Source organism: Falco cherrug, chromosome Z, assembly GCF_023634085.1.
Source record: "Falco cherrug isolate bFalChe1 chromosome Z, bFalChe1.pri, whole genome shotgun sequence".
NCBI classification, from domain to species: domain Eukaryota; kingdom Metazoa; phylum Chordata; class Aves; order Falconiformes; family Falconidae; genus Falco; species Falco cherrug.
The window spans coordinates 35,274,712-35,563,069 of NC_073720.1; the positions used below are offsets into that span (position 1 = coordinate 35,274,712).

At 38.7% G+C, this 288,358-nt stretch overlaps 1 protein-coding gene across 2 annotated transcripts; it reads left to right on the forward strand.

The window, feature by feature from the left end:
- The first annotated feature begins 3,943 nt into the window (after window positions 1-3,943).
- On the forward strand, window positions 3,944-153,063 carry CCDC171 (coiled-coil domain containing 171). 2 transcript variants are annotated; one of them, XM_055699131.1, is made up of 25 exons: window positions 3,944-4,041; window positions 6,951-7,122; window positions 10,296-10,434; window positions 12,438-12,612; window positions 15,388-15,569; window positions 20,529-20,675; window positions 32,067-32,159; window positions 33,468-33,628; window positions 40,415-40,553; window positions 48,797-48,899; window positions 53,939-54,042; window positions 56,853-56,942; window positions 58,832-59,032; window positions 60,906-61,073; window positions 62,982-63,170; window positions 68,653-69,157; window positions 69,861-69,977; window positions 74,745-74,971; window positions 75,611-75,778; window positions 77,475-77,660; window positions 94,525-94,670; window positions 98,059-98,113; window positions 110,568-110,699; window positions 130,859-131,009; window positions 152,761-153,063. In XM_055699131.1, exons 2-24 carry the CDS (start codon window positions 7,013-7,015, stop codon window positions 130,988-130,990), a joined length of 3,669 nt encoding a protein of 1,222 aa, XP_055555106.1. In that variant the 5' UTR covers window positions 3,944-4,041; window positions 6,951-7,012; the 3' UTR covers window positions 130,991-131,009; window positions 152,761-153,063. The 2 variants fall into 2 exon arrangements, with proteins under 2 accessions (XP_055555106.1, XP_055555107.1); XM_055699132.1 differs by having other exon boundaries at window positions 130,859-130,992.
- Window positions 153,064-288,358: the final 135,295 nt, after the last annotated feature.

Genomic DNA, 288,358 nt, shown 5'->3' on the forward strand with positions numbered 1-288,358 from the left:
ATCATATAGTTACATTTGTATTCCATATCAGATTAAATAATTTCATATTTTAGTTTTGAAGAAGCAATGCTTCTCTTGAGGACAGTCTTTGGAAACAGTCTTTTGAATCTGAAGTGTCTCAAGAATCAGAAGTTTTGCACCTTGTATTAAAATCAGTGAGAGCAGCTAAGAATTTTGTTTTTCCTAATTAAGGAAGCAACTCAAGATTACTTGGCTTCATTGAAAAGCAGTGTGCTTTTCAAAAGAGACTAATGTGAATAAAGCCTTTTTAAAAGGTAAATAAAACAAAGTAAAATTCGATTTAAAAAGTGAAAAATAAAACTGTTTGAACAAGTTATATTTTGTGTGCAGTTGAGCTCATTTGTACGTTACATAAACATAAGATTGAAGGTAAACTGTTCAAGTACAGACACAACAGAAGGAAAAAAATATCTTTTGCATTCCAGACACTACTTTGACAGTCCCATGCCATACTGATGCTGTTAAACTTTTAGGACCATATCAGAATTTTTTAGCAAACAGTTTCATTGTGAAGACAGAATCTGTAGGGCTTCAGCCAGACCTGCCATCTGATGCTGGACTAGGAGGTCAGTACGCTGATACATATTGTTAGAAGCCATGAATTACCTTTATAGATGAAAACCAGTACCTCCTGTGAGGAGTTGTGTAGTTGTATGTCTTGAGTTTGCCTGTTTGAAACAGCCATGCCAACCAATTTCCTGCAGATGTGGCCTAGGTTGCATGGCAAAAAGCTGGTATCCTGTCTGCAAGTGAAGCACTTGCTTCCTGATGTACCAGGGCCAGAGCCACAGTGAAGCACCATGTTCCCTCCTTTATCCTGCATGTAAAGCAGTTTCTAAACACATCCATCAACAAATCTCTCTGAAGAATAAGAAATAAGTTAATGATGAATTTCATCTGTGATACAGCTCTGTTTTGATTCCACCTTTCTAAAAAAACTCCATTTATCCTGAATACATGTAGGTTTTAGCCAAAATATTCCTTGAACTGTGAAGAAATGCCTAAGTGTCTATATAAGATGTGTTTTTCAGTGGGGAAGGAAAGAAGGGTGATTGTTTACTACATGCATGTAGCAGCAGTATTGTGTCTACTGTAATTTTTATGAATCAAGTTAAAAGATAATACATGTGTTATTTTGGGCAGATAAACTCATGGTTCAGCATCTGGTAAGCTATTATGGTGCAAAAACCACACTAGAACTTGCAGACATGGTGTTAAATGTCTATGATTCCTTCCATAGTAACCCATAATTTATAATTTTTCATTAGCCAAGGCCACTTTGCATCATGTTCAATTTTTGACTGCTCATCAGACACCAGCAGATGTATTTTTCATCTGCAAAAAAAATAACTACAGCATAATGAAATCTTCCGATTTTGTGCACTCTGGGCAAAGAACTTCTTTGATTTGGCACAAGACATTTAAAATAACTGCATGATGCAGAAGTAGCAAAACACAGCTGAAAGCCACTTTACAGGTCACAGACCACTTTCTACAGATTAGGTCACAAACTAGAAATCAAGTTTTGAGATTTACCTCTGAGAGTGTAAAAAATATAACTGAGCTTTTTGTCTCATGCAATTAAAGGTTCAGTCTGTACCTTGAAGGATAGCAGTATCAGGCTACACTTCACCACGTCTTAGAAAATTTTAGTCCAAAGTGGTATTTCTGCAGTTGTAAGCAACAGGGAACCCTTCGGAATAAAAAGTGATAGAGCATCTTGTGTGCTATGGCAGTACTTGCAGTTACAAGGGAAGTCATGCTGACCTGTAAGCCACAGCAATTAGCTGTACTTTGAATTCAGTGTGAGTGTTTTTCTGAGTGAGGACCAAATGCAGCTCTGTGGTTGACAGAAGCTGATTTTAACTTCATAAATATCTTTAGCGTAATATTGCTCCTGTTAGGGAATTCCAACTAGAACAAAAACCCCAACAATTTTAAAGTGTTTTTATAAATACATAAAAATAAATGTAAGCTATGTTTTAATTTAAATTTCTAATAGTATTTCTCTGTAGATTTTTGATGTTATAAAATCTGACACATTTAGATTCAAGTCTGAATTAAAGAAAGGCTAAGACTTCATTCTGCTTGTTTCCAGTTGTTGCATCCAGATTAAAAAGTAACATCAAAGGTGGAGCGGACGTTACCAGACCAAATACAACGTAGAAAACCTGAGAACAGGTAATGCAACACAGCTCCCCATAGTGATAAGAGAACAGTACTTACATAAACAGCAATACAATACACGCAGCCTGTCAAGAGTGATGGGTGCTGCATATTCAGTGCTGAAGAAACACGGCAGCTTACACAACTCAAGAGTCATGTAGGCTCACTGGAGTCTTATATATCCAATCTTCATGTGTCTCTACCTATGCTATTGCTTGGGGTCAGTTTTGGTTACAGTTAAATTATGTAATCCCTTCTACAGATAAGGATAATTGAGTTTCTCATAGTGTTTTTCCCCCGTGTTTCCACATGTGCCCATTCTGTGCACCATCCATCCGTATATTATTGTCTCTTAAGCGACTTGTTCACCTTCTGGACTGTGTGTTCTCAAAGAATTTGGTCATTGTTAGACTGTGTTTTCTAAAATTAACCCAGGCATTTGTGGATTACTTATTTCCTAGATAACCTGGTAATCTATGGACATCATTATACATTTTTCTTCTTCAGATACAGACCCACGTTCTTTTAAGAGACTATTTTAACTGATGCTTTTCCAAATGTGGTTTGTGATAGCTGTAATTCAACCCTGCTCATGCAAGAAGACCCAGATTTCTCTGGGCCTGTGGAAATTCTGGTCATGTACAAGAATATATAAAAAGTACCTTTCAAATTACTGGTTAGTAACATCTGAATGTGTATCTAGTTATGACAATATATTAATGTTAGTTATTGAAAATGCTAACTTAAAGTTGTTTTAATTCCCTTCAGCCTGTGACACTTTCCAGAGGAATACCATGTCCACTTTTCTAGGATATTGTAGGGTGGATTTTATTCAGCATCTCGTGCTGTTGTTGTTTTGACATCACACATGTTTACATCTGGGGCTTGAGATCTCTCAGTTCGCATGTTTTACAGGAAACTTTCCATCCATATAGCCAGGCAAAGAGAGAGGGAGCGGTAGCCTTGTTACCCATCTCCCCCATTGCTGCGAGTGTCTCATGGTCTCTCAAAATCATTACCCACTTGATTTTCTCCATAAACTGGGTGGAGAACACCACCCCATACTTGAGGACATCCAAGTCTCCACCTGGCTTTCACATTAGCTGGTTACTTTCATTTCCTGTGCATTCCCCATTATCTGTTTTAGGGATTCAGCATCCCTAAAACATGCCTAGGATTGCCCGGCTGCAGACACGCCAGCAGCCCTGGGAGGAGGGTACAGCCACCCCCGGGTCCACGCAGAGGTGTCTGGGGACGCCACCTACGCTGCCGGTAGCCGCCGGGCCTCAGCGGCGCGAGGAGCTGCCCGGCCGCACCCAGCCCGTGCCCAGCCGGGCGCCGCAGCGGGCCGAGGAGACCTGGGCGCACTCCAAGTCTCGGGGAGCCCCGGAGGGACCTCTCCACGGGACGCGGCGCAAGCCCCCAGGGAGGGAGGGCGGCACAGACGGTGGGCGCGCCGAGCCCCGCGCCCGGCCTCCTCAGCGGCACCGCGCCTCCGCTTCCCAGGGAGCCGGAACCGTCCCCGGCAGCGGGGCGGGGGGCGGCGGGCGGGATACCGGCGGCTCGCTGGCGGTCAAGCGAGGCGACAGCCCGGGGCGCGGCACTGGGCAGCTGCCGGGTGCCCGCCGGGCGTCCCGCCGCCCTCCCGGCGCATGCGCGATGCCCCGCCCGCCAGCGCCGAGCGGCGGCGTTGCCAGGAGCGGCGGCGTTGCTAGGACCCACCGCGCGCCGCCTCGAGGTACGGGCGAAGCCGGAAGTCGCCGTTGGGAAGGAAGGGCGGGACCGGGCGGGGCCGCGCCGCGTCGGTCGCCTCGGGCCCCAGCGATGGCGCGGCTCGCCGGCGGCCGCGGAGAGGTGGGCCGGGGCTGGCGGCGGTGTGTCGGCGGGACGTGCTCCTTCTGTGGCCAGCGGCGCGGGCGCCTCACGCATGGCTCCCGAGCGCCCCGGCCGCCGCAGCCGTGCGGAAGCGTTAGTCGCTGGCGGCGCGCTGCCTGGAGCGCAGCTGGGGCGGCGGGCGGGCCGCGGAGCCGCCCCGCAGAGCCCCGCCAGGCCGGCGGCGCTCGGCGCTCCGGGCGCCGGTAGCGGCCGTGGGGCTTCCTGCTGGTTTCTGGTCGGCGGCGGGTTTCGGGCGGCGGCCGCGGTCGGTGCTGCCGGAGCCCTTCCCTGGGCGCCCGCCCCCCCTCCCGCGGAGCAGGAGGCGCGGGCCTGCCGGACGCACCGCCCGGGCAACGGGCGCGGCATGTGCTGAAGCGAGTGTAAACTTTGGTGTAAGCGTAGTAAAGTTATGCTGTTGCCCTGCTTTTTGGCTTGCATAGAGTTTTTGGTCTACGTTAATGAATGTCTGGCGAGTCTGTTAGCTGAAACAGTTGCCGATGAGTTTCTGTAGGTTCTAGCGCAGACACGTGAATTATGCCTGGCTTTATATGTGTGAAAGTAGTACATCTTAAGGTCATGGTTAGAGGTATTTTGGGTAGTCTCGATCATGGAACGGCTTGGGTAGCACCTTCAGAGATCATCTAGTCCAGCTCCTCGCCCCCAACCGCCCCCCCCCCCCCCCCCCCCCCCCGGTTAGGGTCAGCTTTCATTCGACCAGGCTGCCCAAGGCCCCGTCCAGTCTCATCCCGATGCTTCCAGGGATGGAGCATCTGTAGCTTTTCTGCTCCGCCTGCTGCGGTGACTCGACCCTGACAGTAAACAATTTCTTGCTTTGTATTCAATCTAAATCGGCAGCCGTGGTGAAGTTTGTTAAGGGTATTCAGAAGTTCGTGAGGAGATTATGACACAATTGTTTTTAGGTGACACCCATCAAATGTATTAACTCCTCAAGCAAAACATTTCTTAGACTGCTTTGTTTAATTGTGGCGCTCCTATGAGCCATTCCATGCCTCTTGAATACTTCTTTTACTAAATGAAATAGCATGGTTTGGGAGTGTATCCATTTGTGCACTAATAAACGAGCTGTTGATATTTTAAGAGAGGGATGTTGCATATCCAAAATAATTAGGATTCCCAGAAAACACTCCAGAGATTCCCCTCCCCCCCCGCCCCCCCGTGTGACTTCAGTAGTTTATGGTAGTTGTCAATCTGCAGAATGATGTGGATGTGACATTGGCCCATATTACTCCACTTGATTTTGAAGACATTTTGGAATAACTGCATGTTTGAATATAAAGCGGTATGATAACTGTGGACACCAGTTGTTATGCTTTTCTGTAATAAAAAAATATTTAGAAAGAATAGGTTTATTCTTGCTGCATGTTCTGTTGAAGTTATACTTTCAAACAGAAGTGCATTTTTTCTGTTAAAATTATGGTTTGAAGCAGAAGTGCATTTTTTCTCCTCTGTATTTCTAGTGCAGATTATTAGCAGATGGAATGGACAAAATCAGTTTATAATTAATATATTACACCAAGTACTTCTGTGTTCAGTCCAACAGAAATAAACTTGGCAAACGTGTGGCTGTAAGCTGGAGATGGTAAAGATGGAGTCCCGGGTAGTTTCTTGTTATGGACATGAGTACAGATATTGTTATAGTTGAAATTGAAATAGCCAGAGTTCGAAATAAATTTGCTAAGTGTTTATTAAGGCAGGAAAGCAAAAACAGCGCACTGGGTGGCTGGGGAGTCACAGCTCCATCCAGGCCGGCAAATTCCAACAGGTAACACAGCCCTTTTAATCTCAGCTTCAAGGCCGGTTTAAGCAAACAGTTATGCTCTCAGTCCCGTGGCAAGAAGCTGTACATTACAAACTAAACTATTTTTACAGTAAAGTCTAGACAAAGACAAAAGTTGTCATAGTAACTTGAGATTATGGTTTAACATTGGTCTTGAGGAGGTACATCTCCAACCTCATGGTTAACGGTTAACTCTTCTCTCACCAGACAAAACATTCTCAGATCTGTTACGGCAAGATCATTCCTTTTGTTAAAAGCCCATTTGATCAGCAAATTACCCTTAGTTAGTTATTATAGATGTGAACTCCACAGCAGATGGACAAGCAGACCTTCATGGCTCATTAATCTTGACTGTTGAAAACTGCTTGTTTTTCATGTTACCTTGCTTTAATTAATGGAAAGAACTTACAAATGAGTTTGCTATTCAACTTTAAATCTTGAAGGTTTTTTTAGGGCTTATGTAACAAATATGTGTATTGATTTCTTCTTGTCACAAAACTGCGAATGATACAGGAACAGTAACATTAATTTAATGAGTTTCTTTTCAAGGTGAGCTGAGTTACAGTCCAATTCAATATTCTTCCTGTATACCCCTAAATAGTGCTGATACCATTAATACAGCAGAAATAAACTCAGGTAGAAAATTCCAGGTTTATGAAACAGGAGACTTGCTATGTTAGAGGCTGCTATTAGACAGCAAACCTTGGATATTGACCTACTGAAGAAATGATAGTACATGCATTTATCTCCTCTAAAATTATTTTGAAGAGAAATGGAGTTTGTGATCATCTTAGGAGAATAGAGAATGTAGGGGAACAATCTATGCAAGCGTAACATTTTGTATTGGCACCCTTTTGAAAACTCTGGCAGTGGATATACTACAAAATATGGTTTGTTTTTTTTTTAGTCTGCAATATTGAAGCTTAGAGGACTACCACCACTTTTTGTTGATTAAAACTGATGTCAGATTCCAATTGGTGGTGATTCTTTGTTTGACATAGCAGTAACAGTTTGGTAACTGTTTTGTGAGTGTTAACAAGTGGTTCTTTTATTATGTGGCCAAATAAACTAAAGCATGTTTCTGTTACAGGTTTTGATGTTATTATAACAGGAAAAAGAGTAATCTTTGAAGCTTTTCAAGTAGAAGTATATATGGGTGAAAGTGATGTTCATTCTCCAGACTTTATAGGTTTAAAAAGCTGCATATTGGATGTTGTGAGTTTGCCCTCTCCAGTCAGCTACGTTGTCATGGAAGCTAAATGGTAAGCCCCACTTCTGTATTTTTAAGTCTAGTTATGAGGTTCATGTTTTTGTGGTTTATTTTCTAGATCCCTGAAATGATATGATACAGATTGAAGAAGAACCAGAGAGCTATGCAAGCTGTGCCATGTCAATGTAGTTGTTAGATGAAACTATTTACTTGAAGACATGTATACTGGTCATCCCATGTGCAAGAATTCACACAGGACCATAGGAGATGTGACTTAGAGATAAGAGGGTGTTCATGTCTGCAGTTAGGAACATCTACCTGGAGTTACAGAATGATTTCCTGCATTAGCTGTGGTGGGAGAGGTTAGCTTTAGGTCTTGCACATGGCTCTTATTTTTTATAACCTTATATGTGTTGATCTTTGGTGCAATTAAAGTAAGCATTAATTCATGAAGTTTACCTTAGCTGTGAGAGCTATTTGTCACATTTAAAGTCTGATTATACAAAACTGCGAATGATACAGGAACAGCAACATTCCATGAATATGAATTTTGGTTAGGAAATGAGACTGCAGACTACTCCTTCAGCTGGGGAAGTTAAGCAAAATTTCACTGCTAGCTAATAAATGAAAGAAAATTTATCTCTGTTAGAAAATTACATTTTCTGCCACATATTGAAGAAAAGCTACTGAAAACATGTTTTTCTGCAGTGTTCTATGTATACTGTAACATGCAGTGTGAATTGTGACGTGCAAAGTGAATGTGAATTTCAAGTTTTTGAGTTACATAAAGTCATTCTGCAATGTAGAACTCAAAAGTGATTTCACTTGCTTACATGCTTTCTTAAAAAACTACTAAAAATGGTTTATTAGATACGATGTAGTTGGTAAAATATGTATTTTTATTCAAAACCAATGATTGATGAACTATTAATATATGAAAATGGAAGTACAAAGCATTCTCTGAATTCCTTTCAGACTGCAAATTGTACATTCTGTGAAACTTTCCAGGGATTTTGTGTGGTTTTGTCTTTGATTTAAGCTTCCCAGAGGTTTATGCTTATAGCACTTCTACCTGTAATATGAATATGGAAGGAAAAATCCCCTACAATAGGTACTATGAAGCTTTCATGAAGTACTGCATGTGCTGAGGATGCTGTGATGATTGAAGAAAATACCACAGAAATAAGAGTTCTTAAGGCTGATCTCTATTTTATTTGGAAATGTTTAAGTAGACAAATAAAATAATGAAGTTGTTAACATAGTAATAGTCCGTCCTTTTTTTTTTTTTTTTTTTTTTAGTAGCTGATTAAATTTGATTCTATAAAGCAGAAAACCCTATTTTTGTTCTCAGTACATTTTTAATTTTTCAGTAGTGGCGTTGTGAGTTTGGAAGCTGTGCAGAAAACATTATTTAATGAGTTCAACATTTTTTTCCCAGAAGTTATTGTTGTGCTGTTGTGTTTTAATGCCATTATGCACATTTTTCATTTCTGTAATGTCCCTAATTTACTCTTAATTGTGATGTTTTGTAACTTGTTTTGGTTTGTGTGTGGTGCCCCACCCCCCACCCCCTCCAGTTAAGCACAACAGTTAATCACATAGTTAAATGTTCCTCTGAATTGAAGTTTTGTGGTGCACTATCTCCATTGTGCTCTTTCTCCCTGCCCCTGGATAATTAATATAGGAATTGGAAGGACCAGCTTTCTTGAAGCTGATTGCTGTACAAAGCAATGTCATGTACTTTGAAGACTTAAAGGTATTTTTAAATTTACTTTACAAAAGTACTCATTCCCTTGCTTGCATTCAGTGTGCTGTCTATGCAAGAAGTATTAAATATCATCAGGATCAAAGAAGCAAAACGACCTCCCTACTGCCTGCAAACTTAACAAAATGGTTACCCTTTCGATAACCCTTCTTTCTTTGCCCTAGTCCTCTCCAGTTTTCCAGTTGGGTCCTGTTTTTCTCCCTCACTCGTGCTTTGGTAACATAGCTATCTGGCCTTTAGCTGTCTTTAGCTGAGATAGGTATGTGCATCATCTCTGAATAAGATGACTTGCCTTTCTTTCATTTCTGTTTCTCCCAGCCATGGAAAAATAAAGGTCTTCCAAACCTATTATACGATGTCCACCAACAGGCTTTTATACAGTTTACAGATGCTCCGGCTGTTCAGATTCTTATTTCCTGCTTGTTTTACCACTGTCTCTTCTTACAGCAGTAGCTAAGACTTGTGTAAAATAATGATATGTGATTTTACTTACCTTGTTGCTGATCATTTGCCCTTTGAGTAATGTTAGTTCCGCTGGGTATGGTTCTCATGGTAAACACTGAAAGCTGAATAATGTGCCTGTGGTTTTCTTGCAATACATGCAGGTTTTAATGATCCTTATCTCCTACATTTATTAAATGTATAAAATGTGTTAAGTACATGGCACCCTGTAGAACAGTTACTGATGGCATGCAATTATTCTGATCTCGTAGATGAAGTCCATCTTGGTTTTAGTTGGAAATAGACTTAGTATTTATTAAATGATAAAATATTCATAGATTGCAGCTAAACCCCTGAAATTTCATCCTTTGTTATTAGTAATGTCTTTACGGACAACACAATATAAATTGCTGTTACCCTTGTTGATGACATTTGTGCCTTTTTTTTTTTTTTTTTTGGTTGCTAGTCAACTTACGTGAGAACTTATATCCTCAGGTAGAGTTCTCAGTCATGGAAAATGTTAATGGTGCCTGTGCACAAACCTAGGGGTAAAATGGTGATTTTTTTATTTAGAAAAACCAAATAATTAAATTCCTGTAGACTGTCATTTCTGTAATTAATACGTAAGACTTAATGTAGACAAAGGTGAGCTATTTCAGTGCTTCGAGTTCTGTATGAACTGAAGGCAACTTTGTGGTTAGTTTAATCAAGTTTTTGTACAGTGTATTTCATATTTAGTGCTCCTGACAACTTGTGCTTTTGCATGGAGCAACTAATTATGGTAGCCAGTCTTATATATATAAAATAATGTGAAAAATGACATATATAATAATGTAAAAAAATATTTTTAACTCTTTTTCAAAGAGCAATATTGTGACAAAATTATGACAGCTGCGTGGCATAATTTTACCTAAGCAAATGTTTAGAAACTTTGGGCTCACAGTCTGATCACTGAAATAAGGGAGCATTAAAACTTAGAAGGAATACTTACATTTTTTGAAAACGTTCTAATTTTGCAGCTTGCATAATGCCGGGTGTGAGTCAGAGTTACTACAAAATAGCAATGAATCAGAACTGGACACTGCTGAAGATCTGAGAAGGAAACTCTGTCAAGCTAAAAAAGAAAAATTAGACTTATCCATTAAACACAACCAAGAAGTAAGGACTTTTTTCTTTGCTTTATTTTACTCTTGGAATACATGTTAATCATGTTTCATTGAAGTAATACTCTCGCATGGTGTATAAAAAGCACAGTCATTAGCTGTACAGAGCCCCCATGCCTGTTCATAGGAACTGTTAGCACCTCTGCTGTTATTGTTGGTAGTTACAGTTGCCCCAATCAGAGTGCAAATTTTCTGCAGGGAAAGGAGTCACTGCTGCTACCAGTAGTTTGTTAGATAAAATTGCCTGGTGACACAAATAAATAAAAGGCACAGCTTGAATCTAGCCTCATAAAAAGATGTTATTTAGGTCTTACTTTTTTTGTTGTTTGTAGAGTATTAGAGTGTCATTTTAATTCTATGGAAATCTTCTGCAACTCAAACCTAGCACAGTGTTTTTGTGCATGTGTGTGTCTGTGTACACCAGATCCAGCTGGTATATCCTTTGGAAGTCTTGCAGTGTCTCACCTTGCGCAAATTTTCAGTTTTCAGTATCTACAACAATGTGTAATGTATAAATGGAGTGATGTGTTTGTCAATAACTTCATACTTGTTAATGAGAAGTTCATTCATAGGGAAATAATTTACCTGCATTACAAAGGTTTTCCCTCGTGCTGTTGTGGCTAACTAGTATTGAAATGAAGTAGTAGGAAGAAAATAATTAATCTTTTATTTAGCTTGAATATCAGCTTTTGTAATAGTATATGTAAGGAAAGGTGGGCACTGAGTACAGCAGTAGTTGTAATCAGCTTCAGATTCTTCCCACACTTGCTAATGCCAATCCGGCAGCTGATATCCTGGTTTAAACTGTTGGTGCAGAAGTATTATTACTAGTGCAGATAATGATTCTGCTCTTAGCAGTTTGCTAGGAGCAGTTGGTGTGGGTGCTTATTCATCTTTTCTGGGTGAAATCCAGCCAATAAACCAAGTTTGCTGTTCCATATCCATTTTGTATTGGGGTGTGTACAAAATTACGAGATTCCTGCTTCTTCCACAATTACTTGCTCTTGGGCTCTAGTTAATTCATTTTTTACCCATTGCCCCATCAGTTGTGGGGCGGTTCTATAAATAGATCCCTGGAATTACCTGGATTTAAAAAGAAACCCAAACCACCTCTTACATTGAGAATTTGAAAGGTGGGGGTGCACAAGGATCTTCTGCACCATTTTTCTGTTGTGATGTGCACCCCAAAGTTAGGTTGCATTTTAAATAGATAAACTACTTTGAGAGACTTTTTTTTATTTCCCTATCCATATACTGTGTAGTTACAGATAATGGAAGTGCTTAAGTTACCTACATGTGATACTATTGAACTAAAAGGGCTACTTTGTAGATATTCTGGAGAAATACTTAATTTAATGTCCACTTTGTTGTGTTGAAATAACTTGAACTTGATTTTCTAGACTCAGTTTTTGGCAGCAATGACTAGACTATGTTTCTTAATCTGGAAAAGATAACTTTTTGAAGCATTTTCCATTCTTAGTTTGTTGTGTGCTAAATTTAGTAGCATTCTGTTTTGACTACTGAACATTATTGTACTGAATTTTATGTTTATAAATATATTTGTGAGTTATTAGACATCTTGGTCTAGCGTTCCAACATGACTGTTTTTTTAAGTGTTAAATTTAAAGAAAGTTACCAGAATGCTTGTGGAATATGTTTCTGTTGATGCAGTTTTTCATTTGAGGTGCAGAAAGATGGCTTTATTATGACTTCTGTTTTCTTACGATAGTGTATTTTTGGAAAAATGGAGGAGTATGTTTAAGGTACAGAAAATTAATCTAGGAGTAGGAAGAGTTTGCAGAAAACAACAGTGAAAGTACTTAAAACCTGCATAATTGTGCATTTACAAGACTATATTTCAAATTCAAGTGGAATAAGAAGGCAGCTATAAATGCAATTCAAAATATCTTTTAAAATACTCTGTGGGTGTATTTCTGTAACATTGCATTTTTTCAAAGGAGCACATTGGCCGTTTTCTGAAACAAATTTGTTTTCTAGCTATCCAACTATGAAAGCCAGATAGTCAAATTACGGTTGGAAATTGAGAAAGGAGAGGCTGTTCGACAAAGTCTGGAGTATGAACTGGCAATTGCCAGAAAAGATGCTCGTCTGAAAACATATGCTGCAGAAGAGGAATTGAGTGATGCAAAAACCAGACTTGTGGAACTGCAAGGTAAGTTTCAAAAAAGCAAACATGGAATGAAGGCTAAGTCAGTTCCAAGTCAGAAAGACAAGTGAGAAGCAGTGACTTAATTAAATTTTCTACTTACTGCTGTTTTTCTAGGATCTCTTTCTGTTACCTGTCTGCTTTTGTAAACTTGCAAGAGTTTTGTAAACTCTTGCAGTCTCATGTGTGAATTAAAACTAACTGGCTAAACTTGTCAACCCTTTTTCCTCTTGCCCCATACCTTCTGTTGTTCCCTCTTTCACTGCTGTCCTTGTGCAGAATCGTAATCCTGTTTATCACGATATCCAGCAGTTCTTCCTTTTCCATTTCAGGGAAAAAGAAAGTCTATTCCTATTCATTTGTTTGCACTATTTCCATAACTTTTTTCAAGAAGTTCTCATCATACTTCTTCTTTCTTTCACCTTTTCAAAGGTCTCAAGCTTTTCAATTTTTGTGTCTAGTTTCTTTTCTTACCATCCTTATTTCTCTTTTTATAGGTAATGGAACATGTTTGTTGTGACAGTAATACGTGGAAGTGAGGGTTTTTACCTAGACATTTTTTTCCCCTACTGGTTTTCTATTCAGTCCTTGGTCCTCCTTAACAAAGATTTCTCATTCTTACAAGTAAGGTGCATTTTTAATTACTTAAGTAGGTATAATACCTTTTTGTTCTAGTACAGGAGATGAATTTCTGAGTTTGCTGAACCTTTGATGTTCCATGAAAAGTTCAGAGCACTCTTCCTGGATATTTTATCCTTCCAAGAATAGAAAGAGATGTGGAAACTTGCAAGTACTTAAAATACCAGGTGTTTTTAAGATGGTTGGAAAGCTGAACTTCTCACTCCTTTGGAGAACATACACACAGGAAAAATAGCTTATGGATTGCAGGCTGGAAGAAGGCATTTATGTTCCATTTGGAAATTCCCCTGTGATTGCAAGCGGAAGACTTTAGCGGCTTGTTTCTCACTTAAAGGAAAGCTGTGCTTCTTTCTGTGCATGCTCACTTTACTGCTGGTTTGCTTGCCAATTTAGTAGTGTGTGTGTGTGTGTTTTTTAATTTAGAAAACTCATTGGCTACTGTATTGGGCATTGCTGGCAGGTGTGGGTGGTGGATGTGGGTCTGCAGGGCCACCTGTGCAGGAGGAAAGCATTCTGGGTCTGCCCAAAGCTGGTCCTGGCCAGTTCCACAACAGGCAAACCCACCCACCACCTTGCTCCAAACTGCTGACCGGGGAATGCATGGCACCTCTGCCACAATGTGATTCAGAAAGGGTGGTAAATGCTGAGAGGAAGAGAGAAAGAGAAAAAAAGAAACAGCGGGAGAAACGGGAACAGAGCAGCAGTCTGAGCAGGGGCTGGGGCCAAAGTAGTAGCTGCCCATGCAGGCACCAAGAGGCAGGACTCGAAAGGGACTTCTGCTGATGGAGGAAACCACAGTGCAGCAATCCCAGTCCACTGTGCTGCCTGTTACCTCTCTGAAGGGACTGGGCGTTATAACTTAATGTGTGGTGAGGAGGCTGGAGAGCAAAAAGTGGGTAGGAGAGGTTTTGCAGAGGCAAGGAGTATTTTCTTGTGTGTTTGTTAATTTCTTTGAATACCAGAATCTGTAATTAGAAGTCTTTTAACAGACAGTAAACTACATTGGTTGAAATTCCTCAAACTGTTGTTTTTTCTGTGAGAGTTGTCAAGAAGTCAAATCATCATGGTGTTGCTCCTCAATTCTTTTGCAGTTTATAACTTACTGCATGTTTGCCCTGGTCACTCAGAGCTTTCCTCACCTCATTTGGTGCTTTGATGTGACCCCGACCTAAGCTGCTTGGACAGAATGCCTCATTTGTGGCTTGTCCTCATCAGTATTTCCTCCAAATTGTTTTTCTGCTGTTCTCAGTGAGGCTTGACTTTCTGCTGTCATACAGTCCTTTCTCATCATTGTGTTCATTGATTGTCCTAATATGCCTCTTCTGTTTGTTTCATCCTTCTTTGACTGGGAAGACATTTCAGAAAACTGGAGTGAATTTGAAATATAAATCTGTTAGAAAGTGGTGATCCCTTAAATGCGAGTTAGAGTTATAGTTGGTAAAATGAAAAGCTGACACAAAGTACTTTCATCTGAAAGCCAGTTTCTAAAACAAAGCAAAGTTCCTAGTCATAGTGCTTAAATAGCCGTAGATGATGAAGGCTTCTGTGGCATTTAAGCATTTGTGGATGAGTTCCTCTACAATGTTCTTCTATCTCAGGGCATTTGTTGGGCTCAAGATTTAAATCTGGTGAGCAGCAATAAATTTCCTTGGAACAGCTAAGCCTTTGCTTGCTAGCCCAAGCTGTCTGAGGTTTTGCTGTACTCCCTTTCATGGGGCACATGCCTGTCTTTAGTTTTGAGCTCAGTTGAAGTGATAGTAACTGATGCAGACTAATATCTATATTAAATAGACATTTGGAAATAAGCTGACCAAATCAGAAACCTGAAATTAAATCCTCCATGCTATAGAGACCTTACTTGAAAGAGTTATCTCAAGTTTTTATTCTTTTCCAACGGAAGAAGAGTTTTAACGTGCAAAAATCTCTAAAGTATTCAGATCTCCTTCTGTGAAAGATGTTATAAGAACACAAGATTTGATTGTTTCTTTGTAGTGAAGGTTGTGCGCTCTGGAAGTGTTGATGTTCAAGTGTTCCACAGGATATCACAATACACAGAAGAACTGATGATAGTTATACATTTTTTTTTCTGAATATGCTTTGCAGTGCTACTTGTCTGTCTTTCTCTTTTTCTGTAAACAATAGCATTGAATGAAAAACTTCAGCAGAAAGTGGCAGAAACTGAGAAAACATTTCACATTGCTCAGCAGAAGTGGAAAGAACAACAGCAAAGACTTGCAAGAGAGAAGGATGATATCCACAGAACTTGCAAGAATGAATATAAATTGCTTGTTAAGGAAAGAACCAAGCTAGAAGGTGTTTTGCAGGTATGATGTGATAATAATTGGAAAGTTTCCTGAGATGATGGCTGGAACATTTTTGGTACAGAGTGTGTGGTGGCTTGGAGTTTTTCTGATTTAGGGAAAATATCCCCCAAGTAGCTAAATACTGCAGAATATTTCTGAAGAATATAGCTTTATAAAGTCAAACTTACTGTGTCAGAGTCTTTCTTGCTTTGGTGGAATGTGTTGTGGCTGATTTTCATGGTAAACACCTAAACTCGAGCTACCAGTGCACGCACAGTGGTAGTGAGGCCCATTTGCTCTTGTGCAGATCTAAGTCAGTAAAATCAAGGACACCCAACACCTAGCTTCCAACTCTGTTTCCCTCTTACCACCTCAGTCTGACATCTAATAGCCTGTTAACATGAAAATAATTTCTATAATATGGAGACTACGTCCTGTCAGGAAACCCATATAGTTATGATGGGATTTCTGGCTGTGTATTGTACATTATTTGTTCCATGCCACATATGAAAAATGCCTGTTACTGGAAATTCTGCCATTTGGTTAGAAAAAAAATCATCTAATACTAAGAGATGGTCTTATAATCTGTTTTAGACTGTTTTATTCTTCAGATAATGAATTTCAGTGTATTTCATGAAAAAATTAATTATCAAAGTTGAGTTGCATTGGTATGCATAAATCCCTTAGGTGTTAAATGCGTAAAACATAATAGAAATGCAGACTTTTTTTACACTTTTTAAATACAGTCAAACTATTAAAAACTGAATTATATTTCAAAGAAGTCTTGTAGTAGTGTTGTGTGGTAATGCTGAGTTTCTTCAGTACAAAAAGTACCCAACTTTTACCTGCTCTCCAGGGACGCAAACAATTATATCAACTTTCATCTTTTTAATTGACAATTTAATTATCTTAAATCTTAGCAATGTATAATACCATATGAGGAAAACTGAGCATGTATTCAGCTATAGTTATCCTTTATATTTTTCAAGAAGTGTAATATAGAGGCTCTGTTAAGCCTGGTAGCCATTTATGCATATGCATGACATATGCAGAGAACAGATTGGTACTAAGAGAATCACTGTATTTAGTGAAACTCTTTCTTTTCCTACATTCATATTTTTTTCTTTTCTAGCTACTTTTAAGATGTGGCAGACTTATCTCAGTTGGTCTGGGCACTAGTCAAGCAGCAGAAAATCAGCCCTGCTTTGCTCCCACGCTGTCAGCTTCTAGTCTGGGACTTCACCAAACGGTCTTCCCAAATGACACAAAACAGTCCTTACCTGGCAGCTTGATAGCACAGTTCTGACAGCAAACCTGCCTGTTGCTCTACATTTAGTGCTGTTGGTCAGATTCTGTATGCCACCTGTAGGTCTTAAAAAACTAAGGCAGAGAGAATCCCTTAATTAGGTGTCTTCTCAAAGTATGTGTGCTGACCCTTCAGCTGTTTGTTTGAAGGCAGGATCTGGAAAGAGAGGTAGAATAACAAGACCTGAAGTAGAAATCAGGTACCATATGGATATGTGGTGTTTCTGTGCATGGGCTGCAAAAGGAGTTGCACTCTGTTGCTGGTTTAATGATCAGAAGCCGTGATGGTGGAGAAAGATCACACTGAACTGGATTTTCTCTGAATGAAGGACAGAGAGTAATTTTGTGGATATGTAGAGCAGTGCTTTAAAGAACAGTTAAGAGAACCATAAAGGAATAGTTTAAAAAAAAAAAAAAAGAGAAGAGAAAGCCGAGGAAGGAGAAGGCTTTGGAGATAAGCGAGTTGATTGACAGGTGACACCCTAAAGGTCCTTCTCAAACCAACAGAAACATGATTCAGTTTCCATTCAAAGTTGATGCTTGAAAAAGTAGGGTTAGGTATAGGCTATGAGGAATCCTATTTTTAGGTACAGTTTTCTTTTTTTGAGTTACCAGGTAAAGCAAGCTAAGGGTGGAGCTTTGGCTCTGAGTTCTGGCTAATAGTAGGCTAAGTTACGTCGAGGAGGCTTTGGAATGGAGCTGTCTTAGGTTCTGTACAGTGTTTGGTAGAAGCTACGTTCGGTGAGTTTAATACTGTATAAAAAGAGCAATGTTGGAGAGATACACTCTCTGAAGTGATGCTGGCCTCGGAACCAAGGGAGCAGTGGATTGCTTGGGACATTATGGAACACTATGGGACATCTGGCAATGGATGTATATCCAGAAGTAAAGGTCATCTGCAGAGGCAGGTGTTTGGTTGGTAAATGTAGTAAAGCTAGAAAACTGATCACTTCTAAGGTAAATGTGATTCACTGCTAGGTGTGCACTCCTCATCTGGTTTCAATAGTAAAAACTTTATATTTTCCCAGTTTGCTTTTGTAGGTGTTCCCCTGCCCATAGCCATAGTTACAGGTTTTAGGGATAGTTATAAAATTCTAGCAAATGAAAAATATAACATACATGTTAAATATGGACTTTTCCAGCAAATAAAAACCTCCCATAAAAAATGTTAAATATGGACTTGTCTGCCTTAGTTGTTGCTTGAAAGTTTAATTGATTTAAGCTTGGCAGATAAATATGAGAAAGATCTGGGTTTATAAATTATGGCTTTAGATATGTTCCAGTCTTGTGTTGTGTATTTACAGGCCTGTTTTAAATAGTTTTATAGGTATTCTGAGTTACAAAATAAAAGCTAGATAAGGTGAATTGAATTTTTGTCTTAATAAGTACATAGAAACAAGATTTTAAGCATGTGTGCAAATCCTGCTTGAAACAGTTGCACTTCACGAACTGTAATTCTGAACCTGGGTATGAAAATGCTGAGGTATGCGTGGAAATGAAGTCAGCTTAACCTATTGAAACGGGTCTGTAAGATATGGAGGAAAAGTAATCTCGGCTTTCTAACAGGTTTGTAGAGTGCTTTCTGTGGGGTGTGCTTAGCAGACATACCATCAGCTTCATAATAAAAGACGTTGGAGTTCCATAGTAGGTGCAATAGCATCACCTTGTGGTTAGTCAGAATATAATATTCACAGAAGCACTCAATTTTTCCTTAGATCAGTTGAGAAATCATCTTGCTTACATAAGTGTTTTTTTAAAAAATCAGACATGTTTTTCATAATCATATATATGTAGTAAGTGTGTATATGACATGCAGGTATACATGTACATATATATAATTTTTTTTACGTGTCTGAAAAGTTCAGACACTTCTTTAAGATTCTGAAATTCCACAGCCATGTTGACTTGCATAACAAGTTTGATGCATTCATGTCAATTTTAGCCTGGTTAACTACATTTCCATTATAAAATGCTTTTAAGTATTTTCCAGCAAGCTATGCGTTACTTATTTAATGTATGCTTTTCCCAGCTCACTTCTGTTAATATCTGGAGGATACAGGTGAAAAGATAAAATCTCTGTATCTTTATAGTGTGGAGAGAGTCAGAGTAGTTTCAGATTTCTATAAAAATGGTTAAACATTTTTTTTTTTAGCATGCTGATTGTAAAAAGCCTCCACATTGGCTTGATGTTACAGGCAAAGTTAGAGGATTAGCTTAAATTTAGTCCATATCCAGGTATTCTATTTTTGCAATACTTTAATTTACGGAGGCCCCCATTTTTTTTCTGTGCATGAGTTTCACATGCATACTTCTTGTCTTTTCAGAGGATGCCAAAAAATAGTGCCTGCACATGAAAGAAGAGAGAAAATAAACAATTTTTTTGTTAGTAATCGGTAACACTTGGCACTGTAAAAAGGCATGATTCCCTGTCATGGTTCCCTTGTTGTCATGTTTGAGTTGCCAAAGTGTTCTGTCTTCAGTCTGGAAAACAAGTAGTGGAAGTTCCTCCAAACTTTGAAAAAGACTCGTACTTCTTTAATCTTCATGTATTAACAGGGTTCTGTCAGACTTCAATCTTCCAAGCAATCATTCTGTATGAATAATTAGTTTCCTCCTTCTCCTCCCCTGTTCTGCAGATGCCTTATGATTAGTAATTTCTAGGATCAAGATTATGTGATGTAAGAGGAATAGAAGAATTTCCAGACCAACTGGTTTATTTTCACAAAATTTCTTCTTTTGCTATGGTGTTGAGTAGAAGTAAATGAATAAGAGAACTTACGTGTTTTGCACAGAAAGTAATTTTAACAAATTGGGTCTCCAAAGGTACCCCAACTAAATCACTGGATTTGTGTCTTGTTTCTGATGCTAGTTATGGAAAAGCTTATTCCTGTCCACTAGACCAAAGCTATTCCTTTTGAGACTTCTCAGATCTCCAGCTTAAGCATGCACTAGGCTACTGGGGGGTCATTATTTGGCTACTTTCCTCTGAGTCTGGTGTGTTGTGAATGTGGATTTTGTAGCAGTGACTCCACAAAGCTGCAGAGTCCCGTAGTGTTAGTAATTATCCTAGCCTGTAGCTTGGTTCAGCTTCTGAATGCAGAAATAGTGGGAAACAACTTGGTTATTCTACTGAGAACTTCGTAGTTCATGTAGATGGTTTTTTGAAGTAATTCAGCTTATAGACAGAAGAAAGTCTTTTTCAGAGTAGCAGAAGTGAAGATTATTTAATCTATGGGAGTAACTACTTCTAAAAATTTCTGATCTGATTTCAAGTTCTGACAGTTAAGACCAGAACAAAATAGAACTTCTGTCCCTGTGTATCATTAAATCATACTTAACTGTTTTCCTCTTCCATCATTGCCATTCTGCTGAAGGAGAGAAGAGATTGGAAGAGCAGTCTTGTACTCTTTAGAGAGTAAGTTTTCCTGTGAGTAGTTGGCTCTGATTTTAGTATCACAGGTCATGCTTATAGTGATTTTTGAATGAACACATTTTACCTGCTGGTGAATGAAGAGCATGTCTGCTGTTGGGTAAATGGTTCTCTTGACATGCTGATGTGTTAGATTTTAATAACCCAATCTAATGCAGTTTCCATTCACAAAGTATTTATTTTTTGAACTGTTTACTGTAATACTTTATCTTAGTAAAAGTATCTCTATGCTTTGTTTTTTCTAGGAGCAGAATAATACACTGCAAAATTTGCGTGAGAAAATGAAAGAGGTGGAGGTGGAACACAATGTCTGTACTGAGTTGCTGAGATGCCAGGCCAATGAGCTTGAATACAGTGTTGAACGAGAGGAGCGACTTAAAAAAGAGCTTAAAGTAAGGCTTTTTGACTGTTGCTGTTAGTCTCAACAAGCACTGACACTAAGCAATTTCATTTTTGAGGGGTGGAATCACCCAGTTATGCTATGAATTCTGAGTACTCGATTAACAAAATGTTGAACTTATGTTTTGTGGAAAAGCCTGAACAGGCAAGTGCCACTTACACTGTGTACCTGACTCGAGACTGGTGTTTGAGTAGCAGATAGGAAAAGGTTTATGTAAGCGTGCAAACAAGGCTAACTTTAGGAAATTGCATCTTTTCCCTAACCTCTCCATTTGTCTATCTTTCTATCTGTTTGCATTAAGAACAGATTTTGAGAACTAGTGAACTTGTGATGGAGAATCTACTGGAGCTGAGAGAGTCACCAGATGGTGTGCTAGGTAGAGAGAATAGCATACTGGAAGATCACAGTGGTGTTAACGGCAACCTCTTTCTATCTAGACTTAAACGCTACAGATAGTTTTAGTTTGCCTGTCTGTTGAGTGACCCCTGTTGCTGAGAAGTCTGGAATTAAGACTAATAACTTGTAAATGTATTCCTTTCACTAAACTGCTATTTCTGTCTTTGTTTGTCCACTGGTAGGCTCTGTAGGAACTATGTTATCTGTATGTACAGTCTGGACTAAGACTTCCTTGGCAGAACATTTGTCAGTGCAGAAAGGCACAGGGTCCAGATGATTCTTTATCCTGATTTAAGTTTTTTACCAGAGGCATCTTTAAGTATTTTCTGCAACAAATTTTAAAGAAATGGCACTTGCAGGATGTTGGGAGCCCTTAAAGAAATAAGTGAGATACAGTTTTCAGCTGTGTTAGTTCTGTTATCCCTTAAAGGCAAAAAAAGTATTTAAAGCATTGTTTGCTATGTGGGTAGAGCCCTCCATTAAAGGTGAAGTACAAAAGAAAATTCCTACAGGGAAGATCAAAGCTCATCAGCTAAAACCACTGACTTATTGACCAACAAGGTAGACTTCTGTGCCTTCGGAGAGATCTACAGGAAATCTATTGTGATGTATTTTGCGCTGCACATGTTGGCCTAGGCAGAACTACCTTTAGCTGGAAAATGCTGTTTTACTGTGAAGTTCCAATACTCCTGTTAAAAAAAAAAAAAAGATTTTTGCTTCCAAGGACATGAACAAGGGCTTTTTTGTGGCTTCATGGCTTTTAATATATTAACATAGGAATCATGAGCTGAAAGCAGGAGGAGCAAGGCAGTGAATTGTTTTATCTTTCTAAGTATTTTGATTTGGTGTACTCACAATCTGTAAATTTGGAAAGGAGGCAATCAGTTCCTTGAAAATGCTGTGTCCTGGAGATGGTTTTATCAGGGAATGCTATCTGTTAACCACAGTCAGCTAAGATACTGTAATTTTTATTAAATTGTGACGAAACCTCTTGTATTCAAAACTTCATACAAATAAGCACAAGTCCCTATGAATTAAAAAAAAAAAAGTCCAAGTTAGACTGTAGTGCATACGCTTTGGTCCATTTCCATCTCATTCTACTATCCTAAAGGTAAATTGCATGTGTGTAAGTGTCTGAAAGGGCCTACAGAAATAACTTACCCATTCGATACTTTAAATCAGAGGTGTGAACTAATGGGGAACTCTGAAAATACCTTTATTCTTTAAGAAGCGAAAGCATTAGATCCTTTTAAGTTTTCAGTATGGGTTACTCTAGATTTCATATTGGATAGTGGACTCAAACTCCAGAAAAGTCTGTGACAACAGCATCACCTGCATCTTACAAGGTACCAGTACTCTGCATTGCTGTTTGTAGTGCAAAATTTGTTCTCCCTTTTCTGTGGTCATGAAAGGCTGCAAGCATTCTGAAGTTCAAAATTCAGGTTAATAAAATCTGTTTTAAGTTGCTCTCTCATCCATGTCCCCTCCCCACCTATTGTATACTGAGAAACACTTTCATATTAACAGAGTTTGAATCCTAACTGCAACCTTTTTTTGATTTTTTAAATGTGTCATTCCTCTTCTTCTCTTACCTTCTGGAACTCAGTCAAGCAAAGGTATTTGTCCTTCATGCGGAAACAGAGTGGAAAGACCTCAACCAAAGGGACCAAATCTGCTCTGTAGCTCAGTTACTGGAATTTTGTGCTTGGAGGCTGAGAGGGAAGGAAATGGGGGACTGTTCAAGACAGACTTTTTGCATAAAGGAGGGGGGAGATAATCACAATCTTCCCTTCTAATTGCGTTTGAAGGAAAGGACTATGCCCTTTATAAAAGGGCATGTTGCATTCCCAAGTAAGAAGTGCCTCTGTGAAGCCTGGAGATTGTGGGATTTAAACACATTGATGTCAGTAGAATTTCCTCCTCTCTGCCTTAACTGCTCACTAGCATGCTAGCTTCTGTGGATCACATTCTTAGTTGCCAAATTCTTCCCATACGTTCTGGAAGAGGCCTTAAAGAAGGGCACTAAAGCCTGAGCAGTAGGTTTCACTGTGTGCTAACATGCCAAGGTCTCCTTGTGTTTCTGCCCATTTGGTATTACTCTCACATAGTTCTGTGGTGTTCTAGCTGTCCGTTTAAAACTCCTTAACGTATAGGCATAAGTATTACCCATGTTAGAGGTACGGATAAATTTCTGATGACTAGTCCTGTACTTCCAGCTGTGGTTAAATACAGTTTGTATTTTTGCCTGTGATGTCAGTATTTGAGATGGATTTCCATTCAGGTACAGAAGCCTTAAAGCAATACACCCCAGAAAGTATAGTCTAAATTTTTTCATGAAGTAGCCTGTATTTGTTCATGGAATTTGTAGCTTCAAGATTGAAAGTTGTTTTTTGTGGGAGGATGGACATAGGAGACATACCTTATTTCAGTTTCCACGTGGAGTACCTTGTGTTAATGGGCATTTGGTTAGAAAATTAGTACTTAAATTCTTGATGGGAGTGAACTTAAGGGTGATTTCTGTGAAGCGTGGTGTAATTCTAAGTAAAAGGCAATCTTATAATCTTTATATTATACATTAGGTATGTGTCCTGTTTTCGGCAGGGATAGTTATTCCTCTTGGTGGCTAGTTCAGTGCTGTGTTTTGGGTTTGGTGTGGGAACAGTGTAATCAGGGACGTTTTGATTTCTCAGGCCTTGCCGGTGGGAGGGCTGGAGGGGTGTAAGAAATTGTGAGGGAACACAGCCAGGGCAGCTGACCTGAACTGGTCAAAGGGGTATTCTATACCATGGGATGTCATGCTCAGTATATAAACTAGGGGGTAGGTGGGGCTGGCCGGGCATTCATTAGCAGGTGGTGAGTGGTTTTGTTGTGCATCACTTGTTTTCTTTCCTCCCTTCTGTTTGGATTTCATTTTTCTCCCCTTCTCTCTTCTTTTCAATATAACTGTTACTGCTATCATTACTGCTGTTCTTTTGTTTTTATTTTATTTCAGTTATGAATTTTTTCTTATCTCAACCCTCGAGTTTTACATTCCTTCCTGATTCTCCTCCCCACCTCTCCGGGGAGGAGGGTGCGAGTGTGCATCTGCATGGTACTTAATTGCTGGCTGAGGTTAAACTGTCACAATATGCAGTAAGGATGAACTTTTTTTGGAGTTCACAAGGCTGTTCCTGTACTACCCTCTGCTGGACATAAGGGAGAAATCCATGGGAAAATAATTGCTTAAGTAATGAAAGGAGGTGTTAAATTGAGAATCTTTTTGTACAATGGCACTTATATTTATGAAAACATTATCTGATAGACTATATTATAAAGAAAGCAAGGTGAAGAAAGTCTGCCTCCTCTTCTTTTTTAATATTCGCATGGTTTTATGCTTCAATCATTATTCTGAACATGGTCTAAAAGAAGACATTTCTAGTTTTTGGAATTAAAACTGAAGAGAAAGAATAATAGCAAGTTCCTGTGGACTCTTCACTTGAAAGACAGCTGAACCTGCTAGCTTTTCAGTTTGCAGTGATACCAGTGTGGTATATTACTGCGTGGACATGGAGTCCTTCTGAAGTGGAACACTTACTATACCAGAAAAATTTAAATTGGGAACCTTATGATTATTATTATTATTATTATTATTATTATTATTATTATTATTATTATTATTATTATTATTATTATTATGTATCTTTAGCCTTCAATTCAGTAGTCAAAAAAATTCCTGATGTGTATATATTGAACTCAACAAGATGCTACTATTTCTGATAATCAGTTTCCTGGAACCAGTGTATTTTATTTTAGCCTTTAGCTTCACTGCTCTGGAAGGATGATTTCTTGGGAAATATAAAGCAATTTTTATATAAAATAGTGTTTCTTCTGATGTGTCTAGCTGCCAAAAAGCTGCATGGGAAAACTGTTTGACAAACAGTGAAAGAAATGCTAATGTGGATTTTACCACAAGAAACGGAATTGTTGGTTCATAAATTTTAAACTCTCTCTTAATAGTGATTTTGTATTTTCTTTTTATGCATTTGAGGCTGCCAACTCTTAGTAAGCTGGAGCTCAAGGTCTTTTGAATTTTTTAAGCCTTTTTCATGGGGCCTGAAAAACATCCCATAACTTGGTCCATTTTATTTCTGAGACTTGAGTAAGTTGCCATATTTCTGAGACTTTGAGTTACCATTTAAAGACCATTCACTTAGCTTTCACTTTGCCCTTCCTGCTTCCCCACCCATAAGCATATTGACCTTTTCATGTCCTGCTAAATGTGTTATCTTCTACTGTTTGGTGATGCTGCTATGATGGAGAGATGGCGGCAAAGACTTGAGGGATGGTCCGTTTCTGTATTTGCAGAAGGTGCATGTGCATACTTTAAGGCTGTGGGTGTGTTACATTTCTTACTGTATTCGAGTCGATCAAACACAAAATTTAGGTCCCAGCTAAAAATAAAACCAAACTCCTAAACCTGCAGAACTGCTTTTCCCCCCCCTGCTTGTTATTAATTTTACCATAAATTGTAGCATAAGCTAAGTTACAGTTCTCATAAGAAAGACTTGAGAAAGCTCCAAGCAGTGCAAGAGAGGCCACATTCCTAAGCCAATTAACAGTGCTGCTGGTTAAACTACTTTTTGTCTTTTATGACTACACACTCTTGATGGCTTATCCCTGCTTAATCCACTGCTTTCTAATGTCTGCACAATGCACAACTGGCATCTAGGAATTCTAGCTACTCTGACTGTCTTGTATGTCCTCTAAGTGCTGCAGTTTTTGTAGTGGTATCTCTGTGGTGGCTCCAAAGTTCAGGTTTCTCCAGTGACAAGCTTATTGACGCAATGGACTTTCTTTCTGAGAGGAAATTCCTCTTTATCAACTCCTATGCATTTTATTCAAGTCCAGTTTGAAGGCTGTTCACTCTTGCCTCACAATGAGACTGAAGTTCTTTGAATACTGTCTTATGTAGCCCTTAGCGGGAGTTAGTAACAAGTCACGTGTTAATCTTGTGTATGTGCATGTATAAAGTAACAGTGTCAGTTCATGTACTGTTAAGGGGTTTACCAGCTACTAAGCATGAGAACCAAAAGGGTCATCTTTTTCCCCTCAAGGTACTGTAGAAAGTGAAAGCAGTTCAGATGAGTTCACTAGCAGGAAGGAGCTCAGTTGCAGTTTGGAATGGACTTTATCCAAAGGCAACCAAATTATGTCAATTTAGCAGTCCTAGTTGTTTTTATTCTTTTTTTTTTTTAATGTAAAGCCAAGCATATGGCTTATCTTACAGCCCCCATGCCAGTGAAGTTGTTTATGTGGTATTGTGCAGGTCAAATATGGCTCCTCTGTCAATGACAGATGTTACTCTAGACTTCATATACAGGAAATATTTATAGTGAAGGTTGACCACACTCGGTCAGACTGAAAGAACATTTATTTAAGTGGTTAAGGATTGTTTGTAGTTAAGTAGTTAAGTAACTTTATAGTTATTGAAAGGTTGTTTATTATCCGGACAGGAGATGGCTCCACCTTACCACAATCAAGAGGCATCAACTTTTCTAACGCTAGGTGGAAGTGGTCAGCACATCTTCTAAAGATATGTTTAGACCTGGCCTCCTGATTTGACTTATGAATCATAGGGAATTGCTTTTAAGTAGGAAGAAGTAAGATCTTAATCTGAATATTGAAGCACACAGAATGAGTGGATGATGATCCAGATATGAGGTATGTCCTCTTCACTCTTGAAACTTTTAATTTAGCTGAGCATTTCACATAGAGGTTGGACCTCAGCCATGGGGAAGTATAAGTATCTTGACAACTTGTTAGTAAAATAAAACTGAAAAATTGTTCATATTGTGGGCTAAATAGAAGCAGAGAAGAAAAAAAAATACTTGTATTACTGTATCTAAACTTAGTAACTGTTGTAAATGTACTTCTATCTTTTCTCCTGTTGTTTTCTGTGTTGCTTCTCTGGTAAAGGGTATCTTGATGTAAATTCAAATGTCAAATGATTACATTTTCATGGCTGTGGCATTGCACAAATGTAGGATACTGGATTACTCTTTCAGTATTCATTCAGTATGGAGTACCCCAATATTCACAAATACTGCAGTACTTAGAGCAGGTGTGAGGGACTCAGAAAAGTGGAAGCCACAAAGGCCAGTTTGGAAAATGGTACTGCAAACTGTTAGCATGCAGAAAATGTCTCCTAGAAACCATATTAGCATTGACCTGCAACAGGACATTGGAAAAAGTGACTGAATGTTGAGAGATTAAACATACAGCATGGTCGTGCACAAGTTCTAAGGCTGGCACTGAAGTTTTCTTAGTCACTTTTATTTTCTCCTAAGTCACAATTCTGTCTGTGCCATTATGGGAACAGATCCCAGATACCTTTGTTCCTTAGATTAAGGCTGAAATTGACTCAGTTGAATATCTAAGGAAACTTTGGAGATGCCATGAGTTTGTGTGTGATACCTTACTTAGGATGTCTGCCTTCATCTGTCCTATTTAGGTGCACGTGGAAATAAGGAGTGACTGAATCTCCTTGAATTGTTTTCAGTATTGTATAAGGAAACACTTTGTAACCACTGCAGAACCCACTTTTTGGATCTGTCCTTCAAATAGATCTCTGTGACTTGGTCCTGACAAGAAGCTTTCCAAGCTAAATCAGAAAGGATTCCTATTGGGCACCCAGTTGAAAGACTGTGGTCTAGATGCCTGTGACCTGCAGCCTTTCTCTGTGACCTGTTGTCCTGGTTTCGCACAGCTACCTCTTTCTAGGTAGATGTTGTGATGTGTTTGGACACATAGTTCACTAAGGGTACTGTTTCTCACCTTTTGTCTGATGCAAAGAGGTTTGCATGGCTAACATGCTTCTGGTAACAGTTTCTTTCTGTTTGTCAGATGGGAACACAAAACTCCTTTGCTCATCTCATTCCTCTTTTTGGAATTGTTAGTATGGTGTTACAGGCTAGGCTCATGGCTGACATTTCTTTCTTTTCCTTACGAAGTACGTAATGGATCATCCTCACTGGTAGAGCATGCAGCTTCTCATGGCAAGGGGAAGTGCATGTAAGTATCAGCAGAGCTTGTTTGAACCTTTACTAGCAAAATAGACAAGATTTTCTATATAGTCTTTTTTTGCAGCTGTGTTCTTCCCAAACAAATCTTCAGGCTCAGCTTGGAGTTCAGGTGCAACTTCTATGGCTGATGTGCACTTAGATAAATAGCAATTACAAGATTCATTTCCTTAGAGCACTCTAAGCAAATCTGAATTTCTTTATATTTAATAGCTCTGTATTGCTTAGCAAAGCTTATGTGCTAATGGCTGGCTAGATATCTCTCATGAAGTTTTTGTTTTCCCACTAATTTCCCACTTACTTGCTGGCTTCTGACTGTTTAAATTTGCTAGATGTATGGTGAACCATAAACTTCAGCAATCAAATCATAGAACCCAGCAAAAAGAGTATTCATTGTCTCACCAGACACAGACAGCATCTACATGACTTCGTCAATTTACATATGTAATTTTTCTGCAAGCTCTTTTAAGGATCTAAATCTCTTCTGTGTAAGACAGCTGCTTATACTGATATGCTAAGATAAAGATTTACCTGAGTAATACTCTGAGGCTTTTGAAGAGAACATAATTCACTCTTCATCTTTGGCTTCTAGCGATACAAGAAATTGGTGGCAGTTCCTGTCAGATCCCTGACAGTGACTTGCCTTGAATGAAAATGTATTTTCTTTCTCTCCCTAGATCTTTATTTTCTGAAGGTCCAGTGAACTAGTGTAAAAAAGGTTTTAAAAATCAAAATTGGAACAAACTACTGGTACATAGCAAAGCTTTAAAGAATCAAACTGTAGAAGATGATGAGCTTTAAAAGCAAGAATAAGGTGTTGAGACTCCTAACATTGTGAAGAAACCCCAGTTTTGAACAAGTGAATTTTCTCCTGCCTTTATATAGTGATGTGATCTGTAAGATGATACTTACCTGCCAAATAAATATTTTGCTTTCTAATTTAAAATTTAATTACCCTATGTGCACTATCTCAAATCTCTGAATACTTTCCATTGGGATACCTGTCAGGTACATCTAGCTCTTGGTTGGTCAGTGCCTAGGGTTCGTACCTCTTTTACAGTAGGCCAGGCTTACTGTCCTGCTTGTAATTAGGAGCCTGTTTCTCACATTCCAGAGACAACCAGAAACGTATGTAGCTGAAACACTAGTTTTGCCAGTGTTTCTCTTTTTACGGGCATGCTAATTGATTCTTCAGTGACTTGTGACAACTCAAAACAAATGAACCATCTACAAGTATGTCTGTTTCTAAAGTGAAGTGCTTTTATTTCAGGACAGCAAAGGAATGATATGTTGGCACCTCTTAAGGTGTGCTTGCTTCTGCATCTCTTCCCTCATTGTCCCAGGATTTTCTTAGGACTGAAGTTTCTATATTTCTGGGAGTTTGTCTCCTTTGTATAATGTGTCTTCTCCTTGCAGTTAGTGTCTGTCATGTTGGCTTGAGGAGGTAGACTGCTTTTAAAGTACCATGAACTGATACCTGTATGCTCTGTTTGGAAGAATGTGATTGCTCCAATTTTTAATTCTTGCAGATGCTTTCACTTAAGCTGTTACTTATTCTTCCTGGTGTTATTGTTCTTCTTGGGACTGATGAAATCAGTTCTGGGGGGGCTTCATTTGAGAGAGTGTGTTAGTCATTTTGATAGTGTCTTGCATCTCTGGTTTCAGCTGGAGAGGGGCTGACATGAAGGCATAGTTCTACTTTGGACTGGTGCTTAGGAAATAAAGTAAGAGTTAATTCAAATGCAGTACAGAGCTAGTGAATTAGTAAGTTATACCTAAAAACTTCACTTGCAGAATCACTTTTTTCTTTTTCCATTTCAGCGTTCACTATGAGAATAGGCACTTGAACAAAACAGAAAAGCATTTTTGCTCTTGAGGGTATGCAGTGAAATATTCTCAGTGAAATCTCTGTTCACTCTATTTTAAAAAAATTAATTTTCCAATTGTTTTTTAAAAATGATATTTTCAGAATGTTGTGATAGGTACCTTCCTCACTGTTTCCTTTATTCTTCTCTTCAAACTTTTATTATTTTCAGGCAGACTTTTAAAATATTAATAAAAAAGAAATTAAATCCACGTCACTCATATTTATTGTTCACTGACTGCTTTTACTAGGCTGGCAGTGTTGTTGTGTAAAACCATCCTGTTGACAGATGTCGACCTGTTGGAGGATGCTAAGGAGTCCTTCCAAATTGAAGCAGGAGGTAGTTCGCCAGTTCTTCATTAAGGGCAAAGAGGAGTAGGATCTGATGTTTGCAAGGAGTAGTACTGCGAAGAGTCTAAATCAAGCTATTTTTCAAAAGAATCTTAGCAATATGGAAGGACAATGTTTGTGCAGGATTTGTGATTTTTTTTTTTTTTTTTTTTTTTTTATCAAGTGTGTTAAACAGGTAGAATCCTGGGAAGAGGCAAAGTTTAAGCCTTTTGACAGCCCTTACTGTGGAGGAGCTTTTGTAAGCTCTATGCAGTTGCTGCATTTTTCTTTAGCAGGCCTTCCATGGATGTCAGTTTCAAAAGTCTTTCCTTTTGTGTGCGTGGGTGGTTATACAAAGTTTAAATTTATGCCAAGAGCTTTTATTTTAACAAGTTAATGTTTCTCTCTTTTCTTTTAAATGTTCAGAATCAAAATGCAGTCTTGCATACTTGCTACTTTGTTTTACTTTTACAAAATCTGTAACTTTCATTGTATTTATATAACCTTCTTATGTTAAGTGACTTTTTAATATTAATTCCTTTTTCTTGATCTGCCTGATTTAACTTGAAGCCAAGAGACATTTTGGGATGATTTTTAGTTTTCAATCCAATTATGAAAGTGAAAAGAGAAGATTTTATTGATAGAAAACAGTGTAGCTAAAATTGCATGTGCATTTCCATTATAGCAGATCTTTAGTTACTGCTTTTGGTAAAAGTATTTTTCCAGATGAAATTCTATGTCTAGGCCTTTGTCTGGGCATACTGATCTGGTGATTGCTTTTGTGTTTATTGTAACTTGAATTTTTTTCAGCTTGGATCACTTAAAAGTTTGAAAAAAATATAAACTACTTGAACTTTTTATAGGCAATCCAAATTTCCAAGTAGATTCTTAGCATAGTCATTTGCATTTTTGTGCTTTTCTAAATCTTATAAGAATGGATAAGAAAGATGTAGCAGCTTAATTTGGAGAATCCCATTTTGCTTAAACTATGCATGCATGTACAGGTGTTCTGTGTAATGAGATATAGTAACAGATTAAAGTACTCGGGTATTTGATAAATGAGATCATGAGCATCCTGATAATTGCTAGACAAAATCATAACAGAAGAGTTACAGGTCAAGGAACATAGCAGTAAAAAAATACTAGGTTAATGCTTTGAAATGTTAGAGAGTTTACAGGTTTTTGTTGTAAGGAAACTGACTAGTCTAGGGCTGCAAAGCAATCTGTTCTGGGCACCTTGCCTGGAAATTCGGTGCCAAAGCCAACATATTTTTGAGGAATTTTGTATCTTCTCTGTGCTTCATCTGCCTTGTTGCTGAAATTGTAGATACTCTATTGATACCTCGTATTTTGGAACATACAGGGTGTGGTTATTTTGTTTCAGGTGACAACCTTGGTGTAAAAGCAAATAATCAGGGAGTAAGTAGAATGTTTAACTTGGCCTTTCTGCTTTCTGACTTCAGCTGCAGTTTTCGTGATTATAAAAAAATGTATCAACAACATAATGCTACAGAAATGTCTTTAAATAAATAAAAAATAATAATTTAATATTCTAGATGTGTAGAATTTGTTTTTATATGTATTTCTTGGTATGAGTTCTCACAGTTCCAAAGTACAAGTAGTTCAGATATATCAGGTTGTTGTATGGCGTCGTGATATACTGAATGAATAGAGTAGTCTTTGTGTCATGTTTACCACCTCTGTGGACTTAAATTTCTTCAAAATACACTTTCAGGCAGCTACAGTGAGAATAAAGAAACTGCAAGAAAACATTGAAGCAGAGAGAGCAGCACATTTGGAATCCAAATTCAATTTGGAGATCATCCAGGTAAACTTTTTGTTAAATATTTTGTAGATGTTTACAGTAAAACAGTTGATAACATTGTAAAGATACAATCTTCCAAAAATGTTAAGACTGCTTATTTACTTTAGTGAAAACTGAATAGTCTTTTCTGCAACAAGTGTCAAAATTGTAATAGCTAATACGTAAGGAGAGAATAGAAAAATACCTGCTTTTCAGGGAACACTAAAGTTATTATAATAGATAATGAAATGTCACATTTGTAAGTTTGAGAATTCCCACTAGCAGTTAAATAGTGAGGGGAAAGGAAATGTTTCACAGTAGTTGAACGCTATACTACTGTTTATATGTCTTGCCCTGTATCTTTTGAATGGGCGTTTAGAGGTATTTGGCGATGCAGTGCATACATCCAGCTTCTCTAGGAGTGAGTTCAATGCATCCTGAAACTGCAGTTCCAAGTATAATTATTCAGAGTACATTTTAGCTTCAATCAAATTTATGGTATCTGCAGTTACCAGTAAAGATTGATTATATGAAAAAACGTAGCGTACAGACTTGAATAGTAAGTCTTTGTATCGCTAAACTCTCTCATGGAGTTTGACCCAGCATGCCAGTAATGGGTTTATTTTAAAAAGCAAGAGAGAAAAAGCTAAATGATGGTTGCTCTGGTAATTTCATACTAACTAACAAGCCTTTCAGACTGGACTTTTGAAACACTAAGTGGGAAAAAAAAAGGGAAGTTTGTTACCTGTTTTCTTCTTTTCTGAGTAACAAAAATAAATGCTGCTCTTCTTCAGTTAGTTATTTTCTTATTCTCATGATTTTCTCTATTTATAGGCACTTAAATTTTTTAAAGTGACGATTAGCAGTAGAAAGCAAAGATTTAGTTTTCTTATTTTCCTCTCTCTACAACATACAAAGGCGCTGGGAGGGTAACATTCCTTAAAATGAATGGCTAGTGAAGTTTTCTTCCTCGTTGATATACATGAAGAAGCTTCAAGTGTGCTTTGTGCTGAGTGGGAGTTAATCCCACACTTTCATGAGTCTACTTGAAAATTATAATTCCCGTGAAAAACTTCAGTAGTAACTGAAAAAGGAAAAATCAGTCTACCACCAAAAGAAATAAAAGGTGCTTTTGGTCGGTGTACCTGTTTGTCTCCATTTTGAACTGTATGCATTCATACAATTTTACATGTGTTCAATGCTTTCTATGTTTATACTTCCACACAGAATTAATGGAATAGTTACCTGTAAAGGAGAACAGAATGTAAACAGCATTAAAGGTTATGATAGTTTTTCCTAACTTGCTTTAATTGCTTTCTTATCACTTGGTAGTTAAGAATTCGAGACCTTGAAGGAGCTTTGCAGGTGGAAAAAGCCAGCCACTCAGAAGCTCTTTTGGATTTAGAAATGATCAAGAAAGAGTTCAAAGAGGTAGAAAATGCATATGAGAGAGAAAAACACAATGCCCAAGAGAACTTGGAAAAACTCAATGTGTAAGTTACCTTTCAAATTAATTGTAAAATGGCAGTAGATGGTTTGAGTACCACTTGCAGTTTACATTCTCAATAGTGTTCAGTCACAAGAAAGCAACACAGTCTGGTGCAATTTACTAAACAAGCCAAGGTTCAGAACCTGGCATTCCATTTATAATGGGTCCGTATCAGTAACCATACATATGATTGGTAGGCAGAGAAAATAACCAATCTGTTATAGATTATGTGCCAAAGCAAAAGTGTTGAAAATTATAGTTATGATAGGGTTGGCCCACCAGTAGTGTTTGGGAGGAAAACATACATGTTTATGACGAAAACATAAGTTGCAGGTTTATAACACTTCTTTTCTCTGTTTACACTTACATTCTTGTGAAAACATTACTTTTCAGTTTAGTGAGCCAGATGAATCTCTAAGACTTCTGTCTAGAAGTTGTGTGTAATTTATAGTGGATAATTTCGTTTTCAGCTTTTGCATAACTGTAGGAAGTTTTTAACATGGTAATGAAAAATAGAAAAAAGGGGTTGAAGTGTGTGAGAGCAGATGAAATTACTTGGGATTCCTTTCCTGTTCAGCACAAGCTGTTGTGTCTGTGGTAACAGACAGTTTTTGGAAGAATTTGAAGGCTTTGTTATATTCCCCAGGCAGGTATAGGATGCGCAGTACTGAGTCTTCTTCCCTGGCTGAATCAAGTATATATTGGGGTGAGAAAATGTCAGGAAGAAGAATGGCGTTGGAAGATAGATAATTGAGGAATATGTGAAATAAAGGATGATAGGAGGTGAAGTTTATGGGAAGAGGAGGTTTAAGAAGACTTGAAGTGGGTGGTGCACAATGGGGCTGTGGGAAGAGACTCAAGCTAGTAGAGTGGGCTGGAAAAGGAGCTGGCATCTCTTATCTAGGATTATATGAGTCTGTACACAGAGGTATTTATGTTGACGTATTCATACAAACAATAGTTGAGAACAAAAGAAACTGGTTTTCCTAGAACTAAGGAAGTTTGTGGGCCTGAGGAAGTCTTTCTGTATGCATGTTTACAGAGGTGTTTTTAGTAATATAGTTGAAACCTGTGCTGTATTATGAACACCTTAGAGCTTTTCATTAAACTAAGGCCAAAAGAAGTCTGAATGTAAGGTTGTGCATTTAGATAAACCAGAGTTGTATTTAAAAAATTAAAGCTTTTTTCCTAAGGAAAGGAAAAATTTTTTATGTAAAAAAATTTGTGAAAATGTGTGAAATACATTGTGATAGTAATCTAATGTGATGCTTCAGGAAGACTGCAGTCTTCACAGCTGGGAAACTGAATAAGTATATTTCAAGATTCTCTATGGTCCTAAAATAACATAATTTAATTAAACTGTACTCCCATCCTGCCTGGTTATTTTTGCTTTGAGCATGAGCTCTGTGGCAGCAACATACATGTCACTAAACCAATACCAAGTTCTTTGCCTTTCTTTGAACTGGAGAAGGCCTGGACCACTGATGTAACATTTTACTTTTTGTTGTTTTACTTTAAAAAAGCTCTTTTGTGTTCAGAACAGCCTTGTTTGGAGGAATGGCTGTTGGATCAGTAGTTTTTTCCTAACAAGCTACTTCACTCCGTAGCACATCATGCAAACATACTCAGTCCTGAAAGGACTGTAAATGTATTACACTGGGAGTTATGTATCAGTAAAACAAGTGGATTCTCAGGGTTTCTAGTGTGTTTAGCATTTTAGTGCTTGAATTTGTCTGTCTTGAGTTATTTTAAACTTTGATTACACTGGTTCTCTCAGGTATGCCCATCTATTTTAGCAAATTCTCATTTTCATGTTGCTACAAGATATTTTATCTTAGATATCTGTGCCCAGTAATAGTTTTCAGTTCAAGTTCCTCTCATGAAGATTCCTTTTGTCCCCACAGAAAGTTCATAAAATATCAGTACTGCATCTACATTTTTAAGAACAGTTCTGGTTGGTTGATTTCACCATGCTAGATCCCAGTCTCCCAAAGTGGTATGCGTGTGCATTTAAATTTCCTTAACAGTTTTTCACAGCATTTAATTCTGAATTATGTTTCTCAGGTGAGCAAAGACCTTTTGTCTCAAGAAGTACCCTTAAATGGAGTACTGCCTGCACATGGAGTGGTGCTGATCAGTTGTTATCATGTGGAGAGCCCCACTATCCCTTTAGGTGGTGAACATGAGTACTCTCTCAACAACTCTGTATTTTTTTCTAAACACTTAGAAATTGCAAATTACACTCCACTAAGTTAGTGACAGACATTTGAGTCTTTAAGGCCTGAATGATTCTATTATTAGTATGAATATGTTCTGAGAATCAAGAGATGAATTGTGAGATAAAATGTAAGCTTATTAGGAGCATTTTTAATTACACCTTAAACATCCAGACCATTAGAACTTTACAAGTTTTACCACAAGGTTAACTTCTTAAATTTTAAATTAGTAATGTTAGTTTAAAATTGTGAAAATCTGTAAGTAGTAATTTCCCAACTAAGTATTCGAGAGACTCTGGAAGATAATTTTCTATATTAGATTATTCAACCCAGCATAAGGATAATGGTTAAATATCGAATGACATTGCTGCATTCAGTAGTGTATTATTCTTTGTGAGGATCTTTTATCTAGACGCATGAAACTTTTTTTGAGAAGTGAAGTTTTTTGTGTTTAGGGTAGTTCTGGTCTGTGAAAATTACATTTTGGAAAAATGGGAAGAATTGCATTATTTTATTTGCTAAGATAGATAGGGACTGCGAGAACTTATTCTCAAAAAGAAAATTTGTTTTTCAGATACTGTATTTCTTTGTCTGGAATTGCTGTAGGAAATACCTGAATATATGTATTTGTTTTGGCAAACACCTGGAAATACAGTTCTTATAGTTATGGTACCAGTTGCATTAGCAACTTTGATACTGGTGCTTACAGAGAAGTAAGTACTTGTGTTACTAAAATACGACAAGAACCATAAACAGCCTTCCTCTTTTCCTCTGAACTGGATAATTCTGTTCAAGACTTCTTTCCCAGGAAAGCAGATTTGCCCTATTTTGGTTTTCATTTTGTACAGAGAAGAATTTGTGCCTACTTAAAGCACCTGTTCTGTTTGTTAATTGGATATCATAATAAACTTTGCCTAACACCCAAACAGTGTCTTTCACTACATGCAGTTGTCTGTCGATACAGGCAATTACTCCTAGTAGCTTTTGCCAACTGAGTTTTCAAAAAACAGATTATTTTCTGTGATATCAGAGAATGCAAACTTTGGCATGAAAGTTAACACAGTTAAACAGATGATTTTGTTAATAGAGCTTGAAGAAACAGCTTATCCTTACAATTTTTTTAGTCCAGTCACCTAAACTTCCGGAGTTCTATGAAGATAGGTAGTGAAGGTCAAGCTTTATCTCAGATTGATGTCAAAATACCTGGTTCCCTTGAGCCATGGGGTGGCATGTACTGCCTGATCTGTTTCCCGTGCCTTTTTTATTCTTTTAAGTATACAAGTATCAGTAACACTGGTGAATATCAGTGATTGCTTTCACCAGAGCCTTTCAGAGAGAATACAAAAGCCTTTGATCTACTTACTTTTGAAGGCTGTGGTCCTTCAACTCCAGACTATGTCAAGAGCATGGCTTTTTCTTTTAAGCCATGGTTTGGCATCCTAACAAATTTTCCCTTTTTCTGAAAGAGTCCCATGAGTTTGTCTTTAAGCCTTAGTCTTTGGAAAGTTTTGGAGACTTTCATTTGTTGCACTAGAACACTTGTATATCTTTTTTGCTGGACTTGATGTAGGGTACATGATACCAAAGTGGGAAGATATACAAACCTGTTAGAATTTATTTTCTCAGGAAAAGATGGCTTTAATAACTGAAACCAAGTAAACAGGCTTTTCTGGGTTGCATAATTTATTAATTAGCTCTGAATCCAGTATCACTATGTAAATTGGAAGCAACATGGGATTTGGGTCTCCATGTGAATTTACTTTTCTTGAAGAGTGAGAGCATGACATAGAATAAATTGGAACTGCTTTTGCTGTATTTCTGAAAGCTGTGGGAGTAGAAGCTACTTTGGAGGATGAAACAGGCAAGTTCTTTCCGTAAGAATAAGTAACCATCTACAGCTAAAAGAAAAAATACCAGGCAGGCTGATGCAGAAGCACATAGGTATTTGGAGGACTGCTGAAGTAGTCCTTCAGCTAAAAAGGTACATTGACCTATAAGAAAGAAGTCAAAGTCAGAAAGTGACAATACTGATTCAAAAGTTTCAAAGTTGGAAGAACTTTGAGGCCTTTGCATTGTTTTAAATTCTAGTGAGACAGCGATAGGAGAAGACAAAAAAAAAAAAAGACACCTGGATGGATGTTCACGCTGCTAAGAGTTACATCAAAGAACAGTTCAGGTTGAAAGCGATTGCAGGAGATCTATAGATTGCAGGATCAGGTATGAGGTCAGGTTGCTCAGGGCTTCATACAGTCAGGTCTTGAAAACTCCAAGAATAGAGATGGCAGAACATATTCAGGAACCATTGTTCCATTGTTTGACTCTCATTAAGGTGGAAAGATTCTCCTTATCTGAATCTCTTTGGATTTGATTTGTGGCTGTTGTGTCTTGTCCTCTAGCCACGTGTTGCTTTAAAGTGACTGGCTGTATCTTCTTGATAACCTCCATTTAGATGCTGGGGGGCCTGTTATACACCCTGTAGTTATCTCTTCTCCAGCCTGAATGTACCAAGTTCCCTCAGTTCTTGTACGTACTTCAGACTCCAGCCATGTTGGTGACCCACTGCAACTTCATTCCACCTTTTTTCCTGTGTTACAGGGAAGGTGTGTGCTTAAAAGTGGTCATTATCCTAGATGTGTTTTAATGAGTGTCAAATAAAAGGTGGTTAATCACTTCCCTTGATCTTCTGGCTATGCTACTAGTAATAGAGGCCAGGATGCTGTTACCTATGTCTACTTATATGCCATGCTACTGCTTTATGGCTAGTTTGCTGTCTGCCAAGATTATCAGGTTCTTTTTGAGCATGGCTGCTTCCCAGTCAGTTACCAGCCACATTGCTTCAGGGGGCTATTGCTTCCTAAGTTTAGATCTTTGCATATGTTCTTGTTGAATCTCAGAAGGTTCATGCTGGCCTGTTCTTCCTCTCTAAGTTGTAGGGAATGGCCACCTTTCTCTTGAGTATATCAACTGTGTAGTGTTGTAACCTACCCTGACCCAGTTCACTGTTATCTGCAGATTTGGTGAGACTGCACTCTTGGACTAATCCAGGTGATGGATAAAGATGTTAAACAGGTTCTCATACAGACTCCTGGAGCATTGTAATTGATATCAGCCACCACCGTCAGAGCTTTACCATCAAACTGTTTTTATCAGTGTTGTAGTTCACATCTAGTCTGAAAACGTGGCTATAAAAATACTGTGTGAGACAGTGCCAGAAGTCTTGATAAAGCTGTTATATTTAGTCTCATTGTTCTCCTTTTGTCCACAGATCTGGTCATTTTGTCATGGAATATAACTGGGTTGGCTAAACATGATTTAGCCTTGGTAAATTCTCACTGACTGTTCCAAATATCTTTTTTTTTTTCTTTCATAAGCCCAGAAATTTGTTCCAAGAGGGCTTGCTCCATGACCTTCTTGGGACTGAGGTGAAGCTAACTGGTCTGTAGTTCCTTAGCTTGTTCTTTTGCTCTTTTCTGAATATAAGGGTGAAATTTGCCTTTCTCCATTTGCCAGGGACCTCCCCCAGTCTCTGTGACCTTTTAAAGATGATAATGAGCAGCCTGGCTGTGACATTGGCCAGTTTTGTCAGAACCTTTGAGTGCAGGTGAGCTGGCATCTTCAATTTCTATGGGTTGACTTCTTCCAAGTAATCCTGGACTCAATCCTCTCCTACTGCTAGCAGCTGTTCTCCTCTTTGAGCACTTCTCCTGATTGCAGAGGTTTGGGTGACCTTGTCCAGGAAGGCTGTGGCAAAAAAGGCATTGAGTGCAGTGACCTTCTCTGCGTCTACTATTAATAAATTGCCTAGTCTGTGTAGAAGCAGGTTGGTATTTTCTTTCTTACCTTAATGTAGTGGTAAGATCTGTTTGCAATGTCTTTGTCATCCTTTGCAAACATCAGTTCTACGTGAATTTTTGGGTTTCTTGACACCATGTGTACATACTCAGGCAGTCTTTCTAAATTCTTCCTTGGATTCCTGTCCCTGCTTCTGTCTCCTGTATGCTGCTGTTTGGCCTTGTAGCTTTCTCATGAGTTGCCTTTTTATCCGTGCCAGGCTCTTTATGCATCTGTTTTCCTGAGTACCAGGAGAACTGATAAGAGTACAAAAAGTGTTTGAAATTTTGGGAACAGTCTGCTGGTGGGAAAATTTGAAGTCATGCCATTCTGAGTACAGTATAGACAGGTATGTGAAAATTTTAGGAGCAAACTTTGTATGTGAAATCAGGGTCGATTATGCAAGATGTGACATAATCTTTATGAAGATTTAATTAACTATTAATTAAAATGTGATTAAGTCTGTTTATTATATGTAACTTGGAGGCCATATCCCAATGGGCAAATGAATTTATGACTGGAAACCTAATACGAGCATTGGTAACTGAAAAGAGCGTAGCCACTTCTTGAAACTTCGTTCTTAGAATATATGACTTCCTTCAGTTAAAAAAAAAATTGCCATTTTAGGAGCCATATGATGTACTAACATATGTGCCATATCCATTTATTATCATCTTTAAAATTATATAGTATAATTGACTATACATTTTTGATGAAAATTCTCTAATGCTGAAACTTTCCAGATTAGAAAGAGAGTGTTTCTCCACAAACCAGCAAATGAATCAGAAGATTGATGAAAAGAAGAGGGTAATTAAAGACCTTTCTGAGAGACTAGAGAATAATGAAAAAACCTGCAGAGAATTACAGGAGCAACTTGCAGTGGTAAGACAAAAGGCCTGTGGCACTCATTGTTAGTGTTTTTTAAACATACTGTGAACATAATCTGCGTTTGCTGTGTTGAACTGTGGAAGAACTCTGCCATTGTGTTACTCTGATTTTACTTCCTACTTTGTCATGTAAAATGCATAAATATAGCTAATATGCTGGAGAAGCTAATTTGAAAATGCATTTAAAGTGGTACACCATGTATTTAACTGAAGATTATTTGCGGAAAACAGTTTTTGTAAAAGTATGGGGTATGAGTAAAGAGTAACTTGTGTTTGCATTCCTAGTAAAGATGACAGTTTGTAGATATGAATTATGATTCCTTGTAGAGAATATTCTGTCTTTTTACCCAAGTTTTTTTTCTTCTCCAAGTGTTACTAGCTACCATTTAGGCTTGTTTATTTATATTTCACATAACATATTGGTTTTAGTGTGGGCATTTGACTAAAAATTGGTTGAAAATTGCTTGTTTGAAGGTGACAAAGTAGAGGGTTGGTTTTTTTTTTGGCATGGATTTGCCATGTTGGATGTGTTTAGTGGATTATTTTCTGATCTTTTTTTCCAGTTTATGTGACCAGTTGGGGCTTTCCCACTGTCTCTGCCCACCTCAAATTTGAATAACAATTTTGCCATCCTGTTCCATAGCATCAGGGACAAGGCAAAGATCTTAGGATATCTTGAAAACCATCTCTCCTTACATTGTGTAGCGGCATATACAGTATTTCTGTACTTCATCAGTATAAACCTTTTGGATACTGTCTTGCAAATTTCTCCTCTTTCTCTCTCCTGGAGCTCTGAATATGAAAGGTAAATACGGTGTATTCCCTGCTGCTTATAGGCATTGTGCTAATCAGTGAGCAGGAGCAGGGACCAGCATCAGAGGATCTTCAGACTTCCTGGTGTCTTCTGTTAGTTGGAGTTATTCCATACATTGTCTTAGTGTTACCCACTTCCCAGACATATTGGTAACTAATAAATGGAAGAAAAATTCAATACACACCACACCCCCCCCCCCCCCCCCCCACCCCCCCCCCTTCTGGGAGAATAACAGTTTCTTCCATGCAAGTATTAATGTGTTAAAAGGCGTTTACTGGCCTAGTTAACCTGAAAAAGTCATCAGTCACAAAAGGAATATGAAGAGACAAAAGCAACTGTCTCCCCTAACTACAGTCAATAATGATTGCTATGTATAAATACAAAATACAATTCCAAGCTGAAAAATTTCTACCAGGAACGTAGAGCACTTGCTAGCCATCACTGTGATATGAGATTTCATTTTGTGTTCCTTAATAAAATGTATGTTATACCTGACAAGAATTCGGGACAAAATTCTGTGCATGATCAAGGTTTCTGGTGAGGGCAACAGCATTGAATGGTGTACTCAAAATGAACATTACGTTACTGAAAAGTAAAAAGCAGAATAAATTGTCTCAGTTAGAAGAACTGTCTTATTCACAGAGCTGGTTATTTTAATTGTTTTATTGGAACAATTTCAAACCACAAGACTGTCTTGAACAAGTAATAAAAATACTCATTTTCTGAGGAGTTGTATTAGTGGTCCCCTGTGGGATTAGATTTTTATCACCTTGGATGGCTTTGTGTTTTTCCTGAAGATTTTTGTATTTGTTTGGGAAACAGGAACGCCTGTGTGTGGTCTTGTTTACTCAGTCTGGACAGCTTTTAGTTATTTTTCTTCCCAAAATGAAAAAACAGAAGGCTCTAGCAGAAGCTAAGTGTTGATAACATTTCATATACTGTTATTAGGCTTCCCTATACCCGTACTAAAGTTGTGTGAAATTGCCAGTGTGTGCTCTTCCCTTCATTTCCCCCTCCTGTGCTTTTTTGATCTATTCATTACTTTCTTATATTTTATAGTATTATTAGGCATTCTGAGTGTGTCCTTTCCACTCCAGTCTGATAATCTTATATTGGTTTCTCACTGTACTGCTATAATACCAGTTAATGTTTTTGTTTCTAAAATACTTGGGAAATAAACCCAAATAATTGTTTTTAGAGAAGCAGACTTATGCAGGAAAAAAATACATTCTTTGGAAACTACATGAAAACTTTTTTTTTTTTTTTTTAAATGGCTCAGTTGAATGTATGGTAAAGTATTTAGGTTGCTTTTAATTTTAAATATCAGCATGTAGCAGAAGTTTGCCAGAAATTTGCATGGATCAAATGTGATAGGATCTGTTGGTATCAAACAAAATTGCTTATGAACATTCAGCATGAGCAGGTTCTCAAGATTTCCATTATGTTTTTCTGAGGAAGTTAGTCTCAAGCTTGTCATTATTTCCAGCTTGGGTTTTTAGAAATGTTTAGTTTGAAGAATAGGAATTTGGAAGAATGGCCGTTATGATTCAGAACTTATTTTACATTGAAACAGCCCCAGCTGTATTCCTGCCCCATGGAAAGAATAAGAAGTGTCTTCTTACAGTTTTACAGTTGTAAAAGTTACTTAGGATATTTAAGGTTTTGTCACCTAGTAGTGAATGGTCTTTAATTCTTAGTACCAGACAAGCAGGAGATTTTGAACCTTTATGAGAACTGTATTTTGAAATTTGGGGAACTTACCTGTTCACCAGAACGCATGTTAGGAAATTGAGGTCATTAAAAATAGGTATTTCAGTATAAATCCTTTTAATTTGGAAGAACTGTGTGTTCATTTCCTCCCCTTTGTATAGATACTATCAGAGGTAGCATAATTAGTGTACAAGTAGTGTAGTAAATTACACCCAGAGCCTGTCTTTTTCTGTGTGGCATATAAATCTTTTACAGCTGTGCATGCAGTCATGTGCTGTATACATCTCGGTTGTCTGTAATAGCCTTGTAGGTTTTTGTAAGCTGAAAGTCTGAACAGAACTGTCAAGAATCTAGTTCCTGGACACAGGCATTAACTGTTGTTCTCTAAAAGAAGTGTCTTGAGTCTTGACTGAACAGACAATGAAACACCTTGAAGATTATGATTCTGTTTTACAAATTCTGTGGAGTAGAATCTGGTACTCAGTGGCAAAGATGTCAAAATCATCTAGATGATTTATTGTGAAGAGAGATTTTTCTTTGAATTCAAAAAATCCAAGATGCAGTCTTCATTAGTTTTGTGCTAATGATTTTTAAATGTTATCTTACCTTGATTTGCTTGCCTTAACTCAGGGATGGAGTGTTCTTACCCACATGCTACTTCTGTTATTGTCCTGATTTAAGAAGACCAGTCAGTCTGAAACATATGTTTAAATGATCTACAGAGAAACCAATTTTGTAATTTATTCTGGAAGCGGAGAGGTCACTCAAGCTGTGATGTCCCAGTGGTTGAAGACAAGAATTTAAAAAATGCTTTTGAAGTTGCCAGTTCTTGAAAAATTTTCTCTTGACTTAAAAAGCCCCAAACTTCAAAAACCAGAGATGCTTCATAACTTTATCTCCCACCAAAAGGTTGTTACAGATCTGTCTTTAAGGGACTGGAATAGTTCCATATTAAACTTGAGCTTTTTGATTAATTTTATTTCAGGTAATTAAAACTGAGACACTAAAATTGTTGAGAAATTGTATTTAATTTACACATGGTTAGACATTTTCTAAAGATCCCCTCTGTAGACTTTGGGAAGTTCTAGCTAATGTAAGAAAATAAGGAAACACTATTAAGTATTCAATAGTTAGATACTTGAGCAAAAATAAATAGTAGCCTGAGGATGGCGATTGTCAGTGAGGGTTTCATTTTTTTATACTGCAGTTTATGCTTGGTTGTTTAAAATTTGTGCCACTATTTTGCTATGCAGAACTCAAGTAAAACAAATTTTTTTTAACTGTGGAGTAGTTGTTTGGAGCCTGTTTCTATAAATGCTATGATTTGGTTCCCCCAAGGTCAGCCTGGTAAACATTGTGATGCTTTTGTAAATAATTTACCCAAATGCTTGTCAAGGAGTGTCTGAACATACACTGCTTTTTCGTGGCTTTGTGGATAGTTCTGGCTTTGGCACTTGCTCTGCCATCACCAGGTGGGATTTGTACTGCAGACTGAGTGGATGAATTAGTCCATGGGCAAGAGAGCCACAGAGGAAAATCCCTCTGACTGTGAACAAAGTAGAGAAAATTCCTTTTGGAATAATGACAAGTTTGTTGCAGGACTGCACCCCTCAGTTCCCTGCATAATACTAGTAAGGTTTTGATAAGTTAATTTTGAAAAGGCCTTGAACTGCCTATGGTTTGTTTTTCTGTTCCACCCATCTTCCCCCTCCTCCAGTGTTACTGAACTTGAAATGCAGATGCATGTGTGCAGCATCAAGTCATGTGGGCTACTCTAGAAGTGTACATAGCGTTTGCATTTATTTCATTCAATAGTGACTTTTGGAAAATGCTGAAAAATGAATGGAACTTCATTTTTGTCCTGGAACAGGTGATGGAATGGTACGAAAATTGAGCACTGGTACTTAAGGAAAATATCTGTGCAGCCAGGGAAGTAGGGAATTGTCCAGCTAAATGCAGATACCCTACTTGTGGAAGATTAGCATAATTCTGACAGTGGATAGAGTAATTTTTGCCAGTAGTAGGCTTTCTTAATAATTCTGGTTATCCTTACAGATAAGGATAAAAAGCATTTGGAAAAAAGATTTTTCTCCTTGCTGCAGTCTACAGTACTTGCAATGAAAAATACTTGGCTTCTATTTAATTTGTTTAAAACTGTGATTCTGTTGTAAAATTGATAGTTAAGTAAACATGTTGCCAAACACACTTTTCTACCGAAAATTCTTCTGTCCTCAAGGGATGTTTTGTGATAACAGGAGCCTTCTTAAGGATATGAAGTGTGACTTGGGGAAGCATTGTGTATGCTACAATTTACAAACTTCATAGTGAGACTTTGCCATTGATCCCAGGGACCTGCAGTTCCTGAAGGCGGGTTCCTACCACTAAAGACCAAGGTGAAAAAGTCATTGAGAAGGCCTTTTCTGCATATTAGTCACCAGATGCCCTGCCTCATTCAGCAGCGGGTCCACATTTTCCCTAGTTTTCCTTTTGCTGGTGATGTACTTCAGGAAGCCTTTCATGTTCCCCTTCAGGTCTCTTGCCAGATTCAACTTAAGGTGGATTTTGGCTTTCCTAAGTATATCCCTCCATGCTTGGACAGCATCTGTATTTCTTCCAGGTCACCTATGCCTGCTTCCTCATTTATGCTCCCTGTTAATATTTGAATTTCATCAGGAGCTCCTTGTGCATCCATACAGGCCTCCTGCTGCCATTGATACTCAAGGTAGTTTTCAAGGATCACCTCCAAGGTCAAGAATGGTCCACCCAGATGTGCAGGAAGTCAAGCAAAGTCAGCAGAAGATTTACTTTACAAGTGTTCTTTCACCTGTTTCTATGAATGTGGTCTGGGAATCAAACTCTGTTTAAGTAAAGGCTTTAGCACTTTGTCACTTGATTTCCCTTTTGAAGTAATCTAGGAACACTCATACGAGTACCTTTCAAGTAGCTGTACAGGAATGGCATCCTCTAACACATATATTATGATGGATGGACTTGCTGTGAGGGAAGTACTCTCATCTCCTGGAATAGCTGGATCTGGCAGAAGATAACTTTTAGCAGCTGCAGTTGATTATGTTTGGCTTCTGTGCTTGTGGACTCCATTATGCTTTTCAAACTAAAGAGTTACATATACTTGCTGTGATTGTTCAGTCTGAAGAAAAGAAAAATAAGGGAGTTATACCTACTGCCATGAACTCTCAGATGCATACTTACGGAGAAGACAGAGCTACACTCTCCTTAGAACTGTGCAGCGAAAGTATGAGACAAAAAGAAATTTTAGAAAGGGAAATTCTAATTACCTGTAAGAGGAGAAAAACTTCACTGTGAGAATTGTGATATATTGGAGCAGGTTGCCTGAAGGGCTTGTTGAAACGCCATCCTTGAGGATACTCAAAACTTGACTGAACAGGGCTCTGAGCATCCTAATCTGACTTCAAGCATGGCCTTGCTTTGAGTGGGAAGTGGGACCAGATGACCTCCAGGGATCCTGTCGGCTTAAATTACTCCATGACTTTATGACTCTGCACTTTCTTAATAGTTACCAGTCAGTGAGAGGTGAGAAGTTAGATCGGTATGTTCAGACCCTTTTGGACTCTTAAACTGTGCCTGGATTTCCAGCAGTTTGCTTTACTGTATTTTTCTTCAATTTCTGACAAAGGGGACAGTGATTGAAAATGAGAGTTAGAAAGGAAAGACACACTTCACAGCTGAACTGTAGGGAAACTGGCTATTCCAAGGGGTTTTCTTTTGATCTTTATTGCTGTTAAAAGAGAGACTGAAACTGGTTCAGGGAGTGTAGATGCAGTTAGCAAATAAAGCACAGGAGTGGTGAAAGCTGAATAGATTGCGATATACTGACTAAATTATGGTAAATTAACTAAACCAAATGAAAAAAATTGGATGAGGAGATTGAAAAAAAATCTCACATTTGTCTTCCATGGGAACAGATTCTTCTGGGAAGATTTAGTCTTACCTTGTCTATGCTGGAGCAGTTTATTTAAAAAGAGTATTTATTTCATTGTGATACTGATCATACTGTTGTGTTTTATTATTTGTAGTATGTGAGGTCTTTGAGATGATATCAGTACATGGGACTAAATTATTTTAATGTGTTTGCATCTCATAAAATATTTTTACTGGAGCTCAGCAATTACAAGCTCTATTTATATAGATAATTTTATAGAGTAAGAATTAAACTTAGTTATTTTTGAATATATAGATGTGGTTTGGAAATTCTTTATGAAGTGCAGTACAAACTCTCACACAAGGAGAGGCGTGTAAATGCTACAAGGGACCTAACATTGAAATACACATATGAATAATATATTAGTTGATATACAGTACATATAATTAAAATTGAAAGAGTAAAGCAAATTTATAAAATATTTAAACTGAATACTGAAGAACACTGCAGAGAATTAAATGCATTTCTTGGTTTTTTAGTCTGACAGTTATGTGCTACCAGTATGTAGCAGTTTTCCTGGGAAAGATATTTCCCACGCTTGAGAAATTGACTGGATCCTTACACATGCAGTGAAGCATAACCAAACCAATAATTCATAGAAATGATAGAAAACGGTAGGATTTTTCTCAATACAAAAAGGTAATCTTCCATCACCAAGTAGAAACGGAAATTCATAGGTAGTAGAATTTTAGATTAAAAATGCAAGTGATTATCAGTAATAAGGCATCTTTGAGCATCACCTTTGTCATAAGAAAATTGTGAAGTTACTTAAATAGTTTCCTCTTATTTGCGGGGGAGGGGCTATTAGGGGGTTTTGTTTGGTGGGGCTTTTTTGTTTTGTTTGTTTTCTGAACTACTGAGATGTTACTACTTTTTTGACAGCTGCTAAAATTGTACATTTCTTTGATAAGTCAGAACTAGATATGTTTAAGAGGACCTTGCTCTTGTCTGGGGTTATGGATTCATGTCTTCGAAAATTACAAGTTTTAATATCAGATATAAATTGAAGGAATGATTTGATATAGTCTTTCTATTGCAGTGATTAAAAAATCTGCTGTAATATCTTTCAGCCATAAATATTTTTTAAAATTAATTGATTTAAATGATTTATTTAATAAAGCCATTGTCTTGGTTTGAACAATAGGCTACACTTAGTGGACAGCTTTATTTTAAGAAAATTCAGTGATAGGAACTGAAGGACTTTGCTGCTTTATATTCCATGCTTAAGGAGGAGTTTTTGACACTGAAGAAATCACTATCAAGCATGGAAGATACTAAGAATTAAAGAAGGCAGGTTTGCAATGAGAATAGGTGTGGGATTTGACTGAGTGCCAAATCATGAATTTTTAGCCTGTCTGCCAGTAGTTTGGTGTCTTTCTGGATGCCCTTGTAGGGTGTAACAATAGATTGCATTGCTTGCATAGATAGGCAGCAGTTAGTTAATATTTATTGAGATATTTTTAAAGCAGAAGAAGATCAAGACTAGGTTTTAGTACAGCCATTTTTTTCTTTTTCTTTTGACTACTTGAAGCCTTTAGTTCTATTTTAAGTGTGTTTCAAGGTTCTCTGTTACTTATTTGTGATGTCATGTTAGGTCTCTTGGCTCAAGAAAAGGAATAATAAGAAATACAGCAGGAATTTAAATTTAAAGGGAAACAAAAATAATGTTGTGATCTGTATTTCTTCTGTTTACTGTTTTAATGGGTTTCTTTTTTCCCCCTCTTGTCTTGTTTGTATCTCCTGTGAAATAAAGGCCAAGAAACACCAGGTCTTTCTAACAGAGACGTATGAAAACAACATGAGAGAACTGGAGTTACTCTTGGACAGCTTTGCCATGTCAGGCCAGCGGACAGCAGGTTAGTTGAAGGTATAAAATGACAGATGCATCTGTCAATGTTCCAAAGTCACTACATTGTGGGAATTCTGCAGATGCCTCTTGCATTCCCCCTTCTCAACATGCTTTGATTTGATGACATGATAAGAGCAGTTCTCACAGCAGTCAAATGGCCTTGCTAGCTGAGAAAGGGTGACGGAATGTGGACCTGCTGTTGTCAGCCCAGAGCTTGATTTACAAATGCTGGGGTGTATATGATCGGTCAGAAAAGGGCTCACTTGCTGTGCTCTAAATCCAACTGAGAAAAAAGTCCTTACAGTATACCTGCAAAGGGAACAGATGTTTTGCCTGAACTGAGCCAAATTCTGAAGCAACCTTCAGCAACTTAAAGGTCATATATTCAAAAAGGTTGTGTAGGACACATGATGTAACACAATACATTTTACTGTTGATTGTGGAGTAGTACTACATTGCATTCATTTGATCTAATACAGAACAAATATTTTTCTGTTTTCTCTAAAATTAATCGCAAGTCAATGGTTGTCACTCTGCTGCCTAGCTTTATATGTAATTATTGTATCAAACTCAACATACGGCTGCCTGCTTAAACATTTGAAATGGTGACTAACATAAACAAAGTGAACTTTAATGTTAAAGCTAGTAATTTTTTAAAAAGTGAAAATAGTATGCTTTTATAGATAGTTTTAAATAAAGATTTTAAAAGGTCTTCTCTATGTAATTGCTGTTAGAAAATCATATACTAGACAACAAATGCACCCAACTTATAGTGCAAGTAAACTGGAAGAAGACAGGCAAAATGTTGCTTTAATAACAAATGGGTTTATTTTATGTGAGTTGTAACGATATGTTCCTGCACTTAGCAACAGTAGACAAAAATGGGTTGTATACATCTTTAAATGAAGATATTTTCTCTTTGTGTCTTCACAAAAGGAGATTTTTTTTTTTTTGGAGGACCCAGTACTGTTAAAATTGCATAAAGGAACTCCTTGATATTTCTGTTGTCCTTAAAAGCCTAGCCTTGAATCGGTGATGCATTGATTTCCTCACATGGGCTATATGATTGTATTTTTTTTTTATTTAGGAACTGCTGTCAGTTTTATTCTGTAATTATGAATGTAATTCCTGTGGTTAATACCTTAGATTTACTACTGTAGATATGTCAGACTGAAAAGCTCTTCAAAACTATATGCTTTTCTCAATCTTGCAAAGTTCCACATGCCCAGAGGGGCTTCAGCAGTTCTGGGGTGAGCTGGATGGGGGGATCTGGATGCTGCTGTCAAAGTGCAGTTTCCAGAGGAGTGGTTGTCTTTTGAGTAAGTTTTCTGTTCTCCCTAGTGATAAACCTCGCAGAGAATAGCTTTGACCAGATTCTATAATATTAGGGATTCAGTAACAGTATAATTTCAGTATTAATTTATTTAAGGTGGACTCTGAAAGATCTGATTTAAAGAGATGTTTTTTAAGCTACAGCATCTCTGCAGAGGCTCAGTTGAGGCAGAAAGTCAAATTTAGCTCTGCTGTGGGTTGAGTCTTTAATATTAAAGTGGACATTGACCAAGACATTTGTTCTACCTATTTACTATGCTTGAAAAGCATGAAACTTAAATTTTTAATGCTATTGCCTAACCGTGTTGTATTTGTAAATTTATTCTGTAACAGTATTTATTTCAATTTTCAAAAAAATGTTTAATGTAGTCATATTTGAAATGGAAATGCCTAGGTGCCAATAAAACTAAAAATCTTTAAATAAATCTTTGTAGTCTAATTAGCAGATGAGGGGCTGCATGAGCCGCAGCTGTCTGGGCAGTCTGTCTTGGGGTGATTTTGTGTGGTTTGTTTGTTTTGTTTTTTTTTTTTTTCATTTCAGCTGAAGTCGTTGAGACATCTCCTTAAAAATCTGTCAGTATTAAAGGTCCAGCCCCTTCATTTAAGTACTGATTGGGCTGTGATTTTTGGGATCTACAGGAAAAAGAAGAGAAGACTTTATATTTTTAAGATTAAACACCAAAGTATTTTCAAAAGTTATCTTTTTCTTTATATGTTCAGGAATAATGGGCATAAATCCACTACTTGTCTTTTTTAAGTGACCTTTATAAATTTTCCACAGCATTGTTAGTCTTACTGGGCAATTTGCATGATTTCAGTTTGTCCCTTTTCAGTTTGCCATACTTTGCAGTTATTCAGCAACAGGGTTTGCGCTCAGGGAAATTTGTCTTCATTTCAGAAAAAAAAAATAATTGTGGTTGTAGTAGTCTGAAAATAAAGTGAACAGAGTATAAAATATTAAGAATGTTACCTGCTTTGAGTTAGTGTCACTGTTTAACACAGGCCACCGGTACTGTTTTGGTTTAATCTGAAACCCAGCACCATATGAGCCACTATGAAGAAAATTAACTCTATCCTAGCAAGGTGTTAGCAGAAAGTCTGAAGCAGCAAGTTCAAAAGTTTACTCACTTCTATACCTCTTGGCAGACTTCTGTTGAACCTGTCATTTCCTCAAAATTCTTCCCCCAAACTTGTAGGTGATAACAGGCAAATGCTTCAAGTAAGGGTTTTTTTTCCCCCATGTTGCTGAAGTAGGGCTTCTCCAGCATGAGAGCGTTGTTTGGATTATGTTCCATGTCTCCTGCACAGTAATACGAAGACAGACAAGATTTGGCCAGTATTAAAACCATAGGCTTGTTTTCAGCAAGTCCAGGAACGTGGTACCTGGTATTTCTGTTGGTGGACGGGGCCGCTGAGAAAATAGGGATGCAGCAAAGGCAAGGAATGCCAGAATGGAAAGTTTACTGGCAAAAGTCTGGTTTTGGCAAACATGATGTAAATTAAGATCGTTCAGAGGCATGCTTCAGTGACAGAATTGCAGGCTGGGAGTTTAGGAATGAAGGTACATTTTAGACAGTTGGAAAACTGGGGTGGAAGACAACCCCTCGATTGACTGTATAGGTATTACTTTAAACTGAACGAGAATTGTGAGTTTCAACTTCTCTAGGGCTAGAAGTATTGAGGAATAGCACTTTTTTCTGTGCAACAAGATTATTGCAAAATTTTCCTAGTAGTGAGAAGCTGCTCCTGTAATTGAGCAGAAAGGACTGGAGCCCTGTGCATCCTTAACTATAGCTGTAGTTAAATGATAAAAATGATAGTAAGGTGCTACTAGTCTCTTCCTTAAATGTGAAATCTAAACTTCTCACAAAAGGCCAGATTTTATGAATTCTTCTTAGGTTGATTCTAAGGATAACATGGCTATTTGAGACATCTCTAGGACTCAGAGGTTTGGTTAAGAGCACTGGAGTCTCACGAAGAAGATTTTTCTTTTCGCTGACTCTGTAGACATTTAGAAGCTGTGGTGAGTAGATGTCCAGTGGAGTGGCTAATAGGGGAGAGCCGAAGTCTGTCACTGGGACATGCGTTCTTTTTAAATTCACTTGCGTGCTGTAGAGCAGGTCTTACTCCTGTTACTGAAAGCAGTCTTGGAAACCTGCATTGGTTTGACCAGGTGTGACTTTGACAGTAACAGTTGGCTGGCAACTCAAAGTGAAAAGTTAGTGTCCAATCTGAATAGTACTATTTGTTTTCTGGTATTATCAAAGGGTTGGGAAAGAAGAGGCTAATTAGTTGAACAAACTTTGAGAATGGCTGTTGGCAATACTTTCTGACTTGTACATATGTGTAAGTTTTCCACTGACTACCATTGGTGCATTATGTATAACCTACAGGACAAATCTGTCATGTTTTTATAACACTTCGAGTGTCATGCTTATTAGATAATACTAACCATAGGATCCTTAAAAAAACCCCAACCTGCAAGTCTGTAAGTGCACCTCCTCTAGCTGAGAAAGTTTTATGGAGAGCCAAAGAAAAGGCTTAGAGTTTAGTGTCTGATTTGACTTTGAGCTATTCTAGGTAAATTGCTTAGTGACACTGACCTTTCAGAGGTGATAAACACCTGTATCATCATTTGGTTCTGCTGGGAGTTATGATTGTTTAGCCTCTCTAGATTTCAAATGCTACAGTTTTTTTCACTCCTTTTGCAGAATAACGATGCTATTAGTGTTGGTAAAGTGGGTTTTGCGTATAGGATGTGTTAAGACTTGTAGAAAATACCTTTTAATTTGTTATAAACTAAGTTCATAAATGCTGCATACTAATATAAATAATGCTGCAAAGAATCTGTCAGTAACCTGGTGTTTTGCTTAACAGAAAAAAATGCTTAGCAGAAAAAAATGAATAGTTTGTTCTTGGAAATTTAGTATCAGCTGACATCTTGTGACCTCTTGATCACTACAGTGTTGTTTTGCTTTCTTAGCACATTGTACTATGGGCTTTGGAATGCTCAAACATGTTCACATGTCCTTAATTAAGGCAACTGGATCAGAAGTCTCCTTCTAAAGGTTTAATAAATAAGTGTAGTGTGTATATGATGGATATATCAGCTTTAAGATTTATAATTTAAATGTTATGTAGGACTGTGCAGACAGATAATAAATTTTTTTTATTGTTTCCTTTGGAATGAAATTCAAGAGAATTTAAAAGGTTTTTAAGATCTCTCCAAGCATAAGATAGTCATGTGATCTTTGGCTCAGTAAGCTTTAAGTAAATGAAGTACTACATTATACTATGCATGCTTAGTCACAACAGCAAAATAATGTCAGGAAAAGTGTAACATACCTAATTTTCAGGCGACATGTTTTTCAAAGTGTGTTATTGTGTGGCTTTAAAGTTGGCTGCTGTGACTGAATGACACAGACTTGACCACAGTAGAAATTTTATGTGAGACTGCATACCAAATACATTAGGTAGAAATATAATCCAGAATTTATGGTTCTGTATCTTGTATTAAAGCTTTTATACAAATGTTTTTCAGTGGTATTCGCTGTGAAAGTATGGCTATTCAACTGCATCTCTTGTGGCAAACAAGGTTGCTGTTCGGTGTTTTGTATTGTCACTGTAGCTCTAATTTTAATACTTCTCATACAGAGCAAGTAGTTTTCTTTCTGTGGCTTTAAGGCCTAATTTTTATTCTGTATTTTCCTTCAGGCACTTATAAGGACAAAGATAAACCTCCAAGCCTCTCTGTCCTTGAGACTTTGAGGTGTACCTTGACAGCTTACCAGAACAAGCTGGAAGATATGTCTAATGAGGTAACACTTGCACGGTTTGGCTCTGTATGTATTGCCTTCGGCCTGCAGCAGTACATATGCTTTGCTTGTGAAAAAGGTCAGAAGAGTGGATTGTTGAGTTGACAGCTTCACATATACCCAAAGAAATAATCTCTGTCGCTATTGTTTCTCTAAGCTTGCCTTACAGTGAAGTTTCACATACGTTTGAGGGGACAGGGAGAAGAATTTTTCCTTTGTGTGTTTTTTTTTAATTAGTTTGGTTTTGTTTTCTTATTAAACCTGTTAGAGTTGCTCTTTTCAGTAAACATGCAGGAAAACAAGCCTTCTAAAATTAGTTAAAAGATGATGATTTAAGTGTTAGGCAGTGTGTACCACAATATTCCTAAATATGCAACACTTGAGCCTCAACAGTCATTGGTATCAGTTATGTAAATGCGCATGCCCTTGTACATGTAGAAAGTGGCATAATTCTCTGAGTTGAGAGTGTTTATGATGAAATCTCTTTCGGTGCTATTTTGATGTCTTAAATAAAACAGGACTGTGACAATACTCTCTGAAGTTATCTAAGACAATATTGGAAATATTTCAATTTTGGAAGGCTTACCTTTGAAAAAAAATGTTTTCCATGCAGTCCTACTGGCCTTTTATTTCACTGACTGAAAAGTCACAATCTTGCATTTATTTTCTCATTTGTATTGCTAATGTGATAAATTAATCCTTGTGGGTGTAAATGTTTTATGAAATTGTGGCTTTAAAGGCTGTCGGGAGAAGTTAACGGCAATGTTAAAGTTTTCTGTACAAGCTTGTAATTAGCTTGTCTTTGGATAAAATTGGCAATACAGAAAGGCAAGGTGTGATAAGATTTTAACAATGCCAATACTGTTTTTTGATTCCTAGTTTTTATCTTTTGCTATGACAAATGCATAGTCTAGCTAGTCACAACATACAAAAAGATAAAAACATAAAACAAAAAACCCAAACCAAAACAAAAAAATGGAAGAAAAGTATGTCAGTTTGCCTCTTTTATTGGGAAAAGAATGGTCTCCCACAAGACCTTTTGAGTTTGTTCAACGGGCACAAAAATAAGTGACCATGGAAACAATTATACTCCTGTAAACAGCAAGCACTGTTATGTCTCTCCCAGTGAGGTAAGAGAACTGATGTGTATAGTCATTATGAAACTCTTCTGAGACCCAAGTCTGGAAGCTGAAGAGTAACTAGGAACATATTACCCACAGTGAATTGTTATTTGGGAGGAGGGATGTCACGTGATAGGCAGCACAGTTGAAAAGTCGACTCAGCAGGCTTTGGCTTAGTGATGTGCTTTGTTGTGAAACTGTGCCAGAGACAGCAGTGGGGAGACCAAGGGGGTGGCTGCTAAGAAAGCAAAGAGAGTATTCTGACAGAAAGAAGAATGAACTGTCAAGGAAAATAAATCGCAAGCAGAGCAGGACCAACAGATGACCTGCCACAAGACTTCCCAGTAGGACTGTGTGTGACTGACCCTGAAGTTGTCATATGGAGCCAGAGATCACTGAGCACCTTCATGGTGCACAGAAAGGGCAGTGCTCTGTCCTTCTTGATTACCCCTGCCCCCATAGATAATACTGCTTTTGGCTTTTTATATAATAGATATGTTTAGTAATGAAACTTTTTAATAATACAGTAATGCACAAAGGAATATGAAGGGCACTGTGCAGTAAAAACACGATTTTTTAATACACAGCAGTAAGGGTTTAGTTTTGAGTAATTATGTAGTGGTTCTGTTTATAGAGAGATTTTCAACAATACCCTGCATATTGATGAAGATACTAATGTGCGGGTACACCTGTATGTATATGTGAAATATCCTGCTAAACTTGATGTGTCACTTTTAACTTACTGTGTTAAATATTAAACAATCTAGTTCATTAGTGTGTCTGAAAGGTGTCTAAGTGTTTTGCTTTTCACAGAAAAGCTTGTGACTTTCTGTGTAGTGCAGAGGCTAGAATATGTTTGGGGAGAGAGAAAAGGCTAGTAAACCAAGAAAAAGACGGGAAATAGCATTCTGTATTTTACTGTAATTATTTGTGAGAGTGCTGCCAGGTCTCCTGATATGAGATCAAACAAAAATAGAATTTTCAAAGTAACTTGTAGATGGGATATTTTACTTGTGAGTTGCTTCTTAATACTGAAGTGCTGGCAGTAACCTGCACTATAATACATGTTTATTCGATACTTTCTTTCAGACATTTGTCTTGCTAACCTAATCATCAGCTAACCAAAGATACAGATTATAATGGTGTGTTATCTTTCTTTGAAAGTGGAAAGTGAAGCTAGCACACATTATAGTCATGAGCTAGCTCTAAGGTGGTTGCATGTAGCACCAAAACGCGTTCAGTAGTTGCCATACCTCTCAGGAGTATTGCTGCTTTTTTAGGGTATGTGTGTACTGTCCAGCGCTCAGTAAAATGTAGAGACCATGCTCACAGCTGGATGATTTCTGCACATGGCCACTGACTTTGAAAACTTGTTTGCTCAGACTACTTCCCAGATCATAGTCTGAATTCATTTACATTTTCAAATGCATTTCAGTCTGTGTTATTTTGAGAGTTAATGGGAAAGTTAGTAGTGGACTCAGTTTGGGATTCTGCTACTGCTATTTATCTTAAATCATTATAAAAGAGTTATTTTGTAATGGCACATTATTTAGATTATATGGAGTATAAATATTGTCAAAGGAATTGAAAACAATTATTTCTTCTACATTTATATAGAATATTTTTTGTGTATATTCAAGTGATTATGTAGCCTTTCTGTAAAAGCCTGCCTGACCTCTGTATTTTTCATAGCTTGGGAAAACGAAGGCTTTGTGTGAAGAGATGACAAAAGAACTTGAGATATCCAAAGAAAAAATGTGTGCTTTAAGTCAAGACCTTAAGGTATGGTTTCATGAACTTAACATAAAATTTTATAGTTCTGCAAAAAGTGTCTTTCTGGATTTAAAGGTATCTTTTTTTTTTTTTTTTTTCTTATCAGAGTAAGTCTCTGTATCGTTGTATTCTGTTGAGCAGACTAGTTTACCTTGCACACTTGTATGAAGCCATACTGCTTTATTCTGGTTACCACCTTAGGCTACCTGACTGCTGATTTCAATGATTGGTCTTTTGAAATAATTAAAATAGATTTATCAATTTGCAAAATTTTGTTTTATATTAAAACCAGCATTGGTAGTTTTTTTCTCTTAACTTTTTGTCAAGGAGAAGAGAATTTATCGCTGTTCATATGATAGCACATTTTAGTAAAGGTGACCTTTCTTTTGTTAATTTTTTTTTGTGTTTATCAAAGTTAATGCATGTTTGAAGCGTCAGGTCTGCCTTAACAGTTGTGCAAGGTGCAGTGCAGAATTTCTTAAGACTAAAATCTACCTGGGAGCTGATAAAAACACTTGAGAAGCCTTTTCTTTAGTTTCTGAACAAGAATATTTTTATTTCTGTTTTTGGCTGACACACCACTTTTGTAACATCCTGTCTGGTTACATTGGTGGCCAAGGGAGTGAGGAAGTCCTGAGGTCATGGTTAAACTTTATCTCCCCAATGGCAGTGTATTACATTATTGCCAGAATAGAATGTCTCTATTCCCAGTGTTTCTCAGATTCTTTTGCTGGGGATATGCTGCTTTGTCACTTTAGTTTAGTCACAGATAAGTCTGCAGCACTCAGAGTCTCCATATTAATTGATGCTTGCACATGATCTGTCATCTGATCTGAACTTTCTTTACTAATTTATGCTCAGAAGACTTAAGACTTCAGTTTCCATTGCAGCACCTTTGTAAGATACCTAAAAATTTGGCAAGCCATTGTAACGGATACTTCTTCATGCAAAAACTGAGTTTGCTGCACAGGGAAGGTGCTGGTTTTTATGCAATATGCCGGTTTCTGACCTCTTTAAAATTTTGGTAATAAAATTGCCTATGTGAGTGAAAACTAGGTCCAGTCTCAAAATATTTGTGTTAGAAATTTAACATTACTTTTATCTTTTAATATTTTCATTGAGAAGAAGTTGACATTGCCTGATGAATTTGGGAGTATCTTTCCTAATATATTTCCTATCTAAGCAGATATGATTTTATGAGAAATAAACAATGCTTTCAGTTTGACCTTTAGCAAACTTTAGCAGTGCTGGAAGTCCAGTGCTTGTAGGAAAGGAAAGCACGTGTTTCTGTTCTCACCCTCTCAGCAATATTTTGGCTGAAAAGGTGTAGTGTATTAAGTTCTTTACTTACCTTGTGAGATTTTGTACAGGTAGCATAATGATTCTATTTATGACCATTTTTGTTAGTTTCTTCCCATGGTCAAACCTCCAAAGAGAGTCATCACATTTTTTATCATGTAGATAAAGAATACATTGGGTAACAGCAGCTCTCTGTGTTGCCTACCAACTCAGCTGTAACAGATCAGAGATTTACTTATGAAAATGATGTACCTTTTCAGTAGCTATGAGAGCTCTCCTCTCTGTAGAGGATGACTTGTGTCCATGCATTCAACATCTCAGTTGTGGGGGTAGAAGGGATTCCGAAGATCACTGTATCATGGAGCTTTTTGCTCACAGAGGTGGGTTTCTCATGCTGTCTAGTTACAAGCTGCGGAGAGGGACCATTGTCAATTTTGAAATTCTGTTATTAAAAGATACAGTCAGCTTAGCCTGGAGTCTTTGGAACATGTGTGGCTATGTGACTGCTTACTTCCTGAGATGCTGAGCACTGGACTAAGGTAACATTTTATAGAGCAAAATTCTTACCAGCCTCTCTGTTCCATGCCGCTGTTTTGCAGGAAGCTCAGGATAACCTGACAGATGCCAATAAAGAGTTAAATCACCTGCATGCTAAGTGTACAGACAGAGAGACTTTAATAGGAGCTTTAAAAATGGAACTACAGAATGTACAACAATGCTGGGAGAAGGAGAAAGCACGTGCCACAGAATCTGAAAATGAAATCCAGAAGCTTACCAGGGCTTACCAGAAGGATATGGAGGTATTACCAGAGACAAGATGACTGTCAAAAAGAGTCTTTATTTAATCTCAACTTTATACATTTACATACATCAGATGGTTACTTGTAATCTTAACAGATTTGTCCCCAAAATATGATTTTAAGATATGTATTTTGAAATATGTATTTAATATCTACAGGATCTCAGGGAATATTGGTTCTTCTTCCTTCTATATCAGAACTAATAGCTTAACCCTTCCAGTGCTTTGAATTTTTGAACACCTGAATTTATTTAAAGAGCTATGCATGATGAACAATTATTTCTTTATTTCAAATTGGAAGTTAAAAGTGTTTCACAATTGGAACATGTCAAGAGCATCATCATCATGTGTTATTAATTACTGATTCACATAGCAATCGGTAGCAATTGTGGAATTGAAGTAGTTTTGCCTGTGTGCCACAAAACCTAGAATTATTTCTTAGCTGTTAGCTTATTGTGCTGTGCTATATGTGGGAATTGCTTCACAAAGTCTTACTTCAGAACTATTATCTTTTTCTGTATATTTGTTTACAGATGTCAATTTTGTTGCTTCCCCCCCCCAAAAAAAAAGCAGTTCTCTACTAGCAATAGAAATTATATACTTTATCATAGTTACTGTGCATATTGAGCTCATTACTTCCACAAATTTGGACACGGATGCCAACTGAGTTAAAAGGAAACATTCTTTCCACCTCTTTTACAGTCTGGTATTTAAATAGTGTCCACATGAAGCAGCTGGAATTGTTATACACATCAGATAATGATTAAAGTGAAGGAAACTAGAAGCCTGGCTGTATCGTAAAGTCAGCATGCCTACAACACTGTGGTTGCATTCAGCATGTGTGAATTGATTTTGGGTCTTGGGATCCCTTTTTTCACACCAAGTGGATAATTATCATCCTTGGTTTATCACAGTTCAGGCAAAAATGTAATGATGGTGGTACACTGGATTTTCTGTGGGGAACTATGAGATCTGTTAGAAACAAAGTTAAACTAAACTAAACTGGAGGTTTTTTATTGCCTAAAATACATGAAATAATAATGAGAAAATGCATCTAAGTATAATGCAAGGGGCTCAGAAAAACCATACTTCCTCATCTCGGTCATCCACAATTTCTTAATGTAAAGTCTCATCCAAGGCCCCTGGAAAGCAATGGGAACCTTTACAATGGTTTACTGACTTTGAATAAAGGCTCTGTTTCTCATGGCTTTCTGTTATTACCTTAAAGTTGCTAAGTTGCATGTATGTACTAAAAGGATGAAGGCTGGAATTTCTGTTGCATGCTATTGTTGCTAAAGTTTATTCATAATTTGCATCAATTTGTTACACTGCTAAGTGTAAATGAATAAGGCACAGCTTGCAGAATTTGACTGATGAAGCTATATGCCCATTTTGTGTAGCTATTTAGTCATACATAATCCATGCAAAAATAATTTTTAAAAACTTCAGAGTCACAGTTGCATAAAGTGTGTTGCGCTGCTAGCCAATCAATGTTCTGCATGTTATGCAGATATTGGAAGTAGGCACAATTTCAATATACCTGAAAAGTGTTAATGTTAATGAATAAATTGCATCTGCTAATAGCATGGAGATTTTTATCTGTACCAGGTCATGGTTGTGACCACTGCAGGATTGGGCTTTCTCTATATACTTAGTCTAATTAGGTAAATTTTACAAAAACTGTTGTCTTACTGTGGCTTTAATCTGTATGACTGCAAATATTAACAAGAAATTGAGGAGTCTGAAAAGGTTTGGGAATGAGCCTTGTGGTTTTTTTAAGCTGTGTGCAGCTCACATTACTGTACATATATGATGCATCTCTTTGGATTCTAACACTGTTCAGATACAACAGCTAATTTTTCTTTTTGTCTCAGGAGAAGCTAACCTTCCTCCATAACTTATACCAGCATTTGGTAGCAGGCTGTGTGCTTATAAAACAACCGGAAGGCATCCTAGATAGATTCTCTTGGTCTGAGCTTTGTGCAGTCTTGGAGGAGAATGTTGATGCCCTGATCTTAGACCTCAGCAGGGCTAATGAGAAGGTAAGTGTCCTTAGGCACCAGCTAACTCTATTAAATTCAGTGACATTTGTCCACATCACAGTATCATTAAAAAGGACTGACATTCATCTTATTTCAAAAAGAATTTGGATGTTAATAATTCAATACCATTAATTATGGCTTGTCTACAACTCAGTTTGATGCCATTGCTGTGGGCATGTAAATGTGACTGAAGTCTGTATGAAGTCTCTAAGCTCCACTTTCTGTGCAGGACATGCTAATAGTACTAGCCAATATTAGCCACAGGGACCTAATTAAAAGAAAATAAATTAATCTTACTGATGAAGCAATTCAAAGAATTTAGTCATTTACACTAATAAAGCAAGTCTTTATTTTAGCATAAAACAGAAACAAAATGCACTTACTCCAGGAACGTCATCTTTAAATTACATGTTTATGATTCAGAGGTACTATCTGAAAGAATACCAGTGTGTTTTTTGGTTTAACTGTAAGTTTCGGATTATGAAATTTATAGTCAGAAATACAACTAAAAAGTACTTATTTTTATAAAACATGTCAATATTTGTTTGAGAGGAGCTGTGCTTTTCTGAATTGATTTTAATGTGAGTAAGTTTATGTGGCCTTTCTCCCCAGAAATCCCTGCATTTTTAGGAAAAAAGAGACCTCTTTTTAATTAATTTAAGCTGCTCCACAGGCTTAACATGTCCCACTCTTTAGGATTTCGGTTCATGTTCTAGCCCCACTGATAGAGCCAGTCCTGCAGTCTAGTAGAGTGACCCCAGATCCTGGCTGCCCTGACATTTGATTCTTTAGGCACAGGAAGGGAAAACATCTTTTGGACATTCCTCATCTGCTGGAATTCTGATCATTCTGGTCCAAGTAAGAGACAGGGCAGATCACAGTGAATCATTTTGACTCTGCCCATCATTTAGTAACTAACCCAGGAGTCAATGGAAATTACTAAAGAGGGGTAGTATAAAATCTGGATTATGCAGATTGGATGTACATTTATATTTTCCTTTTGAAGTAGAGGAGAAAAAGGAATAGAAGGGAAGGGAGTGAACATCATTGGCAATGTTTGGGGGAATTGTGGGGTTTTGTTTCTTGCTTTTTAATTTAGTGTGGTAATTGAGATTGATTGTGAGGTCTCTAGGGCTCTTTTCATGTACTTACCAGCTTTTCAGGGATTTGGGGTGGTATTGTTACCTGTGTTCTGCCTGCTTTCTGAGAGCAAAATTTTTCTCCAGCAGTTTTATGTGATCTATTTGGAAGTTATGTTGCTGGTATTTTCTAGTAACAAAGTGTAGGCACTTGTATTTAGAGGTCATTGTTGGCTTGATTCATTACTCCATTTAGTTTGCATGGGAGCTGCAGAGTTAAACCACAAAGTGAATGCCTTCATGTTTGTTGAGAACACATCATAAACTAGTGAGCTACTTGTGAGAAAAATGTTCTGTACACTGAAATTTCCTGAAATTATTTTAAAACTTAATAATATATGGAATGTCTTGGCTTTCCAGTAAAACAAAATTAAGGGCTGTTTTTTCATTATTACTTGCAGTCCTTGCAATCTGCTAAAGCACTGATTCACTTGATTTAACAGCACAAGATTTAATGTGCTTGTTCTAAAAAATATGGGAAGTGCCTAGTTCAGGTTTCCAAAAAGAAGGCAACAGATATCTGCAAGGTGGTGTTAAGGATGGCAAAACTGAAACCAAGGAAAATTCATTATTCCAAAATATGTCTCATTTTTGTTGCAAGGTTGAAGTAATCTGTTGTGAAAAGCTTTTACTTAATTTTAACAAATATGTTGAAGAAATCATGATTTAGATTTTTATGCTGGAATAGTTTGTGCTTAAATTAATATGTACAATTAAAGTAAAAAGGGGTTTTGAGAGGTAAAAGAATTTCTAAATGCTTGTCACACAGATATCTCACCTAGAATATGCTTGTAAGAACAAGTCTGATGCTATGAAGGAGCTTCAGCAGAGCCAGGAAGATGCTTTTAACAAAATGGCTGAACAGATGAAAGCACAGGAAAGCTGCTGGCAGAAACAAAATAGGTATCTGGAACAGCAGTACTCTGGTCTCCTTGGGGAAGTTCATGCAAGGGCACAGGTATGGTGCTGTGAACAGATTTTTTTTGGGTTTTTTTTTTGTTTTCCTCTTGTAAATATTTAATGGATTATTTCAATAGTTTAAGCTCCTACCCAGTTTAAGGTTCTTTGGGAATTTTAATATATGTTTAAAATATCAAAACCAAAAAACCCAAATCACTGTGCCAGTATTAACTTCGCTTATTATAAATAAATGACTTTGTAAAAATTTTCCAGAAATGAATTGCTTAATTTGGTCTAGCAGCTGCTAGTATTTTTTTTGAAAATGTTAAAGCTGTAAGACTTAGGGCAGCAGTTACTTTTTCAGTGTCATGCTTTGCAAAGACTCTGTAGAGTAACGATAATGTGGTGGAGATAAATTTAGGTATGTACATTCTGACCCTAAGAACCAATTAGCAGTTACATGGTAGATTTCAACATTATTAAAGGACTTCATTATACAGATACTACAGTGACCAGTGGTTCAAAAGTGTAAAACCGTTGTCAGTGATTGTTAGAAAATTTATTTGCAATCTAAAATTTTTCACTGGTATTCTACAACCGCAAGTCACTGTCTTTATGGTCACATTCCTTTACATGTGTTTCAGGTAAAAGTGTTGTGAAATAGAGGAAATAAGATATTCTTTGTTATTTATGACTGCCATCTGAAACTTACTTCATCAGAAGAATGCTGTATTTGACTCAGATTATGTACTTGGAAGTCTTTACACTCCAAAAAATGTATTTATGAAGTATTCTTTAGACAGAAAAAATTATAATAATTTCTCGAGAACTAGTTAATCTGGTTATATTTTTTGCTTGATATTTACATTTCACATTATTGGCAATGCTAAAAACATCCTTGTGTGGAGTAAGTGGCATCCAGACATAATACATTCCCGAACATCCTGTAGTTTCACCTAATGAAATCATTGATAACAAAAAGAATGATGAATGAGAAAGCTAAATTTTAATTTTAAAAATTACTTTTCCTTCTTATAGAAAAAGTGGAGTTACACAATATAGATTTCTGCCTCCTATAGATGCTGCATAAAGGTCATCTCCACAACTGGAGCATATTGTGGAGAACAGGTGCTGTGCAGTTTATAATGGCGCTAAACCTGCTAGTTTTCTTAGCCGAGTTGTGCAGACAGCAAGCAGAGTGTATACTGAAAACACGACTCTTTTGTGGAGCATGCATTAGGCATGTCTTCTGGAAAAGACTTTATCTGTCACCTTGCTGGACAGTACTACTCGGTTTCTAAAAGGGAAATGCTTTCCCTTAGAAACATCTGGGTGTGTTTTCTAACACAGGTTATGAAGTGTTGGAGTACGAACTGGTAGTGTAATCTAGGCAGTATAATGTCTGCATACACTTAGATGATTCAACAAAACTTTGATCTTTTTTCCATGCCATATTTCAGTTAGCCTTTCTTACCATTCAGTGTCAATCTGGGAGAAAGACAGTCTTAATTTCTTCTGATTTCTATTTTGTGACCGCTTTTGGATCTGCAAGTACCAGATTAAGCCTTTCCTTTTATGGGGTCCATAGGTCTTTGCTGTTAGGGCTCTCCTGATCCTGATTGCTTGTTTTTCAGAAGACTGGGCTGTCTTTTACCTATTGCGTTTTGAGCCTGTGAGCAGTATTTGTCTGGAAGATCACTGCTGCGTTGGATCAGAGATACGCAGACAGACTAATGTTGTATTCTTATTTCCATAGGAAACAGGGGAAAACATGCCACGAGTTACAGAATTTCTTCAAAGGGTCTTTTAGATACTACCGGCCAGTGTTTACATAAATATACAGTATGCAATATTTAGATTTAATTATTATAGCAGCCTTTATTCATTAAATTTTATAGGAAACATATAATTGGTGCAAGTGGAATATAATTTGCCAGTATTCTGTATTTCATTGTAGAACTGTGAGTCTCATCACTCTAGGACATTTATTCTAGCACTACAAGGAAACTGTAGCAATTTGCTGTATTTTCCATTCAAAGATCTGAGTGTTAATTACAAGCAGTTTAATGAAATAATCTCTTGTTGGTCTTGGTTCCTTTCTGTAAAGGGAAGATGAGTGGTTTTTGCTGTCCTGCATCCAGCTAATGGTACATCATAGGATACACCCTTTTGTTTGTAGCTTTGTCTTCAACCAGCGTTGCATGCCTCCTCCTCCATGTTTTTTCTTCAGAGCTCCTGGTTTGAGACTTCTTAAGTTTTTCCAGTTGTTGGTTCATTTATGAAGGCAAACTGAAGACTCAGCTCAGACTTTCAGGAATTAACTGACAGCTCTAACTGCGCAGCAGTATGAGTAACGTGTCTTGGAAATTAGTGGTGGTGTTTCTTAGAACTTAGAGAGGGCTTTTCAGAATGGTCTCTATGATTAAAATGTAACGTTGTAAAATCTGAAGGTTTTAGTAACAGTGACACCTGCCACTGCTGCTTTTCCCATCTAGTATTGTTCAGGGGCCCTGGCTCCAAAATAAGATATGTGGATGTTAATAGGTACTATTTCACAGGTCTGTTACTATAGGTCGGGTGGATGGTGTAATCAGAAAGCAGTTTCACTGGTTTTCTGTAGGGTGTATACTCACAGAGTAGCCTTATCACAGATCAGCAATAAACAAGGTGCTCTATAGAAACCTCTCTTTATTTGTCAGTGGTCATGTTTGGAGAGCCAGTGGAGCTTAAAATGCGTTATGTAGCAGGAGTGCAGTCCTCTTGATTTGGTATTGTGCCATTTTGAAAATGTTACTATGTCTGTTCCTTAGCCTCACACAAATTATTTATTCAGACTGTGCACAGTCTCATAGGAAATATCCTCTGAGTTTTATTAGTTGTTGTTTATTGTGTAGACATCTATTAATCTGTCCCCATTTTTTGTGGCAACCACTTAAAATAGAAGGATTTTGTTCTGATAAAGACATGCTGTAAAAGGAAAATCCTGTAACTACTTTAAAAATATTAATTTCAACAAATAGGAAAGGGAAAAAGTCCTCTAGCGAGGAAAAATAAGTGTTTTCTCTTATTGGCCTTTTATTTTTGTTTGTTTGGAAGCTTTTCTTCTATAGCAAGGCAGGTGAATAGCTAAAGGCTGTGACATCTTGCAGTTGTATCAAAAGTCAGTGCAGTCAATGCAAAAGGAGGAGAAGTATGAGTAACTATACTGTTCCCGACCCACTGGATGTCTTTGATAGAGATGTCTGGCCCATGTACTAATACATTGGAAAGAAGTGGAGGACAGTGGTGTTGATACTGGTTTTTTAGATGTATAGATGTACATATATAGAAAAATAAAACAGCTGAAACACAGGAAAACCTTTTGAAGTCATAGTGTCATTATATTTCTAGTTTCCAGTTCTGTTTTCATGCTAGAATAAAAGGCAAGGACACAGTAAGAAGGAGGATAAAACAATGTTGATAGTAGCATTTTTCTTACGCATTCTTGGAATCCACCAAGCTTTGCAACCCAGTGAGGTGTGCTGCAAAGTGCAAACACCGAAGGAAACGGGCTTGCCAGCACTTAGGAAGGGAATTCTATGTCCCTTGCAAAAACTGTGCTTTTAAGCTTTGAAGAAAACTCTAGAAACAGCGTGGGGTAAGACAAAAGCAGTTATTAGCTGGTAAAAACAAAAAGGTGTATTTTCTTACAAAACTTTTACGTTTCTGTAGTCAGAGATTGTCTTGTTCACTTTTGCGTGTTACATATAACCATAAGCATAAAAACACTAAGCTTTTTTTAAAAATAAGCTTTAATTAGCCAGAGCACTGAATGTGAGTATTGCTGCCCAACAGCCCTGTAGGGATCACACTTTGTTTACTCGGATATTGGCCTTTCACCTGTGATGGCCAGAAACCGTAAGTTGTTTTCTAAATTCAACTTACCTTTTCAGTTCCTTCCAGTCATGCTATCAGGTTTTTTTTTTTCTGTAAAAATCAAACACTGTAAATAATGCAGTAGCACTGAAAGTATTGTACATGTTCATACTTAATTTTAGAGTAGTGAAGTGACATATGAGGCCTGTAAATTGTGTTTTGTAATTAAATCTTTGTTACCTACACTATTTCTGTATCACTGGAAGTATTTTAATAACACTACAAATTCTTCCTCTTATAAAAAAAATAATTTATTTGGTCAAAGACATTCTGAACTGACTAGGGTATTTCTCTGTAGAAGCGTGGAATCTTTTATGGAAATAAATTTCCATTCTAGGGATAGTTATGTATTTCTTTCCCCCTGTTGTGCTTGCAGTATGGAGGAGGGAGAAGAAACCAGGGTGCCCCCCTCACTGCTTGCCTGGGACCTGTACCAAACAAAACACATGGGAATGTGGCTGGATGAAACCATACTCCTTCTTTTTTGGCCACTGCTAACATAAGTAACCTCACCCGATTTTTAACAAAATTGCTTTTAGCTCTGAGAGGGATAGCTGTTATTTAGCATAATCCTTGCTTCCCTCCATCATATGGACCTGTAATTCAATTCATGGTTGCCTTACTGTGTGCACGTATTCTAACTGGAGAGTGAGCATTTAATTTGAATTTGTGGGTTCTTTGTGAACAGTACCTAATTTTTTTTTTATCTCCTTATACCACTGAATCCTGTTTAAATGGAGCCTTAACTGGTTGTTCCAATCACAGAGGACTCACATGCATTGAGAAGCCAGTCTTAAGTCTCTTGAGGTCCAGCATAGTGTCTTGATTTCTGTGCAAGGACTGCATGTCATCAAAAGCAAGCAGTCTGCCTGGTGTATCCTGTGTCCTGGCATTCCCTGGCTTCATTTTGCTACAATGGTTTACTGTTCTAAATCTCCCCCTTTCCCTATTTCAGGGCATACAGAGGAAAATGAAAGATGTTCTGCAGGCTGAAAAAATCTGTCATGGCACTAGTCAAAATAAAAATACCAATATTACACTGTTCTTTTGAAAACTGAATTCTGTATGAGACCTAATTAATCTGTGAATATATAAGTAGGGGGTTGATTACAAAGTAATTAAGGGATCACCTTTACTTCTCCTTTCCCAGCTGCTGCCAATCTGTCTAGGTTTATCTTCCAGAGTCTTCCTTCTTTTTTTCCTCTACCTTACACTAACTTTCTTTCCTGCTTTAAAGAGCAATGTTCTGTTTGAAATTGGAGCATGTAATTGCTTATTGTTAAGCCAACTGATAAAACTGTATTGTGGACAACCAAGTACTGTTGGTTCTTCTGGGGACTATTATAGTACTAGTGGATTATCATCAGAAACTGGAGTCTATTTGTAGTTGAAGTGTAAATTTTCTTCATACTATTGATTTACTTTTATATATATGGTTCTGTAACTTTGTTAGGAGATACATTTTGACAGTCATTACTAATAATTTTTGTTCCTTTAATACGTTACTTGACTCTGAAAAAAATAATTTACTTTTAGCTTTTGTCTAGGTAAAAAAGATGTTACTTTAAAAAATATGTTCTATTAATATTTCTTCTGGTTTTGTTTGGTTTTCCCCCTTGTCCCAGGAATACCAAGAAACAGCAGAGAAAAACAAGGAAAAAATGTATGTCCTTGAAAAAAGATTGGAAAAATTGGCCATTGAAAATACTTCTGTGAAAAATGTGTTAATGCAGGTTCAGAAGGAGCATTCATCTCTCCTGGCAGCCTGTGCGCTATTGGCAGGTGCCCTGTATCCTCTCTATGGCCGATGGTTTGCTATGTCTTCCCAAAGAGACCTTCTGCAGGCTCAGGTCAATGTTTATGAATTAGTGAACCAGGAGATTAAGAGCCTTGTTCATGCTCTGTGTGCTGTAGAGGAAAACAATCAAGATGAAGAAAAACTGAAGGGAAGAAAATTCAGAGGACTGATTCATGTATTCCGAAGAGGTGTGATTGCAATTTTGGCAGCTAACAGATTTAAAGTTTTAGCCCGGTCTTCTAGTTCCCTCTTCTCCTGGGTAAATGGCTTCAAAGAAGGCATTGGAATTCTAGTTTGTATAGGAGAATCCAAAGGCAAGTGTAATCTGTCAAGTAAGCTCATTGTTTTCTTCTTTGATAGGTGTTTTGTTAAGTTACACAGTTAGTGAATAACAAATAGTAATGTTATTATTAATAGAGTGTAAAGACAAATTGAACGACATTCTGACAAATGTAGATTCCCTTAAAAGGAAATGCTTAGTTTGTTAAGCATTGAAAGAAAAGTTACAACTACATGCGTGATCTCATACTATTTGATATGCCTTATGTTTGTGTTGCGGATTTCAGAACTAGGTGCTACTGCATCTTCTCTGTGGTAAATAGCTTGAAATTTTCTTAACTGATTGGCCATCAACATACTTTTTTAAAAGATATTTCCTCTTCTTTTATGAATAAATTTTAATATTTATTTCCTACTAAAAATGCACAAAGTTCGCTTTCTGATTCAGGTAAAATATTAGTATGAGGTTTCTAAATGTTCTTTAAAGATGATGTAGTCTACCTGTCCCTTACTGTTACCAGACCTGGTCTTGCTTCCCCCTACAAGGATAAATGGTATCAAAAATGTTTCCCAAACTAGAAGATCCATTTACTTTTCTGTTTTAGTAGTTCTGGAAGCATGTTTAATAAATTGTCCCAATAACATAATTAGTTTGTGTCTTACATACTTAGTTTAGGTCAGTTTCTGAAAAAGCTGGAGATAGTAGTGTGCCTTATCTAACTTGGTTTTATTGCTAGCTATAGTTCTGTTTCACAGGTTGTGAAGAGGAAAAAATACGCTGTGTTGAAGCACTCAGCTGGTTTACTAGTTCTAACCTCCTTGCTGCAATAATCAGTTCTGTCACTGAATTACAGGATATTGTAAAGAAAACAGGTAATTTTAAAAGTATATTTTGTAATAGAAGGTAAAAGAAACAATCAGGGCGCTTACATAATTTCCATTTTTAGGATATTAGTGAAACTATTCTGGATTAAATCTCTATAGAGAGCTGTGTTGTTGGAATGGGTTCATTTTCTTTAATTGATGATATGATACTTTATAATTTCAGTATGTAGATTCATGAAAACAGAAGGCTGGAGAATGCTTCTAGAAAGCATATGAACAGTTTCGCCTGGTTTGTTGTGAGATAAAAAAAAGGTATCTACACCATGCCAATAGATACTTGGCTAACCTGTTCTTAAAAACTAAAAAAGCTATTATATTTCATATAAAAAGCTTTATTATTTTTATTAAAACTTCCTAGTCACCTTGTTCCACTGCTCTAATAATCAAAAAGTATTTCACTGAAGTTCATTCTATTTTTTTTCTGTACAGAAAATCTACATAATTTCTATTTAATTTTTGTATTTCTTAAGTGTAGGCTCTAAAACTGGGACATATTCAACCTGGGACATTACTGCTGCTGACTGGAAGGAAATAATTTCCTACTGTATTTTATATGATACGAATCTGGAATTTCCAGATCTGGAAAGCAATTGAATTTGATGGATACTATTTTCATCTGGTTTACTTGCTATCTTGTGGTTTTTGAAAGAGAAAAAAAATGCTCTCAATTTATGTGATGTATGGTAGTCCTTATTTTATGTCTCTGTGTTCCCGATGTATATGCTTAATTAGATTTCTGTCTAGATTCCCTAAATTTCTTAGGCTCTCCTTGTATAGATCTCTACTATGCCTATGGAAAATTTTAGTGCCAGACTCTGGAAATGTCACCTCTTGATTCCCAGCTGTTAAGTGTCTTCCTTGATTTCTTTGCAATGAGGACTGATACAGTATCTCACTTGGGTCCTCTGTATTGCTGTCATCCTTAGTTCTTTGGTACCTGGTAGTTTCAAAGTCCAAACAATCTGTCACAGAACAAAGGATATTAAAGGAACAATAATTTATATGAGTAAAGGGAAACAGCAGAACAGAGAGGAGATGCGACATGTTCTAGAAGCCTGAACAGTAACCTGGTACCAGAAGTCAGCCATTGAATCAAAAGTCTTTCAGTTCAGTTTCAGGTGCTCTCTTTGGTCATCCTGTTTTCAGTAACTTTAATTTACATCTTTACAAAACAAAGCTTGAACTGTGTTTCAGAATATTTATGGGGTTTATACTGCAAATGTTCCTGTCTATTGTGTTGAGTAAAAACAGCAAATTGAAAAAGAATCAGGAGAAATTTTACAGCAGCATCGATGTGCTGAAGTGACAATCTAATGATATTTTGCTGATATTGAAGTATATGAGATTTCTGGTGGACTCTGATACCTTTGCACTCAGAACAGTTTTGATTTTAAGAATTAGGAAAACCCATGCTGAGGGTGTTTTCGCCACAGTCAGTTTAGTGATTCTTTCATAGCTTATCTCTATTTCAAGTCATTTTCACAGAACCTCAAGACCTAACTGCTGATGTGCTATTTGATCTCATGAGCAACGGAATTCCAAAAGCCTCCCCAAGAACTTTTCGTTCAAAAAAGAGTAATAAATAATTTAAAGTTTGGCATGAAATTTCCAGAAGTATTGAAGTGATAAAGCTATGAAGGAATTCATTTGAAAGAAAGCTTGCACACTTAGGAAATTATTTTATGTTATATTTGAAATAAGATTTAAACCTTCAAACTGACTTAAATTATTATGATTTTTTATTTAATTTAAATAGGCAATCTGAGAGACATCTGCTCTATTCTGAGCTTGAAATAATGGCAGTTCCAGATTAGTCTGTACATCACAGGAGAAGCAGGCACAGGAGATGCTATCTAGATCTATGATATGGAATGGTTCATTGTCTTAAAATTACTTTTAAAGATGGCTAGGTTCTGAGGAACCATTTGGGGCAGTTGAAAGAAGCCAAATCCACATCACTCAGATAACGCTGGAACTTTTGGGCTTGTGTGCTCTGGTTGTTTGAGGCATATTTCTTGAACTTCTATCTTTTAAAAAAGTAATTTTGGTTTGACATTCATGATCATTTCACTTCACAATGTTCATTGGTTTTGTTCTTATTCCAGCATGTCTTGGAGCGATCTCTTAGCTTCAGTTTGAATATAGGTTCATTAAAGCATTGGGTCTTTTTTGCTTTGTTTTTTTGTAAGATTAATTTTGTAGGTTTGAACAGAATCTGTACTGTGATAAACCACAGACAGTAAAAGTCAAACTTTTTGACTACAAATATTGTCAACTGTTACTTATACAAAGCTTTTGAAGCTTAGCATGAAAGTGTCTTTGTAGTACTCTTAAACTCATCCTGCTGATTGTTCTATTTCACCAAAACAGAGTAAAGAATTCTTTCTTCATCTGTCAGTGAAGCAGATTTGTTGCTTTTCATTGTATTTTTCTTAAGGTAGAATTAATTGCTTTTTGTGATATACTTTTGTATTTGTTAGTGATTTCTTATATACATCACAATGTACATCATTTAATGCTTTTATTGTAATTCCTTGATCCTTTGTGGGCAAGTACTTAAAATGTATATACTTAAACTGTATATTCCCAGTGATTATGGATAATGTTCTGCGTGGAATTGCATTGTATTTTCACTTCATCATTCAAAGCAGTCAGTAACTTGCATCAACATATTTCTGTGTATTTACTGCAAACTGCACTTCATAAAACAAATAAATAAGCAGGGGTGATGATTTGCTTTTTTATTTCCCATCCCAAGAAAGTATCTTAAGTTGTGGGTGCTAAACTGTACTGAATAATGGGAATCCTGATTATGAAGTGAAATGATCATTTCAAAATGCTATAATTGCCTGAACTATTATTATTACTTTAATATGGTTAAACTGGAGGTTCTAGACATAGGGAAAGGGCCTGCCATCTTATGTACTGCACGTATGGAGAAACACTGTGTTTTTTGGCAGGCAAACAATCTCATGTAAATTGAGATACCAGGTGGAAATCCTAAAAAAAACCTGAAGGGACAGCAGCTCATTGACAGTGTCCTTGTTTTGGTATTTACCAAAAACATGGCAAAAGATGGTGTCACCTTACATGGAAGGCAATACAAATGTTCTAGTTTTAATTTTAGGTTTATTTGACTAAACATTTAAACTAGTGAATGCATAATGACTGGAGAAAAGAGATGGTCTTTGAAACTGAAAGACAGGTAGGAGAAGATAATCTGTGATAAGACTTAAAATGATGAAAGTTTTATATGATCAGTAATAGAGAACCAACATAAGGAAAAGCGATGAGCCTTGGCCAAAGTAGGAAGAACATTACCATGGCAGTTTCTTCTAGGTATGAGAATAATAATTATATTTATTTCAAAGGATGTTTTGTTATTTGAAGTGCAAGATAAAAACGCTGGATAAGTTTTTAGCTTTAAAGATGAATAGAAAGAGTGCTATCTTAGACATGAAGAAAAGACAGATTTACTCTTAGCTGGGATTATGGAGAGTACATACTCAAAAATGGTACTCCAGGTAAGTACTGAAATCATTAAAATGGTGGTGTTTTGAAACCAAGCAGGAGAATGCCTCTGAAAAAAAAGAGTATTTGATTTTATCCTGTGCACTTTTTTGTTTGCTCACAGATAAATGTCATCTCATGTGTGTAAAAGATAAATTATTTATGATGAGAATTATAATCTAAGAATATCAATAGTCATGAATCTTTGACTTATCCTCAAAATGTATAAAAAAAAATTCTTTAACTTAAAAAAGCCATTTTTTTTTCTGTTTATACTCTTAAGTAAATATTTTAATTTACTGCAGCAACAGGAGATCTGCTGTACTACTGAATGTAAATAAGCTCCTCCATGCTTGTCGTCTTACACTGATAGTATCATAAGACAAGTAATGACAGATTAAGACCTGCCTAGCAGAGGGAAAACTAAATTACAAGACTTTTATTAAGGCATAAATAAACCTATTAACTGTTATCTGGAATACCAATTAGTGGAAGGAGCACTGACAATTTTATTTATCAACATTAAACACAATTATTAATTACAGACCTGACGAATCTAGCAGTAAGCAGGACATGTTGGGTGTGCTGGGGCCTTAAGTCCATTATATGAGAAGGATGATTACCAAAATCCTGTGGGGAAATAAGTAATTGTAGCTGTAAAATTTTAATTGCCTTGGAATAAGGTAAATTATATTCTCTTGTCTCAGAATATAAATAGTATGGCATTAAGGTACCAAGCCTCGCTAATTTTGAACAGCAAATGATTTAGACATCTATAGAGGGGAGGGAAGAGGAGTCAGGAAACCCTCAGAAATTTGCGGTGTAAATACTGCGATAAAGTGATTCACCATGTGCTGTCACTTCTGACATACTTGACCTGGCTTGCATTTGTCTCACTTGTTTTCTGAATTACGAAACTGCAACACCCGAGAAAGACTAAGAAAGTAGAGTATTGGAGGACAACATAAAAAGAACAGGATAACTATTATTTGACAAACTAATCCTTTTCTTTAGAATCTTATCCTACCCTTCAGTCCAAAGGTTGATAAGAGTAGTGTGGTCATTGCTAAATACAGAATTTGTCCCAGAGTCAGTCTTGAGAGATTCCTGTGAGCTCAATTTTCCAATCTTGAATGGAAATTTACTACTATTTTAAAGGTGCTGTTTGTTGTTACTTTTTTCCACTGAAAAACCCCAAAACTAATAACCTACTTGATGTTTCTTTTATTTTGTTGTTTCTTAAAGATCCAGAGCCCTGGGTTTCTGGACACTTACTTGTAAGCGCAGCCAGGAACTCCTTTGCAAGACTTATGGACAAGCTGATTGTACTAATGGAGACTGTTTCACTAGACAGCAGCAGGAGAGTTACTTATCTGGAGAAAGACTCCTTGGTACAGAGGCTGGCTCATGGACTTCATAAAATAAACATCCAGGCTGTGGAAGCTGGATTCTGTGAAAGACTACCCATTATGGTATGCATATTTATAATGCTGTTTCATGTAAACACTAGGTTCACAGAATGTTACAGTGAAGCTCTCTTGATAGTACTATTAATTTTGTTTCAAACTGTTTATGAGTTCATTACATTGTAGTCAACTGTATAGAGAATCAGAAGTTTATTTGCAACATCCGTAACCATTAAGGTGTGAATAGATCTTTCTCAAAAAAGAAGAGATCCAAGAAAATGGTGTTTTTTAAAAAAGTTCTATCGAAGTTGTATTTGCTTTATAAAGACAAACTTGCTTTTGGCTTTAACTAAATGTTAAGGATCTTCTTTTTTATGTGCTATTTTTTCTCCTCCTGACTGTTCCATCTAGCGGTAAAAATAACCTTCTTCCCTTTCACCAAAATGAGAGGATAATCTCTTCCTCACATCATCTGTCTATTATTGTGGGCCTTATGTGAACACAAGTACTTCCAAAAAACCAGAATTTTCAGTAACCCTCAGCAGTAGGTGAAATAGGTTCACATTTTTACACTTGTGTGTGCCTTTTAGAGATGGAGGACAAAGTGACAGCTTTGTCTGATTTGCTTGGCTATTAAATATGATTGATTTTATTGCTAAAATAACACATTTTATAGCACATGAATTTGTTTCTGTTTACTAACAGAAAAGCATAGCATCCTTGAAGAAGCAAATATTTGAATTTACACAAAGACTTCATACAGCAGAGGTGGAACGCCGCGCACTGCGCCTGAAACTTGCAGAATTTGAATGGAATTTCAGTGAGATGAAAAAAGAGGCTGACAGAACCCAGAGCCAGATGTTTAAGCAATCTGTAAGTATATTTGATTTAGATAAGAGTGCTTAAGAGATCCTCTTTTTCACACACTTTGATTTGCGTTCTTTTGAAAAACAAGTATAAAATCAATCTACTATTCACAAAATTTTATAGAAAACTTGCCTTGTAAATTTTACTAAACTAGAAGTCAACTGTATTTGTAAGTATCTCCTTTCCACATGAGTTTCTCTTTGATTTGTAGAATGAGGTATCTGTGTAAATTACATGTTTGGTCTTCAGCAACCCAGGTTTTCTTCCGTATATTGAAAACATTGGTATGCTTTATATACCCTAAAAGGATTTATAGATTTCATTTTAACAGAGTAAATTCAGCTGGAATGAGGATATCCAGTAAGATGTTAATGAGAATTCCCTAAAGCATAAATGTAGTATTTTAAACTCTGCATGGATATTGCTGAATATTATGATAGACTTTTTACTGTAACTTTGAGTATATGTTTAATCCTGAGCTAGTCAGTGCAAATTGTAATGTGGCTGTTTCCCTGAAGGAGTAAGTTTATGGCAAGGAAAAAAAAAAAGCCCTCTTCTATATTCTCAGTAGCAGATAGGCACCAAATTCCTCTGGCCCTTTGTTGTCACTGATCGATTTACTTAAACACTGTGAGTTCACTAACCTGTAAATGGCACTGTCTGGCAAGAATGAGAAGAGACAACAAAAAGGGTTCTGTAACCACTTGAAACCATAGTGTCGTGAATAATGGACTTGGTGTTTGAGGGATTAATGCCATTTTGTGGGTTGTCAGTTTGTTCCCTGTTGTACTTGTGGAACTGTGCCTTCAGTCCTTATTGGAGGGGAAGAAACTTGTCTTACTTTTAACATGCTGGAAGTTCACTGGACTCATTTCCTCTTCCTTTTATAGGCTGCATTCAGAATTGAGCTCACATCTGATCTGTCTGTAGAGAAGGTGAATAGATGAGGATACTTATACATACTTCACAGGTGCATGCTATAACTGAAGCAGTTGTGTCCCAGAATGAGCAGCATTTTCTGTAGCTGTGCCCAATGTTCATCCTGAGACCTAGTTGGTAGACCTGTCAGTATGTCCCTTCCAAAACACTTCCAAGCAGAGAATATGTAATTGAAAGAAAAATGAACAATTTTACATCCATTCTCCTTCGTATTCCTAGTTGGTAAAATGGATTTTTTTCCCCTCAAATTGTCAAGGTTATATCTAAACATCTTCAGTTTTGTTCTTAATGAGTATTATTCCCTTACAGTTCTGGGACACTTAGATGCAATTGTCAAATTTTAGATTGTCAATCAAATATAGATTATTATTTTCCTTGAAGACTTATTTCTTCTTTCTGGAGCATTTGGGGAGGGAGGAATTGAGTCCAGAAAGGTATTTTCAAGGGTTAATAATTTTCAAGGGTTAACGCACTGAAATGTGGGACATGGGTCAGCATATTTCCTTCTAAATATTGATTCTTTACAACCTGGGGTGCTAATTAGAAAAGAATAATGAATGCATACTTTTTACAGTACCCTGAATGCTTTTGTGAAAAAAGTTGTCTGCTGTTCTATTGTTCAGTCATCTGTCTTTATGTTAAAACCCCTAAATATGCAGTTTTTGTCTTAGAATTTGATATTTGCAAGTGGAACTCTGAAAGTCAAGCATGTAAACAAGTGAATGTAGTTACATAATCAAACACAGTTTATTTCCCTTATCAGGAATTGATCACCCATGAGAGGTTTGAAAGTGCATGCGAAGAATTAAATAACGCATTACGCTGGGAACATGGGGCACAAATGCTTCTGAATGAACAGGCGCAACAGCTACAGAAGTTAAAAAATGAACTAGAACTGCACTGCAGTGAAGAAGCAGATAAAAACCAAGTCTTAAGTGAAACTGTAAAGGTAAGATGGTTATCCTTCTGGAATAGGCATCAGAAATATACCTTTTGTTGAATAAGCCAAATCTTGCGGTTCTTGTGCAAATAAAATTATAGGATGCATGCACACATACTTCTCAGGCCGTTGGAATTTTTGGGTACTCAGAAAACTTTCAAGGTGAAACTTCAAGTTATTACTTCCCTTTTCTGTTTTTGGGACTCGGATTGGTGGATCTGTAATCTGTCAAGTGTCTGGATTTTATGTGATACATAAGAGATACAAATTCTAGCTATCAGATGTTTGCAGACTATAGGAAGAATAAAGGAAGAACACAGGAGTAAGTATAGAAATATTTCAATTTTTGATAGAGATCATAATATTTTAAAGCCTGGATTAACTGTTTCTGGAATGTAATCATAACGAATGCATTTTTCAGTCTGGAATATGCTAGATGAGAGTAGAGAGAGATCCTTTTTCATCAGGATTTAGAATTTTCCCCAGACCTAATGAGTCATGAAGGAAAAGACGTTATCAGAACCTCTGATAGCAAATCAAGAGAGGATAAGAGGTTTGAAACCAGGTAGCTATCTAACATGGAAAGAGAAGAACCTTGTGATGGCAGGCCAGTAATCAGTGGTGACCTGAGCTTTGCAGCTTTTGTTTATTTTTTATTTAAAGCAAGTTTTGCTGCTTGTCTGCTGTTCAGCCCTGCTACTGTCTTTCCACCTCCCAGTATTCTGTGGATAGTTGAGCAAAAGAGTCTGTTTCAGTGGTATTTTAAGAAATAGAAGCATTTGTGATTCTGAGGAAGATTTAGAGACGAAGTGGTAAGAAAGGTCAAGAGGCAAGAGGAGAACCAAAAAGTACAAGCTATAAAACTAGTAGAAATGCCAGCAACCTTTGTTGAAAACGTAACAGTGAAAATGGATGTCGAGGAGGATGACTTGCAGCAGAGTTGAAGTGATGTACAGTGGAGGAAGCTGAAGGATGTTAAATTTAAGGAGGGTTTTCATTAGCAGTATTATTTACTAAAATTGTCTTACTTCAGTAAGGATGAAAGACAATGGCATTTCCAATTTACCTGTTGTTTTTTATGTTTTTTCTCCCTCCCAGGCACCTAACTTTGGGTGTTTCATTTCAATACAAGAATAAACTTACGTAATGTTCGTCAGGTTACTTTTTTGTTTCAGAAATAACTGCAGTGTATATAAGCCATTAGATCTGTGTTTGATTTCTTTGGGAAATAGTTGATTCAAGATTTAAAATGAGTATTAGGATTATAAAGAAGGGAGGGAGTGGAAAGTAAGTGTTATCTGAAATCTTCATCAGGGTCTACTCTTTATACATTAGTGTATGGTATTTCACCATGTTTTAATTTATATGTAAGACATACTTTTACACTTGTTCAGAGGAAATAAAACAAAATGTCAATTGTAGGCATTTAAAATATAGGCTGGAGTTTTAAACAAATTTATTACATGATGATTCTGATTGTTATTAATTAAAGGCTAGATGCAAATTTTTTTTGAGACAGTAATGATCCTAAAATTAATTCTAATACTGCAGCTCCCTAGCAGTTGTTTGCTACTGGAACAACTTGATTCATTGTAAGATGTTTGATTATAGCTGAAATCTGTAAAGATACAATACAATGTTATAATACAGCTGTTGTGATAGGATGGAGGATAAGAAAGTTGACAAAATAAGCCTTAGAGCAAAAACTTTCCACTTAAAGTTAAACTGATCTGGTTTTCTGATTGTATTACTTTATAATTCTCAGCGATTTCCATGGAGAAGTTTTGAACCAAGTTTCAGTTGTAGTCTTGTTACTGTGTACTGTCCCTAAATTTTATAGCATGAGGCTGGTTGATGTCTCTTTAATTCCTTTGTGATGTTTACTACGATAATTAGCACAAAATGGTTTTGTGGTCATAATGGGCCTGTACCATTGACTGTATCAAGGAAGGAAACAAGATCAGCTACAGTAGCATGGCAACACATGTTTATGGTCTTGTGTTTCTTGATTTTTTTTTATCATGCATATATTATTTTATAATGTATACTTCCTAAATCATCATCTTGCCTTCAGTTTTTATCATTGCTTTTTACAGTTCCAAACCTGTGCTGCGTAAGTATTTCCTAAATTCAGGCAGTAGTCTAACACAATCTACTTTGATACCAAGAGGTAAAAGGACATTTTTTTTTAATTTTGAGGTCTACATGTTTGGGTTTTTGAAACTTACAAAAAAGTCTTTCATAAGCTTTTTTTTTCTCCCATGTTTACCACAATTCCACTTTATTCATGGCTTTATTCATTAAAAGGCAGAAATAGTGTCTGCCTTTGCCTTAGTGTTTGAACTAAGAAACATTTTTCTCTTGGCCAAGCGGTTTTTGTGCCCTAAAATTATAGAGTTTTTTTTAGTTCTTGTGTTGCAGTACAGGGGAACAATCTCATCTTTGTAATAATCAACCCATACCTTTTAAAACAGTGTTCTCAACAATTGCATAAGCTTTTAAACTCTTAAATAGTACCAAAGTATGGAAAAAAACCCACCTGTTGCACTGAAAAAACTAAAAAATACGCCTCCATCTTCATCTTAAGATATAAAATAATCTATCAGTCTAGACAAATTATATATAAAATGTTGAAGAATGTGATAGTGGACAAATGATTTCAGATGGAATAGTGTCATGGAGTTAAAAAAACTTGCTTTGAATTCTTTATTCATAGTTTTTAAACAAGTGAGAAGGGGTAAAATAAAATATTAGATATTTTTACTTTTGATAACTTATTTTTAAACTTACTCAAACTTCAGCAGCAATCAGGAGATACTTTGGTATTCATGCACTTCCATAAAGTAGGCTTATTAAAGGAGTAATACTTAATTTCTTAGCTTTATCGGTTCAGATTTTAATCCTGTATATTCTTATCTTCTTAATGGTGTATACCATAGAGACATCCAAGGTAGCCAATTAGATTCAAGGTCAACTGGAACTAAGCAGCTCTTCTACACCACTTTTTTTATTAGATGAGGTAAATCAGTAGCTCTGATTCCCCTGTCTTTGAAGAGAAACTTTTACAAAAATGCTAAACAGGCATCTATAACAGACAATTTTTACTGCTTATACAAGCATGTCTTAATTCCAGTAAAATAATTTTTCTTCATATTGAGAAGCACTGTGTGTATATTTACTTCCTTTTAGGTATATTAGTACTGTAATAAGAAAAAAGTATCTTTTTTAGGTTTAATTTATGGAGCGTAGTCCTGTAAATCATTAATGAGTAACTTTGTGCATTTCAAATGCAATATATGTTAAATCACATATCTTGCTACTTACCTGCCTCAAAAATAGTCTTCAATAGATGTTTTAAAAGAAGATACCCTAAATTTAGGGTTTATTCACTCTGCTGAATTCAGTGAAACTGCCATTGATTTATGACATCATCAATGAGAAACAAATCTCATCCAAATGTCTGAGGAGGAGCTTTGGAGTGTTTATTTTACTATGTATTTCATTTAAATCATAGTATGCATATTCTGTGTTGAGAAAGTATAGTATCCTTTGCTAAACAGAGACATCTGAATTAATTAGATTCTGATGGAGATTGGAATTGCTAAAAGCGTTTGTTTTCACTGAGCAGGTTCTTTGTTCTTGGTGTGGATTTCAGGTGAAGGTGGTACACAATTTGCTTCTTTTTGTTGCTTTTCCTTTTCATACTTTTTTAGCCACATACTTACCCTGGAAAATAATTTCAGTTATTTATACAATTTCTTTTACTAATACCATTGAACACACTTGCAAGTCAGTTTTATAGTTTGCTATTCCGCAAATGATGTGGTATCTTCACTTATACAGAAAAGTTAAAAGACCTCACTTACATAAGGAAGACCAAGTGATTTTCATGCTTCTCAAATAGAAGAGCAAAGGTTACAGTCAGTATATGAACAGAAATGGGGTTTGGATTTTTTTTTTCAAGTCTCTTGACATCCTATGTTGGAAAGGTCATCAGAATTAGAGCTCACTGAAGGATACTGTTGATTCCCAAAAATTTGCTTGCCATTTTTTCAAGTAATGGCATTTTTATGTATTGCCTGGTTAAGTTGAGGGCTGTTCTTTAAAGAAAGCAGTGTAGCTGATTACCATTAGCATCTAACTTAATAGAGACTTTGTATTAATCAAGCTTAGCATGTTAAAGAGAAGCAAGCTCCCCTCTGAATAGTTTAGAAACTAAAATTCATAATTCATTAATTTTCTTTTTTTTTTTTAGTTTCTATACTCTCTGTTCTGAACACCTAAATAATTTATGAAGTAGGTAAGGATGGATTAGCATTGCCATCTGCCCTATTGTTAGTCACAAGAGGTCATATGTTTTCTTATCACAATAAATTACAGGTTAAACAGTTTTGTCATGTGTTTCAGTTTGGGTTAACACTATTTGTAAAGCAAGCCTCCTTGTTCTTGTTCTGTTACATAACTTCCACTACTGATAACTTATTAGCTAGATAGTCTTCAGATAGTTAGGTCAAGTAAAGACTTGCCCTGGAGCTGGTCATCTGTGCTTTCTTGTTTAAAGATTGCAATGCATTCATTGTACATTAAACTTAGGTGTATGGGAAGGGGTAGTATTCCCAAGCTTCCTTCTAGTAGCTGCTGTCTTTACATAATAAGAGATGGACTGGACCTGAGAGCTGCTTTTCACAGAAGGAAAAAGAAGGTGACTGTGGCCGAGTCTGCAGACCGTTACTCAGCCTGTGCTTCAGATACCTAAACTTAAAATTCACTTTAAATTTCTCTCATCTGTGGTTTGTCCATGGTGTGAGTTTGTTTCATTGTCTTACTGTCTTCATTATTATCTTATTGTTTTTAAAATTACAAACTTGAGCATTAAATCTTCTCTTGGAGATCAATAATTGTACTCCATTCTGTTTAGCACTTTGAAAGCAGCTCTTTATGTTGTGCATGGCTCTCCTGGCTTTGCTTCTCTGGTTAGTCTCCAAGATTCAGGATCCAAGGGTTGCCCTGTTTGGTTTCTATTTTAAAGATCACTTCATTAGGAATATTGATCCCTGCATTTCCTCGCTGAACTACCTTATTTCCAGCCAGGTTGTTAGTTAGGTCTGTGTATTTCCTTTGTTCTGTGCCTAGAACATTCATCAGTATCAGCATGAATACTCTGGAGGGACTGAGGTCAGTACATGGCCTTTGGAAAGTATTGTATTTGCTCTGTAGTCATCAATGAGGCAACTAAGCAACTAACATCCAAGTTGCTGAAGGTCTGCGTTAACTTTTCTGGAAAATATGTAAGTAATGAGCAAAATAGAAGAAAGAAAAAAAGTTAAAAATTGTGGTTATGAACTAGTAATGTGTTTGCATTAACATGAAATTCAGTACAACAGTTCAAAATTTTCCAGTATCAGTCACACATAATTTAATTAGAAGCTCTTGTTTTGAAAAGATACTGACATTACCTTTGCGTTAGTTTCATTACTCAGCAGTTGCTCTTTTGTCCAATTTTGCAAGTTGAATGTCAGTAATAGTTTATTGTAATGTGAACAATTTTAAGATTTCATGTTGGAAATCGAACATGTATTCATACCAAGAGAATGTTTTTTGTTATTTTTTAAATTATCTTGCTGCACAATATTTTATTGGTTAGTGGTAAAAATATTGTTCAAGCTTTTTTTGTCAGGCAAATTGTTTACTATCTTGGTATAGTAAGAAAGTAATAAAATAATATCCAAAACTGATTCTGCTTTACATTGAGAGAAAAGTGAAAGGAATTGTCAGTTTATTACATTTATGTTCAAACTAGTCAGTTGTAAACATCGTTTATCTAATAAGAAAAGACAACCCTATGTTAGGAAAATTTGTATTTAATTTTTAATGTGTTGAAGAGTTTAAGATAACTGAGGAAGATGCTTTCAGTGTTGTAACAATTTGGGTGTAATTTAAACACTGAGGGAGAGCAATGGAGTAAGTCATGATTACATGATTACATAACATCACTTTTGTTAATTATGACCAGGAGTTAATTTCCAGGTAAGAATAGGTTTTCCCTTCTATAGAAAATAACGGAGTAAATTTGATCATGCTAGTCTTAATTCAGTAGTCTGATTTCAACAGTCATTTTACTAATCATGCACTGAAGTGTCCTTCTGCTGTTAGTTTCCGGAGGAAGGCAAGTAACCAAGACAGGCAGAATTGTGCCCAGGAATAATGAAACCAATGTGGAAACAAGTCAATAATTTGGACTGCATGTTACTTCTCAACAGATGGCTAAGACCTTGAGGTTTTGGTCAAATATATTAATGACTGCAGAGAGTGTAGAATACTGTAGTTATAATTTTACAGTGTAGTAATGTTGCCTGTTTCAGAGGATGCTTTTTATCTTGAGCATTTGCTGCGCCATGCTAGTAAAAAAAGAAGAAATTCTCACGTTCTATCAAAGATTAAATAAAAAGGAAAACTTTAACAAAGTAATTGCATGAACCAGAGGATTTTTATTGTCTTTTAAAAGTAACTTCCAATATTTTCTACGTATTCAATTTGCAGGAACTGTTTGCCTTCCTTGGGGGAAGGGGAGAATAAATGGAACAATATTGGGATCTGAAAGCTTAATGGTCTTATTGCTTCATCATAATTATACTAATAAACACTTTTGTCCATGACCTTGGAATTTATAGTGCAGTGAAAGATTTATTGACATGTATTTGGAAGAAAAACGGGATTATTGTGTAATTACAGTGTGTGGTTATTAAGCATATGTACTTACATACCATTTATCTGTGTTATTTCAAGACCTTCAGCTATGTTTCAGTTTCCACTCAAAAATTCAGAAAGCCTTCTTGGTAAATCCAGTGCCTGGGAGATCTTTGTTATATTATTGGGTCCACTACAAAGTAACTTTGTTACCTTGAAATGTGCAGAGGGGATCAATAGCTTTTTAAAACAGCATGTGATGTTTTTAAAGAAATGTTCTAAATGCCGTTTTTCCTAGTAGTTTAGGTATCAATGTGTAGGACTTTCTGCTCTACAGGTTCTTCATATACAAGTCCTTCATACACAGATTTACTTCTTGCTGCTGTTTATCAAGGGTATCTCTAGGTCCTCGTGGTTTTTTTCATATTGGAATATAATTCAGTATGTATCTAACTCACATAAGGCTAAAGCAAGAGATGCATTCCTTTATGCTTTGGTCCCCTTTGTAATTCTATGTAGCTTTGGCTTGTAGCAGCCATGCCTCATCTTTCACATAATTTGTTGTTTTTTTTTTTAAATTTAATTTAGCACTCCATTTTCATTAGGTATTCAATGATTTTTTCAACAAGTTTTTTCAAAACTTGTACCACTTTCAGTTTCCAAAATCTATAGCTATGCTATCTTCTTTTAATGATGAAAAGCATGGAACCTGTTCAACACTGTAGCAAGGTAACAAACTCCAAACAGAAATTTTTTTTGTTGCTTAAATTTTTCTGTTGACTTTGACATTATATATTTATGAAAAACTTACTGAAGTTCTTATTGCCACATGAGTCTCTTTACTGTCTCAGAAGAACTTTAAAAAAATATTTTAAAACTTTCCAGCTAAAGTAAACCCACCTTGTTTATTGTTGTCCATCTGTCATCATCCCCCCTGCCCCCATCTCCCCAGGAATAATACAATAAGTAGTAAAGTAATTTAAAAATTAGGAATTTCAGATTCTCAATTCCAAGTGACAGTCCCAAGATTTTATTTATAAATAGTACTGCATTGTCAAGCAAGGAAATGTCTCAGGTGTGAGAACGAAGAAATAATTGTTCTTAAAAAAGTTTATGATAATTTACCAAAATAATTGGTTGTGTAGTATCACCCAGTGTGTTTGATAAGAAGGCGTGTTTATTACTGTTGCTTCTGTAGGTAAATGAAGCAGGCAATTTTCCAAGTTCTGTACTGTCATGGTCCCATTTTGTCTTATACTTCAGAAGCATACCAAAAGTGAAGAATATGAATTCAGTTTAACAGTTGCAGTGATTTATCGCTGTCAGTCTCCTTCAGGATCTGTGTGTGGCATGCTCAGAAAAACATTTTTTCTTTAAGGTTTGTGCTCTCAGTTAGTATTTGGTATGACACAAAGCATATCCAGAGGGAAGGGAGACACCCAATCAATATGCCTTCATAGCACTTTGATCTCCTTGCTGAATATTGGTATGTAATGTATCTTTGATGCTTTTTCCACAGAATGATTTAGAAGTGGCCTTTTATATTAGTTAAATTTCGTTTTACTGTATCTGTACTTTCTACTAAGAGGACTGGTCTCCAGTTTTTAATGAAGAGAGGGATAGGGGTGACCTGTATAAAAGAATAGACCTTTCAATATGAAATTACATATTTATCAATTCATTCTTATTTTATGGAGGTTTAAAGAGTAAAATGGATAAAGAGAATCATGTATGCGTCTCTTCCCCCTGCAGATACTTCATGCAGCAGGATGTGGTTGGCATAATACTAAAATAAAATATGCATACACTAAACAGCATTTGGAGCTGTCTGTAGAAACACATATACCTGAATACAAATGTACGGTTTGGTCAGAACTCTTCTGAAGGAGAATGGAATATTTCAATGTAGACTGTATAAAGTGATAAATCTGCTGAAGCCCACATTAATGTTAGTGCCATGTTAAAATAAATTTGTCCAATTTATTAGTTAAAGAAAATTAAAAACTCTTGCTGAAGAAAGATCAAAACTTTAGGTGGCATAAACTGACATACATGACGTTGTCCGTAACTGTTTAGTATGGTCGCTCATACTAAAGTGCAAGTTTCTGGTGGAATTGTGCAGCAGCCTCTTCCAAGAAACTGCTGCAGAGTGACCAGAAGCACTAAAACAACTGGGACCACCAGTATATTGAGGTCATAGACAGTGTTATTTTCTTACTCAGAACTGAGCCTTAAGTTCTATTTAGAAAATGTCTTGAAACTGTTCTGGAGACTCTTAGGATTCCCATCTCTTTGAATCAGTGTCTGAAGTAAAGACATACAGCCAGTGTACCATAATACTAGTTTCTTAAATTTAGTTCTGAAGGAGAATGCTGTGTGATTTAACCTGTCCCTGCTGACTTTTTAGTCTGTGTCCAGATTCCCACTGACTTCAAATTGTATACCTTTCAAAATAAACAATGGGAATGAAATTGCAGTTATTTAATTTGTAAGTAATACTTCATTGTCATTGTTAATAATTTCATTGCTGTTGTTTCTCCTTCTTTCTGAATTAACTAACTGTTACAATTTAGAAATATTCCAAACAAATCGAGTGATGCAGATTCAGTGGAAGAGTATTTTTTTGAAACTTGAAATAGTCTGTTCCTGGGCTTAGAAATGTTACTGATAATGCAAGATCATTAAGACCAGTAGGACATGATCAGAGACAGATGGTTTGAACCCAGTTTACTGATAATGAAATGCAAGAAACTGGTGCAATATGTTGTGTCATCATATTTCTATATTTCTGTATATGTACATGTGATATAGTAGTGCTTGTAAGGCATAGTAAAGATAAAGTCTAAAGTTTGTATCTATCTTCTGCACTGTGATAACGTGCACAGTTAGATAATGTATAGCAAAATTAGGCAACAGCTATTGAAGATGCTTGTTTATAGCAGAGAGCAGTATTACAGAGCAGCATTGGAATTTCCCTGTAAAGTTAGGTGCCTCACATACAGGTATGTGAGAGAGTTATGAACAGTCCTTTTTTGCAGTACCAGGTATAAACCATCTTTTTGAAATGTTGGAACTGTAACAAGTATAAGGCTGGGAGTATTGTCAGGGTAAAAAGTGTAACAGTGAAAAAAACAGGATTATTTCTTTTCTGTGGTGCTTAAGTAACTGATGTAAAGGTGTGAGTGATACTACCAAAGCACAGAAAAACTGCCGCTCCTGCGGGGCTGGATCTTGTCTAGTCTGCAGTTGTGCAGCGTTAGGTGTTGTGGTGGGAGAGGAATTAACTTTTCTAGGGAGAAGAAAGAAACATCAGGCCTGGGGTAGCATGTCAGAGGTGAATGAGGAGTGAATGACTCATGCCACCATGCATGTGATTCCGAAAATTTATTCTTACTTAATGTCAAGGGGTTTTCTAATACACTTGAAAACTTACAGTGATAAAGCTTGAGTTTTTCTAGAATTGTCTTTATTCCATAAAGGTGGTATAATCCTTCTCTGTGGCTTTCTAGTAATACTAATGTAATTCACTTGGCTCAGAAGATAATAGAAGTTTTTTATTATCATGTGCATAAATTCTATTACATACTTCTAACATTTCCTAAAATATTGTTTAAAAGTAGGGCTTAATTATTATCTCTGGTCAGATCAGTGTTTGTCTGGAAGGCCCAGTGTATCTTGGTATTTCAAAGGGTTTCCTTCAGCTTTTTTCAACTTCTATTTCTCTTCAAATGCAGCAGTGTACCTGGCTAATACATTTTAACACCGATGCTTTTGTTTGCTGATGTGAGCAGTCTATAAGGATCTAGCCTATGTGGGAGCAGTTTATATTTTGTGATTACTTATATAACAACTTTCAAAGTTTTGTTTACTTTTACTTACATTGAAGCTGAGTGACCTGTGAACATAGGTTGTTATCTTCTGGAAGAAGTGTGGAATTATTCAAGAATAGGTACAGTGTTTAAATTAATAAGCTCTTTTAATTGACAGTAACTTTAAAGCATGCACAGCTTATTGACTTTATAAAGCATTTTCAGTCATCCTTTGCTGAACACCTTGAGTTAATGCAATTGAAAAATGCATTCCTTTCTTGTTGATCAGAATAGATTTTTTCTCTTGAGAAATAGGTCTGCATTGTAACACAGAGATATACTAAACCTAGCTTTAAGTCTTTGAGGTACTGTAATCCAGCCCGAACCACTGCAGGTAAAATGCTTGTGGTACCTAAACTTGCTTTGGTGTCTGAGAGCTGTGCTTCAGTCAATAAATGGACTGTTGTCTAGACACACATGGGTAATGCTATTCACTTTCACAATGTGAGGGCCTACCATTTCAAATGACTTTTGTAAGAAAAATCTCTTGCAAGATGGATTTTCCCCATCTAATCTATTTAGTGACTCTTGAATAAATTGTTATTGAAAAGTTACTTAATAGTTAGATTCTAGATCTTGGTAGAGTAACTGTATCACGGCTGCTTTTTGGGCTACCTCCACCATCACTTAACTTACAATTGCCTTTAGATGATTGCTTGACTTTTTTTTTTTTTTTTTTATTCTACTGATTTGGCTAAAGCGTTCTGGTATTAGCATAGTTTGTGCTCCAGTATCATGAGGGTTTCTTACATAAAAAAATTACAAGCAATTGCTTTTGACATTGTGTCAGAAATGTGAGAATATGTCTGCACGTATCCCTTATTCCCTAGTATTTTCTTGGTTATTTATGAAAATAATTGTGCTGTTCTGCATAGTAGACCCACTTCTGGTCTGTGACCTCACTACACAGAGCACTTTCAGAGACATGAAGTCTGCACCATTTTGCACCTAGTTAGGTACACCGTTGATCTGTAAGCCATGTTTAACTGCTTCCATGCTACATTGCATACTTCAGAGAAGTCATCAGGTATTTTCTTTCTGATTGCCAGCATATGAAAAGATTGCTGCTGTCAGGATGAGAGTCCAGTAGCAAAGAGGTTAAAAAAAATCACTGCTTTTTCTACAAAGCAGGTATAGCTCATTCAGATGTCCTTTTGAGTACTCATATTCTTTTTTTTTTTTTTTTTCTAGAGAAGTTTAAAGAGCATGTGAAAGCATTTGTTATTGAAGGGATGTCGTGGGTGGTCAGCCTCAGGTTAGCTCAGCTTCACAAGAGCCCAGAAGCCCCATGGAGCTCATTTCAGACTGTTCTAAGACACTACTGCAGCCATGGTGAAACTCACAGTGAATCCAGATACAGTATGTTGATATTGCAGATTGGTTTCCAGTTGAGAAGTGTAAATCCATCTTATTTGTTGACATAGGTCTAAATATATGTCTTAAATGTATTGGTTTTTTTCTAACATATTGATGAGAAGTCTCAGTTATGGGTGGGGTTTTCTGGCCACAGAACTTTTTCCCCTGAGATTTTTTTAATCTTCCATTTTTATAGAAGTTTCATTTTAAGTTGTTCTTGGTAAGTAAGAATTCTTTTCAGAAGACATCTGTGGAAATTCAGCAGTATGGTTTGAGCTAATGTAGTTTGGTTTGCATTGGAGTCATGCAGACTAAAAATACAGTTGACATTAACTATTGGTGTAACTTCTTGTACCTTTTGGATTTGGACCTTTTGAAGACGCAAGACTTCTTTATCTTTCTGTATGCTGTGTTTTGAGGGGCACTCGGAGACCATCCTGAAGATTATATTTGCCAACAGGGATAATGAGGAGTGTGTTTCAAGTGGTGGAGGAATGGATGCTGGCTAAACTATGTATTATTTTTTCATTGTGGAATTTTATTAGTTATGTGTATAGGACAAATTTCAGGATGTTTTCAGTGTACAGCTCTTTTTAAAAGTAATGTTTTGCATATAAATGGAAAAATATACCTATAAAACTTCATCCTGAAAGTGAAATCTTTAATTTCACAAATTAGTTCATAATACACATAGTGCAGTTTATTTGCGTATCTTGTAGTGCTGTGTTGTGGTTGTGTAATTTAAATCTGATTTAGTAAGCAGTTCGATATATACTTAGTTGATCTTGGAAAATATGCTCTCAGTATAAATGTGTCGCACATGTTTTGCAGGGATTTAAACTGTATGACTGTCATCATTTGTCTGGAATGATTGACCATCTGTTACCTTTTGAATAGAGTGCTTTTTTGTCTGTAAAGAATGACAGTGTTAAACTTCAATTTATTTTTGTAACCGGTTTTGAAGAGATTCCTCACTGCAAAGCCTAATCTTGTTAACTCTCTCTGTGGAAGGACCCAGCCAACAGACATCCAATGAGATTTTTCTTCGGTGCTATCAGTTACTTGCTGTTCTCTCCAACAAATGTTTTTTCATGCTCAGTTTATGGGGGGTGGGGGTGGGGTGGGGCAGGGGCGGGAAAAGCCTAAATTTAAAGTATCTCTAAAGGGAACTCCTAAGGTTCTGATGAAAACTCAACTGATCTGTGAGATTTTGGTGGAGTGTAGAGGAAGGAGTGCACTGATGTCTGAATTAGCACCTGAATGCCTAAACATCTGAACGAAACAGGTAACTGACAGTTTATAGAATGTCAGTAAATTGGAGTTTGGCTTCTAAGTTGGTTCAGAATCACTTGTGCTTGAAAGTGAAAGCTCAGCATCTTCACAGAACTATGTGCAGACATAGTAGGTTTTTAAAACCTTCATTCTTATCATATTTAGCCTCAACTTTCTAATGGTTGTAATTGTCCACAGAAAACATTTAAAGATAAATGTATTATCAGGTTTTGAAATTTTCTTATTTTTGTAAATACTCAGACCTGGGGGGCAAAATAAGGGCTATATTGTGGATTAAGTGAAATATCTCAAGGCTGTGCTTTTCTGATAACTGAACCTGAAGTGACCTTTCTCAGACACAATTACAGAGCTGTATGTTTTTCCTTTAATTTCATCAGGGGTTTAATTAGTATACAAATAAAATTTCCCTTATCTTCCTTTCTACCTAATTGGCTTGTCTTAGCTTATATATGAAGAATGTGAAAATGGGCTGTAATTAGGGTGACCGTGTTAACCTTTTTTTCTCAAAAGTACTGTTGCCTAAAGGCCTCAAGGCCTAAAACCAGTGCTTTGGATTATTGCTTTGCAATCACTATGGCTCTCCCATAGGTTTTCTCATGAGCAGAAGGGCTTTGGGTGCTGCAGGTTCCCACTGCTTAACGGGATCTTCATTCTTCTCCCCACTAAATGTTTATTGATTATCTCACTGCTCCACACTCAGCCTCCAACAACTTAATATCAGGTGACAGTCAGGAGAGTTCTCCAAGTAATTAGAGTAGAGCATTGAGGGAACAATTAGGAGCAGAGTTATTAAACTTGATTTATCCTATTCTCTCCTGAACACTTTCTTGGATATCAGAACATCACACTTTCACAATCAACCCTGGCTGAGAAATTAGTGGCTAACCTGCTGCTTATCATTGTTGCCTTGCTGCCTTGCGGCACACCCTCTTGGTTTCAGTCACTCAGCTGGAAATATTAGAGTCCATAAAGTTTATCAAGGGTTTTAATTAGATCAATCTGAAGAAGGAAAAAAGAGAGGCTTAGCAGCCATTACTTTAGAATGCTCCACACTGTAGTTGAGCAATTTCCAAGGCTTGACTTTAACCCACAGTAGCAAGGAGCTTCAAGTGAATGCTGAACTACTTTTGAGAGTGCTAAAATCAGTTTACGTTTTGCCTGGATATTCCATTATTATTGATAGGTAAATTCTGAGTCCTTTGGAGTTTTCTGTAAATAACAGTGAAAGACTTGTATATAATAAAGCAGCTGTTCAGTGAGATACTTGATTTAATCGCTTGTATATTGCTTCGTCACTAGCTAGTGTAGATTGCTGGCTGTGCCTCTGAAAGAGTTTAGGCTTCATGCTTTCATGCCTTTTATTGCCTCATTAATTGCAATTGGTAAGCAAGATTAGTTAGCGGTTCCCGTAAGATTTTGACAGCTAGAGGGTCTCTTCACCATTTGTGGTCAGTGATGAAACCTTTATGTGGGAGCAGACAACTCTTCAGCCTCTGTAGAATGATAGCTAGCTAATGAAAATGAAATAAATGTGCATAATATTTCTATTGTCCTGTCTGTCATCACTCTTTTAGACCACAAGCATCTTGGAGCTAGACTCTGTTCCAGCAGTCTCTACATCTGAAGTTGCTTGCATCAAAATACTAGCAGAATTATGTATTCTGTATTGTCCAGAGCTCAGACCTGTGGCTGCATCTTAAAAACAGATTTTCCAGTCAGAAGGGAAAGTGGGGTGGACAGAGCATTGTCACCAGAGACAATAGTTCTCTGTTCAATAAATTTTGTTTGCCAAAAGATGGGAAAAGCAGTGGTGGGGTGGGGTGGGAGCGGGTGGGGAGTGGGCAGGGGGACAGGACAGGGGACAGGACAAGGACAACTCGACTCTGTTTCCAAAGCTGTTCCCTCAGTGCTGACTTAGCCTAAAACAAACAGTAAACACAGTAAATGGAAGAAGGTAATATTCTTTGTTCTTAAATTAAAAGACAACTCTGTTTATCCTTGCTAATCCACATCAGGGTTTTTTGGAAAAAACTTTTCTGAAAATCTGACAATTCACAAATTCATCTCTTCAGGCAAAGCTTTGATAGCTGCTAGTGGCATTAGGGTAGAATTTCTGAAAGCAACACTTTAGTTTTGGATGTCTTTATGCTAATAATGCAGTGGAAGAATGAGATCTGTGCATTTCTCTTTTCTTAGATGAAAAATAGCATTCTTCATTGAAAATAATGACATGAGAGGCAGAAGAGAGTTATTCAACCTGCATTAATTTGAGCAAGACAAATATTAACATTTCTGAGAGGTAGAGTTTCTTAAATAAACTCCTGATTTTTTTTTTTTTTTTTTTTTTTTCTTACCACGGTGATTAATCTCAGCCTGGATTTTGTAAATTGCTGAACAGGGAGTTTGGGTAGTGGTGCTGTACCTTCGATCCAATCACACTGTTGAAATAACGGGTTGCTTTTTTGTCTTCAGGACAGTTTGAAGAAAACATATGCCAATCCACAGATTTCAGTTTATTTTGCAGGTTTATGCAGTGTTATTGTGTTCTTTGTTATTTTAGGGAATTTTTCTCTAGCATACTGTTTCTTGAAGTGCCTTTGACTCTTGGCTAGGCCTGAAGCTTTTTCAGCTTAGTTGAGTTTTCTAAATTTCCATCAGCGTTTTGTATATACTGTTCTTAATACATATCTGCAGCATAATATATGTTCTCCGTGTTCTACATTCAGGTCAAGTACTCCTGAGTACAAATTATGCAGCGCATTCTTAGAACTTAAGCAGAAAATATGTCTATAAATCTTAAAAACAAGGTGCAAGAGCTCAGTCTTGCAACTGTGCAGCCTTCTGTATCCTTCTGTCTTGGTTTAGAATCTCTCAGGGAATTTGCATTTTGTAAAAGAATGTGTATTAGCCACAAATTATAATTTCTTTCTAAAAAGGCAATTAACAGCTGTAAGTAATATACACATTTAACAAACTATGAAATCACATTATTAATACTCCAGTCTATAAAAGTATTGATTTATCCCAGCAGAAAGGAGTAGCAACTAGCTGTGTTCTGTATTAATTAGTTTTGTGTGCTATTTGTCATCTATTGGATTAATCTGAATTGATTTAAAGCATGTTGTGTTACTTCTAAGCTGGAGAGAAACATTAAAAAAATATACATGTAGTATTTTGCATATTGGAAAACTTACAATAAAATAGTGAAAGCTCCACAAAATAGTGATTTATTCTTAGCAAGAATTACAGCAAAACTATGCTTAATGCACTAACAAGAATGTTAGGTTCTTTTTTTAATCCTGAAATTTCTGAATAACGGAGAGTATTTAAATAAATGCTACTTCGTTTATTCCCTTTCTTTACTTGTGAATTCTTTTCTTTAGTTTTCATTTTAAATTAAGTTTTGAGAGTATTTTGTTACATATGTTCTGTTGATCAACAAATCACTTTATTTTATAAAACATACTTGTACATAGGAAATATACTAAAACGGGGGCGTGTGTCCTGAGTTGTAATGGTTTTGCTGGAGAATTCATAAAACCTTAGTATGTAATGGTCCAAATCTACTTCACAGTCAGTCTGTTTTCCACTTTGTTTAATAGCCTGTGGCATAAATTGAAGTTAATTATTTGGGCTGACAAGTAACTCTGCTTTCTGTCTGCTTGCAGAGACTCTCCAAGGCAGAGACAGAGCTGAGAAGAAAAGATCAATCTCTGCGTCAGCTCAATAGACTTCTTGCCCAGCTGGAGCAGGACAAGCGTGGACTGAAAGAGAGCATCCGTGATGCAGAGAGTGCCCTCTGCATGGCAGCGAAGTGAGCGCTGGGACCTTGGGGAGATCACTTAAAACAGACAAAAGATCAATTCTTACTTTCATGCACAGGGTTTTAGCCCTGGCTAATGTAATGCTGGAAAACAAAAGTACATCTGTCTCTCTTTGAAATTCAGTGATAGTCTTCTAAAAAGAAAACTGTTAGTTCAAGATACTAGAGCTATGTTTTCTGTAGTTAGCCCATCGTAGTGCTTTAAATTTTGGGTCCTGAAATAGCATGGGCATTTTTTTTTTTTTTTTGCCAATTAGTGATGTGACAACCATCTTTTTGGCAGATCTCTAGTGCTCTGTTTATTTAAGAAATGATTGCTTGTTTTTTCTATTTCCATGTCACTTTTTATAGAGAGATAAAATTTGTTTATAATAAATACAGAATGGGCTGAAACCCATTTTGGACCTAGTCTATCTGTGGATAGATCTTACAGCTGGTTTCAGAGAGTTTTGGATTTGACGTAAAACCCGTGCCTTTTTATACCATTACCTGGAGCGTGGAAGGAAATGTGTTCAGGGACCAATCGTGAAAAGATTGGTAGTCAAAAGATGTTCCATTGACTTGAATGAGATTACTACTATCCTTTTACAGTCATAAATTCAGATAACACAGTCTGCAAAGATTTATCTTTTTATCCATTACACTTGTTGTAGCACATACTTTGAATATTGTTGGTCCATGGCTAAGATTTACAGTAAGTTTAATTTAAAATTAAAATTTCTCATTATGCCTGGGATACATTTGACCTCTGAAGAACAATAGCTTGGAAGCTTTAAGGGTTTTATGCACAAGTGAAATAATATAATTCATATAGTTACCAGTGAAATGTTTAATTAATGCTAATTAAAATGATAAATCTTATTTGTTATGAGTGTATTAATCCAGATGTCACCTGAAGAAGGGTTTGTTCTGGAAAGCTTGCCCCTTTTCACCCTGCCCGAACCTGTTTTATGCACTCTAGTAAAGATCATTGCCTGTGGCCCTTCGTATATTCAGAAGAGGTTATTTTAATGTGAAGTGGTTTTAAAACTGCCTTTATTTCTGTGTATAGAAGTTGAGTATTGACAAAGAAAAAACCCATACCATTTATTGTTCTACCAAGTCTTCATAACAAATGTCTTTTTTTTTCCTCTTCGGAAATATAAGCAAAATAGGTGAAATACACTTTACTTTTGTCCAGAAAATCTTATTTTAATGCCTTTTCCTTAACCTGAGTGGTTATAAGGAATAAATGGGTGTCTTTCAAGTTTTTTTCATAATCTTTTGTACATCTTCAAAGGATAGCAAGATAGCTGGCTCATTCTGAGAATGGCTATCTTGATTTTCTTGCAGTGGTTGCCAGCAGTTCTGTTCCACTTTCCTCCAGAGTAGGAAGCAGTATTAATAAAAGTGTCTGTTAGTGAACTTGACAGAAATTTAGTAGCCTTTTGTCATTTTTCTGCTATACAGAAATCCCCTACGAAACCTTCACCCCAGCTATTGTATAAAAAATGATGTAAAGCATGTTCCTCGTGCCTGAACTACATTTCTGGATAATAATCCCAGAGAATACTTCTATGATCCAATTCCAATTTCCCTTACACGTGTAGCAGTTGATGAATATATGAAATACAGTGAACTAAATGTGGATCCTGGCATGTAGAGGTGCAATAGATTAATTTTTAAAGCTATTTTCCTAGGTGCTATAAATAAATATTACCAGATTCGATTTGAAGATGTTTTTTAAGGTAATAAATCTACCATAGTCAGAGGTCTTTCTGTTCACAAAAATAAGAACCTGGGAACCACCTATTAACCTGGATCCAAAATTCCATCTAAAGATACTTTCCTTTTTATGGTGAGCATTTGAGAGTATGCGAGGAAAAGACTGGCTTTTCTGTCAGTAACTAACTTTGAAATTAATGGTGTTGAACTGGCTCTCTAGAACTGACTTCACCCAGAGAAATAGCAGTCCCTACATAAATGAGGCCAACAGAGAAGGTGAACAGCATGTTCCTATCAATCTAGTCCAAAGAAGGGCAGGAGAAAAGAGAAAAATCTCTGACAGCTTTACTAGGAGTGTAAAAGCCAGTCCTACTTTTAGGGTCAACTTTTGGTATTTGCTGCTAGGGTCGTATGAATCAAAAAATGAAGAAGCAGCAGTTATTCCAGGCAGAATGCCATGGTTTTGACTGGAGAAAAGGAGACTGAGGGGAGACCTTATAGCTCTCTAGAACTACCTGAAAGGAGGTTGCAGCAAGGTGGGTGTCCATCTGTCCTCCCAAGTAGCAAGTGATAGGACTGAGAGCAAATGGCCTCAAGTTGTGCCAGGGGAGGTTTAGACTGGATATTAGGAAAAACTTATTCACTGAAAGGGTTGTCAAGCATTGGAACAGGCTGCCCAGGGTAGAGGTTGAGTCACGATACCTGGAGCTAGTTAAAAGACATGTAGATGTGGTGCTTAGGGACATGGTTTAGTGGTGGACTTGACAGTGCTAGGTTAACGGTTGGATTCAATGATGTTAAAGATGTTTTCCAACCTAAATGATTCTGTGTTTCTATTACATTTGTTTTAGGAACTGTAAGAGCTCGAACAAAATATTCACATAGCTGGCAAGGTAAAAGACAGTCCTGGAATATTAAGGTGTGTTAGCTTTTCTGGCGTGGTTTCCACTTGATTTCCTGTGTTGTTTTGTTGGTCACATTGTCTTGTTCTCCATAGTCTTATGGTATTATGCAACTTTAATTCTGTTTCTGTCAATGCATTGGATGAGACCAAGGTTTTTTTGTGGAAGAAGAACTGATCAAAGCTGTCTTTCTTACTGAAGCCCTAACCTACAAAAACTCATGAGGATAGTATTTAATTTTCCAAACTTCTGTTTTGTAATGATAGGATCCTTGACTAGACTTCTTTTGGAGACGGACCTGTGGAATGTTCGGGTTTAGAAAAGACAGGAAGACTTAGATGCATATAAGTACATAGTTGTTAAGCCCATATAATTGGTAAAAACTGGAATTTGTCAGTGTTTTCCAGCATGAGAATGTAATCTCTTCCTGGTAGAGTCTGGGTTATTCAGCATGCCCTTTTTATCCAAGGTTGCAGTTTCTTCTCCAAGAAGATGGTGGTTGTTCATTGGTTTGCCTGTAAATACAGCTAGTTTAATTGCTTACCCAAACAGAAACATCTTTCATATAGAAACATGCCAAACAGTAGTCCATGAGCTACCTTATAAGGTTTACACTGGAGATACAAAAGGTAGAGATACAAACACGAGTCTGAGTTATCAACAATTCTTTTTGAAGACATGATGCTTTTAAAGTAGCAGAAAATTAATTTCTACATCAGTAGAGCTTCAGTTCTATTAACTACTCTGTTTCCCCCCCCCCCCTCTTTTAATAGAGACAAAGAATTGATTATTAGTCATATGAGATCTGTGGAAGCCGCTCTTCATAAGGTAAGAATTTGAGGGTTTCTCTCTGCATTTGTATATGCAAACACCATAAGGGTTTTACAACCGCTTATTCTCAGGGAAGGAGTGGAATAGAAGTTGTTGTAAAGCAACTTCCTTTTCTTAGCGTTTAAGTTTCTACCTTCAGCTTCTTTCATCTCCAAATCCACTCATATTTAGTGAAATAAAATACAATTTTGTAGTACATGGACTTCTTACTTTTGAAATAAAACTTACTACAGAATTCACCTTCCTTCCCTCAATCAGTGGGCACTATTTCTGATTACCAAGTGAAGGATATTGATCTTCCAAACAATGGGTAACTGCTGCTGAGTTAACTCTCTCTACTGAGTCAGGTGGAGGTCACCTGGTGAGGTCATATATGTGATGGCCCTAAGACCTTTGGCTTTGTGCATGCTCCTTCAATCTTTGATACATGATAGATAAAAGAAGGAAAAGACAGTATTAACCCGTAATCAAAAATTTCATGATACTGATTTTAAAACCTTTTTTAAATGGAAGTAATAATCTCAGTTTGTCTCTGACTTGTACTGTTTTGCCCTGCTATAGTATTTTTGAAGGTCCAACAAAGCTGTTTACATTAATTAATTATTTGGGAGAAAGGGCTTATTGTAACTGTAGCTCTAGTGGTCAATTGTTTTATAACTGGGTTTAGTCTAGACCAACACAGAGCAAAAGAAGTGTTTTTATTACCTTGGAGTGTTCATTTCCCTTATCACATCTTGAATTCTCAGCGACAGGGGAATCTATTCCCTTATTTTAGTTTCTGTGTCCACCAAAGCTGCTGTTAATTTTCAGGTACCTTTTTCAAGTTTTTCTTTCCTTTAACATTCACAGAAAGTGACCGTACCTAAACAGCATGTTTTAGCTGCAGCAAACTGTGCTGGTAGTAATGACTTCCTTTGTGTCCCCATCTTTTTCATACTGGCTTCTTTTCAGATTGGGAAATGCGTTTAATGCAGGAAGTGCTGTGTTTTGCAGTAACATATGAATGTAATGTCCTTGGCCTTGAGAATTTACTGTTCTGCATTGCAAGTTTACGTTTAGATTTAGAAAGCAGTGCTGTATATCCACAAGTATTGAAATGTTTGGGGAAGGGTTATAGGCAAGGTCATTTGCTTAGTACTGATCTTCCTGGTGCAGTGAATGGATTGAGAAATGTCCATCTTTCTTTAGGAATTTTAGTTACCACATCTGCTTCTTAGTTCTTGGTGTACATAGTTGTTAGGCCCAAATAGCTTATTATTGAGTAGCAGAGTAATCTATCCTTTCTGGTTTGTCAGCCTAAAGAATGAGAAAAACCTGAGTTAGAAATGTCAGGATGCTCCTTTCAGCAGGAACTAAAAATAATTGATTGTAAATAATTCATAACTTGGCACATCATTTCTTCTATAAGAACAAAGGAAAAATCTTGATCTATCTTTGGGATATATCTGAACCCTACATCGTAATGTTAGTTAATTATCTAACATAAGCATGGCTTACGTGTAAACCATCAAGTTTACACTGTTGTTCTTAAAGGTTTTCTCACACAGTGAAAAATCAGAACATGATGCAGTAGACAAAATACTAGTAAAGGAACCACAGGCCTGCCTTTTCCCCTGTAGAAATTCTGGGAACTGCTTTTGCTTTCAAAAAAGGAATCAAAAGAAAAAAAAAAAGTAAGTTCAGAATCATCTGGAGTTGGAAAAGTATTACTATTAGCTGCAGATATGTTTATAAGAGTTTGAAATTGAACGTTGTCGTTATTCTACATTGATGTATTCATGAGCAAATATCTGCAAAATTCCACTGCATCACTTGTAGGATCTGTGCTGTCAATGCATAATGCTAAATTTTTGCCTATAGAGCTCAGAGGGATTTTACAGACATCCTTAGTAATCTTAGTTAGGCTCCGGATAAGACGGTGTACACTGATAGCCATTAAAGTGACCTCGTTCTTCTCTGTACTCTATCACTGCAAGAATTCCAGAAGGCAGCAATGTAGGTACTAGATCATCTGCCTTTGGGTATACTTGGCTGTAACATTCAGCAAACAAAGCAAAAAGAAGCAGAGCTGTGGGAGATCACCTCTGTGCACGCTTCTAATACAGCGCCAGTTAAGGGATCATTTACGGCACCTACTGCCCCCCAGTGACCGGATGGAAAATCTAGTGTCACACGACTGGCTGCGTCAACAAGCGCTCGGGCGTGCTCGTGCCCGGAATTATTCTTTTAAGGCCATTACAGAGCCACCTTTTTAAATCATCATGAATATTTGTGAAGCATAAGTGTTGAAGAACTTGAGCATGTGCTATGCTAAGAGAGGAAACAGCTTTAGCAACTAGTTCCATATCCTTTATAGTCTGCAAGATAGTGTCTAGATAGATAGTTTTTGTGTCATCCTGAGGGGTCTTGTCATGTTAGCTATCTTCATCTGACTCCTGGAGCTAGATTGTTTGCAGACAGTTTCCTTATACCATTAAAATAGGAGATATTTTTTGGGTTTATACCATCTAAATGATGAATTTCAAAGTGCAACGTGAATGTTTTAGCAAATAATAATAATAAAAAAATACCACCAAGGGCAAACAAAGTTATCTCAGGAAGATTTTGTTTTGGTTCAGTTTTATTCTTACAATATTAAAGACCAAAAGGTAATAGCTGGATTTTTGTAAAATCTAGGTTTGGAAAGTAGATGCAATTTTTTTCATTTTTTTCTTCCCTAGAATCTATTAGATAGCCTTAAACTGAAAAAGCTTAGCAAAGTAGAACAGGTTTAAACATTGGCTACTTAAGAGAACTTGTGTCCATAACTTGAACAATTCCTTTAAAAAAAAAAAAAAAAGCAGCCCAATGTAAGATGCAAAATGGTAACAAAAATAAATTAATTTTTACTAGAAGAGTTCTTAGAACAAATTCGTTCTGATTGAAGTTCAAACATAAAAGGGTTTTCCTAAACAGTCTTCTCATCAAGAGAGAAAGCATTTAAGTAAATGTCTTATTTTAAAACCCATCTGCAGTCCTTTTTTTATGTGTGAAAAATAGATTATTTCTTGAAACACCTTCTCAAGATATTTCTGAGAGGGATTTTGTTGTAAATATACCAATGTTATACTTGTTGATAAACTATATTTCATTTTTTTTTCTGTACTTGTTAATATCACATTTGCATTAACTGCAAGAGACATTAAATCTGTTAGTTTTATTCAGCTAGATTCTTTAACATGTGTAATTAATGACTTAATAGTTATGGTAGACCCATCAGTGGAAGAAATGATTTTACACGATCTCTGCTAAAATCTTCAGCCTTCCCTTTGTATCGCTTCTCAGTTTGAGTGTCGGTGGTGGGTTAGCCTTGGCCAGCAGCCAGCCGTCCACCCTGCTGCTCTCACTCCCCCCTCAACAGGGCAAGGGGGACGAAAGAGGATGAGAAAGCTTGTGCTTTGGGATACAGATGAGGAGACTGCAGACTGGGTACTGTCACAGGTAGCACAGAGTTGACTTGGGGAATGTTATTTTAGCGTATTATTAAAATAGATTTATATAGTGGGAAAGAAAGAAAAAAAATCAGCATCCTCCTGCCTTTTAGGCTCAGCTTCGCTCCCAGCCCCTCTGCCCATGTCCTGAAGCGCAGGATGGATGAGGGGAAGGGGGTAGCAGTCCAGCCCATGGCGACTGGCTGTTTCCCTGCTCTGGTGTGTGCTTTCCACATGGGCTGCAGTCCTTCCAGAATACCTGCTCTGGCGCGAGGTCCTCCACAGGCTACAGCGTGGACATGTGCTCCAGCACGGTCCTCTCAGCATCGGGGAAATGCCTGATCTGGTGCCTCAAGCGCTTGCCCCCGCACCTCACTGCTGCTGGGACTGGTGCCTGCAGGGCTGTTTCTTGCTCTTTTTCTTCCCTCTTCCTCAGCCTGTGTGCTGGTTCTTGCCCTTTCTTAAATACGTTTTCACAGGGAGGCCCCTGTCTTGGCTGCGGGGCTCGGCATGCCCTGCGGTGGGTCTGTTGGGGCCAGCTGAGGAGCCTTGGGGCAGCCCTGGCTGCCCCCCGCAGAGGCCACCTTGCAGCCCCCCGCTGCTGGCGCCTGGGCACCCGCACCCCTGCAGCGCTGTAACCGCCCAGCCTCCCTGCATCCTTTCTTTCTAAACTCCACGTGTGCAAAACACCACCATGGGCAGGCATTCAGGTAAGTAAGCCTAAACAGAGACAGAAAATGGTTTCAGATTCCTGTTGTACTCTTTAACTGTTAAAGTCTTGACAAGCCTTATGGGCTGGCAGGGTTTTCAGCCTGTCCCAGCGGCAGCTGCCTAAGATTTGGCCATTTTAACAGGTTAATAAAATAACTGTGTCTTCACAAGCTTAGACTGTTACCCACTGGCCTGGGAGGCTGATGAGCTGTAATAAGAAGTCAGTAAAAATGAGAAGATTCCTCCCCTCAAAAATCTTTTTCCCTGTACTAGTTAGCAATCTACTCATTCTGACATTCTGGGACAGTTCAGGGATTAAAGCACCGATCCAGTACGGCCCTTCTTATTTTTGGCACTTGATCTGAAAAATTCTTCTTTATCCACTTCTGTAATGCACTTCATTTCTGCTGATTGAAAGGTTCATACGCCAGCTGGCAGAACAGCTTCCATGCAGACTTGTCAGCAGTCATGCCTTGAAATCCTTCCACCATTGTGTTTCATTGCCTCACCGCTGCTCCCCTTCCACCCTTGTTGCCTTCTCCAAAAATGTCCCTAAAGTGGCCATGCATGAGGTATGGGCCCCACAGTTCTATCAGCTGAAAAGAAATCTGAACACTGTATGATCCATCCTGTTACTCACATGCAAAATACAAAGACAAAACTATTTTTCTTTACCCAATTTGATGATGTTTTTAATACAGGACAGAGAGACAGTTGGATGTGGGGTGAGACCATTGAAGACTTGAGGATTAGTAACATCATAGCATTAGCTTGCTATTTCTGATGTGGTCCATAGCAATAAAATGCTTGTTTTTATGATGGTTGTTTTATGGCCTGCAATAAATTAATTTACAATAGGTTTAAGTCCATATACAAGTGACTACGTCAGTAACAGCAAGCACACAGTGTAAGTGGCATTGTTAGTTTCAGCAAGAAGACCACAAATTGATCAGGGCTTGAAAAAACAGAACAGTTACGAGGCTTAGGTTGGCTGCCACGATCAGACTTCACCAGATGTAACCTGCTGCTTTTAGGTGTAGTGCTCAGCCACATTTCTCTCAATTAACTGGGATTTATAGTCTGTGGTATTATTTAGTTAACAATGATTTTAAAGCTCTTGTTTTAGAGATTTCAACTTGACATTTTTTCCCTAGCCTGATGTCGCTCCTGGAGCTGGTGGTTCTGTGTGTTTAGACACATTAGCAGGTGAAGTCTGCTTGTGTGTAGGCTCAGATTCTGTTCATTGCTGTGATCCTTGGTTGTTCTAAACTGGCCTTTTCACAAGCTTATTGAAACAGTGGGTATATGTACATGCAGTAAAATCACAAAGAAACCCAAATACAATACTAAAATTCTAAATGATTGCTGTAAGAAGTTTATAGTAGGAAACAAGCTATTATTTCTCTGTGGTAAGAAAAAAAGCGAAGTAAAAACATTACCTTTTTTTCTTCTCTATTTCAGATCAGCACCTCTTCATTTCAGTGTTTTGTGAATGACTTTTGTTTCTCCCCTCTAGTAATCTGACTTTCTTGATCCTTGTTCCTAAAGATCAGTTGTGCAGGACATACAGGTGTTAGCACAGCTGGCTTGCTGATGACAACTCTGTCCATATAGCTGTCTAGTGTGTCATCACTCATATTGTTCAGTGTCATTCTGACCTAGCCAAGCTAAAAATGGTACTCCAGCTCAAATGGGATTTAAAAACCTTGACAAACTAAAGATAAGACATTGCCGAATGTCATATCCGTGTGCATAACTGTTTTTAGTTTTAGACATATCTAAATAACTAATTTCATGGTGCATTTGTCTTGTCTTTTGTTGTTTGTTTTCTTTTAAAGGCTGAATACTTTTGTATTTGTAAGTATTCAGTAAGAAACAAATCCTTTTTTTTGAGAATTGTGGAATTACTGAATACATTAACTGTTATTTTCTCCAGACACAGGTTCATTTTCAGCCCAAGGTTACTTAAATCCATTCATAGGGGATGTATTATAGTGCACGTCCTGCAACTACAGCAAAGCTTAGGCGTGGTGGTCAATGTCTGCAAAAAAAAACTCTGGATCAAATTAACATCTTACTCAACAGAGCGTGTAGTGTGTGTGTGTGTAGTAATACGAGAAGGCTTGAATTATAGGTAAGCCTGGGATGGTATTCGACTCTGAAAATTAATTTCTAGAATCTCGACTAGTCTTTGAGAGAGAAAGAAAAAAAAAAAAAAAAGCCAAGCGTACCCAAAGCATCAGTTTTGAGATACATCTCCTTACATAAAAGCTGTTATGCAGTAATTAATTTTCTTTTAAAATCCACCTTTGAAATGGCTTGTATTGTCATTAAATGCAGATTGTATGGCAGTAATCAAAAAGGATAGTCAGTAAAGCTGTATGCTAATACAGAAATTGTTAGTAGATTTTAAATTAAGTGAAATATTTGGTATACCTAATTGCATTCATGTATGGCTACCTGCAGTAGGGTATATGCAAATGCTATTTAAAACCTCCGCTATCAACAGAAGTCAGACCCTTGGGTGTGAGGATGTATTCCTTCTTTTGATGAAAGTATGCAACAATCTGCTGGCCTTTAATGAGTACTCAAACCTAACTGTGGTAGCCATATAACAAGTATCTATTAAACTGTACTATATAGCTTCCTTTCGCTTCTATGAGGCAGTATTTTGTCTAAGTAAGATATGTTGCAATTTGGTGTAGTTCAGTTTGGTGGTCTTGGGGAAAAAAAAAAGGAAAAAAGGAGTTTGAGGGTTTGGTGGCGTTTTGTTTCACTGCCACCCCCCCACCCCCCCCCCAGTTCAGTTGACTGGCTTTGTTCCCAGCATCATTCCTCACCTGTTTCACTTTCTAATTGTGGCTATAGTTTTCCAGTTTTCTGATGTTTGACTTAAAGCACCTTCAGTTTTCAGCAATTTAAGCAATGCAGTATTGTCACAGGCAGTCTCTCTGCTTGTGCAATGATCCTTGATTGCTGAAACATCGTGATGAAAAAAATCGGGTCGCTGATCATATAGGCAGGCCCTCTTTCAATAAGATGAATAGACATTTCTTGAGAGCAGATTCAGACTCTGGTGTTTATAGGCACTGATATTAACCGATTGTCTCTTGGTTCTGACAAGGTGCTTTAGTATATACTTCCTTGGATGTCGCACATGCCAAATACTTTGGCAGAACTTACGAGGTCTGTATTGCCTTAAAGGGCTAACACTTCAACTGTGATCACTGTTTTCCAGAGAGCCTGTACTCTGGAATGGCTGGGTATGGATATATTCTTAGAAAGATCATCTGTATTGGCAACTTAATTGAAGAACTACAGTTATCAGTGCTATTCAATACTATTGTTGGTGCAGATTCCTTCATGTGTATTCCCTTGTATTTTTTAGTATAGAGTAAAAGAACATCAATGACTCATAATTAAACATTACAAAATTAGGAAGTGTTCATGACAGTTTAATTCTTTACACCAATGTGTATACTTTTTTATTGTTCTCCTTAGATCCATGATCATTTGTGCCACTGTAACAAAGACTTGCCCATTCAAATGAGTTTCTATGTAACTTATTTCTGTTTAAGTGCTTCTCATCAAGGAAGGCAAAGGACCATGTTCAGTAGATGTGCATCTCCTTGTTTTGTGCAATACGGCCTCCATCCCACATGCTGCCCTGGAGGTATGGACATTATGCAGCTAAATCAGCCACATGTTTGCAAGACTTTGGTTAAGATTAAGATGGGGTTTGTATTCAAACTGTCTCCTTCTATTTTAAGAAGTTCTAAAAATATTTTTATTAATTGTATGACACATGCAAAACATAACGGTGTGGCAGAAACCATCTTGTGTGCACTCTTTTAAAATGGTTGCATAACATTTGTAGCTTCTGTTTTCTCAGCACCATGGTCATCTTGAAGTCAAGCAGACTAAATCAGTTTGAATTTACTTATTGTGAAATCACTGCATCGTTCTATTTTTTGTTCCATTGTTTAAATTGTAGGTGATACGCTATTAAAAATAGGAAATGAAAGTAAGCCCACAGTCTCTTACTTTCTAAGTAATGTTTTTTATGTAGAATCAGTGAACTTTGAACTTACAAAAAGTTCTCCTATATAGCTTACATAATGAATTTTTATATACGTAAATAATCTTACCTTTCCACCCTAAGAAAGCATTGAATCAGGACCAAAATAAGGAACTAAAATCTCAGGGGTTTTATACCAGTCAGACAGTAACGGGACAAAGAGAGAGGGAGGGGTAAGCACATCTCAGTACCATTTACAACTTGTTAGCATTTAGTACCGTATCTCTATGGGCATAACTGGACATAGCAGCTCAAACTGTGCAGAGGCAAAACAAAGAAGTGAGCACAAAAGTGGACTATAGACAAAACTATTGTTACCTCTGATCAGCAGAGAATTTTGTAAGATCATTTTTGGACATGTAGAATTAGCCCATCAAATTGTACTCCTTGGTTCAGTCAATAATGTAACTTCAGTTTGTTATTCAGTTTCAGCTTTGATCTGAATTAATCAGTACTTTATTGATTTTAAATTGAGTGGCTATAGTGTTGTCTTCTGTCTTGCTCTCTAAATTAATTAAAAAGTTAAACACTGTCATAAGTCACTGTGCTTCTTTGTTTGAAAATGTTTTGAGTTTTGTAGTACAGTTGTGTGGATCTCTTTGTGCTTTTGCCTCTTTTCAGATGGTATTTATTTAAGGCTGCCCTGGTTTCAGCTGGGATAGAGTTAATTTTCTTTACCAGCTGGGGTTAAACCACCACAAAGGCTAAACTGGAAAATCTAAAGAGCATACTTAGCAGCCAGCCCGCTGTCACAGTACTTAACTATGCTCCATATAAAATCATTTGCAACTTTTCACAGTCTTAGCCAAAATTACATTTTTCAAAATCAGAAATAGTCAAAATCTTCACTAGCATTGAATATAGATACATTTATATATTTTTTTCCCCTCTATTAAATTTTTAGTACATGGAAGTGGAACTGGTTTTAGGCTTTTTTTAAATCATTGCAGTAAGCCTGATTAGCTGATGAGGTTTTTTAGATTATAGCATTAGGTCTCTAGCCTAAGAAGACCTCTGAGATAAAATAGTCTTGCTTTAGATTTCATGTGGAGAAAAAACCAGTGACATTAAATACAAAAAAACCTCTGAAACTTGCATCATAAAGCTTAACTATGTAGGATGGTTTTCCTCCCTGTCAAGCTGCCAAAAAAAAAAACCCAAACCTTTTTTTCAATAAAATTACTTTTGCCTGTATGTGTTTGTGATTCTGTGTGAGTACCATGCTTACTTTCTTAGAGAATTAGGAAATAATCACAGTCTCTCAGCTCCTGTCATTAGCTTTCTGGATCTCAAAAAGGAAATAGCCAGGAAGTGATGAATTTAGTTCTTAATTAAGATTTCTTATATGTACAGCCTATCCAGCAGGATTCCATGCAAGCATGGCCATTATAGCTTTCCATTCCTTGAATAGGTAGCCAGCTTGAAGGCTGTTTTCACTTTTAGTGAAACAATGTTATTTGCACAGTATGTACCCAGTCTTTTGTTCTTATAATTTTTCCTGTATTTTTCAAAGGAAAACTAGCTTTGTGTTCTGTTTCTTAATATGCATGTGGGTAATGAGATTCACTCTTTATGATCTAACTACCTACAAACGTGAAAAGTTTTGGGTTTTTTTTTTTTTATTGTCAGTCTTCATATCAAATATCATACTCTTTAAGGCGCTAATGTGTAGTTTTCTGGTGCAGTGGCATTAACGACATATATTTACAACAATTGTCTTTTGCCTTTTTATTGTTCAGTGTCAGGCCCCGATACTGAAATGGAGAGTTTGAAACTAATAGGGTTAAAAGGACTTCCACTGTCTGTATTGTGTGTGTATTATACCTACATTGCTTATACATTGTTTTTTCCCCCGTAGTATTAGCAATCTGCTTTTGTACTTTGACACAGGGATTTCCCTTGTGAATTTTGTCACAGAAAAAAGAGAATCATCAATATCGCAGTTAAACTTGACTTTCAAAGCTAATAGTATCTCATTTGGGGGCTGAAATTTAATAAATTTTCTTTGATTCTGGGTGAGTTTTTAAACATCAAACAATGAATTGGCCAGGGTGCAGTAAAATATTTAGATCTATTGACTACAGTTCAGAAGGGTAGAAGGCAAAACACTGGTGGTTTGATGTTGATAAATTCTTAGTACCTTAATCCACATTAATGTTTTCTTTTATCTGTGTGCATACTGGCAGCAAAGACACTGAAAAGTTGGGATATATAAACTGTAAAAATGTAAATCAAGTGTATATATGTGCATGCATGTGTGTATATATCTGTGTATGTGTGTGTATTTAAAGTAACTCATTTTGTTATATTCAGCAAGGTTAACATCTGACCGGAATTACACATGCTGACAGAACACTCCAGAGAGAATGTTTGTTCCACAGGACTGTATATCCTGAACCTAGTGCACTGTGTGTGCAAAAAATGTGTAGAGGACCTTTCCTGTTATAAAAATTGCATCATAGTGCATATGTTTAGCAGCCACAGGTATTGACAGGAATTCTTTAGGTCAACTTGGGAAATGTAGGGCTGCCTATTTCCACAGAACAGAGCAACGAATAAAATAAAATCTTTTCTTCTTTGTATCAGTAGATTTATACGTGTGTACCTCTTTCAGAGTGGATTTCAATGGCTGTGCTATTACTTGAAGTATATTCACTCCTAATAAACGTTTTACAAAAATTATTTTTGTAAGTGGTTACAAAAAAGTAACCTGGGATTTAAAATGAATGGACGCATGTTTTAATTTGTTCGGTGAGTTATTTTGGGTGAGGGAGGCTCTCAGGAAAACTGAAATTTATGTGAAGTACTATTTAGCAAGTGGTGTGTCTGTTGATTTATATGGATTTGGTATATGCTTTAGTATCAGACTGTGTGTTGTTGTTAAAGACAGTAAATTGTTTTTGCAGTACTGGCTGTTGCTACTCAGCAGTTCCAGCCTGTGCCAAACGAATGGGTGACATCTCTTCGCTTGTACCAGTACCTATTTGTATGTGCGTCTGTCCGTCTGCGTTAGAATCTGATCTGACTGCTGGGATCTGCTGGAGGTGGACGCGATAGCGTTTGTGTTGAACAGCACGCAAAACGGGTGCGTGGCAGCGCCTGGTAACGCGCGCGCCGGCGGCGCGTCCGTGGGAGTTGGGTGTTCCGTGCGTGTCATGTCACACCCAGGCTGACGGACCCGTCGCGCGCGGCGGAAGCGTTGCCTTCGAACCCGCGGCCGCCCCGCGCGGAGCGCTGCGCACGCCGGCGGTGCTGACCCAGCGCGGCGCGGGTCGCCTCGCGCTGCCGGGAGCCGTACCTGCGCGCGTGCCTGCCCCGGGCGGCGCGGCCGCCGTTCCCGGCGCGGCCGGGAGGTGGCACTGTGACACCAACGGCCTCCGGCGCGCGCGCCGCTGGCAGCCGCGCGGCTGCTGCTCGGGGGTTTTGTTTTATCCTTTTCATTTCAGACTGCCTGCAAAACTAAATATCAAACCGTCTGAATTCACAGAAAATTGTAGCGCTTCCCGCGCCGGGTTGGCATAGATAGAAACTGTATAAAAGTAGATTAATACCAATGAATGCATTATTTCTTGTAGCGAGTCCCCAGGAAGAGACTTAGTGGCAGATTTGGGTTTGGTGTGGTTTTTTTTTTTTTTTTTTTTTTTTCCTCCTCCTGTTAATTGCAGAGCTACAGGTCGGTTTATTTTGCTTTGTTTGAGGATTATTCATTTTAATCTGTGTTTTGAATGATTTGATGTTAAATGAACATTATTGCGGAGGACTGATATGATCTCCCTGCAGTTGTCAGAACTCACGTGCCAGCTTCTTGTTTGTATGATCACATGAACTTTTTAATTTCTTAGCTGCTGTTTGTTTGATCAGCGGTACAATTACTGTTTCTTTTCTTAAGAGCTTTTTACAGGGTGTGGATCTGTGAAATGCATATACCAGGTGGGCTTGCGAGCCCTTACTGCCTCTTCTTTCCTCCTTATTTCAGACCAGAGGAAAGATGCTTTTTCTTCTTAACATTCTCACTCACCACTCTGAATTAGAGATTTATTTGCAACGAAAAATCAATTAGTCCTAAATTTATTCATGGATTTCAGGTCCAGCGATCAATGCAAGTCCACTCAGTGGGCTCAAGGGGACCCAGTTCATCCCAGTTAATGTGTCTGAAGGGGAATTACCATTGATGCTGTTTTTTTCCCTTTAGGTCAGAGATCAGACCTTCCTGTCACAGACTGCGGCAACCAGGAATGACTTCACCCTGCAGCTACCCAAACTGCACCTAGAGACCTTTGCAGTGGAAGGGCTGAAGGGCAGGCCAGAGGTGGTAGCATTTCAGGTTAGAGACTAAAATAATCCTGTTTCTTTTTTTGCTTTTTTTTGCATCTGAGATAGGACAAAAAGCTAGGTTGCTCAGAATGTGTGGAGAGCAAAATGCTTCAAAACTTCACAGTTAACAGTTGAAGGAGAAATAATTTCTATATATACTCTTGAACATAGTGTTGCAGAGATGATGTGAACTTTTAATTTTGCAGTTATAATATTAAATAACTGATGGGAATATAACCATGGGAAAATGCAAATACTATATTTGAAAATGAATATCATGGTATCCCACCCTCCTTTCCTCCTCCCCATAATTTAGGCAAGACAAATAAAATGGGGGGGGAGGGGGGGGGGAGGGCAGGAGAGACAGGATTCTTATGCTGCTTCTTGGTTAGTATCAGATTTTTCCATATTACAGTTTTAGAAATAATAGTGTTTTTTGAGCATTCCTAATTTAAAAGAAACTGCTATTTGGAATACTTAAATGTAGAAACTATTTTGTTCATGTAAGTTTAAAGACCTGTATGTTTCCAAATACTAATTTCGTTAGGAAAAAACAATGGAGAAAAAAAGAGAAATGAACTGAAAAGCTACATATTTTCAGCTCTGAAAATTGATTCTGTGTAAATGCCTCCTTACTGTTTTTAAGTTTGTCTGATACACAAACTATCACTTAAGTCTTTATAGCTGTTCGCAATGACTTAATTCTTGTGGTACGCTATTGCTAAAGGCAGAGCATTCAGTTTTCTCAATGAGAGAACGAAAGGCAGAGTACATGCTTTCATTGTGCTTTTCTATGTGAACCAGAGAGGAAGACTGGTCATGTAAAGTGCAAGGAATTCAGACAATGCAGGTAACTGCATAATGCGTGTACATATCTGTAGTAATCCTATTTAATTGTGGAGTTTCTGTTCAAGATGCAGTATATAATTGCAGGAACAGGGACACAACATCCAGCATTCAAGAAAGGCAGATTCTAAGCTGGACATTTCTCACTGTTGCCCTCTTGCATGCATGTATTTCAATATGATTAAGATTTAAATTATGTGGGTGTTATCGTATTTCCACAATAGAGTAGTAATTTGTAACACCTTGAGATCCCATGAACTTTAGTTAACACAGCTGTATGTCTCTAGTAGAGGGTAGAGTTGCAAATGTTTCCCCAGTACAGTGATGATCACTTTTAAGGCTGTGCAAAAGGTCCCACAGGCAGCGTCTTTTCAAAGAAGCCGCTGTGGAAATCACCAGCTTTTAAATACTGCTCTTTTAATTTGGTGGCCTATTCAATGGTAGCTGCCTTTGGGTTTTTGGGGGTGGGGGTTTTTTTTCTCTTTTCTGTTTTTTTTTTTTTTTTTTTTTTTTTTGTCACATCCCAACTCCTGTTCTTTTTTGACCTCAGAATGACTGTTGAAGAATTTGCAAGACAGCCTATTCCTTCTTTCTTTCTAAGAAGATAAACAGAAGTATATAAAAAAATGCATTTCACATTTGTACGAAGTGCTGGTGCTGTAACTAATGCATAATAATGTGTGTGCTGTGTAGCTTACTAGTGGTGCAGTATTGTAAACATGCTTTTTGTTCACCTGACAGCTCCAATTTCACATGGTTACTCTGTACATACACGAACAGTGTCGGTGGTTCACAGTCTGTGTCACTGTGCAGTTCTTTTACTCCTTTCAATTTCCCTCTCCTTATCTCCAGTTACATACTGCCTGTTTGATAACTTTCCAACTATGTTACAGAGATTTTATAAAAAAAAAAAAAAATCCCTTTTATACCTAAGCCAGCTAACTGATGTTAATTTCAATGTATGCATATGCAAAACTATAGTAAGGGCAATTCTGCAGTCTTGAATGAAGTAAGCAGTTAGTAATCGCCTTATGGACACTTCTTATTAAAACCAGTGGAATTGTTTGTATGCATGGTGTCTATAACTGCTACTACTACATGTATTTTATAGTTTATCTGTGACAAGCACATTGCAGTTAAAGGCCTATTTTTCTTCAAATGTTAGACATAAGGAGTTTTTTTCCATGTCTACATTTATAGTTTCTTTTATTGCATAAAAATTAAGGTCCTAAGTTAGTATGGTAGGGATGAAGCACTGACTGTTAGAACTATGAGTACTCACAGAAAATTGCATTGTTTTATTTTTATTATTCATGCATCCATTTTATAGTAGGTCGATGGAATTAATTAATAATAATTTTACATTCATTGGTTCAGTGTGTATCACTTCATCATATGAGATGAAGAAAAAAAGCTAGTATATTTGTATGTGTGTATGTGTCTGCATAGGTTATCTTCCAAATTTTTCAGAAAGCAAGTGGCTCTTAAAGGCTCTTTGAATGAAATCTACTATCCTTAATTTACTCGATGGGCTCAAACTTGTTTGGAATGTGGGAAGTCTTGGAATTTTTAAATTGCTGTTATCTCTATATGAATGTTTCTTGGGAAAAATATGCTTTATAGGAGACAAGTGCAAAAAAGGTTGTCATAATGAACTTGACTGTGAACTAAGCTATCAGAGATTTATTTTTTAGTGGCATACTTAATTAATTATCTTGTAAAACCAGAAGGTTGTTTTTTCTAGCAAATGGATCCAAGATTCCAAATACCATGAATGCTTACAGGGCTGATCAAACACACACAAATAAAAGCCCTGTCATTCCCAAACTAAATAATCGCTAAACTGTATAGGAAGTGGTGTGCATCTTTTGAAGAATGTGTTGTACACTCTGTTGTACACTCTAGTGATAGACCTTTAGATCATGAAATGAAATATTGAGACACAGAATTCTGTGTATCTTCTCCAAAGCCTGCACTTTATGTAATGGATATTAAATTGCAAAATTATGTAATAGATTGAAATGTAAGTTACTCAACAAGAATGTCCTTGTACGGAATTTCTTTTAAAGCCCCATCCATGTAGTGAAAGTATGACTTAATTTGTAGGCATTTGTTAAATTCTTGGAAACTGTAACAAGAATTACTATAAGGGTTTGAAAATGTCACTTGGGATAGTGTAATACGTAACGAGAAAAGTGCAGTATCTCCAAGAGTAAAATGATGAGTGCTATAACTTTTTAGTTTACTCTCACCTGGCATTTAATTGCTGTGAAGGATGTTATGTCACGGAGTTGTACTGTTTGTTACTTATGTTTGAAAATGGAAAATTAGTTTAAAGCACCTGAAACACATGAGAACAGGGTTTAAGGTGTACAGTTCTGGCTATGCCTTACTGTTCCCACTGAAGACAAAAACTGTGTGAAGCTTCCAATAAATACAGATTATAGGGTGGGAAAAAAAGCAACTGAAATAACATGGGATACCTAATTCTAGTAGTCCTGCTTGGCAGATGATTGTTGAAATTATAACCAGTAATGGTTATCAACTCTTTGTAAAATACAAAATTGAATTATGTTATGTCTTTAGGAAGAGGATGATGTTCTCTTAACTCTTTTCTGAAAGAGGTGATTGGCTTATAGAAAAAGAGGTCATTCCGAAGATTCATTCTGAATTGTCTCAAGTACTTTTACATCAAATCTGTAATTAATACTCATGGCAAGCAATTTGATCTAAAAAAAATGCGTGAAGTCCCCAAATAAAGCCAATAAGGTTTAAACATTCATCTATAAATACTGAAGCATTGGTATACTATCACAATAAATTTCTTCTCTTTGAAGATGTAGATACAGAAAGGTAAGAAATGGTGTGAAAAAAACTCCTTGAAGCAAATTTAGGTACCTCAGAGTAGTTCTGCAATAGCTATAGGATGTGTAATACATACTTGATGTGTATGTCAAGTGCTTGATTCCCAAACAGGAAAAAGCTAACAACATACAAATCAGTGGCTTTGCCCTGTGTACGTAGGTTATGTTCTGTATCTACCGTTGCAGGTTGGTTTTACAGGAGGTACAGGAGCAGTTCAAAGAAAGCAAAGGAGCACTGTCTTTATGCAGGATGTTCTGGAAGTAGCAGATTTATTCAGGCACTGTCAGTGAAAAACAGCGACAACAGGAAACTAGCTGTGGTTGTCAGAATCACATCCACGGCATGTCCAGAAGATGTGCATAGGCCTGTGGGATCAGCCAGCCACTGCTGTTCACATGTGGCAGCTGCCTGCAGATGCACAATTAGGGGAAGAGTAATAATCTTCTGTGTTATAGGAACTACCTTGACCTCTGTCTTCAAAGTCTCGATTTGTATATTTTATTAATTTGGCCTTATTAATTTGTGGTGGTGGCTTTTGGTCAGTATTTGGCATGGTGGGCCCCTTCCTCCTCTGATATCTGTTTGCTAAAGATATGATCTGACTCGTGGATGTTGATTTGGAAGAGAACTGATATTCACAGATGAACTTGTGTTCCTGTTTTACAGGATTTATATGAATTAGAGAATCCAAATCGGCAAGTTTTATGAGTGACTTTAATGATGATGTGAATATTTAATGCGTTGACGTGGTGTATGAAAAAGCCTATGTGAGGATGAGATTATAGGCCGGCTTCTGGTGTAAAAAGGGTGCGCATACATGTGTCTGTATTTGTCAATATTTGCAGGTCTTAGGAGAGAGCATTTCTTTGTGTGCTGCTTTTCACCTGAGATGTAAGATTGACCTGAATGTTGGAAATCACTTGCATATTAAGAAAATTTTAGTTTATTATAACTAAGGACTTGAGTATGCAGATCTGTGGTTTTGATTACTAATCTCTCCCTTGATTTTGAAAGGTACTATACACTTGTGGTGTGCTTTCTCTCTTCCAGGTGGGTTTGAGATGGATAGGGTTTCACTTTGTGTTGTCTGTGTCTCTCCTTCTCTTTTTGTCTCTCTTCTCTGCTACGTGCTCGCGTTCTCCGCTGCATGCTGTCTCTCTGCGTCTGTCCTATGTGCATACTCTCAACTGCATGTGTGCTCTCACTGCTGTGTGCACTGCTGCACGTGCACACGCGTTCTGCACCTCTTGCTCTCCCCCTCCCTGCCGTGCCAGCTGTCTCTGCTGTGTGCGTGCTCACGCTGTCCCTCAGTCCATCTCTGCCTGCTACTCTGCCTACGTCTCTCTGTCTCTGCCCCTCTCCCCTGCTACCTGTGCCTGTCTTTCCTACTCTGCCTCTGCCTCACTTGCACTGCCTCTCGCTCCCTTTCTGTCCCCACTGTCCCTCTGGCTCCCTCCCTCCCACCCCTCCCATCCTATGCTCCCTCTGTCGTGCTCTCCCTCTCCCTCTGTCTTCAGTATGTGTCCATCTGTTCATGTCGGTTTAGGAAGTCCACATGGGGTTTGTATGTGCTTCTTTGTGTTTCTCAGGTGTTTTTGAGGTAACCTGAAAGAAAAGTGCAGTAATAGCATAAAGGCTTGTAGGGGTAGTGATAAGATAGCCAACGACTGACACGTCTTCAGTGTTAGTGTATAATCATGATAAATTTATGAAGGGGTAGGTTTTTACCATTTATTTTATGTAAATTATGTATTCACGTATGATTTAGTCATGCATTATTTTATGGTCTTGTAGACCCACTTTTTCTAATTAATTGGCCAAACATAAAGGTAGTTTAAAATGTTAGGAGCTTCTTAATTTGCTTTTATTTTCACTTGTTCATTAATTCTAGATTTATGCTTGATAGATTAGAAAGTAAAAGCTATGCGGAATTCTGCTGATAATTTTTCTCAAAACAATAAACGCTTTCTCAATCTGATATTTACTTATCAGTAAAAAAGTTCTTACCAAATTGATGAAGCAAGTGGTTTCAAAGGTAACATTATAATTCTGTCATCGGATTTTATCCTCTGCATAGGGCAGATCTTTCAAACATAAGCCACTTCTGGTATGAAGACTTAATGGGATGAATTACTTGTGGAGCAGCTGCTTGAAAACTGAATTATTGCTATTTTAAATCTTGTACTTCTGCTTTGGAGCCTTTTTCTCTTAATTTTCTAAAGGTATGACTGTTAAAAGAACAAATAATTGTGTTTTTTTTCCCTTAATACCTAGTACTTCAGAAAGGAGAAATCATTTTAAGAAAGTCTTGAAGATAGTGCATTTGTATATACCTGCACCCAGCATGCACACACTTCTAGTGTTTCCTTTTTACTTCCACCATTTAACCCCCAGGAGGAAGTACCCATTTCCTCACAGAGGCTAGCACGCTGCCTCCAGTGCAATCAGGCTGCTGCTTCTAGTTGGGTAAAACTGGGTCTTCATTCTCCAGGATTTCAACAGCTGCTATCAACGGCACCTGGGCCGTTGTCTCCCCCTCTTTTCTCCTCCTCTCCAAAAGGACTGCTTTCCCACCTAGCATCAAAGTGTGCTGCTTCTGGACCATCCATGAGCCTGCCTTCAAATATACTGTGTAAAGAGAGAAGTGATTCTTTATTAATGTAACGATACTTTGCACTTGCTCCTTGAGTTGAAATACTTATAAATAAGTGTTCTGAACTCATTAGAGTGGGATGACACCTCTTGCAACCCTGACCTTTTGCGAACTTCAGTTTGTCAAAAATAAAGTTGGTGCAGGGCTGAAGAAACAATGATTAACAGCAAAGTGAAATCTGAATAACCAGACTGAAAAGACATAACACGAAGAACTCTAATTTATAATCTCCTTGAATATGTTCAGCTGGTACCTGGAGTCATGTCTCCACATAGGTTGTATCATGGTGATAGATATTTAAAAGCCATTTTAGCATAGTTTATTTTAACTAGAATTCCTTTACAACATAACATTAATGTGTGTTAGCAAAACACAATTAAAAACAAAAAATGAGGCACCTTCAAAATGCCAGTGATATTAGAAATTTGCCTTCTATAATTTGAGTTTCACATGCCTCCTCCTTTCTGTGGGTTAACTGTGTTCCCAACTTCCCCTCTTCTTCACAGCATTTATTTTAGCAGTCTTTTTTTCCCCTGCCCTGTATGGGTTTTTATTGTGCTCTCTCCTTTCCTCGTTTCTCCCCTACTTATCATTAGTCCCTTTCCTTTGCTTCCTCAAGCACCCTTTCACATTTTTGTTCCTTGAACAGAGACTATATGAAGAACCATTCTCAGAAGGCTTTGTAGTTAGCTGGTACACTGATTGCACCCCAACCCTGTTAAGTCTTTGGCACTGTGGGACCGTTAATACCAAAGTCAGTGTCTGTAATCACCAATTAATCAATTACTGAAAGCTGTCTCTTTATGTCTGTGAAACTACTAATTCTTGTCCAGCCTTTTTCATAAGCATTATTAGTTTTGTAAAAACTTTTCAGTTAAGATCTGCTGCTGATTATCTTGAATGCCAAAGTTAGTATATAATCATTTAACCTTTCAGTAACCTTTCTTAATGGAAAATTTTCTTTCTTGACCCTGTCAAGCAATCATGTAACTATCTGCCTTTGCCCACTCAGACTTTTTCATACATTTGTATCTATTGCATGTGGGTAATCTCCGATGAATGATCTGTGCTGTTATGCAAGAAAGCTCTTTAAAGACTGCAAGGTATGATCTTGATTCACCAACTTTATTAAGTTTTGCTTCTGCTTGTAATCCTGGGATGGGTTTTCTTTTCCAGCTGGTTACCAGGTTGCTGCATCTTATAGCAGGAAGCATCTTTCCTGACTTCTAGTCACTAATCTTTTATGAGAAAAATTACTCGAGTCATGGTAATCTCAGTATGTACCCAAAGCTGCTTCAGTGAATAAAGGCAGACTCTCAAGTGCTGTAACTACAAAAATAAAGCATTGTTCAATAACACAAAATAACAAACGTAGTTTTCACAGCACCTTGTTTGTTAGACAGTTTTTCTTACTTCAGAAATACTGTGTTTCAGAGCTGCATGGGATTATCTTTGGCAGTGTATATAGAAAAGGAGTAATTTTACCAGATAACCACTGCATAACTTGGATGTGACGGTGTTGTTTGATACTGTGTGCAGTGGGTACTGTTGTAACACAGATAAACCCATTCAGAAGCACAGATAAACCCATTCAGAAGCATAGCTGTTCAACTGTTGATACTTGTGTGGGTTAAAAAATGAATTAGTGAAGTGAATACCATGAAGGATTAGGAATTATCTGTGGTCTAACTTTTTTTTATAGTGGTTCTTTTAATTTCAAAAGCTAAGAAGTGCTGAGCAAGTGAGTCTAAGCAATAGGAGTTAATAAGGCAATAGACTTTATTACACAAGTGTCTTAGTAGCAGAAACAGATTAAAAGTATTTTCTATTCTTAATTACATTTAAACTAAAAAAGAAACTTCTTCAAATGCTGAACCTTTTGTTTAGCCTTTTTTCACTTTATTGCTTAGTAGTCCATTATTATAAAACATTTCTGTATCTGTTACTCATATTGATAGCTTACAAAGCAAGAAAAAAATTATTAAATAATGCACTATATTAATGCAAGAATTTTGTAATGGGATCAAGGGAGACATTTCTGCCCAGATACTACATTTGGTAGTCCTTGTATTAAAGACCTGGAAGAGGAAGGGTTATCTACAACTTGAGCGAGTTTATTATGGCTTAGTGATTTGCTGACTGATTTCATTTGCTGTCAGTTAAGGCTCTCTTAATGTCAGCTTTCTTTGCATAATACCTTGAAATAAAGACTGATGAAGTTTTTCAGATTGATGCCGCTTACATAAACTGACCTTGATTTGCCCTTCTGCATGACAGTATAAGTGACAGCAGTTAGATGAAAATACAGCAATGAATATGCAACTTAAGGATTAAGAAAAACACAGTAAACCTTTCAGAATATAAAACCAGGCACAAAAAACCAGGCTGTTCTGTTAATTCCACAGTTGTCCTATATTGAAGAAGTGGACTGGAATAGCATGTGAAGTGGTATACCACTGAAGTGAAATTTGAAGAGGACGATTTTTGAAAGTATTAAAAATGAACCTGTTTTTTACCAAATTTTATCAGTTTGCCACTAACTCATTTTGGGTTGTGGTTTTTTTTTTTTTTTTTTTTTTTTTTTTTAAGGGAGGAGTGTGTAAATCGTGGCTTAGAAATTCATATATGTGATTACCTGTGAATTTTGTGTTTTACATAGTTATTGTCTTGCAGGAATCGTAATGAACTATTTAGAAGCTGTTGTCTTGATTTTCAGTAACTGAATTGATTGATGGTGTAGTGGTATGTGCTGCTAGAATCCTAAGGTCACAAGTTCCAGCACTTATATTGGACTGTGGAAAGCATAAATTCTGACGAATGATAAGGTTTATTGCTGTAGGTGTTGCAGGACAAATATGCTTGAAGTAGGGCACTCATTTTTAATGAATAGTCGTCCATTGCAGTACACAATTTCATTATAGTCTCATTATGGTTGCCTTCCGTTAGAAGCAAAAAGGTGGTAAGGAATTAGGGAGTGGGGAGAAAATGGAGAGGGCTGGAGGATGCTAAAGAAATGGGAAGAGGGTGAACGTGGAACTATTTTTTAAACCTTAATAGTAGGGATACGCAGCCTGCAAGTTGGCAAGCTTACCTACAAAGGACTGAGTCTTCCATGGCTTTTAAAAAGTTAATATCCATGGGAAAATCACCATTTGTTTATCCTCTTGGAACCTTCATAGAACTTCAGAGTTCTTTGGATTGCTTCCACACCATGATCTTTTTTGACAAAAGTGCAGATTTAAAGTAAAGATCAAGAGGGAACAGTCACCCGTTCCACCTGTGGGGCAAACTTGCAATGCCCATTTAATGCCTGAAGGCTATATTTTAGTTTTGACCTTTGACAGATTGTGTGTTCTTTTCCAATACCAGCAGCTATTTATAGGTCCCCTTTTCTTGATCATATAATTGACAAATACCAAAGGGAGAAGAGGAGCAAAGCATCATGTTATTGCTACTGCCTATAGAGCCAGACTTTCACTCTGCCCAGTTTCCCATTCTCAGAGGAATAACTTTTTAAATAAATTACTTTAATATTGTGCAAGATGGAGATTACAGATTGAAGTTTAAATTCTGAAGTTTTTACAAATGCCTGCAAAGATCACAGGACTGGGTTTTGAGCAGCTAGTCTCTCGCATGTCAAAATGTGATGTTTGTTTGTACCTTGGCAAAGGTACAAGCATCCTAGATGCTTGATTTGTTCTGCATTTATTCCATGTGAGACTTGCTGCAAGTGTTACTCCTTTGGGAAGTAGACTGTGGGACTGAGTAAACATTTAATGCCTAGAGGGCACATACAATAGCAGTAAATCTGGTTGTTCCGGCTTAAAAATAGGTTGGAAAAGAGAAAGGGGAAAAAAAAAAAAAGAATATAAGAAAGAGGGCTAAAATGTCCTCAGAATTTCTCCCTGCTTCCACCATTTTAGTTCAGGGACCTCCTGAAACAAAATTCATTATTTTGTATTCAACAGCCATTTGTTGTCCCACTACTTTTTGAACCCATGTAAAGCAAAGTATTCACATGACTTGTGGAAAGAATTTTCACAGCTGAACTACACCCTTTCTGAAATAGTATTTTCTGTGTGTATTTTAAGAATGGTTTCTGCTACATCATTTAATGTTAAAATGTTATTATGTTAATGTTAAAAAATATTCCTGGTTTGCCTTCTTTATATTAGTCATGGTTTGGCACCATCTATCATAGAAACCTCCCATTCTCTGTCACTCCCTCAATAGTTGTTTATTTTCCAGTTACTTTGATGGTTTCCAAACTACAAGAAGGTGAAAACCCATAGAAATTATCTGTAGTTTCTAGATTTGGTAAGCAATGGAAGTGATTTCTGTATGTTACCAACATACATGGACACAACTGCTCATAAATGATCTAACTGCAAGTAATGTCCCAGCTTTGAAATATGGGTAAGGAAGTAGTAACCAATTAACGTTGGGGATAGTTCGGAAAATGCTATCCTTCAGGGTGTTTCTAAGTTGGGATAGCTTGAGGTCCTTGGATGAGAATCAGTTGCTTTTGCTGATCCACTGTTAAGGTCACCACTCAAGCGCATGATGCTGTGGTGCCTGCGGTCATTACCAAATCTAGTTAAAAAGAGCTTTCTCACTGTAGTTACAACACGCTATGATATGGGGTATTTTACTTTGGATCCTATTGTTGAGGAATATTTTATGGTCTCTAGGCACTGGTGAGATGACTGTGCCTATCCTCCTTAGTTTTCCTCCTTTCAGTGTTGCTGTAATCTTCCAGTTTTATAAACACAATTCAGAAGTTTGCTGTATTTCTTGTGCTTCTAAGGAATTGGATCTAATTTTTGGCTGTTGGCCAGAGAGGGGAATGGACTGTAACAGCCTGTTCCTTACTTGCTAGGCTCCCAACCTAATAATTCAAATTCTATTCTGCAGTCTGATGATGTTTCCATTTATGAAAAAACACTTGGTGCATTTGCTGAAGACAAAGCAGAAAATCAATGTCTTCCAAAATATTATCTAAAAAGACCTAGTTAAGTAACAACATATATCTTTGAATTGTTGGTCTGAATGAGGATAGTGTCGTCTTCTCTTTGATTTCAAGCTGTTCCAAGTGAAGAGGTTTCTCACTTAGCTGGTTGACCTCTTGAATAGAAGAAGCCCAGACTTCATAGTGGTCTCACTCATTCACCAGTTTTTAGCATGTGTTGATGGGGGTTTATACCTTTCTGAGATGAGCTAATCTGTCATTTATATGACAAATGCCAAAAAGTTAGACAAACAGGATTAGTTTTTCCCAGCAAGGATTTTTTTCAGCTATACCTCCACTGTTAGTAGAACTAGGTATTCATAGATGACAGGGATAATTTTATTTGTTCTTCTTCCTCAGATTATGTTGGCTAAAAGCAAACTTTGGGAGGAGGTTTGCAAATTGTCAAGCTCAGTGTTAATACCACTTTTGGGAGATATTGCCAATATTCTCCAATTTTTGCTTTGGAAACAGGGATGCTCACGTGTATGCTCATTGTGAAGGTCAGTAGTAGTAGGTGTACTGTGCCCTTTAAATTTCCATTGACTCTTCAGATGTTGGAACAAGAGCTATTGTCCCTGAAGTTTCTAGTAAAACATTTTCATGGCATAAATCATGTCTTGAAAGCAAGTCTAATTGAAAATCTAGCCATTTGTATGGTGTTTTTTTAAATACAAATTTTGATAAAGTTCAAGAATGTATGAAGCAAACTAGTTATCTAACATCTGAGTTTAAGCAGAATGAAGGGAGAACACTTATCCATCCTACATGTGGCAGCAGGTATTAGATTAAGGGTGTGTTCATTTACCTGAGGTGTGCAGTTCAGCTTTTCTATATCATTACTTTCTCTGTAGAGACTGACTGGTGCTTTTTCCTGTACTGGCATCATGAATTTGTGCATGTAACTGATGTTTTGGTGAGAAGCCAGAATGAAAAAATTAGGTTGCTATCCAGCCTAACAGGTGTACTTTAGAGTTTCCTTACAAAACTACAAAATGTGGCTTTATGTAGGATGAAATATTTATGTTGAATTAAAATAGAGTGCTACCATGAGCGCTTCCTAAGAAAAGCAAAGAAAATGAAGTAACTATATCACAAAACTTTGTGCAGTTTTCTAGCCCCTAGGCTCCACTAGAGTTGAGCATTCACCTAAAATTTGATATGAAGATTGGGACTCTACTGGCTGTTTATATATGAGCTACGTAATTGCAGTTGTCATATCAACTAAACCTGCCAGAAGGGACCTTTGTCTCCTAATGAATGGCAACTACAGCATAGATTGTCATCATCTTTTTGCATGGAAAATACAAAGTGGACAGATTTCCCTCTTCTAGGCATATGTAAAATATTTTATCTAATTCAGTTTGAAAATGTTTTAATCTAAAATGGAAAAGCTGCTTTTTGTGGCCAGAAAGGAATAATCTATATCGCTTCATAGCTCTAGTCAAAATATTTGAGGAAATACCTGTACTGAACCCAGATTTTGTGGGGTGATCATTCCCTATGTTGGAGTCAGTGATAGACATTTTCTACGCTGGTTGAAACTGAATTGGTATTTTTTCATGGGTTTCTAAAAAAAATAATAAAAGTCTCAGTAGCATCTATTTGTCTGAAAAGCGTATTTATTTAAAGTAATCAAAATCGGTCTTAATTAATAGAGCACTCTAAAACCAATGAAAAAAGCAGTAATTTTCAGTAAAATCATTGTTTCTAGTACATTGGCAAATAGCAGAATTAGTTACTTATGTTGGATAATCTATGGACAGGATTCCAGAAGAACAGAAGAGTTTTTCAGGTCTCACATTTACCCTCCATGTCAAGTTTCTTCAGATTTTCCTACTTAGTAACTTGGTAGATGAACGTCTGCTTCTCTCCCCTCCTTAAATTGTTCTCATACACTTTCACTTATAATTAGCCCATTAGATTTCAGACAGTTCAGATTTATTTATAAAAATTTGTTTGCTTATATATAAGGTATCCTAGCTCTATGTTGGAGTCCCTTAAAAATAAAAAAAGAATATACATTTTAAAAGTGATTATGCTTCATGAATTTGGTTGTGAAAACAGAATTCTGTTACTTGAGCTTTCATACATCTTTGCTGGTTCTAAGATGTCATTCCAGTAGACCAAAAGCAACATCATTCAGATACAGGCAACTTGTACTTTCAGTTGACCTTTCACCTGTATTTTGATGAGAAGTTTTACTCCCTTGTTTCTCCTCAAGACTGAATGTGTGATCAGACATTGCCATTTTTTAAGTAAAACTGCATCCTGGCTTTTCTGTTGTGACTGCTGCTTTCTAGTTCCTTTCATCAGTGGTAACAGATTGTCCTCACTCTAAGCAGATTTCCATGCTTGCAATTGAAGCACTTGAACATTTCATATGACTTCATATTATTTTCAGTGACTACCTGTCCCTCTTTCTTTCATCCCTCTAGAATATACACTGCAAGAGAAAGTTAAAGGAAGGGTACCAGCCTGCAGCTGCTTTCATTTTCCATTCCTTTCTCACCAAAACCATTTACTTGAAATTCTCTTCCTCCCTGACCGACTGAAATGCTCTTTTTGTATCAAGATTGTGTAAGAAGATGGGAAGAGGTACTGTTCATAGAGTTTTTCCTATAGCTGTAGCCTAAGCTACAAGTTCTTCAGGGCAGCAACTGGTTTTCCTTAACATTTTGCATGCAGCTATTTTTGACTTTGTGCAACAATGAGAATGGTCTTTGCATGTAAACATGATGAGCCTATGAAAATCTGCATTTCCTTAGTTTTATTAAGTGGTAATTTGCTTACATGGTCCAGAGATATTTCTAAATAGTCAAGGCTGCAAGTAGCTCCTTTGCTATAAGATTCTTAGGCTGCTTTCTACCTGCCCATACCAACAAACACATTGGTCTTCATTTATCAGTCTCTAGAAGATCAATGTTATTTTTAAAACTCTTGCACTTTGTAATAATTTTCATGGCAATTGTTCTGATGCCCATCTTCTTTGGTTTCCAGTAGAAGTACTTTCCCTTCAGTCTCTGTCAATTTCAATGCTCTCTTTTCAATTTTCTTTTAGGAAGTCATGTCATTACCTCTTGCAGAGAATCTAGCTTTTTATTTAGATCTTCATTCCCTTGGGCTATCCTCTGAGACCTACGGGGTAAAGTAATTGTTATTGAAGCAAAGGGGATAGAGTTAGGCCCCACGTGTGGCACTGAGTCAGCTTTCGTTGGGAAAAAAAAAAAAAGTTGTAACAGAACTGACCTGCTTTTTGGCACATTTAAATTGTGCATGCCACGCTTGAATGGAACCGAACAAAAAGTTTAGTGTTGAAATGAGATACAAGGAGAATAGATCATTAAAGAAGTGCCAAACAGCTGCAAAAGTGCAATTTTGCTGGATGCTGTTTCCCTTGAGGGTTTTTTCTGATGCCTGAGAAGCTGCTGTATTTACATCCTCCACTGATGCCACTAGACATTTTGGACTATGGGTCAAGGCAGCCAGAATGGGTTTTCAAATGCTAAAATATATGAGGAAAATGAATTTTAATCCTTCCTTCCTCAAATGTAGCTCTCTTAAATTTATAATAAGTATCCTGAAATCTTACTTCTGAAAACAAAAAGTAGTTGATATATGTTTTGTTTTCTGGACTTGTTTTAACTAATCTTACTTATGTCAGTTTGAAGCAAGGCAGTAATGACAGGCATTCTATTGGTTATCCATTAACCATGCAGAACTCCACTCTGTAGATTTATGTTTTCACACCAGTTGCTTTTGCCTGTACTGCACTTCAGCCAAATTCTGTACCGTAAATGAAATTCTCAGTCTTTTCAGATTCTCTTCTAAGTACTTTGTTATACCAGAGCTAATCTTTCATTCTTCTCAAGTCCATTCATTATTCCTTCTCTTGTTCTTTTTCATCTTTTTGTATATGTTGCCCTTAGGTAAATTTACTACCTGCTAACATTCTTTTTAGTTGAAGAATTTCCAGAAGGGAGAACCTAACAGTCAACGTTAATTTTGATTTTTTCTTTTACTTTATTTTTGTTTAAGCACATTGTGTAGAGTAGATGGTCTTGTTATTCTGGCTACTGTATCTGATGTTACAAACCGAATGCTTATATTGTCAGCCTATTAGTCTATTTGATACCTTTTAATAAGCATAATTTCAAATAAGGTCTCCTTTGTTTAGTTTTGTTCCTTCTAAACAGGAGATGCAGTTCTGTGATAACAGCAGGCCCAATAAGGTCCTGAGTTAATGATATAACATGGCTATAAAAGTAAAGAAACTGATTCTTAATCACTTGGTATTTTATTTGTAAATTCAGAATAGCTTAAAACTTTAATGGAAACTTCCATTCACAACTACTTATAATTCATAATCCAAATAAAAATTGATGTGAACTGTGTTTTCATTACCCAAGCACTGAGGGCAAGAGAGATATGTTTTTTAATTTGGAATTAAAAATGCCAGTTTTATAATGTGTAATAAATACATTAAAGCTTTGATGAGAGGTCTTCTGCTAATTTGCATATGCTGCTCTGTATATTTCTTGTTGTATTTCTAGACATACATTATATGTCTTACTATAACTGAATTGAGAAGTTTGAGTAACCTTTGAATTTCATCAATTAATTTAAAAAAGGGTTAATTTCTTTTAATGTTTCATATGTTGTATGATTTGTCAGTATTAGCCATTTTTCACTTCAAATAAAGTACTCCTGAAGATTGGAGTCTTCTAGTCTTGTGGGTTTATAGTCAGTAATACATTCAAAAGCTGTTTTAAAGCATCTTTTGCACTGTGCACCTTGAAATTACTGGTGCTGGAAATGGCAGACAGAACAAGGAAACTGTTAGTTATTAAAAAATACACAGAGAGAATATTAGAAAAAATTGTTTTTTGTGTCCTCTGGAGGACTGTCTCTAATGTTAAGTGTTCTCAGTTCTTTTAAAGATTAATCCAGAGAAAGAAAGCACAGTTTAAATTTTGCTATTTTGCTCCGCAGTTCACTGGTTTGTAGTTTGTAAACTAGCATCAAATTAATTTGTCTCCTTTTTATTCTCAACTCAGGTTTCTCAGCTTCACCAACCTGCAGTTTTAAGCTAGAGGTTTTTATGTGTACCCTCATATTACAGACGGGTACCCTCATATTACAGATGAGACATCTTTGAACAGGTCATAAGGACTTTATTCCTTATGTCTGCTTTGAAACCTCATCTGTTAATTTAACTTAAAATGTTTAATTTTTGTTAACTTTTATGTATGTTCTCTTTTATCTGTTTACGTGCTTATCTGTGTGTTCTCAGGATATTGGAGCATTAGTAGATGGCTATGCACTTACATGGTTTTGCAATGTTCCTGTCTTCTGGCCTTGTTTTTACAAGCTGGGCCAGTGTGCAATGCTCAGAACCTTCAGTGTCTCATTTTCAAACTAAATAAGTATCTGAAATTTAAAATACTCATTCCTTTTTCAATTTGAATAGCACTTACCTGCATTTTTCAAAATTTTCAGATTTGCTTTCAATAGAACGATAAAGTGCTCACAGTGATTTTGTAGATAGGGGTACTGTTTTAAATGTATAAATATCCATAAAAAAAAAACAAACCTTAGAAGTACTTAGGCTTAAAATAACTTGTTCATTGAAAGTTATATTTGAAAATGGGTCTTGGGCACTTCTGCAACTTTTGTACCTAGTTCAGCACGTTCAGCATAGAAGCACACTTTCTCCATACCAACTTTATGAATATATTTTTATCCTGTGAGTTGCAGGCAGTTATCTGGGAAAGTCATACATCTGCATGAAGCTGCCTGTATCTTCACCTAGTGTTGGAACATGGGTCTTCTCTCACATTGAAGACACTTTTGACATTGAAAACACTCCTACCATTATAATTTGCTTCTGCCATATCAGTAGCACGTGATGAACTTCAAATAATAGTGAAATCCTTTATAAAACAAGGCATTGTGTGGAGTAAAAAGAAAGGGAAGAGGTCACTGAAAAAAGCCATTCAGCTGTCTGATTAATTCCTCTTTTTCTTTGATTAATGCAGAGTATTTAAGTACAGTTTCTGCTCTTAAAAGTCCTATGTACATTTCAACTATTATTCACTTGCATCATGTTCCATTTTTAGGAAGACATTGTAATCAGTGATTGAGTTGGAAGGGTCTGGACCTCTGGAGGTCATTTGGTCCAAGCCTCCTGCTCAAGCAGGGACACCTACAGCCAGTAATATTTAAAATTAGTATTCTTCAGCCCCACTATTGCTATGGCCTCCTTGGTTAAGTCTTCTGCCCACTAACTTTCCTATAACACCCATCTGTCTGAAGAGGTTGTAACTTTTAAAGTGGTCTGAGTTGCAATAATATTGGTTCCTGTAATGTTAAGGAATCACTGCATCTGGCCTTTCTGAATAGAAGTGATTTTTTGGTGTGTTTTTAAAAAACATTTTTATTTGTAATGAAGACAAATTTTTATTGTTTCACATTCAGTTCCCAGTTTGCATGACACAGTATTACCAATGCATTCAAAACCAGAAGTGCTCGTGTAAATGCAGATCCTGCAGACATGTATGAAAGCCAAATTTTATGCTATAAAAATTAATCAGGAGGGTTGCTGAAGTATCTTATTGCTATGTGTACTTAAAAATAAAAGAAAACACTCCTTCCTAGCAGGAGAGGAAAGAAATTCTGCAGAACTAGATGTGACTTCTCTGAAATTCTGTCAACACACTTTGATCATGGAACAAATATATTTGTATTATGCAAACAGGGATCTAAATTGAAGTTCTGAGCTCCTTTAGATATGTGTTTATTCAATATGTGACAGTTCTTATAACATGCACATGACCAGGTTCTATGCCCGTTCCTTGTGTATCAAGCTAATTAGCGTAACTTTTGTATTGTGGAAAACAGATCCATGACTCAATCTGTGACTGACGCGAGTTACATAAAATCATGTGTAAATGAATGCCTTCCAATGGCACGTCTGAGAACCCGAAGTGTTTGACTTCCTCCAGATGGCATTTAAAATAAATGTTCTACACACTCATTATCAAGGATTCCACATCGCCCACTGGAAAATCCAAAAATACTGTTTTCCCTAACCTGGTCCTGAGTGAGAGAAATCTAAACTCACCCTGACTCTTTGCTATGTGCTTGGGATATACTGGAAGGAGTGCGTGCCTATACGTGTGTAAATGCTACCTCAGACATTCATAATGGATTGCTAATAGCTGAGAAATTACTTCCTCCTGAATCAAAAAGAAAAAAAATCTAGGTGTCTTAGAAAAAAAAAATTGCCATGTCTGAAAAGAAAAGCTTGTGAATTAATAAATTTTTCCTAGATTGAAAATTTTCAGACTCGTTAAACAAGAGAACAAATGAAATAGCCGAGTTGAGCAGCAAGGAATTGAAAACTCTATGGACTTTGCGTGGCTCTGGAGGTGTAGGATGGGGCTGTATTGGTTCGTGGCCTCACTAGCTTTGTGGTAGCAGAGGTAAAAGGAAGAAGGTAAGGAATCATCTCTATGCATTCTAGTTCAGTGATATCTTTAAATGTCAAGTGGGAATTAATCAAAGGAACACGTAAGAGTTGGTGGTTTTTTTTTTCCTTGTGAATTTGAGACACAGATTGTTATGACGCATTGGTATAATCCTTGTTTATGAGTCACAGGCCCAGTCCATAGACTGATTTCAACATATGTCTAATTTTTAACATGTGGGCAGTTGCCAGATGAAGACTCTCAGACAGTTTTATATGGAGTGTGAGAGATATCCACATTCTTACTTGGTATTGTTTGTGAAGAGCTGCAGCATTTTAGTCACATTGAATGTGAATGAAAAATTTTAAAAGCAGGATCAGAGCTGACAGCGGCAGACTTAGGGCTACACAAAATATACTTTTAGGACTACACTATAATATGTAAAACATTTTGGATATTCTTTCTGATCAGAAAAGATATGATGGTGTTTGCCACTGCTGTGTTCTACATTTGACAATGAAATCACTTGATTGATTTCAGCTATGTTAACTTTTATTCTAAAAAGCAGTAGTGTGTTTGAGAACAAAGAAAGGAAAAGAATAAAACATGTGTGAATGCCTGTTTGTGTAGGTTGTTTGTAAAGACAACTAAAAATCTCACCAGTGTGACATTATTTAGGGTAGATATAAAGTTACCTGTACTGCCAAATCATTTGTACTCTCTTGTGCTGCTAACTTTATTATCAGTCTGATCAACATTACACAGCTGGGACATTCTTCTACTATATACATGAAAACAATTATATTTGCTTACCTGTATTATAATCAGAGTATTTACTTTCAAAGGCCTGTAGGTTTACTGTGTTTCTTTTGTTTCTGTCCATTTTTTTTTTTAATGTGGAGTGGGAGGATTAGTAACTTGACTCATTTTGAAAGTATGAGCTTTTACCTGCAACTGTATAGTGATTTTTTTATGAAAAGAAATTGAACTTGCACTGAGTCTTGCATTTAAACACAATGAAAAATTGTATCAACTGCTTAATGCAGTACTGCATGTTTGAAAACAGCTTATCAAAACACCTTCTAATTAGGGTGCACAGTCATTTGCTCTTCTTCAATGCTGTTAAATATTTAAAGTTTTAGAAGGAGTACAAAATCCTGTGTTAGACCTTTTTAATGTTTAAGTCCTGAGACTGAAATTTTGCCTGGCTTCCAAGCTTTGTTAGATTTCTCTGTTTAATAAAAGGTAGGTCTTCTGTAATAAGTTTGGATGTATGCTGTTTGGCGTTTAAATATCGTCTGCCTGATTATTTATTTTACTTTTTGAAGGCCATGATTAAAAGTTTTGTGGATGTCTACCAACTTGCAAGTTCCAGAATTGACATGTTACTGAGAAATAGCATCTCATCAGCTTCACGCTGCAGCCCTGAAGTCCAAGCTCAAAACAGCTTGTCTGCATGAAGGTGAGAGGTTACAACTGGTAAGTCTGCTTTTCAAGTAATTTTTGTCATTTGGATGTCATTTCCTAGCCAGCATCTCCTTTTGTGTTGCATAGTTTCTGTATGGAAATGCAATAATATATAATAAACATAACAGTAAAACTAATGTCAACAGAAACCTTTTGAGAGATTTTGAGAGGGGAAAGGGGGTGGTAAAAATTAACATCAGAATCAATTTTGCTACTGTATCTTCTGCAAGGACCTGTTAGTTGCTGCTGTGGCTGGAGAAGTATACATGGTGATTTCTTTGGTTTTGGCAGTACAATAAGCGGTTGAATTATGGACCTGAAGAATTTAACCATTTAAAGATACAGCACCAGGTTAAACCAGAATGTCAACTGTGCATATAAACGAAATGTTTATTAGGAGATGTGGTTTTTTTGTTTTTTTTTTTTTAGTGATTGTGAATAATATTTCTCACTAAAGTTACAAGGTTGTCTTGTCTAAAATGTTGTTCCCTGCAAAGGTACTTTGACTTGTTTAAGGCTAACAAGGTGATTCTTCAGATCTGAGGTCTCTCTCTGGGGGATTACTGATTGCAGATGTACTTGTGTCACACAGGCAGGAGGCCAGACATGTAAACTGTCATAAATATGCAGCCATCTAGAATGAGACACTGTGAACTGTGCAACTTGCATACGCTTCATGTATTTCTTCTCCACCTTTCTTAACTTTTCTACATTAGATAAAGGAGAAATCATTGGAGTTTGGGTTTTTTTTTAATTTTGTTCTTTCTCCTCTCCTTCCTGCTTTCTCTTCTTTTATTCTTGTGAAGCAAAGGACCATAAAAATAATGGGGTGGTTTGTTCTCTTTTTGAAACAGAAGATCTGTAAGAAAAAAGCCATCACTAATGCAAATGACATGAACACATCAGCAAATGTATATTCAAAGGCTGTGGCTGTGGCTTTGGTTGTTACCAACAGAATTGTGTTAATTTCTTATGCTGCTTCTAAATTGGATGAGCACAATGGGAAATACACTAATCAGTGCAGAATTTCAGTTTGAGGATCTTGAGATTGTTGAGTGAAAGCTTTTTTTTATTGGTGCCTGCATCACTTTTCTAAGAAACTAAATAAAATTGCTTCACTGAAACAGCTTCTTTTCTCCTCCAACCAGCTTTCTTTATGTTTTCTGCTGGGTTTACATGCATCCTGCTGAGCCTGTGCCCAGTGAAATTGCATTGCTCCTTTGCCCGTTTTTTTTTTTTTGTTTTGTTGTTTAAATCAAGGTGACCACTTGTGTACTGAGTATTAGGATGTCTGCCAAACTTGCTGCAGCAAGGTTGGCTTTCATTTGGCTTGAGAGGGCTTTTAGCAAAGATTATGCTAGTCCTGTCTATGATGGGCTATGACTCAGTGTCTTGATATGTTACAGTGAAAACAAACACCTTGCCCACCCAGCTTTCCGATGTCAGTGATTATATGCAGTGCTTTTAAAGAAATTTGTGTCTGTCTACAGTATCAATGTAAAGATGATGCTTTTTGCATTGTAGTATGATCTGTTGGCCCTTATGTACAACCCTCTGGGGAGAATAGTTCTATCTTGAGATGCTGTTTAATTTGAACCTAAGATAAGCATTAATAGAAGGTGATTTAAAATTCTAATGTAAAGGTAAAAAAATCAGAATGATAGATTCTCAAGTTTCCTTGAAAAAAGCTAAGTGTTTATGGTATGTTTTGTAGTATTTTTTTTTTAGAGCTTGTTTTTAAGATTTGCAAAGGTTGCATCAAGCATGACTTTGTCGTAGAATCATAGGAGGGTTTGGGTTGGTAGGGACCTTCAAGATCATCTGGTTCCACCCCCCCTTCCACTAGACCAGCTTGCTTAAAGCCCCATCTACCTGGCCTTAAACACTTCATAACTTCAAGCATCACAGCTTTGCAGAGTGACTTACATTCAGCCAATACTGTTCTGTTCTGATTTTGAGGAATAAATTTTGCACTGAATTCCTTTCTTTATTAAAGAAGATTTTTTTTGCTTGATTATTTTAAATGGAAGGGCATAATGATTTCTCTTGAGCATCTATTTGATTTCAGAATTGTACACACTGTTGGTTGCAATCCACTATGTTCAATCACATATCCAGTTTTAGTAATATTGCAGGCAAAACTTTTCATGTAGGAGACAAATACAGCACCTGGACTGTATTAATTGCAGGTCTTCATATGATGCATGCTTGTGTTCCTAGAACAGTAACCTATTGCTCAGTGCCGAAACACAGATTTCAAATGTATGCCATGGGTGGACTCTTACCTTATAAGGCTGGGTTTTATCTCAGTGTGTTGTGGCTGTCTCTTGATGTCTTGTCTGGTTGCATAAAATTCTTACCCTCAAAACTGTCCATCACATCGAAGTTTGGGCCATTCATCAGTATTGATCTTTTCCATGTTCACAAAATATTGCTTTCCTAATTTAACTTTTTGTACTGAAATTTGCTATTTTGCCTTTCTTTCTATTCACACCACCGTTTTTCCTCTTTTGCTGCTTTGGGTTTTGCTGATAATTTTAAAAACCCTGATGCCATAAGGCAACATCAGTGATCCTCATCTTTTATCTAAGACTCTGAATTGACATCTCCATCCTCCAGTCTGCTTCTAGTCCAACCACTTTCCTTTTAGTCAATAGTGTTTAGATTCTGAGATTGCTGTGTGTGCTCATGCTAATGCCAACAGAGGGGAACAGGAAGGCATATGATTATGATGGACAGAGGTGAGACGAATGCTGGGAACACTGCCTACAGAGAAGAGAATTATTGCGTGGGGTGAAAGGGAGTCAATAGCAGAATGTCTCTGTACTCTTCATCTGTGTCCAGCTATCTGTGTGTCGTACTTGTCTCTGATTCTTCCCCTGTGCAGAGAAAGGCCCTGTGCATTTTTTCATTCTTGCAGCTCTTTAAAATTCAGTACGGCTGAAATACAGATTATTGGTTTTCTACCTAGCCCTTCTTTTTTTTTTTTTTCTCTTCTGTTGTTCCCTATTCCTGTATCTCTTTTCTGTTGGTTTTGTTGTTTGGTTTGTTTGTTTGTTTTTAATTTCTCCTGGTTTTTTTTTCTTTACCAAATGCTTCTGAATTTTCCCTTACATTTCTAAAACGTATTTTTCTTTTATTTCTGTTACCAAATCATTAATAATTTGTAATAGTCTTTCTCTGCAACCATAAGTTTCTCTTCTGTCCATTTCCTTGTTTTTTTAAATTTACTGTCCCTGAATTGCAAGTACCACATCGAGAGTTGTGTCCTCCATAACTTGTTGCATCCACACATTAAGGGTTGTATTTATAAAAGGTAGAGCTAATAGTAGTAAGAGTTCAGCTCAGATGTCCATCATATGGTCATATGTAGTCCTGACAGTAAGGATGTAGGTTGCCAGAAGAGGAACCAAGAAGGCAGCAGTCAACCTTTAGTGTGAAATCAGATGGAAAATTATTTCACTGAGCACTGAACTCAGTACTGGACTAGCACTGCCATTTTCTCCATGAAATTTAAGAAACTGTTGTTTCCCTTTACGTGTCTCTGCCTTTATGCCTTCTTAAGATTTTTCCTTAGCAATGCTTAATGTGCTTAGGAGAAGGTTTTGTAGAAGTACTTCACTGGTAGTAGCTAACTGTACACATGATCTGTATTTAAGCAGAGAAGGTATCAGCTAAAATGTTCTTGTATTTCTTTTTTCCTGTTTATTTCTTGTTCAGCAACATTTAGAACTGGACTGTGCTTCAGGGTTTCCTATTAAATGAACACTTGCCAGTTACTTTAACGCTACTGGATTCTGCTGCTTAGATCTATTCTAATTCTTTTTCAGATACATTAGTTTATTATTATACTTGCACTTTAATTCAGAGTTGCACTCACAAGTAGGCTTTGTACTGAGAGCTTTTAAGTGCTGTGCTGTGCAGTGGTATAGTCATAAGCAGTGACTCTGTAGGTGCTGTGGGGCAGCAAGTAGCGTCATACCAGTCATCTGGCAAGCATATGAACTCATTGTGTCTGTACTGCCAGGGAGTTCATTGCTGCAGGCACAGTGTGCTGAGGAGTAGGTGCAGTGACACTGTGTTTTCCAGTGTGACCTGACACGTGTGAAAGGAACTGACAATTAAGTTAATTTCAAAATTTCTCTAGAAAGTGTTTGTGTTTTCACAGCTTTCGGCCTGGAGATTTTGTGCCCAATACCAGTACTGCTGTCAGAATTTTAAAAATTTAAAATATTCTGGTATCAGTTTCAGTAAACAAAAGAAGCTACTGTTATATTGGAAGTGGTCAGTTGTTTCTCTGATCCTGAATGTGCAGCTGATCTGGTGATATTCCTTCCTTTTTCTGCTTTCTTCAGAACCAGAGGAGAGTGGAAAATGAAGGGGAAAATACAGTCATTTTTAAAGATGATGAAGAGAGAAAGGCTTCTTTTGTATGCACTGGAGAAATGGAAATTTGGGGGGCCAGAGGGGTAACTTGACTGAAAAAAAGGAGAAGGTGAGTTTCAGATGGGTGAGAGGGGTAAAGTGAAGGTCTGTAAGATCAGAGTTTTCCAACTAACCATGAAAACAACTGTTGCCTTTGGAGGCTTCTTCTAATGAGGGTTGAAGGGGAAATCAGTCATTGCTCTATGTGGCTTTGCATCATCCTTACTTTTTTTCCCCTCACAGTTGTGGCTGTGTCTGTCCTTTGTCTGAAAATGGCTACTGATACCACTTAAAGTACTGAAAATACAGGAATTGTAGGTTTTGGTAAGGAGAGAGAAGCAGGTAGAATGATCTTATGTGAGAAAAATCCATACTTACTGTTGAGAACCTAGGAACTGATGTATGTTCTCATATTTTCGTGTTAAAGAACTGCGTTAAGCAAAATGTACACTTTTCTTCCTACTCAGAGCAGTCAGCTATCAGTTCTCATGATCTACTTGAATGCTGTTCATGAGGGGGAGAAAGAAAAGAAATATTTTAAACTCGAAGTTACCAGTTAAATACACCACTGACAGTTTCTTCCTACTTAGCTAGGCTGGTCAGGGCAGTGGTTTTACATGTCTTTGCCCCACACCCCATTTCCTTCTCACCAGTTCAGTCTGTGTTTCAAGGCTGAGCCCTGCATCGGGTAGGGGTGCAATGTCTTACATTTAGAATTATGAGGACAGAACTGGAGAGAAAGAAAAAAAAAGCTGTTTGCCTTTTCACTTGCCGCATAGGAGAAAGACACTCACTGCATCGTTGTCGTGTTAAATGTCAGATTCTTTCATGAGCTGGAGCCATATCTCTTGTGTTAGGACGTGGAATGACTGATGTAGCTGGGGGAATTCTTCCCAGATGTTGCAAGAAGCAGAAAGGTCCTGGATAAAAACTGCTTGACTTTTCCACTACTTCATGCTAGCCTGATGCACAGTTGAACTGAAAATATTTTTGAAAGATTTGGAATTGAACTGGTTTTATGAAAGATTTGGAGATACTAGTTCTTAATTTGCCTTGCAAAAAAATTACCACGCTTATTATTTTTGTTGTTACCCTCTGTCTTGCAGTGTTTCTTTGGAAATAGTCTAGGACAGAATTCAGTAAGATACAGACCTCAAATAATTGTAACTTTCACACAGTGCTATTAGCTACCAGTGTGTGGTTTATTTACTGTGAACATATGGATGTTCTTGAAGTGATAGTAAGTAAAGAAAAATCTGACAGGCCCACAAGGAGAATTTCCCAACTATTGAGATGGGTAATAGATGTGAAAGAGTGGAAATACCAGTACAGGCAAAAATAGAAAACTGTGTTCATAATGCCTAGTAATCTTGAAGTCTCCATCAGGATGAATCCACAAGGCAATAATACCTTCTGGAAGCTATTTGTTTACTGAAATATTTGCATTTCTTACCTGACTTTAAGTAATTGGGCACCACTTGCCAACCTTACTGCATAGCCAAGGAATGCGGGTATCCTAGTATAAATGCTCACCATGTTACATGGTATTGCTTACATGAGTAATAGTTGTAACCAAGCTGTATAAATCATGTAATTTAAACTATTTGTTTTTTATGTAGTACCAATAAAAAAAAATATAATATGAAACCAATATTATAAAACTCATGTAATTTAAAGCAAGGTGTTAAAATACAGTTACAGTAATCCAACAACAAATTTGCTATTTTGTAAAGAATACTTCTTTTTCTATGCAAAAATTTTTGGATACTCAATATTCTAGTTATGTGAACTTTTAACTTGTCAGACTATTGTAACATATTTGCAAATTAAACTAATTTGATTAAAATGTTGCCTATAAGGCAAAAGGTTCAGTTAATATAATCCATATGTAATTACAGTGCAGAACTAAATGTAATCAGACCCCAGTGACTGGTGCCTTCATATTGATAGTTTTACAATGGCCTCTGGGGTTGAAAGTTTATGTTAAAGTTACTAATGTAGCTGTACTACAGAAAAAGAGCAAGACAATTTAGCCGTTTCACATATGACAGTGTCCTGAAGTGATAGTCACACAACAGAAATAGTTGATAGTCTGAACTTTAAGGAGTATATTCCACTGGCAGGTGGTAGAAGCACAAGACTGCTAGAGCGTACTAGTTAGAGAATTGCATTCAGCAGCAGCACTGCTATGTAAACATCTCCAAATGAAGGATCTTGCTGTGAGCAAGTAACAGTGTATTTTTAAAATAATATAGTTACTTAATTTGTGCGAATTCATGTTTGGATCATCTGAAAGTTATAGACACAACACTATGTACCAAGCCACAAAAGAAGTCTAAAAAAATTTCCTGAACTTAAAAAAAAAATTATTTTCTCTGGACAGTTTTAAGAGTCGACATCCTGTGTTAGAGTTCTCTAATCATCACCAGCACAATTTACAGTCAGAACACACAGAGAGCCAGTTCAGACCAGCTCATCTGTTGACTTTGGCAGAAGCCCTTAATCTCACTGTGTGCAGCTGCCACTTGAGAGCTGGGGACTCGGCAGAGAGCCGAAGGAGGGTGGGATGCAGTGTTGGTCAAGGCATGAACACATAGGCCTGCTTCATTTCAACAGCCGTACACTGCTTTTTTTTATAGTCTTTTCATTTTACAGCCTTTTTTTTTTTTTTTTTTTTTTAAACCTGAAATTAAATGAGGACCTCTCATGAGCCACTGCGCTCCAGGCATAAGAAATTGTAATGTCTGGCTTCCAGAAACTGTCCCGTCAAAATGTGCTTCTGATTAGGTGGCTTAATTACAGCTGTGAAAACAATGTTGATTTAGGCCTCAAGATTCCAGTGCATGTCAGCCGTTATTAGCTAGCCTTGGACTGAAGCCACCATTTTAAAACTCTGTACCACTAAAGTCACACACTGCCTGACAACTTTTTATTTAGGCAGAAATGTTGCCAGAAGCAACACATTTTATGCAAAATATTTTTCATTGCGCAAATTTCAAATGTGACACAGTTGATGGACATAAAATGGGTAGTTATGGGTGGACTTCACCAAGTCCAAAACCTAACTTCTGCAAAACAGAAACAAAACCCAACATCCCCTGCTCCCCCCCTTTCAAACAGCTTTTATAAAGTTTGACTGACATAATGCTTAATTTTAATTCCTTTAATTCAGTTTTATTCCAAATCCAGCATGTTGGTTTAACCACCCAATTTTATTGCATCTAAATTTTCCTGACAGTTTCATTTGCTGTTGGGAAATAAAATCACCGTTTTTGCAACATGGGAAATAATGGCTAGTTTCAAAACCAATATGTTTGAAACTTCCTTTGCCTGAAGCAGGTTAAGGCACACACTCAATTTACTTTAGGGGAAAAAAGCTCATTAAATAGTTTTTAATATTTCAATATAATTTAAGTAACTGCTTTCACAGTGGGAAGGCTTATTAGGCCCATGTATTTACACCTGCAGAGAGGTAAATGTTTGGGTAATTAGGTGGTTTCCAATACCAGCTTTTCAGTGAAGTTGCAGAGTTAATGCTGTAAATACTGTAGATGGACACAATGCCTTCACTGCATTTGAACATTACATTTCCACTTGTAGTATTTTGCTTTCAAGTGTTTAAGAAGGAGGTTTAAGTGGGGTTGGTTTGGTTTTTTGGTTGTGTTTTTTTTTCTTCTTTGTTTTGTCTGTTCTTAAAGTCTCCTTAATGACATGAATTGGCTAAGGAATGTGAGTGAATGTGTGTGGGTGTTAGCTCTCGGCAGAGGCTGGTGCTTTGGAAAAGCAAGATCTACACTCTCACTTCACAGTTGCCATGAAATTCCAAATGTCCATGCTGGGCGGTTTAATGGAAACCATGAAGTTCCTAAATGACCGCAGGTTTGTTCCAATGTTAAGCACAAAACAAATCTTTCAAGTCATTGGCTGAGTTGCAAAAAAGGAGGGTCATGTTTTCAGGAAGGTAATCTCCTTTCCTTTTTTTCCTTCATGGTTTGCATTTCTATGGCATTAGAAATGTGTTTCTAGTGAGGTACTGGAACTACTAGCTCACAAACAAGGGTCCTCAGTTCCCAGGGCTGAAAACAAGACGCTTGAATCTAGAAGCTCTATTTGTCTCTTATCCTGAAGTGCTCAGGCCAGTGCAACAATTGTAACTCCCAGAGAAGCCCCTTGGAAATTGATTTAGAGAAACTGATGATTTGGATAAGGAGACAAGTCTGAAGTGTAAGTTCAAGTTTGCTCTGTAAAAAAAATCATCGTGCATTCATTCTCTGCTTGCAGCAGGTTAACAGGGAAAAAGGAAGTGAATGCCAACACTTCATTGTGTCCAGTTTTTGAAGGAGAGATACAGGAATGAGCTAGTCTTTCATTTCATTGCAAATTAGTACCTGGGGCTTTCTGCAGCTGAATGGTTCGGAAAGGGTACAGTTGCTGTGGAGGGCAACCATGAGTCAGGAGGTGGCCATGTGATGCCGTTTTCCTTATTCGATGTCTTTACAGCAGTCTTTTGAAACGTGTGTCACTGGTAATATGCAATGAGTTTTACTCAGCAGCCATGTTTCTTTCCTGTTTTCCACACACCCCTGTTTCTTTTGCCTTCTTTCCACACCTCTCAAAGTGACATTTTTCAGCACATCAAATTAAAAGGAACTTTTGTGTATTATTATTTATGCTGCTAATGCTGCAGTAGAAATGAAAGTACTGGGAGTGCTAGACAGGCTGTAATTTTGAGCACTGGGTATTATAGACCAGGACATTTAACCCTGGGAAAAAGTTTTCACAGAAGAACAGAGCCAAGGACACAATTTTACTGGCTTTATAGAAGAAAAGAAATATTCTCTACAAAGGCAGACAAATTCACTTCTTTCCAGACTCAAGGACTTTTACACAGGCCAGAAGGTGCTTCCTCCTTCCTTTTGAAGAAGTTATTTCAAGAAAGAGAGCTGGGAAGCTTCTATTATTCTCTGTTAAACTGTGGGTTAAACATAAAGGGAATGTCTGTTTGTTCTGAGACTGAGAATTCACTGAGAATTTTTTGGAGGGGATTAAAGCATAGCTGTGCCTGAATGAGTACAGCTCAGATACTTAAATGGCAAATGAATCCGTGCAATCCAGATTGTCATCTTCCTGGTACCTTCTCGGTATTTTAAATTTAGATCCTAGAAGGTATACTGTTGTGAACAATTATTTTCTTGCTCTGACACCTGTTTGGTTTTGTGTATCAAGTGAAGTCTGTAAAGCACTGATAATGAGAAAATTCAGTGCTGATCTTCAGGCATTAGCTTTGATAAATAGTGCGAGATGTGTGGATGCTGCCTGTGAGTTGCAATTCAATTGGTTGAGATAATAGGTGGAAGGGTTTTTGTGGTCTTTTGTGGTGTTTCTTGTACTTGGTACCACCAGCCCTCTGCCCCATCCGCAGGCAAGAACAGAGAGTGAGACCTGGGGCAGTGTTCCCAGGAGTCTGCCTTTTTTCCAGCCTGCCTTAGAAATGCATACGTGTGCAGCATGCCCCCACTTAAAATGTAGCATTGATAATGCTACATGCACCTATTGAAAAAAAAAAAGGGGGGGGAGGGAAAAAAATTTATGCTGATATTTAACTGGGTTGGGCCTGGAGTATCTGTTTGAGGGTGAAACTACATATAAAAGAGTGGGGAAGTAAGTATTCCCCTCAGAAAATGGACTTTTACATGTTTGTCAAGCAAAATCTCATGCTAGAGCTTTATGTTTTCCTCTGGATGGCAGACGTCCCTCTGATGTCTGGTCATCAGAGGTGGCCAGTGCCCCACCACCTGGGAATTCAGTGCCGCCGTTGGGCAGACTCTCCTCCGCAGGAAAGTGGACCTCCCTAGTCCAGTGCGAGGAGGAGCAGGTCTCTGCAGGCCAAAGGGAGACAGTGAGGGCAATGAAGAAAGTCTCCTTTACTTTGTACCTTTCTGGAATTTGTAAGTCCGGTTGTTTTTCTGCTGGTTGCTCTTTTTCCCTGCCTTCTGCTACAATTGTGCATGTTTGCATCCTTTTCAACTGGGGGAAAAAAACCCCACCCAAATATTTATGTTCTTTTCTGTGACATTTTTGCAGTAGAGTAACATGTTTTTGTAGGAATATGTGTGTGCCTACTTCTGTTGCCTGGTTGCTTGCATTTTGTACTTTAAGCATAAAAGTTAATGTGAGAAATGAAAAAAACAAAAGAGCCCTTTAAAATATATTAGAGAGTATGACTCGCAGAGATAAAAAGACAGGAAATTCAGAGTTAAGGCATGAAGCATAACACTGTTCTTAACTCATAATTTTATTCCTGTAACGCTGACATGATTTAAGGGCTTACATTCAGCAAGTTACATCTTAATGTTTATTTTTATTGGGTTTTACATATTTAAGTCACACTGCTTAATATTTACCCTATATATTTATTTATTGTTGTTGTTTTTAAATTGCATGTAAAACCTTTTTGTGGAAGTCTGTGAAACCCACATTGTGTAGTGAAGGCACAGGTTTTCCAGTTGATCATAGTAAGGACCTATTTTCTGCAAGAGACTGGGCTCCCTGAAGCAGTTTGGCTGGTTGAATAAACTAGTACCTGAACAAATTTTAAAAATGTTAAATGAGTACACAGTAGGGTAAAGAGCTTCATTGTCAGCTAAAAGGGTATTATCATGACAAGAATCTTGATTTTTCAAATAACTTATGTTATCTTCCGTTTGTGTAGTGGTTCAGTTAAAGAAAGAGATGAAGAAACCAGTGTGCTTCTTGAACTATATCTTTCCCTTTGCATTTTACAAGAATTTGGATTTTTTTGTTGGCTTGTTTCAAAATACTATGTTTTGGAAAGGAAGAACTTTTTTTTTTGTGTGTGTGTGTGTGTGTGTAAGGTAGGTTATCTTTAAAATGCACCATAAGTAATAAAATTTACTACAAATATTGGCAAGAATAGCATGGTAATCACCAGCAGAGTTTGCTGCAGGTGATGATATTAGGAAAGCAAAGTGATATTGTAATGATGCAATGATTCTATTTCATCCATTTCAGATGGTGTAACTGCTTCAATTCCTACAGCTTTTTAAAGAGGGAACCATGAAACCTTTAAAGCCACATTGCTTTAAGATGCCACACTTTTGGATCTGGCCCTTAACTGAAATTGGCCCATAAACCCATAGTTCACTCAATAAATGTCACCATAAATCTGACATTGCAATACTTGCTTGTCTTAAATTTGTATGTTCATCAATATTTTCAAAGCCTTTTGTCCTATATAGGTGTTGCAGGCACCTATATTTGACAAAGCAAGCTCTTGGAGGCCAGAGCCACAATGATGAAATAAGTCACTGATTTCTCAGCTTTTGTTGACTACCAAGGATACGATAACAAAAGGATCAGCTTGTGGTTATACACTTATGGTCAGGGACCTGTTAGTTTTCAGATGCTGTGTGACATCCAGTTTTTTTTCACAGGGTCTACTAAATGCATTGCACTCTTTTGGGAGCCTGAGCATGTATCATAACTTAACCAGGACTTTGCAAAGCTTCCTGATGCTTAAAGTCATCCAGTTTTGTTTTAATTTGTGCATGTTGAAACATCCTATTGCTTTAGGAATTTCTAGTTTCATTTAATAACTTACTGATGTCTACTACCCTTTAAATGTAAGATTTTTTTTTAGAAGAGCATGTTCTGACCAGACACTCTGAATAAAGGAGTTTAAGCTACCATTCTGGTACACGGGCCACCAAATAGAAAGAACACCAAATTACTGAAACATCCCCGTGTAAAACAGTTTTTTAAAGTTGTGTTACAGCTTTCTTGCTTCACAAACCAAAAAGCTGAAGAAACCTCTCTCCAAGTCTCATTTTATGTTCATGACTCTTCTGATAAAAATTCTATGTGCCTGATGAAAGTTTGTAGCATTGTATGTGATGATGATGGTTCTGTTTTATTTGGGTTTTGTTTTTGTTTTAACTCTTCCGTGCTTTCAGAACACACATTTGGCATATATATACACAAAAGGATAAAATTCCATTAGAGTTTTTTTAAATGTTGATTCATATAAAATATGATTTATGTGCAGGAAATATTAATTCCATTTGCCTAGTGGACTCACTCAAACTGTATGTTCAGCCTCACAGAAAATGATGATCTAATACCTAAGCTAAGAGCAGTTCTTAGAGGCTGATTGTGCTCAGGAATCTAGTAAGTATAAAAAGTTCTGTTGAAGTAATTACTAGATTTTTTTTAAATTTAATTCCAGTCTGAAGTATAATTGTATATATAAATTTGGCCAAAACCAATAGACACAGTAAACCTAGCTCACCCACACTCAAGTTGTTTATAACTGATAAGCTTGATTCCTTGCCCAGTTAGTGTAATTTGGATCTTACATTTACAAAAGACCTACATGTTAGCCATCAACTGAAACTGAGCTTTAAAATTCTTTTTTAGGCTCTTCAGATATCAACTGATGTTTTATAAGCAATACTGCCAGAAAGCCAACTGTTTTCCCTGACCATTACTGTTTTAGAACTACTCTTTAGAACTCTATTGAATATACACTGCTTCAGATATTGCATGGTATTTGTGGGAGAAAGAGTAATTCCCTCCTGAATTTATTTCAATTGAGTTTTACTGGGGAAGAATTAACATTAAAGTGCTTGGTTTGGATAAGCAAACAAAAGTTTGAAAACTGTCCAAAACCTACAGGGAGCCAAAGGTACCCCTTCCTGGTGAATCTTTCTCTAGGCTAGTTTATGGGGGAGGGGGATGAAGTCCTTATCAGAATTGTGGCTGGGAGGTAGCAGGATACACATCTGTAGTGGACAACCCAGAAAATCTACACTTCATTGGCCAGTGCTAAAAGGGTGAAACTCTTTGTCCTGCTCATACATTGATGATTTTAATAATAAACATTAATTTTGAGAAAGTTAAGTCAACAGCAGTAATAGTTCACTTGTAAGCATGTGGTGTAAGTCAGTAATTTTTTTCTCCATCATTAGAGGATCTTTTTAAGAGGCTACTCAGTTTAATACAGGTATTGAGATGAACTGAGATTTAGATTAGCCTGTAGCCTAATGCAAATGCAGATGTTCTTACTCAGCGTGGAAGTGTTTGTATTTTGGATAACAGATTACAATCTGTTTTTCAGATAGGTTGCATAAACCATGTCTGTATCCAGTTTATGATCCAAATTCTGTTATCTCCTAAGAACTAACATCAATCTGCTGTTAGGGGATGCTAAAGGCTGTAGTTCATAAGATTAGCATTTCCCTTCTCACGTCAGGAATATGGACAACACTGGATTATATCCTCACGGCCAAGTGGACTGAATCACATTTTGCTCATATAAAGGTTTTTGGAGAGATTTACAATAATATTCTCCACTAAAATGCCTTGTGTGTCCCTCGCACCTTATTTTAATTCTGAGTAATACCATTTTCCTACTTGAAATCTAAGTGGGATGTTAGCTACATTTTTTTTTTCATTGCTGCAAAACTGCCTATTTTTTCATCAGCAACCTCTGCCAGAGATGTGTGAGCTCCAAGTCCTTATGACTTCCTCCTTTTCACTACCTTTCCTAAAGATAAGTTTGTTCTATGTCCTTGCTCTAAATTCGTGTCAAGAGAGGTGTCTGCTTTACACCTCAGTCAATAGATTTCCTTTTTTTTTTTCCTTCCTTCATGCATATGGCATCTCTTGAGCTTCCACTTTCTACTGGATGTCTGCTTCTCTTTCTGACAATCAGATTTCTTGTGTGAAAAAATGCCCTTTCAATATTTTTAGAGAGAACTTCAAGGGGACTTGTCCCTATGGATATACTGGGAAACAAATAGGTTACACAGCCTATCTGAAATTGCTGTAGTTTTGCAAACACCTGAATCTGGAATTGCTTCATGGGTATTCTTTTGAGTCTTGCCTTGCTGGAGTTGTGGTAGTTGAAACCTGTAAGACCACCAGAAAGCACTTGCTACAGCAGCTCTCCTAATTTCACTGTCAAGACACTAGTGCTCATCCAGACTGTTCCACCCTTGGTTTACAGTGTGCCCCTTTAGCAAAGAGTGCTTCAACATCATCAGTACTTACTGCATATTGCATTTTTAAGGGTCTTTTCTGACCGACTCCACATATTTATTACAAAAATACTTGAGAGGAGTAGTGAGCAAATGGGAATATTCTTAAGGCATCTCTCTGCAACATAACAGTGAGTTCCATGTTTGTTCTCCTTTTTATATAAGCTATCAGGAGAATTCTAAAATGTTGATTTCAATTTTTTAACAGTTCATTTGTTTTGTTAGCTACATAGATTTATATTTCTGAAGATTATTCCTCAAAAATATTGCATATTTGGCAGAAATGCATAGCAAAAATTAATCTTCTGAATGCATAAAGATTTTTTTTTAATGCAGGAAAGCTGAATCATAAAGACACTTTCATTGTTTCTAGACCTTTCTCCTTTCTGTTGTTAAACATTAGTATTAGAAATAATCACTTTTTCCCTCTTTAACCCCTTATATCCATATTGCTGGTACAGTACATCTTGATTAATTATAAAGTGCTTGAAGTATTTTACTGAATCAGTGTAATTTCTTTTTTGTCAAAATGTTTATGATGATTAGCACTAGGATTCTGCATTAAAATTAGTCTTTGCTAAAATATAGATTAATGCACCACTGTCAAAGGTCTGCTGTCCTGTTTAGTAGCAGAATGCCTAAATTGTAGCTGCAGCAGTTCAGAGCAAACAGACAAAAAGGAGGGTAGCTAAGCGTTTTGCTGCGCGTGAGCAGTTAGAGGGCAAGCAGACACCATGCACCTTGACCACCTATTATGAAGCTTTTTGCTGCAATGTCAAGTGAAAGCGAGTTAATTGGGTGAAGCTGTAGAGCATGTTAGGGGCATGGTAAAGGGTTGCTGTCTGACAGCTGAATGTCAGCAGAAGCTAGTGAAGTGTGGCTGAGAGACAGAGACCTGTCACAAAGTTCATGTGGACTATAGCACAGTTAGGGAGATGGAATGTGGTTCTGTCTCACTTTCTCCCTCATTGCATTCAAGCACCTTAAGATTTCACACTGTATGTGTCAACCCTTGTTCTCTAAGCTGTTTTCTCCCAACACTTCTGCATTTAAATGATTGGACAGAAGATGCTAATGTTTGGCAAAATGAATGTAAATATACTTTTTTCCCTTTTTCTGCTAGAGCAGCAGTATACATCCAACTAAGACGAAACTTTGAAGGCTTACGTCAGACAGTCACACTGTCTAGGAATTCAGCTGACGACTGAATGCATTTCTCAAGAGAATATGAAGTTTGACACTTTAACTAGTTGGATAGGGACTGTTTTCCCACTAGCACTGGCAGAAGAAAAGGCTAAGTGGGGAGGACTACTTTGTGAGCTGCTTGTACCTCAGCATGGTGTCGTGAGTGTTTTCGTCTCTGGTTGTAGTCCCCTTCTCCCCTTCTTGCTAGAAAGAAGTGAAAAGCTGAAAGGGAACTGTGGGAGAGAGAGAAATACTGATCCGAGGCAATGAAAAGCTGTGTGAGAACTCACATAGCAGAAAAGGCTTTCTTGGAAGCAAGAGGAGAATCAGTTAAAGATAGCAACAGTCTTATGCACTGGTTCAAAGCATGGAAAGGTGTCACAACAGTTTAGTAAGAGTGCAGTGTACCTTTCAATGTTGTTTGCAACATGCAGCACAAGATAAACCAATAGCCATTTGGGTTAGCTACTCAATTTAAAAATAATATTAGAAGTTGCTTCCATTCTTGAGAAAGTGGGAAGACACTGATAGACAGTATGGGCAAAAAGTACTACAGAATTTGGAAACCTGGATTGAAATCAATACAAACTGAGCATTTAACCATGAAAACAGTGCATTACATAGTTTGCCTAATGTTTTTGTATTAATAGTGTAGTGCTGAGAATTTGACCTGAAAAGGGGGCACTTCGGTGTGTATTCCAATGAAGCATCTGGAAGAAGAACTTTCTATATAGACTGTATGGTGGATTTTGGCCAGAATATTTGGCAATCGTCAAAATTAGCAATGCAAAAACAAACTGTCTTTAAGCCGGCAAAACAAAGATAAGGTGTTCCTGTGATGTGATCATCCATCCAATCCCATGCGTTCTTCAGGCATGCTATGTTTAAGTATGTTTGAATAAAACAGGATTTTCTTTTAGAAAAACAATTACAGTATTATGAAATCTTTCTTTTAATTGCTTTTAATTGAGCCTCTAGAGTGTGATTTCACTAAATGCATTAAATGCTAAAGCATTATAAAAATGGGAAAAAAATTATTTCCAGTTTTTTCAGGCTCATGTTTGTTTAAAAAATCGTAAAAGTGGAAGAAGGAATTCTTTGATAAAGAAAAAAGCCATTAGTATTGTTGGCTAGCAGCACCCAAAGTATGTAGTGTGCCTACCTTTCTGACTTAATATATAATGAGTTGGCAGCCCACTGAATTATTCTTGATAGCAAATTGTTTGCAAAATCCAGGCAGAAGTGCTGACAATTAAAATTTATACTGAATGTTACCGTTTTCCTACTTTGTGTCGGAGCACCAGTTTAGTCCTACTGCCTCAGCATACAGAATTGCAAAATCATTGACATGGGAAGCAAACTTTCCAGTTTTGGCCATTCCTGCTTTGAAAAAGTTCATTAACTAGCACTGTATTGCACTGACACCCACTAGTAATGCTTTCCATTTTAAGCACCAGCTTCTAGCATTTTCAATCAGTCTGATGTTTTACTTACTTCACTGAGAGCGAGAAATAGCTCTTGGAGCTACTTTTAACAGCAACAGAATGAGAACTATACTGGAAGCCCATTGGCATTGTCTGGCAAAAGGCAACTGAGTGTTGGAAATAGTAGTCTGAGAAGAAAGTTTTGCATCAGCTGAAAATGTGCATCTTTATAGGGAAACAGTTTTTCACATAGGTGATGCAATCCAAGATAGTGGTTGTTTCTTTTCCTGGAATTGCTGTTGCTGCAGTGAAATGATGCAAGCTACAGTGACAGCATGTAGCAGGGAGAAGGTGAAAAGAGCATTATTGGCCATTTGATTTGCTGTATACTGTATTACTATGTATATGTATGTTCCAGAATTGGGGTGAGAAGAATCAGTATTAGAAGTCAATTGTGGAGAAATACACTGATCATCTCTCATTTTCTCCCCATCGCTCAGAGTGTCTGTACTTACCCTACATTTCTTCCTACTCTTGAGGGCTTGTGCTACAGCCTTTCCAGGGATTTTAGATGTTGCTATAATATGGAAGAAACTATAGCTTGCTTGTCTCTCTGCACTTCTGTTTGCTGTCAGGCATCCTCTTGCAACTAAGTATCCTGTAACCTGGTGATTTCCAGATCACACTTTGGCCTTGTAGTTCAACAAAATTGTCTTTAATTTACCTTGAGATGTAACACTGAACTCATTACTGCATCTGCATCGTCACACAGGAAACCCCCATAACTGTCTTTGTATTATGTTGTAACTTCAGTATTGTTCTTTCTGCCCTTTTATTTCATTCCTTCATCATATTCTGTTCTGATTCTAAGCAGTTTCATTACTTTCTTACCTCAGTCAAAGCCATATATGCAAGCTTGTTATTAACAACCCAGAAGCCATAACTCTCAAAAACCTTACGACTTATTGTGATATTTTTTTTTTTTATAATATAGAATGTTACATGTCATAAGAAAGCGGAAGGGAAGTTTGGGCTGCTGAATTTTGAAACTGAATATTGGAAAGTAGTTTAAAGTAACTAAAATTAGTAGTGGGAAATCCCAAAATGGGAAGGAGTTATTGTTGTAACATATAAATAGTGGAGAGCAACTGAGAAGTTGTAGTGTGGTATTATAGTGAAAATTGTGGTTCAGTAAAATCATCCTTGTTTAGGCTTTGAGGGCTGAAACCGTTCTGACTGATTTGTGGCTTCAGCTCTGGTTATAGATTTTATTTCTACAACCGAAGACAAACAATATACTTTTAGCAGTGGATTTCTTTATGTAGTTATCTGTTTGCACCACTGTTGTAACACATGCATAGTCTTCTAATTCCAGGTGTCTAACTGTGCATATTATTCCACAAGCATTGGTATATAAAAGCAAAATGGTGTGTCTTTGATCACAACACGATGCTTTTGAGTAGGCTGACATTGCAATAAAAATTTATATAAGGATATAATACATGATGGTGTTATATTTCCTGACAATATCATACATAATGAAGCAATCCACTATAAATCAGTTTTAACTTTGGTAACATAGCTCATGTATCATGAGACAACCTGTAAACTAGATCCTAAATGTGATCATAGGTTACTCACAGAAGAAAAAATGTAGGGAAGAATTGTTTTAGAAATCTTTTTCCATGTCTAATACTAAAAAACTGCTTGTGTTACCTATAGTTTAGAAAGCAATTATTCCATAATATAGGCTAACCTTTCATATTCAGGTCTTTGGGAAAACATGTTCTATAAAGTTAGGCTATCAAACTTTGAAAAATGACCGTAGGACATGAACAATTACTATATTACATAAATATTTTGAAAGCATATTTTTGCTAGACATATTGTGACCTAAATATCTATTTACCTGATGAAGTGTAACAGTTTAGATGGAATCATTTACGGCTTAGTGGGTAAATAAAAGTGCTATGCTTAAGATTTAACTGAACACACACCTTATTTAAGATACATAATTCCTCTTTTAAAAATTACCTAAATGCATATTTATATGATGGATTATAATCACAGCTCTGGCATAGTCATTTGAGTTTGTCAGTTTACTACATGTTTTAGAAAGGTACAATAATGTACAATATTATTCATTGAAATATGAATCATAATGTAAAATACAATAATGTTGAAAGAGGTCTGTTGTGGAAATTATAACTGCCTTTAAAACTCCTGCATATAGGTATGTGTTCAAACAATGAGTGTTGTAACAGTTCTGAGTATTTTTTCTTCTACTGTATAGAATCCTATTTTCTTAATAATCATGAATGTCTATAATGATATTGGATCAAAACAGTTCTTACGAGTAACAGCCAAGATTATTTTTTTTACATCAGTCAAATTGCTGTTAGATCCAATTTCCCTTCTATTCAATGAAAACAATATTGTGTTCTTCATAAGAAGTACAACACAGGATCTGGATAACGAAAACAGAGCTTTTTTTCCCCCAACAGTGAAGCTTTTACTGAACATAGTCTATTGACTTGCTGCCAATCATTAAGTTTCACACTTTTTTTTTTTTGCAACTCTCAAAGGAAATTTGATTTCTAATCTCCTTACTAGAATATGCCATATTCTTCATAAAAAAACCTATGTCTGGAAAAAGAGTAATTTGAGAGTGTAATTGCAGCATACGATTTTTACTCATTGTGATACGCTGATTGAGATGTTGAAAGCAGTACAAACCAATACGTTTAAATTTGTCTTCAATCAGTTGTGAAACCTATTTATAGCTGATATCTTATAGATTTCATTTTTTTTACACACACAGAGGGTCTTTAGAACATCACAAGTTAATTGAATGTTTCAGTATTGTCCTAATATCCTTTTATGTATTACTTTCTTTTAGAAATTTGACTGTATGGTCAGCTGATTAAAGTGTACAAATAACAAACTGTTAATTGGTGTAACAGGTGGATACCTCCACTGAGATTTTATATCAGATGTACTGATACAACTGCAGTAAATCTTGTCTGTGCCTTGGCTTTTTAGTGGTTTCGTTTCTGTGTAGCGTTGAACCCAGAAGGACTGAAAGCCTAGAGTGTTACAGATCATACTTGCTAGCTCTGCTGGTTATCCCATCCTTATCACCACCATAGATAAGAAAAACTCAAGGCACTACCGCATGTTAACTACCTACTTGAAACAGTCATCTAAATTTGCTGCTGTATGGGTTTTTAATGAAGGTCTAACATAACCTGGCTGTTTACAGTAGCTGCAGTATGGCTTGTGGTGAATCAGGAAATCAAAAGAGTCTATATCAAAGGGAACTGTTGAAGTAGGTGTTAGAGGCAACCATTGATTTTTCTCCACAGTAGTAACAAAGGAAAGGGGAATCTTTCATGAATGTGTCTTTATATATATGATTGAGTCAGGATTTGTTAAAATACACACACCCTTCTGCCTGTCTCTGGATGAGTATGTATATTGGAATCTGTGCCTCTGTGTACATGCATTTCTGTGTATGTGTGTGTGTTTATATATGCATGTATACTCTTCCTGAAATGCTGAACTCAAACATACCGTAACAGTCTTTCAGTATCTTAACTTCTTTCTGTAATTAAGCTTTGCATGTGAAGTAGTCGCATATTTTGTGACCTGATGAAATAATTGAATGTTATTTCCACAGCTATATAGTGCATTGAGTAAAATACCTTGGTAAAGGGCAGAAGAGCAACATGGCATTGTGTTTTCTTAAGTTTGTTTATTATTATGGATATTTAAGGGAATAGAGAGTGTATTTATTTAGCATTTAAAAATTATTAATGCTGATATATTGATATTATCCATAATCTTTCAAAGTAGGATGCACAGTTTTAATGCTGGCAGTTCTTTAACATTGAGTTTTAACTGGTCTAACCTTTATAACTGTTTGACTGAATGCTGAGACTCACTGAAATATGAATCATGCTTCCCCATCAACGTACATCCAGTGTGTATTCCCTGATCATCTTCTAACAGGCTAACATTTGAAGAGTAGTAAGTGTTTGATTTCAATTGATGGTAAAGTGTATTTAAAAGTAATGAATACCTTCCATGGTTGGCATGGCATATTTTTCCTAATAACAGTGACAGGGAGACTGTAGAATATTTGTTTACTTGATTAAAAAAACACACCCTAGAAATGGTAATGGGTAAAAGTTTTCTGTAAGTATTTGTAGTACTTAAATTTAAGCAGGCTGTTGTGTCCTAACACTTACTAGTGCAGAATACTAGCTAATACTCTAGCTCAGGGGTCCTCAAACTACAGCCCACGGGCCAGATATGGCCCCCCAGGGTCCTCGATCCAGCCCCCGCTATTTACAGCCCCCCCCGCGCCCCCCCCCCCCCCCCCCCCCCCCCCCCCCCGCCAGGGGTTGGGGGGGGAAACCAAGCAGCCGCAGATGGCTGCCTGCCACTTCATCCACGCGCCGGCCCCCTGGTTAAAAGGTTTGAGGACCCCTGCTCTAGCTAATGTCCTTTGGTCCTGCTTATTAAAGATTTTTTTTTTATATATATATATATTTAAAAAAGTGTTTGAAACAAGAAAACACATGCAAATACTTCATAAGCATACCTTTGTGAAAGCAAATGTAGATTCTTTATTGTTTTGGTTTTTATTTTTACTTTATTTTACTCTAGGAATCAAGAGGGAGTTCAAACATCACCATGGCTTCAAGCTAAGAATTCAGCCTGACCAGAGCTGTATCCCAGATTTTTGGCATTGCAAGCTGAACCTGACACATCCTACAGTTTTATACACAATAGAGCCAGTTCTCAGTCTTCAGTCTATTCCTTCAGCCTGAATGTCACATCCACTCCTAAAAGAACAATGGAAAATGGATCTTCAGATTCTTTGTATCAATAATCTTTTAAAAGGAAAAAATTGCATTAATGTAAAGTGATGCAATTAAAGAGCAATTTTGTTGCTACCTTTGAAATGTAGTTCAGTGTATGTATTTTTTGACGTTAATTTTGTGGTTTTGTGAAAGTGTGCATTCATATGTTCACATTTCTACACTTCTTACTCTTTGCATACCTAAACAGTTATTTTTAAACTTTTATTTACTGCAGTTGTTCATTTTTTATGTAGTGTATTTTTAAATGTTAAAGAATGACACATTTTGGGTAATTTTCCTCAGTCTTAAAAAAAATAAATCAATAAGCCATTTTAGTCTCTATCTATCAAAGTTGTTTCATACTTGTCTATTTTAAAGCAGGACTGCAATACTTTAATAGGATTGAGAGAGCTATTTGAAATGTATGCCAATGATTCCTGTCATTTCATGGCAGCCCTGCCATGGTTCACTGAGCCCCCTCTTTTCTCTTGTCAGCTCAACTGAAGACAAGCATTTAGTTGCAAACTTTAAGCAGGTTGTGCAAAACAGAAATGATGTGACTGCTTCTCTTCCTGCACAATAATGTCACTGCTGGTCAATGTGAGAAGGTCAGGTTGCTCCTTGTAAAGCTACATGATACCACTTGCCTATTTGAACAAGTTAAGTTAACTGCTGAATCTGGTCCCTGCAGGCGCTGAAAGCTCACCCTTTTATCAAGTCTGCATTTCATAAGAAGGAAGAACAATTGTGCAGGGAGGATTTCTGATGATATGTTTATGTACTTTATAAGGACAGTTCCCAAACCAGTGTTGCAGGCAATATATTTAGTTTAAGCTGAAAGACTTTAAAGTAATGGCTGTTTTGACCTTCAAATAGACTCCTTTTTTGTTGTTGTTGGTAGGACCCAAGAGTGACGCCCATCTTTGATGCTGACAGAATTTAAAGCAAGGCCATTGCCCTGCATTTTCTGCCTTGTAGCACACAAAAGTAAAATTGTATGTCAGGCCGAGATGTCGGGGAGCTGACAAGATGCCCCAGTGACATTTCAGCTGGAAAGAGCAAGTGTCTTGCAACCAAGTGGTCAAATATCAAATAATAGGTCAAGCAGGAAAGAGCTGAGTTCTAACCACAAAGAGGTTTCTGGTAACTTACTTGACAAGCTTTTGGGCGCTTTGTGGCTTGACAAAGTGATGTTCTGTTGGGTATCGCTAGACAGACTGTTCTTTATGCCTTCAGAAGATCAGACATTGACATTGATTAAACTCTTTAACCCTTAAAGGTTAAATCCTAGCAGTTTCATCATTGTGAATGAAGAACAAAAGAAAATTTGTAATATACCATTTGTTTTCATATTAATCACTGAATTCCCCAGTGCTATTAACTTTTGATGTGCTATGTAGTTTTTGACAAAAGGATTGAATGCAAAATCTATATAATAGATTGTTTCTCATTATAGGCCAGTGATACATTAGAAAAATAATATTATGCATTATGGAATTTGTAATTTCTTCTAATATGTCAAATGTAGGATTTGATTTTAAAGCCTCCTGACTACTACTGAGATTCCATTTTGGGTGGAAAACATTATTCGCATAGATAATAAGACCACTTACAATGACCCAAGTCTTCCAAATGCCCTTGTTTTCAGGTACCAGGAAAGCTAAAATAAATCTCAAATTTACCACAGAATAACCTTGATTAAAGATAGCTTCAAGTTTTCAGGTGTTCCCCTATTGTGCGAGTCCGTTGCTGACAGCCATGATGTGCCTTTGTGTGTGTATACTAACACAAAGCCATGCAAAAATGAGTAAGAAATCTTGCAGAACTCTCACATGTAAGAGTTGGCTGATGAAGAACACGCCTTTTCATTATGATGATGGATTTATTCTTGAATACTGAAGAAAAAAATTTTCATTTCCCTCCAAAAGTCTTGGCTCCCGTCTTTCCTGACGGTGACAGTTCCTGGTAAAGGCACTCCAAGTTCTGTATTCTGCTGTGCCAAATACAATGTCAAAGATCTTTTATATTTTTATGAAGAATGAAAGACTATATTTCACTGAGGTTCCCCCCCGCCTCCCCCCCCACTATGTATAGAAACAGGTATGTGCTTTAATTTTTAAAATACCTTCTCGTGGTACTCTATAGTTTGAGAAAGAAAGTGCCTGTTCTCTGCTACAGAGAACAGACCTTAAACTACTAAAGAAATTTTGCAGCATATTTGTTCCTTTCCCATTATTGCCAGTACATGTGATACTGTGCATGTAGAGATGGAAAAAGGATTTATTTCTGAAATCAGTATTTTACCAAGGCTAGGACTGATTTCCTCCAGTTACTCCAGTTATTGTTCCAAGCATAGAATCTTGTGGTTTCACAGGGGCCATAGCAATGGAAAACTAAGTGTAATTAATGGGGGAACGATAGTGAGCTATCATTTCTCACAGGAACTAACGTGTATATTTTCATTGAAAGGAGAACATCTACTTCATTTACACTGTTTAAATACTGACCAACTGTGAGTTACAGACTGTTTTTCTTAAACCCATCTACTTTGAAGAGACTTTGAATATCTTTTGTTTGGATCTCAGATGTCCCATTTGTAAAGGAAAGCTCTTCTTTCTCATATTCTGAAGAAGTTTTTGAGTAGTAAACTGCATCATCATTAGTCAAATACTCCTGTGTTGCTTTTTCAGGCATCTAATAAATTGGAGGTTGTGATAAATTCCAAATGAAGAGATCCAGCTGGCAAGATCCCCTGTTAGTTAGTTTACAAATGATCCGGTCAAAGCATTTCTTTCCATTTTTGGGGACACAATAAAAGTCATACTTGTGCAGAATGAGGCAGCACAGTTCAGTAGCAGCAGCTGCAAAAAGAGCATCCTGACTCTTATATACCATCTGCTCTTTGTGGCTTCTTCTGAAAATTGCAGAGCTTGAGACATTGATCCTGACTTTCAGAGCCTTTCATGGTTTGGGCCTGGGATGGACTGCTTCCACTTGGATAACTTCAGCTCCATCATCAACACTGTTCCATGAGAAAAACCAAACAGTTTTCCTTGGAAGAAAGCCCATTTTTGGTGGGACTAGGATATTCTCCATGTTTTTGTGATTTGGCACAACAAAAATTGGTCTCAGAACTGACTTCTGATCAGTCTCAAAATTCGTATTAATTTATTATCCCACCAAACAACTCGCCTCTGGAAAGAGACTGTGAAATACATGATTTCCTCCCTGCAATAGGAAGCTTTGCAGCTGTTAGTACAAACTGTGTGTGTGCCTGTGTGCACACATGTGCATATACTTCTCAGGGAAGAGGTTGGTTATTGAGACTGTATTATCACTCCATATACTGTAAGCAATTCCTACTACACCAGTAGTAGTACACCTACAAAAAGAAGGGCTTTGTGGCTTCCCCTGCCTCCCATACACATTTGCAAATTTAGCACAGGGTTTACTGTTAGTAAAGTTAGGTGTACAGTTATGGGGGTATTCTCCATTGTTGGAAAAGACCTTGGATGCCTTTACCAAGTTAATCCAGGGCAGCTGAGGTTGGAGGGCACCTCTGGAGATCATGTAGTCCAGCGCCCCTGCTCAGAGCAGCTACAGCAGGTAGCTGAGCATCATGTCCAGTTGGGTTTGAATATCTGCAAGTATGGAGTCTCTCTTGACAACATTTTCCCATGTTCAATTATTCTCAAAGTAAAGGTGGGGGTTTTTTATGTTTAAATGGAATTCCATGTGTTTCAGTTTGTGCCCATTGCCTTTTGTCCTGTCACTAGGCACCACAGAGCATAGTGTGGCTCCATCTTCTTTGCTTTGCAGGTATTTATACACATAGATAAGATCTCTCTGAGCTTTCTCTTCTATGGGCTAAAAAAATCACAGTGCTCTTAGCGTCTTGTTTGACAGATGTTCCAGTGATGTTTGTTGCCCATATCTGGACTCACTTCAGTATGTCCATGTCTGTCTTGTACTAGGGAGTGCAGGACTGGAGCCATTACTCCAGACATGGTGTCACCAGTGTTGAATAGAGGGGAAAGATCATCTCCCTCTGCCTGCTGGCAGGTCTGTTCCTGATGCAGCCCAAGGAAGCTGTTGGTCTCCTTTGTGCCAGAGCACTTTGCTGCCTCACAGTCAATGTGGAGGCTTTCAGCACCTCCAGGTGCTTTTCTGGCAAGCTGCTCCCCAGCCAGCTGGTTCTCAGTCTTGGGCCCCCAGCTTGTCCTGGTGCGTGAGATTATTCCATCCCAGGCAGAGGGCTTTCTGCTCTTTTTTTTTTTGAACTCTGTGAAGTTCCTGTCAGCCCATTTCTCCAGCCTGTCAGAGTCCCTCTGGATGGCGGCAAACCCTTCTGGTCTGTCAAGCACTTCTTCCTGCTTTGTATCAGCAGAAAACATGTAGGGTGTGCACTGGGCCCCATTGTCGAGGTCATTAATGAAGTTATTAAACAGTATTGACCCCTAGCATACACCACTAGTGGCTGTATCCAGTGGTGGACTTTGTGCCACTGATTTTGTAAGCAGCCCTTTGAGCCCACCACTTCATCCAGTTTTGAAACTGACTTACTGTTCATACATCTAGTCCTATTCCTTACTCAGCAGTGGGCCATTTTGCTGTGCAAAGGGCTTTCAAAATTCCCAAACACTGCTAAAGCCCTGGATTAAGTGAAATGCAACATTTTATATAACCTGTTTTGTCAATTAGGTCAGTTTGATCATTTGATCATACTGCTGTCATCCTATACTTGAAAGGTTTACCAAGGCTTTAAATTTTTTATCAATCTGCATGTTCAGTGGTATAACTGAACTTTCAGTTCATATGATGAATGTTGAATGCTTGAATGTATTCAAGCACTGGAGAAGGCTGCGCAGGGAAGTGGTTGAGTCACCATCCCTGGAGGTACTTAAAAGATGTGTAGATGTGACACTTAGAGACATGGTTTAGTGGTGGACAGGTTAACGGTTGGACTTTATCATCTTAAAGGCCTTTTCCACCCTAGATGATTCTATGATTCTATAACTCGGCTCATAAAAATTGTATGAAATCTCTTTTGAAATACAAAATTGCTTTACTGGGATGTAAACTACTACACGCTCCTGTTTGGTTTTTTTTTGTTGTTTGATTTTTCTCTAGGGAATAAAATCCAAGAAGCCCTTGGCAGTATCACAGTTTGGAACAAATCTTTATGTGAAAAGCACCTTTCTTCTGTTGCTGGTGATGAACACCAAGGTTACTCAGTATTTCCCTCTCCATCCTTTTTTTGGTTGGCCTCGAAATCCAAACTCATAAAAGGATTCTTTAAGGACATTCTTTCCTATCTTTTCAACTTCCATCTTGCCCAGTATGGAATTACTAGGTTCTGCCTAACTGGGCTTCACTTTGGTATTCATAATCTGATCTTTTTGTACAATCATTTCACATCATGCTTTCTGTCTGGCCCAAAAATATGCCTCCGTATTTATTTGGAAAGTGTTCAGGTGTTTTCTTTCCTCTTTGCTGAATATTCACCTAAAGCAGTGGAATCTCTGGTGATCTTTATGTATATTAAAACTAAATTAATTAAACACTTTATGTACAGCGTTTTTGGATTAAACCTGGTATAATTACATTCTCTGATAGGCTCTCTACCTTTTCTATGATTTCAATTTTACAGATGTAGACTTGGCTTTCAGTTAGGTCTCTGCAAATTGTCCTTCGGTATCAATGGAAGATGGAAGGTGACATGTTTTTGTCATGCTAACGTGGATCTGACTGCTGTCATGGGGAGTATCACGTAGGGATTATGTGCAGTTAATACAATTTTATGTATTGTAGTTCAATGCTAATGTTAAAATTTTTTTCTTACTTTACAAACCAATTGGTCATCAGTGCACATGAAACTGAATCTTTGTCTGCTGTTTCTGGTGTCCAGTGACACTGATGAATAAAATTGAACAAGGACAAAGAAAAATATGGTGAAGTGTCTGAAAACTAAATTGTTTCCAAGGAATCCTCACCAGGAGGAAGGGGGATTCACTGAATAATTTTTCTTCAGTTCTTTGTTTACCACTTCTACTTTACCATAGTTTTTGTCTCTTTATAAGCTAATAGTACTAAGAATAATTACTGATATTAGATTGCTTCTCATGGCTCTACTGTGCCTGGTTAGCTTCAGAAGTTGTTGGATTTTGTTTTGACTAATTCAATGAAAATCATGACTTAAAAAATGAAGAACACTGGATTTACTTTAAACACAAGTATTGTGAGCTTTATTGTCTAAGTATCCTTTATTTTTCATGGTAAACAGTTTTTTTAATCTCCCACTGCATAAGGGTAACAGGGAGATTGTTCCAAATGAAGACATCAATGCTAGTTATATTTGACACTTAAACATCTTTCCATTGCTTTTTGGTGTGATACACAGCTAACCTGTATAGCAGCCCCACTAACTGTTGACTCACAGATACTTGAATGGTTTAGTTCACAGGTGTAATGTGCTCATAAATGTCCTGGCGACAAGCATCATAGAATGTGTGCTTGTGAACAGTAGTCTGTTAAGTAAAGCAAACACCTTTTATGCTTTACAGGAAAAAATGCTGTTAGGTGTAAGAATCTGGCACATGGGCATAGCATTGCCGGTCTAAATGGTGGCAACATTTGTATGAATTGGGCAAGAGTTCCAGTAACTTTCAGTGTATGCTGTGTTGATTTACCAGCCCATAACTTCATACGTAAAGTCTTTTTAATGCATGGGATTCTGCTGTCACACATGGGGAGAGACCCAAAGCTGTACTCTCCATCTTGTGACATTGGGATGGCAATTGAGGTTTTTACTGAATAAAAAACATTAAAAAATTATTTTCAGATCCTCAGTTCACAAGGTATTTATCAAAACAGGCAAGGTAGTTAGGAATTAAATAGTAAATCCTTTCCTACCTCTATGCCATATGAAGGTTAATAAAATTTATTCCCATAAAGAATAGCATGGGAGAAATCTTAGTTGCAATATGTTTGCAGTAGAAGATAAATCCTAGTTTCAAGCTTCATTCTCAATTGGCTTTCTGATGCAAGTTTATGTCAGATATTTGGGGTGGGAAGCTGTATATATTAAAGCACTGACCTTAACAAGAGTCATGCAGCTAAAATCCTGCACAGTTCTTCTAAAATGTCAGGGGTTAATGTTATTTAAATGCAGTATTTGGTGGTTTAATTGAGTCATGCTTCGTTGTCTTTTACTGCACATTAATGCCAATGAAACACTGATTGTTGACAGAAAGTTCTCTTCAGCAAAGTATACATTGACATATCATGCTGCTGTAGAAAAATAGTGTGTAAGACAGAGCAGTCGTAGTCTGCTGGAGTAGGAATCCTATGCTGTCTAAATGGTGGCAACAGTCATTATACACTGACAGGAAATGTGAACTAGGTTTTTTTCTCGTCCACATTTTCAGACTGCCTCTTGAGAGGACCAATAAGACAGAATTGCTGGTCTTTAGATAAATAAATTAATCTCAAGATTTTTTTGTCAGGTGTGTCACACAAGTTAGTAAATGTACCTTGAAAAGTACAAAGCCAACTCCAATAAAGGCAGATCTGTGATGGAAGCACCTTGAGATAGTTTTTGTAAGCTTGCCTAAGGACACACCAATGGCTTTTCATCTTGTCTTTGTCTAAGATTGGAAAAAATAACTTAATGTTCTCTGCATACTCAGTGTTAAGTCTCCATGCCAGTCTGAAATCCTGAAAAGTAAATAGATCCTGGCTTGGCAAGTGAGATGAAGAAAAAACACTGTAAACTGTGGACTCACAAGCAAAAGGGTTTGAAGAGGAATATGGGAAGCAATACACACTGGTGAGCTTACAAGAGCTTGTGTGCATGGTGGGTGGGGTATATTTCATATTTTTCTTTTGCACGGTAGAATAATTGTTCCAAAATAACTGCCTTTATATAGACGGCTGTTATATACTTCCTTATTTTGGCTGAAGTAGTCTGCATGCTCTTTGTCTAGTCCCACAGGGCTTTGTTATGGTTTTGGGCTCTGTGCTTTCCAGGATTTTTCTCATGACTGCAGGATGCTTTCTGGAAGTCATTAGAATTCTGTGTCTTAGAAATGAGTTTGCAAATACTCATGAGTTACGACTTTTTTTTTTTTTTTTTTTTTAAGCCAATGTCATTTTTCAAGTTGATGTCAGCCAGCCCGGCTGAAGCCTGCAACTGCTCATGGACCTTGCTTATGTGAAACTTGATGCATTGTGTGAACTTTCTGGTGCTTATACTGTCTTTTTAGGTGACATTGGAACATCACACTTGAGCTTCTAAGGGGCTAACTAAGTGTTTGAATCCTACGTAAGTGGTAAATCACAAAGAGTTTCTGTGGAAAGTCATAGTAGTCAGAGCTTCTTAGAAGCAGCAGCTTGTTTTAAGTACCTGCCTTTATGTGTTTCAGTAAATATATTTAGCTTCCTCCTAATGTGTTAAAGTATCATGAAAGTGTTTGGAACCAGATTAACTACTTCACTTTACTGGTGAAGTCTGCAGATCTATGTCTTCTTCCAAGATCTATACTGAGTCTCTCGTATACTGTGGAGAACAGTGTAGTTCAGCAGGCAGGGCCTGTAGAGCTCTGACCTGTAGGAACCCAATTCTTATGTCCACTACTGGATCAAGGGCAAAAAATAAATCCTTCTAGCTTCCAGAAACTCCCATCTGTGCTACAAAGAGCACAGAGCAATACAGAGGGGTGAAGCCTTAAGGAGACTTGCATCAACTTGCTGTAGCTCAAAGTCTAATTGTCATTCACTATGTCTGTGTATGAAAAATGGAGTTGAGTGTTGGGTTTTTGGACATGTGAATGCTTTATTTTATTTAATGTATTCTTTAGCACTCTGTGGTGTATTTGCTGTTATACATATTGTGCACCTTGCACAGAAATTTTACCCAGAATCAATTGGGTAGAACCAGCTGTTACCTGGTGAACTCTTAAGTCTCTGTTAAGGCAGGGTGTGACAAGTTATTAGCAAGAGAGAACAGGAAGCTTGATGATTACCAGTAAACTGAGAAGAATTTATTGTTCGTCATCGTAAATAACCCCCTTTTTAAAGGAGTGAGACAAATATCACTATCTCAGGCTAACTGCAAAGCAGTGCTAGTCATTTGGACAAAAAGCTCCAAGAAGAAAGGCATGTAAAAGTCACCAGTTAGAAAAATTCTGCTAATATTTTCCTAATGGAAATCCTAATTTACGTAAATAATATGTGAAGGGGGAGAATAGCTAGAAACAGCTTTAATTATGAAGGACCAGAAAGAAAAGAAGACCTGGGAATTTCTGGATAGCTTCAGAGGACATGGATAACTTGGAGCCTTGTTCAGTGGCAAAAGGCTCTGTTTGTCTCTAAAGAAGGGTTTTGTGTGATTTTAGCAATAAATTAGATTTGGACACCAAATGCTGGCTGTGGCTGCTTGTAAAGAGCAAAAACCCCTTCATCTTTCATCTCAACTACTACTTACACACCAAAGAAACAACAAAAAAAATAATCCCAGCTTACTTTTCAAGATGAAATCCTTTTGTCCAGGATTCTAAGTTCTTGTAAGTAAGAATTTCTACCTAGTTTTCTCCAATACTTTTAAAAAATGTTTTCTTTCTCAGATGAAAGAGGTTATGTAGCTGCAAAGTCCGTTCATTGTCATCTTTACTGTATTAATGTCCTCTAGTCTCTGAAGGTATGATAATTTACTGAAAATGCAATTTCCTTTGTGAAACACCTTTAGAACTGTAACTACATCAAAAGTCTTCATTAAATATTCGTGGAATACTGTTTTGTGTTGCACTTTTGTACCTATATGATTGGCTGATCACCGCACAGAGAAAGGTAAGGAAATCAATAAATGTTACTACTGGGATATTGGATTTGCTTGAATTTCAAACAAATTGCTTAAAAACTAACCGGGAACACCCTGACTGAAATGACTCTAGAGTAATAGTAAATTTAAAAGGAAGTGATAAATAGGACCTTTTATGAATGGCTCAGGCTTATCTTCCTGTAAACTAAACTTAGAAGCTGCTGATTTTCTACATAAATAAAATCAAATACCCTTGTTAATCGGCCTACTGTCCATTTTCTTTTTGGGAGAAATTTGCTTACAGTGGTCCTCTGTGGTCAAAGATTCTGGCCAGACTACAAAAGGATGAAGATTCACAAGCTGTATAATGCCGTTTTCTGCAAAGGAAGAGTAGTTTCCTCCCCCTGTCAGAAGCAGGCAGTTTTACAGTGGGCTACACAGAACCGTATGATTCTTCCTATTTCAGCAAAAATGTTTCTGCCGCACGTACACACACAGCTTGACTTCCTGAAGGCTACAGATTAAACAGTTGGGGTTGTTTGAAAAGTGTCTGAAGTCCTCTTCCTAGCCATAAAGAATTGCACTATAAAGATTTATAATTTGAAAGGGAGGAGTTTCCTCCTTTTGGGTGCTGCACAAAAAGACTTGGTTTCTTTTAATAACTGAAATGATTTCTACCTCTGTCTGAGTCTACCAGAACCTCTTATAAAGTTCATAGAGTACTTACAGTTCACCATATGAGCTAGTCAAATACAAACTTATTTTTTGAGCAGCGGCTAGTCCTCTTTTTCATTAAACCAGTTGTCTAATTCACATCCATTTCTGAGACTATATTTTTACAGACAAGTCTGAGGATCTCAGAAAGATACAAATCTTAGGGAAATGAAGATGAAATGTGAAGAGCTACTTGGGTTGACTTTAGACTGGAAGCTGGGCTGTAGTCCTGAGGAAATTGTTGTGACAGGAATTTCTGCATGACTTCCATAAGCTTGCCTGCCCCCGCCCTGCCCGCCCCCATTCCCTTCAGTTTCCAGTTCTTACTTTCATGTGTGTCTGCTTCGTTCCTCTTACTGTGTATGTATTTGTATATTTATTTTCACATTCAAAATTCAGTCTTTTCCAGAACAAATGAGTTCTCTGTGAGAATGAAGGATGGAAGATGGTAGATCCAGGTAGTGCAGCTTTGAGTGTTTCTGGAATTGCCCCTGTATTAGAGCAGCGTTTAAACATTCTGTCAGAAATACAGGGTCCCTCAACTGGGTTGTAAACCTGATACCCCAGTTCACTTGTTCAGACTACCAACATAAGTCAATTCTAAGTGGTATTTTAGCAGTTTCTTTGTCCCAGTTATTCATATTGTGAGGGTTTTGCCTAAAAGGAGGGGCCCTGTGCCCAAGGACAGCATTATTTTGCCATTTTTATGCAAACTAATCTGTTTTTCTTAAAACAGTCAAAAAAATTATGCCCTATACGTGTTAACTAAAAAGTTTCAAGATGAGAACTTAGAGGACTACAAAGGTGGTAGAAAAATGAAGGTCATTAAAATCAATCCATTCACTTGGCACATATATGAAAAACATAGTGTGCGATGCACAATAATGATGAGACACACCAATACAGAGGCATACAGCTATCAGTCTCAAAGGTTGGAGGGGGGACTTCATCATTGTGAAACCATAGGTTTGTGTCCACAGCAAATGAGAGGATCAGTATATCCTAAAATTCCATTGTTTGTTCTTCAGCTTTAGCTTACAGTATCCAAAAGTGTTTGGTTTGTTGAGGAGCTTTCTGTGATGATTACCTCATCTATTCTATGATGCCACCGCACGAGTGATGCGTCACAGAATGAAGTCATCAGATTCATCCATTGTTGCAGTAAACAGCTGTAAGCCACTGGCTTATGAATTACAGAATCACAGAATGGTTGAGATTGGAAGGACCCTTTGAAGATCATTTAGTCTGACCCCACTGCTCATAGCAGGTTTTACAGGACTGTGTTCAGTTGTGTTTTGAATGTCTCCAAGGATGGAGATTCCACAACATCCCTGGGCAACCTGTGCCAGTGCTTGATCACCCTCACAGTAAAAAGTGTTTCCTGACATTCAGAGAGAACCTCCTGTTTCTCAGTCTGTGCCCATTGCCTTTTTTGTCACTGGACACCTCAGAGAAGTCTGGATTCCTCATCTTTATTCCCTCCAGTTGGCTACACACACAGATAAGATCCCCCTGAGCCAGCTTTTCCCCAGACTGAACAGACCCAGCTGTCTCAGCCTCTCCTCATAAAAAAAGATGCTCCAGTAACTTGATCATCTTTGTTGCCCTGTACAGGAGTTGTGCCAGTATGTACATGTCTTTTTGTACTGGGGGAGCCCAGAACTGGACAAGTGCTCCAGATGCGACGTCCACCAGTGCTGAGCAGAGTGGAAGGATCACCTGCTGACCACTTGCTACCTAAGGTGGCCCACAATACTGTCAGCCTTTTATGCTATGAGAATGCATTGCTGCCTCACGTATTAGATTGTTGCCCATCAGAACCACCAAATCCTTTTCTGCAAAGCTGCTTTTCAGCTTGGGGGTCAGCATGTACTGGTGTCTGGGGTTATTCCTCCCCAGTTACGGGACTTTCCATTTATCCTTACTGAAATTGTGTAGAGGAATGAAGGCGGTGTGTTGATTAGCATTGATAACACGCAGCTGTGGCCTTGCCTCAGAGGCCGTGTGTTGATTGACGTGGACGATGTGCAGCTGTAGCTCCTTCCTGCTAAATGGTTAAATAGCTCTGAGGATTGTAGGAGAAGGGGTCAGATGGAGGAGGAGCAGTGTGGTCTGACCTCTGGAGGAGGGCGATACAGCACAGGTAGTAGAATCTGACCAGTGGTAAAGCCTCGTTGTAGCCTACTAGTTTGTTTGTGCTGCAACAAACTTCTGGAGTTTTCTCTCTGCCCAGTTCTCTAGCTTGTTGAAGTCCCTCTAAATAGCAGCAAAACACTCTGTGTATCAGTCACAGTTCCCAATTTTGAGTCCTCTGTGAACCTGGGACAGATGCACTCCATCCCATCCTCCAGGCAATTAATCATGTTGAACAACGCTAGGCCTGATTGTTCAGCCACTTTTTACTCCATGTCACTGTCCACTTATCTAACCTGTACTTTGTCAGCTTGTCTGTGATGATGACACAGGAGGCAGTGTCGAAGACTTTGCTAAAGACAAGGTAAACACCATCCACTATTCTACCTTCAGCTACCAAGCTGGTCACCACATTGTAGAAGGCAATGAGGTTACTCTCAGTGGTCTCCAATGATCTTCCCTTTATAAATCCATGCTGGCTATTTCCAGTCACCTTCTCATTCATGTTCTGGAAATGGTTTCTGTGAGTTCATCACCTTCATAGGAACAGAAGTGATGCTAAAGGGCCTGCAGTTCTCCAGATCTTCCTTTTTGTTGTTCCTGAAGACTGGAGCGGTATTTGCTCTGTTCCGGTCTTCGGGTACCTCTCCTAGTCACCATGACCATTCAAAGACAGTTGAGGATGGCCTCGTAGTGACATCATCAGCTTCCCCAGCATGTTTGAGCTTATGTACAGACACTTTATGTACTCCCTGGACTCAGTCCTTCTTCATTGAGGGTAAATCAGTCTTCCTTGCACTTAATTTTCCCTCCGGTCTGAGGGACCTGGGGTTCTTGAAAGCAGTTTTTACTGGTAAAGACTGAGGCAAGGAAGGCATCAACTACCTCATCGTTCTCTATGTCGATTGTCTCCAGTTTCCCAGCTTCATTCAGCAGTGGGTTCACATTTTCCTTTTGCTTGCTGTTCATGTACTTGTAGAATACTTCCCTGTTGTCCTTCACAGTCCTTGCCAGATTCAGCTTCAGGTGGGCTTTCCTAACCCCATCCCTGCACAACTGGACAGCAACGCTATACTCCTCCTTGGTCACTTGCCCCTGCTCCCACTTCTTATCCACTTCCCTTTATGTCTGAGTTCAATTGTGTGGATAAAATGGAAATGAGAGGTCAGTGAGAGTTGTTCTTTCCTATCAACCTGTAACTGTTTTTGTTGATTAACAGAGAGGGGGGGAAAATACAAAGTCATATCAACTGCTACAGTGTGCCACATGTGACCAAACATCAGCTGAAATACAGCTGCTTGTTGGTAGGCTATGAACTGCCAGACTTTCAAACACTTTCATTTTGACGGACTTAATTGTCACCTAGAGCTCCTTGGGTTAAAAAGTTACATTTAGAATATATTTTACAATATTTCATTTATATGTATATATCTATCTATCTATCTATCTATATCTATAAACCAATATAAATGTATTTGAAATAGTTAAAAGTAAAAAGCTGTATACCAAAAAAAAAGGCTTAGTTATATTTATAGCAGGGAAAACTGCTCATATTTTCCTCATCCATATTTTACATTTTGCAGATACATATGGAAGTATATCAACAGCTGAAGTTTATTCTTACCTGTTTTTCCATGTCAAATGAGAAATTCTGAGACTATTAAGGAAATCGTATTAAAAATTATTTTGTATTATTGGTTAATGGAACATCTCTGCAGTTTTAAAAAAGAATACTTCAGAAACAAGTGGCGAATAAGAACTGGTAATATAACACATGGATGAAAGCGGAATTTATAGAAACTGCTGATGTTCAGAAAATGAAAGGGCTGGTAATAGCAATTAATGATTGTGAAGTCTACTACTCTGTTCTGTGAGATGTTAAAACCACGTCTGAAAAGGGGAGAAGATTAAAATACGTATTGATTGGCTGATGGGCAAAAGGTAAGGTTTGAAAGCAAAGAATTGACTAATATGTGTGGTATTAATTAAATTCTTCTCATCATTGTGAATAAACAAGGGCTGATAACCCATATCTGTAAATTCCTGAATTGATTCCAGATTGAGTGTACTTCAAAGGTCTATGCCATGTAAACCAGAAATCACCTTCAGAGGGGTCTTTTCCTGCATCTCAGGGGAACTGCAAGGCATGATGTTTGCTGCTGCACAATTTTCATTCTGAGTTTTTCTGCTGATTGAACAGGCAGCGCATAGTGGGTGGGTTGGTATGATAGGCCCCGAAGTGTACAAATTTGCCAGAAATACCTAATAATAATAATAATGTCTTCCATGAGGGCAGGCAACACAGAAAAGGCAAGTCTGTCAATTTAATCAGCTGTTGAAAACCAGATATGACCAGCTATAAAATATTTAGATTAAACCTGCAAACATGGAGACACCAGGATCCTGTTGAGAAAGGACAGTAAGGGCGGTGCTTTGGAAGCAGGACTAATAAACCATACAGAGACTAAGGTGGGATACCTCCTGTGTGAAATCCTGGCCCTGGTGAAGTGAATAGCAATTCTGGCCTTTTATTCACCAAGACTTGTATTAAACCGAAGATGGATTACTTGCCTGCTGGAATGCCCAATGCTTTAAGGAATGTTACTCAGACAACATGGGCTTCTCAGTGTTTCTCCTGCCTTGGGTGTAGATGTTTTTGCTAGGAGAAACACTAACAATACTCGGCACATCTTGTCTTTTCCCTGAGAATTTGAAAACCTTTTATAAAGTGCCTTTAGCTCATTTTAAGACTGCTGCAACTATGGCCTAAAGAAGTTCTAAAGGACTTGCCTAAGCTGAAACACTCCCTTCTGTGAGATAAATAGAGCAAAATATTCTGCCTCCTTATCGTACATGGGTCCCATTTCCCTTACCAGTGCTTCTCTCAGCTTTTGTTCTCTCATATTCTGATACTTAAAATAAATTGTAAAAAGTAGCAGAATGAAAACTGGTTAGAAGAGTTCAGTGAAGAGGATGAAGTGTCTGTCTCATGACTACCTGGTGCCCCCAGCTTGTGTGCAGGTTTTATATATATATATATATATATATATATATTATATATATATATATATATATATATAATTACACGCCCCTCCCCCCTTGCCTTTCTATGTCTTTTCTGTAAATATGTTTTACTGATGTTAAAGACTACTGTGTCATGGAGTGTTGCAGACCAGGAAAGATCTGCAGCACAAAGAGCAAAAAAATACAGTAGGAAAAAGTGTATCACTCCTTGCCATCAGCTGAAAGCACAGAAAGACTTCTACAGTTTAGCAGATTCATAAGCAAAAAGATTTGATTGAAACTCAACCTGTGGAAGTAAGGTTCACTCAGCTTTTTGTAAGCTAGTTTGGGTAGGGGTTTTTTGAATTTTAAAAAAAAATTAGCTGTTCTAGAGTGTCAGAAACTGAGCTACAGCCCAGCCATCTCCACAGCACAGGTATGGAGAGGGCAGTGGGGCTGCAGCCTCCCTCCGCTGCCTTTGTTGGTGCATCAGCCTCCCTGGCCCAGAGACCAACCGGTCTGACCGCGGAGTCTTTTTGCAGTGGCCACTACAAGTGTTGACTGGCATTTGCGATGGCCATGTTCTTTGCCAAAATTATCTTTTCTTCATCTGGTCACTTCTTCAGTCAATCCTTGACACATTTTTGCATTTGGACATCTTTGCAGGTAGGAGGCTGAGGCCATCTTGGCCATCCGGTCATCTTCTCTGAAAAGCTGGCTCTGCCATTCAGAGTCATACTGCTCCAGTGTTGGTGAAGCCAAAATGGACAGACACCATTGTGAACTGCTAGTCGTTTCTTGCATTCTTATCACATATTCAGGCAGCAGTGTAATGTCATCCACAATCTTTTTCACCTGCTTCCCTTGAGTCTTATCTGATGCCCTTATTAGAGTTTTCAATTGATTTCTGCTGCTGAATCACCCAGTCAACACTGCACAGTGCAAGGCTTAAAGAAAAGAAATGCTGCCCTGGTTACTCCCTGGGTTGTCTATAAGCCACTCAGGATTCCCTGCTGTTTGTTTTCACGTAAGATTCAGTGTGGTTTCTGGCAGAGCCAATGATCTCAGTTGCGAAGTTGCAGTAGTAGCATCACTATGGAGATTTCTTTCTGTGCCTCTTGTCCAAGATCCTTGAAAAAGTGGGGAAGTTGATTATCACACTGTTTTCAGTACTTAGCACTGCTCCATGTTATGTCAACATTCATCAGGCAGTGGAGCTTCATACTGACAGTGCTCAGGCATGTATTTACGAAGGCATCAATGAGCAAATTAGCAACTCTACCTCACGAGACAATTGAACAGGTTTACTGTATTTTTTACTGTATTTTTGCTATCATAACAACATGTATTACCTGGTGCTTTTTATCTAGAGAGCCTAGTGGAATATTAAAATTAGAGCAAAGGGAATATTAAAGTCTGTCATATGCAGAAGTAAGCTGAGGGACAGAGCAATTAAATAACTGGCCCCAAATACTGTTCAAGAGTAAATTTTAAGATAGACTTATGGGATCTGGGTTCTCAGGCCCCTTTCAAGACATCAAATTGCAGCAGGATTTTTGTGTTGCTATTTCATGTGCTTTGCACTCATTAGAAAAAAGTGCAACAAATTCAGTAGTGATCTGTGAATGACAGCTAAGAAAATTGAGGTCTAAGAAAATTCAGTATTTTCTTCCTAGTCATTTTCAATCAAAATTGAATTGTAGCTGGCTTTAGAGATTAATATTTCAACTAGGCAGCTAAACGAAAAGCGTAACCTAGCTCTGGCAATCTGTTCATGAAAACAGTCCTTTTTTCTTCAGTGGTTCAGAGAACCAGGTTCTTGGCACAGCCTTGCTATAATTTGTAAAACATCTTAATTCTCCATTCTTTTTTTTTTTTTTTTTATAGTGTAGTTGTACAAAGGAGGGAACTAGGATCGTTCCTATTGTGTTCTTCCCAGTGCATCAGTATAGTTAGTTTCTTGTGAAGAGCATCAGGAAGTATGGGTGGAAAACACGTGCAATCTGACTTTCATGATAAACTGCCTGGAAATGATGATTGAATAAATATTTTTGAAAGTGGGAAAAGTGCATTTAATTGCCCTTTAAATCCACTTACACAATTGGCACCAGTTCTCTTTTTTTGTTTGGTTTCCTTATTCTGTCGTGTTAAAAAGTGTCTTGTGCTTCTAGTATCTGTCAAGCTACACCCTTGTGCTGGAAACACGCTGCTTCTTGTCCTGTTGGAGGTGTTCAGGCATACTGTATTAAAATCTTACTTTTGCTGAAGATACATGCCTACAGTTCATCAGGCTAATGCAAGGAATAATTAGGAGTAATTAGGATGAAATCTAGGAAATTACTAAAACCAGACTTATTTAAAAAAAAAGTGTTCACAACTGATTTCTTTCTTTACTGGACATCATGCAGTTCAGATGAAAAGACCACTAGGATTAAATCATCTTGTCTGGCGGAAGAGTAGAGAAAGAAGGAGGAGACATATAGCAATTGCTCATGGGCAGCCATGTATTCCCTTGCAAAGATGCCATACATGCAGTGATTCTCTGCCTGAAGGTGTGACTCCAGGATCCAGGTCTATTTTTGCCTTTCAGTGCCAGGCCTTCAGTCCAGCATGTTCCCATCTTCTAAGATGTGGAAGGTGCTTTTTCCTATCTATTACACCCACACGGGAGGGCATTCAAAGGCTTTTACTTTTGCAGCAGGATGCCAGGACTGGCTGTGTGGAGTGCAGGCTGGGACTGGCCATGTGGAGTGCAGGCTAAGGAAGACATACTGAAGGGAAACCTAGCACTAACCTGACACAAATATGATCATTTAATGCGAGAATGAGGTGGTGCTGTGGCAGGCAGTATTTTACTGCAAGGAAAAAGCAACAGCAATGAGTTTCTAAAATTGTGTTGAGCCAGCTCAGCATGTCTTTTTGACCTGTGACAGTTGGACTTCTGTAGCACTGAACACAGCCCAACTATCTGTTTGCATACACAAGATGCTGACACCCACAGTGCCTGGCAGGATTTTGCTAACAGGGTTTTTACACACACTCCTCTTACAACAGAAAACACAGCAGAAGTTTTCAACTGTGCAACTATTTTTTTCTCTTTTTTCCCTTCTGGTCATGTACATGTAGGTGTCTGCTGCTGTAAAGCCTTGTATGCCTTTCAACTATCGTGTAAGAAGTAGGCTGTTTAGCTGGGCTATTCATGCTTTCTGCTTTGGGATTTCCAGAGATATTCTGATTTCATACCTGTTCTTACATGGGCAGGGGAGGGAGAGCTACAGGTGCTATCAAAACACATGAAGATAATTATCAACTGAAAAAGAGGGTGAGAGATTGCACAGTCACTAATAAAAAAAAAAAAAAAAGTATAAATACATGAAATTGAATTTTCTTCCTCCATGTTACTTCCACAGTTTCTTCTCCCTTAGGGGTGCTCTGGCTAGGAGCCACACTTCTAGTAATACAGGATATTTTCAGACACACCAGATTGCATCAGGAAGGGGAAGCCAAAGATGGAAGCAAAATATTGAGCTTTTTTTCATTAATACTTCTATTTCTCCAGACATGCTTGGAAGTGGCCTTCTGCAATAGTTACCTTTTCCTATTCCTGTGGAGGTGGATGTAATGCCTCCAAGAGGCAGCAGAGCTGTTCCCAGCCTACCCAGAAAAAGAGATCATTTTGCTGTGATAGGGCTGTTTGGAGTGCTATTGATGCCAGCTTTGAGAAGCAGATCCCCAAAATGCCATTGTCACAGTCACTGTTCAGAGTGGAAACATGCTGCAACCTAGAGTGATCATAGAAATGTACGTGAGCTATGGCAATTTAATGTTTCTACTACAGTAAATTTTAGGCAGACTGATGCTGTCTCTATTAACTCCGCAGCGTCTTGCTGGTGATGCTGGTACTGAGGTTTTTAATACGCTTCAGGAGCTCAAGGCTTTTTTGTCAGAATGTTGCAGAACCTGATATAAGTTAATTAGCAACTAAAAGCTCTAAAAAAAGCTTTAAACTGCAAATAAGGCATGGCACAGACCTTTCAAAGGATGTTTCAAGTAGAAGCCCCGGCATATGAATTCCTGTAAGCTCTGTATGTCTTGAACATAGGTGGAAGTGTAAGATAAATGGGAATACATGCTAAGAGAGTGGCACAGTGCACTTGAGTAACCAAATGTGGAAGCTTAGAGGTGTTGCTGCAAATTCACATACCGGCGGGTGTGAGTGGATCAGCCCGCAGCACTAGACCAGGCTGGTTTGGAGGCTTCCTCTGGGAAGAGGCTGCTGTGCACATGCGGCCAGATTGGCAGGCTGTGACGTGCCGCCCAGGCAGGCAGAAGCGATGCTCGGTCTGGGGAAGGAGCTGCGGGGCCCCGGCACCTGGGTGCCCCACGCTGTGCTCCACCCGAGGTCCCCATGAAGCATGGCAGGTCCCATGGTCCTGCGTAAACAGATGTCCATGGGATGATTCACAAAACTATAATTGCACACAATAGTGCAAATGTTTAATTAATTAGGTCTCATGTCCTTATTATCCCTTCACTGGGTTTCACTAATAATGACCCAGAGGAAAATTCTTCTCCTGTCTGTGAATTATATTTTATTTACAAGGGTTTCGTATTTTAGACAATTTTTCTCTCTCATTCCTGGCTACTACCAACAAGAATATAAAATTCTGATGTCCTTTACAAGTCAGACTTGTGACTAGCCTAAAATTAAAAATCAGGGAGGGCTTTGTGCTACCTCACATGGTTCCTTTAGCAGAATAAATTAGAATAACTTAGCACTTAATATGTCTCTTGCCTCACATTCACAGGATGCATAAATATTTGGCTGTAATCCTACTACTAAAGCTGAGAGGAAAAGAAAGGAGGTCTTGAAGGAAAAGCCATTCTGGATGAGGAAAGAAAGCAACCCTTTCCAAGTTGGTTTGTAACCCATATGATGGGTTAAATCACAGAAGGGTGGCTGGAGCCAAGAATGGGGTTGCAGCCTCCTCCACTGACAACGCCTCTGCCACCTCCAAAAGCCAGCTGCTGGAAAGAAAGTGTTAAAAAGGATATTGTTTGCATTAAGGGACTGAATTTTCCACTGGGTAATCATCAGTGAAACCCAGTGAAGGGCAAATGAGGATGGCAGGCCTGATTAATTAATGTGTTACGGTGCTAAGAGCAAGATTTATGCTATTGGCTTTACAAGAGTCATTGATATTAGTACTGCTAGTAGAAATTTTGAGCTGCTGTTTACTGTTTCCATTTTTCACCGCAAATCTGTTGTTGAAAGTAGGAATGAGGGTTGTGGAGTATTGGGGTGACATTGTAGTTTTACTCTCTAAATGTTCCTCCTGCTCTACGGAAAAGATCTTGCAGTACTGCTATGAGATGCACTATTGCACTATTTCCATTATAATCTGCAGTTCTGGAGGCTTTTCGACCTCATTACAAAAATTTACTTTGGGCTAAAATCCGCTTTACAAAGATCATGCAACATGCATATGTTTGCCCATGTATACTTCAGTGCACACCGGTTTGTACAGAATATTACATGGAACTTTCTGAAAGATTGAAAGAAAATGAACAATGTATGCATTTCCAAGTTATAGGAATGCAAATAGGTATCTACCAGTGATCTTTGAAGCTGTACACATGGTAATGTGTGACATTGCATTCTGCTAAAGCCAAATGACGTGGTCTGTTCAAGCCTGAAAGAGACAAGTGTCATTACAAAGCATGGACTAGAACAAAATAATATTTTGGGGGTAACAAGGGCTAGTGTACATGGACGCTCTTTCCTCTAAGCAAAAAGAGACATTTATAAAGCTGTTAAGTGTTTCCATCACTTCCAGGCTGATATGCAGCACATTCAGAAGTATGTATTTCATAATATGTCAGTATAGTAGAAGCTGAATACCCTTGCATTATAGACACTGTTTCAGAAATGTGTTTATAGGCAATTCTGCTTTGCTCATTAGTATGCCACAGGAAATAGAACAGTAAAACCTGAATGTGGGATATGAATGTGTGTCTTGGGGTGGGATGGGGGGTTGTCAATTGCCAGTAAGCTTGTTCATATCATGGAGAGTGTGAATGGCAACCAACCAGGTCAATGCCAGTTCAGTTTTTATTTTCCTGATAACGCACTCATGTATTTACTTTTCTCATTACACTAACATGGAACATTTTGTTGGAATGATGCCCCTTTGTCTGGGGCAATATTTTTCCTTTCTTGACAAGCAACTCTCAGTTGTCATTTATAGCTCAGTAAAATCTGTAGACCTTGCAGTAACTTTGCAAGGTCTCAGGACTGAGGCAGGCTTCCCAGGCTTTGCAGGGGATCTTCTTGGCCTGCCTGGAACTTTGTTTCAGTCAATTTAGCTGTAACAACAATTCTTCCAATGGTCAGCTGACTGTTGTCTAATTTGGTTTACTTTTGCTTATCTTTGTACAATCATAGTATAGCCATAATTTTGTACTTTCTAGTAGAAAAAGATTTTATACCTTAGCCATAATTTTATGTTTTATAGTACAGTTACTCTGTGCAGAATGCAAAACTTGTGACCATTCCATAATGATGTCATTATTATGTTATTATATGCAGGCCTGGTAAGACAGCAGAGGCCTGGGGAATGGGGACACATCATAGAGAAGTCCAGGTGTGGGGTGATATGGAAGTGGGAGCAGGCTGGCACTGGAGACCCCTGGGCTATCAACAACTGTCAGCTAAAAAGGCACAGACCTGGGACCTGAGCAGAACTAGCCACAGAAGCAACAAGCAACAGGTATCTACCAAGTGTAAAATATGCCACACAGAGTAAATTGGGACATAACATGAGCTCTATACCAATAAAGACAGAATGAAGTGTAGAAGTGTCACACAGATGCTGCTGCTGACCTGAGGTCATGCAGGGGCTGTGGAAGGGTCAATGTAAAACCAGAGAAAGGGGAAGATAGTAGGAGATTTTGTTTAATGCCTTTTAAACTGTATTATTAAGGACATTTATTTTGTGTTAATTAGATCATTTGGACAATGAATGTTAGCATTGTTCTAGCTGGACTACTCATTAGAACTACTTGTTGCTTAGTTACACTGTAGGATTTTAATTACACTAACGAGAAATTCTAGGCTTCCCTTCTAAGGCGTGCTGCCCTTTTTGCCCCATAACAAGTTTCTGAGTGTGACATCAAAGTGCTCCTGACAAACAAGAAATTGCTGTTTATTTGTTCTGTTAAGTATTCCTGTCTCATGAGAGGCAATGCAGGAATTAAGTATTACAGCATAGGTAGCACCTACCCTGAAATGGGAAACCAGTTAGGTTTTCCTCTAGCAATGCTCTTCCTATATTTATCTGCTCACAGCAGATAGCGAGTGACAGCTTTGATGGAAAATTCATTATAATATATATTTTAAAATACTGAACAGGCTAAGCCAGTAACCTCAGAGAATTGTCTCCCTTGATCTAACCCAAGGAAGTTTATGGAGACCTCAGCAAGGACTGAATCTTTAGGGAAGCTCAGCAGCTCTAACCACATAGGTTATGGGTACCCAACATCTCCGCTGTTGATCTGGTAGCAGATGCTGGCCCCTGCAGCCTCTTGGCTCCACAGCATCCTGTAAAGCTCGGTGCTGAGCAAAGGCTAGGTGATGCTGCTGGCTGGGTAATGTGGTTACCCCATACTCCCTGCTAGGGTCATGTTTTCATTTGTTATGTGAGTCACATGTGCTTTCTTGTCAACACCCATGGGTACAGGGTGCCTTGTGCTGAACCAAAAAAATCACTTTGGGAGGGAGGCTAGCCTGAAACCCAGCATGGCAACAATGCTAGCACACCAGAGCTGTCTTACGGTGTTGACAGCAGGTTTTTGTGGCAGAAGCAATGAGTTGTGTCAAAGCATTTGGCAAGTGCAGGTCCCTCCTGATGATAGTGCACCTCTCCTGACTGATTACCTGTATGCAGGGGGGATTTCATCTCTCTTGGACCTTGGTCTGTCTGTCTGGGACTGCTAGTTTTACTAATGAAGCTTTCCCTTTGTAATTTCCACTTATGCAACACAAAAGAAGTTTTGGAGAAGTGGTGACCTTGCCTGCCGATAGATTAATGCGATCATTTTCATGCAGCAGGGCTTCATTTTATAGTTTGTATGGGTATGACATGCCTGCCTGAAGTCTTGCATCTGTCAGTTCACCATTGACAGCACATCAGCGGATAGGAGCATGACTGCTGAGTTCAAGTAGTGGGGAGACCTGTGTGAATTCGTAATTCTTATTGTGATGGGCTTAATTTCTTGAAAAGGATTTTTACAAATTAAGCTTCTCACTGCTGCAGAGCTCTTCTTTCAGGTATTACTATCAGTCACCATCAGGTGTATTCACCATCAGGGGAAATCCAGAACCACTAAGATCACTCATAAGTGTGGTTTTGTTATAAGTGATGTGAGGATGTGTTCCTTTTCATCCACCGGTTTAGGGTGGGCACCAAATACATTACAAGTCAAGCACCTTGCTAAAAAGAAGGTACTAAGTAATGTTAAATTAGGTGACACTTTTCTGATGTGAAAATAAGTTTTTAGTTTTATATGGCACATAAATGTGAACTGAAAAATTTACAAACTCAACCTGCACTGTCAATTGCAACGTGGGATCGCTATTCATCCCTCAAGGAACTAGTTCTGGCATGCTGTCAGCTTTGCATGGCACTGTGAGGAAGCAGTTCAACCTCTCTGTATCTTAGTTTTCATGATTTACTTTAAAGAAAAAATAATCTTGTGTACTTGTCATATGATTGTATGACTCCAACTAACAGTTTGATGACAACTTTTATGTTTTCAAAAGAGCTGTTTCAAACGAGCCTTGTGCATGTAAGCTTGGAACTCTTTTTGGTTGTTTTCTGCGTGGCCTAAGAGTGGTATGTGTATTTCCATCTTAGAACAGATGAAAACTTGTGTTCAGGTGAATAATGCTGCTAGGCAGAACTTTCAGAAATATTTCAGTATCTAATGTGCTGTTGAAAAACATTCCTTTTGAAGTTTTTAATAAAACCTCATTCCTTTTCTAATTACATTTTATTATGTTCTGTTAGTTTTTCTTCATTTTTAAAGCTGCTGGTTTATTCACTGTTCTTACCACGTTCTGTGGCTGCCAGGCCACTGCCTAGACACCAGCTCGTCTGTGCACTGCCCTTAACAGCTGAAAATGCACTTAGTAGAGTAAATCCATGTTTTTCAATAGATGGATAACTTGTGCAGGACTTGTGGTCCAGGCAACACATGCTGCCAATTTCCCACAGCCTGGTTTTGGAATTTCCAAAAATTGTACATATCGATTTTGTAACTTAATACGTGTTACATCCAAGTTCAGGTAGCTTCATGCTAGACTTTACCTTGGAAAACAGAAGCTGATCTCAGAACTTAAAATCAGTAGTTTTTTTACATGTGAGTTATCTCAAATTGGTTACATTCATTATGTGCAAACAGAATAGAGTCTGAACCAGCAATACATGTACAAAAGGATGTTAAAGGGTTTCACACACTTGAAAACAATTTTAGGTGAGATCATCTAGGAAAAAAAAATCTTGTTATTTGTTATAAAACATTTCACTAGCTACCCAACAGACACAGACCCTAAAGGACTATTATGGTTTAGGTTTTTGAAATTATTACTTATATGGTTGTTGTTTCTTAGAAGTTAGTCACAGAGGTGAAAATAAACATTTTTTTTCCAAATAGATAAAAATTATTAGAAAACTAGAAAGTAGCATTGGTGAATATGAGTTAAAAGGCAGGAAAAACAGAAAAGTGATAATGGAAGAAGAAATTCAGAAAGAGATGTCTATGGAAAAGTCTACTGAGAAACAAAAGAGGACTGCAATGACCCATTGCTAGTTGGTACAGTTACTACTTACAGTGCAGAAGACTTGGCAATTCAATAAATACCTTTGTTACAGACACAATAAAAGCCCCCACTTCTAATGCTAAACACTTCTCAGTTCCAGTGTTAAAGAACATCTTTGAAAATCAGATTATTTAATCACCCATTGAAAGAACTTATACTACCAAATTTTGAACAAAATGGCTGAGAACTAACATGTCTTGTAACTGTTCCAAGAGAGTAAAGCAAACTCTGGGCCAGAATACGAAGGGGTACTCAGCCTGCTGTTTTGGTCATTGGTGCCACAAAAAATAATGGAAAATCAGCATAGGCCCTAAATAAAAGGATGATAATTTGGTTACCAGCAGCCAGCATGGGTTAAGAGAAAAAGTCTAGGGAAATAACTGGTGTAGTTGTGACATTTTAAAATGCTGTTTGATAAAAGCAGTGTGTTGATTCAATAAGCTTAGAAATCTCTGACGCATTTTACGTTTAAGATGCCTCTTGGTTGAAAGCCTAGAACGGTACCAAACCAACATTGCACTCAGATAATGGACAAGGGGCAGGTCTCAAGAAGAGAGGAACAAATGCCTCCTTTTCCCAGTCCACAGATGCCCTAGCCTTACGCTGTTTAACATTTCCCTGAGTAATGACTAACTGTTGCTAGTAAATGGGCGCTCATTCTGCAAGAATTATTGTAATACTGGTTATTTGGGATAGCCAGGATGCAGGAAAACAATATACATTTCCATGGCTCTTCCATTAAAGGTAGTCTTATAATTGAGGGACACTATCGTGGAAGAAAAACCCAGTGACTTGTGGTCTTCATGAGGAAAGAGTTGTGCTGTGTTCAGCACCACTAAGCCTGGCACTGAGCCTACTACAGTATTGCCCATCAGTGGTTGCATGGTCCAAGAGGGAGTGGAGATATGGAGAGGGTTCTGCGAGAGGCCCCAGGTGATGCCAGACCCTGAGGGTGAGTTCCAGTTGGAGTACATGGAGGCTACTCTGTAGTACCATTTTGTCTATTAGCCAAACTCCTAACCAGATTAAGAGATGGGAAATTGAAGTTAGACAAATCCTGGCTAAAATGAAGATAAATCTTCAAAGTGGTAGTCACTGAAATAGCAGGGGTCATGATTCGTACCTGGGGGGAATTATTTCAGTTAAGATTTCTTTTTTTTTTCCGCCCTTAGAAGTGCGCTGTAGCTCAAGAGCATGCACTGGGCAGAAGCACACATTTCTTAAGGGAGGTTTGTTATCTTTTGTTATAATGAGTCCATTCTGACATTAAACCCTATTGATCTATTCATAGGGGCTAAAGTCAATATTTAGGGATATCAATAACAGATCTGACTTTTCAAAATTCTTCATTTGATTTCATTAACCTTAAGTTCTGGTTGTTATTCTACTTCTCATTGATTACTTATAAATATAAAAGAATGAGGATGCATTAGTGATTTTGACTACTGAAAAAATATTATCTGTACCATTATCACAAGGAAATAGAATTTCATATGGTCTTCACGCTTTTGTATGTAATAGTATTGCATTTTTTCAATTTGCTAACCCAAGAAGATGATACTGGTAGAGGTCTTTCTTCTGATGAGTTACACCAATAAATTTAACAACAGCTCTTTTGATACACTAAGTATTTTTTTATTTTTCCAATGGAAGTGATGGAATAATATGGATTGCAAAAAATGTATTGCTGTGTTGAATTGACTTATATTATTATTTTCATTTTAGACACAGGCTCTTAAAACCATCAGATTTCTGATCTGTCTAAGACCTATTTAAATCTTACTCTCCTTGGAGTCTTCTGTCTGCCACAGTCAACTTGAAGTCTAAAAGCTTCTCATCTCCTGAAAACATTGAGAGGAACTTGGTTGTCTGGCTAAAATGCATCTTCACTTCTTCCATTCAGCCTTTCTCTCTCTCGGATGACTAAAACTCCAATTAAAATTAAGTCTGTAAGTCTTAAAAATGTGCTTTAAGTTAAGGAAGAGAGACTGACTATGATTCTAGATCAAATATTGGTGTGGTATGTGCCTGTCATATCATCCCAGGTATCCTCAGATATTGCTAAAATTAATAATCAGCCTGCTCCAGGAGCAGGTCTATGAATGGCAGTCCTGCAGAGACCTGTGCTTCCAACTCTTCCTGCTGAAGTCAATAGGACTATGCAAGTAATTAAGAGTGTTCACATGCCTGTCTTGCAGATATTACTGTAAAGAGTAGGCTTGGTGTTCACAGAGTGGAGTTCTGGTTTAATTACATCTTCTGAATGATTTTGTTGAATGACCCAGGTACTGGACTAATTTCACTGGAATGGGCAAACCGCTTCAATACCTAGTTTGATTCCAGCACAACCATAATGTAAAATTGCAAAGTATGTCTTATTTAAGACATAATGTATATGAAATATAAGCTTTACAACACCTGTCACAGTGAGGGATTTTTCCAAACAATGTACACTGGGTTGTTGCTTTTAATTTGCTGCTCATACTTTATAATGGCATGAAGAACTGACTGGTGGAAAACCACAGAAAATTGAGATCCAGAATTAAATATACAGAATGACTATGTACTGATAGTTAATAGGATTTTTTTTTTCTTAAGAAAGCTACAAGAGAAATTCTCTGGAAGAGATACATCCTGTGGTGTAGGTACATGTAGTCCCCTGACAATCCAATTTATGACTTCTTGAAAAACAAGTTCAGAAACATTCAGTAATTTTGTCAACCATTTTGTCCACCGTTACATTCAGGAAGTCTTTGTGATGAACAGCATTCTTCATATTAGCAGAAAATAAGAAAAAACTTAGCCACGCTGGGGAATGATTGCAATTTGGGTTTTAGAAGCCTATGCCAGATATGGCATGATAGTTTACATCTTGGATATTAGCTCTGCTTATTAACCATAAGAGATTTGTCTTGTAAATTGACTCAGATCAGAAGTGGCATTATGCCCTTGTTAAGAAATACCATTCGATTAAACATAGCACCTCTGTTTGGGTATGGGTAAAGTTAGGTACCTAGAAAAGTACTATATTGTTCAAGGTGTTAATAGGGCTATTGCCAATAAGTTGTGAAAGTCTCCCCTTCAGTCACGGAATATTTCTGCATGGGTTGGGAGCAGAAGACCAGCTTCCCTGGGTCCCTCAACGTCATTGTGCGACCTCTGATATCACCGGTGATGCTTCACAGCTGGTGAGCTGGAATATCTGCTACAAAGTAAACCCAGGGTTTTCCCTCCTGACATGGATTATCTCTATATTAGATAATATAGAAGTTGAAAGATATTGCTGTCAGTTAGGTTCAGATACAAGAAGCCCATGGATGATACTACCATCAGTGTAAAGGACTCAGGTTAGGAAGAAACACCACAGAATTTTCCTTTCAGCCACTCAGGGTGGCCATATTGATCTTAAACAAGCCTTTCGTTACTGCTAAGGGATCCAGCTGGAAATAAAGTAAATCAAATTTTTAAAAGGGTTACAGCCAGTTCTGTTGTTCAGCGTATTGATGTTTGCCTTGATCTTGGACCTTGTCGTGGTGCGATTGAGGCCTTAGGGTAAGCCTGGAGCATTTGAAGGCAGTTTTGCTCCATCAAAATCTATCAAGGAAAATTTTACAGTTTGCATAACTGGAGGAAATTGTCATCTGACATTAACCAGCAATGACATAAAATGGTATAATATATATAATATCACATATATAAATTTATATACATAAAGAGTCAAAGCAGCCTATGTGAAACATAACTTCCTTATCTGAATCTTAACGTTTGAAGTTGACCTAGAAGATGACCAGTAAAAATTATATCTTCACATAAGTCTGCTGAAGGCCAAGAAGATACAACCGCAGAGCAAGCAAACTTTACTGCCATTTGGCATTATTTAGAAGCAGGTATGAGGAGAGGCTTCCTGCACAGTGAGCAGTCTGAGTCACGTGGGGAGGAGACAGGGAGCTAATGCTTTTTCTGAACTGGAGCTTTGCCACAGCCCTCTGTTGAAATGGGAGACAGGTTCAGTGAGATTTTCCACAAATACTGCAAGTAGGTAAAATGAGAGCAGTCTTGACTGTTTGCTAAAGGTAGGAAATAAGTTGTTAAAGGGAGTGAATGGGATATGTAGCCTCTGATGATGCTGTGCTTCATAAGAAAATTCAAGCAAAATCAAATTTCCTCTTTCAAAGAGACTTTCAGAGCCTTCTTTCTATGCTGAGGAGGAATAAGTACTAGCTCCAAGTGCCGTCTGTAGACAAGACCACATTCCTTCAATTTGCTAAGACTGTCTGAAGCTTTTACAGAGAACTCATGAGTGGTTGAATTAAAAAAAAAAACCAACCACAACAACATCAACATCAACAAAACTCAACAAAAAGCAAGCAAGCAAGCAAACAAAAACAAATCTGGAAAAGAAATTGATATCTATAAAGAAATAAAATAACAGTAGAAACAACAACAATTAAAATTGAGACAGTGACCTTTTCTATGAACTCCAATATTCAGGTTTTCTATAAACACCATCTAACTCATGCAAATATGTTGTGCCAAAAGCATTTTAGACACAGAATAAATAAATAAACACCATATAGAGACACAACTGATCACCATGCCAGAACTAACCTTTGAACCAAGCTATGGTTCTAAATATGGGAAGGTGGGGGGAGCAAAGAAATATAAGGAAGAAAAGTTCTTTGTTTTCTTTATGGGAGGGAGAAAGCTCATTGCTACAGGCAGTCTCAGGGAGAGTTTGCTATTCCAGGATGCTTTGTCACTGTGGTGACACTGCTGGGTTCCTGCTCTTTGTCATATTCCATTGCAGACTGGGACTTGACAGCAGCAAAGGGTTTCTTTGAAATGGATTCAACTGGTTAGCATTGTGTCCACCCACTCACATGCAAAAAGTCCCCAAGTGTCACCGGTCACAGATAATTTTCTAAAAAACGTGAACACTGTGACTTTCTCAGGAACTTCAACAAAAAAAATATGCAGCTTTAGCAATGACTTAGTCAATGTAACTGTTTTTTTCTGTGGCTGTTTTATTCTTTTCTCCTCCTCAGTCTGCAAAAACAAAAATATTTGAATGATTTCTTGTCTGAAAGGGAATTAAAGTCAAATCTTTTCCATAGTTTTGTTTACATGTGCCACATTTAGGCATCCCTCTCCTCTTGACAAGAGCACTAGGTAACTAAATGTAACCCATCACTCCTTACTAGGGCATTCTATCAGAAACTTCATGTATGACAGAAAGATGGATGTGTCTTTTCTCTTGTCACTGTAGGGTTTTGACTGACCTGCTTAACACCATGGTTGGGCCCCCTGATGTAGACCATTACAACCACAAGAATTTCTGGTGACACTGCTATTTTTACTTTAGTGTTAATGGGCTTTACAAGCATGTGGCAGTCTGGGCAAGTTTGCCACGTTGCTGATCACATTATGGATGTAATGGGAAACCAAACTCCATACATAATGTGATAAATGTAAAGGGAAACTCTTGCCCAGCTTTGTGGTCAGAGGTGAGGGAGAAGTTGTACTCCCTGTTTCTTGGCCAGAGTGAGCACTTGCAGGCAATACAAAACGAAAAGCAAACCTCAGCTCATGGCCTCATGGTCCAGTGGAAGTCCTAAGCCAGGTAGCTACAATCACTGAATTGTAGGTTAGTAAGGGAAATTTAGTCTATATTCTCCTGTGGAGTATGAACATGTGGGAGAGAAAACTCCCCTGTTATGACTGATACATTTGTGTGGGCTAGAACCAGCTGAGTAAAGATGTAAGAGGTGTGTCAAGAAGAATGAGTGGGACTGCGGGAGTGAACCGAGGAAGGAGCATCTGGGGACCTTCAGACAAGCCAATGATATCAAGGTGTATAGCTTCGTAGCATGTATTAAAATTAAACCAAGAGAATGAGTTGACTGATGGAAGGGGAAGCTTTAGTGCTCACAAAATACAATGAACTCATTTAAAATGTTAGGGGATATGTGAGCAGACTGACTCCAAACCAAACCAAAGTTTGTCTCCTTGTTTGGCAATTATTAACTTCTAGTATTACTAACATTTGCTAACTCTCAGGGTAAGCAAGGCACGCATCCTCCTTCTTGGCTGTGTTTATTTAATTTGGTTCTAGAGGAAAAAATTGCTAGGGTCTATAGCTACGTTCAAATGGCCTGCTGGATACTTAATAATGAAAATGTGTTCAGACATAAAGTTAAGTGACTCCTATTTAAGGGACAGATCCGAGAGGGCAGGTAGAGTCTTGAACTTCTCATTCATTTTCCCTTATCAAATGTTGAACTTTCTGAACTCAGTGATCACTTTTCTCCTGTTAATCCAAGTCAGTCTAGAATATGCTGAAGAAGAGGTCACATTATATAGAATTTGGGTCAGGTGTTTGATGAACCTGTGTATTGTTCAGCCTGGCAGAAAAGGACCAGGTGATACTGATGGACAACAAGCTGAACATAAAACAACAACACACCTTTACTGCAAAGAAGGCTAATGGTATCCTGGGCTGCACTAGGAGGATTGCTGCCAGCAGGTTAAGGGAGGTGATCCTTCTTCTCTGCCTTGCACTGGTGAGGCTGTGTCTGGAGTCCTTTGTCCAGTTCCAGGCTCCCCAGTACAAGAGAGACATGGACACATCACAGAGAGTGTGTGTCCAACAAAGGACCACAAAGGTGATTAAGGGACTAGAGTATCTCTCCTATTAAGAAAGGATGAGAGAACTGGGACTGTTCAGCCTGGAGAAGAGCAGGCTCAGGGGGGTCTTATCTCTGTGAATAAATACTTGAAGAGACGGTACAAAGAAGATGTGGCCAGGTTGTTTTCAGTGGTGCCTGAGACTGGACCAGACAGAATGGGCACAAACTGAGGCACAGGAGGCTCTGACTGAACATCATGAAATACCTTTTCACTGTGAGGGTGACTGAGCACTGGCACAGGTTGTTCAGAGAGGCTGTGGATTCTCCATCCTTCATCTGGACATGGTCCTGGGCAACTGGCTTTAGGTGACAGGGAGATTGGACCAGATGACCTCTAGAGATCCCTTCCAACCTCAACCATTCTGTGATTCAGCTACACATGTGAGATTCCTGGATGATTACTTCTTGTACAACAGAAAATCTGGTTCAGCTGCCTTCAAATCTTTTGCTGTATTCATAAGTTAGATCAATTGCACTGGGACTGGATGTCTTCATGAAGAACTGATCAGAAGGTATTCTTTTCGCATTCTACAACCTGGTGGTATTCCTAGATAGTTTATAAAGGGTTAATAAATGCTTATTAGACTTGACACTTGTAGTAACAAGTGATATGGAAGGTTATAAGCATGTCAAGAGGAGGTGTAATGCATGGTTTTTAATAATGGTTAGCAACCTATTGACTGACTGGATTTTAAAACAATTGATTGTTTATTACAACATCTATTAATCATTTAGTAATTTTCCCTCTGCTGTTTTTACAGAGGAACTTGATATAAAATTGCACCTCCAATGAGAATAAAGAACCCAAAGTAAATGCAGATCATTAGAATCTGACTTATGTATGGAAAGATCTCGTTTTAAGTATTATTTTTTGAAGTTCAGTCTTTCTATATCAAGATCTCTTGGCCTGATTAATTTTGATTCATGCAAATATTTATTATGTGTAAAACCACCTTTCAACCTGTCAATCTGTAAGCCTTTGGTTTTTGGGGTTTTTTTGGCTTATCCCCAGAAATTACTCAAGAACCCAACTTTATAAGGGCATTCAGGAATTCTCTCCAGGAACAAAATCTTGAGTAAAGGTCTGGGGTTTGATCCTTTTGCTTTAGATGCTAAGAGAAATATTTCTTGAGTCTGAGCAAAAATTTAGTGTATATATTGGATTAGTAGTCCAAGAGGAAGTATTACTAAGCATACCATGAGTACAAGCTGAAGCTGGGCCTCTGTTAGTGGGGAGCCGCTGCACAGTCCTTTTGTTAACTTCATAAATATATTTGTTAAGAAGGACATCTAGTGGGTCATCTGGTTCAGCAGCTACCGTATGGTTAGTTGTGTTGAATTCCTACCAGGTTAAAGGGTAGAAGGGTGGAAGGACAGCAGGCATAGCGTGGAGGCTGAACTGCTGCCCAGCACAGCTCTTTCCCCTCCACCAGCTCTGCTGCTGTGAACACAAAGCTTTGCGTACAAACAAGTTTTCCAGCTTGAAGCTCTTCTCTGTTAACAGAGTCTTTTGGGTGACACTGGTGCAGTCTGCTCAGTAGTTTGCTTTCTATTTGGTGCTACTGGGGTAGCAACAGTGCAAAGAGGAAATCCTTTAACCGCCTCTCCTTCCACATTAAAATGAGCAGAAGCACAAAAAAATCCTCAGCTGGCCAGCCTAAGGCCTGGATGAATATTTGGAGAAGGAGAAAGTCTCTTCCTTGTTATTGTCAAGAGCTGCCCTCCCATGGTAGGGAGTTTGGCTTCATGAGGTTGTCAGCCCGTTTCCTGGCTACTTGGCTGTACTCTGGGATGCAGGAAAGGAGAAAAGGTCTCTGCTTTGTATCTTGGTTTTCAGGCCATGGAGGAAGGGGACAAGGAATGGGCTATGTCTGCTCTGTGGCTGACTCCCTGCCATGCTGGGCTGGCTCTTTCCCGTGGGGATGAAGTGTGCCATGGGCTGGCTGTGCTGGCACATGTGGAGAGACTTCTCTCTGTTGCTGAGCCACCCCCAACTCCTACTGCTCATAGCAGGGTTTTTATGCTTTCTGCCAACAAGCTGCTAGGACCCTCACCAGAGTTTGTAGGTATATAGGATATTTCTGTCTTACCTTTTGGGCCTCAGCTGGAAGATGGATGTGCACTCCACAGCCTGTGAATCATCCTGCCACCACAGACTCCAACAAATGGCCCTCCATCGTGTTTTCTTTGAGAGTAAATGCTGCGGTATATATGTGCATGTTGCTTAACAGTCATGCTGCAGCTCATAGAAATCTCTCATTGTTTCACCGCTTCCTGACATGTTCTCCGTTAACCCCAGCCTAAGCTTCATCCTGCTTTTCCACAACACCATCATGACTTTACAAGTGTCTTGTTTCAACAGTTGGTATAAAGCGTTCTTCTAAGCCAAAGAAACTCCTGTACGCCAAATCAGAATATTTGGTTGAGTTGGCTATTTCCTGTAACAGCAAAAAGCAGCAACTGCAGCGCTGTCAGGCAGGAATCCCATCACAACCACCACCGTTTTAGTTTGACTCAGAGACCCTGGGTTTAGAAACATATCAGCAGTCTTTCACTTTCCTTTATACTCTAATTTCAAGTCACTTAAGACTCCAACTCCAGCATTTTGCAGTGTCATCAAGAAATTAGACTAATGTTACTCTAATTAATAGTGCCTCCAACACCACGTTTACTGAACAGACATCCATGTAACAGGTAGCTTGAATGTATTGTATTTTTAATCCAATACTAATCTTTGACCAGAAGGGAAGATAGCATGCTATCATGCTACACTGTGGTACTACTTGGGGTTTGTCTCATGACATCCCTGATCTGCTCATCCAGCCTTGCCTCTCCTGCTGCTCTGTGCAAGGAGATGGAGAGGGAAGGAAGAGGCATAGAACAGGAGGGACATCTCCAGCATTTCCACATCCCAGTTTGCCAGGTGTCCTGATGGTTTGGTTTAATCTTTTTAACCTTTGGTTTTAACCTTCAACATAGACCAATTCCACCATGGTGGACCTATCCCTTTGTAAAGCTGTATCCACTGAGCCGTCCTGAGGTGCAGAATGGTCTTAGCAGTCTTTATGTGATTTATGCCCGGCTGTGATCCAGACTTTGCAGGGCTGGTCCTCTGACTTATGGGAGAATATGGCCTGCAGGCTCAGAGAGAGAAATAATTAAGCAGATTGATGAAAAATGGTGGCAAATAGAGACAGCTTCCTGAAAAGGGTGAGTCTGACAATTGAACAGAAAAACAGAACCCCACTGCTTCCACCCTCTTACTAGGGTTATTGTTCTGCTTCTTTGGCCTTAGCAGCAATCCACGTGGAGCTCCCTGTCAACTGCCGCATCACATCTCATTCAGCTCTGTATTCTGTCATTGCTGTCACAGGGAGAACAGGCAACTTGGAGAATTTCCTTTGCTGCTACCTGATATACTATTACTCACCTCTTATCATTTTAGCAAAGCACTTCCACTGCTATGAGAGGTAATGGAGACCATGCCACTAAAAAAAATTGGCTGTAATTTATTTATCAATTGTTTTGACATACCACAAAAGAGACGGTCTACTTTATGGATGGATCTAAGGTATCTGAGAGCCCTTGAAGTCCATGGTTTTCCGGTATTCTAAGTTCTACTTATGGCTTTTCCTGTATATGACACACAACACCACCCCTGTGGTCTTCAAGGCCGATTTCTTCTTTGCTTTCCTTAGTCACAAATCATTCTGAGGCATCCCTTAAGTGCATTTGTATTGTTAAGTGCACCGGCCTGATTTGGTGTTAATTCAATTTGAGTGCCCTTAATATCTTGCGGGAGCGAGGCAATGCATGCGAGCTGTACCTTGTAAAAACAGGTTCCAGGTCTGCCTGAGAGCAAAGCACCTTTCCCACAGCAATTTACCAAAGTTGCTGATAAAATTTTCATAAGGAAACCTTTTTAGTCTGACCCTATTGTGTTATTCTACCATTAAGAGTTGGGGAACTGAGACTGTATTCTGGTGACAGTGTATCACATTCTCCATTATTTTAGTGTATAGACAGCCTACTGATGGGTCACACCCTGCATCCCCTCCTCTTACGGTGTGGAAACAGCTTTCAGAGCCAGAGCCCAGAGGCTTGAGTATGCCAGTAGCAGCATGTGTGCGTCAATATAGATGAAGTGAACTCTGGATAAACCAGTCACCTCTAACCTTCAAATGATGGGAGATGGGACATTTTATTGCATTTGGGGCCAAGTGAAGACAGAAGTAAACCGTAGGAATAGTTAGTCTTAAGGAATGTATGGTAGAAACAATATCACATTTTGATTAAGGAAAAAGTGTTTGACTAACAATCAAAGCTGAAAAGCCAGTTTTAAAGTAATAGTGATAAGCAAACACTATCTTCACACATGACGACTAATTTTGCTCTCAAATGAGTAACTGGAAACCCTAAGCAACTCCATGTTAACTGAAAAAGTTTATCTTACAAAGGTGAACCAGTGTACAATACCAAGAAAAGTGCCTACCTGCCTGGCAGATCGCCTCGCTATACTACTGTCACCTCCAGACTTCGGAGAGCAGGGAGCTGCAGCAAGGAAGTCAGAGTAAAGGGTCCAGCTGTTGCACACATCGTGTTCCAGAGTTTGTATCTTCTGTCAGGCTGTATGAACACCTTTACTTTATCTGTCGTAGAAAACATAACCAAACTAGTCTGGATGCCACCTGAAGATGTGAACACACGTCTTCTGAATTACTATCTGGCATTTTGAAGAAAAATTGAGAACAAAAAGTTGGTTATGAAAGAAAAAAAGGAAAGGAAGAGAGGAGAAGAGAGAGGGAGAGAGAGAAAGTGGGCTGAGGAGAGAGAAATGGCAGAGTCAGAGGGAGAAACAAAATAAAAGAGAAGGATTGAGGAAGAGGAAGAAAGAAAGAGAGTTGAAGAAAATTAAAGAAAGGAAAAGGAAGAAAGATAAAAAGGAAAGAAAGAAAGAATGAAAGAAAAAGAAAGGCAAAAGAGAAAGAAAGGAAAAGCATAAAGAAAGGAAGAGAGAAAGAAGAGAGAAAAGAGAAGAGAAAGCAGGGAAGGAAGCAAGAAAGGAGAAGAAAGGAAGGAAGAGAAAGAGAAAGAGAAAAAGAGAAAGGGAAGATAGTAATGACCTCAAGGTTTTACACTGAATTTAACTGAGGCAGAAACAGAGGTTTGGGAGCTGAGCCAGTGTGGCACAGCTGTTCAGGTATGTAAATGCTGAGGCTGGGTGGTTTGATTATAGGGAGCATTTTATGTAACCTAGCACACAATGGCAAATTTGTTGCACTCTAAATGGCCTTTGGGAGTCTTGCCCTCCCTACAAGCACAACTCTGTTGCTGCTGGGTGAAAGCCTTGATCCTGTGTCCCATGGAAGTCAATGGGAGCACTGCCTTTGACATCAATGAATGCTGGATCATACTCTAGGTGAAAAACAATAGCTTTGCTTCTGGTTGGGCCAAATTGATGAATAAATCAGAGCCTTGCATGTATGGAGTCAGGGCTGGTTGTGAGTGTCTCTTGCAGTAGCATTTTGCAGTCCAAGTATGTGCGACCACGGCAATCTGATTAATTATTGGGTAAAGCTTGAGGCAAGCAGAGTTACAGATACCAGCTAGAGAACTGTGTTACAGAGGAATTTATAATACCTTTGACTATCAGCCTCTTGATCTTTGAAGGCATTCAAGGAAATGGAGATAAGGCAATTCCTTCTGTGTGTTTTCAGTAGGGGAGGAAAAACAGGTAGCAGATACTTACAGCTGTTTCTTTCTCTGGCACTCAGTATTATGCTCTGACATTGTGCTCTACTTCCAATTATTTTTGAAGAAGTGTGTAAGTTCTCAGGAAAGAAAACTGAATGCATTTAAGATTGTGTATGTCTGCTCCACCAAATCACAAAGCTTGAACTGCATCACTGTGTTAGGTGTTTGCAAACCGCCTGGCTGCATGTAAACAAAGCAGAAGCTGCAAAGGGCAAGGTGAACATCACCATATGCCCTGAGTGTCTGTGGCCAGTCCTGCTTTATCTCCGTGCACCACAGAGGTCTGTAACAAGGCTTGTCCTGCAGGGAGCTGTGAAAACTCTGTGACATCTGAGGAAAGTGCTTGCAAACTGGATTCAGCCTCAGCTGTTTTGTTCTAGTCTGGGTCTGTATTTGCCCTTCAAGTGACCCACTCCCCTCACAGTTTTTCCTGAGTTCTGCATAATGCCTCGTGACAAATTTTTGAGGGTGGAGGGAATACTGTCTGACCCTGGGAAAATGTATCCATTTTTGTTTGTTTGTTTGTTTGTTTTGTTTGCTTGTTTTAAATAACACTGGGGTGGGTACAGTGTGTTAGTATTTCAGAAAGAGGTGCTCACAAGGATGTTCTGAATGACCTCCTGCCAGCTGTATCACTTTGAACTCCAGTGAGCTGAAGCAGCTAGGAAGAGAGGGGTCATGAATGTAAAGGGGCAGGTGAGGTGCCACAGCAAAGCAGGGCCAAAACCATATGGAACTTCAAGATGTGTAGGTAAATCCCATGACAGCACCTGTAGCAACTGCCCCAGATGCTTGAGTGCATGGGTTAGGAGGCCCTTTCTGATGGATCAGCAGTAGGTCAAAGGCAGGCATGGAGAAAGAATCATAGTTTCACTCTCTTGCTCTCACACTATGAGGTGATTATAGGGATTCAGAAGGTTACAGTTATTGCATGAGGTTCTGGGGTTTTTAATAATTAATGGGTGAATGTTATTTGCAGTGAATTCCAGGGGAGGAAAGGCTATGTTGGCAGGATTTGTGCTACCCTTGAAACAACAGAGAGGAAGGCTATGTGAGAGATGGGACGTGGTACTGCGCTCTTGAGTCTCCCAGCATTGCTTTGCTTCCATCTAAGGATAAATAAATGCCTCTGTGTATGGTGCTTTGAGAGAGAAAGCTCCAGCTCAATCAGGGAAGTAGTCTTTGACTTCCCAATCCAGTGAGAAATGGAAATGCTCTTCTTTTTCCCTTCCTCTTCATTAGTTTATGTACATCAGCTCTCATCGTGTTTACTTCCGAAGAAGTGGTTTCAGTATGACTACTATCTTTGTAGCTTTTTCTATAAACACTTCAAGCCCTGTTGTATAGCTTAGATGGAAGCTAAATAAGCATTCAAATGAAACAAAAAACCTCAGGAGATCTTGCTGCCAGGACATAAGTTGTGTAGTCAGGAGAAAAATAGCCAAAGAAAGAAGCTATGGGCCATGCTGCACGCTAACAGAGACACAGGTGTTTCCCTTGACTATTTGAAATAAGGCCTGAGCCAACCCCTCTCTACATGGCTTCAAGTGGGAATGTTTCTTATTGCTCAAGATGCTAAAATTTTTGAGTGATTTACACACTTCTAAACCTACTCTGCACTTCTGCCGTTAATCATACACAATGCACAACAATGTCACTCTTTGTGCACCATGATGGAAATATCTGTGTATCATATATGCAAATTACATTGTGTGCTTGAGGGAGCTCATGATCCCCTGAAAACTTCTGTGGCAACATGGTTTGCAGGCTCCACACGCTACCTGTGAACCATCTATTGTGTATGTGACTGCAAGCTTGAATCCCTGCCTGGGATTACCTGAAAACTCTGGAACTTGCCAGCAGGAAAATTTACAGCTAAACAATTATATTGTTGAAACTCTGACAAATCCACCCCAGTTTATGACTTTGAAAATAGGGCTAGGTGTGAGCAACTGAATATATTATACACTGTAGCATGGCCTCCTGGGGGCTGCAATATAGAATCTGTTTACTTTGACTGACACTTTTCATTTCTCTTTTCTTCCAGATGTTATTGCTGCAAATGATATCTCTGCTCAATATGGATTTTTTTCCTCAAAAAACCTGTTTAGATATTTGGATAAACATCTTCTGAACAAGTTTTTTAATAATAATAATATTTATTATATTAATTATTATATATTTTATAATTATATAATGATATTACTGTTATTATTATTAGTAGTAGTAGTATTAGTCTAGCAATAATGTAACAGCCAGGCAACACAAGGAGTAAAAGCAAGCAGACCTGCATTATATTGGTACATCAGATTACATGGAGGTGATATTTCCAGAACTTTTCTCCAGTGTAAAGCAGTTCTAAGAACTCCAGATCTGGACACAGAGTGTTTTTTTTCCCCTCCATCACTTTTCTGTAAACAGAAGTTTTAACCCCCCCCAGATAAACTGGTGACTTTTTGCCAAGGGTGAAATAAATCTCACTCAATCACAGATCAGCATTTGTTCCACTTAGACCCCCATAAGCAGGAGAGACATTCTTGCAAAGTACAACTACTCAGAAAAAGGAAGATTTGTTGTTAAAGCCAATGATAGTACTTCTAGATAGAATCAGCACTTGGTCATGCATAGTGGCAGCATTTCTTCCCCTGCTATAACGGTACCAGAAATTGGAAATTCACTACAATTTTCCAGTTCCTTCAGAAATTCCAGTGTCTCTGATGCTGAATGCCAGAACAGGTGATAATGACTAGTGACCATGTTGTACACTGGTGCATTAGTCTGAAGAGTGATTTTTTTTTTCTAGTTCTATAGAAGAAAAGTAGAAGAACAAAATTTCTTTTCCAGAGCATTCCCTGATTGACAAATAAATCATTCTTCATCTCACTCAGGCAGGACCAAAGAGCACCTTTTAGATAAAGAGATGGCTGTGAGACGGCAGTTTTATCAGTGTGGGCTTGAGTAGAAAAACACAAAGCATACCTTTTAAGTATAATTTTGAGAACAGAAAAAGTATATTTTGGTCTGATGCATGAATCTTTTATCTACCTTACTCCTGCCATTTGTATTTCCTGCCATTTGGGAATATCCCAAATGGTCTCTGCTTCTCTTTGTTGTTTTATAGTTCCTTTTGTACAGCAGCCAATGCTAACATTTCTTTCTGAGTGTGAAAGTTGCTTATAGTTTTGAGGTACCTGTACTATACAGCACTTGCCAAATATTTGGGGTGGACACTGTACTTTCTGAGATCGTTAAGAAGAAAATTCCACCTGGTTCACATTCTGGAGGGATAATTTCTGTGCTGAGTTCTTGCAGGATGTGACAAATGCAGAAAAGCCACTGAACTTCAAAGCTCATATACAGGGGACCAATGAGCTCTCACAATAAACTTCTATTTCTCTAATACCGTCATGAATACCAGTAATGGCCCTTGCTGTGCAGCACAAGGGGAAACAGAGATGCTGCACAGGGGATTGGGCTCTGCCTAGACAATGCAAAACCTGCAGTGTTTGTTTCAGAAGATACTTAGAGTGGACCTCAGAGCAGCCTCAGCTCCACCTGCCACTTGCTACACTGTGGTGTAACTCTTGCTCTGATGTGGAAAACAAGGGTGACACAGACTGATTTGCTTTCCATTTCTCTTACCTCTCTAGTTCCCTGTGTGCAGGCTACCTCTGGCCGAGTACCAGCAGTGTGCTCTGACCTGAGAGGATGTATAGGGCTGAAGGCACTGCACCGTACAAGTACCTGGCACCCTACTTCTGGACTGAGGGATGTTTCCAGTCCCACATTGTTATGCCCCTGTGGTATTTCTCTCATTATGAAAGAATCCCAACTGGTACAAATGCAGCACATGCAAATGCTCACGTATCTTTTTTTCCCCAGATTTGTATTTATTTACATTTTGTCATGTAACCAGGACTAGGGGTTTAAACAATAGATTGCATTTTGTAAATAACAATATATAAGCATGTCATGCACAAATCACATTTTCACCTTTATTAGAGATCGTAAAACCCTGGAAGGAGAGAACAAGGGGCAAGTCACTCAATGATCTTTTCAGGCAGTGTCTTCAACATATTTATTGCCACATGAGAATTTTCAAGGCTGGTCATGCATTCAGAGCTGTCCCTACCAGTGATCAGTTTGTACTAAATCTGGCTGAAGCTTTGCTGAGGACTGAAAAGAAAAAGACACTAAGCAGTTCCTGTGGCAGAAGTGGCTTCCTATTTTTGGCTTCAAGCTTAAGTAAATTAAAACACAAGCTTTCCAGTAAAGGACTGTTTCACCTGAAAGTATTTGACTGTCTCAGCAAGTACTCTGCACTCTAAGCAACATTGTAAGCGCCACAAATAATTTACTTCATACTGAAGAGAAAGGTAAAGTTGTAGGACAATGAGTAAACTTGCCTGCTTGACAGAAGTATACGGTTTACTGGCTGATCATGATAGTCATTTACTTAAGGTTATCCCTGAAATTTTCAGGTTGGGAAAAACTGAGGGTACTTGGATGAAAAAAGAGATGAGTAGCCTCAGTTATTCCAGATTTGTGACCACCTCAGATTCCCTACCATTCTTTCTTTTCTCAACTTCAAGAGAAGGAGGGAAGATGGAGTTAGGGACTGTATGTAATTACCATTTATCCTGCCTGCCTCTCCCACAACTCAGAAGCTCAGACTTCACAAGTGAGTAGAATCAAAGAGGGTCCCAGTCATCACTGTCTGGTGGTTTTGAATTTTTTATATCTAGTTTATGGCAACAGGTAGCAGCAAACACGGTGTGGTGATTTGCTGAGGGTGTCTATGAATAGTGTCTTGTTTTCAATGTAATCCTGAGCAAGAGGCTATGGTGAATCTACCTAAGACCTAGACAGTATTTAAAACCTGCCATTCACCCCAGAAAGCCCCTCCTCACTTTGACATCCCATTTCAGCTCCTTAAATCAAACCCCGCAGACTCAGGAATGAAGTAAATAAATTATAAGCTTTATTGATTGTGTCTGGTGTGTGAATGTTCTTTAGCATTGACTAAGCCGTTCAAACCGCTGTCCCAACATGGATCAGGCTCCCCATAAAACCCGAAATGGCTACTCAAGAGGGAGCTGAAATGTTTTCCTTCGTTGATCCAAGGTTCTGTCAGGGAGGGTTTTGATGTCTACAACTTTACAACATCCATATGGTAAGGAATTAATTAGCTGGCTTCTTTCAGGGGGATATGGGATCAGAGTTTTAGATTGGACAGAAGCCCACTGTGATATAGGTTATTTTAATTTTTTTCTATTTATTTAAATGAATATCAGTGAATTCCTCATGGTTTTTGTGACCATGGACCCAGTTTGTCTCTCACTTGATCTGTTCTCCTGTCTGTATGACTGTTGAATTCAACTAAATCACTAGTACAAATGCATCTCAGTCTTCTTTTCCAACTAATGGAGATAGAGCTGGTGGTTGCTGGTTAGGGGTTATTTTGGGGGAAGGGATTGGTTTTGCTTCTGCTTTAAAGCAATGAGGTGTGGTAAATCACAAGCATCTTCCCTGGGATGGAGATAATAAATCACTCTTCCCAGGTGAAATCTTTTATTTATGCCTTGGGATTCCATTTCATTGAGGAAAGGTATGTTCTTTTGGCTTCAGCTGGGCTGCACTTTAGCAAATGATTCAAATCAAGCTGACACTTATTAGTAAGCATGTTGAGCACGTTGCTCTCAGGCACTTCACTGGGCTGCCACCATTCTCCGTTCTTCACAGATGTTTGCTCTTCTCCGGTTTCATCTGGAAGCAAAATCACTGCCTGCTCCTCATGTCAGTGGGAAGTCAACTGCAAAGGGCAGCTTGATTTTAGAGACAATGGATCACTCCTGCCAGTAAAAAAACAAATACAAGGGAAGATGAAATAATACACTCATAGATTAGCTGAAATGCACTCCCAGATCAGCTTGAGCTCATTCTTCTGGTCTGAAAGTGACCAAGCAAACCTCATATTAGATGTTGAGCCCAGTCACCATGCTCAGTATTGCGTAGTACACATTCAGTAGTAGTGGTTCCAAAGAGAGTATCAACAGTATCATTTAGACAGTAAATTATTTAATTGCAAAGCACCAACTGTTGCTGTAAGCTAGTGTTTATTTAAATAAAAAACAACAAAACTGAATCCTGATTAAAGAAAAATATGCAGATAAGTAGTTCTAGTTACCGTCCTTTCTCCCTGAATACCCTAAGTTAATCCCTAAACATAACCACTGTTAAATTCTCTTTGCATTGCACGCACTTGTGTACAACCCAGAGAAAGCATGGTTTGGAGGCAAGAGCCTGCAACCAAGTCTTGCTGCTAGGGAAGAAGGAAGCAAGGGCAGAAGCTCACTTTCATAGCCTCTTGGTTAAATTCAGATTTATTTGTGTCTAGAAAGAGGTGTAATATCTCAACTCGCCAGAAAAGTGTGATTTACTTCCACAGAAGAAAAAAGAGGCAGCAGAACTAGAGAGCTGGCAAACTTCAGAAGACATCTGGAGCCTCTGCCCAGATTGGAGGTTATGGTGGTGTTGGACATCTCTGCATGTGGGCTACAATCTCACAACAGAAGGGTGTTTGGTGCCAGGTATAACAACCTGCATGTATCCAAGTGACCCTGTAAGATATCTGGGAACTCTGAGCCCTTCTGGCAAAGGCAGGAGTGTGTGGTCATCCAAGCTCATATGGCAGGAACACGTTGCACTGACCATTTCTTACTGCGCAAAACTTCGCTTCCTGCTTGCTTTGTAACCTCACATAAACAATGGAAAGAAACTGCAGAGAAATGGAGGCTACCTGTTACAAAGACTTGGCTATTTTCTTAGTTCAGTTTATCTTGTGGCCATCATGGGGCCCTTCCTGCACTAAGTAAAGCAGGCAGCTTGCTGTTTCTGAAATGTAAACTTTGGATTACTGTTGACACCAGAATGCCTATAGTAAGGAAACAAACAGTACTTGTAGCATGAGTTAGAATGTGCTGGAGTTTGAAGGCTCAACTCATATTTATACACAGAGAGGGACTATGTGAAATTCATGACCTAGAAAGGTGACCCTACCATTTGAGCAGTTATGCATGGCTAATAAACAATGGAGGAAAAAAGTCCTCTTTAAAAAAACAGGTGCTTTTCATTTAACATTATAATAATCAAAAAAAAGGAAACCAAACCTGCAAAGGCAAGGATAGTGTGTTTGTGTTTCTTCTTTTCCTTAAATATTTTACTATATTGCAATATATCCAACATATTTCTAATATGCCAACTGTTTGAAGACATCAATATATCTACAAAATTTGTATAAATCAATAACTACTAAACTTTTCAAAAATGCCTCTATCCTCTAGCGAGGGAGAAAGAACAGTGAGGTTATGTTGCAGCAGCCTAGAGCTTGCTATGGAAGATGCCTGTCACAAATTCTTTCCCCAGCAGAATCACAGGTGAGCTGACTGCATGTGTATGATATGAACCAGGGGGCTTAGGTTCATGGAAATCTTGTTAATTAATAAGGTGAGCAGTAGGGAATGTAACGTGGAGATAGTTGCAAACTGCTAGGAATGGAGGAAAATGGCTGACCAGTTTTCTCAGACTTCTGTAATGTGCTTCTGCATGTAGCTTTAGGGAAAATGGGGCAGTCACTAACCTTTAGGAATGACTAATGACTAGCTGCATGGGCTAATATGAGCCAAGATATCTTTACAAATGCTAAAATTGTCTGTGCCAAAACCCTAAAAGGATCCAGGGGCTGTTTCAGTCTTTGCAATAAATTGCCCTACTGCTCACACGGAGGAAGCTTTTTTATATAATACTATGATCACGACAGGTCCTCTACCACCTTCCCAATTCTGTAACAATACATAAACTTATTTACTATTGGCTTTTTATTCTTACCTTCTTTGCTGTCTTCAGACTGACAACATTCAGTTAAAATCAGTGAAGATATGGCACCATAATAGGTTGTATCCAAAGCGTGGAAAATATTGCAAATAGGAATCTATCAACTAGAAAAGAGAGTGCATGTTATTATGATTACACTACTGAGAGGTCACTTCCTCTAAATCTTGTCATTTGTGGTTTTGTTCATGCTGTACCATTAATAGCAATGGCTGTTTATATGATTGTGTTGAAAGCAGTATTATTTGAGAAGGAATTTTTACTACCAAATATAAATATAGCATGTGTTCATTTTTTTTTAATTACGTGTAACATTCAGTAAAGTGATACATTATTAAGAAAGGTCATTGATTGTTCCCAGGATGTGGCAGTAAAATATATGGTATGTACTAAAATTAAAACTAGTTTTAGAGCAGTGTAGTGTGGAATAATACAAAACAAAAAAAAGGTGCCAAAGTTAACAATAAATCTATGAATAGAAAAAGGAGCAAAAATTATGCCCTTTTATCTGAAGATAGCTTGACTGGATTCAGAATTGGAGATGCAAACAGTGTTTATGAGCTTCTACTTGTTCTTGATAAAAAAAGAACACATTGGTAGCCTGCAAGACATTTTTAACGTTTTCATGACTTGATGAGGAAAAGGATCACTGAGATTACGGACCTACAAAATTTAGCGAGTGCCAGGTCCAATGAAAAATCACTGCTCCTAAGCTGATTGCATTGGTTTGGAAATACTATATTAACTCTTTGACATCCTGCCAAAAAGTAGAAATAGACTTTTTCCCCTACAGATCAATAACATCTGCCTGTTTTAAAAAGGCAGCTCTCAATATATCCCTATCCACCATGGCACATTAAGGTCCTGATCCTGTAACCCAAGTTGCAACAGGAGGTTGTAGCCACTCAGCAGCATGTGTGACCTTTATCATGAATTTGATGGCCTTAAAAAATTTTTAAGGTGAGACAGCAATCGAGGCATGCACAATCTTGAAATATTTCATACATCTTCCTAAACAGATATGATGGCTCTGAAATACTTTAAAAAATATTGCAGAAAACTTCCTAGCAAACAAATGCTGAAAACCTTTAAAAAGCTCTACCTAGATTAGTAAATGTTTAATGAGAGTAAAAAGTAACATTATATTGTTTCCTTTTTCTATTGCACTTTTATTTCATATAATAGGTTGAATAATTAAAAAAAATGGCAGATCACAGCTTAAATAGCATGTTTCATAGGTTAGTTTCTTTTCTGTTCTTGAACTGATGAGATCCTTACCACAACCACAGCATTTGCTTACATGGGCAATGAGTATTTGGAAATGTACCTTTTGTGCTGTTTGACACGACCAAGCAGCTGGAAGCAAGGAATAAAAGCAGTTCTGCGTGATCAGCACGTTATCTGCGCAGTGTGTGGGTAACGCCTGCCAATTTGCACCAAAAAAAAAAAAAAATTGCCTTGTGAAGAGCAACAGAAGGCCATGACAGAGGTTACAAAGTAGCCCACAATGCAAGGTCACATCTTTAAAGTAAAGAACAGATAAAGTAAATTGTCTTTTCCTGTTAACCGTTTTCCTACCCCGCCCCCCCCCCCCCAAAAAAAAAAACCCACCAACCAAAAACCACTAAAAAACCAAACCAAACAAAAAAACTCCCTTTTTTTGGGTGGAAGTTTTGATGGTGGTGCTGTGTGTGTAACCTACTTTTTAATGATTGCTGTTAATTTGTTCGGGTTGGTTTTGTTTCTTTTTTCCAGATATGATGACTTGAAAAAATCCTCCCGATTCACAGGCTATGATGTAGTCCTGGGAGTCCCAGAGAGACCTGCTGGCGAAGGGAGCTAGCTGGTGTTCCTGCAGCCATCCGGAGCCCTGGGGCTGGCGGGGGGCACACACATGGTGCCCAGGGCACATCAGGGCACCACCAGGCTGCGAGCTACCTTCATGTCCCATAGGAAGGACAGGAGATCTCTTGGCCTGCACCAGGTGATGGGGAGCATGTAGGCTCTGGGAAGTAGCTGCGGGGAGGAATGGGGCTTAGGGCATGTTTCAGAGTTTACATGACTGGGCAAAATGGCCTATTGCAAGATTTGTTCCTTTAATGTAACATTTTTGGGTGAGTGTCGGGACATGGAATTCTTCTTTCTACTCCGTAAACACAAGAGCACACATCCCTACATGGAAAGCTACCTCGTGTCTGGGCCAATGCAGTGTGTTACTCAGATTAAGAGCATAACGAGCTCTATCAAACCATCAGACAGCACAGGGATAATTACAAGAGCCATCATTATTAGGCAAGAAAAACAAATCTGTCTTATAAACCCTAAAGAGCAAAAACAATTCACTAATTCAGCAGGGGGCTAGAAGCAAGCTTCTCTAGAGGTCAGGTTATTTTCTAGGTTAGTCCATTACATAGTTATTGCACCTTGTTCTGAAGTGCAAGTGCTCAGTAAGGTTTGTGCAGGGTGAGATGGCAGATGTCTCTCCACCATAATCAGTGTTCCCACTCTATGCACCTGCGTTGTGGGCTTCCTAGGGTTGCTTTAGTGAGTGTTGTCTCACACTGAAAAAAAGTATTTCCTCTCTCTATATGCTAATTGGGTTACTCCTCCCTGCTCTCTTCTTCATCAGAGATGTCTTATCTCTGGAAATCATTCAAGTATTTGTGTGGAGAAAATATTTTGCCATAGTAATTGATTGGGTTGTACAGAATTGTAGTTGCTTCATGACAAATTAGCAGAGCAACAGCACTTCTGTGTTTCTCTTGAAGCCTACTGTGCTGTGCACTCACAATGGCATTCCTTAAGAGCGATGGAAATCTCTTTTCTTATGTGAAGAAACTAACAAATATAGTCTGTAAATTCATTGCCTTCTTTTAGTTTGTGAGGCTTGAACTGAAGGTGTTCATCATAATTTAGAGGTGAATATGTGGAGTGTCAGTGGTTTCAGGAGTGATAGAGGAAACTTAAAAATTGCTGTCATATACCTGACTCGGTCTTGCAGTTCAGCCTTCCTCCCACCTTGGGGGGGCTAGCCAAAGAGCTGAGCAGATGTGCTTTGGCTTTGAAGAATTTTCTGTTCATTTTAGACCAGTGTTTGATAGATGAATACAATAGGTTGCAGGAGTGGGTTGTCTTCAGATATAAAATCACATGCTATAATCAGGTTGTTATCTGACTGCCTATCAACAGCAATGCCACCCACACATCAGGTCTGCAGTCATGCAAGGGTCCAACTGCAGTTCCCAAGTACTTTGGCTTTGCCTGCACTGCACCCTAAGAGGAAATCTTTCCAGTAACCCTGAAAGGTCCTCCTCTTTGTCCTACCTAGAGTGCCTTGCCACCCCAGTGGACTGACATTGCTTTTGCTGTATCACCACGTGTAAGAAACTATGATTTGTGTGGCTAGAAAGCAGTAAAAGAAGGAATGAGAGATCCCAGACAAGGAGGGAGGTGATCATGTCCCACCAGGGAGAGGTACTGATGTGCTCTGTGGTTTGGGTCCCTGGAGGACAGACTCTCATGAACCTGCATGAGGTACTGTGTGGCACTCTGCTAAGTAAGCAGCAGAGATATTTGGCTTCTGGAAGTCCTGGCTGTCCCCACTGCCAGGTTCTCTGGGTCTCCACGCCTTGCTGATATCACTGACAGGCCCTTACTTTCCCCGGCTGTGGGGTGACTGGTAACCTGTAGAACAGTATGCTACCTTCTCAGCTTTATTTCAGGGACTGACACTAGTCCTGGAAAGAAAATCACATCCACTTTTGAAAGGGCTATTGTCTTCATCCAGAAGCTGTTGATCAGCATAAAGGGTTCAGAGACCATCTTAAGCTAAACCTCCCTCCCTCCCCACTGAAAACCCTCCCCAGGACAGGTCTGGGAGTTCTAGCTCATTCACTCCTTAAAATTATATCTTCACCTAAGACCACATCCCCCCATTTTCATCTCCTCGGAATCTGGCTCAGAAGCACCTTTTTTCCGGGATGGTCTTTTCTGTACAGCCCCATACCTGCACCAGTTCCCACCCTACCGTGTAACACAGCATAGCAAAGTGCTGTTTGCACCTGTGGGTCAAGGAAAATAAGAAGGCAAGAGGGAGCACAGGACCTCATGGCCTCTCCAGGGAACACTGGGCAGAGAGAACAGACACATGTAAAACTAAGATCCAGATCCACTTTATTAGTGTCCAACACGCATATCCTTTCTGTGTTCAAGTGCATACAGACAGCGCTGTTGTCATAGAAAGGGTATCCTGGCAAGGCTAAGCCCCAAAAGGTGACTCACACTTAATGGCACCCAAGGATTGCCTGCTCATTTGGGAGACTTCAGAAAATAAAACCCAGCAGTCCTAAATAAGAGAGAACATGAACTTAAAGGTCAGTCCTTCTTAATGGGGTCAGCTACGATGAGGTGTGATCCTGCCACAAGACACAAAGCCATCCCCCCACCTTTGAGGATCCAGATGGAGTGCCTCAGAGTTCTAGCAGATTAAATGCAGATAGGCTATGTCCTGGGGCATACTACAGAGAATGTAAAGTTATGCCAAGTCTTGACCCCTGCAGGCATGCGAGAAACCAAATAAACCCCAGTAACACCAGACTGTCCTCACAGAAACTGAGCAAACAAAAAGAAGGGGCCACCCTAGGCCACAAATCTGGGCTCTGGGCGGTCCCTTCATAAATTTTCTTTTTTTTTTTTTTTAAAAACAGACCACCTCTGTCAGGATGTAAACAAAGAACCTGCCCTTGTGGGTGGCAAAACAAGAAGGGAAAGAGCCCACATTCTAACCCGTTCAGAGACTTCTGAGGGACAATGATGCCCTCCAGCCCCACCTGCCCACCTCCAGGGCTTCTGGCTGGGCGAGTTTAGCCCTCCAGGCACTTGGGCACTGGGCACCATAGGCTGGGGTGGTCACAGTCATCTGGTGAGCAGGCAGTTGCATTCCTCCTGCCTGATATCCCCCGCCAGGAGCTCAGTCCAACTAAGTCTCATATCCCAAATACTTTGCTGCTTTTCCTGGAGATATCTTCAGAGTTGGAGTCTTCAGTGTTATTTTTCTCCTTTCTGTGGCCTGTTAACCTTACTGAGACACTCCATAGGTGATTATACCAGGAGCCCACACTTGTAAAATTGTGGGATTGCATCCAACCCAGAAGAGTTGCCACCTTTGGCAGGGATAAATGCATGAATAAGCTTTCTTATCATGGCACCGCACTGGTCTTCAGCTTACTGGTCCCCATGAACATACAGTCCATCAGACTAGCTTGGATAACTTCTGAAAAGTTTGTGAACCTGCTGCTACAAACGACATGGAAAAGAGAGCACAGGAGTTCTCCCTGGCCCCATTGCTCCCTCATGAACACTCATTAGGCAACAGATAGCTTGAGCAAGTTGTGATGATAATACGGTTCTAGGCAAAATGTTGCTTCTGAAGTTGGATGTTGTGAGTGTTCAGGGAATTTGTTTCTAGAGGCCCTGTAGCCACGTCTGTATGCAGAGAACATATATGCTCTAAAATTAAAGCTGAGGAAAAATGAAAACTCACAAGCTGTTCCCTTGCAGCAGTTGTAAACTCTACTGCAAGCCAGACAAAAGAGAGCAAGATTAGGGCTTAACACATAGGACAGACAGGAGACTTGGCTTTCTTCAGTGGCTTTGGCTTGCATCCTCCATGGATGCTTTTGAAGAGAGCATGTCCTGCTGTGGAAGTGGGCAAGGGACACTGGCTATAACCTGAAGGATTAGATATTAGCCCAGTATTTCCAGTGCAGTAGGTTAAGAAAGATAACAGAATTTTAAGTACGGTTGTCTTCTCACAATTTCATGTGGTTCTGTATGGAGAAAAAAGTTACCCTGTTGTATTTTTGCAGGCAGGATTATAGGATATTGCAATGCTACATATATTTCCAATGTTTACATACACTGTGAGCTGAGAACAGGCTCCAGTTCTCTGGAGAATTTTAGTGCTTGATGACATCTTCATTGTTATTATTACTCATTAGAAACAGATTTCTGGGAGTGAGGTCATTCAATGGCAAACCCATCATAAACGTTTCCTAAAAAAGTGTGACTGGAGAAGCCTTTTGAATGCAACCAGTTTTTGCAAACAAGAAATAAATAGAAGAAGATGGTGGTGTTTGTGGTTTGCAAAAAACTTAAAACTTTATCTTTTTCCTGTTTTCTGCTGCATGTTTCACCTCTGAAATAATCAAACACAAACATCCCTAACCTCTGTGAGTTTGTTTTAAAAACATTAAATAATTATCCAGAAGTAGACCTCATCCTGAAAAAAACAAACGCTGGTTTGAAAATAACTCCTGATTTACCTTTCTCCGAGACTTAAAAAAATTAAAGGAAATTTAGGGGATACATCAGACTGAAACAAACTGATGAACACTGAACACAACAGCAGCATTTGCAGCTCTGTTCTGCACCCAGAAGCTGTGGTTTCCAAACTAGCCCTTAACTAACACAGGTGAGCCCTACAGGCAAATAAAGCCTTGTGCCAAAGTCACCCCCTGTTGATGCAGAGTTATTTTTCTCACATTATGTTGGCTAAATGTGTTTACAAACTGAGTCTCATTTTGGTATCTGCACTCTGCTTCTAACAGCTTTAAGGTTTGGCCCAGGTCTCCCCAAACATAAAGAACATTTAATCATTCATTTCTGTTAAATGAGGTTCAAAGTCAACATGGCTTTGAATTTTCATTCTGTTTTCAACAAAGTTTACCGAATTCTCTTTTCTATTAATAGGGTGGTTCAGATACTTTTTTCTAGATCATCCATGAGAGTGTAAATAAAAGAGGCTTTTGTATCAAACTTTGTAATGTCCCTTTCAGCATTTACTTCTGATACTGGCTCTTGTCCAACATTAGCTATGTTACACAAAGTTCCACTTTCCTGATTAAAATAATACTTTAATTTCACAAGTATATGGCTGCTTTTGATTACAAAAAAATGCAGATATGTCATCAACTAACTTTATTATTTGAACAGGGGTAAGAAATCCATATCTCCTTTGCAACTTTGCTTTTTTGTGATTTATGTTGTCTCATACTTCCCTTGGCTTTGTTAAGGTGTTTTCCTTCCCCGCCCCACCCCCACCTTGTAAGAGTGGGAGTAGCACAGGAAAATCCCTGGCAGCAGTAGCCCTTTCCCACACACCAGACAAAAATTAAACCAAAGTGAGATACCAAAACATGATGTAATTTGCAACACATCATGTATGTGCTTTGTTCAGTATGCAGTGATATTTGATACAGGTTGTCCCTGTTCTTTCTCACCTACTTTTTTAATTGGTGAAATAGTCAATAATAAAGACTTACACAGAACCATCTGAGAACTTCAGACTTAAGACTCAGTGAAGAAACTCTCACTTAAAGAATCGTGTCTTCCCAGGAGTGGTATTTTGGGCTGTCTGCTGGCTTGAGAAGACAAAATGGCATTGTTTTACAATTAAGTCACAAGCTGAAAGTTAACTCTGATCTTCTAGGAACTCAAGAGCTAGGCTGGTTTTTACTAATATAAATATTTAACTCCAGGCTACTGTAGTTAGTTTATATTAATTTCTCAACAGCTGCATTTTAATTTTTAGTTATAGTGAGCAGCACAATCTCTGATTACCTTGCATAGGACTCTATGCATATGCTATGATCTGCTTTGTGATAATGGATGACAGAATTTAGCCCTTATTTGAGGGCAAGAGCACAAACAACCCAGAAACTGCTTGGGCAGACCATGAAACCCACTGCAGTTTTAATAAGGAAACTAGTCTTTTCAGAGAGAAATTATTTAATAGAAGTGTTTTCTAACTGGAAGACCAGTTTACACCTTGTAAAATAAAGAGAAAATAAACCTGTAGCCTCAGAATTCTCATGATAGAGTATTTTGTGGGCTTACTTTGCTTGGCTGTATTTTGGCTTTAGCTTCTCTCTACAGATACATTTTCTGTCACTGTCAGTTTTAGCTTGTCTCCTTGCTCTTGTTTTCATCACCTCCCTGCAACCCCTGTGCTGCTGCCAGGCTCCACTCACCCTTCTGTGTGTTCCAGAAAAACTCCATTTCCATTACTCTCCCCCTCAAATCTGTATCCAACATTTTTACAGATTCCCTTGGTCTTATTGTACGTTGGTGAAGCAACATGTTGGGGCAGACTTTTTTCTCTTTGACATCTCCCTCATTGCTTCCATTCATGACTGCAGAGAATGCCACCATCATTTATGTGTTGTGGATAAAACTGTGCCTAAATATGTTTCCCTGTCTACTTTGACTGCTTTTTACATATTTCATAACACAATACTAAAGATATGAGAGATATACTTTAATGAGCTATTGGTCATGTTGGGAAACTGATTGCTTTACAGTGACTGGTAATATGACCTCTGTTTTCCACATGAATGCTTAAAAGCTAACTTCTGATTTTCTGGAAGCCAAAACCATGCTCTGAAATGGTAACCTACATCTTGGTCCTTGTTCATAATACCTGATTTCAGACACTGGTATAGAAGCATCTAGTTTAGGGGCTTCCTCACCACAGCTTGGCTCTGTTGTAGACAGTGGAAGGAAAACTGAGCCTCTGTCAGGTCTGAATTGCCATTTGACCACACCCAAGTCTCTTCAACAATTTAAGATATATTTCCTGATTTTTCTGAATTCTCTGAAATTTAGATGGTTGATATCAGGGTCCAGATCCCTCACTCTGGCCATCAGTACTGTTCAACAACCAACATACATGAAGAAGGAACTATGAAAAGAAGGAAAGTGGAGGAGAAGGACTGGCACTGATGTGCCATTCTCTTCCAGTTAACATTAAATGAGTTTGCTCAAAGAAAACAGGCTTGTGAGTAAGTCTGGCTGTCATGTGAGCCCTAACAAACAATTGTTACACAATCCAAAATGATTGTATTTTTTACATTTAAATAAGTTTGTAATTCCACAAAACCTGCAGTTAACACCAAACACTGTCAGGTAAAACTCACTTGCATTGCTTTGTGTCTTTGAAAATATCACTGGAATTTTGCTTGGATAAATACATGTCAATGAACTCATTCAATGGCAAACCCAAAAAGAATTATTGCCAACAGGAATTATGCTGATGAAGGCATTAGAAAATTACCAACACAATTAAAAGAAAATAGGACAGACCACTTCTATGAAAAAAAGATGCTCAGTTTACCCGTTGGTATCATGTCAAAAAACACAGTCCTCAGCCTTTTGCTAAGTAACATGGTTTTCATCCAGAGCCAGAGTTTACTCTACTCTTTAGCATGATGCATTTTCTGTATGAGAAGCTCTAGAAATGTTTTATGCCCTGAAAATAAATACAAATTCTAGAGACTGAACATACATAGGTGATCCTCAGCTGTTCCCCATGTTTTAATATTAATTAAATCAGAAAATCCATGGTGTCCGACCCACCGTGATGTTGTCATACTCCATTTAAAGTGATTGCTTTCTAGTACAAGCAGGAAAGTATCTAAGCTACTTACTGCTAAGGGAGGGTTGATTTCTCATGGCCTTCACTTTCCATTTTAAATCTCTCATACAGCATTGCTCTGTGCTATTAAATAGTTGCCAAGTTATACCACAGGGGAGGCTGTATTTCAGTGTTGGATAAAATGATCCCTTTACACAAATATCATAAGGAACCACTCAAGGGACGAGGAAATACATCAGCTGATTGGACAAGGTCGTCTTCAGTATGGGTTGAATCGCGGGGTATCCTATAAAGCGATACCTACAAAGTAGCAGAAGGCTACCCACTAAAATGCCTCAGTCTTGCAAGGTGCTGAATTCTCTGTCTTTGGCGAGTAAGAAGTGACGATTTTTTACAAGTGTCTCTTAAATACCTGACAAGTTTTGAGACTGGAACACTATAGAGTTTGTTAATCCTTTGCTAAAATTTGGGTATAGGCTTCAGCTGAGCTAGCGGTAACAGGTTGTGTGTGTGTTTGTGTGTGTATGCATGTGCATGCAGGGTGACTGCAGAAATCAAAAATGTTTTCTGCCCCTGCACTGCTGAGCTTCTGTGAGGATCCAGGGGAAGTCTGAAAACTGGCAATGTTCAGAAGTCTGAAATACCTGGGAGTGCATATAACCTTCACTGGCTTGAAACTTTAAATCTTAACACCTTCCAGTTTGAAGAAATTAAACTGCTATGTGATTGAGAGACGTGAAATGAATTCAACACAAGATTGTTATTATCGTGTAACCAATTGACGAGTCATAATAAACTGAGTCATCAATGACAGTTACCTGCAGGCATTGGTTAGGCATGAAATTTTTTTTTTGTTTTGCAAAGATAAAGAATGTCCAGTGAAAGTATCTGTTTTTCTTTTATGGCAAGAAAGAAGTATTTGATTTATCTTGGTGGACCTGCATGGGGCAGATCCCAGTCACTATGAAGAAAGTTCATGGTGCTTTTCATCCACTTTTCTGCTGATCTGTCTCCTGGAATCTCATAATGTTGGATGGCTCATGTCATCTGAAACTGCCCCTCTTTGAAACCACTGTTAATCCAGAACTGCTGGAGTTTGGCATGCTCTCACTACTGCTGTTTTCAAATGTATTCAGAATCTCTAAGCAAATTCTAACTGAAGGATCGAAATGTCTGTTCTTGAACCTCAGACGTAGAAAGCTGGTTTAAATTTGCTTCGAAGTAAATCAAAATTCAAACTTTACAGATGAACCTCACTTCAGTGTTGAGCCTGGAACAAACCAGACCCTTTTTCAAATGTTATCAACAGTAGATTCTTGTTCAGCTGTTCTAACAACCTCTTTGTATCAGGCACAAGACCTTTTGCATACGTTAGGGTATTCACTTCTGTTACTAACCGAAAAGGCTGCTGCAAGTTGCCTTTCAGCTGAAGTGGCATTTGAAAAACAACTTGTGACCGAAAGAAGTCTGTCTGGTAATGCTAACATAGTATCTGCTGGCTGATGCACTTTCATCTGAGGAGTTTCCAAGAGTGTAGTTAAGTTGTTTAGTGTTTACTAAAACTCCCCAAAAGAAGCAAGCAAAGTACAAAAGCAGTGATACTTCTACACTGAACGTTTCAGTGTAGCCTCTGTGATAAGCTTAGTAATGCCTATTAGAGGCCAGCTGTTTACAGTCCAGGACTGACTGAGGGTTGACAACATCCAAGGCTTTTACAGTAGTATATTACGTGAAATCTTCTTTTGTGTGTATTGTAAATCACAAATTAAGTGATCTCTCTTGCAGATCAGTTACGTTTTTTTCTTCCATTGTAAAGGCTCTGTATATGCCTCTTGGTTACATATGCTTTACTACAGCTTATGATCCACATGCTCAGTTAGGACTGAAGTTTTTGTTTCATGGAAAGCCATACATCAGCTCATTTTAAAGAGAGAAAGCAAAAAGACAGCTTGCTTTTGGTATCCAGACTACTCTAGGAATACCTGGACTGGTAAATTTGATGCTTATCGTCAGCAAATATGTGCTTGGAAAATCAGGTCCTGTTGTTCTTTTTTTTGTTTGTTTCTTTGGTTTTGTTTTGTTTTTTAATTCTTCTGAAGCATGAATGGCTTCCATCTCTCTGCACCAGAAGGCAGTCTGCATTTACTGTTGCTCCTGTAGCTCTGAGTTCTGAACGGGTTCACTCCACTGTGAGTTTGGGTAGCCATACCGCATAAAGCACAGGGGGTGCCTCTTTTACCTACTGTTAGGAAGAGACTGCCTTTTTCTCCTGGTAGTGATAGGCTGTGGCTGTAGTGAAACTGGGTTAAATTACACTCCTGGCATATACTCTCCATATTCCCTTATATTTCCTAGAAAAAACTTTACCCCAAATTGTCTAAAGCATGCGAAAGAAATTCTGTGATTGATAAAACTTCATGGATGAGTTAACACCATCTTCCCCCTCACCCCCCACCCCTCCCAGTTAATAATTTTGCATGCTATCTAAGCAATCCAAACAAACCTCTGTGGAGTCAAGACACCTCCTTCCCTGCACCCTCTCAGTCCTGGTTGTGGTAGATTCTATGCAAATCCATAAAAAAAGGCATCCTCTTCTATAAGATTACATCTTAAGTGACAAGGGAATGCACAGAAAGAAGGAATTATTGTTATTCCAACTACACATAAGGGAATTGAGCAACAGTCATTAAGTGACTTGCCTGTGGTAACTGTGACCAAGAAAATCTGAGCTTTACCTGTTACCATCTGTATAGCACAGCACACTGTATTGGTGGTTTTGCTTTTTTTTAGACCAAGTCACTCATACTAACTTTGCATTAATGCCTATGTATCACTGCTGTGCTTAGAAGAACTAATTGGAAACCATGTCCTGCTGGCTTCCAGAGTACAAACGCAGAACAGAAAAGGTCCCTGTCACAGTGAGTTTGCAATCAAGCCCCCTGCTATGCCTGAGGAATAACAATATTTTCTGGTGCTATCTAGAGTTCATTCTCGTGCCACTCAGAGTTCATTGAAAGCCTCAATTTTTATTCCAGTCAAAGATCCCTGGAAAGACAGCTTTATTCACTAAATTCACAGATCAATGCAGTAAGATTTGCATGTAGGCAAGTATATAAATCCTGCTTTGCAGTATATTTTCCTTCACTTGCACTGTGAATTTTTAAAGACTCTTGTGTCAGGAAGAGGTAATAGTCTGACAGCACTAGAAAATGAACTCCTTTGTTTATCTGAAGAACAGGTATAGCCCATGCAGGAGCGGTATCAGCTTTTTCTGACTGTGTCCACGCATCTGGCAGCAAGTATTTCAGGAAAAAAGAAGGCAGCTCAGCCTGTATGTTTGTTCAATCTTTGGCTGTTTTTCCAGAAGTGAAGTGTTGCCAAACCTGGGTCCAAACACCAGGATTTAGCACTTCTCCTACTGTTCTCCCACCAATTCTTCCAAATAAAAAAAGGGAATATGCTTACAATAATCTTATGGTTTCCATGCTTTTAGAGTATGTTTTAGTTACATTTGCAACCTTTCAGAAGCAATGAAAATGAAAATTCTTTCTTTAATATGGAAATTTAAAATACTCTCCCAATTGCAAGCTTAAAAGAAATAGGGCTTTATGAATAGTGTCAAATGCACAAGAGAAATCTGTGAAGACTGTAATATTGTGGGTGCCACTCCTGATTCAGTACTTTTTCTCCTGAACTTGACCGGTAAACAAATCTCTATTTTGCATAGTTCATTGAAAAAATAAAATAATTTTTGATCTCCATAACCAGGGTTGAATTTGAACTAGGAGCCACAGGTCAGCACTGCACTATCCCACTGCCAGTTCCATAAATGAAATGTTTGCTGCTGTTTCCTTGGTCCCTGAAGGCATATTTTCCTAAAGGACTTTAAATCTCTCCATTTGTTTTCCCTAATCTTGTATTCTGTTGCAGCTCACAAAGCCATCACTCTGTCCCTTTCTGAAGACCAGCAAAATCAGTTGTCTTGGTCAAAAATGTACGCAGTTGCTCTCTCAGTGTAGCATGGTCTGAAAAGGAGTCTGGTTAATTAACATTGATTACAATCCACCAGCTGCAAGTAAAAATTGATTGCCAGGGTTCCTAATTTGAACGCTTCTCTGTCCTGATTTTATTATTTCTGTGACTGTCCAATGAGAGACACAGGGACAGAGAGTGAATCCACTTCTTAAAAGTCCCAGTTATTTGTAGGATCCCCTGTAAAAGACATTAGTGATCCTTCTGGTCCTGCTTTATCACCCTTTAGGATGGTCATTTGTTAGCACAGCATCTAATTGCTGCAAATTGCCAGTGTGCACATTTGGACCCTGTTCAATGCTCCATTTTTTATTGAGAGAGGAGCAATGGTATTGATTTTGGATAGCCAGGGAGAATGCCAGGGATATTAGTAAGGAGCTCAGAGAACACAACACATAAACTTTTATGACATGATGTCAAAGTAGATTGCACAGGCATAAATGAAAAGGACAACATCTTCTGTAATTACTGCAAACATATACCATACATCTATTAGAAAAAGGGTACATTTCAATGAAAAATACACCTTGCAAAAAGCAGCATCTCAGAAAATTTGTCTAGCCAAAATGGAAAATGGAAAAGATTTCCAAGTGTACCTCTGGAAATGACAACACACAAGCCAGGACATGTATTTCTGCCACTGTTTCACTATGAAGCCTGCATTTGTGTGGACTACTGACCCCCTTCCAGCCTCCTTTGAGCTTGGATTGTGTAACCCCATGCAAAGTACCGACACTTTCCTGGTGAAGCTGATGCCAGGGAGGGATACAGCACAGCCTTGGCCCAGCTGCTGAGTAAGCTTTGTCCTGGACCTCCACACCAAAGGCAATGTCACCCCTATAAGGGTGAAATTGCACACACCTCCAGAAAGGATCCAGTTACTGCCTAAACTACTGTCACGTGTGGAGTTACCATTACGCTGAAGTTTAAACTAGATAACAATTTAACCAGCTAAGGCAACACTTTCAGTGACCTTGAAGCACTTAAATCACAGCCACAGGTGAGGTGGTATATGTTAGACCATGGTTTAACTCACCTGTGTCTGAGTCCTGGCTTGTCTGAAAAGTGGTTAAACAAGTTTGCTGTCAATAATTTGTGAAAATCAATGTTAGAGCCATTAATTCAGAAGTCTTGTCTCCTTGTGCCTGCTGCCCTCCCTTATTTCTCACAATATCTGCATGGTACATTATCTAATTTAGTGTGAGTATTTTGCTCACCCGGAATTCTACCCGTGAGATTTTGATAGATGACAAATCTGCGGAAATCAAGGATGCTATGAGCACAAACTGAAACACAGGCAGGTCTGTGTGAACACCACAAAACACTTTTGCACTGTGATGGTGACTGAGCACTGGCACAGGTTGCCCAGGGACGTTGTGGAATCTCTATTCTTAGAGATACTAAAAAGCCACATGGTCACCATTCTGGGCAACTAGCTCTAGGTGGCCCTGCTGCAGTGGGTTGGCTGGACCAGATGACTTCCAGAGGCCCCCTCCAATCTCAGCTACCCTGTGAGTTGCAATTCTATGAGTCAATACAAAGAGCATAATTTTCTTTGCAGCTATTGTGTAATTCCTTTTCTACTTAGGCATTTATTTATTTATTTGTTCATGAATTTATTTGAATTCTCAGAGTCCTGAATTTGCCAAGTGAAAATTTTGAAGGTATGTATTGCTACTGGATGTCATTTTTGCATGGGGATCAGTTGCTTCAGGCAATAGCAAAAGGTACAGAAGTTCCCAGAGGAATTCCCACCACTGATTGACCAGAACTTCTCCCATCTTTGAAATACAGCTTTAAACTCAGAACAGCAGTAGATGAATGGTGAAGACTGAAATGATGTCAACAATTTGTGTGGAGGCCAAAGAAAATACAAAGGGGCCCTCAATGGCTTCGTCTCTGAATTTGTTGCAATGCAGCTGTGAGTAATAAATTTGCTTTCTTTTCAGGCACAGTACTACATCTGAAATAGTTTCTGAACTTAGCACACAGTTTCCTGACCATCTATTATTTTCCTTGGGGATCAGGAGCCTTTCAAGCATTGCAGTGAAGAGTTTGATCTGAGCATATCATGCAGCAGGGAGATGGGTGGTGGTCTGCTGGCCTGATCTCACAGGTTGCAGATCTTGGGGAAAGTCATTATTTAGACATATTAATATAATTTTATTGCTGGATGTATCATTTATTTTGACTCATCTGAACAGTGTCCAATTTTGTACTATTTTAAGCATAAGTGCAGAGAAGTTATGCAAATACATAAGTTTTCTGTATGGGTGGGTTTAGAAAAAAAATCAGTGGGAATAAGGAGCTAGATTAAATCGCTCTTCTACAATCTGTAGAATGTCTGCATTCATATCAGTGGCTCCATTTTTAGGTCAGCAGAAAGGTGTCCCTTCATGCATATATGAAGGGATATTTAAAAAAGAAAATTTAGGGTATATTTTATTTCACAACAATGAAATCAGAGTGATAGTGTAAGCACTAGTATTTATCTTTGTATTTGGAGTTTTCATTAGTTACTTAACACATTTTGAAAATGACTAAATAACTGAAATAATATCCTTCAATGTAGTTTGCAAATTATAAAATAAAATCAAAAGTAAACAGCACTATGAAACTGAGGCAAAGAAAAGATACTATTTCTGCTTTTGATTCTGAGTTGAGCTGCTACTTCTAGTGGCATCACAAGGTCCCAGGAAAAGTACACTGCTGGACTTGTAAGGTTCATCACCTAACAGGCCTAGAATCACAGGAGATTTTTATTTCCTATATCACACTGAGAGGTACTTCTTCCCCCCTCTGCCACGCATCTCTAGAGAAGGTGAGCGTAGCCCACAGCCTAAAAACAACTTGGTGTTTTGTTCAGTTAATTACCCATTACTGCCAAAGATTTTAGGTGCCTCTGATCCCTTCCATTGTCTTCCTTTGGCACAATATGGCTTTTAGTCCATTTGGCAGCTTGGAAGTTTGCTGTGATGAGTCGTCGTATATTTTGCTGCCGGTATGTGGAGCAGAAGTTTTGAGGGTCTTTCAGGGCAAACTGCATCTTGTTTGGATGCAGTGGACCAAGCTCGGTGAGTCAGGAGCTTCCTTCAAGACCTGCAAGCCCTTGTTTCCTTCACCCTTTCTTCCAAATGCATAGCCTTATTTCCCAGGAAAGCCTCTTGACTCAGCTCTATATGAAGGAAATTACAGGCTTTTGTGTACATTTAGTCCTAAGTGCCTGTGGTGTAGGGACTGCAGGCTGCAAAATCTTTGAGGCAGAGATTTGTCTTTTTAACTTCTGGTGTAGCTAGCCTGCAGCATGGTCAGGCATCAGGTGTATAATATTGGTAACAACAATGCAGACAGATACGACCGACACTGCTCTGGAGATCAGAGAAAAAAGCATTAAGTGAAAAAACACAGGTAAAACGCAGGTACACATATGAAATCTGTAGCCCGGGATCTGCTTCTCTCTGTGTTCGTCAATGTGGTGCTCATCACTGTATTCTCTGATGGCCTCTCCCACATATCTTTTCTCCTTCTATTTCTCTGGTGGTTCTCCCAACAGAAGTAAAGAGAGAAGAGAGAGGAAGTGTCAGCAATGTTAGTTACATCAATGCTGAATAAACATGAAGGAGTTTTGCTGTTGGGGTTGAGACAGTGAAACAAGTTACCAGGCAGCTGCCGGATTCCCACTGAAGAGAGAAAGTGGCTTGTGCTGGTTGTGGCTGGGGTAGAGTTAATTTTCTTCAGTATGAGGCTGTATTCTGGATTTGTGCTGAAAACAGCGCTGACAATGCAGAGATGTTGCCACTGTCACTGAGCAGGGCTTACCCAGTGCCCAGGCCTTTACCCCACCCCACCAGTGAGGAGGCTGGGGGGCACAAGGAGCTGGGAGGGGACACAGCCAGGACAGCTGGCCCCCACTGACCAGAGGGACATTCCATACTGTACTGTGCCGTGCTCAGCATATAAATCTGGGGGAAGAAAAAAGGAGAGGAGTGTGTTTGGAGTGATGGTGTTTGTCTTCCCAAGTAACCATCACGTGTGATGGAGCCCGGCTCTCCTGGGGATGGCTGAGCACCTGCCCGCCCATGGGGAGTGTGAATGAATTCCTTGCTTTGTTTTGCTTGCACATGAGGCTTTTGCTTTACCTATTGAACTGCCTTTATCTCAACCCAAGAGTTTTCTCACTTTTACCCTTCCAATCCTCTCTCCCGATCCCACCCGGGACAGTGAGGGAGCGATTGTGTGTGGCTTAGCTGCTGGCTGGGGTTAACCCACGACACAGCCAGCACCACAGCACCATTTGTTCTTGCTGAGGACCAGGAAGGGAAACATGACTTGAAATGAATGAGATGTTAGTAGTCATGGTTTTTAATTAGCATTGTTACATGAAAGTGAATTTGCTACAGGAACACAAAAAATACAGTTCTACTCTGAGACATACTCAGTTACCTGTAAACTAAAAATACCGGCTTCTTCATTTTTCTTTATGTTTAAAATAGAATTACTGACATCTTTTTTTTTTTTTTTTTGTTATTGCAGTAACAGCCAGGTGTCAGAAGAAGGGATTTCCCTGCCTTGTGCTGGCTGTTAGTATAACTGTTAAATTAATCCAATGGCTGGGATGATTTAGTACTGATGAAGGATTGAAAGACTGTGAGGAAAAACAGTATTTTTGGGACAAAAATAAAAGGCTTATTGGGAATTTTGGTCAGTGGGAGAAACGAGGGCTAAAACCACAGAGGCCAAGAGAAAACATCTGCAAAAGTAGAAGACAAGACATATTGCCCCCTTCTGCCACCGCCAATAAGTTTGAAAAGGAAAGTAATTCTGGTTAGGAGACTCAAATGGATCATTTCTCAGAGAAAAGACATAATCCTGGGATCTACTCAGAAAAGAACAAGAAAATGAAAACCAAAACAAAACGCCTGAGAAACACTTGAGTGAGGTGAAGAACCAAAAGGCATGATGAGTCAGGTGAAAGCCAAGTGAGATTAAGGATAAAAGCTAGACCTATGTGAAATTCCCAAAATTTGGTTGGCAAGAATGTGGGTTGTTGATAAAGTTGAGGTGCTTTGAATTCAAGTTTGCTTGATCCTGCATTCCTAGAAGCACAAATTGAAGTAATTTCTACTAGGTATGAAAGCATTCGTGTCAGCCCTGTAGGTCTTAGGTTTCTGAATGGCTTCTAGGATCCAGCCACCCTTTCCCCTCATTTGCTGCTGAGTGCTGCAATCCAGACTCTAGTCAGTTCCCACCAACTGGCTAGTCTGAATGTTCGCAACAAAACTCCAGTGTTGTCTGTGACCATAAACACATACCTGGCACAATCTCCACAGCAGCAGTAGGTTGACACCTTCACCAGCTGGATCTTGGTCTTGCATGAGGTTTCCAGGTCCCAAGAATATCTCCGACACTTAGTTTACACTGTGTAACTGCAGACTACAGTCTACACAGTCGAGGGGGATCGTTAAGGAAGTGAATACATATAATTACAAACAATATGCAATTAAAATATTAGTAATAAATATTGGTACCTGCCCTCACAACTTGTTGGATAACACAAGTTGCTTAGAACATTTTAAAAATGTGTCTTAGTGAGGAAAGCTATGCTCTTGCATACATAATGAGCCTTTCGATAACTGCGATTATGAATGTTACAGGATTGTATTTCACTGTGCACATAGAAAAGGTGAAAGTAAATATTGCTATATGTGATAAGAATTTCCTTTAGGAAGGTGCTATTTAGATTCAGGAGTGATTTTGAAATCTAGATAACTGGAAAACACAAATTTTTCTTGTGTAGGGAAAAACCCCAACATAACAAGGTCATTGTCCTAGAACTGTGCAAGTTTTTTCCCAAAGCAACAAGAAAGGACAAATTAAAAGTTTTTTATGATGATAACTGCAAGCCTGGAGTTTGTCAGTTGGAAACCCTATAGACACCAAAACATCTTGAAAGATCAGGCCATAGGGTTTTACACATTCATTTTCAGCATTTTGTCAGCACGTAGTTCGACAACATAGCTTTGTTAATGAACATAAATAATTTTATGAAGAGTTTTAAGTCATTGGTACCTAAAGCTGACTGTATTCAAAAAGGCGGGCAGTTAAAATGGAACATGTATTTTGATGTAACTTGAAGCAAATGATTTTTTTTTGTGACTTATGACATCTCTGCACCAAAGAGAGACAAGTGTGAGTGAGCTGATTGCTAGGCATGCCACATGTTCCTCTCTGGAGACTCCCCAGCAGGAAATAACTTCAGCCTGCACAGGAGCCGCTGAAAGCCAAGGCAAACTGACACATCTCTCAGGTAACTCTCTCGCCAGGAAGATTTGCCAGATCATACCAAAAGTTTGATTCCTGACAGGGGTCCATGGCAGATTACTTTCATTAAAGGGTAACTTGCTGCTTTTCCTCTGGCACTATTATGCAGTCACATGTCTGTCATTATTCTCCAGAGACAGTAGCTGTTGCTCCCAGGGATGGATTAGAAATATGGGTCTTTTGACCTAATGAGCCAAATAGCTCCTTTGTCCTGCTTGTAAAGCTTGTGAACTGGCTGTCTGGAGTGGCAGAAGGAAAGGGAGAAAATCTGAGGAACAGACTGAGCAGAGAGCAACATATTAGAACAGTTCTGGATTTAGGGAAGCCAAAGAAGATTTGACCAAGTTCTTCTGTATTTCTGTTAGTTACTGTGTGAGCAAAACCAGATTCCCTTGAATTCCCTCTACAACTTTGTATGGACTGTGTTTAAAAGTGGGATGGGAATGAAACTTGCTGTAAAAGCCATCACAAAAGCCTCTGGAAGTTTTCTGTTCTTATAAGCTAAAGACTGATTATTTTTTTTTTATGTGAGAAAATGTAGTTACCAATATTCTGATCATTTGTAAAATTGCCGCCTTCTAGAAGCTGAATACGAACTGTCTTCTCAGTTCTCTTGCATCCATCATCAGATTTCCTCTCATTTTGCCTGGGCTTCCCCTTTATATAGCACATCATACCCTTTTCTATGTAGCAGCCTCTGCCCCTGCTTGTTCTTCAGTGGCTGTGTTCTTCAATGTGCTGTGTGCTCACAGTCCTTAGGGATTGCTCTAAAGCCCTTGTGCACCTCCAGGAAGAGTTTCAATATGGCTGTCTGTAGGAGGGAAACCTTAACAGAGAGAAACTGAGCAGAGGCTTATATAGCTCTGTACAGCAGGTCTCTCCCACTAGCTGGGGCTTCCCCCAGCTCAGGCAAGCATTAAAACAGAGCCCATCAGATAGTACCTCTGGGGCCACCTATTCACTCCTTCCTAGCAAATGACTTACTCACTTGTTGAGATCCCAAGCTCAAACCTCAAATTAATTAATATGACACCAAAGAAAATAAAACCAAGTTCAAATTTGGATGTCTGAAATATATAAGTTTAATATGCCTATATACACAAGGATGGGATTTAAAGATTTTGGACAAATATAAAGGTTCTCTAGTTTCAACAGATTTTGCTGCATTTCCAGCATCTGCAAAAGCAAAAACTGCAATTTCATCTTCCCTGATATAATCATTGCATTTAGTTAGACATGGCCATACGGTACAGTTGGTAGGGAACAAACAGTATAGGATAAAATAAAGACCGGGATAATTAGCGAACTTTGCACTGATGCTTGTTGAGTCTGGCATGTGTATCTGCAAGCAGAATGTTCTTTTGATAGCTTTCTTACTAATTAGAAAATTGCAGGTATGCAGACTGATCCATTTCACCATTGTCTTGCCAAAACTGCCTCTTCATTTGACATTCTGCACAAAGTTGGGGTAGATAGGTTAAAACAAAAGGCCTTGTTTTAAGGAAAAAAAGGAAGAAGAATGAAAGATCCTCCTTACAGTCATTGAACTATTACAAGCTGTTGCTTCACTGCAACTCAAGCTGCTGAAATCAGGGGATGGTGCTTTCTCTTTTCATGAGGGTACTATGAATGATGGAAGGGAGTGTTCATTGACTTCAGGTTCACTTTTCCCCATTTCAGCAGCACTTTTCCTAGGAAAGACTGAGTAGAAACTGAATAAAGGTTCCAGGATTTTTAATGTGTTGATGATGGCAGCTGTATTAGCCCAGCTACCTGGATCACCACAAACAGGCTGGCATTACCTCCCACTCCAAGTAGTCAGAAGAAAACAATAATGAGTTTCAGTCAAGGCAATTATTTTAAACAAACGCATTTGTTCACCACACTGGACTGGATCCCAAATTTTGGCTGATGATGGTGACAGAGTAGGGTGTAATATCTGCACCTGACTTTCTCTCTGCCACTTCCTGCTCAGTTCCTGCTTTGATCTCTGTCTCTGAATATAATTATGAGTCTGAATCAGAACCAGGCTCTCATTTCTGCTGCCCCAACTTGCCCTCCTCTCTAGCTCTTAAGGAAGACACTGATTCTCAAATGCTTGCCTTTTATTTTTAGTCCAATAAAATGGACCACCTGCAAATTCAGGTTGCTTTTTTCTTTTTATTACCTGCTTTTTATTATGTAGCCAACATACCCCAAAAGTACCCAGTAAATGCATATAAAACATAATTAATCTTCTGCAAGGCATGTATCTTCTTTGCCTGAAACTGTTGTAGGAAACCCTGAAGTGACATACACTGGCAGAGCTCCACTGAAATAAGCCCAGCTATCTTCATTTACAACACTCATATGTGTGACCCAATCCTTTTATTCTCAGCGATAACTGCATACTGAATTGGATCTTCAAGACTAAAGGAATTTATTCTTGGTTACCAGTGGAGGCCAATTAGCATAGCTCTGTTAACTGGAATGAAAGTATTCTGATTTACAGAAGCTGAGTACCTGCACTGCCCTCCACCCGCCCTCTGCTCCAGCAGATATTGTTTCACTATTTGGCATTTAAAAGAAATATATACTTACTATGAAAAATATATTCACATGGCAAAGATATTTTTTTCTAAAGCTTTGCACTGACCTCAGGAGGTTACAACCTTGAGGTTCTATGTGCTACATCCTGTGCTCTATGTAAACAGTATAGTAATCACTATTAGGTTACCCCGTTGTATTTAACTATGAAAATTAGTTCCTGTTTGTTGGAAAGAGAGCAAACCTGAAGAATTACCAACCAAAACCCCAAAATGCTGTTTTTATTACATTGTTCTTACATTTCTTAATAAAGCTATGACGTTGTTCATCACTGCAAAATTTATTCAATCAGGACCAAGAATAATAAGGAATCTTATACTGATCAGGACATGTACATCTATACCTAATGCACACATATATACATACATAAATACCAGCTTTCAGACTGATTCTCCTTCTTCTGAGTTTTTCATTAGCCTAACTGCAGCCTAAAAGCAACATAAGCAAGGACAGAATCATATATCATACCTCTAATTTTAGAGCTCTGGTTTTGAAAAAAGAATTGTCAAGTTTGCCCCAGACATGTTTGTTGACAAAGAGCTTAGTGTTTCATCTGTTATTAACCAGAACATTTTACTGTAGCTGATTTCACGTTACCATCACAAACAGCACATATCAACTGCTTGTGCCTAGAGACTGTTATAAATTCTTCTGGGAGAGTTAAGGTTGTAAAACAAGAACATTAAGTGCATGCATAAAAAGCACAAGCCAACTGTTTACAACTCCTACATAAATGTCCTCCTTATGTTTCCTTTATTTTTTTTATTAGAAAGTGACAAGGCAAAGGTCAAGCACCTAGCAAATGCTTGCCATTGCTGACTATTGAACCAGAGCAAACTAGGTTTAGCTAATCCTCAATCCTTTCTATTGTGGAGAAGGGCAAGGGTATGAAGGACTAAGACACCTATCTTCCCTCTGTAGTTTTAGGAAAATTCTTCAAATGCTGGAAGACCATGCTTAAATCTAGTGTCAGGCAGTCCCACATAATCATGGCCTTCAGCAGAGTTGCTCTAATTTCATAATGATGCAGGTGATGAAAAGCTCAGGCCTGTCTTATTTATGGACAGATTGGATTATATTTGAAATATCACCAGAATAAACTTATAAAATGGTCTTAAACATTTAAAGGACTGACTCTATCCTGTTATACTCATCTGCTGCTGCTGTAGCTTCACTGACCTTTTAAAGACAGAACTCTTCATTAAACAGTTAAGCACAGAGTTAAAGGGAAAGCATTTCCATCTCTTTTCTCTGAAGTGGCTGACTTTGAAGTTTTGCAGTGCAAAAGATACAGTTCAGACTGGAGTCAAATACTCGCCACAGGAACTACTGTTCTTACAATAGCAGAGGGTGTGTTACAATGGAAATTCACTGAATATACAGACTTTATGAACACAGTCAATACACATTGTTCTGTTAACAAGTTGATCTCTTCCTGGAGTCATCCTTTAGATCCTTTATTACAGGAACTAGTGCAAAAGAGTTTCACTGAAACAGTGTAATTCCTTTGACAGATATGATAACAATAACTCTATTTCCCTTTTTGATACATGGTTTTTGGTTTCACTTCACATATTTTTATTAAGGGATTTCTGATGGGCGTTTTATCCTACTACTAGATCTTAAGTTGGGATCGTTTTGTAATCAGTAGCTTTTAAACCTGACAGAAACAGCAGAGAACAGCTGAGAAACAGTAAGCCAGGTTTCCATAGGCATTTCACAGAAGTTTGTTTAAGTACTTAGTAACTGTTAGAACAGTATGTAAAGCACACTGAAAGGCTCTTAATTTTCACGCTCCAAACTGCCTCTGCAGAGCTGTTAAACTTTGCCAATGAGGACTGATACAGAGGTGTTCTGGCTATGTTTCCATAGATATTTCATTAAGGAAATGTTTCGATTCACCAAATCCATAGGGAATATTTTAATAAGATACCCCCCCTCCAGCATGATCCATCAGTAAATGACAGTGAGATGTTAGTGTTGTTTCTCACAACAAAGATGTTTTGAATTTTCTGAAGCAAATTCACCCTCCTAACTTTCCTCTAGTCCTCCGGTCTCTCCTCAAAAAGCCCATGTCCACTTTTTAGCTATCTTTCTTTTCAAATCTACTCTGCAACCTATCTGAGGATGTTTCTTTCCTAAAAAAATTTTGGAAAAAAAGACCCTGTATTTTTTATACAGTTTTAGTAGTTCTTAACAGTTAAGGAAATGTATTGACTGTAGTATATATAATATATGTGTCATTTCACGATTAGTTAGATAATTTCTATCAGTAAGAGAATGAGTCAGAAATTGGGCATGTCAATTTAGTTTTACACACACACATGGATGCACTCACACACACACTCTCTCCTCCGTGTAGATATATATGTATCCACAGATATATGCTTTTTGCATTCACAGTTCCCTTTTGAAACGTAGAGTATTTAAATAGTCAAGACAAGACAGAATTATTCAGTCATGGGTAAGCCAAGAGCTCCTTCCGTGCACTCCAAGCTCTTTTGGATCAAGCAACTTCATCACTTCAATTTTTTTTGAATTGAAAGTAAACACCTTTCTCTAATTTTACTCTGGTAGGAGAGTCAGTTTCTTTTAGAAAAGTAGTGACAACAGCCACCAAATAAGAGAGTAAGCTATAGGTATTGAAGAGAAATTTTATCAATGATAGCCATACCTTAAGAAAACACAGTTGCCGCACATTAATACAAGGCTAAAAAGTTAGTTGTAATGATGTAACACCATTAAATTGCTGCAACAGTAACCAAAATTGGAAAAACCACATACTTTGCATTCATTAGTATAATAGCATCAGGATTTCAAAAAAATCAAGCAAACATGTTTAAGAGCCAACACTCACAACACAATTTTACCATGGAATATAGAATTACACTACTACCTGTCCTGTCCTACCACTAGTCAACCATTTCTTTAAAACCAAAAAATTACAAAGAAATGATCTGCTCATTTCTCTTTTTATCTCTTTCTTTTTCTTTTTTTTATTCCCCCCCCCCCCCCCCCCTTTTTTTTTTCTTTTTCTTCTCTTCTTAAGAAGCCTTCATTGCTGCCTCAGCTGTCACAGGCTATGACTGCTTCTAGGCTAAGTAACTCTGCCATATGCAAGGTTTCCTCCTAACACAAGACGAGACAGCCACATGTGTCTATCCAGTAATAAATTATATTCTAGCTGCAGAAATCCACAGGATGATTCAGAAAAATACACCCATAGGATATTACTGTGAATTAATTATAGATCTATAGCATTTTAGAAGAACACCTATCTAAATCTTAAACATTTATAGTACCCTGCAAGTTCTGTGATTATCTTAATTTTTGTGAAGGAAGTTATATAATCTCACAACAGTGGCTCTGAAAGCATGGGACACAGTTGTACACCCTTTGCATGTCTCAAATACCTATTGAGTGGAGACTGGAACAGGAATCTTTTTTCTGATGATTGGTGATGATGATGACAATTTAGTCTTCATTTTCACTTTTAAAAATTAATCTAAAGAGAACAGCAGCTATCTGTTCCCTCTCTGCTGCACTGCTCAATTCCTTTTAAAAAAATCCTTGTAAAGGATTCAATTCTTCTGGCTTTTTCCTGTGAAATATACTTTCTTAGACAAGAGTTCCCACCTCAAACTGTGTCATTAAATTTTCCCTCACTCTTCATACGTGCTTTCATATGCATCCATTTTGGTTTGTACTGGTAGAAAAAGTGAAGCTGAAGAGTCAAAGTGCATCAAGCAGTTTCGACAGAATCCAAGCCCTATTTTCAAATTTACATTCATCTTCAAGACCCAGTTCCCTGTATATTAACTGTGTATGTACACATATACATGGTAAAGGATATTTACTGTTCTGCTAAAATACAATACTGCATAACAGAGAAGAACACCTAACTTAGACAAGCAGCTGCTTCTAACATTTTGATATAGATAAATACAGCCATAATCTTTCTCCTTTGGTAATATAAAAGAATGAAAAACTAGGAATGATCTTAAGCTGATGGTGACTGCCAAAAATACTATTATTATCTTATCCTAGGTCATCATTTTTAAATGGATAGATTAGAAAAAATCACAGGACAATATTTGTCTAAATACTGATGTCCTGAAGCACAATTGCTCTGCAAAATGAGATTAAGAGATTCTGTGCTCTGGCTTGTAGACACTTAATTTCTGATTAGATGACTGGAAGAAACTGTTATGTTCAGAATGGTTGACTGGAAGAAACTGTCAAAGTGTTGATGTTTTCCAGGGACTGTGGCTCCACAATGCACATTAATTCTATTTCGTTTTGTGAGAAAACAAATGGTTGTGTATTCCTCTGGGGAATTACAAGGTTTACTTCCCATTTTGCAACTTTCTTTACAAAATCCAGTGAAATCTGGCATATAAAAGGCATGAACAAGCCCTGACTTCCTATGGTGACAAAGGTGCGCAGTAGGCCTGAAAGTGAAGCTTGCTGACTTCTCTAGCTTGGAAGTCAGAAGACAGTTGGAGGGAAGCAAGAGGTCTCTATTTACAAGTAACCAATCATGCCCATGCTTATTTCTCCATCTTCATGCTAACATGCCAGAAGATCTTTCCAAACGCAGCATCAGTTTCTGAGAAAATGCTTTGAAATATCTGTCATTACTCTGAAAGCACCTTAGTGCCTGAACACATGTTGGTAAAGCACAGAAATGATACTCATTAAATAAGGTGCTGAAAACAGAAGTAAGTAACTAAACAAAGCCAATGGAGATCCCAAGTATAACCCAATTCTGAGTTGCAATTTAGGGTCTGAAGTTACACCCCAGGAGATCTGAGTAACAAAGATTCAACCTTATATGTAGGATGTAAGCATCTTTAAGCATCTTTGGTACCCAGGAACTTACCTGAGTGTTCATTAGAAATCTGCCTATCTTTTCTGCCCTGCCTTCTTCAGCAATTAAAAGAGAGGCTGGCTCCACATTTGTCTTTTTCTGCTGACAGGGAGATATACAAAATGTGCAGTCATAGGGTCCGAAGTCCCAGAGCATAAGCAGCATATCAGGTATCAGTAAGGAATTTCTTCTATGAGAGCATTTAGTACTGGGGATGTTGCAGTAACTATCCCCTCCCAGACACCCCAGGAGGGAACACCTAAGCCAGGCGCTGAGGAGGAGAAGCTGTGCTCTCCATCTGCCTTTCACTAGACAGTTCAAGGAGGCAAACACAGAGGAAGGATTCCACTGCTGCTCTCCAGAATCCACGCTGGCTCAAGAATCCCTCTGCCATACAGTACCCTGAGAAGGGTTGTTGGCTGCAGACATGATTCCTCTTGGAGCAGCCTCTGGCTATCAGGCACACTCTTACCATAGTCAAGCCATTGAGGGCTATCTGGCCCTTATGAAATAGTGTTGGACAATGTAAAAGGACTTGATTTGTTGGATCACACATTTTGTTCTGTTATTCCAGTACACCAAAAAACCCCCTCATACGTACTTACTTGCTTCCTGTAGCGTTTCCAGTAATCATAGCTGCTGCAAAGAGTGTGCTCTCTCTTGCAATTATCTTGCCATCAAGAAAACTAAGAAAATAGCAAAGGATTTTTCTCTCCACTGGACACCATATGGTACTTGCGGTGTTTCTCATTAAAGGTACATTTTTAAAATGTGTCAGCAGCTGGAAAGATTTGCACCTTTAAAAAGCTGGTTTCAGAAGGTGATGGATTTGCTCATAAAGGAATCACTTAGAGAGAGGCTCAGTGTATCTTTGAACTAAACCAGAGGAGGAATTAGCTTTGTAACAACAAGACTTACAAGAAGGTTTAGTATTTAGTATTAAACATTCCTCCATTAAAATCCTGAATGGAATTCTGTGTATGATGGATTGATTTAAGGAAATAAACATTCATGTGACCATGTACAAGATCTCCATTTGCATTTGAGTCTGGAAAGACACTTTTTTGCTGATGTTAGCTCCTGGATCCTAACAGAGGACTATGGAGCACAGAGGTGGGCATCACCCCTAGGCTCAAAATAACACACATAGCCCTTGGAGAGCTGGAGGAGGGAACGCCTTCCTCACCATTGACTGTGCTTTTATGGTGGGTGCTTAGAATATCCTTTTTGAGAACTGGGGAGACCAGAGCATCCCAACACCTTCTTTACTTTCCAGAAACAAACCATTAACAAATTAGTCAAAAGCTTATGAGATGTGTCCTATATAAGGGTTTATGAAACAGTTACCTAATTTGTCATAGCGTTCTAAGATTATTAATAATAGTTTTCAAAAAATCAACTCATATTTCTCTAAAAAGAGGATGAGATGGAAGAGAAAGAGGTTTCTACAAGGAGTCAGCAATTACTAGCTCCTGCAGAGAACTTCAGAGGCCAAAGGGAATGGAGTCTTGTTAAGGAAACCAGTCTTGAGAGATGAAATCTTACAGGAGTTTAATGGGAATTGGGTGCCTAGGTCGCAAAATTTGCTTCAGAAAAGCCCAGCTTCTGGTCATTTGGCTTCTGCAAACTATTCTGTGTCTCTTCCTCCCTAAATCCTATTAACTCTACAGTTTTCAGGATCTATTCCACATAAATCAGTTTTGAGCTGATCAGCATTTCTCTATTAATAGTTTCCAGACCCATGCTGTAAGAGTATGAAAAATCAGAGCAACTCAAGCCAGAAAATTTATAATTAATTTTGTCTTGTGAAAGATGGCAAAATGGCACAAGAATTAAATTAAGAAACAAGAAAGTTGGTCTTAACAGCAAGAAGACTCTCCTAGCTTTAAATGTTTTTTAGTTAGTGTAAATTGGGATGTCCCCACTGATTCACTTGGATCTATGCTTACCAATACTAGCTGATAATCTAGTCCTCTTTGTTACCAAGACGGCTGGTTCTGGCTGCTTTTTGTCTGTTTATTCCAGCACAATTAGCTGACTTCAGCTGATGCAGCTCAAGTTGCTAGTGTTGTGAAATCCATTGTTACATATCTCTTTCTCAGTTACATCTACCAGAAAAAAAATATTCTTATGCTAGTTCCCAATAATTTAGATAACTGGTCTCCATTTGTTTCTCCAAAGTACCGTATACAATACGGTTGTGTTTCATCTCTTGTGATGGACAAGAAGCAATGGAAATAGTGTTGAATCACTGTGTGATTAATAGGGGGATGTCAAGGATAACTGACAGGCTGAAATCACCACTGCTGTGTTTTCTGGCTGATATGTGATGGATGAAATATTTTCTTGGGTCAGTATTTCACTTTTTTTTTTCCAAAAGATATATTTATTAATGTTATGACTGAGAGAATCCTTAAGGCCTTTCAGGCTTTAGTTTACCAAAGTGCTCATGCAATGTAGCAGCTTACTACTGTTGTCAAATGAGGTCTTCTTTACTTCCTTTCTTGCTCACCCTCCAAGGTCACAGCTGGTACCACCTCCCAATGGGGAGTGGAGAGTGAGTGAGCTGACACAAGGTGCACAGCTGCAGTGTGACACTGGCAGGGAAAAAGGTAGAAGGGAAGGAGAGCACTAACCTACGCCTTCCTCAACAGCAAAATGGTAGACTGGCTTATCCCATCTGAAACTGTGCTCTCTGAGTTCAGTTATTTCTCACACATGCTTTACTTGCAGCAATGTTGTGAGCCAGGTCGGAGAAGCTTCCCCAGACTGTGTGGCTCTGTACTGGGGATGAATAGAATACCAGGTTGGAAGGGACCTCAAGGATCATCTGGTCCAACCTTTCCTGGCAAAAGCAGAGTCTAGACAAGATGGCCCGGCACCCTGTCCAGACAAATCTTAAATGTCCAATGTTGGGGAATCCACCACTTCCCTGGGGAGATCATTTCAACGGCTGATTGTTTTCACTGTGAAAAATTTTCCTCTTGTGTCCAACTGGAATCTCCCCAGGAATAATTGCTGCCCATTACCCCTCATCTTTTCCATGTGACTCCTTGTAAAAAGGGAGTTACCATCTTCTTTGTGGCCACCCTTTAAATACTGGAACATGGTGATAAGGGCTCCCCTAAGCCTTCTTTTCTCAAGGCTGGACAAACCGAGTTCTCTCAGCCTTTCCTCATATGCCATGGCTCCCAGTCCTCTGGTCATTTTTGTGGCCCTTCTCTGGACACTCACCAGCCTGTCCACTTCTGTTTTGTATAGTGGGGACCAAAACCAAACACAGTATGCCAGGTGTGGCCTGACAAGTGCTCTGTAGAGTGGGATAATGGTTTTTTTATCTCTGCTTGTGATGCCTTTTTTGACGCAAACCAGTACCCTGTTGGTTTTCTTTGCTGCAGCCGCACACTGTTCACTCATATTGGGCTTGCTGCCCACCAGGACTCCCAGGTCCCTTTCCACAGAGCTGCTCCTCAGCTGAGTAGATCCCAGACTGTGCTTCACTCCTGGATTGTATTTTCCCAGATGCAAGACCTTACATTTATCCTTGTTGAACTTCATAAGGGTCTTACTAGACCACTCTTCCAGCCTATCCAGGTCCTCCTGCAAGGTGGCTGTCCCTTCTGAAGTGTCCACTTCCCCACTCGGTTTGGTATCATCAGCAAACTTCATCAGGGTACACTCAATCCCATCACCCAGATAATATGTGAAGATATTACATATTGTTGAGCCCCATGTTAATCTCTGGGGGACATCCCTCGTGACAGGTTGCCGGTTTGAAAAGGAGCTATTTACCACCAGCCTCTGGGCACAGCCTGTCAGCCAGTCCCATACACAACACAGACTCCACTTTTCTGGGCTGTAATGCATCAGCTTCTCAAGGAGAAGGCTACGGGAAACCATATCAAAAGTCTTGGAGAAATCCAGGTAGACAATATCTACAGCTTGCCCCACATCAACTGAGCAGGTTACTTTGTCATAGAAGGAAATTGGATTTCTCAAGCACCATTTGCCCTTTGGTGAATCTGTGCTGGCTTTTCTCAAGCATGTGGCTTGTGATAGACCCCAGGAAGATTCTTTTCATAACTTTGCCAGTGACCGAAGTAAGACTGATGGGCCTATAATTTCCTGACTGCCCCTTTAAGCCTTTCTTGTAGATGGGGGAGAGATTAGCCTTCTTGCAGTGTTCTGGAATGTCCCTAAATCTCCACCACTTCTCAAAGATTATGAAGAGCAGCCCCTCAATGATGTTGGCCAGCTCTGTTAACACCCTCTAGTGGATATGGTCAGGGCCCCATCAATTTGTAGGGGTCAAAGTCCTGTAATAATAGTTCACATACCAACTCCTCCCGCTGATGGTGGGTCTGTTTTTGCATCAACCCAGATTTTCGCTCCCAAGGCCTGGGCCCAACAGTGCTGGTAAAGACAGAGGTGAAGGAAGTGTTGAGAACCTCTCTGCCTTTTCAGCATTGCGGGTGACTAATTCATCTCTCCTCTTTAACAGTGGGCCAGTATTTTCCCTCTGTTTCTGCTTGTTTACATACCTAAAGAAACCTTTCTTGCAGTTTTTGACATCTCTGGCCAATTTCAATTTGAGCTGAACTTTTGCTTTTCTAACTGAATGCCCTGGCAATGCCCTTGTAATTCTCAATGGGTATTCTTTGGTTTTTCCATCTCTGGTGGGATTGCATCTTGGTTTTGAGCAGACTCAGAATCTCACAGTTAAGCCAAGGGGGTCTCTTGCTCTGACTAATTCTCTTGCCTTTAAAGAATGAACAACCTGCTGCCAAGGAGATTATATGGGAGACAGTATCAGAATTACTGTAATTTGAACAGACAGCTCTGAGGGGCATGGGTTTACCTAACCTTGAGGTGTAGATTTTATTAGCACATCTTCATTATTTAATTAACAGTGCCAGGAAACACTTCAAGGCAGCGTTTCACTATTTTGGTGTAGTCCCTGGTTCATGGCAACCATTGCTCTCAGATGGTTACCAGAGAAGCTTCAGAAACTAGCACAAGCTGACCCACTCTGTCTTGCAGGTTAGGAGAGTTCAGTTCTGTGGATGTCAGTTGGTCTCAGAGGCAACTTAACACTGCTAAAATTATTCATATATTATAGTCTACATGCCTAACCTGGATAAATTTCACAAAATGTTCTATCTAGGGATTTGTTGCGATGTTACTAGTATTGGACATCCTTAAAGTGATATTCAAGACATGTGTCTAGTAGGTTTCACCTTGAAGTCATAGGCTTGTCTGTTTGCTTTGGTTCAGCTTCCCCTGACTTGACCACTGAGCAGAGTCTAAGGAGGAACTATTCAACGTCTTTCCAGTTTGCCCTAAATACCTTGGCCTGGGAGCACTATCTGCCATCCACTTGGGTGTGACCTTTCATCTGCTGCAGGAGATCATGATCTGCCCAGCCTTCCCACTCGCACCTCTGCTGTTTTTCATCCACTGGAGATGCTGAAATGGAAGGGCTGGAAATTTTTAGCACTTCTCTTCCAAACTACTCACATTTTACTTCTTTTCCTCTGCTATTGAAACAAAAAGAAGAAGTGTCAAGGAACAGAAAACAACTGACCAAGGAAGAAATCTGTGTTGACAACAAAGAAAAAAAGCTCATTAGTCTTTAGTAACCAGTTCTGGCTGAAGTATGTGTCAGGTGAAGTTATTTGCCTAGCATAAAATCAGCTACACAAATGTTTTGACAAAGAAAAAGAACTGGCTGTTGTATGAATGTTCTGTGGTCTAAATTTCTAAATACGCAGAAACAATCTGTATCTTCAAGATTGTATTGTAAAACATAGGACAGTTGTTTAGGTAGAGAAAAAGATATCTGTAAGCAGTTTTTTTGTTTATTTCTGTCATTACGTATCTTGCAAGCAATGTCCAAGAATTCCATGGGTGTGTTGTTTAGGTATTTTTTTAATTGTCCATTCAGTTTGAGTTACCTCTGAGTTAACATATCTTAGTCTTAAACATCTTAAGAATGAGGATTAGTTACATTGGAAATCTTGATTCAATGCTAACAAGCATAACAAAGTCTATGCTATCAAAATAACAAAAAGAAGAATAGTTTCAATAGTATGAGTCTGCTTTTAAGTTGTGATGTTGAAGAAATCTTTTACAAGTATAATTAATTTGTAAATGCTTGATTTGTACAAGTTAGATCTGTCCAGTCATCAGACACAGACTATTGCTCTTGTACACTGCTTTCATGACAGTATTTATACAGCAAACTATTATATTATCAACCTACACATCTACCCTCCAATCAGATTGTGGCTGCCATGCCAAACAAAGACAAATGGAAACCCATATTCTATGTTCCTAGCAGAGGGAAAGGGCTTAAGTGAATTATTCTTTGACATTAATAGGATAACATGTGTGCCTTGTAACAAACAGCAACTTTGAGAGAGATACTGTGGATGGAAGGCTGGGGGAGATGGATGTTAATATCACCAGAGATCCCTGCTTGCAGATAAATGTTCCTGAAGACAGAATTAGATTAGGAAAGAACTTGATTTTGTCCATCACTTTCTAAATAAAAAGCAATAATAATAAAAACCAAAAGCCCTTAGACTTTAAAGCTAGAGAGCTCTGAACTTCATGAAGCCCAGTCTTGACTCATGAATTCCCACTGCAAGATTTTCATCCACATCTGTGGGGCAGTATCAGGCTTTAAAAGCTAACTGCCCTTTACCTCCTTACACTTCAATAAATTATTCTGCACATAGGAGAAATTAAAAAACAAATTAGCTGAGTTTTCCAGACCAGAACATTTTTTCCCAAAAGTGTGATCATGTGTATAACACTCTCGAGTGGTGAGGCACTGGAACAGGTTGCCCAGAGTTGTGGATGCCCCATCCCTGGAAGTGTTCACAGCCAGGTTGGATGGGCTTTGAGCAACCTGGTCTAGTGGAAGGTCTCCCTGCCCATGGCAGAAGGGCTGGAACTAGATGATCTTTAAGGTCCCTTCCAACCCAAACCATTCTGTGATTCTACAATTCTATGTTTTTGTAACAGGAAACTATAGTATTAAAAATGTAGAGGGGGAAATGTGTAAATGTGTAAACATTTTTTAGAATATGTAAATTTTCTAATTTCTAATTTTATTTTAATTAGAATAATTATTAGAATAATTATTGAATAAAATCTAATTAAATTCTAAAAAAAAAGTAAATAAAATAGTAAATAAAAGAAAATATGTAAACATTTTTTAGAATAGGATTTAAACTCCAGAAACAGAAAAAGAGCAACAAGAGAAAAACCCTAAATTTGCAGAACTTTCCCTAGGAGAATGCTTGAGAACATTGGAGAATGTAAAAGTACTCTGGTATGTTAGTGGGTTACTATTAAAATTTAACCTTCTTCCCTAACCTGACAGAGAGCAAAATATCTGTAGAGTGAAGTTTCCAAATAGGATGAAGTGAGAAATCGTAGGCATGCAAAAACCACAGAAGTGGTTACAGTAATGGTGACCACATGAAAAATGGCTGATGCATGTATAGCGCTTGCTGGTGTGGCATCCGTGGCAATTGGATGGAGGAACACACACGTCTTAAGAGCATACCCAAACTTCACACAGAAACAGGCTCTGCTCCATCCCCTGCTATGCTCTCCCACCCGGACTCCCTTTCATTCCATGGCCAGAGCCCCCTCTAGGATCCAGGGCTCTTCAGATAACCCTTTTCTGTTGGGGTCTGCAGCGGGTCTGCAAACGAGTTAGTTGACTTCAAAGACTTAGTTGTGTGCCTTTAAGACAGCCACAAATTGTCAAGTATGTAAACAGAATGTGAAGAAGCGGAATTTAGAACTGCAGCATACTGGCACCTACAGCAACAGCAAACAGCAAGCAAGAAGAACACAAAAAGCCTATCAGGGTCTGACACATGTACTATCTAAGGTATATAAGCAATTTGTATAAACAATAAAGGCCATTTTGCCATTTTGTCCGAACATAGCCATGCAGAGATAGTGTTTTTTCAGTCTGTCTTGACCTGCGTCACCACACTCTTCCATGTCCACTGACATACCTCTGGCTATTACAATGCAGCTGAAAGAAGAGTAAGGTCTTTAAGTGTGGCTATTCAGCTTTGTTTTTTCCCATCAAGCATAAATTACATGCAGACCCATCCCTCAAACCTTTTACCTATAGAATCTTTTCTCTGTAGAAGCAAACTGAAAAACCAGCTTCAGTCCAGACCTCTCCAAACCTCCAAACCAATACAAGGAACAAGTTCTCAGACCATCTCACCCCTCCTTATTTGTTAAATATTACACTTCAGTATCTTTCACTTGAGCAGTTGTTGCCATGCGCTACATGAGCAGCTGAGTAACTGAGAACGTCTGTTTTCTGATACAGCCAGGATTTTATTTCCTGAGTAAATCTCACCTTCTCCTATCAGAAAAGATAGTCTTGAGGTATGGGCATGTCAGGGACAGCTAGTGACCTGAAATCTTGATTCTCCAACAAAACCAACAAAACACCATGAACAATACAACACGTCAAATGTAAAGACAATTCAAGAATGCTAGTGAATTTCAAAGCACTTGGAAGAAATGTGGTTTACATAGACAAGGGAGTACAGAGAGGTGTGAAGATACTTGTCCATCCTGGTCTGGATTTCTTGCGTGAATTAGAATGCCATCAAAGAACACTTTGGAGAAGTGAGAACTGCTTTGTCCATGACAGAGTGTGTCCTTCTGCCCTCACTGCCTTCTCTCTAGCAAGGGTGAGAGCCTGTGACACGCATGGAGTGCAGCTGCTCTTTGGTGTTGGCCCCATGCTGGCCCCTATGCACATAATATATGCCTCCTGTGCAGCTCTTTTCATGAAAGAGGGACAAGCTATCCCCAGGTGTCACCTCACACGGGGATGAAGGCCAACATTTTGCATTAAGAAAACACTGGTGAATGGATTTAGGCTAAAAGTAAACCTTTACTTTGCAGGGCTATTTTTAATCCTGAGTCAGCCCTGTGAAACACTATAGAATATGATCCCAAAACCACCAGGGGTAGCAAAAATTGCACAAAAATAGACCAATGACAGTGAATAGCAGGAATGTATTAAGTTGGCATTTCTGCCAAAACCCCTGTACTGTGAAACTCTGGTCTCAGAGAATTTCTTTCTAGATGACCAAGACTTCCCAAGAGTAGTCTACATGTGAAAAGGTTCCCTGATTCAGAGGAGGCAGGGGACAGGAACAGAAAGCCTGCTACCTGTTGCACAAATCAATGTTTCGTTTTTTTCCGATTCACCAGAAATTGCTCTAGATCCTAATATCCCAGCACTCGTCCTTTGCCACTCTTCCCTGTGTCATTCCTCACAGGGATCCCATTACTCCCACTTCTGTTAATCAGTGTTTTCCCCAACCTCTCCTGCTTCTTTTCCCCTCCTCATTTTTCACCCATGCATAGCCATGCTTTCCCTTGCCAAACCTTAAAATTCTTCACTTCTTCGCCCAGCTTTCCTCTGCATTAACAGAGAATGAGTGCATGTCATTTATTTTCTTTGAGGAAACAATCTGACACCCTTCATAAGTCTATATTGTACTCAGATTAGATTTCCCCCAAAAACAAATTCCCCTTTTGACAGCATGAATGTGTAACAACAAGACTTATTTTTTGTTTGTTTGTTTCCATTTTCAAGGACATCCTTAATGCCAAATGCAAAATGGCCCATAGCAGGTCAATGTCGTGTTCAATGGCTGGCTGACCTACGAGACTAGAAGCCTTTCACCTGCTTGGATGGTGAATGAGTTGGTGTAATCCACTTTGTCTGTGTCTCTGTCTTGCTTTTTTCCCAAAAAAAGCTCAAGTCTTTTTAGGAATATTAATTTTCATACAGCTTCTCCAAAGTGGGGTCTCAGAAGGGTCATAAAATTTAATATTAGATGGGGAAAATGTCAAATGTAGAAGGGCAGTTTTAGGCACCTCTGGGGCTTGAACCTTCAGATCTGAAGTCAAAACACAACTAGAGGAATTTCTCAGCCTCAAGACAGCTTCTGTACTTGAGAAGGTGGGGCCAGACTCCCTGAGGAAACCCTTTTTCAAATATCAACAAATTCAAGACAATAAACCACCCCAGCATCAACATGAGCAGGTTAAATACTAAGACCGTGTGGATAAGAAAGTTTTAAAAACTTCAAAAACCTCTAAAAGTTTGAACACCAGTTGAATTTTAAAATAAAGAATGTTAATAAAATGTTGTATCTCTGCTGTAATACTGACTGACTTCAATGTTATGTACCTGGTCACAAAATTTATCTTTTGCTGCAAAATTGGGCACTTGGTATCTAACACTTTATTTCAAAGTCATTAGCTTTTGAACTGTAATTTCTACAAGAGCTCATTCATCTATGAAAAACAACCTTATTTTTAAAAAAACAATGATAAATCTTTAATACCAATATTGCTCTCACTTTGCTTGCTGATAAGCATAAAACTAACGTGTTTATTCTACAGTTTCAAACTTCCTTCTGCTCTTTTCTGGACCCATAAATTTCATTTGTTCCCCCTCTGCATGCTAAATTCATTGAAAATTATACAAAGTACTTTCACATTTCCAATCCAAAACTTTGGGGTGCACTGAAAGTCAAGAACATACAACAAACAGGTTAAAACAATGCAAAATAAAGTAACCCCTAGATTACAGTTTGAGTCATAATTTTCATTTTTCTATTAAATACAACAAAAGCTATCCTTAGAACTTTATTTGAAGTTACTGTAAGGTTAGTAATTTGCTGTATCTGGATGTAACAGAAATCAACAGACAGTTATCAACTTACGTGCCACTTTTCACCTAGAATTTAGGTATGGTAGTTGGGCATATCTGCTATATATCTCCACAAGCACACTTGCAATCACATTGCACGTATCCTTAAGAAACAGAAAGACTGTCTGGTTTTATTTAGCTACTACTTAATGTGCAAATGGATGTAAAATATGAGGAAAAGCACAGTAATGTTTAAATTCCACCTGATCTGATAGCTGGATGAAGCAATACTTTATTTTATTTTTATTTTCTCAGTCACTTTGATTCAGAATATGGAGACAGAGTGAAAGACACCATTATTCTTCCAAACCCAGAAGCCGTGAAAGGCTATACATTCACATCAAATGTGAATTGTAATTTGTGCTTTTATATCCTAACCTGGGACAATGACACACATAATGCCTGTGCTGCTGTGAATAAAGTTGGTCCATGCAGTCTATTTGGGTTGAAAACCACAGGTTTAGGTTGTTTTCATCTTTAACCTTTTTTTTCTGTGTGTGCATGAAGAATTCTCTCTTTTTAAAAATATAACTATTCAAGTGCATGTTGAAATTGAATCATGCTATTTTTACATAATTTTTCGTTAGATTGTTGCAACCTATAAAGAAATTCAATTAAATTTCCCTTGCAGGCACAGAGCCTCATTCAGCATGCCTTTATAAGGCTGGCTTGTTTATTGTATGGCATGTCTTTGAATTGAGAAGCACAAGAGGCCCTGTCCCATTCCTTGTCCTGTGTGACATGACGTAGAGAGAGTCTGCCAGCAGTGTTTCAAAGAGCTGTACTATCAGAAAACATAAAGGCTTTACCATCATCTCTACTGCCATGGTTTAGAATATGCATGTGCCAGTGCATTTGCAGAAGGGTTTTGAGCACTCTGTGTTTCATATTGTCCTCCGCATCTGTGATTTTCACCTTCCTTACACTAAAGGACATAAGATCTGATGTTTTATTCTGTGCTAAAGATGATGTACAGGTTCTTTGTTGAAGATAAGGTTAGCAGAAGCACTTTTTAGAATGGTATTCTAGTTTCCCAGGCTGCACAAGTGGGGCACACACTTTGCTTCTCTCAAGGAAGCAGACTGCAAAATTTGTGCAGTTAAGATTACACAACACTGGGATCGCTGAGCTATTTCTCTGCGTGCCTTGCCGCTGATTTAAATATCATAGGATGATTCAAATGATCACAAGCTCTTTCTGTCTCTCTCTGATAGGAGAGGCAATGCTTACTTTTGACCATGGACACAGCATGGGAACACACAGAGCCACCTTCATTCAGTATCAGACTTTGCCAGCAGTGGGTGTAAAGACCATGTATCCTGCAAATGAGGGATACTCCAGGTTATACAGTAAGACTGCCTTGGCTTAATCTTATCTACTTGTTCTTATTGCTGAGAAAGATGTAGCGAAACATGCACTGTAGGCTCCAGGAACTTTCCGTACAGGAGATTACTGGCTGTGGTAAGTAGGATGACTATTTTTCTACCGGGTGGCACATATCTGGCCTACATGGGCAATGAAGTGAAATACAAATGTCTCCTTTCACCTCCTCAGACCTCCATATCCTGCAGTTGGAAATAAGTTATAAGATCCAAATTGTAAACACTATGTAGAATGTAGAGATGATAAAGATCAACCACTGTATCTTCCTGTTAATGTGGAATTTATTTCTGTGCTATATTTCCTGATGTTTCTCCAATCTAATTTAAATGTTCTCAAGTTTTTTTTCCCCTTCAGAAACGATGCCACTGTCTAATGCTATGATGATGGGCAAAGTGTACTCCAGATCCAGTTCAAGAACTGAAATATACATGTATGCTACCTTGGGAAAAAAAGCAGTATCAATGATATGTTTAAAATCACACACGTGTTCCAATGCTATAGTCTCACTGCCTGGGATTTTCTTCTGATAGTCAATCTAAATTTTTCTTCTTTTAATTTCTTCTCATTACTGCTCTGGTTATACCCCTGTAACTAAGCTAAATAATTAATTGACATTTTCATTTACTTCAATGGGAGCCATTCACACATATCAGAGGACAAATTTTAGCCCTTAATAAAGAAATGAACTACTGTCTCACCAAGCAGATACTGAAAATGCCAGCCTACACCTGTTTACACAAGAGAATTGAGAACTGTTTGTGATGATCATTTGTCTCGAGAGTCATTTGTAAGGGTGTTATTCTACTGATTCTTCACAAACTCAGTCTAAAAGAATAGTTTAAAAGAAGTTAGGGCACTCACCCTAAAGCCATATTCACACAATGTTTTAACATAACCTGAGTTTAATACCATTTGTAGCATGCTTAGTGTGAATGTGTTTTTTCATTTTCCATAAGCATGCTAACCAGACATGCTCTTGACCATCTGTTCCCTTATTTTTAATGCAGAGGTCTATATGCCTCCCAAGTCAGGACTGGGCTAGGAAAAGCTGTTTGGAGCAAGTGTTTTACATTAGATTGATCTTAAAAGGATACTCATTTGAATGCTTCTTGGTATTGTCTCTATCAATTAATTCAATGTAATTTCAACAAATCTCGAGGACCAGTGCTAGCAGTTAGGGAGCTCAGGCGATCAGTGACAAAGCTAGAAAAATAGATAAGACAGTACAGTGTTGAACAGAGTAATGCATGTTGACTGGTAACAAGCAAAAGGAGAGAATGTTTGTCACTTATTAAATAGAAAATTTCAGGCAGTCATGTAACCAGAAAGTATTTCAGACTCAAATAGACGATAGTCTGTTTTAGCCAGTATTCTGACAGAAAAAGGCAAATAGGAACATTCTGGATTCAGTACATAACAACAGAAAGTGTCCTTGAAGATGGTACAGTCATTAAACTGGCCAAATGTCACTGAGAATGCTGTGTTTGTATTTAGCATACATTTCCATGGGCAGAGGAAAACACTTCCTTGCAAGGCATATAACGAAGGACAAACATGACTCATAGCAGACTTGAATAAAGTCTGAGATAGAGGGCTTGCCTTTTTTTCTGATTCTTAGAGGATGAATTTAATGCAATCCTGGGTGCTTTCTGGCTTGCTGGGCAGCATGTGGTGGGGAGGACAGTCAGGGACAGCAGGGGAAGCAGTGCGTCTCCACCAGCTGAACACAGGTCGGGATGCTCTGCCCTCCCTGGACAGTGTGCATGCTGCTGCTGACTCAGTTTCACCTTAGACCTGCTTTCAACGTTAAGGTCAAACCAGCGGTTTAGGCCCAAAACAGAAAAGGTAGCACTAAGATTTACCCAGAGTTTTCCTTGGGCAGACTGTAAGCCTGCAAAGCATATGGCTTCTTTCTGCTCTTCCTGCTTCAATGGCTTTGAGCACCTGCCCCTTCAGGTGTCCCTTCTGAGCCTGGCCAGAGAATATCAGAGCCTTTCTAAAGGACCCAGGGCCATGGAAGGGGTAGGAGCGATGAGCCATACAGGCAGGAAAAGTAAAGGAAGCATCCTAGGGTGAGTACACATGACACAGAAGCTGCTGCTCTACTTCTTTTACTTCAGATCTTTCTGCTGGGAAAAATTATACCAAGCTAGACACAGGAATAAGTGTTGCACTGTAAACTGCCTGCAGCATAGGCCAGCAGCTCCTGAACTTTGGGATTTAAATCTTCGGCTTTTCCCACTGTCTAGCACCATGGCTGCACATGCTTTAGGAGTTCATAAATTTTCCTTTTTAACTTTCCAGGTCTGACTAGCAAACGATCTCCCATAGCTTTGATAACCACCAGAGGTCAGCAAACCACATTCCAGGAACTACTGAAGTGGTATGATAAATTGGTGGGTTTGGGGCCATGTGGGTTTTTTTTTTTGTTGTTGTTTATTCAAAGTGCTGTGATCGCCCCTAGTTCAGAGTCTGATCAGGTGATGGCATTGCCAGTGGCAAAGAGCTAGCTCTGTGTCACCCAACGACCCTACTGCAAAGACAGAAACATTCTGCTTTAGCCTGCTTAGCACGTGGACAGGTCCTTTGAAACAGGCAGGATTGTACAAAAGTAGACCAAAACAGGAATATTCGAAAGCAGCAATATGACCCCGTTGTGCTGCACTTTCAGCTGCAAGGAGGTCTCCAAGTTCTCTAAATTGTCCCACACCCTGAGCCATGGTGAAATGGTGTCCCAGTGGAGCTTGGGTGCCCACCGTGTTGTGTAGGCTGGAAAGGAGTGAGAAAGATGAGGAATTTCTTACTCCTTCTCCATTCACAGAGTGAGAATCTTAGAAGAAAGAATTACACAGGGTTAGATGTCAAAACTGCCTTATTGCTGGTTCCTGGCTCAGATCTTGCTCGATTTTTTTCTATGCCAATTGGCCCTATGGGGAGTTCTGATTAAGGGCGCGTCTGTGTCCAGAGCATATAAATATTCCTTTCCATTGCTAGAAACTGGGCTGAGAGTCAGCTGTAAGTGTAGCTTAAAAAACATACATGAGTCAATTGAACAGTATAAACATCTAGCTAAATGGATGCCTTTTTGACTCAGTAGAAAGATTTAGAGATAGTATGTAGCAGTTGGAATCCAGACGGTTAAAAGATACAGGAGTCTGCAAAAGAAAGGGGGAGGGGGGCAGCAGAGCTGGGAGGATTTCTCTGAAATGTGTTCTGCATACTCTAAAAGAAAAATGTGTGTAATTTGGACCCCAAATGCAGGCCAAAGCGACAGCATCTAATAGGGGAAACATGATTTAGGGGTCTGTTTATAAACTAAACAAATTTACTGAGTTCCATAAATGAATCTCATGGCAAGATCCAAATTTTTTTTTTAAAGGTGGATAAAAAATATTGTATGTTAAGGGGGGAAATCGAGGTGGTTTTTAAGCTGATGTCCTTAGAAATATATGTATATAGTCTTTTTTATAGCTCTTGGCATATAAAATAAGTCATTATTCTAAATAGAAAAATATTGATGATGTCATAGGAGCCATTGCCGGACACATCAAGCTGATCTGATGAACTGGGAAATCAATAGATATTTTCCAAACGAGATGGCATTTCTTTTAATTGGTTGTGTGAACACGATATACTGCAGAGTGCAAACATATAAAGTTAATTTTCATTTGGCTTGGATTTCTCCATGTGTTTTCCTATTATTTCTTTATGTAGAATTTATTTTTTTTTTGCTTTGTTTTAAGATTTGCTTCTTCTATTGGCTTGCATATAAATTCCTTATCAGAACAGATGAAATAGCATCTATGCATTGTAGACACTCAAATAGTATAGCTTTGGGAGCTATTCGAATATCTACCAAGATTAGAAAGTATTGAAGATTTCACCCAATAATCGCCACAGTCTTTTAGACTGCTTGAAATGTTGAGTAAGTTTTTTAATTTCACCGGTATCACAGATAAGTGAGGATTTGTCCTTATGTCCCATAGCAAGAGAACATAAGAATTCAGAACAGAAATCCTGGCTGCTCCTGCTTTAAACTAATCACTAGGCTGTACAAATGGCACATGTCATAGATCAATAACTAATATATAATTCAGGTGTTATTAAGTAATATTGCATGCCCTCTGCAGCTTCCCAGACCCAGAATTTTCAAGGGCATATAATAATGAAACCCTTTTTAAAAAACCCAGTTGATCAGAAAGGGATGCCGGTCAGGGATCTCATTTCTACAAGGTATCTTAGTATTCCAGTTTTACATGTCGTTATGTGAGTAAAAATTTTGGACAAATGTTTGTTCGTTCTTCAGACACCTACCACTTTTTTGTGATATTGGTCTTCCATCAGCTTCACATTTCTCCTGAAGAGGGAAAGATGCAGAGCTGGTATCAATCTGTAATGCTAAGCAACATGCTATTATATGGTATATTGTCCTTTTGGATTTTTTTTCTGTAATTTTAAAATCAACTTTTATATGGATTTCGTATTAGTTAAAGATGTTGACTTGTGGAGGGTCTTCAATTTATTCCCAGAACTGTAATGGCAGAACAATTTTTCTGACCCAGCTGAAGTGCTGCTATTCGTGCAGGTACTTCAGAATCCATACCTTCAGTTGGACTTACTGAAACTATTTGGTGAAGGTATTGCTAGGCAAAATGGCCATTACAGTTATTTGGGGTGGGTTTGTCATGATGGTCTCTACTTTTGTCAAATGTGAGCATGGTGAGTTCATTAGGCTAATTTTGCCCTGGTGCTAATCACCAATTCTGTATTTTCTTGCCATAAATCTCATACATTTGACCCCAAACTTTCCTGCCTACCCTCTGGGTGATTTAAGCCTTTTTGGCACAATTTAATTCACAATTTGATTATGGTTTATCTTCTACTTATTGAGAAATACTAATGGATTAAAGAAACTCAGGGATTCCCCTGACATCTATCCCCTATTTGATACTAGTAAATACAGTAATGTGAGATTCTATTATTTATTTCCACTGCAATAATGGCAGACTCTTTGAGGACATTGCTTTGTTCATTGCCATGATGCACTTCATCATTTTATTGCACAAAAGACATAACAAATACATGTATCTTGAAACAGGAGAAATCTCCACAGAAGTCAATGGCAGAAGTTCCACTGAGAAATTTAGCACTTTGTTCATTTTAATATCCAAATTTTCTGTTCAGTTGATGGGTAAGATAATGACTGGAAGGGAGCTCCCTCTTATTCCATCCTTCTAGAAACTTTTCTTTGTTTTCAGTCTTTATTGTTTTTTCAGGTGCTAGTGCCTCACCCTTCATCCACACTTCAGCATTTGTAGCAGTTTCTTTAGCAGTGCTCTGTGTTCAGCCAATTGTACTTTCTATCCATTATTTTTTCTGATTGGTTTCTTGTAATTCCAAACATCCGTTCTTTACTCATAGCACATCTGGAGCTGCTTCTAGTACTTCATTACTTTTCTCAATATGTAAATAATATATCTAAGCACTTGTAAAATGCCCTTGACTGTATCATCTAAGTGCCGAGTGTCTGCCACTTAGTAGGAATTGTGATGGGAAGTCAATTTTTCAGCTTCTGTGGAGGTGAGACCAAAACCAAGATACAGATCTTCATCTTCTAATTAGGGAAATTTGAGAAGAGCCACAGTGCAACCTTTATGGTGCCCAGATTTTTTTTCAGTTCTGTCTGGAAAAATAACAACTTCATCCATAAAAAACATCAATGTAACATCAATGGTTACAGCCACAGGTAAAATGATCAAAACTACACTCTAGCTTTGCACCTCTAAAATTATGCCAATGCACATTTGTGTCTACAAAACCTGGCTATTTTAATTTATAGTGCAAATATTTTCTGAACTAAATGCTGACATTTAATGCACAATCACCTTGGAGAGCAGATGTGATCCTTGCACTTACACAATTCATAGGAATAATTTTCCTGGCTATAACTTGAAAAGCTGGATTCATATTTCATAACGAAGAAGCGGTGTTGGCCTGAGCCTGGCAAATACTTGGCCACCTTGATGAATTCAACCACCTCCATGTCCCTGTGTTCAGTGTCTGACAGAAAAATTCTGGTTTCTTACCCTCAACAACTTGCAAAACTTTTATTTCTTCCCAAACCATGAAGGTAGGAGTTCCTTTTCTGAACTTCTTAACTAAAATTCCCAAAAAGAGTAATAGCTGAATTCCTCTCTTATCTCTTGTTTATTTTTAATGCACCTTGGCTGCATTTTGCTAGGCATGTTGTTCTGTATGTGGAACAGAGTTTTAATATCATTTCCTGAATCTTTAACGTCACTCCTTTGGAAAGAAACTCATTCTCTTAACTATTCTGAAAAATGCAGCAGAAGCTGTAATTCTTAAGTGGCTCTAAGTAAAACTACAGATCCTTTTTCCAACAGTGAACAGAAAAGGAAGGTTATGTGATATGTGGAAAAGGCAGAAATTCCTTGTAGTCGATAATTGCATGGGTGAACAAGTACAGTAACTTCATAAATAGCAGTACTAGTAAATGTCAACAAAAGTTGTTCAGCTTAGTTGAAAATCACAAGCTTACAAAGGTTACTCAGACTCATACAAACCTGTTCCTACATTGATTTTATGGATTTTGCATTTCTGGTGTGATTTCCTAGATACGGGAATGATGGGTGAACGATGAGGTAAGAGGGACTATGAAGATCTTGCTGCAATTCAAGGAATGAGGCTGGAGCAGGACTGCCAGTTTATGAATCATAGCTCTGTAGCTTGCTCCAAAGAAAAGTAATTTAAGCCCCAAGTTCCACAGATATATCTCTGGCTCCACTGTGCCAGCCAAGAGAGGTAGAACTATAGCTCCAGTCTAGTTATACTCCTGCTCAGCATACCTTCAGTGTAGCTGCTCAAAGCAGTGCACAGGACACTTAGGGTTACCTGTTGCTTCCCTTTAAGTCTTCCTAAATCTGCTTGGGTGCCTAACGAGTCAAATGATTGGCTTCATAAAACACTCAGTACTTGTGGTGACTGGCCATCAATGCTGCTCTTGATGCAGATAATAAATACCTGTTCAGTGGGACAACTATCTAAAGAAAATAACAAATACATCTCTCAAATTCCAGAGGGAATGATCATTCATTCAAGAGTTAGGGATTTCTCAGTTCTGTCAAGAAACCATCCATCAAAATACTTGCAAATATCAGGAAAAAGAACTCTACAATTAACTGTGGAGTGACTGTGTCACTTGCTTTTGTGAAATCATTTGTGAGTAACTTTTAATATCTTTCAATCACTGTAACTCAGTCTGACCTTTGTAGCTGGAGCAACCAATGTAGGTTTCCCATTCAAAGCTGAATCGCAGCAGTGTCCAATGGACCATCATCAGCATGCTCCTCCAACCTGTTCTTCCTCAGGATTTTCACTTCCTCAAGTAGAAAGTGTTCTTAAATTCATGCAGTCCTGCTGCCTGAAGCCCTGGACCCCAGCTGTGCCGGGAATCAAACAGCAATCTTTCATGTGCAACAGGCTGTACATGTGAGGGACTTTCATATAATATTGATGAGATTAAAGGGTCTTCTTGACTGATTTTCAAACTTTAGAATGGAGAAGTAGGATTTAAAAATCTTGCCACTGTTTCAAAAAAGAAGTCCTTCCTTCCTTCCTTCCTTCCTCCCTCCCTCCCTTCCCTCCTTCCTTCCTTCCTTCCTTCCTTCCCTCCTTCCTTCCTTCCTTCCTTCCATCCTTCCTTCCTTCCATCCTTCCTCTCTCCCTTCCTTCCTTCCTTCCCTCCTTCCTTCCTTCCATCCTTCCTTCCTTCCATCCTTCCTCTCTCCCTTCCTTCCTTCCTTCCCTCCTTCCTTCCTTCCTTCCTTCCTTCCTTCCTTCCTTCCCTCCTTCCTTCCTTCCTTCCTTCCTTCCTTCCTTCCTTCCATCCTTCCTTCCTTCCATCCTTCCTCTCTCCCTTCCTTCCTTCCCTCCTTCCTTCCTTCTCCTTACTTTTCCTTGTTCCCTTTCTCTTCCTCTTCTCTCTATCCTTCATTCCCCCTTTCCCTCCTTCCTTATTTTCTTCTTTCTCTCTTTCTTTTTCTTCTCACGTGTTTAATATGTATTCAAGACTGCCTATCAAAAGAATTACTAATTAGACAATCATTTAGATATTGGATCTCATTTCATTTTTTCTTAAATATTTATGAGACATGCATATTTATGAAAATGCTCATTTTGTAATCTGTAAACCTACTTCATGAGTTTGCAGTCAGAATTTTGTCTTGCCAGGTTTTTAGAAAATCCTATTGCTAAATCTGACCTAAATCTGTTAAATATTGACTCCAGACTTGTCAGGCAGAAATGTTATTCTGGTAATAAAACAACTCTATTAAAGATCATTGATATTATAAGTGAGATAACTTCACAATGTGTGTATCAGTGTTTATTTTAATGAAAGGGATTTCCTGGCACATTGTCAACTGAACATTTTATACTGAGAGCTGCCTGGAAAAAAATTAGACATGTTAAGATCAGTCTGTAACAGGGCTTGTGATTTTGTTTTTAAGTCTTTGTAACTAAAAGTGTGTAAATAGAACTGCGTCCAGTAAAGCATAATAATTTATTCTAGAAATTAGCAAGTCCACGTTCCACCAATAAAATCATTCTCTGTGATGTGAGACTGGCCTTCATTTCAAGTGGCCTTGATTTATAGTTAGAGTTTGTTTTATTTTCAAGGGGTAGAGACTGGGAAGCAGCCGGACAGAGCTATTAAAGCTGTTGTGCACAGCAATTTTTCAGGGGTTTATTAATTCTTTCAGAGAACAAGCCAATGAACAGCATTTTTCAATGCAAGAACACCTTTTGTAAAAGGAGGGTTTCTTGATGAATAGATGTAACATATGGGTGTTTGTTGTGTGAACTTAACCATTTGTGTTTAGACACATTCTCAGTTGCAAAGATTTATCAAAATGAGGCTACACATTTAGCAAACATGCGATTCCACCAGTGCTGGTGGTTTTGGCCCCAAGTTTTCCTTGATGCTCTCATTGATGCCTGGTTTTAGTACAGAAAAAAGCCCCAGACTCTTACAGAGAAGAAAGATAACCAGAATAACTTAATTCCAGTGAGCAGATAGCACAAATGTTCTCTAAAGCAGAAATGCTGATATTTTCAGATAAATTAAGGTGGAATCTGGCTTTGTGGCTTATAACGTATGGAAGGGAATTCTAATTAAAACCATTCTAATTAAAGAGTATTTCAGTCAGTAAATCTATTAAAAACAAAGTTGTGTGTCAGCTACTCCAAAATTGCAGTATCTGCTTAAAAAGCATTTGTTTCTTTCACTCTTTCTCATAAAGGTTTCCTTATGTGCCTTGTTTCAGAACGTCAGCTGCCCATGCATCAAAGTTTTTGAGGGCTTGAGGGAAGATGGACCCAGGGAGTCTCTAAGTTTTTTGAGCAAAATGTGTTCAGACCACATGCCATCCATCAAATGTGAGCAGCTCTTCTTGGCCATTAAGTGAGGTGTCAGGGTGATCTACTTTGAATTCTGGGAGAACTGAAGGGACAGACATCTACCGATGGTTTGGACAGACTTGTAATGCTGTAGGCCATGCTAGCAGCTCGCTCAGATTGCAAAGGTCGTGAGAAAATCTGCGTCTTCTCTTAAGTTACCATTGAAATCACTGAAGACTGAAGGTGTGTTAGGAGAATTTATGTGGTTATGTGGTTCAACTACATTTGTGTGTTCAGAATTCAGAGTAAAACCACCATATCATACGCTAATGAGTAAAAGATGGGTGAATCACTTGCTTCTCCAACAACTGAAGCCCTCTTTTCATGAGATCTTTTCTCACCTTTTTGATAAAAGATATTCAGAGACTATGCATCAGGTCCAACTCTAGAAGACATGTAGAGCGCTCAGCTCCCACTGCTGAGGACGGTATTTTCTGGCTTTCATTTGGCTGAAGGCACTCAGCACTCTTTGGGATTCTGCACCACATTACAATGGGAGACGGACATGGCTGTCAGCAGCAATGATCTGTCCTACCTGAACAAGTTAATCTCTCTATATAATAGTTGTTGTGCTATACAGTCCCACACCTACCTTCGTGGCTGCTGCAGAAGCAGGTGGAGAGACCTGAAACCACTGGAGTTATTCCTGTGTTGATAATGAAAAATCACTGCAAATGGTAGGATGAGTAAATAATTTATGTCAACAGCCTTTCTTCTTAAGCACTGGTTATGCAAAGTGCTTAGCAGCCTTGATTTTACAAGCCTCCCAAATGTTGTGTTTTAGCCTGTATGCAGCTATATGGCACTTTGTGAAGAGTTCAAGGGGTATGCCAGCCAGGATTGCAGCCGGCAGAACAGCTTTCAGAAAGAAAAAAAATAATTTCACTCAGAGACAGAGACAAAAAAGGGATAATTTGCTGGTTAATAGTAATCCCAATTGCTGGGCAGTTCAAGAGGTTGAGAGGGAAACCAGTCTTATGTTAGTGATGCTGCACTAAGGTTAAAGGCTTTTGCAACTAGGTAAAATGACATACACACACCTCCACACCCCGAAACATCACATTTAGACATTCAGAGTTTTCTGGCATAGTTTCAAATTGTGTGCGCATGAACCCTTCAGAGTTGTCAGCAAAACTCCCAGATGTCTTAAAGTTTCCTTGAGGAGTTTTCACATTGATTTGAAGAGAAGACAGGTGCAAGCACTGAAATGACTCTTTCTTTCTTTTCCCTTATCTGACCTGCACAAGTTTTCCTCTCTGAAGCACTTAGTATTTTAGCTATTAATGTAGCTCTGCCACGTCTGGGTAGTATCACCTTAAGTACAATGTTAACACTTTACATTATCTTACAGCCAAGTCCCACTTTGCAGATTCAAACCAGAGATGTTAAAATTCATTGGCATTTTCCTTTGATTGGACCAAAAGAAGACTGAAATTAATAAGAAAGAAGGAACCAAAGGCAAGCGAAGTAGACTGACTCACAATACATCTTTTCTCTATCATGAAGGCATGTGCAAGCAGAATAGGTTTCTGAAAGGCAGGATCTTATTTTCCCTTCACCGTGTACAGAAAAACCTGAAGTTAATGAATTTTCTTATCCCAGTTTCATTTTGCCCAGGTATTAGACGCAGGGCTAACAGAAGCATAAGTGAAACTGTATAGTTGCAGCTCTCCATAGCATTTCAGTTTAAACGCTTTGCCCTCACCCCCTTCCCACCCCACCTCTAAACCAGCCATGGTGGCAGAGTGTTCCCCCCATGCTGCAGCACCTGCTAGGAGCAGCTCTGCAGACAACCACATGCACAAACATTTTGTTGTGACAAGCTGGGAACATGTCTGTCTGTGCAGATCTGCGTGCCTGTGTTTGTGTGATTTTATACCTTTGTTGTTGTATAAAGCCTGTAAGGGTGTGAGAGACAGAGTTGCTGGCAGAGTGATGGCAGGAGTGTCAGGCATCCACAGCCCCACTGGATGGGTGACCAAGGCCCATGGGAGGGTGTCACAACCCAGGTCCAGCATGCCTTATGTCCTGAGGGCCAGACCCCTGCTCCACAGAGGGGTTAGTGAGTGATTTGGAGGTGCTCAGGCTTGTGCGCCCACACTCTCACCAGCCTCAAAATGTGCACTCCAGAGAGAAGCTGAAGCCTTGTAACTGAGCGTTAATTATGTCTGAGTGGATTCTAGAGAAAAGGAAAACCATATACTGTATCAGCAGAGAAATGGTTTCACTGTGAGGAAACTAATGATGCTTTTATCAGGAACAATATAAAGATTGCTTTTTTACTAGTGTGTGTCCCACAGGGTTTGGACTATGAGATATTTCTGTATCTGGCTTTAGGTTCCTCTGAGCTTTTACATAATCAAATCAATATAGCTATGATTCACCCTCTGGCAAAAACTGCTCCTTGCAAGTTGCTGCTGCTTCTTTAGTGACTAAAGAGGAAATAAATAAATAAATAAATAGAAAGAAACTTATTACAAATCCGTAAACATTGATTTGTTTGGTCTTATATTTTACTTTTTTTAATTGCCAGGGAAAAAAAGAAGAAAAAGGAGGAGGAGGTGGGAGGATATATGAGTTTGTGGTCAATGGGCCAGATATGTGATTGCTAGCCTGATACTTTGGAAAAAAAAAAAAAACAAAACAAACCCGATTAATAGGATTTCATGAACCAACATAAAGTACTGTCCAGACACAGACTGAAGGGTGACTGAAGGGCAGATTGGGCAAGGAAAGGGCATAGGCTGCAAAAGCCAAAGCAGGCACAGAGTCCAGGGACAGGAAAATTTGATTTTATAGCAGCAGCTCTGTATTGTTTGGATCTGCATCTTGACTTGCACATTGTTTAGTGGGAAGTTCCAAACCTGAGTTACCCATCTCCGGTTTCCAGACAAGCAAAGGAAGACCGCACACACCACACACACACACACACACACACACACCCCCCAATTTAAAACTTAAACCCAATATAAAACAAAAAACAGCCCAGAAAAGATACCTTGCCCTGCTGTGTTTCTTTCTATGCCTTCACCTCATGATTCATGCTCCCACCCCCTGACCCTCCGCTAATTCCCTTCATTCTAGGAATTTTATTTCTACCCCTCCTCTCTCTTCTGGTGTCATATTGTTATTGTCACAAATATTTTCCCTACAGATGCTGGTGCAGCACAGCACTCTGGCACAGTCATCACACAGTGGTAGAAGTGACATCTCTCGGGATCATCTTGTCTTGTTTTTCCCTTGGCAGACATCTCTGTCACGCCAAAAGAAAAGGGAAAAACTAAACAAAAAGACACTGCCTTTTACACAAAAGAAAACTGATCTTTTAAACAGACCTCATTTCATCCTTTCTTAAGGGTGTGTGCTGTCAGGCAGGACTTTGGAGGAGAGTGTCCAAGGAGGCTGACACTGTTAGTGCAGGAAACTCCTCAGGGCCCTGCCAGACCACGTGTTCAGTGTGGCAACCTCAGTCATCGATGTGCCAACTAACCTCCCAGCATGCTGTTAATCCTGAGCTAACTCCTGACTAGTGATGCTCTCGTCTGTGACAGGCAGGTCTGCTGATGTTTGTAAAGTGCCTTGGGATCTTTGGGCAGATGGTGTCACTGGCATTAGCTTCTGGGTTTTCCAATTGTCTTTTGACGAAAAAAGGAAAAGCACACCTTTCCCTACATCCTCCTCCCCTCCACCCCCATTCTGTTTCACTTTTCCTGAGGTTTTCCACCATTTTTTTTTTTTTTTTAAAGAAAGGATCTCTCCCATACTAAGACCTGGGAGAAGAATTTGATATTTTCCAAGTACACATCATGGCAGAGGGAGTACAGGGGGCTGTTCTCATTACAGGCCCATTCATTCCTAATGTAAACTTTGCTTCCATCTGTAGATCTAGTAGCAAGCTTAACATCGCTCTACATGCTCCTGGAGGTGGGTATTCCTCTGCCCTAGAAGGACACTATTGTAAGAGCATGGATACCCTGGGAGAACCTGCAGCCTACATGCAACGGAACTGGCCAAAAAACTTCAATAATTATTTGCAAATAATTTCTTAAGACTCAATGCAAAAAATACTCTAGTGAAGATATTATTCCATACATAAAGTTTGACTAGATTATGAAAATGGTGTATTATTCATTGCATAATTTAAGTAAAAAAAGCTCTTCATCTATTACTGTTCAATGAACTGTATATACGTACATCTTGTGCTAGAGGACTGAATAGCTATGTTAGATGCTTTTTCAAATTTTAAATTTAACTTTATTGTTTTTTCCTGGTGTCTGATGATCATAGTTACTGCTCATGGTTAAGCACTACCTTCCCTTCATGTGAAACACAAGGAAGATATTTTTGCTCCCTGTTGTACAGCTCCAATGACCACAGCACTTTGAATTCCTACAAAAATAAAACCAACTTCAATCTCAAAAGTTCAGAAGCCTTTAACTTCCCAGTTCATGTAGAGAAAGTGGTAACACTCCTTTGTAAAGCCATATCTCCCTTGTGCCTTGACAAAACCCTTTCAGCAAAAATGCCTCATTTGGGTGAAATTCTTCAGGGTTTTATCCTTATCACCAATAACACAGAACAAAGGGTTCGCAAAAGTGATGAGTTTTATTAGTTCAGTTTTTTTCTCTTACAGCTTCTACCTTTCTTTTAGAAATGTGAGCTTTCTTTTCCTGGTCCAGAGAAATCTAGTCCATGTACACATCAAAAGATTTCACTGAGTATGAAAGTTACATGCAACATCAACCTGGTGTCTGCACTTCCAGGAATTGAGACACTATGAAGGCACATTCCCAGCTGGTGCAAATCGCAATTCCTGCACAGAAGCCTGTGGACCAATGACAATATAAGCCAATCTGCTCCTTGGTGTATGAGGGTTCGACTTCCTTCAACAGAGGCACGCACAGACACAATCAGAAAATACACTTTAAAAATCTAATAATACTTACTTGAGGGTTTTAAACTCCTGAGGGGTAGATAGATACAAGGCAGTAAACCAGGAGAAGGAAAGAATAATGGTTAAAAAAAAACCTAATAAAAAATCCTATAGGAAGGAAATGACACCCCCCTGCTCACCCCCCCCACCCCCCCACCCCCCCGCCTTAAAGGGGAAAAAATTAAAAAGGGATCTAATTGTTGCGCTTGCTGCGGTGGCTTGCCTGGAAATGAACCTATGAATTGAAGGCATATGGTGCTTATGCTGGAATTGTTTTCTAAACAGACTTTTTGCCTGTGTGTCTTTTTCACCTCTTTCAAACATCTTGTGCCAAAAGCAGTAAAAACACTGCTGCATTAAACATAAATCAGGGCCCTGTGCCTGCAAAGGACCTCTGTTGTTGGAGGGGGGTTATTGGACTAAGGATAAAAGGAGACCTACCACCGCATTGATCTGAGGTGATTGTGTGGAGCATATTCAGCTAGGATGCTTCTAGCTAGTTATGACAATGTGGAACATTCAAGCAATTAATGAACACATGCTTCAAGTAGAAAGGCTGAACAAGGGATTTAACTGGATGTGCATGTTTCTTGGACTAAATGTATTCTAAAAGAATACACTTTTATACATATATTTTTAAAGAGTACCTATCCAGAGTGACAAAGGGCCCATATTAACAGGAAAAAGTATATATTGGCTATTTATAGAACAGCGTGAAACCATTTGTTAAATAATTTTACATAAAAACAGCTACTCAGCAAGTTACCACAAATTCACTATAAATTTAGTGTGGGGACAACCTGCACTGTCATGCCTGCAAACCACTTTCAGAAGCCCAAATTCGAGAATTTGTTTCCCGTGTTATTAATTTGCAACTTCTTCGGTAAGATTTTAACCCTTCCATACTAAAGTCATGGTTCTTACATCTGTGTTCCCTTCAGCCCCCCAAACCATGAGGTGGACCTATTTGTTTCCTACTTGCACCAGAAACTGTCAGTGTAAATGAAGACTCTGCAGGAAATTATACTAGCAGTTTATACACTTGCATATGTAGTCTACAACCAATTACATATACTAATGGGTATGTACGACCTTTACACAGAGAAAGAAATGAACATATGTCTGGGGCTTTTATGTGGACTGTGGTTGGAAGTTAGCTTAAAGTGAAAGTGTTTGCCCTTATAGTCTCCAGATATTTTGTGCAATTTTTTAGTGAGTAGTGATATTAATCTGGGTAGGCTAACTAAACTTCTGTGTGTATTCAGCCTGCTAAATTCCATCCATGATACCAATGAGGCACAATGCTTCCTTATTGAATCATCGTGTCAATGGTGGCTGAATTTCTACAGGGCGTCATACAGACTGAACACTATTTATAAAGTGCTTGGGAATTATTTTTGCTTTTGGAGAGCAGGAGAAACCCATTCATATGTTACATCTCAGGGAAGGAGACTGGGGAAGGTACTGACTCTGCAGTTGCCTGCTCCCAGTCATTCAGTTCTGTGAAAGACTGCACAGGGACCTTTGCTGAGATTATGCTCAGTCATCTGTTGAGGCATATTTCCTACTTCGAGTACAGACTTTCAGTTGCAGTACCATCATCCCTAGTGCTGCCAGTGTCCCCTCTTGCAGGGGGAACAATCCAAATCTTCTCACTGCCATGGATGGTGAATGCATGCCATGTGCATGTGTGGGTGTCTGTACTCCTTCAGATGAATGGAAGGAGCGTGTAGGAGGGGTAGCTTTCATGTGCAGCAGCATGCAGAAAAGGGAACATGGCCACTCAGAAAGCAGTGTTGTGAAGGGGCCAGAAAGAAATGGGGCTCTGGTGCTGGGCTCTTCGGCAGGTCCTAGAACACCCATGGCTCTTGGAAGCTCATAACCCCTCTCCTTCCACAAGGAACAAAGCCCAGGTGGAAACTCTGAGCTGAAACGTATAAAGTTTCCTTTCTTCAAAGTGCTTTTATTCTCTTGGCATAGGGACAAATTGTGCCTTGAGGGCCAGATCTGCAAGTGGATCCATATGGAGAAATCTTTATGCGTTGGGAACATCATTCAAGTCAACAGGACGCTGTGAGGGCACAGAAGCTTGCCAGGTCCAAGCTGCAATTTGAAAAGTGTTTTGTGTTCCTTCAAGGTAAAAGGCATACTATAAACCTAAGCAATAATTCTTTTAATAAGAAAACTATTGTGCTTGTTCTTTTAACTGCAAAATGCAACAGAAGACCAAAACCTACATAGCTTCTATACAACAGAAAACATTTATTTTGTCCAACAGGTGGAAGGAATTTTATCTTGTATTTTGAGCTACAGGGAAAAAAATAACCCAATGGATAGCTTAGCCATACCACAGGTATCAGAAAGAGTACAAGTCCTAAGAGATCAAACTTAATTGTATAGTAAAACTGAAGGCATTCCAGCCAGTGCAAGCTGTACTGTGTCTGTTCAGGGGACAAGATGACAAATTCTTTTCACAAAAAACCACCAAACCCTATAAATTGTTACTGAGTGAACTTGAAAGTACATTTAGGGAGATCTGGTTATGGCATTTGAGAGCAATGTGGGACCGTAAAGATAGTATTGTATATATTACCTTCATGTTTCATACGTGCTGTTGTTGGCTGCAGTCTGACCTAATGAAAGGAGCATAAATCTGGGAATCAGAAACTTCTGTGATTTTACTCTCTATTCTACTCATTTGCTATATCACCTTGAGTAAGTGACTAAACCTATTTGACAGTGGTCTTATTCATAGTTGCCTGTTTGATACGTGTAAAAGGTTTGCAGCCCAGCTGCATAAAGCTTGAAGGTGGAGACTGAAGGCAGTCCTCATCTTCACAGATTCAGGCTATCCTAGCAGTCTCCACTGCAGTCTCCAATGGGGCCAAGGCAGTTCCCCAGGACTGCAATACAGACAGTGCGATCAGCACGCATATTAGATCCCCCTTCACTTTCCTACCCAGTGTTGTAAGATGAATTTAGACTTTACATCGACTAATTTGGGTCCTTCTGTCACAACTGCAGTGTAAGAGAGGGATTCTTGGCTTCTCTTTTCATTCAGGCATCACAGGGACCTTCCATCTAGTGAGAAGATAGAAAGGTTACTATTAATCCAATAAAGGTTAAGTGTCATTTTGTTAGACGTCTATCTTCAACAGAAGTCCAGCCTTTCCTTTGCAAACCCACATTTTCCTGTGAGATGCCTGCTCCCATTACATGTGTACTGCAAAACACATGGTCATTGTTGACTACAGTGAAAGCAGGACTGGGCCTGAGAGAGTTGCCTAACTTATTTTGCTACATATTGTAAGATCATCCCACACTGGAACAGAGAGGCACCAGATGGGTGGTAGTAGTTTCAAGGCAATGTGTACCCCACAGTCAGGTTTTTTTCCTGTTGCCTGCTCTTGACCTTTCAAGAAATATGTTTAAATGACTACAATCCAAGAAGGCATATTGTATATAAAATGAATGAGAGCTCCTAGCGCCACCAAGAAAATCAAACCCTTTGTTTATTTAAGATTTTTAAAAATACATCTGGGAGTAGAAGTCACAGAGTTATAAATGAGCTCCCCGACCACCACCAAAAAAAATAATTATAATAAAAATAATGGTACCATATTCCCTGATAAACCTGTGCCAGAAAAGCTCTTGGGGATCAAGTTTTTGTCAGTCCCCAGCTTTTACCAATTTAAATTCTTGGCAGCATATTAAAAAAAATGTAGAAGGTATTTGAGACTGCAATCCCTCAGGTACTAAATCTAGTGTTTCCTGGCACTAGATGAATGTTACTGGAGTTAAAACCTAGCACCATAGCACCAGATCTCCATAGCTGTTCATATTTATACTTAACAGACAAATATGTCATGCTTTCAATATCCCTTTACACTGCCAATTTTTTCTCACATTTTTTTCTCTGATAAAAACAAAGGTGAGAAAGTTCCACATGGTGGCTGACATCAGCCTATTTTTGTTTGCTTTTCAAATTTCTAGGACACACCTTTTCCACCCTGAAACTGTTGCTTTACACTGCTTTTTAATTACCTCCTTGGTAGCAGAAAAGGAGGAAGACCACGTTACCTGCCAGGTATGTGCATGTTCTCAACACGCCACAGGGAGTCTTTCACTCTGCCTAGGTGGGAACAGGAGGTTTCTCAGACTCTCCCAGATCTTCAGACCAATACACACTGGCTTCTGTCATGGTACAGACTAAGGCTGTGCTGCAGCTGAGCTAGTCAGCCGTGCTTCTCCTAATGCCAGATACCAAGTGGAGTTTGCTCTCCAGCCACACCTTCCCCATTTGCTGCTTCCATTGTCTTGTCACCCAAGACTGGGGATTTTTAGGCTAAGTTCAGGGGGACTCCAGGTGCTGAGGCCTCCCTATGCAGAAGAGACCAAGGCTTTCTATTTCCCCTGCTCTGCTGGGTCATCACTGAGGGTGCCACCACACCTGAAGATGACTTTGAAGACTTAAGTATAGTATGACCTTGCATCATGGAAGCGAACCCTGGTATTAGAGTTGACTTCAGGGCAGGTCCGTAGTGACTCTGCGGTGCTTCTAAAGGCTGCCTTTGTTCTTTTTTTTCAGGCATAGGTCTTATACCTCAGTGTAACAAGTACCTGCCATAGACAGTCTTTTGTACTGCCAGATCAGATAACACTATTCATTCTTTTCACACTTTATAGAAGCCACTTTTAATTGCTGTTTTTTCCATACATTTACAAATTTTCAAGGACTTAAAGATGGAATTGCTTCCAGCAGAAATCCAGTCTCTTCAGCAAGTGAAGGATTCAGTTCCCAATATTCAGTCACTGCTTTCACCATCTGACCTTTCCCCTTAAAATGGAACCACCACAGCTGGCCAAAAAATGGATGCAAAATGTCTGGTTATTGATGAAACTAGCTATTTCATGTATTCATGCTGTACCTGCAAATGCAATGATTCTGCTCTGTTGACTTCGCTTCCAAAAAATAATCAAATCAACGAGCATAGGGAGCAGATAAAACAGCTGAATTGACTTCTACATTAAAGATATTGCCACCAAATTTTATTCTTGTTTCCATTCATGCATCCTCATCTCTTTTTCAAACCCATGGAACTACCTAGAATATATATTTAGAGTGAGCAACCCAGATAGCACCTTAGCTGTCTTCCATTAAAAAAACAACAACCAAAAAACCAAAAAAAACCCCACCAAAAAAACCCAGCTCTCTGTGCTGCTTGCACTCCCAGTACTTAGTAAGTGTCTTGATCTGCTGAATCCTCCAAAGGGGAGGAAAACAGAAACACAGGTTTGTGAAGGATTACACCTTTTCTTCCAGAAGGATATTTATCTCCAGAAATGTACCTTTGTAACCACACAGGGCTTGTCTTCCTATCTCTGATGATAGAGTTTGACCCTTTTGCAATTTATTTTGTTCCTGTCCTTTTTGCTGCCTGCCTTGAGATCTGCCTTCGCAATATGAAAAAGAGAGAGGAGAGGCATGTGTGAATCTGGCCCAAGAGGGAATAAGGAGCGGAGAAAGGTTGGGTAAGAGTGGATGGTCATGTATTTTCTATATGATATTCAGCTTCATATTGATTTCACCCATTTGGTGGACTAAACATGAACCTAATAATCAGATCCTGCTTAAGCCTTGTGCTTCCCTAGTAATTGACTCTCACATATTGATTAAGATGTTGATGTGTCCCTGTATTTCTCAGTGGTAATGCAGCTCAGAATGGGCCTTCTCTCCCTGCATTCTCAGCACTCTCTGTACTGCTGTCACCACACTCCCTTTAATGGATAAAGCTGTCATCCTAAAGCTAGAATGTCTTCCAGGCACAAAGACGAAATTAACTGTTCAATAATTTATGGGACATGGAAAAAACTTTACCCAACAACTTCAATTGATTGCCGTAAGTGTTTTGACTGCATTTGCCTGCTTTGCATAAAGTCAGCTACTTTGGAGAGCCTGATTTCCATTTACAGTTGTTTCTTGGCCCTCTCCATAATACAAGACTTTGAAGAACATTGGCTTGTTTCAAGAGATTTTCCTGTATTGTGCAGGCCTTTTTTTCACTTCCCTATAGATTCATGAGAAAATCAAGATCTTCAGTGAAATATGGTTGGTGAGCTTAATAAGCAAAGATTAAACTCAAGTGACTTAGATTGTTTTGAGGCTGTCTAGTTTTCCAACTCAGGTGCCACAAAACCAGGCAATCAGTGGACTATATAATCTATGGGCTTGACATACATAGGGAAAATTTTTACCATTTCAGATCAGATCAAGCTAATAAATTATTGAAATATCTTGTCATTTCAGAACCCCTGAAGTAAGCTGGTGGACAGAGTCCAGCTCCTGGAGAAGTGAGTTCATATCACAAAAGCAGACCACAATAGTTTCAGCAAGAAGGTCTATGAAGCAAATCATGTCTCTTCTCAGAATGGTAGAGCTAGTCATTTTGCCGGGGAAAATGACAGTGTATCATGTATTAATCAGTGTCAACAAGAACTTCATCCTCCAGGGGTTCCAGTTTGGCACTTTTTATCATTGCCAGAGTCTTCAAAAACAAAGTACTCTTCCCTATCTGTCTGCCTCTTCATAAAATGATTTAAAAAATATAATTTTTTTTAGTTGACATCTCTTATTTCACTTTCTTTTTGTTAATTAATTTGGTGCTCATGAAACGTGACACATGTAATGGTTGGTTAAAGCCAGGCACAACAGAAAAAAAGATGGCGGACATCCTTCTGAGATAATTTTTCTAACATGATTTCTATTATAAGGTTCACCAGTGCGAAAATACATTTTTATTTTGCAGGTAAAAGTTTAAGGAATCCTTTATAAAACATAATAAACAATTTGAAGGATTCCAGTCCATTAGGACCTCTAGAAAGGCAGCTGAATCTGCCATCTTCTAAAGGTGGCAGGGACTATGTGGTGTCAGAGAATGGTGAGCAAATACTTACCCACATCAGCTGTTATAGCATGGTCAGTTTTTCCTGTTTCAAGCCCAGGTGACTCAAGCATTCTTAATTAACCAAGGTGTAATGACTTTGATCTCCCTATTTATTCAAAGCGCAGTTTTCCAGTGAAACTTCAAGATCATACAGAGTGTCTGTAGCATTAATTTGTACTGGTAAGATTAGATATTAGCATATCAAAGCCTGACACTTCTAATGGGTATTGGACCTCAAGCAGTAGGAAAAAGTCTTTAAGATGTTGCAAGTTCTCAGCTTGCTGGTCTGACAAAGCAGCAGCTGGCCATAACCTGCAGGGAAGTGACATCTTGGAAGATCTAAGAAGATTTAGGCTTGCTATAGGAAAGGAAAAATGTCTTTTTAGATTGTTTTATTGCTCAGCATCCAAAGAGTTAACATATGGTTATCTAGCACCACATCTAGAAGAAAAGTGTACATAGTACATGCAATGTGAAGAGGAAATCGAAAAAAAGAATGAAGCAAATAATGAAACTGTATCCAGTCATGTTTATTTGCTTTTCTCGTTTCAAGGTGTTAATCCTGTGTTACTGAGATCATTCCCAGAATATTTCCCAGATGGGGACACAAATGCACCAGTATTTCCTGCCTCTATGTACTACATTTCCATTTGTTCTCCTTTGAGAAGCTCTTTCTAAACAGTCCCTCCAAGTGGCAGGATGTGTTGATTTCCAGTTTATTGTAGTGCTCGGTAGTTCAGCATCAGCCGTTAGAATTTTCAGTAGTCTCTGCTGTTTGCTGCACAGTCTGTTCAAAGTCCAGGCCTCTGGAAGGATCCCCAGGAGGACTACAGCTGGGCCTGTTTGGATATCAAAGTCCAAATTAAAAATTTATGCCAGTGTTTGAAAAATATCTGACCAAAATCTTGGTATGGATTAAATCTCCCTTGCCATGCAAGCTTATCCAACAGGGGCTGGAGGTTTTATTTTTAAAGTGAAGAAAGGACCAAACAGCTGTGTAAGATGCTTCAGGTCAGATGCTTGTTAGCTAAATTATCACTGGTAATGAAACCTTCTAGACCTCACAAGGAGGCTAAAAGAGCTCTGGCTTTTCTCTTGCTCTCTTGCTCTTCCTTTTCCTCCTTGCCTGCCTGCCTTCCTTCCTTCCTTCCTTCCTTCCTTCCCTCCCTCTCTTGTCTTTCTTTTTATTCCTCTGTTTCTCTCTTTTGTTCTTCCTTTCTTTCCCCACCGCCTTCCTTCCCTCCCAACTTCCCTCTCTCCCTCCCTTCCCTTCCTTTCTCTCTTTTATTTCAGGTCAGAACGCACAGCAAACTTAGCAGCACTATTTAGCATATACAGACACCCTTTCACACGAGGAAGAAAACTGCACCTGCCAGCACTAAAATTCAAACTGGGACATCAACAACACGGCAGTAACAATATGTTGCTGGAATTATTTCTTGAGTCCTGCACTTCACAGCTGAACTGAAAGTAGACAAGAGCTTGCTCAGCCACCCTTTTGTAATGACACCTCTGCAGAGTGCTGTTGGATAAGGCTGAGCTAACAGGGACAGCTGAGAAGTCAAAAGTGGCTGTGCTTTTGTCTGGTAACTTGTGTACATCTTCCTGCAACACACTGTTTAGAGCCACTCACGTATCTGCTGACTGTTTTTCTGCTAAAAGACTACAGGTTAAGACTACAGGTTAAGGCTACAGGCTACTTGTAAGCCTGTCAGACCTTACTCTCATTCTTTCCTGCAGGAAGCAGAGCTCTCAATTAGCCAATTATTTCACAGGGCTGTGGATAAAGAATAAAATGTCTAAGTTACCACAGTTAGATCCATACAGCAATAGTGGATCAGCAGAGCTGGTCCTGCTCCATATGAAGTCTTTGTACTCTGCATGAACGACTTTTGTTTGTTTTGAACATACCTCCCACTAACTCCATTTGCCACTCCCTAGTTCTTACAGAGAGCAATTGCTCGCTATCCGCCTCCCCTGTGTCACCGTGATTTTACAGATAAGAGAAAGAAGGGATTCAAGCCTGTCTGGGAACAGTATTTGCTGGCCATGTGTAGGGCTCACATTAGACATGCAGATACATCTGCCCTGCAGCTATGTCTAGAAAAGCCTAGCACTCTGTCTCACCGAGTGAGCACAGCAACCAGCCCAAGAAGCCTGTGGCACCTTCTTGTGCCCTCTTCACCAAGTCCATGGAAACAGCTCTTCCCCTGGGAAGGCCTGGCCAGCTCCTGCTGGGTGCACGTGGGCAAGCAAGAGGGTACTGCCACCTTACTACAGGGTCTGCAGGGCTTTCTGCCTGCCAGTGAGAGGACCTTGGGGTGTTTCACCCAGGGCAGTGAAAGATGCCACAGAGAGGAGGGAGTGCCACCAGAAGCATATGCCAAGAAGCTGCATCGAGTCCCCAGTTTGAGGCCCTCCAACAGCAGTGTTGTTCATAACGGTGCAGAGGTGTCTCCACCCTGAGTCCTTACCAGGCTGGACCAGACAGCAGGAGCGCTGTCACTAGCTCCCTCTTGCGACCATCCGCCACTGCTAGCCACCTCAGGCACCTTTACAAACGATGCCTGGGTGGCACTAGTAAACAAGAGCATCCAGGCAGCTCCCTGCACAGCAACCGTGCGAGGGCTCTGATCTCACCTAGAGTACCCCAAGGCCAGTGGTAGGTGAATTCCAGCGTGCTCTGGTGGCTGACCCAGCAGTGGAGGGTGAGAAGAGCAAATTAAGTGGTGGGCCTGCAGTCTGGTAAGAAGCAAGAGGCCTCCTGTCAGTCTCATGGCTTCCATGGAAGCTTTTCAATTATTATTTTAATTTTTTACATAAGGCAGCATATGCTGTATGTCTCCTCTTCCAGACCATGCTCTCTAACCAGCACACGTGCAAAAACACAGCACCCAGACTGGTGGCCCAAACCTGTTCACAGGTTTGAAACTAAGTTAACAGACAGTTTGTTCACAAAACTAAGGGTGTGAGGTTTCACAACCCTTAGTTTTGTTTACTCTGCTTCTGCAGACACTGGAGGATGCCACCATGGGGAATTGCTCTTTGTTTCTCACCTGCCTCTGAGGGCCAGACCAGAACAAAGCCAGTGTTTATGTTCCCTGTCTTTCCCTGAGTAGTCCACGCCAGGCTGTAGCCCTAGCAGTGCCTCTGGCCAGGCTGCGTCTGGGTAGACTCAGAGGGTTCCCAGCTGGCCCTCACGGGCCAGGGTGGTCTGCCTCCTGTGCCCGCTGGTGGAGGTGGGAAGCCACCTCCCTGCTCCTCTGTGGGCCCATGCTAAACTGAAGATGGCCCAGTAAACAAGGGGTGGGGGCTTTCCTCGCGCACTGCGACTGCACTTTGGCTTACTTGAGCCAGCTCCCAGTGAGAAGGAATGGGCTGCTTTTAAATGTTTTCTCTTGATTTTTTGGTCTTCCAATAGATCAGGCAGTCTCTAGAGAGCTGTTAAGTGTGCAGCGGCTTTCAGGGCTTTCTCCTAGCTAGCAGCCTCTCTCTGTGAAACCAATTCAGCTTGCTTGCACTTGCCAACGTATAGAGGTTTCTTCACATGACAATACAGCATGTGCCTCCTCTCCAGACTCCAAACCCTTGGGGAAGGTCTTTATTCCTACCGTTTCTCTCCCTTCTCCTCTCCACCTTTCCACACAGCACTTTGAGGGGCCCATGTCTGGTGCATGACCTACTTTTGTTAATTGTTAGTTTCGATAGGGAAACAACAGTTCAAGGATGCAATTCTGGTAGGACTGTTGCATAAAGAATTTATATTGGTATAAAAGAACACAGAGCAATGCAGTAGACAAAGATGTTAGAGTGGTGAAGTAGGAAAGACTGGCTACTTGATAAACCCATGTTCATCTTGTATGTTGTTCTACGGGGAGTGGTTGTCCATTTTGTTTGGAGGAACATTTGCTGAAGCAATCACTTTTCTGAGGAGAGAAGGGAATCATCCAGTCACCCACTCCACCATGGCTGAAGGGTAAAAACACATACGGAAGGGTTTTTTGTCCCCCCATATGGGGAGTAGAGGCGGTTTTGCTGCAGCAGGGAAGGGACCTCTGGCCCTGAGGAACCTGCAGGCATCAGCAAGAGGTACAGATACCACGAACTCCTTGTAACCACCGCTTTCTTAGGCTTGCTGTGTGTGACATATTTGGGACCCTTGGACCAGGGGGGAAGTGCCTTTGCACAGGAGTGTGGCTCAGCAGGAGGGTGCTGGTGTGGCTACTGTCGACAAGGCCAGTGTGACTGGTGTTCCTCCAAGTGAGCTGGTGCATCCTTGCATTGCAGAGACCTCTCCTTGTAATCAGAGTAACTGGTGCAGCCCTGCAGTAGAGGTGGGTAGAAATGTGGGTCTTGTCTACATCCCCAGCAGAGCCCAGCACCCTTGATGAACACTGAGGTGAACACAGCTACCTGCTGCCTTCTCTGACTTTCTATACGCTTCCACAGATATTGCAGTCTTCTTCATTCTCCCTTCTTGCCCAAACCTAGTGAGAAGCCAGCTCTGAAACTGCTGTTGGTACCTCAAGCTGTTTACCATTAGTTACTCCTCCTTACCTTCCATGGCCCTGTAATCTGCCACAGGTGAGGATGTCACAAGCTAAGTCTTTAGATGTCCTAACTGAATGGGAGTGGGTGGGAAGGACAAACAAATTCTTTCCTGGCTGCCCTAGTAGCTCAAGAGATGCACCGTTAAGGGACAGCTGGCTAAAGCTTGGCACTTGCAAGAATGAGCTCATGAGGGTAGAATAAGAACACAGAACACTGGCTTCTGAAATAGTTTATGGTAACAAATACGTGAAAAGTAGTTTGAATTTTCATTGGGCAGAAGCTCTGTCCTAGTTGGATTTCTTCAGGATACCTCTGCTTACCTTTCAGCATGTCCTGGGGTTATAGGATGCAGAAGACTTTTAAGACTTAAGGTGCTTCCTAGATCTTTGTTATTACTCATGATTTCCTGGGGTTACTCATAATTTTGCCTTCTTTTTGTGTAATTTTGTGTTATTTTTCAAAATAATAATAATAAAAAAAAAACAACTAAGGAAGATAAGCCGTCCTCCAGTTAAAATACCAAAGGAAGCCTGTCTTTTTTTCCCCAGTTCACTGTCTCTGTTTGCATGGAAGCCAGACTGGGTTGCATCAGCAGGTCCTAAATTGAGCAATTGATCAGAAACACACCAGGACACCCATGTGTTGCAATCCTCCCAGACTTACCATTTCATTCTTTTCAGGACTGTCTTGCACTTCTTGGGGGAGGCGACTACAGCTTAAGGAAGTGCTTGGGAAGAAGAGTAAGCCAATCCTTTCTCAAATTCCTCAGCTTCTTGTCTTTAGAACAGTATGTAAAAGTGCATGTTCATCCAGCTTTCTCAGGTTTCCCAGTTTTTTGGGAAGCAGCAGATGCTGCTCCTAAGCCAGAGGTACACCACAGAAGGATTACTCTTTTTTTTGTGAGAAAGGATGCATGATAATTCTTGGTATGTAGTGTCTTTCTGAATGACTTGTTTTGAGATGCAGAAAACAAATGAAAAAGCTTTAAAAAAAAAAAAAGGAGAAAGAAAGTGCATGAGAGAGTGGACCATGGGAGTACTCTAGGCAACTCACTACAGATCTCAGCACAAGAGTAGGTCACAGCAGGAGGATAAATTTGGCAAATGCAGAGGTAGGACAAGGAGTTGCAGCCTTTTCCTTCTCCTTGCCCTCCTCACACCCAAGTGCTCTCCACTCACCAAGCAGCTATAACCTCTCTTACTCCGTGGGAACCATGGTGACCTCCTCTGACATGGTAGTACAGCAGACAGGAGCTGCTTGAGCAGTCATTCCTCACCGCCTCTGCCTAAACTGTGTTTACTTGAGGGAGTTGGATGGAAGCATCTGGCAGTTCATTCTTTGCCTGGCTGATTGTTGCTTCCTGGGAAAACTAGAAGGACATTGGTAGAAGGACATTGGAGACAAAAGGGGTCAATACCTTCATAGCTGCATACATCAGAGGAGGCAAGAACTGTGTACCAGAGCTCACTGTACATGATATCTTTCACAATTGTCTTACACCAGATGATTGTGTCTGTTACCGCTCATGTAGAGAATGTGCTAACAAACGTAACCCCAGGTTCAACAAGCTGATAGGCTTGGCGGGTACAGGCCATACTCACCTGTGAATCTTAGCACAGCTCTCAAGTATGATTGCAGTGGTACGGCACAAGCCAGATTCTGACCTCTCTTACACCCTTGCCAGTGCTGAGTAACTCCACTGATACCAAAGTGTGGCCCTAAAAGCTGTCTGCCTAGCTTGGCCAGAGCTGGACTTTCATTGATGTCCAGCATGAGTTGCATCCAAACTGTTTCCTACAGTAGGCTGTGCATGATGAACCAGAATAATTGAGCAATGGTGAACCGAAGAACAGGCACAGGTCTGGACTGTTTTAAGATATGGGATAAATGTAGTAAGTTTATAACTATTCCTTATCCTGTGGCTGTGCTCTTTTTTGTTGTTGTTGGTTTTTTTTTTTTTGAATTTGCAGTATCCATAGTAAAGTTTTCCCAGGTCTGATAGTAGGTGGGATGCTCTTTTCAACATCTGCTTGTGAGGTTTCTGATCTGTAGATGTAGGATGCACAGGAACATTAACAGAGCTGGTAAGTCAGATGGTATCTTCCAAAGTAAGGGAAAGTTTCTGTTGACGCAACATGCAAAAAGGTGCCCAATACGTACATTAGACTTTCTTAGGTGCTTGGGGTGTTAACTACTGCAGATTAGAGCTCAATTGTACCTTAGCAAAGTGGGTTAAAGTGGCTTAAGAGATTGATATATTATGCAGCTATTGACATCTTATGCAATCTTCTGATATGGCCCTTTCAGTCTGGACTTAGACTGAAGATCTGCACAAGAGTTGTTTGTCTGTAGAGACAGGAGCTGCAGCACTGTAGTAAGTTGAAGAAAGGGCTGGAGAAGAGCAAGTGGAGAATGACAGCAATGGGAGGAAGGTGGAGAAAAACTTAAAACCGAGATGAAGAGAAAGAATAAGAAGACTTCACAGGATCAGACAGAATCTGATAAACTTTGACAAAAGCCTCAACATACTTGGAGGTGTTTTCTAAGCCTTCTAACCTTGTAACATTTTCCCATCAATAGTCCAGAGGTGAAGTGATTTATGTATATACATGCTTACACAGTTCTCTGTGAGCATCTTGATAAGATAAATATATCACCCAGCAGGAGACTACACTGCACACTAGTCTCCTTCCTCAGAGAGAAACTCAGTGTTGTAGGTCCCAGCTATGCCTTTCTGACATACACAGGGTGTGCAGTTTAGTTCTTCATTAAAAAATGTCCCATCGAGATGTTTAAACACAGATCTCCCTTTAAGGGTGAATACACTGAATTGCCCTCCATCCAATTCTTCTCCATTTAATTGGTATAAAGCAGCTTCCCCTTGGCTACTTCCTCCCTTGAAATTATATAAGTAGCCTCACTAGAAAGGCATAGGTAAATATTTTACACTGTGCAACACGGATTAGGAGCACAGCTCCCATTAACCAATGTTGGAATCACGTGGCTGGTTTTCCCCTCACACTGTGCTAGAAACATACCCTACAGGATGCAGAGACTGGACTCCCAAGTGCCACCTTATGAAGAAGGTGCGGAACACTTTCATTTAATACTGCATGTGCTTCCATTAGCAGAGTCAATTGCTCTCCGTCCTCTGTTTTAAGACTCCCTGTTTCTCTCTGTTACAGCTCTGTTTCCAAATGCCTGGCAATCCTCCCTAGTCCTTCCATCTGAGCCTGCAAAGCTTTGATGATATAACACCACATCATCTTGGTTTTCATTTGGTTTAAACTTTGTTTGCAATTATAGATGTGCTAAACACTGAGCACTTCTATTTCTCAGGCTTATTGCTGCTTGGGAAAGCTTATGTGCCTAGTGTATTGTCAATTTAGGGTGGCAACTTAAGAGGTGCCAGTAGAGCAGAGGCCTGAGTATCCCAAAACCTGCAAAGCACATGTCTGTGTGGCTGCTACTTTGATTCAGGCACCACAGCAACTGTCCACACTGGCACAGCTTCTACAGAGTGGAAAATTGATGTAAATACTAAGGAAAAACCAGAATACGTTCATCACATATGTAAAAATAAAGCTGTGGTTAATATACCATAGACTGTGGTCTGGTACTGCTCTCGGAAGTGGTGTCTGCTATGTGCATGGATGTGTTGTATCATTTGCCAGATACCAGCTTTCCTCATTTACAACTGTGTTGCCTGATGCCACCACACTTTTTCTTTACCACATAGCTAACTCTTTCTGCCTAGGAAATTTAAAAAAGAACATTGCCTGTTCCAAGTAGTCTGTGAAGGAGGGGTTATCTTGTGGCAGCTAGTAACAAAACTGAATTTCCATTTATGAAAAAATCTGACTTCTTCTTAAAAAATATAATTCAAAATTTTAACTTTCAGAGAAGTAAAAGTACATTTTTCTGCAGCATGTTAAAAATAAAAAATATGCATAGAAGTATTGCACTCCAAACATAAAATTCCACAGTGACTTAAATAAGTGCTTTGCTTTAAATTTCAGATCAATTAGAAATAGTTGCTGTTTGTAGGAACATGTGGTGTGAAACAAATTAATCAAAATGACAGAAAACATCAGAAAAATATTTTTATTTGATCAACATGACACGTATCAACTTTACCAAACAGCAACAGTGAGTGAAATAGTTCTTTTTGCCTTTCTGTTACTCAAAATTTCACTGTCTTAAACCTGTTCTTCAAAGGTGTTTGGATTTTTATTATTTAACAACATTCCTTAACAGAAATGTCTATTAATTACTTTCACCAGCTTGATCCAGAACACAGCTGCTGTGCAATACTATATATGAACCACCTTCAACATGAAAATCTTTGCTACCTCCTTGCTGATCCTGTCTTTTGTTTTGATTTCTTTGCTAATAAGTAATGAAAACGTTACAGCCTTACAGCTTGTTTTGTGGTTGCAATTACGTAATCATTATTAATGAAGCAACAATGTCAAAACTGTGTGAAACCAAACTCACATTTAAGCACTTACAATAAACAGATATAAAACAACAGATGTCTCAGTTTTTGTTCTCCAATGATTTCATCCCTTGTTAAAAATAAACGTCTGGTTTAAAAAAGAAAAGGGCTTTTCTCAACTCTTACAAATTAATTGAATCCAGAGCCTGGTGATACAACTGAGTTTTCTTTTTTTCTTTTTTTTCTTCCCAAAAATTTGTTTGTGGGGATACGTTTATTCAGTAAGCAATAAAATTACTTCAAAGTAATCCAGAAATTTTAGGGAGTCAATAGTCTAATGGTCATCTGCCCCAGCTGAGGTGTTGGCCCCTGATACCAGTCAGAGATGTAGCCAAAGTACCAGGCTTGCCTCCAGACTTGAACACCTTGAAAAGATTTTAGGGCAGAGATTTGTTTCTGTCCACGGTTTTGGTTCAGCCAACTGATACTGGTCAGTTACAAATGTTGGTTCAGATTTGGTTCAGAATTTGTCAGTAGGTGCAGGGAGGTCTCCAGATCTGGGGAACCTCAGAAAGCCAGCATTCAGTTTTATGCAAACATCAAAAGTCCAGATGCTTATTTGAACCATCCACATCTGTTGAGTCTGCAAAACTGGGCTGGAAATTTAGCTGGAATAGGTTTCCCTGCAAGATTTCATAGACTTCATAGTTGAACTTGTGGCCAGAAATACCAGAGCTTCTTTTGGTATTTGAGCACATTTTATTCCAGCGCTAACTAGGAATGTGTAGGTTACATTTAATGAAAGGGTGGGATACACAAGAATTTTATAACGTTGCAAAGATTCAGATCCAGTGAACAGACACTGTGAACAACAAAATACTTAATAAAAAATGAAAATTGTATTAGCAATTTGTGAAGCAAAGCAAAAATATATTAGAAGTGGGATAGTTTTCATTTATCTGAAGGATAAAACTCAATCTACTCTTTAACATAAGAAAATCTTTGGTATTTTTTTTTAAATGAAAGCATAGCAAATACTCACTATTTTTTAATTTTTATTCAGCCTCTTAATGAAAGTTGGTGTCCAAATTTAGGATTTGAACAATATTTTCTTTTTTCCAGTCCCTCTGGCATGGGAACAAGTGCAAGACAACTGTCTGTGCAGTATACTGCAAATCTTGCATGACTGTAAACACACAAACCAAGATTCTTGCAAATTGCATTCTGAGAATAGAACACATTTATGCTTACAGCACTGTAAGCAATGACAAGATGTTTTGAACAATCTGTTTTCTCAAATTAGAGCAACATCATGGAATAGCACAATCTGCTCATTGACACCAAAGGGACAAAAAAAAAAATCTCAAAAAAACCCCAGTGTTTTGTGTCCTCCTTCAGGACATTGCTTTGGCAATAGACATTCGCTGTCTGTGTCATCATGAAGGACATGGTGCACTTTCAGAGCTGCTGTTCTTTAGAGGAGACACCAGGCTCCACATAGTTCTGCTCATAATCAAGCAGTGAAAGATACAGGCAGCAACTGAGGGTCCTTGCCAGCATTTGCTCCCTGGTTATAACACACATTAAAGTGAGTCACTTTTAAAGGTGATGGGTGAACAAAATTGCCTACATTTGCCTGCACTTAAGTAGCGGTACGTGTCATGCCTTACATCACTACTTAAAAAAAATTCACAACAAGCTTCACCAGTACAAAAGATTAGCAAACAGCCAATGCAATCTTTTCCTGCATAGTACCCTTGAACCTTTGCTGTGGAAACACAGACTTTTCCACCAAGCAGTAACCTTCCCCTTTTGTGCAGCCACTATTACAATCATAACAAGTTTGTGTATTGTGTAAGTACTCTCATATTCACACTTGTACTGTTAATCCCGGGAACTACCAATTAAACTTCCTTCTAACTTTATTTATTACACACTTTCCTTTGCAAAGCACAATTTTTATTATCTGACAGAGCAAAACCAAACCCCAGGAAACTTAAACTGAGAGTGACCTATGGTTTTAACCTTCAATCAACATGAAAATAGGTGACTGCTTTGTTTCGCTCAGTTTTGCACATTACAATTGTACTTACAAAGAAATTCCTTGAAAGCATGTGTTGTGTTGAGTAGCTGCATGCAAACAACTCTGGAACTGAGTAACTTTGATCTTTGACTTACAGATGACAGGGCAAAGGTTAAAATCATGAGCTTTGTTGTCCTGTTGGCAGCAGTTCCTTTTGAAGCTTCCTGCTTCCAGTGAAAGTAATACACAGATATACAGTGAACACAGTGATTGTGTTTGTAAAGGAAAAAATATGAATACCATAACTTTTGGTATTTGATCAACTTTCCATAGTTAATGTTAGTAAGAATCTGACTGTTCTTGCATATATATATATATATATATATATATATATATATATATATATTACACACATAGAAATTAAAATGAAGGTATTCTCAAAAGACATATTTGCATGCATAGGTAATGTGCAAACAGAGAAACTAAAAGGTTATTTCCACATTTTCATAAAGAAATTTGGGTGTTGTGCAGGTGACTACTTATTTGTGCAAGATGGAAGCTCAATATAATAATCCAGGTTAGAAAAATTTGATCTTAGACTTTGTTAAATACTTAGACATTGTCGTTCTAATGGATTGTAGACATTTTATAACAACTCTACTGAAGCAAGCCAAAAAATAAAAAGGCTGTTGTAACTGTAATAGGAATCCAGTGCACGAAGACTTTGCACTGCTAAGAACAAACTATACTTTTATTGCTTTTTACACTAAAATAAAATAAAATAAAATAAATTTGCTGAAAGAATTTACTGAAATCTTGTAATACCAGGAATTTTGACTGCCTTGGCAAAATGGAAACTTTGCAGTTACTCAGACCTTAATGTTGGGACATTTGCTTACCCCCAAGCAAAGACATTAACAGCATCTAGTCTTTAAGCTGGTGTCTGAAGCAGACTCGCAGGCCAAGACACAGAACAACAGTCAGTGGTGTGAGGATCTGTGCTGTTAATTGGCAGAATACTCATTTATATGTAACTAAAGAATTATAGATGTTTCATACAATGGGTAATAAATGAGCAAGACAAAACAAATGAGCAAAGCAATCCTGTCGGGCTACACCACCACCACCCTCGGTCATAATTATCCTGTTTCTTGCAGCATGTCAGTCCCATTAACTTCAGCTTGGGGTTTTTTGTGTGCAAGTCTTGGGACAGTTGAATCCCAGAGCAAATACACTGGTGACATAAGCAGCAGCCGAACAAATAGCTGGAGTGTAATTTTCTAAGAGGTTGTGAATAGCCAAAGCCTTATAACATTTTCTAATTTGCTCCATCTCCTCTTTTAATCTCACTGCCTCTCACTCATGTAGGCTGTTCCACACCTTTCTTTCCCTTCAGCACAGAATATTACAAACACTAAATGCCAAAATACGGGATGAAATACACCCCTTTATAGCCATTTTCTAGCAAGCTTTGTCCACTATTTATTTCGCTGCTGAATTTGACCTAGAGGCATCCATGGCAGATACAGCTGTCTTCACTGGTTCTGGCTTTGCGGTGTGTTTTCCAGTATGTATTTTCTCATTGTGATGGCTGGGTGCCTCTCACAGGAACCCCAGGTAATAGAAAGCCCTTGCTTACATAAAGCTCGAATGGAAAAAATCCAAGCTGCCTTCTAAACACTTTAAAATAACACTTTCTAATGCTTCCTACGGGTGATGTTGACACATTTACAATGTTGATTTAAAGGGTAGGGGGAACATAGTTCTTTGTAACACCAGAAATGTAGTTACTGGCCCACCCTATTGCTGGAGCCATGCTGAAATGGCTGCCAGCAGATCTTGAGTGCCAGGTACTTAAAACTCAGAAAACAGGCAGACAGTGGCCTCTGTGGCTGTGGGGAAAAAACCTTTGAAGGCTCCCCTGCCTTCCGCCCCTCCAGGCTGGAGTCACAGTCAATACCAAGCACTGATACTGTAGTTCCTGAGATACTTGGCCCAACAGTTCCTGAACTTTCTGTGAACCATTTTAGCTCAGGTTTGCTGTACCAAAGTGCATGTTAAAGATTTCCTTCATTTTTTTACTCCATTCTTCATTCACAGTTCTTTGCTGTAACTAATCTGACTGTAAAGGTTTGTCAGTCTTCAGATGTTCTAATTTCTCAATCACCTGGTTTGACATGATCCTGATTTTCTTCAATATTTCGTCTTCCACCCCTGGGAAATTTATGTCTGTTCCTGGCATTTGTCTCCCATCTTCCTTTGTGAACACAGAGAGGAAAAATTCATTTAATTTCTTTCTCTCTCTCTTTCTCTCTTTTTTTTTTTTTTTTTTTTTCCTCAGCGAAGTTGTCTTCTGTCAATAAATTACTTCTGTCATGTCCTGGAGGCCAATTGTCTCTTCCTTTGAGCCCCATGTTTCTTGTGTGTTGGGGGTTTTTTTTGGTTGTTTTTTGGGTTTTTTGGGGGGGGGGGTGTTTTTTTTGTTTTGTTTTGTTTTTTGAGTCTTACTAATCTTTATCTAGGTAGCAAGCCATTTTCCATTCTTCATCTTTCCTCTTCTTATTTTGGTTTCTTGCTTCCATTCAGTCCTTTCCACAGTCCACTCTGGACTTGATCTTTTAAATTTTTCACATGTCCTTTCTTCACCTTTGATTACTTTTATATTTCCTTGTTCTTTATTAGGTGTTGGCAACTCAGTACTGTAGGTGGCATTTTCCTCTTTCCTGTCCCTTCCGTCATCCCTAGTCTGTGCTGAACTACAGCCCAGAATGATGTCAGGAGAGCGTTTGGACACCTTTCCAAGATGTGATACTGACCGCTGTGCTCATTAAAGGTCTTACCATATATTTTGCAAGAACGGGTGTATTAACCCCTGCATCCTGGACCAGTTCCAAATGGAGCGATTACTTTCTGCCTGCCTGGACTCCCCTTGCAGTTTCAATGGCATAGATTAATCTCTACTTGACCTGTAGCATAGCATTGCTATCAGCATGTACTACTCCCCACACCAAAGGTGACTGCATGGAGACTATTTTCCTGTTACAGAAGGTTCTTTTCTAATTTCACAGTGAAAACATTATTGGAAGAAAGGTACTTGCTGTCTTTATTGTTCCATCTTTCTTTCTGGTGATTTATAGCCAGAATTCTTGCACAGCTGGTGTTCTACCTGCAAGCAGTTCTTCCTTCCTCTTCTTTCTTCTTCATCCCCACACAGAATGTACTGCTTAACAAAGTGGCATGCATCGTCCCCATTTTCTGCTCCCAGATCAGAATGTTTACATCCACCACCACAAAAGCACCTTCAGATGGCACTTCTTGCAGTGGTCTCCAATTGTCTCAAAAAGGAGCCACAGCCTTCACAGAGGTCTTTCAACTCAGAAGACTCCTCCCATGACTTTATGTATAGGAAGTGCTTGCGGAGGTCAAGGATGAGTAGGAGAAGAAAGCATACTGAGGTGTAAAGCTTGTGTTGTCAGTATATATGGTATAAATGAAAGCAGCAAGCTGTTTCCTCAGAATAGGTGTTGGAGAAAGACTGTGTGGGAGACAAGAACCAGAAGGCAAACATTTGTAAGAGTGCTGAAAGCATTCCTTAAGGTTGAGAATGAACTAATACAGCAGCAGTTTATTTAGGTTCAACTCCCATGACTGGTTTGTGACCTTTATACTCTTCTTCATTGTTCTAAAATAGATGGACAAAACTGTTCCTTTCTGAATTCCTATTGTTACTAAGAACCACATCCTGTCCACATGACTTCCACCATGAAATGACTGGAGGGCAACATTTGTGTCACCACAGATGAAGTCTTCTATTACAAGTTCCATAACGGCCTTTTCTCTTTCTTACACAGTGTAGAATTTTATGTTCTGAGATGTTGAAAAAACCCCTTCTTTTCATACTATTTCCTCCTTTATTTTGCAAACCTTGCTGAACTCATGTCCTGCTTTCTTGCCCTCCCTAGCGTTATCTAAAGCAACCAAGTGATCATGCAAGGACTTTGCCTGACTACTGTCCATGAACTTTCATTTTTCACCGGTTCTTCCTTCCCTTCCCTATAGCCTTTTATTATCTGTTTTACTATTTTGCACCTGCTCACCTATATTGCTATTTTATTCAGTTCTGCTGATGTGTGCATAAGACCACTTACATAGACAAATCTTTGGACTCTCCTTTCTGCTGGCCTGAACTCAGCATTATAGCTGTTTCTGTTCCTCACTGTATCTAGCTTCCAGACAATCCTTTTAGCCTTTTACATGTACTGATTTTGTATTGTTCCCATATGCCTGAACTGTGGTTGATCCCATTTTGAATGATTTTGAAAGGCTTGCTTGCTGATAAAAAAGAAACAAACAAAAAAACATTTGCATGCTGGACCACAGGGAGTTTCAAACCCCAGTATTTCTCTTCTTAAGAAGGCTCAATTAAAGAAATGTGATTCATGACCAGACACTGCAATCCTTCAGTTGGCTAGCTGGAGTCCATTTGGCCATTTTTATGTTTTGGATATTTATAACTCCCTGACAGAGCAGTCGAATGCTGATCATCATACACAAATCAGCAGCTTTGATGAAGGCTTTCTAAGAAATTCCAGACTCAAGCAGGCAGGTTTGTTCATTTGTTTTTTATCCCTTCCCTTCCCTTCCCTTCCCTTCCCTTCCCTTCCCTTCCCTTCCCTTCCCTTCCCTTCCCTTCCCTTCCCTTCCCTTCCCTTCCCTTCCCTTCCCTTCCCTTCCCTTCCCTTCCCTTCCCTTCCCTTCCCTTCCCTTCCCTTCCCTTCCCTTCCCTTCCCTTCCCTTCCCTTCCCTTCCCTTCCCTTCCCTTCCCTTCCCTTCCCTTCCCTCTAAGCCTTGAAAATGGTGATTAAAAATGGCAGCAAAATAGAGTATGGAGAAGGTTTGTACCAGGTCTAAAGATCTGTTTTACAGTACCTTAATTTCTGTTTGGAGGCATTGTTTATATAGTGCATGGTGTGATCAGATGTTTCTTTAATGCATTCACAATTGCTTGGCTTATTCTACATAGTGAAGGATCACGCTATACTATGTCTCATCATGTTGTTAGTGAACATAACACAATACTGGAAATTAAACATGACAGTTAAATGGCAAAAGACAAATAATTATTTTCAAATCAAGAATATGCTAACAACTTAATTAGCACCTTCCAGCACTTTCCAGGTTTTATTTACAAACATGCTGAGCCAAATTCTTTGTTCAGTTGTAACCATGCAAACATCTATTGTGTATGTCTGAGAGTTAATTTTCTGCTGTGTTTGCACTTCATTTTTGTAGACAATGTCTGCTATATTCCTTTCCAAAGTGCAATGGCAGAAGATGAAATGTGATTAAGATGGGGATTGAGGGGGAGGTATATTGAAGACATCAGTGTGAGGTATGTGACTGGAAGCAATGAAAGCAGAAAATGTGGTTGAAAACAAGGCTGAAAGACTCGACCCAGTCTCATGAGTCAAGGGATTTATGAATGAAAAAGTAGTACGTCTGAAGGGACTGGTATGAAGAAAGAGGCTGCTCCCTGACAGTCTTTCTCATGCATCCAGTGTTTATGCAGTGACAGTGGCTGCTGTGGCTGACCTTGGATGTGCTCCTATGGTCATTTTGAAGAAGAATGAACTCTGAGTCTATGCCACCAGGCTCTGAAGTCCTTTTTTCAAAGTGGCATTCACTATTAGAGGATAAATCTCACTGGAAGGTAATTTGACTTAGACTGTGGTGTTGGGGTGTGCCTGAAAAAGTTAACCTGAAAATCTAGGCCATCACCTGGCCCTGGTGAGGTTGCATATGCGTGTATGGTAGTGGACATTGCTATTTATCTTATCTACCAGCACCTGTGAGTCTTGTCGTGTCTTGTAGATTCCTCTCCTGAAACTTCACACTGGCCTGCCTCTGAACAAACCAAAATCTGGGAGAGAGTTTCTCTGTCAAATACAAAATCCTGTGGGAAAAGGATGCAATAAACTTGCAGAAAGTCTTGAGGATGGAATGTTGGTATATGCTTTGTATCACGAGGTGTAAGTATTTAAAGCAATTTAAAAATATAGAAGAAAGATTTGAGAACTTCTTACGCTCTGTAAAAATAGATGCTGTACTCCCCTACCCTACTTCTTTTTAAAAGGACATTAAAAATACAGCCATTCTGGCCCACCTTTCGGAAGGGCTCTTTCAAAACAGGTGACATTTTAAACATGTGCTTACTATAGTTTGTAATATATTAATAAAGAATTTTGGCTTAAGCATTTTCCTGGAGAGGAACTATTAAAAAAAGCAGAGGGAAGGTCCTGATGAATGTGAAATTGCTACCTAAACTAAATTTAAAAAGCTTCTAAGAAAATGTGAGAACAGAGCCCTGCATGAGGAAGAGCAGTTAAACTGTAAGGCATGTAAAAATGCTTTGCAGAAAGGTTTGATCTTAGCCATTATTTTATTTCATTAAAGAAAATGAAGTAATTACTTTTTAAAAAGAAACATGCACCAGTTCAAGATTACATACTATGTGTACTGATAATGGTTTTTCAAGAAGGCAGGTAGGATTTAACTGGGTATTGTTTCCTTTTAGAACACCTCAGGTCTGTTTTTATGATAGGTCCAGAATTCTCAGTGGTTATCCTATTGTGTGACAGGATTTTACAGCATTAGTTTCACCAGACAAGGACTGGTGGAGTAAAATTAGTCATGTATGTAAATTATAATCATGCTGAATAGTTGTATGTGCTCATTTAGGCATTTTAACAGTGTGTGATGTTATCCTCTCTGCAGGACTAATAAGCATTAGCCATAATGAGGTCAGTCAGTCAGTCAGGCATTATCATGGGATTTAATTGGGACACTGGTCTCTGCTGAAGTGAAAATTAATAACTTTTGTCAATGTTCTGGCGAAATGTTCTGTCTTATTAAACTATGAGGGTCAATTAGAAAGCATTATGTAATAAAGTCCCCAGCAGCAGAACTCAAATTGAGTTATACCACAGTCATTATTCCAGGACGATTGCATTTGAAAATGGAAAACCAGAGTGCCATATGGAGGGCGCAGGTTATATTTACAAGCATTGCATGTTAAAGCTTCGGCAAGAAGGAAACAATTAAATGTAATACTGAAATAAATCAAAGCACTGAAAGTGCCATGTTGTGCCAGGGGCTTAATATAGCCAGCATACCCCTAGATGCAGCTAGGCAAAATGGCACCTGTTTATAAGCCTTGTTTGGGTTCTGTCAGACAGTGTCCTCCCTCTGGATTGCTCTGATGAATCAAAATCTGGGGCACACCTGGAGGGCTCAGGCAGGCACATTGACTCATATAAATAACAGTTTATTGTATAGCTATTAAGAACAGAGATTGCTTTTATTAAAGTGCAGTTATCATGATACAACGAATTAAAGAACTTTTAAAGCATGTTTAATGGCCTCTGACATTCCCTGTTCAGTCATGTTTTAGAGTACTTTGACTGGGGGAGATGCAAAGCCTCTGCCAGTGCTGGTGCCTAGAGGCAATGCCAGTAGTCGGCAAAGGGGGAGAGAGACTGAGAGGGAGACATGTATGCCTTTATGGGGACAGTCACAAGCTCAGGTTCCTTTTTCCCCGTCCCTCAAAAGAAGGTACAAGCAGTCACTTTTGGTCACCTTACTGTTTCTAAGGATTCCCTTTTACCAGAAAAGTTAGCAGCCCTCACTCCACGGGCCTTTTTCTCTATTGTTTATATCCCAAACACAGTTGGAAATGGGTACACAAAGGCCATGCATCCTGTGCTGCCATCCAAAGCTCCACATGTGTCCATGCTGGAGCTGTGCCTCACTCGGGTTGATGGTGGAACTGTGCACCCCAGCTTTCCTCTGCAGGCCCAGGCCCCGGCCCCAGGTACCCCTGCTGGGGAGCACACTGCCAGGCAGGCTGTCCCTCAGCAGCTCCCTCCCAAATTTTGTCACCAGTACTGAATTTTCTGAGTGGCACAGACCACTTGCATGGCACAGCCCCATGGCTCAGCAGAGCTCCACAAATCCACCCAGCACCAGCCCTGAAAGCCCAGAGGGCACACGGCCACCTCCTCTCCTGCCAAACCAAAGCAAGCTGGGATGTCCCAGGACAGGGCCTTTAGGAGGCTACGGGTCTCCCGCTTGTTCTTGCTCCACAGGAAACGAACTGTAGGCCTTCTCCACAGAGAGACATTGTGTTGGAGAGCCATCCCCTATCTGTATTCCAGTTATTATTCACACATTTGAGGAGAATTTTCTAAAGCTCTCATTGTTTGGCCTAATGCAGCTTCCATGGACAACTGCAGTAAATCTTGTCCTGGCTGTAAAAGAGCAGTAGAAGAATTGTGCAAGGCCTCTGCATTTCAGGGAGCCCTGGTCCTAAGGTCAAGCTCTGACCCCAGCTTCTGCTGCTGCTGTTGGTAAGGGTAATGCCATCCTTACTGCTAGGAGTTTTTTTTCATCTGCAACTTTACAGTCCCACAGGACTTTACCTAATTATTGCTGGCACTGTGGGATAGGTTAATTTTTCCTGGGGTGTTTGAAGAAGCTGAACTGAACTTGTTTCATTTAAAACCATTTAATTAGGGGCAGGCATGTGATTTCCAACTTAGCTGTAAACTAACAAGCAAAGTGAAGCATGATTTTCCCTTCACTTGTTCCAGTTTGATGACACCATGGCTTACATTGGCTATTTTGGTATTGCTTCTGATTTACACTGGTGTGAGAAGAGACTCAGGCTTGTTAGCAACCTGTTCCTCATGGAGTGAGAACATCTTGCAACTTAGCTCAGAGCAGCTGAGAATGTCAATACATTTGATAAGCATTTACGAACAAAGCCTCAGTGCTAGCCCCAGGAGGTCCTCTACTGTGGGTAAAGGTCATCAGCTAGACTGTTTAGAAGCACCTACTAACTTTGAACACCTTATTTTTGCATTGCCCAACTTTGTATCCTGCAGTCTGGAAAGAGTCAGGCACCCTTCACCTCTGCTCCTGATCGTAATCAAGGCTGCTGAAAACCCCTCTTGTCAGGGCCCTGGTTTATCAGGGAATGCCCTCGACAGCCAGGGTATCTCTATCCAGGGACTTGCTCTGGCAAGACTGGTCCCAGTGCCCAGAGCTGGCTATATGCAGTTCTGTGCCTGAACCACAAGACTGTGCTTTCTCCCCTTTAAATACTGCAGGAGAGCCTGTCAGCTTTTCTCTCTCATAAGTCCTGTGTAAGTCACCTTATCTTTTATTTTCTTTCCTGGACAGGAATAATGTATGCAGAAGGTCTGTTTCTGGCAGGCATGGCTGTGTTGTATGTTAGACTCACATCTACACATATGTGCACAGATGAACATGCATACATATATGTATCTATCTTTCTCTGTACAGGCACAGACATGTATGCCTTCAGACACACAAGTGGAACACCACCCAGATGCCATGGTTCCAATTTACCATTTGAAAGCAATTAGTGTTTATTATTGTAAGCATTTTCAACACAGGGAATACTTTAAAGACAACAGCACTGCTAATTACTTTCAAATGGTGAATGTCAACATTTTCAAGGTGTTGCTGCATAGGCTAGGCTTCATGGATGAAGATGCCCTCAGCCTCAACATAGCTAAGTGCACATTAATACACAGACAAACAGTCGTCTGGCCTCATCTCCCCACTGATGATCCCACAGACATTTCCCTAGCAGGCACCTTTATTCTTTTCAAGTGCCCAGGACACCAGAGCTTTTAGCTTCATGCTGTGTTTTCCCCACTTGGGTTGTTTTTGGTTTTGTTTTTGGGGTTGTTTTCCCTTGCATTGCTATGAGACTAATGTCAGGGATTTTTGTTGTTGTTGGAAAGATTAAGTGGTTGGAAGAGTGCAGATTCTCCCTAGTCTTTTACACCTACATTTAGGAGACCTTAACACAAAGCAGTACCAGGTCTCAGTGCTGGGCTGCCTGCTTCAGTGTTTGGCAAAATGATGTTTTGGCAGAAGTGCCCTATGTTAACAAAGAAAAAGTTTGATTAATCAGCAGGAGGGAAGACTTGGGAGGAAAGGGAGCGGAAGAGAGTGCAACAGAGAGACATGAGATGAAGTCTATTCTAAAAAGTCTAATCAGTTTTAAAACAGCTTTAAAAAGGAATAAAAATTCTTAAATCTCTTTGATGATATTCAAAGAGCCTTTTTTAATACATGAGAAGGCACATTCTAAATTCTTAACACTGCTAGTGTCACCAGTCCTTTTTTCCACTAAACCATTTTAATTCCATAATTTAGAAGGCCTTGAAAAGTAGCAGGATCAAACTGCAGCATAATTGGATACACTGTGCACTTCCAGGGTGAATTTGGGTCCCTGGTAGGCACAAGAGGTTTCTCTCTTCTAAGATCACATAGAGTGTACTCATTTGAAAGGGGAGATGCAGCAGCAAAGTAAGGTTTTTACAGGGTGGAAGAGCTAAGTGTGCTGCAGGAAAACACTGGCCATTTGCTCGGCAGTGATGGTTTCTTTGTGATTGGAGGCAATGCTATCGACAGGAAAATCAATGTGGGTTTACTAAAGAACGCTGAGCGATCAGGGAGCAGGGAAACAGTCAGAGAGAAGTGGCAGCATACTGCTCTTCCTTTAGAAGCAAATGGGTCCAGCTATTTTAGATCCTTCCACCGCTCTTCCCCCTTCCCACAACCAATACAGAGTGTCTTTGTGCTCAGTTATTAGCTCTGCTGATCTGAACACTGCAATAACTAATAGAAAGCTGGAAGTTTGGATGTGGTCTGTTTCTGAGAAGCTAGGGACAGTTGCAAGCTTTTTCTGGGATCCTACAGGGCTTTTAAAAACAGAAGGCAAGAAAGAAAGAGAGGGAGAAGAGAAACATCGGAACATCTGCTGGAAAATCCTAACTGGCTTGTTCAGCTGAGTTCAGCGAGAGCAACAGCAACAGCAGAGGAGTTGGCAGGTGTCGCCACACTTTAGTTGGAAATCACTGCAGATGATCTCAAGATATAAATGAGAATAATCTGGACAGTCCCTATACCTCCTGCCCTCCTCTAGACTATTCCGCCTTCCCAGGAGAGAACAACTGCATTGTGTGCTGGTTAGCTGGGGGGAGGTATTAAAACAGCTAGGAGCAGGGCTGTGCATGCAAGCAAATAGCTGTGTGTATCAAAGATGTCCTACCGTAGTATACTTCTTTCTTTAAAATGGCTCTGGGCATGAAAAATAACAGAAACTGCCAGTCTTCCCTTCAGAAGTGCAAATAATCACCTGGGAAAGAGACTTGTTTAGGGTCAGGGGAAGGAGAAGAGTTAATAATATTGCATAATTTTTTACCAGATTTTTTGCAATATGAAAATACTAGCTCTGTCTCCAGTAAGTTGTTTCTCTCTCCTCTCAACCCCATCTCCACATCTCCACATCTCTACCCCCCCACCCCCGACCCCTGCCCTGAACCCGCTCCCCTCTCTTTCACATAGCTTACATTCATGTGTATCTATGCCTCAGGCACTAAGTGTCCCTGTAGTGTCACTGTAGTAACACAGGATTTCATGCATATATACTGAAGTTTGAAGAGAATCTCTTAATTTTTTTTCACTGATTGCATTCTCCCTAAACTTACACTACTCCTGGCAGAAACTTCCAAAACTAATCAGTCAGCAGCCCTAGTCAGGGCTTTTCACAATTTGCTCAGCAGTTCACAGTTACGTTGGCTTCATAGACTTTCCCACTGTACCATCTCTGTTTCACAGCCTAGCTGACAGGCTCTGGACAGCAGGACAGCTAGATCCAATAAATCTGAGACCTGTCTAGGTGCTTCATTTATCAAGAGGCCTAATTTACCCAGGCCCTTTAGACTAATTGCAGATTTGCAAAAAATGCTGATAATGTAGAACAGTGCATTGTGAATGTCCCTTGCCATATTTCTGCTAATGTGTTTCATCTGGAGTACATAAAGAGACAGGGATGCTGATTTTAGACACAGCACTTTGGGGCTAATCCAGTTAAATGATTATCCCTAAAAATCTGCAGTGATGTCATTTTCCCTGTAGAACTCTGCCAGTTGCCTTGTTTTCTTTATTGTGAGAAATACGTGATCCTGGTCTTTAGTTCACCCTATATTCTTGTTCTAATGCACTTTAACTCTCTTGTCCCACCCTCCCAGGTACCTATTCTTTCTTGTTTATAATAGCCATGTTGATAGAAAACCCTGGCTTGGACGGTTGGCTTTTGTGAGTGCAATGATAAGGAAGAGGTATGCTTCTTTGCTTGATATATGCAGTTGTATGCAGATATCCACTATGTTTTTCTCAACGTACAATTCCTTCTTTCTATTAATCTCATTTCTCTCTTTCCTCCAGAGACTACTTTTTATTGTGTTTTGGTCACTTTTACTACCAACACTGTGTGTATCTTTCACCGCCTCTTCTGCACTTCGCTCCAAGATTCATGGCCACAATTTTTTCTAAGCTTATCTTCTTATCCACCATCTGTAATGCCAAAATCTTGTTCCATGGCTTTGCAGCAAATCCAGCTTCCATGTTCTTCCTCAGATATCTTCTCCCCTTCCTTCGCTCCTGTGACTCCTTTGTGCTTTCCTTTGTGCCCTGAGGAACTGTGTGGGGCACACAATGAACTTATCTGTGTTGCCTGAGAAGAATCCAAATTTTGTTTCTAAAAATCTCTGTCATGTAACTGATACAAAGTCAGGGACCAGCTGACCCGTTAGGCAAAACAATAAAAAATACTACTATAATAATCATTGTTACCATTATTAACAAAGATAATGTTTATAAAACAGCCACACAATTCTCACTGATTCCCGGGGGCAGCTGCTAGGTAGTCCCAAGTGTGTTTCACTGCTCCACTGACATGTTAATGCTGACTTCCACAATGTGGATTTTGGGGAGAGATTAGGATCTGGAGCAGATAAAACATCAGGAGACCCTTATTTTTCAGCAAGTGGCTGCACAGGTCTGTGATAAGGCAGCCTCAGGAATTTGGCACTATAAATTTTACAAAGCCTTGGGAGACAGCCTTACATTTATTCGTTTATCTAGCTCCAGCTCCTTCATGGGTAATCAATGGAGTCTTCCATGCAGAGATAGAGGACAGCAATAGGGATGTCTTCTTAGGTATCCCAGCAAGGCTGCATGTGACCTATCTGTGTTCAGCAAGCAGAGGGCAACCAAATCCCACTGCCATGGTATTAACAAGAAGCCTGCTTTAAAGGTTTTCTCTTGTTCTTTCAGATGCCCTCAAGCATAACCCCAGAATTCAGAGAAATTAGTATATGATGAGATAAATCCTGCCCAAAAAAGGCAGGTGGATTTGCAGAGAATAAAACAGGCCAAATACTGTCATACACTGCTTGCTTTCAGGGAAGTCCCTAACATTTGAAGATTGTCAACTAAGGACACTCAGGGTTCTCTGCAAATATCCTCGGTACTTCTTGGGTTTGCCCTGTACTTTGTCTCATCTACCACTTTAAGGTATCCTTAAATGTCCTTATGCTGTCATGCTGCAGAATGGAGCACTAGGAACAGTGAAAGAGGCAAAGTTAGAGTATTGTTCTGAATACAGAGTTCGTTCTGTTATTAAAAAAACAAAGTATCCCTTTTCTTCCTAGACAAAAGTTCAGCTTTGCCAAATCCTTCAGTCATTAGGTTAATGCAACAAGATGCATCCTGTGTAGTATGACCCCGAGACACACGTCACAGCATATGCACAGGCACACAGTGAAGTCCTTGCATTTCTCATTAGTGTTACAGGGATGAAAAGGAATTATCTGACAGTTATTTTTGCCCTCTCCAAAAACTATGTAGTTGTAGCTGTGTAATCTAGATAATCTCTACTCCTAGACTCTTGCAACTTCTGGACTGTAGAAGAGCATTCAGGGGGAGGTGGAAACTAATGAAAGTCTGGCTGACATTTTGATCACACTCATGCATATATCAAGATTATCCCATAGGCATACGTCACAGGGAAGAGAGTAGTTTTTCCATATTAAAGATGGCATTAACCTTCTATTCTGTCTCTCTCCCCTTGCTGTTCCTAAACTCTGTAAATATTTCAGACATCTTCTGCCCCACGCCGCCAGTGCTTAGCTCTGTTAAAAATGGCAAGATGATGAAAAACCCAAATTTGATCCAGGTCCTTCTTTGTCTCTAAGGTAATTAAGTCTCATTTCTTTCTTGTGCTTCAAATCAAAGGTAGCTGATTATTAAACATCCACCTCAAGTTGCTCTTCTAACTCCCAAAGATGCACCAGAATCTTCATATAGGCCCCTCAGGGGTACCTTTGACCAGTCAGTGTTTTCTGCATGCTACACTTCATGCTGCTTTGCCATTCACAAATGCATTGTAGGCAAAAATAAATAAATAAATGAGACCCCTTCTTTTGGGGAAAGGTTGTGATGTTACAGAAAAAGCAGGTTTTTGCAAGTATGGGATGGCATCAATCCACACTGGTATCTGGGAAATGTTTACTACTGTTCATTGACACCCACTTGCCCATCCCACATCTGTGGAAATGCCACACTGCATGGAAACAGTAGTTATATGGGGACTGTAGTTCTGTACTGAAGTATTTGGTCAGGAGATGAGAGAAAATACTGAGCAACTGACTGAGAGTTTTGGTAATGAATGATATAGTAGCTGTGATAGAAAGTCAATAGGAATTTTATTGTAGCTCTCAACAGCAGCTCATACATATTCCTAAATCCTTATCTGGCAAATACTTTTATCTTTAACCTAACAACAGGAAGAAATTCACCCTGATCAGAGATTTTGACACATTATGCTGCCTTATCTAAACTTTCCTAATCAGGAGCCAGGTCCTGGGCCAGTGTCACATAAAGCCAAGTCAAGCCTTAAGGCAAGTTTTGACCCATCCTCTCTAAAAACTGACAGTTACTTACCACAGGAGAACAATGGCTGTCCTCAGAACAAAGACATGAGTATATTTTTGTGCCCGCAAAAAAATCAGTAAACCAAACAGATTAAAGTTGTGCCTTAGAACGTTGCTTAAAAGTGAAATGAATCTACATATTGAGTAACTAGTTTACTGGAAAGAAAAACGTTGATTTGAAGCTTCAGAGGTAGTCTTCCTATGAACCTTTTAGGCTGTATATAAGTAGAAGAAAATCATAGCAGCAAGAAGACTTTTTTCCCCCCTATATTGATTTTTGTTACATTACTGGTGACTTAACTGAGAAGATAGCCAGAAGCAATTTATAAGTAAAGTAACATCAGCAGACTCCAGAGCACCGGTACTGAAGTGCCACAGGTTGTACAGGATGCAAGGATAATTCAGTGCAATTGTTAAGCTTTACCCTATGTGAGTAAAATTCAGTATTAGCCCTTTAATTTCAGTGACTGTGGTTTTTTACACTTGTGGAGGATCTGGCCTAAAGTACTTTCAGCAGTAGACTTCATTTTATTTTGTCCAGTATTCAAGCGAAGAAGTTAAATAATGAAATGCATGTTCTCATTTTACTCCATTTTATTAAGATTATACTTGGTCGAAATGGTCATTTTTCCTTGTACCTACCTGTACTCTCCAGGACCTTAAAATTCCATCCATTCTTCAGAAATAGTCAACCCACTACCTTACACATGCAGGAGTTTCAAATTTTAGTGAAAGAGAGTCTAGCAAAATCAGTGAATGAAGTTCTGCTCATAGTTGTACTCACAGAAGTTTTAAGTAATTTTAGAGATGGAGTTGATTAAAGTTATAACACTTTGGTAGAGTTTCATAGCTTACGGAGATCTTATATCAATGTAAGATTATTGCCTTGTGTGTGGATTGTCATCACCAAAAGTAGTAAAATACCTTTACTCAAGTGTTTGCTGGTATCATTATTTATTTGTCCTAGCAAGACAGCATGTGAAGCAACAGGAAGAAATTCAGAAATGTGTTTTCTTCCAGAACTTAGAAAATGGATTTGCCCTTTAAGACTGGTCATTAAGTTTGAAACCCCTGAATTATAAGCATAAATAATATATGGGAAGATTGACCCTCAGACAAAAGAAGAGATGGATGAGAAAGCTCCAGAGATTGAAGCTCAGGAGAGCAAGAAACTCTTCCTGCACCTCTTGGCTAGGAGGCTACAGAAACAGCTTCATCTGAGGATGCATCCTACTAACTGCTGGTTAGTGGAACTGACCAGAGCGGAAAAAGAAAAGGCCTTTTCTTTTAGGGGGCTGCAATGTGTGTTTTGGAAACTCACTTTCTCTTTTACTACTGAGAAGACTCCCCACTGCCCCTCTCTGAGGACTCTGTTTAGTCAGTGTCAACTCAGTGTGGTCATTCTCACCCAGACACTGGTCCAACCTGAGGCCAGTTCAAGTGAGACATCCTCAGGACAGACTTGTGTTACGGCTGAGGGTACAGGGACCAGGTGAGCTGCATGACTTCACCTGCCTGAATCCAGACTGCAAGGGGCATGGCAACTGTTGGGATGTGGGGGCAGAGATCATGAACTACGGCCAAAAGTGATGTGGAAGAGTCTTTTAGCTGTCATTCATACAACTACACCATTCCTGTGTTGAGGTTTTGGTGTCTCCTCAAAACCTAAAATTTTCCTTGCATAGTTCTGGGATTTGCAACGGGAAAATTTTGCCTATTAGGTTATCCAACAAAAGTTTTTACTGATTCAAAAATTTCTGGAGAAAAGCTCAAGATAGCTCTGTTTGTGGCTCTTATGGAGATCCAAGGCTGTTTAAATAAACTTTGTGACTGGTCACAATATCTGGCTAAAGGATTACAGTGAAATGTACACACAGGTGGAGAGAATACTTTTGTCCTGATTCAGTGACTTACTTGGTTTTCATCCTTATTTAAAAGACTGGAACAGGTATTATGAAACAATCAGATTTAATTCCATCCTTACTCTCAGTTTTCAGCTGGATTTACGCTTGATATGGTCTGCTGTTTGCTGCAAAAAGGAACACTGAATTTTGAACTCCACTATGCCATTTGTATTCAATGAAGTTAGCTGATGGCATTTTACCTGCTGAGCTAGTAAGTTTCAGGTAGCTGAATGTCCCACTATTGTGTTTATCCTCAGCCGGAAACTCCATGGAACACTAGAAATTTTGTTAAGGACAGGTCCAGACTCAGCTTATAGTACCTGGAAGATTTTCTCTCCCACAACCCTCCTGTTACAATAGCCCTTCGTCCTTGAATGTGCCAGGGCCTGGCTCCACAACGGTATGTAGTTATATAGTGAAGTCTCTGGCTTCAGCTGGAGCGGTCTCAAAACCTACCATCAACAGGTCCAATAATGCCTGAGGCTTTAAGTCTTTGCTCATGTGTGTCATCCTGATCAAGTTCCATGGGACAACTCACATAAGTAAGTTCTGAACAACTCACTTTCTTTGTGTTGCTTGTTAGTGCTTGTGTGCTTTGATATTCAATGTGTCTAGATCACCACACAGCATTTTTATTTTTATTTTCATAAAATACTTGAATTATACTCATATGAAATATGCCTCTGGCCCCATACAGATGTTTCCAAAAAGCCTAATAACAAACAGATCACAGGGCAGAAAAGCACATATTCTTACAGTCACTTCCAAGCCTAACTCCTCTTCAGAGTTCTGATTACAAGAAAAGCCATGCTGCTGATGTTGCTTTAACTGTGATGTTAAAATGAAAACTCATTGTTGCATCCCAGAGGGATTCAGGAACACTGACTTTGCTGTCTGTCTGAAATGGGATAGTGTTCTCTATTCCTGTCATGTGGGTATCAGTTCCAACTTGGAAACCAGCCTCTTCTCATAATTC

Excerpts from the sequence above, each read along its gene's own strand:
- CCDC171 (XM_055699131.1), top strand. The coding sequence starts at position 7,013 with ATGGGTGAAAGTGATGTTCATTCTCCAGACTTTATAGGTTTAAAAAGC. Across the intron at positions 69,978-74,744 it reads GGATATTGTAAAGAAAACAG|ATCCAGAGCCCTGGGTTTCT; the intron begins GTAATTTTAAAA and ends TGTTTCTTAAAG. Across the intron at positions 94,671-98,058 it reads GCCCTCTGCATGGCAGCGAA|AGACAAAGAATTGATTATTA; the intron begins GTGAGCGCTGGG and ends CTCTTTTAATAG.